The sequence below is a fragment of the Chiloscyllium plagiosum genome, unplaced genomic scaffold (genome assembly GCF_037043375.1).
Source record: "Chiloscyllium plagiosum isolate Xiang-an unplaced genomic scaffold, Cpla_swu_hap1 HiC_scaffold_29, whole genome shotgun sequence".
Taxonomy (NCBI): domain Eukaryota; kingdom Metazoa; phylum Chordata; class Chondrichthyes; order Orectolobiformes; family Hemiscylliidae; genus Chiloscyllium; species Chiloscyllium plagiosum.
The window spans coordinates 33712713-33940607 of record NW_028270167.1 but is presented as its reverse complement, the minus strand read 5'-3'; the positions used below and the strand labels follow the sequence as shown (position 1 = coordinate 33940607).

Sequence of the window (227895 nt, the reverse complement as noted above, 5' to 3'; positions counted from 1 at the left end):
GCCCCAGTTACCGTTATGAGATTAACTTTAAACTCCAGATTTATTCACTGAATTGTAAATTTCCAGATTTCTTTGGTGGAACTTGAACCCACGTCCCCAGGAAATGAAACTGTCAGATTACAATTCCAGTAGCATTACCACTTTGCCACTATTTCTCCAAAGTTGTAGAGCTGGAGGAGGTTATAGATATAGCGAGAGGGTGAGGCGTTTTAAAATAGGTTGGTAGGAAACCAATGTGGGAGAATGAGCATGGAAGAACAGAACATAGTTAGAGTTAGGAAACAGGCAGGATTTTGGTTAAGCTCAATTTTATGAGTGTGGGATATAAGAGGTGAACCAAGAGAGCATTGGAATAGCCAAGTGAGTAGGTAACAAAGGAATGGATGAGCATTTTAGTAGCAGATAAGCTGAGGCCAGGATGAAGGTGGGCGATGTTATAAAAGTTGAAGTAGATGTTCTTTGTGATTATAAAGAATGTGGGATTGGCAGTTTGCCTTGGGTCACCTGGAATGCCAAGATTGAATTTAGTTCCTCATTGACAGATTTTTTTCTATGAGACTGGTTAAATCAAAACATTGGTTTCTGTTTCTATTTGAAAGTATTGTCGCCAAAACTGCAAATTTGAAGCCCACGCCAAGACATTGTTACATCGTCTTTTAGATATTTTTAATGGGATCTCTTCTGTTAATTATACTTTATTAATGCCCTGAGCATCCCAAGGAAATGCACGTTCTAATTACATTGTTCCTCCAGGAGGTATGCTTATCTGGTCAATGTACAGGGCACACCAGAATCCCAAACATTTTCCTATTCCTGACAAATGTCATTCCAGGTGATAGAAGAAGACAGAAACAAAATAAATATACATGTGGAACCATGCTGTTTTGAAGATCTGAGTTTTGTACACCATTTTATTTTGAATAAACAGTTTTTATCTTGCTGCTTCATTGGTTTGTTTTATTTGAAGTTGTATAAGTAAACAATCCAAAGATTTCCCCTCAATTTTCAACTAATTTTCTCACTTATTGATCTTAAGAAGTCTAGAACTCAGTTTTATAGAGAAAACATCTGTTGTTTTTAATTCTTTCATGGGATGTGAACATTGCTGACCAGAACGGTATTTATTGCCAATCCTTAATCGTCCTTGGAAAAGTAATGGTGAGCCACCTTCTTGAACCTCTGCAGTCCATGCAATATAGATATACGCGATATATGTGATGTGCATTACTGTAAAGAAGGGAATTCAGTGAAGGAACAGCAATATAGTTGCAAGTCAGGGTGGTGGATGACCTTGAGAGCAATCTGCAGATGGTGGTCTTCCTGTGCATCTTGTCCTCTTTGGTGGTAGATGTCGTGAGTTTGGAAGGTGCTATCAAAAGAGTCTGGGTGAGTTACTGAAGTGCACCGTGTAGATGGTGCATTCTGCTGTCACTGTGCATTATGGTGGAGGAAGTGAATATTGATGGTGGTGGATGGGAAACCCATCATGAGGGCTGTGTTGTCCTGGTTGCCAATGAGCTTCTTGGATGTTGTTGGAGCTAAACTCATCCAGGCAGGTGGAGAATATTTCACTTTGTAGATACAGTACAGGGAATCAGGAGGGGAGGCGCTTGTCACTGAATTTTAAAAAAAAACTATTTTCAAGTCAAATCAACAAGTGGCTTGGAGGGACACTAGTAGGTGGTGGTATTCCCTTGTATTTTCTGCATTTGTTTTGCTAGCTGCTGGTGGTCATGGATTTGGAATTTCCAGCCTCTGACCTCCTCTTGTCGCCACACTATTTTTATGGCTAGTGCTGTTCATTTTAAGTTCAATAGCAACCCCCAGGATGTTGATCATGGGGGATTCAGTGATTGTAATGCGAGTGAATGTCAAAAGAAAATGGTCAGATTTTCATTTATTGAAAATGGTCATTTCTTAATACTCATGTTGCCTTAACTCAAATTCAGACATTATCCAGGTCCACCTGGGTATGGACACAGACTACCTCGGCATTTAAGGAGTTGTGAATAGTACTGAATATTTTTTAATCGAGAGTCAAATTCCCACCTCTGACCTTACAATTCTCCCTCAAGAACTGTGATGAAGTGGCAATCTTCAATATAAGCTGAAGTCTTAGAGTGGGATTTAAACTTACAATCTTCCAGGGTTAGAGGTAAGACTGCTATCTCTGAAATAAAGCTGACTTGATGTAATAAATGTATATTACAGAAACGTTCAACATTCTGGTCAGAGTGTTAACCGTGGACAGGTTTTAGTAATACAGTGACAGAACTATACACAATGATACAGTGAGTGACGAAATAAGCGAGGTTAAGGTCACCTGTCCTATTATCCCTATGTGGCTCAGTATCAAATTCTGTCTGATAATCATACCAAGGTACTGAACCGGAGATTAATATTTTTAGCATGTTTTCAAATACACTATTTTCCCTTTTAAGGAACAGCAGGGGAATGCCAAACAGACTCACAGATTGATTATCAAACATTTGAGATGCATCATAAATATTCCTTCTAAATTTTATTACAACATTGGTGCTTTATAAATCAAAAGTTATTGCTAATTTACGTGAGATATGCAGACTCCATGATGAAGTCATATGTAACAATAAACATATGCAATGGTATAAAATTCATATAAAGCATGACATTCAGTGCTCATGTGCGTTATACTTTCTCGGATAAAGCCTATGTGCAGTACATTAATACTTCACTGTTAATGTGCAATTATTCATGACTAGCAGTAAGAATTCAACCCTAAATAGAACAACATCATTCACCATATAGCATGGAAAGAAATATTCAAGAGAATTGAGCTGAATTAGTTTTATTGTCACATGTACTCACATGAGTACAGTGAGAAGTTTTCAAGTCACCACTTATGGTGCCATCTTAGCTATAAAGGGACCGAGAAACAGAATCTTAGGTACAAAGCAGAAAAATAAGGAAAACAAAGTTAAAAACTTAAACATTACAACCCTTCTTACTAAAAAGTAGAAAAACAAAGATACATAGTAAATAGTTCAACACCACAGTCCATAAGTGTCTGGCCATGCTAGGCTCATACTCCTCACAAGGACTCAACCTCCTCCTGTACCTTCTCCTCCTGTTGTCCCAAGCTGCCTGCTCCTGCACTCTTGCTGGAGTCCCGCTTTGGACCCCCAGCCTATTCCATGCCCCGGACCTCAAAGAAGCCGCAATGCCGCTGACTGCCAGAGCTCGGTGTGGGCACCCCAGCCATCTCGTGGCCAACCGCCAAAACTCCCTAGCTGCTGCCATCACTGCCATTGCCTCCACGACTGAGTTCTCTCCAGAAGGTAAGTAGAGAAAAGAAAAACTAAAAAAAAGGAAGAAGTGAGAAAAGAAGGAAGAAAAGAAGGCTCGGGAGCCTTCTTCTGCCAACAGCTCAGAGTTACTAACAGACAATTATGGAATTAACGACAGACAAGGGATACACACTCTTTTATGCTTTTACAATAGTGATAGCCATGGAGGCTGCAGGATAATTGCTTCATGAGTCCTCTTCCAGTGTTGACATGCCTTGCTTGGCTGCAAGATTACTCCAGGGGTAAAGTAAGTGAGAAGTGGGACAGATCTAACAGCAGGTCCTGCAACATTGACTAATGTACAGTAGAATAGAACCTTAACTACAGCCTAGATACAGGTATTGGAAGTCAATTATTGAACAGCCAATACACATAGCCATATCCATTATGCATAATATTATAACCATTATGTATACTGTTTATCTAGTTTAACGTACTGAAGTAAAAATTGCATCAAGCTCCAGTTCAAATCTCTATCAGTTATTGTTCTATAGATCTAGCAGTTAATTGAGGTCATGAATTTGATGATGCTATAGGTGTGCAGAACTTTAGTGGCTGTCCTAATCATGTCAAATGCCTTGAACGGAATCAATACTTGGCAGTCTTATTGCTACAGGTCGTCATGTCTTCCTGGAGCAGTTCTTCATGTCTTCCTGGAGTTACTCATTCTTGTTGAATATGTTGCTGGAGGTTAATCACATAACCTCCCACATTCAACTATTCCCAACAAGTACAACAGTCTTTAACCCTTAACCTCAAATGAATTGGGATAAAAAGGTTCTAATAATGAGTCTAATGCTCCCCTGACCTTTCTCCCAGTTTACTCTCAGCAATTTTGAAGAGATTAGTCATTGATTTCTGGGCCCTTCAGGATGACCCTGGATGGTTGACTATCCAGTAGGTTGCTATATGGAGCAGACTCCGTGGCCTGACGCTATGAGCCTCTTGCTTATCTTGCATTTGGTGAAATACCCCAGAATGTTTATAGCACCCAAATACACATGTCCCACATTCTTTATGGCTGCAAATACATAGATGATTTACACTGCACATAGATTCCAGAATGCAGCCATGAACCATGGTCTAATTGAACGGTAGTGAAGTTTCAAGGGGCTGAATGGTCTTCTCCTGTTCCTTTGTTCCTATTTTGTTGCTATTTACCAGGAATGACTGTGTGCAATTTGGCTCATATGTTTTCCACACGACTTGCTGATTTAAAATCAGTCGATAAACAAACTGCAAGATGCTGATAAGAAATGCTAATGAATGGGACCATCTGAAGAACAATCATTCAATCCCAGGTAAAATCTCCTCTCTCATAATGCCCATACTGCATAACAAGAACACATCGATAATCACAGGTGAGGTGCTGGAAGACTAGAGGTTGGCTAATGCGGTGCCACTATTTAAGAAAGGTGATAAAGACAAGCCAGGGAACTATATAAGAGTGAGCCTGATGTCAGTGGTGGGCAAGTTGTTGGAGGGAATCCTGAGGGACAGGATGTACATGTATTTGGAAAGGCAAGGACTGATTAGGGATTGTGCATGGGAAATTATGTCTCACAAACTTGATTGAATTTTTTGAAGAAGTAACAAAGAGGATTGATGAGGGCAGAGTGGTAGATGTGACCTTTATGGACTTCAGTAAGGCGTTCGACAAGATTTCACACAGGAGAGTGGTTAGCAAGGTTAGATACCATGGAATACAGGGAGAACAAGCTATTTGGATACAGAACTGGCTCGAACGTAGAAGACAGAGGGTGGTGGTGGAAGGTTTTTTTTCAGACTGGAGGCCTGTGATCAGTGGAGTGCCACAAGGATCAGTGCTGGGTCCACTACTTTTCATCATTTATATAAATGATTTGGATGTGATCATAAGAGGTATAGTTAGTAAGATTGCAGATGACACCAAAATTGGAGGTGTAGTCGACAGCGAAGAAGGTTACCTCAGGTTACAACAGGATCTTGATCAGATGGGCCAATGGGCTAAGAAGTGGCAGATGGAGTTTAATTCAGATAAATGTGAGGTGCTGCATTTTGGGAAAGCAAATTTTAGCAGGACTTATACATTTAATGGTAAGGTCCTAGGGAGTGTTGCTGAACAAAGAGACCTTGGAGTGCAGGTTCATAGCTTCTTGAAAGTGGAGTCACAGATAGATAGGATAGTGAAGAAGGCATTTGGTGTGCTTTCCTTTATTGGTCAGAGTATTGAGTACAGGAGTTGGGAGGTCATGTTGCGGCTGTACAAGACATTGGTTAGGCCACTGTTGGAATATTGTGTGCAATTCTGGTCTCCTTCCTATCAGAAAGATGTTGTGAAACTTGAAAGGGTTCAGAAAAGATTTACAAGGATGTTGCCAGGATTGGAGGATTTGAGCTACAGGGAGAGTCTGAATAGGCTGGGGCTTTTTACCCTGAGCATCGAAGGCTGAGGGGTGACCTTATAGAGGTTTATAAAACCCTGAGGGGCATAGATGGGATAAATAGAGAAAGTATTTTTCCCTGGGGTGGGGGAGTCCAGTACTAGAGGGCATAGGTTTAGGTGACAGATATAAAAGAGACCTAAGGCAACATTTTCACACAGAGGGTGGTACATGAATGGAATGAGCTGCCAGAGGATGTGGTGGAGGCTGGTACAACTGCAACATTTAAAAGGCATCTGGATGGGTATATGAATAGGAAGGGTTTGGAGGGATATGGGCCGGGTGCTTGCAGGTGGGACTAGATTGGGTTGGGATATCTGGTCGACATGGACATGTTGGACCAAAGGGTCTGTTTCTGTGCTGTAATCTCTATGACTTTATGACTCTAAGTTCTTTAGTTATCTTAAACACTACAACTAGACAACTCCTTACTCAATGGAATGGATACCTTGTCTTTGCAATCTGTTGTCATAAGTTAATTCTTTTTACCACAGTAACATTTTGGTGAACCTGCAATGGCACCCACAACAAGGTCAATATATTCTTCCTGAGGGCAGTGTCTGGAATTCTGAAAATGTCCTTATATAAAGTCATTTCCTGCACATGCTGTTGAATACCAGGCAGTGTGTATTACAGATGGAAAATTGATATCTTCCGTTTGTAGCCTCACTCATGGCCAATTTAATCTGTATAATGACCATAGCAATTTTCACCTCTACAGTATCTAAATCTTTAATGAATGAATCATTGGCAGATTTTCATACCGATGAATTAATGGAGGGTAATGAGAGCATTTGCCTAGAAATTAAACAGCTAAGAAAATTTACTGGATTCTTAATAAATCAAAGTAACTTTCCTGGAGGTAATGATGCACTACATACGCTGCAGGGTCCATCTATTGGGGAAGGCCTCGAACATCAGTATGGACACCATACACATGTGCCATCTCCAGAAACACATGAGTATGGATGTAAACAAAGACAAGAGAGATGGACTCAGACCAAACAATTTCTTCAAGCACACACTGCCTGGGCCATTAATGGACATATATCCACACTGTCTAGTTACAGCTTTTCGGAACAGAGCCCTCATTACATTGTCTCCTAAGTTCATTCTTTAGCAATCAAGCTGTAGAGATTATTGTCTTTATCTACCCATCATCTAATATTATACCAGTCTTTGAACCTCAAGATTGGCAGTATTGGTCACTGCTCTTTGAAGCATCTCAAGGTCCTCCTGCATTGCAATGGCAAATATTCTAAATATGTCCTCTGCAGAATCCAATTATTATTAAATATTAATGAAGTTTTTTGTTTGTCTTGACCACTCCAACCAAGAGCCAGTTCCATCTATTGATCATTTGTGTGAAGAGAAATTTTGGATATCAATTCCAAATTTGCTTTTTACTAATTTTATTCCTCACTAATTTTTTTACCAATTTTATTTGTTTTCCTCACAATCTAGTTGAAATAAATTTCCTAATTAGCCTTGCTTATTTCTTATTCATTTATATACATCAATAAGATCACCTCTTAGATGCCTCTTTCCTTGAAAACCCAGCTGTCTACAAATCAGGATTTGTCTTGTAACCCTCCTCTGCATCAGCGCTGGAAGGTGACTCCTGAGACTCAGTGACCACACCAAACATATGGTCCATGTGTGGTCTAATCGGTTTGATTGTAACTTCCTTTAACTTTTAACTATTTAATCCAACACCATATTTGCTCTAATGAAGAGTCACCCAGACTTGAAATGTTAGCTTGCTCTCTCTTCATGGATTGAAAAATTGTGGTGCTGGAAAAACACAGCAGGCCAGGCAGCATCCAAGGAGCAGGAGAATCGACGTTTCGGGCATAAGCCCTTCTTCAGGATTCCTGAAGAAGGGCTTATGCCCGCAACATCGATTCTCCTGCTCCTCGATGCTGCCTGGCCTACTGTGTCTTTCCAGCACCACATTTTTCAACTCTGGTCTCCAGCATCTGCAGTCCTCACTTTCTCCTAGTCTCTCTTCATGAATGCCGCCTGACCCACTGAGATCTCCAGCACTTTGTGTTTTTACCCTATTGCTTACCTGTTTGCTGCTTTTAACTGGTTCGACATGCTGAACAATTCTATCAATGCTTCTTGGTGTCTTAAAAAATCACTCTTAGCCCTTTCAATACTGTCCGCCCAGTACATGATCCCCATTTTAATTCACTTAACTACATTGAATTTTATCTGTCGCTTAGAAATTGTATCCACTCCACTTTGTATCCATCTTTTTCAAATTCGCCTAATTTGATACAATACGCCAAGCTAACTAATGTACATTTAGTTTCTGAATACAAGTCGTCAAGGTAACAACAATTGTATTCAATCCCTTACATCTCAAATGAATGAGGCAGAGTAGAGAGCACCTTATTCAGCTGTGGAGCTCCAGTTGTGAGAATTGTCAATACTGTACACCCTCAGTGCCTGATTCCTGTCTGAATAAACAGTGAATTCATCCGTGGACAATATACTGTTGTATGAATGCCACCTGTGGTGCCAAACCTCTACAAGGATTGCTGCCTTCAAAATAGAAAGGGAGGAAATTGGGTCAAAGACAAAATCTGCTACTAATAAAAACAGAATAGGTGGGAGCATTGGGCTTCTAATTATTCTGATGGCTTATTGAAAAAGCACTCAAGACACAAATAAGGGTTCTCATCTTCTAGTCTTAGAAACTGGCTGGGGAAGAATCACAATGAACAATGGACAATGCTATACCCACATTTTAGTACACATCAGTTTTACAACAATGGCTTTGCAATCAGCCTTACCACACAATGGGGGAATTGAAAATGGCTTGCTTCATAAAATGAATCCATTGTAGATTCTTCAATGAGAAGAACTATCAACTGATTTGAATTGAGACAGCATTATGATCAATGTGAGTGCATTACCTTCAGTAGCCATTTCAGTAAGTCCACTGCGAATTGTGAAACATTCTACAACACAGAATTAGATCCTGTGTAAAGTTAAAAACTGCACATCAGTCAGTGAGGAATAAATAACTCATAAATGGTGCACAATCACACTTGTGTCTGAGATTTTTTTTATTTTAAAGTTTATCAGAGTGTCATGAAGACTTTTAAAATTAATTTGTGGGATGCAGGAGTGGCTGGTTAGACCAACATTTCATTGTCCAGAGGGTGGTTAAGAGTTAACCATATTGCTGTGTGTCTGGAGTTACACATAGGCCAGATCAGTTAAGGACAGCAGATGTCCTTCCCTACAGGAGTTTAGTGAACCAGATGGGTTTTTTATAGGTTACATGTTCACCATTAGGCTTGCTTTTTATTGTAAATTTTTATTGAAATGGCAAGTTCATCATTTGCCATGTACCCATATATCCAGAGAATTAGTCTGTTTCTGGATTACTGATTCTGGATTGTTGGAATATTGCATGCAATACTGGTCTCCTTCCTATCAGAAAGATGTTGTGAAACTTGAAAGGGTTCAGAAAAGATTTACAAGGATGTTACCAGGATTGGAGGATTTGAGCTATAGGGAGAGGCTGTACAGGCTGGGGCTGTTTTTCCTGGAGCGTCGGAGGCTGAGGGGTGACCTTATAGAGGTTTACAAAATTATGAGGGACATGGATAGGATAAATAGACAAAGTCTTTTCCCTGGGGTCGGGGAGTCCAGAACTAGAGGGCGTAGGTTTAGGGTGAGAGGGGAAAGATATAGAAGAGACCTAAGGGGCAACTTTTTCACACAGAGGGTGGTATGTGTATGGAATGAGCTGCCAGAGGATGTGGTGGAGGCTGGTACAATTGCAACATTTAAGAGGCATTTGGATTGGTATATGAATAGGAAGGGTTTGGAGGGATATGGGCCAGGTGCTGGCAGGTGGGACTAGATTGGGTTGGGATATCTGGTCGGCATGGACGGGTTGGACCAAAGGGTCTGTTTCCATGCTATATATCTCTATGACTCTATGACTCTACTAGTCCAGTGACATTACCGCTAATGCCATTATCTCCTCATAATGGATTGTGGGCCTAATAGAGTAAGGTAATGGGTTTGGGTGGGATACTCTTCAGAGGGTCGGTGTGGACCTGTTGGGCCAAGTGACTTGTTTCCACACTTTGGGCATTCTATGATGATTTCTCACCACAGATGCTGCCAGGCCTGCTGAACCTTTCCAGCAATTTCTGTTTTTGTTTCTGATTTACAGCATCCTCAGTTCTTTCGTTTTTTATTGGGTTGTGTCAGTATTCCTTCTCACGTATAATAATATTTAAACTCAGAAACATTAATTCAAGAAACCCTGGCCTAATTTGTTCATTCTGTAAAGCAGCAGTCCTTTTGTTCTAGGAAAAGGGTATCTGCAAAGGAAGGGATCCTTTTTAAATGAACCTTGTTCCTTGAATACGTGAATAAAGAGGAGGAGCCCATTCATTCCACCTCTCCCTGGAGCTTAACAGTTTGGGGGTATCTCTTCTGGAACAATACTGTGTTGGGGAACTTCACTCCTGGGCTGTTTAGAATAATATGAAGATCAAAACTATATGCAGTACTCCAGGTGTAGTCTCACCAAAGCCCCGTACAACTGTCAGTAAGACTTCTTTATTCCTGAACTCCAGCCGCCTTGTAATAGAGGATAACATGCCATTTAGTTTCCTAACGGCTTGCTCACTTGCATGCTAATATTCTGAGTTCCTTGCACAAGTATACACAATTGTCTCTGAACATCAATAATTACAAGTTTCATAGCTGTTACAAAAAGGCTGTGTCAGAGGAATGCCACCTCTAGATGGCACAAACAGTGTGCAGGCCCAGAAACTCCACCTGTCTGTATTATTCCACCGTAAAGGGACAGACACAGCTGCCTTCCAGCAGTAGGATAAGTCTATTGAACCAATCCATAGAGATTCAATGAAGTGGTTGGGGTGGAGAGGTGATTGGGGGTCCTCAGTGAAGTATAATAAAACCCTTTTCCAACACCTTTCAATTCTAAAGGAGCGTCATAACAAACTCGAAGTATTATCCCTGTTTCTCTTCCCACAGATACTGCCACACCTGCTGGATTTCTCCAGCACTCTGTGTTTGTGGCGTATAGTTATCTTTCTTTCTCTTTCTGTTTTTCAATGAGACTGTTACAGTGGTAATTTTCCAATCCTCAGAACTTTGCCAAAACCTAAGGAATCTTGATTAGATTCTCTACAGTGTGGAAACAGGCCTTTCGGCCCAACCAGTCCACATCGACCCTCCAAAGAGTAACCCTTCCAGACCCATTTCCCTCTCACTAATGCACCTAACACTGTGGGCAATTTAACATGGCCAATTCACCTGACCTGCACATCTTCAGACTGTGGGAGGAAACCCATGCAGACACAGGGAGAATGTGCAAACTCCATACACCCGAGGCTGGAATTGAACCTGGGACCCTGGTGCTGTGAGGCTGCAGTGCTAACTACTGAGCCACCGTGCCACCCCTGCTACTAGGGTAACCACTATCTCTATAATCACTTCCTTTAACATCCTAGGATGTATTCCATCAGGTCGAAGGGAATTTAGACTCAATCATTCTGAGTTAGAGACATTTGTCACTAGGAACTAATGTCACTGGGCCCATTCGTGCATGTAATGTTGCCATTTTGATGGCCATCTTTGTGTTCATGCCAACTACATCATTTAAAAAAATATTCTGCTTTTCTATTCTTACAATCAAAGTGAATAAACTCACAGAGCCCACATTATACTGTATCCACTACCTTTTGCCCACTGACTTAACCTGTCCATGTCTCTGCAGCCTCTCAGTTACATTTGCACATTTTGTATCAACAAATCTAGATACAGGTCGTTCTGCTTGAACGTGTATTTAGTTAATGCGAATTTGCTATAATTCAACTGATGAATTGGGGACATTGTTTCTAAAGCTCAAACTTTTAAAGCATGTATTAACTATAATGCTATTCTGGCCCCATTAATTTAAATGGCGCTGCTGTTATGTGATTTTCCTATAATACAGGATCGCATGAGAACTACCGTGTTATAGCAGAACCAACAGTATAATGCTGTTTGTCTATTTGTTGAAGTCATTAATACAGATTGTAACAAGCTGAAACCCCAACATTGATCCTTACAGCACTCAGTAGTCATGGCCTGTCAAATTGAAAATGACCCAATTATACCTACTCACTTCTTCATGTCTGTTGACAAATCCTCTGTCCATGCTATCATTACCCCAACATTCATGCACACTTATCTCATGTATTCACCTTTTGCGTGGCAATTAATCCAATAACTTTTGGAATTTGAGGTCATCAACTGGCTCTCTTAGTTACCATCCCAGTGATTCCCTCAAAAAACTCTAATAAATTTGTCAAAAATAATTACATGATATGTGGAACATTTTTTCCTTAGTCCACCCAGCATTTCCAATGAGTTGCCAGATAAGGCAGAGCACAATAGAGAGTAAAGCTGCCATTGCATTGCCCCATCCAAAACTAGCAATTAGATATAAGACCAGACTGATACAAGCTCCCACTTCCTCCTTCCATCATGATTAACAATAATTTGCTTTCTATATGGCCTTTGTTATAGTAAAATATTCCAACATGCTCACAGAATCATATCTAAACCAACTGGACACTGAGCCACATAAAAAGATATTAGGACAGATGTACAAAAGCTTAGTCCAAAAGGGAGGTAATAAGGAGAAACTCACAGGAGGGAAGAGAGATAATGAGATATTGAGGACTAGAGTGAAAATTCCAGATGTTAGGCCCCAGACAAATGAAACCACAGTCATTGATGGTGGGTCTGAAGGCACAAGGATCAGAGTAGAGGGGAACAGAATTTCTAGAGAGTTGCAAACTGTTGGAGGTTCCGGAGGTAGGGAGAAGTGATGGACAATTGAACTTAGAGATCAATCCAATTAATTAAGTGCCTGTTACTAGTTCTCTCCTAATAGAAGAGGCTGTAAAGAACAGAATCCTTTATAGTCAGTCCATCAGCATATTTTTGAAATAAATCAAATAGCGCAGACTGCTATTACTGAAGTATGATTATATTAAAGCAAAATTCTGCAGTTTCAATGTCACATAAACTCTATGAACCTGACTGCACAAGCGAGTATACATATTATGTTTAGTGACATTTGTCTAAAACGTAGTATGTAGGGTGAAACGTAGCATCCCTCAAAATATCAGGGATGCAGAGTGCTGTTCAAGTTCATACTTATTTTTGCAAACCTATATCACTTTCAAAGTCATTAAAACTTACACTGAAGTGCTGAAATTCAGTCTTAAAAGAAATGGTTTGGAACGCTCTTCATGCTGTGATGAGAGGTTTAAGATTAAATTTTAAAATCCATCTCACTTTTCAATTTTTATGAGGTTGATTGTTAATACCTATAGGCTGTACAGCAGGGGCACATGCAGAAACAAATTCTCGATGGTCGTAACTATTTATTTTTAAGGAGATTGAGAACTAGCCAAATTTTATATGCAATACTTGTACCTCAAATCGAGCTACCCAAATATCTGAAAACTGGACATTTTTACAACCTTCCTGCATGAATGTTAGTTTAATAAATGTTTGTGTTAAAATTACCTGGACAGTTTGGCTAAGCATTACATTGGCACATTATGATTCCAGAGCAGTTACTGGCTACTATCGCTTTGCACTCCTCTCTATCCAATGCTCCAAGCGATTCTTCACATCACCCGATCTAGCTTGACCTAATCCGCTCAGGGCCAGAAATGCTTGACCTGAAATTCAGCACAGTTTTGATCCCAAGAGTGCCAGATTTGAGGTACTGTCCTTGTATTCTAGTTTCTATAATTCTCTAAATAAACTCCTATGCCATCCATTCCTACCTAGGTAACTGCTAAACTATAACTAACCCATTGGAAATAAAGTGAGGTCATATCAACCAATCTCTATCATAGGACAGAGGAAGACTCCTATTCTATATGAACAGGGTTTTACATTCAGTCTTACTTAGTTTGTGACTGTACTCCATTCTCACAAACAGCAGGGTTTCACATGAATCACTTTTATTTTGTCAATAATGAAATGTTTTTCTGTGCTGCAGTTTGAACAGTCAATGAGCTAAAGTTGTCACAACCCTGCTTTAGGTCTGCTCTCTCATTAGAGAGTGATGTCTGGCCATGGCTTTTAACCTGAGAATCACACATCCCATATGAGGGGACAGGATGATAAGATGATTCCCTTATGCTAATCTCAGCTGGCGCAGGAATTGAACCCACGCTATTGGTATCTCTTCGTATTACAAACCAGCTATCTAGCAAACTGACCCTCATCCATTCAGGTGGGACTAGATTGGGTTGGGATATCTGGCCGGCATGGATGGGTCTGTTTCCTTGCTGTACATCTCTATGACTCTATGACTCTAAATTTCATGCTGTTTTCCCTTATCCCTGTCCATTATTTTTATCCTACCGATCATTCTGGGCAGCAAGGGTACTCAATCGTTAGCACTGCTGCATCACATCGCCAGGGACCCGGGTTCGATTTCCGCCTCGGGTGGAGGAGTCTGTGCGGAGTTTGCACAATCTCCCCGTGTCTGCATGGGTCCCCTCTGTCTGCTCTGGTTTCCTCCCACAGTCTAAAGATGTGCAGGTGAGGTGAATTGGCCATGCTAAATTGCCCATAGTGTTAGGTGGATTAGTCAGGGGTAAATGTAGGGCTTCCTGAAGAAGGGCTTATGCCCGAAACGTCGATTCTTCTGCTCCTCGGATGCTGCCTGGCCTGCTGTGTTTTTCCAGCACCACATTTTTCAACTCTGGTACTCCAGTATCTGCAGTCCTCACTTTCTCCTAGTTGCTCTCTGGATTAACAGTCTAGCGATATCACAAGGCCATCTGGAAGGTTATAAAATTTAAATAATTTGAACAGGGTTAGATATCAGCAAGCTTTTCTTTTTGATCATAGATCTGTGGAGTTAGAGGCCAGAGAACATGGTGTGTTCTGATCAGCTCCATATCTTCAAAGGACTTGTTCCTCCTGGGCCTGATATCACTACATACAGGAATGAGTTGAGATGTGAAGCAATGTGATTCATGGTTAGTGTGGTATCCAAGTTCCAACTACATTAGAGAATTGGAGAGAAATGGTATAGATGCTTTCCTCTTAAATTGACCTTCACAGAATTATAAAAACCCGTGAACACATCCAGCCATTCAGCCATACTTTAGCCATTTCATTGCCTTTAATTGAAAGTATCTTTTTGGATCCTGAATAGACCCAGCTTTTTCCTTAGCTAGTTATTTGTGAGGAAAATGTTATAGGATTTATGTCAGTAACTAGCAGTCACAATTTCAAGACTGTCAGCAAGAGAGCTAAGAGTGAGACAAGGAGAAACTTTTTTACTCAGAGAGTTGCTAAGATTTGGAATGCGCTGCTTGGGAGATTGGTGGAGGCGGATTCATTAGGAGGTTTCAAAAGAGAGCTAGGTATATATTTGAAATGGCTTGGAATGAAGCAACAAGCAAGAGTCTCAATAGTCTCAACGCTAAATTCTGAAAGTTAGAGGCTACAGAGATAGGGCTGGAGAATATAACTAGCTCTTTTGGGAGCCAGTACAGGCACAGTGGGCCGAATGGCCTCCTTCTGTACTGTAAAATTCTATGATTCTACGATTCAACTAAACACGGCTCATTCAGAGTCAGTCATGGCTCTATTGTCAGCACTTTTGCTTCTGAATCACATGGAACATGCTTCAAGACGCACATCGGGATTTTTCCCAAGACCACAAGAAACTGCGGAGAGTTGTGAACACAAACCAGCCTTCCATCCATTGACTCTATCTATATTCCACCCAGCCTTGGGAAAGTAACCAATATAATCAAAGATCCCTCCCACCCTCTTCCATCAGGCAGAAGGTATAAGGTTTGAATACATATACGAATAGATTCAAGAACAGCTTCTTCCCTGCTGTTATTAGACTTCTGAATGAACCTTTCAAATTCTAAAATTAATGTTGATCTCGTTCTTTGTGCACCTTCTCTGCAGCTGTAACATTGTATTCCACGCTCTGTTCTATCACCCTTATGCACTTTTTATGGCCTGAGTTAAAAAAAATTACACAACACTGGGTTATAGTCCAACAGGTTTATTTGGAAACACTAGCTTTTGGAGCGCTGCTCCTTCATCAGGATCATAAGATACCAGCTCCGCCACACCATGGCCTATCATCGACACCACTAACTGCTGGCTCAAAGTGGGGAGGATCACGCAAGAAGATCACGCAATTCGATACAGACATCAAGTTTCTCTAGAAATGCAAGAAAGCAGAATTCTGTGTTTATGGTCCTGCTTCACAACCACCTGATGAAGGAGCAGCGCTCTGAAATCTAGTGCTTCCAAATAAACCTGTTGGACTATAACCTGGTGTTGTGTCATTTTTAACACCAGCTCCTCCACATCATTGTATGGTATGAACTGCCTGTAATACATGCAAAACAAAACTTTTCACGAGGTACATGTGACAATAATAAATCAAATCCCTTCAAAAAAGAGCAGTGTAGTAAGGAAAGAGTGCTGCTTTGTTGATTCTGACATTTTTCAGATGATATGTTCAACTGAGATTAAACTGTGTTAAAGCATTTCCTCAATTGGATGGACATATAATATATCCAAGCAGAACAGCTGGTTATTAACTCAGTGCTGTTTGTGGGAGTTCCTACATGAGTGACTACACTTTCAGAGAACTTCATTCACGTTAAAGCATTTAGGGATGTCATGATGATCATGAAAAGAAAGATGAGATTTACATAAATTTCTTTTATTCTCATGATCCCTCTTTGCTTCCCATATTAACCTTCTGTACATTCAGTAATCTTCCTAGCCACTAACTGAATTGTGCTTCTGACATTTGTTATAAGATTGGGAAACGCATTGCTCAAAACATCCTGAGTGTGAAGGAAGGCTTGATGCAGCAAGCATATTTTTAACCATCACTTCAATATATTCATAATCTCACTCACTATTTCTGCAAATATGGATATTGTTTCCCCTACAAGCAGGCAGGGAGCTGACTGTAATCTTGGCAGTAATGGGTGAGGACCTTGTTATTTACCCTATCGAAATTCTCATTTTATTGGGTCATAGAGTCACAGAGTCACAGAGTTGTACAGCACGGAAACAAACCCTTTGATTCAACTCCTCCATGCTGATCAGATATCCTAAATTAATCTAGTCCTATCTGCCAGCATTTGGCCCATATCCCTCTAAACCCTTCCTATTCATGTACCCATACAGATACCTTTTAAATATTGTCATTGAACCAGCCTCCACCACTTTCCCTGGCAACTCATTCCATACACGTACCACCTCTGAGTGAAAATATTGCCCCTCAGGTCCCTTTTAAACCTTTCCCCTCTCACCATAAAACTATCCCCTCCAGTTTAGGACTCATCCACTTTGGGGAAAAGGCCTTGTCTAATTACTCTCTCCATGCCCTTTATAAACCTCCATAAGGTTGCCCCTCAGCCTCTGACACTCCAGGGAAAATAGCCCCAACCTATTCAGCCTCTCCCTATAGCTCAAACCCTCCAACCCCAGCAATATCCTTTTCTGAACACTTCCTGTAGCATTGACACCTGCCAGAGCAGCCTATCAACTATTGCATACTTTGTATCTCTACGGAAGTTGAACTTTACACTCAAAGCTTTCATCCTGTTTATTCTTTTTTGGAATGTGGGTGTCACTGGCAAGGCAGCATTTACTGTCCATCCTGAAAGCACTTTGACCTGAATGGCTTGCAAGGGCTTTATATGTGAGGGGCAGGTTAGTCCATTTGAGTAGATGGCCAATATGTGGTTTGGAATAATGCCAATACTGTAGAGTTTAGTTACTGTTTGGGGTGAAGTAGAGTTGGGAACTGCATTCTCCTGCTTCTCCCAAGATAGGAAGACCACCACTTACAAAATCCATCAAGGAAATGGCTTGGGCTGAAGAAATGGGCAAGAGTGTGCTCAGAGCTGGCCTTGCAGATCACAAGTATCATACTGTGCCACTTTTAATATATTGTGAGTAGCGCCATAGTCTCAACCCTAAATCCAGGAAGCTAACCAGTCCAATATAATCCCTCCAATCTGACAAACATTGCCACTATTGCTACTGGCTTATGGCAGTTGCATCTTCAATTGTTTAACCATAATCTCTGGAATTACATCCCCAAACTATCGAATTCTGTACCTATCACTTTTCGTTTGAATCACTTTTTAATCCTTACCTCTTTGACTATGATTTTGATCACCTGTCTCACCTTATGTGCCTCAGAGTCAAATTGTGTTTGAAAACACTTCTTTAAAGCACCTTGAAATGTTTTCATAACATTAAAGTCGCCACATAAATGCACCTTGTAGTTAAAGAACTGCCTACTATGCAGTCACAATCGATGTAATGACACGTTAATGGTATCAGTACACTTCCTTTAAGGAACAGCTATGATCTGTTGGACTATCTGCTTAGATTTATTTAGCAGTGTTAGGCACTTATTCTTATGATGTGTTTCCCTACTTTTGAAATCAAACTTCACCACTACTTGCTAATGCAAGTGCTCAATGAATTACACAGAATTTTACAGTGTAATCTTCATTGTAATTGACATTCGATGATATTATTCTCACTTTATTCCAGAATCAACATCCTGGAGGTTACCATTGACCAAATACTGAACTGGACCAGCTATATAAATAATATGGCTCCAAGAGCAGGTCAGAGGCTTGGAATTCTGCTGCAAGCAACTCACCTCCCTACTTCACAAAGCCTGTCTACCATCTACAAGGCACAAGTCAGGAGTGTGATAGAATACTCTCCATTTGCCTGGATGAGTGTAGCTCCAACAACACTCAAGAAGCTTAACACCATCCAGGATAGAACAGCCTGATGGATTGGCACTACATCCACCACCTTCAACATTCATTCCCTGCACCATCGACATGCACTGCAGCAAATAATCGAGGCTCATTCAAAGTACCTTTTAAACCCGTGACCTCTACCACCTACAAGCTCAAAGGCAGTGGATCATGGGTAAACTGCTACCAGCAATTTCCCCTCCAAGCAACACACTGTCCTGACTTGGAATAATTTAACCTTACTACTGTGACACTGGGTCAGTATCATTAAACTCCACCTTCCTAACAGCGCTGTGGGTGTACCCACACCTCAAGGACTGCAGTGGTTCAAGAAGGCAGCTCACCACCAACTTCTCAAGAGCAATTCACGATGGGCAATAAATGCTTGCCCAGCCAATGATGCCCACATCCCACGGACAAAAATTAATCTGACTTTCACGACTTTAAAAATTTATTTTGTATGAATGTATGGATTTATTTAGAGGCTGTCATGGCCTCAGGAATTTCTAAAGTGATTTACAGTCACTGAAGTGCTTACATAATCCCTCCAAAGAAGGATTACATTAACAGTAAGGAAAATGCCATTTGATTCAGCTAATAACTTATTGAGCATGATAAAAGGAACTCAGCACAATGAATTCAACTTCTGAGCTTAAACAGTCAAAAAAAAAGAACACACACATAATAACAGCTTACCTGAGTAGACCATTGCATAAACTTAAAATCCATACACTTCCTCAAAGTGGCAACAGTTCCTCATTTGTGGCTTTTCTGGTGTCTTGCTCTTGCTTAATGAAACTTTTGGTTTTTTTGTTGATTTCTCATGAGCCCCGGTCCTTGGCCCATAAGATTAAAAGTGTCAGTCAAAGTCAAGATGCTAGATGCCCTTCTTAAATGGTCAGACACTGGGAACATGATGAGACCACTCAGTCCCCCAAATGTATTTTCCATTCAATTAGGTCATTGCTGATATCTATCTTAACCATCTACCCATATCCCTGTCATCCTTATCCAAGAACAATCTATCAATCTCAATTTGTAATTCAGAGAAAACAGACACTGTCTATATTCAAATCAACCTGTACTCATCAATCTCATCACCTTTAATGTTCAAGGGAGTACATGCCTGTTATTTGCATGGGACTGTTTGGAAAACTAATTACTTTCTTACATGCTTCTACGCAAAGAATTTATTAAAAGTAGAGCATAAAATTGGCATGGACTAGTTGGACCAAATGTTTCTGTTGCCTTTACCTAATCATAGACAGTGTGGAAACAGCCATTTGGCCCAATAGGTCCACACCGACCTTCTAAAGAGTAACCCACCCAGACCCACTCCCCATTACTCTACATTTCCCCTGACTAATGCACCTAACATACACATCCCTGAATACTATAATTTAGCATAGCCAATTCTCCTAATCTGCACATCTTTGGATTTGTGGGAGGAAACCCACACAGATTACATTAACAGTAAGGAAAATGCCATTTCATTCAGCTAATAACTTACTGAGCATCATGAAAGGAACTGGGCACAATGAATTCAACTCTGAGAAGGTACAAACTCCACACAGACAGTTGCCCAAGGCTGGAATCAAACATAGGTCCCTGGCGCTGTGAGGCAGCAGTGCTAACCACTGAGCCACTGTGCCACCCTAAATGCTTTTAAATTTTTTGTGGGATGTTGTGTCACTGGTAAGGCCAGCATTTGCTGCCTGTCCCTAATTGCCCTTGAACTGAGTGTATTGCTGGTCATTTTAAAGAGCAGATAAGAGTCAACCACTGGGTCTGCAATCACATCTGGGCCAGACCAAGCAAGCACAATAGATTTTTTTCCTCAACAGTTTATGAATAGTTGACACAAGTTGTCATGGACATCGCTAATGGGATGAGCTTTTAATTCCTCATTTATTCATTGAATTCAAATTCCACCTGTTGCTGTGATGAAATTTGCCCCAATTGGTACAGACACAAATGGATGAATGAATGGTATCAATCTACGAAATTTGGAATTTATCTGTGACAGATAAAATAAGCTAAGATCAGCTCAGTAAAAATGCATAAAGACGAAGCAAAGCTTTCAGGTTGTATCATCACATTTGTCCAAAAATGTCTCTCATAGAATCCCTACAGCATGGAAGCAGGTCATTCAGTCCATTGAGTCTGCACCGATCCTCTGAAGAGCATCCCAAACAAACCCATGCTTATTCCCTGTAATCAGACATTTCCCCTGACTAACCCACTTAACCTACACATCCCTGAGCGCTATGGGCAACTTAGCATGGCCTATCCACCGAACCTGCACATGTTTGGATTGTGGGAGATAACTGGAGCATCCGGAGGACACCCATGCAGACATGTGAGAATGTGCGAACTTCATGCAGACAGTTGCCCGAGGCTGGAATCGAACCTGGGTCCCTGTGAGATAGCAGTGCCAACCACTGAGCCACTGTGCCACCCATATTTTAATTCAACTGTTGATTTTTGAAAATTTGCATACTGTAAAGGAGCAAGAATGGGAGATGTTCCTGAGCTGATCAAGACTGTTTGCTATTTTCAATGGTAGAAAATAATAACAGCTAATGTTTCTTCTGAAGGGTTGCTAGGCAACACTAAGGGTGTAGGACTCCTGCACATTTCTGAATCACCGAGCAAATCATTTGTACGCACACTATCCACCTCCTGTAACCACTTCACAGCGAGTTGATTACATAGTTACGTCTTGCTACCGTCTATTTAATAGTCTCGTTATCCTGTTGTATTTTGAGTGTTCCATTTGTGCAGTGATTTAGACATTTATGTATTTTAGCTTGCATTGACTCATGTTTACTAGAGAGAATAAAGAACGTATGTTTGTGTCACACCATTCACGTCTTCAAACTGCCTCAAATCACTTTTATGCTTAACAAAACACTTGTGAAATGTGAACAAGTTGTCTTAATTTTCCACTACAAAGGGCAGAGTTTTACAGTAGTCTGAACGACATGGACTATTCTGAAATTTGCGGCAGAAATGTGAGAAATCTGATGAGGTCTATTTCATCTCTGCCGGTGAGACACTTCATCTCTGGAACCTTGTGGTCAATTAGATTTTCCAATTATTTGTCTCATTTATGACGTGAGACTTAGTCATGGAAACTTTTGACACATTTTCTGAAGTATAATGTTTACAGTACTTTATTAAATTTACAAGTGTTTTGAGGCACTTGAGAATGTGAATGGTGCAATACAATCATACGTTATTTTCCTTTATTCTTTTGTGTGGGTGTGTGCATGTATTTTGGCACAATCCCTGTGGAAACAGTCCCTAACAAGCTTTTTCTCATTTGTATAAATGACTTGGATGTGAATATTGAAGGTATGCTTAGTAAGTTTGCAGATGACACCAAAATTGCTGGTGTAGTGGACAGCGAAAAAGGTTATCTTGGAGTAGTACGGAACTTTGATGGGCCGAGAGGTGGCAGATGGAGTTAAATTTAGATAAATGTGAGGTGCTACATTTTGGAAAGGCAAAATGTAGCACCACACAGGTCATTAAGGACTTAATGGTAAGGCCCTGGGGAGTGTTGCTGAACAAAGAGACCTTAAAGTGAGATTCATAGTTCCTTGAAAGTGGAGCCACAGCCAGACAGGATAGTGAAGAAGGTGTTTGGTATGTTTGCCTTTATTGGTCAGTGCATTGAGTATAGGAGTTGGGAGGTCATGTTATGGATGTACAGGGCATTGGTTAGGCCATTTTTTGGAATACTGCATTGAATTCTGGTCTCCCTGCATTGGGAAAGATATGGTGAAACCTGAAAAGGTTCAGAAAAAGATTTACAAGGATGTTGCCAGGTTTGGAGGGCTTGAGCTGTAAGAAGAGGCTGAATAGGCTGGGACTGTTTTCCCTACAGCATCAGAGGCTAAGAGGTGACCTTATAGAGGTTTATAAAATCATAAGGGGCATGGATAGGATAAATAGGCAAGATCTTTTCCCCAGGGTAGGGGAGTCCAGAACTGGAGGGCATAGGTTTAAGGTGATAGGGGAAAAATATAAAAGGGACCCAAGGGGCAACTTTTCCATGCAGACATTGGTGCATGTATGGAATGAGCTGCCAGATCAAGTAGTGGACGCTGGTACAATGTCAACATTTAAAAGGCATCTGGATGGATATATGAAGTGTAAACGCTTAGAGAGATATGGGGCAAATGCTGGCAAATGGGACTAAATTAATTTAGGATTTCTGGTCGGTGTGGACAAGTTGGAGGAGAAAGTGAGGACTGCAGATGCTGGAGATCAGAGCTGAAAATGTGTTGCTGGAAAAGCACAGCAGGTCAGGCAGCATCCAAGGAACAGGAGAATCGATGTTTCGGGCATGAGCCCTTCTTCAGGAATGAGGAAAGTGTGTCCAGCAGGCTAAGATAAAAGGTAGGGAGGAGGGACTTGGGGGAGGGGTGTTGGAAATGCGATAGGTGGAAGGAGGTCAAGGTGAGGGTGATTGGCCGATGTGGGGGTGGGGCCGGAGAGGTCAAGAAGAAGATTGCAGGTTAGGAAGGCGGTGCTAGTTCGAGGGTTGGGAACCGCCTAGGAACCCTCCAACCACAAGGGATGAACTCAGATTTCTCCAGTTTCCTCATTTCCCCTCCCCCCACCTTGTCTCAGTCAAATCCCTCGAACTAGCACCGCCTTCCTAACCTGCAATCTTCTTCCTGACCTCTCCGCCCCCACCCCCACATCGGCCTATCACCCTCACCTTGACCTCCTTTGTGGACAAGTTGGACCAAGCTATGACTCTGACTCTGACTCTGACTCTAAGTAATTGTAAGCAGTCGTCATCTATCCTTTCTCAATGCTATGTCCATTCCATCTAATCATTTACAGAGTTTGGTATCAAGACCATAACGGAAATATTTGCCATGGCTAGTCAACATCTGCATCCAAAGGCATGGCACATCACCAAAGGCAGCTCCCTTTAGGAGCAAACCAGAAACCTTCACCTGCAATTTCACTGAATTGTTTTGTTCCATCAAAGACAGAGAAAGTTTAATAATTACCGAAACAAAATAACAGTTACTTATGTGACTGTGGTGTTTCAATTTACCAAGAGTGTACAGATCTTATCAGATAATTTGATATTGTTTATTCAACAAGGTAAGAATTGGTCACTATATACTGTACAAATTGATTTTGGAGGATAGGACTGATGTTTATGTAGCTCCTCTTTATTAAGCACAGTAAGGGTTCTTAATGACATGCTGTTACTATTTTTACTAATCATTAAGTTAGTAATTAAAGGATTGTATGTGACTGTATTGTGCTCCATTGCACATTCTATTTTACAGTTAATAATGTTTTATGTCTCTTTCTAAGTACAAATCTCCTGATTGCTAATCTCAATAGGTTAATTTACCAGCTGACTAATTAGCAACTACAGCAAACTACTTAAAGGAAAAGTACATTGATGTTTACAGCTGTTAGAGATTTAAAATCATTATGCTAATTTAATTTACTGAGTTGCAGCAATCATGCCACATTTTGTTTTAATATCTGCACTTGCCAGCCCTGGGGAAGATTTCAGCCCTTCCAGTTTATTCAACAGCTAAAGATAATTTGTTTTATAAATGTAACAAAGGAAAAAAAAACATTGGTGAAAATTTATAGTGACAATAGAAAGAGAAAGCAATTAGACCTTTCATTTTTGTACATATAGAAGACCTGAAATCAAAATTAATTGATCTGAAACTTTCCCAGTTACCATTCCAGAGATGTAAGCAACAAGATGGAACTAGAATTTGTCCCTTGGGGCTTGGGCACCATTCAATAGCTGAACTTTAACCATCAAACCCTTATTGTGTAAAATACTTTTCAACATCACCTCCAAATTACCTGCTCTAATTTTATACTTACGTTCCCCTATTTCTGGACTCTAATGGAGGAAAGGATTTCTCTCTACTTAACTTATCAGTCATTTAATCATATTAAATATCTTGATAAGATAATCTCTTAAACTTCTGTTTCCCAGGGAATCAAGGCCATTCCATGAGCCCTGTTCTCATAATTTAATCTTTTAACCAATGGTATCATTATAATCAATCTCCACAGTTAATAATCTTTCTGAAACTGTGTCGCCTGAACTGAAGATTGTACTCTAGTTGGGGTCAAACCAGAGTTTGTTACAGTTGTGGCATATCTTCCACCCCTTTATTGATACGCCCTTTCAAAATAAAAGCTTCTGTGATTTCCACGCATGGATGACTCAATCTCTCTGTTTCTAGTTATTCACCATTTAGAAAATATTCTGATTTATTATTCTTATGGATAGAATGGATGAGCTCACACTTATCCACATAGAAGACAACCTGTCAATTTTGCCCACTAACCTGATGTTCCAATATCCCTTCGCAACTTTCTGCTCTCCAGAAAAAGGACAAAGTTAGACAAAGTGAAAGAGCATGGTGAGAGGGTAGGAGGGGGTTGACCAAAGAGAATGATGGAGCTAAGAGTTTGCTGAGTACTCACTGAGATTTGCAGAGTTTGAAGCTGTATGTACAGCCCTGAAACATGTTTTTTTTAAAAAGTCAATGGAGGTGTTCCTGAATGTTTGTGCTCTGATGATTTGATTGGTGCTGGTATGTAAGATCATGGTTCTGAAAGGGTTAATGCCGAAGAATCGGTTCAGCTTCACTCACTCTGATGATATGATCAGGAAAAAGATTAAATTAGAGTGCAGTGTGATCTTGATCAGAAGGGCCAATGCGTGGCAGATGGAGTTTAATTTAGATAAATGCGAGGTGCTGCATTCTGGCAAGGCAAATCAGGACAGCACTTATACACTTAACGGTAAGGTCCTGGGTAATGTTAATGAATAAAGAGACCTTGGAGTGCAGGTTCATAGTTCCTTGAAAGTGCAATCTCAGTTAGATAGGATAATGAAGAAGGCATTTGATATACTTTCCTTTCTTGGTCAGTGCATTGTATATAGGAGTTGGGAGGTCATATTGCAACTATTCAGGACATTGCTGAGACCAGTTTTGGAATATTGTGTGCAATTCCGGTTTCCCTCCAATAGGAAGGTTGTTGTGAAACTTGAAAGGGTTCAGAAAAGACTTATAAGGATGTTGCCAGGGTTCGAGGGTGTGATTTACAGGGAGAGGCTGAACAGGCTGGGGTTGTTTTCCCTGCAGTGTTGGAGGCTGAGGGGTAACCTTATAGAGTTTTATAAAATCTTGAGGAGCATAGATCAGGTGAATAGACAAAGTCTTTTCCTTGGGGTCGGAAAGTCCAGAACTAGAGGACATAGGCTTAGGGTGAGAGGGGAAAGATATAAAAGTGACCTAAGGAGCAATCTTTTCACACAGAGGGTGGTACATGTATGGAATGAGCTGCCAGAGGAAATGGTGGAAGTTGGTACATGGACAACATTTAAAAGGTGTTTGGATGGGTACATGAATAGGAAGGTTTAGAGGGACATGTCCAATAGCCTCAATGACAATGTCTGTGTTACAATTGCAATTTGTAACTAATTGAACCATGCATTAACACACATCTTGTTCAAAGCATTTTGGTAGACCACCCATTGTTCATCCTCTGCCATGTTAGACCAGGAAATTCCGTGGACACATTCAGAAAATAAGGATGGTATCAGCTGGTTACTGAGCCAGTTGGCAGCGGTTGGTGTTGCGTGCTCATAGAACAGTGTTTCTTGAAAACAGGATGACTACTGTGGGTTACAGAGAGAATATTTATGCAAATAAGAGCAGATGCCCCTGTGGCTGTGCAGACCACATCCTGTGAATGAATTAAGATGCTGGAGAATGTGCAGTAACGTGTGTACTGCAGCGTGCAATGCACAAGGTATTACTGTGCTGCTGAAGAATAGCTTTATGTTCTGACCTCTTCAAGGTCATGTTAGAATTAGAGGCTGCAAGATTAAGAGAAAATACTGCAAACACTGGACTTTTCAGGCAGCACCTGTGGTGTGAGGAAGGGTGGGCTAACATTTCAGGTCAATGATTCTTTGTGTGAACACCAAATCAGACATAAATCCTAGTAAACCTCACAGATTGGTCATGATTGACAACTCAGCCTCTCTCATCAGCAAGTAATCATTAAAATATTACAAGTAAATTTTTCTAACTGTACATAAGATGACTGAATTAATGGAATCGATGTGAAGTTAAAGATACTTAGCTTTAGTTACAGTGATTTATAAAACACTTCTTTTTATTTTAAAAATATACTTTATTCATAACAAGTAACTCTATATCATAGTCACAAATACAGTTTGGTTCCGTGGCATCTCTTAATTGTGCAAGACTATATTTACATGCATTTGGTAGGGTCTGTTAACTGGAGGGGCACCATTTAACCTCAGTGGAAAGACATTGGGAGAAGGAATCACATTTTTGGATCATTGGAATCTCGTTTTGGGGGAGAAGTGATGTGTGCAAGAAGGATGGATTGCACCTAAATTGAAAGGGAGATTTGCTAGAACTGCTTGGGTGGATTTAAACTAGTAAGGGGGGGGGGGGGGATGTTGGGACCCAGGGGAACAGTGAGGAAAGGGATCATTCTGAGACTGGTGCAGTTGAGAACAGAAATAGTGCGAGAAGACTGGAGGCTAGCAAATGTGATTCCCTTGTTCAAGAAGGGTGTAGGGATAACCCTAGTAACTATAGGCCGGTGAGTCTCACTTCTGTTGTGGGCAAAGTCTTAGAGAGAATTGTAAGGGATAGGATTTATGAACATCTGGATAGGAATAATGTGATCAAGGATAGTCAGCATGGTTTTGTGAAGGGCAGATCGTGCCTCACAAACCTTATTGAATTCTTTGAGAAGGTGACTAAGGAGGTGGACGAGGGAAAAGCGGTAGATGTGGTGTATATGGATTTTAGTAAGGCGTTTGATAAGGTTCCCCATGGTAGGCTACTTCAAAGAATACGGAGGTATGGCATTGAGGGTGAGTTGGAGGTTTGGATTAGGAGTTGGCTGGCTGGAAGAAGACAGAGGGTAGTAGTTGATGGTAAAGGTTCATCTTGGAGTGCAGTTACTAGCGGTGTTCCACAACGATCTGTTTTGGGACCATTGCTGTTTGTCATTTTTATAAATGACCTGGAGGAGGGGCTAGAAGGTTGGATGATACGAAAGTCGGAGGAGTTGTTGACAGTGAGGAAGGATGTGGCAGGTTACAGCGGGATATAGATAAGCTGCAGAACTGGGCAGAAAGGTGGCAAATGGAGTTCAATGTAGCTCAGTGTGAGGTGATTCACTTTGGTAAGAGTAACAAAAAGACAGGGTACTGGGCTAATGGTCGGATACTTGGTAGTGTGGATGAGCAGAGGGATCTTGGTGTCCATGTACACAGATCTTTGAAAGTTGCCACCCAGGTAAATAGTGCGGTGAAGAAGGAATATGGCGTACTGGCTTTTATTGGTAGAGGAATTGAGTTCCGGAGTCCTGAGATCATGTTGCAGTTATATAAGACTCTGGTGCGGCCGCATCTGGAGTATTGTGTGCAGTTTTGGTCGCCATACTATAAGAAGGATGTGGAGGCACTGGAACGGGTGCAGAGGAGGTTTACCAGGATGTTGCCTGGTATGGTAGGAAGATCGTATGAGGAAAGGCTGAGGCACTTGGGGTTGTTTTCATTGGAGAAAAGAAGGTTTAGGGGTGACTTGATAGAGGTGTACAAGATGATTAGGGGTTTAGATAGGGTTGACCGTGAGAACCTTTTTCCACGTATGGAGTCAGCTATTACGAGGGGGCATAGCTTTAAATTAAGGAGTGGTAGGTATAGGACAGATGTTAGGGGTAGATTCTTTACTCAGTGAGTCGTGAGTTCTTGGAATGCCCTGCCAGTAGCAGTGGTGGACTCTCCCTCTTTATGGGCATTTAAGCGGGCATTGGATAGGCATATGGAGGATAGTGGGCTAGTGTAGGTTAGGTGGGCTTGGATCGGCGCAACATCGAGGGCCAAAGGGCCTGTACTGCGCTGTATTCTTCTATGTTGTATAAGTGAGTCAAACAGTCAGGGCAGGCAGGGACGAGGTAGGACTAATAAATTAAACTGCATTTATTTCAATGCAAGGGGCCTAACAGGAAAGGCAGATGAACTCAGGGCATGGTTAGGAACATGGGACTGGGATGTCATAGCAATTACAGAAACGTGGCTCAGTGATAGGCAGGACTGGCAACTTAATGTTCCAGGATACAAATGCTACAGGAAGGATAGAAAGGGAGGCAAAAGAGGAGAGGGAGTGGCATTTTTGATAAGGGATAGCATTACAGCTGTACTGAGGAAGGATATTCCCGGAAATACATCCAGGGAAGTTATTTGGGTGGAACTGAGAAATGAGAAAGGGACGTTCACCTTATTGGGATTGTATTATGGACTCCTTAATAGTCAGAGGGATATTAAGAAACAAACTTGTAAGGAGATCTCAGCTATCTGTAAGAATAACAGAGTGGTTATGGTAGGGGATTTTAACTTTCCAAACATAGACTGACACTGCCATAGTGTTAAGGGTTTAGATGGAGAGGAATTTGTTAAGTGTGTACAAGAACCATTTTCTGATTCAATATGTGGATGTACCTACTAGAGAAGATGCAAAACTTGACCTACGCTTGGGAAATAAGGCAGGGCAGATGACTGCGATGTCAGTGGGGGAGCACTTTGGGGCCAGTGACCACCATTCTATTAGATTTAAAAAGATGGAAAAGGATAGGCCAGATCTAAAAAGTTGGAGTTATAAATTGGAGAAAGGCCAATTTTGACAGGATTAGGCAAGAACTTTCAAAATCTGATTGGGGGCAGAAGTTCGCAGGTAAAGGGACGGGTGGAAAATGGGAAGCCTTCAGAAATGAGATAACAAGAATCCAGAGAAAGTATATTCCTGTCAGGGTGAAAGGAAATGCTGGTATATGTAGGGAATGCTGGATGACCAAAGAAATTGAGTGTTTGGTTAAGAAAAAGAAGGAAGCATATGTAAGGTACAGACAGGATAGATCAAGTGAATACTTAGAAGAGTATAAAGGCAGTAGGAGTATGCTTAAGAGGGGCAAAAAGGGGACATGAGATAGCTTTGGCAAATAGAATTAAGGAGAATCCAAAGGGTTTTTACAAATACATTAAGGACAAAAGGGTAACATTTAAATGGCATTTGGATGGATACATGAATAGGAAGGGTTTGGAGGGATATGGGCCGGGTGCTGGCAGGTGGTACTAGATTGGTTGGGATATCTGGTCGGCATGGACGGGTTGGACCGAAGGGTCTGTTTCCATGCTGTACATCTCTATGACTCTATGACCTCAGATAGTGGTCTTTCTCCATATCCCCTTGGTGACCTCTACCCAAAGCTTTAGTGCATCCCTCAGCACGTAGTTCTGAAGCTTGGAATGTGCCAGTTTGCAACACTTGGTCAGGATCAACTCCATGCTCTGGAAGACCAACACATTTCTGGCAGACCAAAGTGTGTTTCTCACTGAGTTGGTGGTTGTCCAGGTGCTGTCGATGCTTGTCTCGGTGTGCGTCCCAGGGAGTGGACTCTAGAGTTCTGCATCATGGAGCTGCTTGGGACAAAACCCCAACAAGAACTACTGTATCTCTCTCCAGGCTTCCTTCACAAAGGCACATTCCAGCAGGAGATGTGTGACCATCTTAAACCCCCCACAACCACTTCGAGGTCAGCGTGCGTAATCCCCTTCTCACCACCAGCCAAACAATGTCTTGGTGTTTGTTGGAAAGTTCCGGTTATGAGGCATTCTGCCAAATGACTTTGACAGTCTGCTCAGGACAGGATCCACCCTCTTCTTTTCCCACGGAGTCTTGAGGGTGCTATGTGCTGACCACTTCCTGATGGATTTGGGGTCAAAGGTGTTTCTCTTTGCAAATTTTTCCAGGCGATACAGAACGTTCTGCAGTGCGAGGCCAGACCCATCCCTTGTGACACAGGGGGCAGGTAGATCCTCAGAATGAGTGACTTGGTGTTTGCGTACCACAGATCTACGCACAGCTTGATGCAGCTGCACACAGAGGTGACATTTACGATGGGGGCAGAGTTGGGTACATTCACTTGATGTGATATTTTGAAGATCATTATTTCTTTAAATGTGTGACTGATGAGAGAGGCTGCTTTGATATTGATGCCCTGCTCATATCCTATCGATTATAATTTTTTGAGATTTGCGTCACAGGTAGACAGGGTGGTTAAGAAGATTGCCTTCATTGCTCAGACCTTTGAGCAAAGCATGTTGGAAAGACCTCCTCTGAAGTACTGTGTCCAGTTCTGAACACCCTGCTATAGAAAAAATATGGAGAAAGTGAGGACTGCAGATGCTGGAGATCAGAGCTGAAAAATGTGTTGCTGGAAAAGCGCAGTAGGTCAGGCAGCATCAAAGGAGCAGGAGAATTGACGTTTCAGGCATAAGCCCTTCTTCAGGAATGAGGAGGGTGTGCCAAGCAGGCTAAGATAAAAGGTAGGGAGGAGGGACTTGGGGGAGGGGCGTTGGGAATGCGATAGGTGGAAGGAGGTTAAGGTGAGGGTGATAGGCCGGAGTGGGGGTGGGGGCGGAGAAGTCAGGAAGAAGATTTCAGGTCAAGAAGGCGGTGCTGAGTCCGAGGGTTGGGACTGAGAAAAGGTGGGGGGAGGGGAAATGAGGAAGCTGGAGAAATCTGCATTCATCCCGTGTAGTTGGAGGGTTCCTAGGCGGAAGATGAGGCGCTCTTCCTCCAGGCGTCGTGTTGCCATGTTCTGGCGATGGAGGAATCCAAGGACCTGCATGTCCTTGGCGGAGTGGGAGGGGGAGTTAAAGTGTTCAGCCACGGGGCGGTTGGGTTGGTTGGTGCGGGTGACCCAGAGGTGTTCTCTGAAACGTTCCGCAAGTAGGCGGCCTGTCTCCCCAATGTAGAGGAGGCCACATTGGGTGCAGCGGATGCAGTGAATGGTGTGTGTGGAGGTGCAGGTGAATTTCTGACAGATATGGAAGGATCCCTTGGGGCCTTGGAGGGAAGTGAGGGGGGAGGTGTAGGCGCAAGTTTTGCATTTCTTGCGTTTGCAGGGGAAGGTGCCGGGAGTGGAAGTTGGGTTGGTGGGGGGTGTGGACCTGACGAGGGAATTGCGGAGGAAGTGGTCTTTCCGGAACGCTGATAGGGGAGGGGAGGGAAATATATCCTTGGTGGTGGGGTCTGTTTGGAGGTGGCGGAAATGACGAAGGATGATACGATGTATCTGGAGGTTGGTGGGGTGGTAGGTGAGGACCAGTGGGGTTCTGTCCTGGTGGCGATTGGAGGGGAGGGGTTCAAGGGCAGAGGAGCGGGAAGTGGAGGAGATGCGGTGGATAGCATCGTCAACCACGTCTGAGGGGAAATTGCGGTCTTTGAAGAAGGAGGCCATCTGGGTTGTTCGGTATTGGAATTGGTTCTTCTGGGAGCAGATGTGGCGGAGGCGAAGGAATTGGGAATATGGGATGGCGTTTTTACAGGGGGCAGGGTGGGAAGAGGTGTAATCTAGGTCGCTGTGGGAGTCAGTCAGTTTATAATAAACGTCCGTGTTGAGTCGGTCGTCCGAGATAGAAATGGAGAGGTCTAGGAAAGGGAGGGAGGAGTCTGAGACGGTCCAAGTAAATTTTAGGTCGGGGTGGAAGGTGTTAGTAAAGTGGTTGAACTGTTCAACCTCCTCGTGGGAGCACGAGGTAGTGCCGATACAGTCATCGATGTAGCGGAGGAAAAGGCGGGGGTGATGCCAGTGTAGCTGCGGAAGATGGACTGTTCCACATATCCGACGAAGAGGCAGGCATAGCTGGGGCCCATGAGGGTGCCCATGGCTACTCCTTTGGTTTGGAGGAAGTGGGAGGATTGGAAAGAGAAGTTGTTCAGAGTGAGGACCAGTTCAGTCAGTCGAAGGAGGGTGTCAGTGGAAGGGTACTGGTTGGTTCGGCGGGGGAGGAAGAAGCGGAGGGCTTTGAGGCCTTTGTGATGGGGGATGGAGGTGTACAGGGACTGGATATCCATGGTGAAGTTAAGGCGTTGGGGGCCAGGGAAGTGAAAATCATGGAGGAGGTGGAGGGCGTGGGTGGTGTCCCGAACGTAGGTGGGGAGTTCTTGGACTAAGAGGGACAGGACCGTGTCAAGGTATGCAGAAATGAGTTCGGTGGGGCAGGAGCAGGCTGAGACAATGGGTCGGCCAGGGCAATCAGGTTTGTGGATTTTGGGCAGGAGGTTGAAGCGGGAGGTGCGGGGTTGTGGGACTATGAGGTTGGAGGCGGTGGATGGGAGATTCCCTGAGGTGATGAGGTTATGGATGGTCTGGGAGATGATGGTTTGGTGGTGGGAGGTGGGGTCATGGTCAAGGGGGCAGTAGGAGGAGGTGTCCGTGAGCTGGCGTTTAGCCTCAGCGGTGTAAAGGTCGGTGCGCCAAACTACCACCGCGCCTCCTTTTTCTGTCGGTTTGATAGTGAGGTTGGGGTTGGAGCGGAGGGCTGCACGTTGCAAGGGTAAGAAGTTGGAGTGGGTGAGAGGGGTGGACAGGTTGAGGCGGTCAATGTCGCGGCGGCAGTTGGCTATGAAGAGATTGAGGGTGTGTAAGAGGGCTGCACGGGGTGTCCAGGTGGATGGGGTGTGTTGGAGGCGGGAGAAGGGGTCGTCAGAGGGTGGGCGGGAATCCTGGTTGGAGAAGTAGGCGCAGAGGCGAAGGTGGCGGAAGAAATGCTCGATGTCTCGCCGCGTGTTGAATTCGTTATGATCAAGTTGGAGTGGGTTCAGACAAGATTGCTGAGAATGTTGCCGGGAATGGAAGGTTTGAGTTATAGGTAGAGGCAGGATAAGCTGGGACGTTTTCTTCTGGAATGTAGGAAGTGAGGGGTGACCTTATCTATACCCCTCAAGATTTTAAAAATCTTTTATAAGGTGAATGACAGGTGTCCTTTCCCACAGGTAGGGGATTTCAAGACTAGGGGGCATATATTTAAGGTGAGAGAAGAAAGCTTTAAAATGGATGAGAGGGACAATTTTTTTTACACAGAGTTGTTATTGTGTGGGATGAACTTCCAGAGGAAGTGATGGATGCAGGTACAGTTACAACATTTAAAAGACATTTGGATAAGTACATGAATAAGAAACGTTTGGAGGAATACGGGCCAGGACCCAGCCAGGTGAGATTAGGTTAGTTTGGGATTATGTTCGGCATGGATTGGCTGAACCAAAGGATCTGTTTCCATTCTCTATGATCCTACTAGTAATATGATGTCAGTACTCAATATTTACTGATAGGATGTTGGTATTGCCAATGTCATGACCACAAATCATCTGCGTCACCTATGGACATATAGAAGTCTTAATCCCAACGTGTGTATTTTTTAACAAGAGGCCTGCAACAGCTATAAAAATGATCATGGAAGTAAATTCAATGGCTGTCTAGAAGACAGAGAGAGAGAGAGAGAGAGAGAGAGAGAGACACACACATATCAGATGTGACATTCCTGAGGGTAAGGTATCAAGCAAGCTTCAAAGGGATGGTCTTACACAGGAAGAAATGAACTGTAGTCTGCTGGGAGTTATCACAGACATGATGTGGAGGTGCCAGTGTTAGACTGGGGTAAACAAGGTTAAAAATGACACAACACCAGGCTATAGTCCAACAGGTTTATTTGAAAGAACAAGCTTTTGGAGCACAGCTCTTTCATCAGGTAGCTCGCGGGACAGGATCATAGGTCACATCTCAATACATCTCATCAGTTATATGACACTTTGATCATTTACTATAAATTCTGTGTCCTATGATCCTGTCCCACTAGCTACCTGACGAAGGAGCAGCGCTCTGAAAGCTTGTACTTCCAAATAAACCTGTTGGACGATAGCCTGGTGTTGTGTGATTTTTAATTTTATCAGAGACTGTGAACATGATGAGAGAAGATAGTAGTCTGGGCGAGAGACATGTTTTGTGTCTTCCCCATTAAAAATACACAATAATAGGGGTTAAAAGTCAATCTCGGTACAGGAGTCTCTCAGAGAAGGTGATGCGGATTTGTTCATTTTATCTGCATGAGAGCTAATTTTCCTTTCTCTATTTCTTTCTTATCTTTTCATTTGCTTTCTTTTCCTTTCGTTCTCAGCAGGGGTTAACAAAAACACAGGTATACAAAATGCCTTACAAAGTGTGGCTTGTGATTGACATGCTGGTGCTTTCACAACCTTTATCTGATTCTGTGGTTCCAGAGTTGCCAAAGTTTCATGAATGTCTCATTCCTGCAGAAAGAGGAAAGATCAACAAGAGATTTAAGATGCCTCCCAGGCTATCCCGGCGTCCCGAGCATTAGGAAAAGTGAATCCTTATGGAATTGTCATGTGGATGAAGCAAAGTGGTGTCTGAGACAGCAACTCTGTGAAATACAGATGCGTAGAGAGCAGAATCAGATAACTGTCGGCGAAGCAGACTTTGGATTATGGAATGGGAAACACAGGATCACAAATTTCTCCTGACAAGCCTCATCTGTGGAATTGCAGGTTTTGTATTACCACAGGGCCCATGTGCAGCCAATCTCCACAACTTCTCTGATGGAGTGTCACCGGACTCGAAACATTAACTCTGGTTTCTTCCCACAGATGCTGCCAAACCTGCTGAGTTTCTCCAGCAATTTATGGTTTCATTTCAGATCTCCAGCATCTTTGTTTTATTTCACTTCACACAGGGCCTCAATGAAAATTCTCTATGTACTTGTGGAGAAACATAAGCAATGCTGCACATTACTAAGGAGTGTCCCATCTACAAACAAAGTGACAGAATACACCCGGCAAAAGAGAAAAAAAAATTCCTTGCTTTGGAAATTTGCATTTACAAAATAAATGGACTGGCAGCGGGAGTGAAACAATACACCATTAGGTCTGTGTATAACTTGATAGACAGCTTGTGGTCAGCTTCCCCAAGTTCCATCATTTTTTTTATTTCAAAAATATACTTTATTCATAAAATAATTTGATGCTCTGTACAGTTGGTCATGCCATACATATGTAAACATTTACACAGCGATCAGAATTTATCATTTTTATATACAGGTCTGTACGTTTACCAATCATATATCCATATATTTAGCTGAGGCGTCAGCGGAGCCCAAATGACTGCGTGGGCCCCCTGTTCTGAGGCAGCAGATGTTACACGGTGGTCTTTCCCCACCACACCTTGGTGGCAGCTGCCCTAAGCTTCAGCGCGTCCCTCAACACGTAGTCCTGGACCTTGGAATGTGCCAGTCTGCAACACTCAGTCGGGGTCAACTCCTTCAGCTGGAAGATCAGCAGGTTTCAGACCACCCAGAGAGCGTCCTTCACCGAGTTGACGATCCTCCAGGCTCAGTTGACGTTCGTCTCAGTGTGCGATCCGGGGAACAGGCCGTAGAGCACGGAGTCCCACGTCACAGCGCTGCTCGGGACGAACCTTGACAAACACCACTGCATTCCTCTCCAGACTTCCTCTGCATAGGCACATTCCAGAAGGAGGTGTGTGACAGTCTCGTCCCCCCTGCAGCCGCTTCGAGGGCAGTGTGCGGTGCGGGAGAGAGTCCGGGCGTGCATAAAGGATCTCACAGGCAGAGCCCTTCTCACCACCAGCCAAGCCATGTCTTGGTGCTTGTTGGAAAGTTCTGGCGATGAAGCATTCTGCCAAATGGCTTTGACAGTCTGCTCAGGGAACCGCTCGATAGGATCTGCCCTCTCCTTTTCCCGAAGGGTCTCAAGGACACTACATGCTGACCACTTTCTGATGGACTTGTGGTCAAAGGTGTTTTTCTTCATAAACTTCTCCACGAAGGACAGGTGATATGGAATGGTCCAACTACTCAGAGTGTTCCGCTGCAGCGAGGCCAGGCCCATCTTTTGCTGGGGACAGGTAGAATCTCAGTACGTAGTGACACTTGGTGTTTGTGTACCAGGGATCCACACACAGCTCGATGCAGCCACACACAAAGGTGGCCATCAGGGTGAGGGTGGCATTGGGTGGGTTTTCTCCCCCATTGCCCAGATCTTTTTACAGTGAGTCCCTTCAGACTTGGTCCATCTTTGACCTCCATATAAACTGGAAGATGGCCCGGGTGACTGCAGTGGCACAGGTTCTGGGAATAGGCCAGACCTGTGCCATGTATAACAGCAAGACAGTGCCTCACACCTGATGACCAGGTTTTTTCCCATGATGGAGAGTGGCCGTAGCTTCCATCTGCCCAGTTTCTGCCTCACTTTGCTGATACGCTCCTTCCAAGACTTGGCGCACGCCCTAGCCCCCCCGTACCAAATACCCAGCACCTTCAGGTGGTCAGTCCTGACTGTGAAGGGGATCGAGGATTGGTCGGCCCAGTTCCCGAAGAGCATGGCCTCGCTCTTGCCTCGGTTTACCTTGGCTCCCGAGGCGCGATCGAACTGGTCACATATGCACATGAGTCTGCGCACGGACAGCGGATCCGAGCAGAAAACGGCGACGTCATCCATGTATAGGGAGGCCTTAACCTGCAGGCCCCCGCTGCAAAGAATAGTCACCCCTCTCAAGCTCGCATCCTTCCTGATGCACTCGGCAAATGGCTCTATGCAGCACACAAACAAGGCAGGAGAGAGAGGGCAGCCCTGCCTGACTCCATTTCTGACTGGGAAGCTATCTGATTCCCACCCATTGATTGAGACTGCACCGACAATGTTGATGTAGAGCAATCAAGTTCCATCATGGAGTGATTGCATTTGTAGCAAAGTTCAAAGAAAAGTACATTACTTTATTTCATGACCTCAGGACATTTTGAAGAACCTTACACATTACAGTCAGTTCTGCTATTACACAATAGTTCCATCCTCGTGCAATCCTGTGTTATAAGAAAATCAAGTAACAGCAGCACTATTTTAACTAATGGGGCCAGAATCATGTTATAACCAGTACATGCTTTAAAGGTTTGCACTTTAGAAACAGTGTCTCTAATTTGTCAATCATGTTACAGCAAATTTGCGTTAATGAAACACATGTTATAGCAAAATGACCTGTACAGAATGTCTGGGGTGGCACAGTGGCTAGCATTGCTGCCTCACAGCACCAGGGACCCGGGTTTGATTCCAGGCTCGGGCGACTATTTGTGTGGAGTTGCACATTCTATCCGTGTCTGCGTGAGTTTCCTCTGGATGCTTCCAGTTTCCTCCAACAGTCCAAAGATGTGTAGACTAAGTGAGAAATGCAGAGATAGGGTAGGGGATTGGGCTGAGTGAGATGGTCTTTGGATGGTAGGTGCAGACTTAATGGACCAAAGGAAACTATCCTATAAAAATCTCGCAAAAATTACAACATAGAAATGCATTGGCTAATCTGTGCACAACAATGATGTATGTTTTAACTCCAGCAGGGAATCTATGACATTCAGCAATACTATGTTACCTCTCATAATGTAAGAACCTTTGGGCCGATGGGCCGAGGAGTGGCAAAAGGAGTTTAATTGAGATAAAGGTAAGGTGCTGAATTTTGGAAAGCAAATCAGACCAGGACTTATACACTTAATGGTAAGGTCCTGGGGAGTGTTGCTGAACAAAGAGACCTTGGAGTGCAAGTTCATAGCTCCTTGAAAGTGGAGTCGCAGGTAGATAGGATAGTGAAGGAGGCGTTTGGTATGCTTTCCTTTATTGGTCAGTGCATTGAGTATAGTTGTTGGGAGTATATGTTGGGGCTGTACAGGACATTGGTTAGGCCACTTTTGTAATACTGTATTCAATTCTGGTCTCCCTGCTATTGGAAGAATGTTGTGAAATTTGAAAGGGTTCAGAAAAGATTCACAAGGGTGATGCCAGGGTTGGAGAGGCTGAATAGACTGGGGCTATTTTCCCTGCAGCATTGAAGGGTGAGGATTTATAAAATCATGAGGGTGATGGATAGGGTGAATAGGCAAGGTCGTTTCCTGAGGGTGGGGGAGTCCAAACCTAAAGGGCATAGGTTTAAAGTGATAGGGAAAAGATTCACAAGGGACCCAAGAGGCAACTTTTTCACGCAGAAGGTGGTGTGTGTATGGAATGAGCTGCCAGAGGAAGTGGTGGAGGCTGGTACAATGGCAACATTTAATAGGCATCTGGATGAGTATGTGAATAGGAAGGGTTTAGAGAGATAAGGGTCAAATGCTGGCAAACGGGACTAGATTAATTTAGAATATCTGGTCAGCATGGACAAATCGGACCGAAGGATGTGTTTCCATGCTGTACAGCTCTATGACTCTATGAACCAGATATGGGTACCTTGCTCTTGAAAGATTCACCAAAGTTTATTATAACTCACTAATATATACAAATATTCATAGACACATGTGGCTGCGTTAACATTCAGCTATTCAGCCACAAAGAGCAACGTGCCTCAATGATCATGTTATACTTTGAGTGACTTGAGTTATGATGGAGTCTAAGACTTTCTGCCCTTGAGTCATAGGCTCAGATACAATGATGGTATCATAAGCATGAATCTCATGATAAGTAATGCAATAATAACCAGATAATAGGTATTATTGATGCAGGGAATCTCCCCTGTACTTCTACGTTTACATCCAGCCTCAGATTGACATCTGATCTAAAGGACAGTGTACATTATAGAAAAACCATTGTTTCATATTATAACTCAGAGTAATGATGTAAGATGAGTGCTATTTTTCAATTTAAGAGTCAAGCTGCCAGTCAATAAGAACATTTTCAAATGTATTTGTTATTCCAGTTTCTGACTTGATCTAGAGTCAATTCTCACAGTATAGTACCTCATCCAATCTTCAAGCATCGAATTGGAAAGTGAACGCCACCTATTGTTGAACAGCAAAGGGCAGCATGGCCCTTGCCTCACTAGCACATCCATCACATTGCAGCAAGAATCATCGCATAATCAAAGATAGGAAATTTGGCTGATCCTCTATACCTACCCCCATTGCTAACCGGCAGACATTGGTTGCCTCTTGCTGTGATCAGTCCTTTTCATGCCGCTCAGAGGAGTCACAGTTGGGAGAAGTCTCGTGCATCTTCTGCCCTACATGGCAGAGGTTGTGGTTTTGTAATGCACTTTTAAAGGAGCCCTGGTGAATTGTTGCCCTACAGTATCCAGATGGCATATACTGTCACTTCACAGCAGTGCTTTACAGAGTGAATGCTGAAGATTGTCGATGGGGTGCCAATCAAATGGACGCTTTGTCCTGGGTGATGTCACATTTGTTGAGTAATTGTGGAACTACACACACCCAGGCAAGTGGAGAGTGTCCATCACAGTTCAGTCACATCTTTTAGATGTTAGACTGGCTTCGTGAAGATAAGAGGTTAGTTTCTTGCCATTGAATTCTTAACCTCTGACTTGCTCTTGTAGCCACAATATTTATACAGATGTTTAAAACACAAAAAGAGACCATTCTACATAACATGTCTGCACTGCACAAGCCTGGTCCAGTCCCGATTGTGGTCAATTGTAACCCTAAGGATGTTTATAGTGTAATATTCAGTGCAGGTAATGCCATTGAATGTTAAGGAAAGATCTTGTTGATCATTGTGATGTTTGAATGCTACTTGCATTGATTAGCCCAAGTCTGGATATTGCTATATATGGACCCCAGCTGCTTTAGTAGTGTTTGAGGAATCTATGAATGGTGCTGAACATTGCACAATCAACAGACCTTCCCAGTTCGGACCTTATAATGGAAGGATGGTCAATGATGGAGCAGGTGAAGATGGTTGGGCTAGGAAACCACCCTGATGAATTCCTGTGGAGATCTCCTGGGACAGATATTGATGCATAAGGCAATGGTTCTGAAGGAGTTACCATTCATCTTATATCGGCTCTACCCAATCTGTTAATGTCACATGCAATCTGTGGTTGGACTCAAATAGTTCCACTCTCACTTTTGGAGGGAGCAGATGTATCTGTGCCAGCTACCCAAGGCCCTAGTAATTATGTCTGATTGAATGTAGCTGCACTTTATACTATCAAAGCTTCCTGTTAACTAAGAACAGTGCCTATTCTATAGATACTTTAGATGGCGTATCCTCTACCACTAATCACTAAATAGGTCTAAAGTAAAGCAAAGTCACAGGAAGACTGGTGGCAGTGAATCACTTCAAATAACCCTACCTCATACCACTAATGAGTTGAAATGTCAAAGACCACAAGGTACCAGTAGTGGTCATCTGGGAAAATATCACAGAGGTGATTGATCTCCAACAAAAAGGACCATCTTCCTTTCTGCTAGGCATGACTCCAAACACATAGGAATTCACTCAGTTGAAAAGGAACTTTGATTAAACCATTTAATCGTTAAACATCAGTCAAGGTGCTAGTAGGAAGAGGAAAGGTCAAGGTAACTGGGAACTCTAGACATGATAGAGCCTGCGTCTTAAGCTTTCTGCAAGACAACCTGGTCTTTGATGAATTATATACAATTCTAGTTCTGAAGAAGAGTCACTGGATTCAAAATGTTCACTCTATTTTCTCTCTGCAGATTCTGCCAGACCTATTGAGTCTCTCCAGCAATTTCTGTTTTGCTTGTATCATATATGTCACTAGTTTAAAATCCAAACTCAAATAAATAGTGATAATTTTATATATTATATATATCATGAATCTTCCATCACATTGTGAGGTCACATGGTGAGACAGCCATGTTTCCTTCGTCTGTTTAAAATATCAGCTCAGAGCTATTTGTAGACAATTCCACCAAAAGTCGTTGAACTATTGGTTCTTCCAATTTGTGAACGAGACTCAAGAATAATCTGCGAAAAACCCAAGGGCGAAAATGCATAACTTGATCCAGTATGAATGTCACCTGAGAACCAGGTTTTCAAAATTCTTCACAGCCTGCCGAGAATCCTCTGCTTTACGATTCCAAGAGATCGATTGTGTTAGGGGATTCTGTAGTCCGAGGTACAGACAGACGTTTCTGTGGCCAGCAGAGAAAAAGCAGAATGGTATGTTGTTTCCCTGGTGCCAGGATCAAGGATGTCTCAGAGAGGGTGCAGAATGTTCTAATAGGGGAGAAGGGCCAGCAGGAGGTCATTGTCCACATTGGAACCAACGACACTGGAAGGGAAAAAGTTGAGCCTCTGAAGGGAGATTACAGAAAGTTAGGCAGAAATTTTAAAAAGGTCATCAAGGGTAGTACTATCTGGATTACTCCCAGTGCTACGAGCTGTTGAGGGCAGGAATAGGAGGATAGAGCAGATGAATGCATGGCTGAGGAGCTGGTGTAAGGGAGAAGGATTCACATTTTTGGATTATTGGAATCTCTTTTGGGGTAGGAGTGACCTGTACAAGAAGGATGGATTGCACCTAAATTGAAAGAGGACTAATATACTGGCAGGGAAATTTGCTAGAACTGCTTGGGAGGATTTAAACTAGTAAGGTGGGGGGGATGGGACCCAGGGAGATAGTGAGGAAAGAGATCGATCTGAGACAGGTAGATTAGATTACTTACAGTGTGGAAACAGGCCCTTCGGCCCAACAAGTCCACACCGACCCGTGGAAGCGCAACCCACCCATACCCCTACATTTATCTCTTACCTAACACTACGGACAATTTAGCATGGCCAATTCACCTGACCTGCACATCTTTGGACTGTGGGAGGAAACCGGAGCACCCGGAGCACTGCTGCCTCACAGCACCAGAGACCCGGGTTCAATTCCCGCCTCGGGTGACTGACTGTGTGGAATTTGCATGTTCTCCCCGTGTCTGCGTGGGTTTCCTCTGGGTGCTCCACACTGTAAGTAATCTAATCTAATCTAATTGTAGGTACAGTTGAGAACAGAAGTGAGTCAAACAGTCAGGGAAGGCAGGGACAAGGTAGGACTAATAAATTAAACTGCATTTATTTCATGCAAGGGGCCTAACAGGAAAGGCAGATGAACTCAGGGCATGGTTAGGAACATGGGACTGGGATGTCATAGCAATTACAGAAATGTGGCTCAAGGATGGGCAGGACTGGCAGCTTAATGTTCCAGGATACAAATGCTACAGGAAGGATAGAAAGGGAGGCAAGGGAGGAGGGGGAGTGGCATTTTTGATAAGGGATAGTATTACAGCTGTACTGAGGGAGGATATTCCCAGAAATACATCCAGGGAAGTTATTTGGGTGGAACTGAGAAATAAGAAAGGGATGATCACCTTATTGGGATTGTATTATAGACTCCTTAATAGTCAGAGGGAAATTAAGAAACAAACTTGTAAGGAGATCTCAGCTATCTGTAAGAATAACAGAGTGGTTATGGTAGGGGATTTTAACTTTCCAAACATCGACTGGGACTGCCATAGTGTTAAAGGGTTAGATGGAGAAGAATTTCTTAAGTGTGTACAAGACAATTTTCTGATTCAGTATGTGGATCTACCTTGGGAAATAAGGCAGGGCAGGTGACTGAGGTGTCAGTGGGGGAGCACTTTGGGGCCAGCGACCATAATTCTATTCGCTTTGAAATAGTGATGGAAAAGGATAGACCAGATCTAAAAGTTGAAGTTCTAAATTGGAGAAAGGCCAATTTTGACAGGATTAGGCAAGAACTTTCAAAATCTGATTGGGGGCAGTTGTTTGCAGGTAAAGGGAAGGCTGGAAAATGGGATGCCTTCAGAAATGAGATATCGAGAATCCAGAGAAAGTATATTCCTGTCAGGGTGAAAGGGAAGGCTGGTAGATGTAGGGAATGCTGGATGACTAAAGAAATTGAGGGTTTGGTTAAGAATAAGAAGGAAGCATATGTCATGTATAGGCAGGATAGGTCGAGTGAATCCTTAGAAGAGTATAAAGAAAGTAGGAGTATACTTAAGAGGGAAATCAGGAGGGCAAAATGGCGACATGAGATAGCTTTGGCAAATAGAATAAAGGAGAATCCAAAGGGTTTTTACAAATATATTAAAGACAAAAGGGTAACTAGGGAGAGAATAGGGCCTCTCAAAGATCAGCAAGGCGGCGTTTGTGTGGAGCCACAGAAAATGGAGGAGATACTAAATGAATATTTTGCATCAGTATTTACTGTGGAAAAGGATTTGGAAGATATAGACTGTAGGGAAATAGATGGTGACATCTTGCAAAATGTCCAGATTACAGAGGAGGAAGTGCTGGATGTCTTGAAACGGTTACAAGTGAATAAGTCCCCAGGACCTGATCAGGTGTACCCGAGAACTCTGTGGGAAGCTAGAGAAGTGATTGCTGAGCCTCTTGCTGAGAGAGTTGTATCATTGATAGTCACAGGTGAGGTGCCGGAAGACTGGAGGTTGGCAAACCTGGTGCCACTGTTTAAGAAGGGCGGTAAAGACAAGCCAGGGAACTATAGACTGGTGAGCCTGACCTCGGTGGTGGGCAAGTTGTTGGAGGTAATCCTGATGGACAGGATGTACAGGACTGATTCGGGATAGTCAACATGGCTTTGTGCGTGGGAAATCACATCTGACAAACTGCATTGAGTTTTTTGAAGAAGTAACAAAGAAGATTGATGAGGGCAGAGCAGTAGATGTGACCTATATGGACTTCAGTAAGGCGTTCGACAAGGTTCCCCATGGGAGACTGATTAGCAAGGTTAGATCTCATGGAATACAGGGAGAACTAGCCATTTGGATACAGAACTGGCTCAAAGGTAGAAGACAGAGGGTGGTGGTGGAGGGTTGTTTTTCAGACTGGAGGCCTGTAACCAGTGGAGTGCCACAAGGATCGGTGCTGGGCCCTCTACTTTGTGTCATTTACATAAATGATTTGGATGCAAGCATAAGAGGTACAGTTAGTAAGTTTGCAGATGACACCAAAATTGGAGGTGTAGTGGACAGCGAAGAGGGTTACCTCAGATTACAACAGGATCTGGACCAGATGGGCCAATGGGCTGAGAAGTGGCAGACGGAGTTTAATTCAGATAAATGCGAGGTGCTGCATTTTGGGAAAGCAAATCTTAGCAGGACTTATACACTTAATGGTAAGGTCCTAGGGAGTGTTGCTGAACTAAGAGACCTTAGAGTGCAGGTTCATAGCTCCTTGAAAGTGGAGTAGCAGGTAGATAGGATAGTGAAGAAGGCGTTTGGTATGCTTTCCTTTATTGATCAGAGTATTGAGTACAGGAGTTGGGAGGTCATGTTGCGGCTGTACAGGACATTGTTTAGGCCACTGTTGGAATATTGCGTGCAATTCTAGTCTCCTTCCTACCGGAAAGATGTTGTGAAACATGAAAGGGTTCAGAAAAGATTTACAAGGATGTTGCCAGGGTTGGAAGATTTGAGCTATAGGGAGAGGCTGAACAGGCTGGGGCTGTTTTCCCTGGAGCGTCGGAGGCTTGTGACCTTATAGAGGTTTACAAAATTATGAGGGGCATATGTAGGGTAAATAGTCAAAGTCTTTTCCCTGGGGTCAGGGAGTCCAGAACTAGAGGGCATAGGTTTAGGGTGAGAGGGGAAAGATATGAAATTGACATAAGGGGCAACGTTTTCACACAGAGGGTGGTGCATGTATGGAATGAGCTGCCAGGGGATATGGTGGAGGCTGGCACAATTGCAACATTTAAAAGGCATTTGGATGGGTATATGAATAGGAAGGGTTTGGATGGATATGGGCCGGGTGCTGGCAGGTGGGACTAGATTGGGTTGGGATATCTGGTCGGCATGGATGGGTTGGACCGAAGGGTCTGTTTCCATGCTGTACATCTTTATGACTCTACGACCTTGTCTTCAACTTTAAAGCAATAAAACCAACGGTAATTTGCAGGGCTGTCACATAGGTCCCCTGAGATTGTAAATCAAATATTGAGATCATTATAGTTTGTAAAGTTCACTGGTTTCATGTGTATCTAAGATTTGTATGTCTGAGATGGAGCGAGTGAGATCTTGTATTTAGGTAGTGGTAAGGGTGGGAGAATAAATAACCTCTTTATTTTTAAATTTTGTAGAGCTCACTGCTCCAAATTCACAGTCCAAGAGGAAGAAAGGACACATCTCATTCATACAAAATGTGCTGATTATAGGCAGTAAGAGAGTATCAGCACTATATTTAGAAATTGCCACTCTACTTTTATTTTATCATATCAGTTTTCTTGTCTGGATCTCTGACTCTTATCTACATGATAAGATCATAAGATATAGGAGTAAGAGTAGGTCATTCACCTCATCAAGTCCACTCTGCCATTCAATGAGTCCATGGTTGATATGATAATCCTCAATAGCCTGGGATGGTACTAGAGACAGGAAGCCTCACAACCTTTAAAAAGTATGTGATGAGCACTTGCAAGTGCTGTTACATTCAAGGCTGTGGGTCAAGTGCAGGAAAGAGGGATTAATGTAGATAGGATCGTACAGACTCTATGGGCTGAAGGGTTTCTCCTACACTGACATCACACTGTGGTCCCCAAAGTGGCAAGTGGACATATCTATTATCCCATGGGAGACCAGAGGTGCAGTGCTTCAGGCACTTTAGAAACCTCCTCCCGACTCCTGCCTGCATTGAGCACTAGGCAAAATTGAGGACTGCAGATGCTGGAAACTAGAGTTTAGATCAGAGTGATGCTCTGACCTAAAGCACAGCAGGTCAGGCAGCATCTGAGGAGCAGGAAAATCGATGTTTCGGGCAAAAGCCCTTCATTAGAAATGCACTGTTGTAGGCCATTCCATAGACCACTTCCTATCCCAACCTGTGGTGATCCAGCTAAAAATGCCTCTTTTATGTAAAACTACGCAAATAATTGACGAGAGTGCACTTCCATTTTGATGCTTTTTTCTTTCATTATCCTGCCATAGGCTCCTCCTGTTGATCCACCAGCTTTGAGAGCTCCTATCCTTCACTGGGTGATGAGGCTGCCTCTGGTAAAATTGATCAATTCAGGGAAAAATCACAAGTGAGTGACTGACACCCTCACAGTGTGGACTTCTGACCCCCTTTCAAACTTAGAGGTGGAAGCCTTGAACCAACAGGAAAATCCTGCGCTGTGTATCTGACTGGCAATCTCAGTCTCTCTTCCCTGCTGTCTGCTCTCTTTCTGTGCCAGTCTCCAGTCTCTCCTGCTTCTGTATCTCCTTGTGTTTACAGGAATCAAATTACCGTGATGACCTGACCCCTTCCAAATGTCATCCATGTTTATCTGTCAATTAAAAGTTGTGTCGATCAACGAAATAGGAAGCTCTTGAATCCGTAATCTAAACCAGAACAAAGATTCCCATGGGTGAATTACTTCGGGAAATGTGTGAGATTTCTGGGTTCATGCCGAGTCAAAGCTTTGCAGGATGAAAATCTCTTTTGCCTCTAAGACTCAGATGTGAAATGCGTTTAAGATGCATATGACTCAATGACAAAGGTCGTCAGGCCATGCAATATCTGGAGAGTGAAATAGGATGAGATGGTACATTGCTGCAGTAAGTTGCATTGGGACTATGTCAAGTAGAGCTTTACCTTGTCAGATTTGTTGTACCTGACCTTGGGCTACTCAGTCCTTACAATTTGAGAATAAAGTAATATTATTCATTGGAGAGACATGCTGTACTGAATGAAGCCATCCAGCCCATCACTGTCTGTGCTAGCACTTGGAAAGATCAATCCAAATAGTCAGGGTCTCCCAGCCTTCCCCACAGATTGGTAAACTTTACCTTTTCAAACTATGTAGCCACTCCTTTTCAATGCGACTATTCAATCTGCTTTCACCTTTAACGCAGCTCATTCCAGTCCATAACATCTCATTGTGTAAAAGCCAATATTTTAAAATATTGTTCACTTGTGGGATGAGAGCATAGCTGACTGGACCAGCATTTATCACCCACCTCTAATTATCCAGAGTCACCCATCTTGCTGTGGGTCTGGAGTCACATGTAGGCCAGGCCAGGTAAGGATGGCAGTTTCCTTCCCTCAAGAACATTAGTGAATCAGATGGGTTTTTCCAACAACCAACAATGGTCATCATTAAACTTTATTAAGTTTGAATTCATTAAAAAATATCTGATTTAAGAGTTTAATCCCATCTGCCATGGTGGGATTGGAACCCAGGTCCCGAGAACATTAGCTGAGTGTCTGTATTTATTGTCTAGCGATAACACCACTCGACCAATGATTCTCCGTATCTGCCCTGCTCCTTATCTTCTGCCAATGATTTTAAGTGTTTGCACTCTGGTCCTTGGGTTACTGACACTCCTGCCAATGGAACCAGTGTCCCAGTAATCTGTGAGAAGCCAGTGAAAGTTCTTTGAGAAGATAATTTCATGAGTGATGCTGGCTGGATTTTTGAGCCTCACCAAGGCAGAAGTGTGGAGTTCTAGGTCTCAAATAATCCATGCCACTTTCTTCACCCCAATTCCATTGCCAGTCCGTTTTCCTGAGACAGGTCCCAGGGAAGCCATGATTAGTAAGTTTGTGGATGACACCAAAATTAATGGTAAAGTCGACAATGAAGAAAGTTGTTCAAATTACAAAGGGATCTTAATAAATTGGGCCAATAGGCGGAGGTGAGCCATTTGGAATTTAATTTAGATATATGCAAGGTACCACAAACAAAGACAGCTCGTATACAATTAATGGTAGGGGTCTGGGGAGGGTTGTCAAACAGAGAGACTTAAGGGTTCAGGTATATATTTCTTTGAAATGTGCATCACAGGTAGACAGGGTGGTTAAGAAGGTGATTAGCACACTTGCTCAGACCATTGAGTATGGGAGTTGGGGTTGTACAGGATGGGGGTGAGGCCTCTTCTGGAGAACTGTGTGCAGTTCTGGTCACCTTGCTATAGGAAGAATATTATTAAATTGGAGAGGGTTCAAAAAGGATTTCCAAGGATGTTGCTGGGACTGAAGGGTTTGAGTTATAAGGAGAGGCTGGATAGGTTGGGACTTTTTTCACTGGAGGCTTATAAAATTGTGAGGGGTATTGATAAGGTGAATAGCAAAGGTCTTTTTCCTTAGGTGGAGGAGTTCAAAACTAAGGGCAGATTTCAAAGGTGAGAAGAGAAAGATTTAAAGGAGATCTGAGGGGCAACTTTCTCCCACAGAGAGTGGTTCATATGTGGAATGAACTGTCAGAGGAAGTGGTAGATGCGGGTACAGTTGCAACATTTGGACAGGTAGATGAATAGGAAAGGTTTGGAAGGATATCGGCAAATGCAGCAAAATGGAGCTAGTTCAGTTTGAGAAACTTGATTAGCATGGATAGGTTGGGCTGAATGGTCTGTTTCCGTGCTGTAATACACGACACCAGAACTACCTTCCCATCCCCCATGATGCAGCAGCTTGTCGAGCTTTGCTGACCTCACTAGGATTTTCAAATGGCTGCAGTGTTCCAGTATGATGGGGGGAGCAGTGAGGTGGGCACCCAGATGAATGCTGAGGTGGTGTGGGAAGGGGGCTGATGGTTGGGGATAGGCTGAGCAGGTCTGGGTCTACCTGGCTCCCTGCCTACCTAGTGAGGCCAGCCCCAGGCCTGCTCATTCCAAATATATATATATATATAAACACACACACACAGCCTCGGACTTATCTGCTTTTTATTTACAGTTTTAAATAAATTGGTGAGAGGCTGTCTTCGTGTTAAAGCACCCTGTCACCCTTACTCCATGCGGCCATGGAGTTCTCTGAAGTTGGCAAGTCGCTAATTGGCTCTCTATCTTCAAATGCCATTCTATTGCCCATCGCTGCACAGGGACCCTGTCTCAATGTCAGTTTAGGATTGCCTCTCTCATAATGATCCCCAGGTCATTGACCTTTACCCCCAGAGGCCAGTTTGGGATCCTGGAACAATCTAATTTTGGTTTCCCATTCCCATGGTGAAAATTCAGCCCGGTGCCTGACACACTCTCATCTGAGGTTCAGAGGAATGTAAAAGCACTGCATTGATCCTGTGCCGTGATTGAAAGTCCTCTCAAAACAAACTGAAAGCCTGGGTCTACAAGGCTGCTAGTTCCACACAGGTGAGCCTTTTACATCTGGGGATCCCCACATCTTTATTGGTCAGAGTATTGAGTACAGGAGTTGGGAGGTCATGTTGCGGCTGTACAGGACATTGGTTTGGCCACTGTTGGAATATTGCATGCAATTCTGTCTCCTGCCTATTGGAAAGATGTTGTCAAACTTGAAAGGGTTCAATAAGGAATTACAAGGATGTTGCCAGGGTTGGAGGATCTGAGCTACAGCGAGAGTCTGAACAGGCTGGGGCTATTTTCCCTGGAGTGTCAGAGACTGAGGGGTGACCTTATAGAGGTTTACAAAATTATAAGGGGCATGGATAGGATAAATAGGCAAAGTCTTTTCTCTGGGGTCGGGGAATCCAGAACTATAGGGCATAGGTTTAGGGTGAGAGGGGAAAGATATAAAAGAGACATAAGTGGCAAGTTTTTCATGCAGAGGGTGGTACGTGTATGGAATGAGCTGCCAGAGGATGTGGTGGAGGCTGGTACAATTGCAACATTTAAGAGGCATTTGGATGGGTATATGAATAAGAAGGGTTTAGGGGGATATGGGCCGGGTGCTGGCAGGTGGGACTAGATTGGGTTGGGATATCTGGTCGGCATGGACGGGTTGGGCCGAAGGGTCTGTTTCCATGCTGTACATCTTTATGACTCTATGATAGGAAGGTAAATACGTGCTGCCATTGGTTAATACAGTGGAGACAGACGGCGGTCAAAAGATGTAAATGTATATGGGTCTTGCTGGATGGGTCATCATTTATTCCCCATCCCCAATTGCTCCCATGTAAGAGCAGGTGAACTGCCTTCTTGAACTGCTGCAATCCATTGGGGCAGGAAGGATGGTGTCAGCTGCACCCACAATGCTGTTACAAAAGAGAAATCCCAAGGTTTTGACCCAGCAGTGGTTAAAGAATGGCAGTATAGTTCCAAATCAGGATGCCGTGTAGCCTAAGAGGGGAACTTGCTATTTCATCTACAGCCCTTGTCCTTTAAGACAGTAGAAGCCATTGATTTGCTGCCGGAGGTGTCTTGATGCGTTACTGCAAAGAATCTTGGCCTTTATCTCAAAAAGAGTAGAATACAAAGGTGGTGAGAGTTGTGCTTCATTTGGCCGGAACCCATCTGCAGTCCTACATTTAGCTATCCCATCTTGGGAAGAATGTCTCAACAGGTTAAATTGGGAGGGTGGGTTACATTACATTTGCTTGCCTTTGTTTGAATGTGGAAGACTGAGGGGATCTGGTTAAGGTATTTGAAATGTTGAAAGGATTTATTTGGGGATTCGGGGGAACTATTTTCTCTGGTGGAAAGGTACATTAAAGCTGGATCTTTCAGAATGGAAGCCAGAAGCACTTTATCACATAAAGTGTGACAGAAACCTGGGACTACGTCCCTCAAAGGACTGTGGGTGCCAGGGGACAATTACAGAGTTGGATTGATTTTTGTTCGGAAAGGATATTGAGGGTTACAGAGTAAAGTTGAACAAATCTAGCTGAGGGACAAATCAGTCCTGACCTAATTGAATGACCCGTTGTTTCTAATATTCCTGATGGAAATAATGAAGAACCATTTTTAAATGATTAGATTTAAATTACCCAAGTGTGTATAAATGCAGCTATTGGGATTTGTGTTGCAATTTAATCTCCATCTATACTCTCAGAAACATATCGTTTCTCCCATGGGAATATACAATAAGTAACCTCTTCCTGATGTCCATACTCGGTCCAATGCTTGCCTTGTGGTTTGGCAGCCTGGATTGGAAATGGATTGGTTTTACCTCTGCGTTCCTGACTCCTGTGATAAAATGATGATCAGAATGCCCTCCCAGTAACAGGAAGGCTATAAAACTGCAAACAACACTCCTAACCATTGCCTTGCGTAAGATTATCTTCACTTTGCATTGCATTTGCTGTATAGGCGTAAACGCTCTGAGGCTTTTTAAAATGGTATTATTTATTTGCATTTGCAATATGAAGGAAGACTTTATTGACTTGCTCCATCTCACTGCTCCTCCATGCAAACATATGAACTTGGAATAGGAGTAGGCTATATAGCTCTTCCAACCTGCTCTATCATTCAATAAGATCATGATTAATCTGTTAATACTGTCAAGTCCATGTTCATGCCTAACTCTGATGACCTTTCACCTCCTTGTTTAACAAGAATCTATGAACTTCTATTTTAAAAATATTCAAAGGCTGTTTTTTTTCTCAGAAAGAAAAACTCAAAGACTCACGACCCGCTGAGAGGAAAACATTTGCCTCATCTCTGTTTTAAATACAGGGTGTCTGATTCTTAAACCATGAACTCTAGATCTTGGTTCATCTAGAAGTGGAAACATCTTCTCCACATCCACCCTGTCAAGGTATTTCGGATCTTACATGTTTCAAATCACCACCCCTTATTCTTCTAAACCCCAAAGAATACAAACCCAGCCTATATAACCTTTCCTCATATTCCATATGCCTCACATTTTCCCATTGGAATTTAAGTTCAGAGCATCTTGATTTTGGACTCCAAGTCTGAATTTCCCAAACAAATCTTAATTTGAATTTCACTTTGGTGGTCCTGCTAATTCAAAATCCATGTGCCATCTCTGCTGGGTCAGCCATGTGCTTAGGATGCCTGTGTTCTGACAGCCAAAGGAAATCACCTTCACCCAGCTCAAGGAAAGCACTTGAACGAGAGAAGGATAAAGGAAGCATTTCAAAGACTCCCTGAAGGATTCCCTCAAGAAATGCAACATAGATGTCAATACATGGGACATCCATGTTCAGAAGAAACCAACTTGGAGGAAGCTCCTGGCATGAAGGGCACAATTCTTTGAGAATACCCATTGGCAAGAAGAAATAAGGAAAAGGAACCAGAGGAGGGAATGCCAGTGTTCACAATTCTACCTCCTGGAAACACCTGCCAAACGCGTGGTCAGAGGTAGGGCTCTAGGATTGGGCTCATCAGCTGTGTAAGGATCCACAAAACCCATGGCCAATGACATGGAGTTTCCTGGGTGGACTATCATACTCGTTAGCAAGTGACTGCCACTAATGAATCCGTGTCCAACCATTAGGCAATACATTCCTGTCCTCTGGAGCTCTTTCCACTAACTTGCATTTTCAATGGCTTCTCAAATCTCTACCATTGAACCAAGTGCCTTTGGTTTCTCATCCCATTCTCTCCCCTCCCCTTTCTGCATGTTCCAAGTCCAACTGCAGTTGCCTATAAGTGACAATCCTGATACAAATGGAAGGTGTCATTGTCCTCTCTGCTAGAGTGTCAGCAGAGGCCTGAGGATTTGACTAGTCTTCAGACAACAGCAACTCACTGAGGCTGTAAACCCTTAATCTATTCAATCTTTTGTTTAGCCAGTTACGTACGATAAGAAAGCGCTTTGCAGAAACGTTGCAGAACTGGTGAAACTGGATTCACTGGAGCATTTCGAAAGTTCAGGACAATTTACTTGTTAATGTGCCAGCAGTCAGGACAGGGTCATTCATCTCAATGACATGGAAACCATCTCCAAAAGTAAACACACATAAAAGTTGCTCAAATGATTTTAGTGCTGTTTACTTACAGCAGTGTGCGTGGTTATTCAGAAAGTTGAATGTTTGGCTGCCATAGGCAGAAGGACTTTTCACGTAATTCTAGAATGATGGAAATTTACAGCACAGAGAGAGTCTATTTGACCCATTGCTGCCTGTGCTGGTTGATAAAAAGCCATCTAGTTCTAATCCACTTTTCAGTTCGTAGTTGCTAACCTTGTAGGTTGCAGGACTTCAAGTTCATATGCAAGTCTTTTTTAAATGTAATGAAGGTTTGTGTATCTATCGCTCATTCTGGCAGAGAGTTCCAGGCCATTAGCTTTCATTGGAGGTCTTCAGGATATTTGTGTTTGATTTCTAAAGACTTCAGGGCAATACTGGTCAGTTGGCAATTGCTATACAGATAATTTTTTTTAAAGAACTAAAATATAGTTTATTCATTAAGATTTGTAAAATATAGTCTAGATTTTACTGTCACTATAATAGAGATGGTTGATTTCAGTGCAGTGTGTTAGGTGCCTCAGTACACCTGCCGTTTTAGATAGTAGATATTGTGGAGTAGGTGGTAAGTTATTTGCCACAGAACTCAAAGCCTCCGTAATCACACATTTATATGACTTATCCAATTCAGATTTTCTAGTCAATGGTAACCCTCAGGATGTTGATGTGGATGGAAATGTTGTTATGTCAAGGGGAGATAGTTAGATTCTATATTGTGGAGATGGTTATTACCTGGTACTTGAGTGCTGTTCATCTGTCCATCTTGTCAGGTCTTGCTGCATGTAAAAATGGACTGCATCATTGTCTGAGGTGTTTGAAATTGTCCTGAATATTGTGCATCATTGTACACCAGTCAGCACACCCACTTCTGACTTTATCTTGGAGAAAAGGTCATTGATGAAGCAACTGAAGTACTTTTTGAGGAGTTGGGACTGAGATGATTGACTGGCAGCAACCATAACCAACTTCCTTTGTGCTGACTATAACTGAAGACAACAGAGAGATTTCCCCCTGATTCCCATTGACTCCAGATTTTCTAGAGCTCCTTGATGTTACACTCAATAAAATACGGCTTTAATGGCACTCTCTCCTCACCTCTGGAGTTAAACTGTTTGGTCCATATTTAGACTGAGGCTGTAATGATAGCAGGAGCTGAGTGCCTCTGGCGGAACCCAAAGTGAACACCTATCAGCAGGTAATTCTGTGTAAGTACCATTTGAAAGCATTTTCAATTACACCTTCAATCACAATAGTTTCCAGTCTCTCTGTTTACCGATGTGGAAGGCCCTTAGAAAGGGTGTTTCCCCATCGGGCCTTTACAACAGCTGCCCTAGTGTATCTCTCATCCCCTTGTCCTAGACCTCAGAATGTGTTATGGACCAGACCAGATGCCCTCAAAATACTTTAAGAACGTAGCCTAGGCCCTAAATTTTCTTACTTTAAAGGGAGATGTGAAATGCATGTTCCAGACATGATGCGACTGGTCAAGTTGCTTGATATTAAGCAAAACACAACTTGTTTAAACTCTATCGTCAAAATACAAACAAAAGAAAGAGGAATTTAGAATAACTTGACTATAAGAAAACTTCATTGAATAATCGATACAGTGCCTATTACTGATGAACTAATCCAATATAATAATATCCCATAAATGCATCCTTTGACAAAACGGTAAATTCAGATAAAGATTCTCACGTGCAGTTCTCCAATCCAGGGGCAAACAACATCAGGAGAGATTTCAGAGAGAGTTGCAGTTAGGAATCAATCACTGAAGCTCCAATTCTTCTGGGACCTTCTGACTGCTAAAGCTAAACAAAAAATCTAGAAAAGTGAGCACAGGCCACTCCCATTCGAGCTGCTTCCATTGTTACAACCTTTAGGGAAAAAAACCTAAGTTATTTACTTTGCCTGTCTCCTATAGCCACTTTGTAATCTCTGGTTTTGTCACAACTTTTAAAAAAAAAACCAGGACAAAATAACCTTTTTAAACTGACAGCATCATCACAAATGTTATTGACAGTTCTCCACTCTGGAAACATTTGGGATGACCAAACAATGTACTGAGTGGCTTGTAGTTGATGGCTATGTTGATGTATATCCCTGGGAACAGCCAGCAGAGCAGATCTTTATGTGCTATGGAGCTGCTTGGGATGGACTTCAACAAAAAAACACTATTTATTGGTTCAGGCCTGATCAAAGGCACATTCCAGAACAAGCTTGCCAATAGTCTATTCTCCCTGAGAGCAACGTGCTGAGTCATGAAGATTCTGGTCCTAGTGAAGAATCTGATGCAGAGGACACTTCTCACTACCAGTCAAGTTTCACCATGATGCATGTTTAAAAGTTCTGGCAATGAGCCACCGTAATTATCTAGGACTCTATGTGCAGACCACTGTCTGAGGAACAACTGCATTTTCTGCAAAACCTTTTCATGAGGGATTGCATGATTCAACTATGTGATACAATCCATCCCAAACTGATCAAAGCTAACCTTTGTAAACCTGAGACAGATAGAACCTCAGCATGTATTGGCACTTTGTGCACTGAGGGTCTATGTGAAGTCTGATGCAGCCACAAACAGGTCATCAGGTTGAGGGTAACACTGTGTATGTGTTTGCCCCTTTATCTAGAGAATTGGTCATCCAGACACAATGGATTTTCAATCTCCAGATGGTTCAGGTCACCACTAATGGAGTGCTTGAACCAAACAAGTTTGCTACAAAACACATTGGGATGTGTTGAGAATGTGTAACGCTCCATATGAAAGCAGGTTGTGCTCTCTCATTCAGTCTAGTTAACACCACACACCTTCACCTGGAGACATAACCACATTGGTGGGGTAGTGGGCAGGGCTGGGAGTTGATAAATGCGAAGACAAATTCTGGTATTTTGTTCAATATAAAGGCAAGATTACAATCAATACCTTAAAAGAAAGGCTCTAACTCTGCCCATGACGTTTTCAGATATTTATTATTCTAAATGTGTTATACATCGTCTCCTAACTATATAAAGCCTAGAGTCCAGAAACAAATCAGTCAAATGTTGTTCTGTACTTGTGTTCATGCTCCAGAGGCTTTTTTTTTTACCTTTCGTCATATAACTCAATCAACTATACCTTTACTTCTCTCACTCTCGTTTGTTTATCTAGCTTCCCTTAAAGGCATCCATACCATTCACATTAACTATTGTGTATGGTGGAAAGTTCCATTATCTCACTGCTGTATGGTGAATAATGCTTCTTACAAATGGTTCATTGGATTTATCAATATCTATCTTACATTGATATAACTGTTTTATGATGTTCATTGCATTGTGCCAGAGAACTTGTTGCAATACCTTATCAGTTGCTTTCTATTATGACATTTACACTTTGGAATCTGTCACTGGGGAGTAGTATGATGGTTATATGACTGGGATGGTGTTTCTTTTGAAATTCTTTGATAGATTTCGAGATTCCAAGGTAGAATTCACACACCAGTTGTTAAAATGTATACATTAACCTAAATGACACCATTCCAAAATCATCTTTGCAGAGTTTATGGTTCCAATTAAGTTCAATGGACCTTTAAAACCACCAAAGCCTTTGTGCTGTTTACCAGGATAACCAGCCTGGGTCATTTTACCAGAGGCAGAATGGAAGGTGACCTTGTCCACAGCAGCTAGCTGGGTCTGTTAAAGTCTTTCCTATTAGAATCACAGAATCCATGCAGTGTGGGAGCAGACCATTCAGCCCATTGAGTCCACACTAAACCTCTGAAGAGCATCCCTTCCAGATCCACCCTCGACCTTAATCCTGTTACCCTACATTACCTATGGCTAATCCACTTGGCCTGCACATCCCCAGACACTATGGACAATTTAGCATGACCAATCCACCTAACCTGCACATCTTTGGACTGTGGGAGGAAACCAGCACACCCGGAGGAAACCCATGAAGATACAGGAAGACAGAGTCACCCGAGGCTGGATTCAAACCCAGCTCCCTGCTGATGTGATGCAGCAGCACTAATCACTGAGTCACTGTGTTGCTCCACTTTATTCTGGCTTATTGTCAGAGACTGGAATTTTTTTGGTCAGCTGAAGGGAGGTCTTAAGAAACAGAATAGCTGGAGATTTCCTCCCAGTGGCAGAATGCAGGCAATGCTCCGGGCAGCCTGAGGGGCAGTACTGGTCTCTTTCTGTTTCATTGTAGCTGCAGGCCAACTCATGGAGAGTTAATAGTGGCCTGGCAGTTCAAGGGAGGTTTAGAATTAAACTAGTTGGAGAGGTCTCTTGTGATATAGCAGGTTTAAGTCTCATCTGCTCTTGATATCTGCCTTAACATACCACAACAGGATCACTAAAAATAGTTGGAGGGGCGCCCAATCTCTTACTTAACTGGAAAGGCAGCCTGGCAAAAGTGAGGACGAAGCGAAAGTGAGGACTGCAGATGCTGGAGATCAGAGTCTAGATTAGAGTGGTGCTGGAAAAGCACAGCAGTTCAGGCAGCATCCGAGGAGCAGGAAAATCGACGTTTTGGGGAAAAGTCCTTCATCCTAAAGGAAAGGCAGCCTGCTGCTTCTTCAGTGCTGGAGGGCCTCCTGTTGGCTATTGAAAGTCAAGGTTGACTAATGTCCTTTAGAGAAGGAAATCTGCCTTCCTCACTTAGTCTGGCCTAGAAGTGACTCCAGACCCACAGCAATGTGGTTGACTCTTAAATGCCCCCTGGATAATTAAGGATGGGCAATAAATGGTACAGCCCTTGATGCCCCACTTCCCATGCATGAATAAAAAAAAAAAGAGCAATGGGGTAGATGGAAGAGTGCAGTTGAGGCCACAATCAGATCAGACACCATCACAACTTAAATGGTGAAATAGTCTTAAAGGACTAAATGGCTTCTACATCTTTCTGTCCACAAAAAAAGATCCTGAGCTTCCAGTTGCCTGCCATTTCAACATCCCACCCTGTTCCCTGGCCACCCCCTCTGTCTCAGGCTTGCTGCAGTGCTCTAGTGAAACTCAGCACAAGCTGGAAGAACGGCATCTCATTTTGCATTTGGGAATTCTACAGCCTTCAGGACTCAATATCGAGTTCTACAATTTTGGGGCTTGAGGCACCTCATCCTGCTGCCCCACCCACCATGTCCTTACCCCATCCCCTACACGCCAGGCCTTGTTACCGCATGGTCTACTATTACACACAACCCATTGTTAGAAGTGAATAGTCCCCATAAGTAGCTATTCATTCTCCTAGAGACAAAAAAAACCTGCAGATGCTGGAATCCAAACCAGATTACCTGAAACACTGACTTCTCCACCTCCTGATGCTGCCTGGCATGCTGTGTTCTTCCATCTTTCTGCTTGTTTACCAATTATTCTCCACGGCAGATCATTATCCATTCCTTTTTCTGTCTGACCATTCTTCTCTCTCTTTCAGCTCTATTCCAACCTATCATTTACTGCTTACCCCCACACTTCACCCTATCTTCTGCATTAGAAAATGACAGTTTCCTAGCTACCATCAGTTCTGAGGAATGGTCACTGAACCTGAAACGTTAACTCTGATTTCTCTCCATAGGTACTGCCAGACTTGCTGAGTTTTTACAGCAATTTCTGTATTTTGTTTCTGATTTCCAGGGCCCACAGGTCTTTTGGGTTTTATATACATCATTTTTTTTTGGTTTCAGAGACCACTGGCCATTCTTAATGTAATTCTGAATCTCTCTGTGGTCAACTCATTGGAAAATTTGTGGAAAATCACAACCAGCTGACTATACCTATCTAATGTGGAACTGTGATTCCATTTAACTCTGGCAGCTGTGTCTTAAACCCCATTGGGAGAATCCTGCTCTTCTGCCATATTCCAGTGGTAAAGCTGTCATGTTGCTGTCCGTTGGAGCATTGTTCAGTACAATGTTCATGATAGAAAACAGTAGTTTAAACAATGCAGAAAATGCCCCGTAAGTATTGCACAGGACCTATATCGTAACTGGTACCAAATCTCGTTTCCCCAGAACCTTGCGCAGGTTGACCTATAACCTCGTTTGGTTTCAGTTTTCTAGCATTTTGTAATATAGGTGGACCTACTGAACCTTGGTTCAGTATCTCTTCATTTTTGAATTCTCCCGTTCAAATCCCTGTGGCTATAATCTCTACCTGAAACTTTTTCTTAAAACCCTCTATGACCCCAGGTCCTACAATACTGATCTCTAGCAATTTTTTTTTGTCTTGACTTAAATTATAGACTGCAATAAAATTCGACTTCTCTCCACACAATGTTCCACTTTGGGGAGCCTCAGTACAATGTCAATACACTTAAATTTTCTTTATGTTTCTTCCAAAGTGCACTTTAATAAAGTTTGTCAAAAAAAAGTTTCAATTGATTATTACAATATTCGCAGTAAAAGTCAGCGCTATACCCAGTCGATAAGAATAGACCTACAATTGACAAAATATATTCTATGGCAGATTTACAACCTGAGGGCAAAAAGTAGGCCCATATTTCACTGATGTGCTTCTTTACATTTTCAATACTGTTGTCTTACAACGTGCATTCTTTGTTAATATTTTGACTTTTTATTTCAAAATATACTTCATAAAAATGTCATGTTAATATTTTGATTGTATTAGAGTTTGCAGTTTATATCTTCTGCCACTGGGGGCGGTACCCCCAACCAGTTTCAATTCTGGAATTTGCTTCCTTACCTTTAAGTCCGTCTTTAAAACCGATCTCTGACTAAAATTCGAGTTAGCTGCCTGTAATTGTGTGGCAAATGTTGTCTGATTGAGCAGGCTTCGAATCTCCCGAAGGGCGCTACATAAATGCAGGTCGCTCCTTTCGCTCTGCAAATTAGCAAATGCATTGGAAAATTTGCATTTTGGGCATGTCTCTGAGAATCTGGAGGACGGGGGAAAGGGGTGTTGGAGCTGACAGCTTTGGGGTTGGAACTCCAGTGAGCGTCAGTCGGACGGATGAGGAAGTAGTGGAGTAAGCTGGGTTGGCGTCTGCCTCGCCAGTGGATATGTGCGTGTGTGTGTGTGTATCCGGCTCCGGATCCTGCCCGGGGAATAAGCGGATGGGGTGATACCGGCAATTCCCCCTCTTCCCCAACCCTATGGGAACCAGCAGCACCGGGCATAACCCCCCGGCGGGGGAGCTCAGTCCGCCCCTGGAGGCGTGGACTTGTGGCTACTGCGGGAAGGACTCATTCTGCGCTCAGGGTAAGAGACACAGACCGACAGAGAGAGAGGTGCTGGGGGTACAATCCCGGTGAAAAGTCTGGTCAACAGGACCAGGACCGTGTGTGGGAGTTACAAGCCAAAAAATATGGACGAGCAATCGTTACACCTAATTGTATCTGTTCACTTGATACTTTGTATTTTGAAACAAACACAATGTATCCAACCACTGTATCCAACAACTGAAAGTGAAAATGCTCCAGTCACTGTTGGCTTGCTGGCATGGATATGCCCTTGTTGTTAAGATTCTGCCTATATCATGCTAATGACACCAGGTTGTCGGTACCTAGGGCTTGCGGACCTGTTGATTTCAGTTGCCACAAGACAGGATGCGTTCTTCACCTTTTCCTGGTGCTTTTCTTCAGACTGTCCTCTTTGTTTTGGCATCCGTTTCAGGGTAGGAACTGAAGTCTGCAGTGACTTTCGCCCATAGTTCGAGTTCTTTTTTTTCACTCTCTCTCTGCGAAATGCCGAGAATATTTTCCGTGTTTTCTTTTGTACTTATTTATTTTTATTTTTGCCCAGGTTTCCATGAGAACGTGCTTTTTTTTTGTCGCGAGAGTAAACGCGAATGACGGTTTATGGCGTTCCACTGACATTTGCTGGTTGTATTTCAACTATGGGTTGAAGTAATGAAACATTATTTCAAAGCAGTGGATTTGCATCGTTGGTATGTTTGGATTACTCCAATTGTGGTTCTATCTTGTCCCCCCCCCCAGCTTTGAGAGCTGTAGAGTTTCAGTGTGGAGTGAGGCTTGGTTGGCAGTCATATAAGTAGTGCCCTCGCTGAGCCCTGAACAGCAGTTTTGGTGTTCGTTTCTGTCTAATACTGTCGCCTGTCACGCTCTATTCTCCTAATGTCCTGATTTTTTTAAAAATCTGAAGTTGTGGGGCCATTATCATTTGTTGCAATGGCCAGATGCTGATAAATCTTAAAAAAAAATGTATCTTTTAAGGCAGAGCTGTGGAGATTTATGTTTTTTTCTCTGAGGGTTGCTAATCTGTGGAATTCTCTTCCTCAGACAGAGGAGAGGCTTGCTTATTACATTAATTCAAGGTTGAGTTAGATTCTCATTAGGTGAGAGAGCTATAGAGCTGTTCAGCATGAAACAGATCCTACAATCCAACTGGTCCATGTCGATCAGATATCCTGACCTAATCCAGTCCCATTTGCCAGCATTTGGCCCATATCCCTTTACCCTTTAAATGCATGTACCCATCCAAATGCCTTTTAAATGTTGTAATTGTACCGGCCTCCATCACTTCCTCTGGCAGTCTGTTCTATACACATAATCTCTCTGCATGAAAAAGTTGCCCTTAGGTCCCTTTTAAGTCTTTCCCCTCTCAACTTAAACCTATGTTCTCTAATTTTGGATTCCCCTACTTTGGGGAAAAGAATTTATCCTATCCTTGCCTCTCATGATTTTATAAACCTCTGTAACATCACCCCTTAGCTCAAAGTTTGGGAGAAGATTTGTAGCTCGGGTGCTCATTGTTGTGGTTCTGTTCGCCGAGCTGGAAATTTGAGATGGGACGAAACTTCTGCAACTCAAATTCCCAGCTCGGCGAACAGAACCACAGCAACGAGCATCCGAGCTACAATTCTTCTCCCAAACTCTGAACACCTATGGGTGAGAGACGCTAAGACAAGTCAGAGGAGGCTCCCAAGCACTGAGGATGTCACTTAGACAGAGGACGAAACGTCTGCAACACAAATTCCCAGCTCGGTGAACAGAACCATAATCACCCCTTAGCTCCAGCCTATTCAGCCTCTCCCTATAGCTCAAATCCTTCAACTCTGGCAACATTCTTGTAAATCTTTTCTGAACCCTTTCAAGTTTCACAACATCTTTCTGAGAGCAGGGACACCAGAATTGAATGCAGTATTTCAAAAGTGGCTTGTACAGCCACAACATGACCTCCCAACTCCTGTACTGAATGCACTGACCAATAAAGATAAGCATATCAAGTGCTTGCTTCACTATCCTATCTACCTGCGCCTTCACTTTCAAGGAACTATGAACCTGCACCCCAAAGTCTCTTTGTTTGACAACATTCCGCATCAGTCCCGCCCTGATTTGCCTTAGCAAACTGCAACACCTCACATTTACTTAAATTAAACTCCATCTACTACTCCTCTGCCCACTGGCCCATCTGTTGTATTCTGAAATATCATTTTTTGCTGTGCATTACACCTCTGATTTTGGTGTCATCTGTCAACTTGCTAAGCATACCTCCTATATTCACATTCATATCACTTATATAAATGACAAAAAGATGGGGGTTACGTGTCAGGCCAGAAATTGTGGAGTAAAGCCCATAAGTAGATTCCTCATGATCTCCGTTCTATGTATGTTCCTATGGTGACCCTTCATCGTGGTCTGGCATTACAGTGGATGCACCTGATTTCTAATACACGTCAGGGCACTGTTCAGATTCAACCACACTGGTTGAGGACTAGAATCACATAGAGGTCCAGACAGGGTAATCATGTCAGGTCATCTTCCTTTTAGAGAACTTCAGTGTTTTAAACAATTCAATATTTTCACTGTGATTTTTATTGAGACCAGTTTTATTCTCTTCTTTAGATATTTTTCTAAACAACAGTTTAAAAATCTGACTTTAATTGAGTCAGAATTAAACTTGCATCATCGGGATTCTTGGACCTGGTCAGTTAATGTTACCACTGCACTATAATATCCTTCCATTTGTGTTCTTGCATGTTGAGTGTGAATAGACAATTGAACTGTAGTGCAGTATTGAAGCCAAGCCAAATTCTGTCTCCATTCAATATTTAAATCCATGTCTCTGTATTGAGTATTGCTGAAGAGCTATCAGAAATTTTTAAGGTTGTTTCACATTCCGCCAGGCAGAACAACTTTAATTGCAGCTCAGCTACTAAAAATAGGCCCATGTACTTGGGGGTTTCTATGGTTCAGTTGCTTGCTAATTGGTACTCTGTAATAAGATGATGCATGACTAATGGGTTGGTTTCTATGTTGCCATTGTTACCAAACCACATCATTCATTAGGGCAAGTGACCCCAATGTGTCACTGCACTGAAAGACCTTCTGAAACCTTACCTTTTGCCAATATGATTTTCATCTCCAATGAAACTCAAAGCTGAGTAGAGTTCACAAGAAATCCCAAGCAAAAACCCACCCAAGGCCTACTGTAAAAGATTGAAAACGGCAAGAACTGTGGATGCTGTAAATCGAAAACCAGAAATTGCTGGCAAAGCTCAACAGGTCTGGCAGGATCTATGGAGCGAAATCAGAGTTAACATTTAGGGTCAAGTTCTGAGGAAGGAATTCTGATTTCTTTCCATAAATCCTGCCAGATCTGTTGAACTTTTCCAGCAATTTCTGCTTTGATTCAAGTGTGAAAGATTCCTGGCTTTGATGTCCACAAATCATTAAAGACATCTGCACAAACCTTACACAAGTGTAGACTTTTAAAAAAAAAAAAAAAATTCTAGTGTGTGCCTGTGGTCACCCAGAGCAGACTCTGCAGTATAAAATGAATCAAAGCCTGATTCACAAATAAGGAAGCAGTCCACTGTCACTGCTGCAATTATCCAGTTTAACCACTGAGCTGGGGGATTATACTAGTTGCTGTACATTTTATATCGGGCAGAAGCAAGGAAACAAGACCACTCTGCACTTGCAAACATAAAGTCCCTGCAGTGACAGACAAATACCCCATATTTTGGCTCTAAGTTACAAGTATGATTAAAGTGATGAAATCTGAAATTAGAAAGATATTGTGTCAAATACAAAATCCTTTAATAAAGGAAACAAAGTTCTGAATTACATTTTCTTTTGATAGTTAGAAAATAGAATGTTCATTGTTTAATTTTGAAATTGGTGGACAAAAGTTTTGTTGGGAAAAGTGTAGAGTTTTATGTCTTCAGTTGATTTGTATTTTAAAAATGTTTTTAATGGTTCTTTGTAATGTTTCATCATTGTTCAAAGACATATGGTTGTCTCTCCTCAACCTCATTGATTTATAACAGAGTACACAAGTTGTATTGAGTTCAAAGGGTTTATTGAAACTATTGGTTAAATCTGCCTGTGTTAGACTGATTGCTCATTCTTGCTTCATTTATGTTTCAAGTTCAAGATGTAGTGAAATTTAGGATCATGTTTATTTAGCCATATTTTCTTTTCATATTCCTGTACAACATACAATCCAGGCATTATTTGTCAGTGATAGTGATCTCATTGAGCAGCTGAATAGACCAGGAGGTATCACTGGACGTTGGGTCTCCCAGTTAATTATTAAAATTTTTTATTCATTCTTGGGATCTGGATGTCAGTGGTTAGGCCAGCATTTATTGCCCATTCCTAATTGCCTGGAGGTAGTAGTAAGAGGGAACTACATTGGTGTAGGCCAGACCCACATATAGACATCTGTTTCCTTCCCTAAAGGATGTTAGTGAACCAGGTGGTTTTATTTTCCTTAGCCCCGATTGCATTTGACATGGTGGTGATGAACTGCCTTCCTGAACTGCTGTAGACCATTTGCTGAAGGTACACAATGCCATTAGGGTCGGAGTTACAGGATTTTGGCCCAGTGACACTGAAGAAACAGGGATATACTTCCAAGTCAGGCTGTTGAATAGCTTGGAGGGGAACTTACAGTTGGTAGTGTTCCCAAGCATCTACTCCCTTATTTAGATGGTAGTGATCATGAGTTTGGAAGGGACCCCTTAAGAAACCTTATCTTCTGGATAAGAATCGGTGGTGGAGGGAGTGGATATTTGTGGATGTGGTACCAATCAAGCAGACTGCTTTGTCTTGGATAGTGTCAAGCTTCTTGGGTATTTGGGGCATTGCACTCATCCAGGCGAGTTTTTGTGAGACTCCTGATCATCTTATGGGCAGGATTTGGGGAAATCAATAGGTAAATAACTTGTTGCAGGATATCTAGTCACTGACATGCACTTGTAGCCACTGTCTTTATATGGCTAGACCAGTCAATTGTTGATCAATGATAACTCCCAGGATGTTGGTAGTGGAGGATTTGGTGATGGCGATGCCATCGAATGTCAAAGGGCAATGGTTAGATTCTGTCTTTTTGCAGACGGTCAATACTTAGCACTTGCTAGCCAGAACCTTGATCTTGCCCAGGTCTTGCTGCATTCAGGAAAGGACTGTTTAAGAAGACAGGCAGGAGGCTGGAAGAACACCGCAAGCCTGGCAGCATCAGGAGGTGCAGAAGTTGCTGTTTTGGCTGTAACCTTTCTTCAGGACCCGAAGCAGCATTGTTCAATCTTCAATAAGCATTCCCATTTCTGAACTTATGATGGAGGGGAGGTCACTGCAGATGCAGCTGAAGATGGTTGGGCCTAAGAAACGTCCCTGAGAAACTCCTGCAGAGATGTCCTGGAGCTGAGATGACTGACCTCCAACAACCACAGCCATCTTTTCTGCTAGGTACGATTCTCATTGATTCCAGTTTTGCTCAGGCTTCTTGATGCCATTCTCAGACAAATGCAGGTGAGAATCACTCTTACCTCACCTCTGGAATTCAGCTGTTTCATCCATGTTTTGAGCTAAGGCTCAATGAGATTAGGAGTTGAGTGATCCTGGTGGAACCCAAACTGAACATCAGCGAGCAACTTATTGCTGAACCAGTTGCTGCTTGATAGCACTGTTAATGATGCTTTCTATCACTTTATGGTTGAGTAGACACCAATGGGGCAGTAATTGGCAAGGTTGAGTTTGTTCTACTCTTTACCGAATCAAGCACACCACAGTAATTTTCCACATTGTTGAGTAGATGCCAATGTTGGAAGTGTTTTGCGAGGCGTGCAACAAATGATGGAGCACAAGTCTTCAGTACTATTAATGGAATGTTGTCAGGACCCATAGCTTTGGCAGCATCTGATGCCTCCAGGCATTTATTGATATCACATGGAGTGAATCGAATTAGTTGAAAACTGACATCTGTGATACTAGGTACCTCTAGAAGTGATAAGTACACAATGCAATGAACCGCAGATACTCAAAGCTCTCAATAAGTAAGAACTTTCTTGGCATCCTATCAAAAAATAGTCAACAACTCTCTACTGCAGAAGATAGGGGGAGGCAATGGCCTAGTGGCATTATCATTAGATTATTAATCCAGAAACCCCAGTAATGACCTGAGGATCCTGGTTCACATCCCACCATGGCCAATAGTGCAATTTGGATTCCATTTAAAAATCTGGAATTAAGAATCTAATGCCCATGAAACCAACGTTGATTGACAGAAAAACCCATCTTGTTCACAAATGTGCTTTAGAGAAGGAAACAGCCACCTTTACTTGGTCTGGCCTACTATTGAATTTTCAGCCCTGCAGCAATGTGGTGGGCAATAAATGCTGGCCTAGCCAGTGACCTCTACACTTCATGAATGAATTTAAGAAAAAAAGACTCCCTGGATGATGGTTGGTAAACTGGACAAACACTGGTTGTTTTATGTTCAGCAATTCCTCTGCCCTTTCTGCAAATCCTGGGGTATATCGTGGGTAACCTGGCCTGCTTAAATAGGTTTCCACTCTATTCCGTCACACTCTCTCTTTTTTCCATGATGATAACTGTGCAGATGGAACCAAATGCTTTTGGTTATTTATTATAGTCTGATTCCATTAAGTGCACATTTTATTTTGTTTGTTCTGTTCGTTTAATTCCCCCTTTGTCCTTCATGTTTGATAGGAAAGCTTCCAGCAGCAGCACAATGGAAAGAGAGGGAAAGGTATGCCTGATTTCTTATGAGTCAAACCTGTTCCTCATTATCTAAAAGCATTCTCACTAAATTTGTAATAAATACTCCTGGTCACTCTACCTTCTGACTAAGTTTGGTGGTGTTGATGTGCAGGCCTCCTTCATAATCGCGAATAAAAGTCGCATTGTGGTGTCAAAAGTATGCCTTTCTTGGGGGGTGGGTCTCGCCTGTGTCTGAAATGTCATCAGTTAAACTATATAAGTGCTAGACCATGGCACTTCACACTACCTCCAATGGAGATCTTCCTATTGCAGTCATGTCCTCTAAGCCCACATGTTATATTAGATGAGATTTGCTACAGTGTGGAAACAGGCTCTTCTGGCCCAACGAATCCATACCGACCCTCCAAAGAGTATCCCACCCAGCCCCATTTCCCTCTGACGAATGCACCTAACACTATGGGCAATTTAGCATGGCCAATTCACCTGACCTGCACATCTTTGGATTGTGGGAGGAAACCGGAGCACCCGGAGGAAATCCACACAGACACAGGGAGAATGTGCAAAATCCACACAGACAGTCGTCCGATGCTGGGATAGAACCCGGATCCCTAGTGCTGTGAGGCAGCAGTGCTAACCACTAAGCCACCGTGCTGCCCTAATGTCACCCTATATCACCCAATGGGTCAATTTTCATGTTAAGTGAATTTGTGTTGAATGAGTTAAAATGTCACACAATGCGCAGAAACCCATTTGTTCAAGACCCACTTGTAGATTTCAGTACAATGTTTTAGGCTGACACTTCAGTGCATTGTGCTGCACTACCTCAGTAATCAGATGTACTGACTTGTGAGTAAAACTGAGGCTTCGCTTGTCCTGTCGGGTACCTGAAAGGTCTTGGGAACAATTTCAAAGTATAGCAGGATAATTCCCCCAGCTTCCTGGCTACTCTGTCTCTGTCTCTGTCTCTGTCTCTGTCTCTGTCTCTGTCTCTCTCTCTCTCTCTCTCACATCAGCCCAGCTGATACTGTCACTATCACATTGCTATTGAAAGCTTGCTATGCGCAAACTAACCTGCTCCATTTCCCACATTTCAATATTAACTATAATGTCATTGGCTGTGCATGCTCTAGCTAATCCTGTGATTGTGAAAAGAGCGATATAAATGCAAGCCTTTCTTCCTTAAACCATGGGAGCATTTACCCCAACCTAGATTACAGTGGAGTGAGATAGTCATAGGAAACAATCCAACTAGTCTGTGCTGAACATATTCCCAAACTAAACTATTCCTGACTACCTACTCCTGGCCCATATCCTTCCAATCCCTTCCTATTCATGTACTTATTAAATGTCTTCTAAATGATGTAACTGTGCCCATATCCACCCCTTCCTCAGGAAGTTTATCCCACGTACAAATCACTGTGTGTTTTTTAAAAAAAAAATGCCCTCACTTTTTTTTTTACAATCCCTCTCCTCTCACTTTAAAAATACATCCAATGGTCTTGAAATCCCCATCTTAGGGAAAAGGTACCTACCATGAACCCTAGCTGTACCTGTCATGATTTACAAATCTCTATCAGGTCACCTTGCAAACTCCTAGGCTCCAGTGAAAATTGTCCTAACGTGTCCAGCCTTTGTTTATAACTGAAAGCTTCCATACTCTGCAATATCCTGGTAAATCTCTTCTGAACCAGCTTCAGCTTAATAATATCCTTCCCAAAACTGGGTGACCAGAACTGGGCATAATATTCCAGAAGCGATCTCACCACTACCCGGTACAACCTCAACATGACTTCCCAACCTCTATACTCAAAGGGCTGAGCATTGAAGGCAAGCCTGCTAAATGCCTTTTTTACCACCCTATCTACATGTGGCACAAACTTCAAGGAATTATGTACTTGAACTCCGAGGTGTCTCTGCTCAATAACACTATCCAAGTGTCGAACATTAATTGAAATTGAAGGAAGGAACTTTGCTGTAGAAGACCTCTCTGCGTTTCCCAGTGACAATTAGTGTGCATTCCAGTGACATATGGGCCAAACCCAGTTTGTGTGCGTGGGCTCTGCTACCAACAACACAAACTAATTTTGAGGTGTGATGCTGGTTGAAAGAGAAGCATTTAAATGATAAAATGTTTCAGTTATGCAGATACAGAGAAACTATTTCCTGTGCTGGGGGCATTCTGAATGACAAGGCACAATCTTAAGAATGGAGTTCAGTCATTCAGAAATAAAAGCAGAAAGCACACTTGGATGCAGTTGCTAATAAGAATCTCCAACTGTGGCTGTTGGATCAATGGAAAATTTCAAAATAGAGATTAATAGATGATTTCTTGGTAAGAATATCAAGGGATACGAAGAGAACAAAATTGAGTTACAGTTTATCTGTGACCTAAATGATTAATTGCTGGACCAGATCTCAGGAGCTGTTCTTGTCTCAGTGCCTCTGTGTCGAAATATGGGCCCGAATGCTACAAGGGCTTCTTGCTCTTTTTAAAATAGTGAACTTGAATCTTTAACAGGCAGTTCTGACCACAGGACATAGGGGAAAAAGTGATGACTGCACATGCTGGAGATCAGAGTTGATGGAGGGCTTATGTCAGAAACATTGACTCTCCTGTTCCTTGGATGCTGCCTGACCTGCTGTGCTTTCCCAGCACCACACTCTTGACTGCAGGGACAGGCCAAGTTATAGAGTCGTTGGGACCTCTTGTGCATAGTTGTTTTGGATTTATAGCAAGATCGCAATTGTACCTTTTGTTATAGGGTATCAAACATTCTCACCAATTCATTGTAATGTCACATACATTCCTTTGGTCATGATGACAACATGTTACAACACACTTTTGTTTGTGACCAACAATTCTGTATTTTGACAGTTGCTTCTGTAAAAGACATTTCTCTTGATCACACTCCTTTACTGTGTCCATTTTTACATTGAAGACCCCTTAGACTTTACAACCAATGGAAATATATTTCCTTATTACTTCCCAAAAGTCTTGCTAATTCAAAAAGCCTCTGAGTCTGCTGTGCCTTCATTTTCTCCTTGAAAATAATCCCAGTAATTTGCATCTTTTCTCATAATTGCCAATTACTGTTCTTGATAACTTATAATTCTGATTAAATCTATTTGTTCCCTGAAGTTTGATATCTTTCGAAAATGGGATACCTATCTGTAGTGTAACCATTGTCTATTGCAAGTTTTATCATTATCCTTTCGTAAAATACTCAGCACTTCTATTTATAAAACTCTGATATTTTTGATCATTCCATAGTCTAATCTATCTGCACTTTGTCACCTGGGGAAGCTGCGTGGTGGAATCCCATGGAAAATACCTCTTTTGACCATCAGTAGCTTTCCACTGATTATACCTATGTGTACGTTTGTGAGAAACAACTTGAATTTATAGAGCAGCTTCCATTATGTCTGCACAGCAGTTTACTGCCAATGAAGTATCTTTTGAAATGTAAACACTGTTTTAAAGCGGGGTGGAAGAAGGGGGAATGGGCCAGCCAAACTGCATGGAGCAAAGCTCACAAAAGCAGACATGAGGTTCATGTGCAAGTTGGCCATTTTAATGATGCTGGCTAGCCAGGATATTGGTACAACTCTCCTCTAAATTGCACCACAGGATGTTTTAATGAGGACAAATGTGACATCACTTTCTCATCTGAAGGGTGGTTCCATGCCCCTACAAGTACCAGCCAAGATTCTGTTGTCAAGGCTTATAATGTGACTTGAACACGCAACCTACCGAATCCCCTGGGGCAATACTCTAGTGGCATCAAAGACTGATAAAACGCAATGTGAGAGTGAATGCGAGAGTGAATTCAGGATGATCTGTAAACCAGAGACAATAGTGTCAATGGGAATAGAAGGCTGCTGGAGCAGTTACTCACTGGTTTGACCCAGTAGGAACCTGCCACTCATTTCCATGGGGAATCAGACTGGTCAGATTCTCTTAATGGCAGGAGACCATCTCCAACAACTTGAATTTATAGAGCAGCTTCCATTATGTCTGCACAGCGGTTTACTGCCAATGAAGTATCTTTTGAAATGTAAACACTGTTTTAAAGCGGGATGGAAGAAGGGGGAATGGGCCATCCAAACTGCATGGAGCAAAGCTCACAAAAGCAGACATGAGGTTCATGTGCAAGTGTGATTTTTAACTTTGTACACCCCAGTCCAACACCGGCATCTCCAAATCATGACTACTATCGACACCACTAACCGCCGGCTTAAAGTGGAGAGGATCTCCAAGAAGATCGCACATATCGACACAGACATCAAGTTTCTACAGGAATGCAGGCAAGCAGGAAAGATCCCGAAAGGATTACGGATCACGGATCACGAACCCACTTAGGTCGACCTACAACACAGACTACGCAGAGAGACTTTGCCATCGCACCTCTCGTAAACTTCTCAATCATCTCGTGCACCAACTCTACAGCAGGCGCCACAACCTGGAAATTCAGATGGAGTCCACACTCTCAGCCTGCACACAGGATACATCAGTACAATTACGTGACATTGCCAAACAGACAAGGCGACAAGACTACACCACGTACATGCACGCCAAGAACAAAAAACTGGAGAAGCTTGGCATTCTCACCAGTAATAGCAAAGCCCGCCCTGGAACCACAGTAGACAACATTATCACTGCGGGGAAGTCTATTGTCAACTTATCGGACCACACTCTTCAACCGGAAGAGATTGAAGTCCTGAGTAGGGGTCTCAACTTCTGCCCCACCACCAAAATTGACCCGTTGGTTCTGGCAGCAGACACAGGAGTTCATCAAATGAATGAGACTCCGGGAATTCTTTCAAGGTGCCGGCAGTGATCCCACTGATGAACTAGAACAGTCAGCACAGGGATCTGTAGAGGAGCGACCAAAGAAGGTGTCAACATGGACCCCACCGGAGGGCCGCTGCCCTGGGCTTCACATGTATGCTCAAGCTGTCAGGAAATATATAAATGTCAGATTCATCAGCCATACCCACAAGGTAGAGCAAAACATCACCCGTTCACAACGCAATGCCATCCAGGCCTCAAAACCAATGACAACATTTGTCATCAAACCAGCAGATAAAGGAGGAGCCATTGTCATTCAGAATAGAACAGATTACTGCAAGGAAGTGTACCGACAACTGAACAACCAGGAACACTACAGGCAACTACCAGCTGATCCGACCAAAGAACACACCCGAGAGTTAAACACACTGATCAGAACTTTGAATCCAGTCCTTCAGAGTTCCCTACGCGTCCTCATCCCATATACTTCTTGTGTAGGCGACTTCTACTGCCTTCCAAAGGTACACAAAGCCAACACACCGGGACGTCCCATCGTGTCGGGCAATGGGACCCTATGTGAGAATCTCTCTGGCTATGTGGAAGGCATCTTGAAACCTATTGTACAGGGGATCTCCAGCTTCTGTCGCGACACTACGGATTTCTTACAGAAACTCAGCACCCATGGACCAGTCGAACCTGGAACATTCCTCGTCACAATGGACGTTTCCGCACTCTACACCAGCATCCCCCATAAGGATGGAATCGTGGCAACAGCCTCAGTACTCAACGCCAACAACTGCCAGTCTCCAAACACCATCCTACAACTCATCCGCTTTATCCTCGATCACAACGTCTTCACCTTTGACAACCAATTCTTCATCCAGACACACAGAACAGCCATGGGGACTAAATTTGCACCCCAATATGCCAACATTTTAATGCACAAGTTCGAACAAGACTTCTTCTCTATGCAGGATCTCCAACCAACATTGTACACCAGGTACATTGATGACATTTTCTTCCTCTGGACCCATGGCGAGGAGTCACTGATAAAACTACACAGTGACATCAACCATCAAACTCACTATGGACTACTCTCGACTGTCTGTCTCATTCTTGGACACGTGCATCTCCATCAAGGACAGACACTTCAGCACCACACTCTACCGCAAACCCACAGACAACCTCACAATGCTACATTTCTCCAGCTTCCACCCAAAACATATTAAAACAGCCATTCCCTATGGACAAGCCCTACGCATACACCGGGTCTGTTCAGATGAGGAGGAACGTGACGGCACCTGGAAGTACTCAAGGATGCCCTCACAAGAATGGGGTACGATGCTCAACTCATCGACCGCCAGTTCCGACGTGCCACAGCAAGGAACCATAAATGACCTCCTCAGGAGACAGACACGGGCTGCAACTGACAGGGTACCCTTCGTTGTACAGTACTTCCCAGGAGCTGAAAAATTACGCCATGTTTTTCGTGACCTGCAACACATTATCAATGAGGATGAGCACCTCACCAAGACCTTCCCCACACCTCCACTACTTGCCTTTTAAACAACCGCCAAACCGCAAACGTTGTCTATCTTATATGTTGCAGGCAAGGATGCCCGGAGGCATGATAGTGGGGAAACCGAGCAAAGGTTACGACAACGGATGAATGGGCACTGCACAACAATCAACAGACAGGAGGGTTCTCTCCCAGTTGGGGAACACTTCAGTGGTCCAGGACATTCAGCCTCGGACCTTCAGGTGACCATCCTCTAAGGTGGACTTCGGGACAGGCAGCAGAGGAAAGTGGCCGAGCAGAGGCTGATAGCTAAGTTCAGTACCCATAGGGAGGGCCTCAACCGGGACCTTGGGTTCATGTCACATTACAGGTGACCACCATTGCATGATACACGCGCACACACACACAGATATTCCTATACACACACACACACACACACACACACACACACACACACACACACAGATACACACAGACACCCACACACACCCTTATCGACACACACACTGTCACACTCACACATGCATCCCCTCACAGACTTAAGACACTCTGCATTCCCCACACACACACACACACAAACACCCACATGCACACATATATTTTGTGGGGTGAATTTGTACTTGCAGAGTTACATTGCACTTTGCTCAAAAACTGCATACATTCATGTAGAACTCTGAGCTCAAAAACCGCATGAATTTATGTAAAACTCCGTTATCTCACTCTTTAGCTTAGAATCAATCTAAACATCATGGCATAGACAGAGAACACAGGGGGCTATCACCTTCAACATACTGTCTAGCTATCACCATTGTTAACAGCTAACCCGAGAATGCAACTTTAAAAAAAGGTTTTGTGATTTACACATGAAAGAAGTGAAACTAACAGATGAAAGGCTTAACAGACAATCAATTCTTCAATGTATAATTTCAGTTACATCACACTGCAAATTTTTGCTATAAATTCTGTGTTATGATCGAACCCTCCACTATCACCTGATGAAGGAGCGTTGCTCCGAAAGCTAGTGTGCTTCCAATTAAACCTGTTGGACTATAACCTGGTGTTGTGTGATTTTTAACTATCTCCAACAACATTAGTGAATCGGATGGGGTTCTACACCAATTAAAGCTTCATCATCACCATCACAGGGACGAGCTTTCAATTCCAGACTTATTTATTGACCTTCAATTCCAGGAGCTACCAGAGTGGGGTTTGCGTCTATATTCCGAGGATATTAGCGTGGGCCTCTGGGATTGGGAGCAGCTGCTGCTAAGGTGCACTGGGGACGATCACCATCTACTGAAATTAAATGGGGATTATCAGACCTTCTGACTGCCTCAAATATGCAAATATAATCTTGCTGGATAGAGTTAAACTCTGATGTTTGTTTGTTTCTCCATATGCTACTGTACAGAACTGAACTGCTTTAGTCACTATATATATGTTAATTTTATGAATGAAGTACATTTTTGAAATAACAAAATAAAAGCATGAGCCTTTTGATTGCTCGTCTAATGATAAGCGATAGTTAATAATGATCCGAGACTTTTTTTTTGTCAAAACATTTTGTTAGTTTAATTGAAAAGAGAAAAGCACACCACCAGTAGTTGAAGCTGTATGAAGAGCTTTGTTGTAACTTTCTTTTCTGAAAGGTTGCCATGATCCATACAGCAGGAAATTGTTATGGTTTTATTTCTATGTCACTACTCTGCTGCAGTTAGTCTGCTGTGTGTGTGCATGTATAGGCCTGTGGGCACATGTGGGTGTGTAGTATTAAAAGCTGTTTCAACTCCAATACAGTTTTTAGATGTTTGAGATGCCATGGTGTCAGTCATCTCTGTCGGCAGGAAGTACAGGGAGAGATAGACTGTCCCTTTAAGACATATAATTTTAATCTCTAACCACAAAATCGAATCCTTTTTGAAAGCACTTAAGCAGGCGTCTGCTGAAGCCTTTGTCATTGCTCCTCCTACTTCTTGCAAAAATCATGTTCTCCTGAAGTTTTGGTTCCCTCATTTTCAATTGCATTTTTTTCATGAACTGGAGGGCATGTCTTGATTTTGTTAGTTTCTGAAATATGGTTTTATATGATTTATTGGAGTTAGTAAGCTTTTATTTTTCAATATCTTCCCTACTTTTTGAAGAGTATTGAAAATGCTGACTGATGTCAAATAATCAGAATCAGAATCCCTACAGTGTGGAAACAGGCCCTTCGGCCCAACAAGTCTACACCGACCCTCTGAGGCGCAACCCACCCAGGCCCATTCCCCTACCCTATATTTACCCCTGACTGATGCACCTAATCTACATCTGAACACTATGGGCAATTCATCTAACCTGCATGTCTTTGGACTGTGGGAGTAAACTGGAGCACCTGGAGAAAACCCATGCAGGTACTGGGAGAATGTGCAAACTCCACACAGACAGTCGCCCGAGGCTGGAATCGAACCCAGGTCCCTGGCGCTGTGAGGCAGAAGTGCTAACCACTGAGCTACCAGATGATGTAATGCACAGAGGAGTAGGGGGCTTAGATAGTTGGGGGGGGGGGGGGGGAACTAGGGATAGATTGTGGAGTCCAGTGCCTCAGTGACTTGGCATTTATACTTTGTGCCCTCCAAAAAAAAAATTTCTTCTTGTAAGGTCTCTTAACCTCTGAAGTCTTTAGTTCTTTCTCGTGGCTTTAACTCCATACTTTTGGTCTCTAGTGTACTTGAACACTTTTCAGCATCTTAGGAGTGTTTAGAATTGTAGTCATCACTTTAACGTGGGAAATGCAATAGTCAATTTGCACACAGTGAGTTCCTGCAAACAACAATGAGAGAAAGACTGAATAATTTGCATTAAGGTTGTTGATTGAAGTATAAATATTGGCCAGCACACAGAGGATAACTCTCCTCTGCTTCTTCAAAATTATGTCAGATTACAGATTACATTACAGTGTAGAAACAGGCCCTTCGGCCCAACAAGTCCACACCGACCCGCCGAAGCGAAACCCACCCATACCCCTACATTTACCCCTTACCTAACACTACGGGCAATTTAGCATGGCCAATTCACCTGACCCTGCACATCTTTTGGATGTGGGAGGAAACCGGAGCACCCGGAGGAAACCCACGCAGACACGGGGAGAACGTGCAAACTCCACACAGTCAGTCGCCTGAGGCGGGAATTGAACCCGGGTCTACAAGCGCTGTGAGGCAGCAGTGCTAACCACTGTGCCACTGTGCCGCCTAAAGTTTCAATGTCATTGAAACTTTAACTAGAGAGGATAGATGGGGCTTCAGTATAATGTCATGTCAGGAGAGTTCCTTCCAATTTCCTCACTGGCTGCACAGACCTCCAAGATCCGTACACTGGAAGTCAGTGCTGCAATCTGCATGCTAATGCCAACTGCTGTGTGTGAAGGGAGCATTGACCTTCAGGATTTCCAACAATGTTGCACTCCCTCAGCACTACACTGGAAAACCAAATTGGATTATGGGCTCAAGTCTCTGGAACACTGAGTGAGTGATTGCACATACACTGGCTTATGGTAATGGTCTTTGTTGCTGATCAAGTGGGGAATATCTGGTGAAAATATAAAGTTCTGAAAGCAGTGCAGAGTGCCGCTTGATGCATTTTACTCTGTATCTGTACTTTGTTCTGCAGGTCTCATGGCTCACAAGTTGTCCGTCCACGATTACCAGCTGCTGCTGAACAAAGGCTGGGTCAGGTGAGTGACTGTTGGTGAATTGAAATCCACAACATTTAAAACCCCGAACCTGATGCAGAGCAAGTTTTCTTTGAAGTCAGTCATGGGGTGAGGGCATTGCTGACTGGATTTGCATTTATTGCCTGTTAAGAGGACAGTTAAGAGTCTGGCGTTGCATGTCGTCCAGTCTAGGTGAGGATGGCAGTTTCCTTCCCTAAAGGACACTCGTGAACCAGATGGGGTTTTTATTCAACAATTGATCATTGTTTCATGGTCATCATTAAACTCTTAGTTCCACATTTTTGTAATTGAATTCAAATTCCATCGTTTGCCATGATGGGATTTGAACTTGGGTCCTCAGAACATTACCTGGGTCACTGGATCAACAATCCAGTGATAATATCTCTTGGCCATTGCCTTCCCTATTAAATTAAAGTTACTTAAAGTTGATGTTTCCTAAAACAATGTCTATCTTTATTCTTTCTGATAATCCCACATACTGTCTGGATGGTTCAGTGAGAAGCACAATGTCCTGTACAGCACTGAACAATTAAGAGCTGCAGAAGTCTCCTAGTTAATACTCTGTCTATACTCAGCTTGGCGAGCTTGGTTGAGATGATGCAGGTAATATCAGTGATCTTGGCAGGATTCCTGCTCTCAAATGAGTAACCTAGCAACCCCTGTGATCCCTTATGATCCAGTACACTGCTAATCTGTATTTACCTTTCTGTCTGTTGACTGTGAATGTTTGGACCAAGCTAATTTGGTTTCTCACCTAATGTAAAAGATTCAAGGGTCAACACACTGTGTCCGAGCGTGACTAGCATTTGTTGGAGGTGAAATACTCTCTGAGCACCTACAGTCATGATCAACATGACTCATTGAGTAGAACAGATTGTAATTGCATTTGTGTTGCAGTTTAGGGAATTATTTAAGTGTCTTTAAGGATTTTAAAGAATCTGATTAATCAAGCAGAAAGAAACTGTTTTGAATGGAATCCATTAAAAGTAGGGAATTTTAAGGTTATTAAAATGAGAGCTTAGATACTTGGTGATGTTATGAAACATTTCTTCTCACAGTGGTGTAATCTGGAACTTTTTCCCACTTTTAAAACAAATCTCTTATGTTAACTGGAAGTATCGAACTGGGACTTGTACTGTATTAGGGAAGGTTGTTAAGGGACCTGGAACCAAGGCAAGGTAAATGGATATATGAATAGGATCATATTAAGTGGTAGGACAGGCTCGAGGAGTTGAAAAGATTTTCCATTCCCTCTCACACCCAGTGTCGTGCAAGAACTTCAGACCCTGGAACAATCTTATTGTGATGTTACAGAGCTGCACATCACATAAATAGCAGAGTGTGGGCAGACTTAGAGTAGACAGGAACACACAAAGTTATTCAGGACTAGAAAGGTGGAGAGCATTCCTGGAAATGAACACCAAAAGATAGATTAGTTCTTTGCTTATGTAATTATAAGCTCAGTCTGGTGTATCTATGATTTACCAGCTACAGTAGTATTCAGTGTTAATGCATAGTAAAAAGTAACTTTGAAGTAACTTCGCACAAACTTTGAAGTAACTTTTGAAGTCTAAACCTCAAGACTTCCTCCTCATCCAGTCTATCTTTGCACCAAGCTGTGCTGTTTCAAACCACTCAACAAAATGCCCCTATTCCTATATTCTTGGTTCCTCATGGGATGAACTGTTACTGGACAAAGAGCTAATCTCTGAAATGAGGAAGAAGTCTCCCTCTCAAATATCTCTAGGCTTTCTTAGGGTTATTGACTGATGACAGACTGGGACAAATGGTTAAAATATTTTTAGAAATAAAATTATTATGGGCAAACAAATTTCTGTCAATTAACTGGTGTCCTTTGTGGGTTAGAATTATGTGCTGTTCCTGATCTCCAACTTCCTGTCCTAAGTCTCTCAGAATCTTTGATATAGAAAAACAAGACCATATATTTAGTAGAGGATGAATCCTGCAACTCTGGCACCTCACGGTAAAATATGCAGCACCAGACTTTGGGTACACGGTAGTGTTCACTGTTGAGGCTAATTGTTGTCAGACTGTCTTCCTAGTATTTGAGCATTTGAAAGTCAGTTGGAGTAGGGATTTGCACTTTGGGTCTGATTGAATGCTCCCTCTCATGAAACTGTGGCCAGGGATGGAGTCTTGCGAAAGAATCTATGTGGCCTGCTTTAATTCTAGGAAGCTCTGAACATCCACAGCAAACAGTACGGATTGTGGATTCTGTCTGATTTTTCTCAGTGTGCTGCTAAGCTTCATCCAGTTCCATATCATTCTCTCCTCTTTCCACATCCACTTTCGCCCTTTCTCGAACTCTCTGTTGCCAGATATTTCTGTTTCCCTCTCTCTCTGTCTCGCTTGTTCTCTCTGTCTCTCTCCCTCCCTCGCTGTCTCTCTTCTCCCCCACCTCTCTGTCTCTCTCTCTCTCTCTCTCTCTCTTCCCCCCTGCCTCTCCATCCCCCCTCTCTGTCTCTGTCTATGTGTCTTCCCCTTCTCTCTGTTACTCTCTCGCTCTCTTTGTCTCTACATCTCTATTGTTCTCTTTGTCTCTGTGTCTCACTGCTCTGTCTCCCTCTCTGCTGTGTCTCCCTCTTTTGCAAGAAGTGTATAGTGCTTCTTAGATAAATTTTTTAACTTGTTTTACCTTCTACAACCTGACCAGATTTGTTCTACTCTCTGTAAGAGAGTTTTTGATAATAGGTCAGCAACGCTTTTGAAGTCAGAAGCAGACTGTAAATTTTGGAAAGATCAGGCAAAGACCATTTTCCACAGAAACTTGAACATGTTACAATCCAGGTTAACTCATTACAATTGCTGCAGTGTGTTATCTGGATAGGCTGGGAATTTTTTTTCCCTGGAGTGTAGGTTGTCGAGGGGTGATCTTAGAGGTTTATAAATTCATGAGAGTTTTCGATAAGGTAAATAGCAAAGGTCTTTTTCCAAGGATCGGACAGTTCAAATCTAGGGGGCATTGGATTAAGGTGAGATGGGAAGGATTTTAAAAAGGACCTGAGGGGCAACCTTTTCACGCAGAGGGTGGTGTGTGTATGGAATGAACTGTCAGAGGATGTGGTGAAAGCAGGTACAATTACAACAAAAAAAAATCACTGCATTTTACTCAGAGCACTGTTAGTCAGCCAGTACCACAAGAAATCAGGACTGAGAAGTTTCAATCCAATTACAAATCTTGAAATCTACAGCTAATATCGATGCAACATTTAGCAATTCAGAAACTGACCTGTAAATCTTTTTGTTTACACCTTTATCTTTTTGGACTCCCCTTTCATTTTTAGTCTGTGAGTGGTATATTGTATTACTGTACTATACTTGGCAGCACACTGAGAAAAGATAGACAAAATCCACAATCCAGACTGTTTGCTGAGGATGTTCAGAGCTTCCTAGAATTAAAGCAGGACACAGAGATCATTTTGCAAATTGGACCAAATGGCCTGTTTCCACACTGTAGTGATTCTACAATCTATGAACATTTAAAAGGCAATTGAATATGTCCATGAATATTGGTGGCTCAGCGGTTAGCACTGCTTCCTCAGAGCGCCAGGGACCCGGGTTTGATTCCAGTCTGGGGTGGTGAGCACTGCTACCTCCTAGTGCCAGGGACTTGGGTTTGATTCCACCCTCTAGTGACTGTCTATGTGGAGTTTGCACATTCTCCCAGTATCTGCATGGGTTTTCTCCGGGTGCTCCGGTTTCCTCCCACAGTCCAAAGATGTGCAGGTTAGGATGAATTGGTCATGCTAAATTGCCCATAGTGTTCAGGGATGTGTAGGTTAGGTGCATTGGTCAGGGGTAAAATATCGGGTAGGGCGAATGGGTCTGGGTGGGTTACTCTTCAGGGGGTCAGTGTGGACTTGTTGGGCCGAAGGGCCTGTTTCCACACTGTCAGGATTCTATGATCTATGAACATTTAAAAGGCATTTGAATACGTACGTGAGTAGGGAAGGTTTAGAAGGATGTAGGCCAAATGCAGGCAAGTGGGTTTAGTTTATTTCAGGAAACATGGTTGACATGGACTGGTTGGACTGAAGGATCTGTTTCCATGCTGTTTGTCTCTATAGTCAAAAAATGTGGCGCTGGAAAAGCACAGCAGATCAGGCAGCATTTTTGATGAGGGCTTATGTCTGAAACGTTGATTCTCCTGCTCCTAGGATGCTGCCTGACTTGCTGTGCTTTTCCAGCACCACATTCTCCGACTCTGACTCTCCAGTATCTGCAGTCCACACTTTTTCAATGACTCTGTAAGTTGTTAAGACCAGTTCCCGGTGAGATTTCCCAAGTTGTTGTGATGCTAGGCTGGCTACATCAAACTGTTAAGCTCCGGGTGAGGACAGCTGTAATAGATCCCCTTGGTTATTCACACAACACCTCCACTTGGTTTTGAGAATTTTAAAAGGATCCCTTTCCTTTGTGGATATCTTTTTTTTTCTCCCAGATCCATATGAACTCATATCTTAAAAGAAGCCAATCTTATTGAACTTTCATAAATTAATAAATGTGCATATATTCATTATTTAACATGAGAAGCCTTCAGGAATGAGATAACAAGAATCCAGAGAAAGTATATTCCTGTCAGGGTGAAAGGGAAAGCTGGTAGGTATAGGGATTGCTGGATGACTAAAGAAATTGAGGTTCTGGATCAGTGGTGCTGGAAGAGCACAGCAATTCAGGCAGCATCCGAAGACAGGCAAAATCGACGTTTCGGGCAAAAGCCCTTCATCAGGAATAAAGGCAGAGAGCCTGAAGCGTGGAGAGATAAGCTAGAGGAGGGTGGGGGTGGGGAGAGAGTGGCATAGAGTACAATAGGTCAGTACAAATCGCCCAGTGGCTCAACATTTCAACTCCCCCTCCCACTCTGCCGAGGATATGGAGGTGCTGGGCCTCCTCCACCGCCGCTCCCTCACCACCAGACGCCTGGAGGAAGAACGCCTCATCTTCCGCCTGGGAACACTTCAACCCCAGGGCATCAATGTGGATTTCAACAGTTTCCTCATTTCCCCTTCCCCCACCTCATCCTAGCTTCTAACCTCCAGCAACTCGATCCCCTGACCTGACCGGACTTGTCCGACCTGCCCAGCTCCTTTTCCACCTATCCACTCCACCCTCTCCTCCCTGACCTATCACCTTCATCTCCTTCCCCACTGACCTATTGTACTCTATGCCACTCTCTCCCCACCCCCACCCTCCTCTAGCTTATCTCTCCACGCTTCAGGCTCTCTGCCTTTATTCCTGATGAAGGGCTTTTGCCCGAAACGTCGATTTTGCCTGTCTTCGGATGCTGCCTGAATTGCTGTGCTCTTCCAGCACCACTGATCCAGAATCTGGTTTCCAGCATCTGCAGTCATTGTTTTTACCTTAAAGAAATTGAGGGTTTGGTTAAGATAAAGAAGGAAGCATATGTCAGGTACAGACAGGATAGATTCCATATCCTTTTAGTATCTTCCCCATTTTCTGTGGCTCCACACAAAGGCCGGCTTGCTGATCTTTGAGGGGCCCTATTCTCTCCCTAGTTACCCTTTTGCCCTTAATGTATTTGTAAAAACCCTTTGGATTCTCCTTAATTCTATTTGCCAAAGCTATCTCATGTCCCCCTTTTGCCCTCCTGATTTCCTTAAGTATACTCCTACTTCCTTTATACTCTTCTAAGGATTCACTCGATCTATCCTGTCTGTACCTGACATATGCTTCCTTCTTTTTCTTAACCAAACTTTCAATTTCTTTAGTCATCCAACATTCCCTATACCTACCAGCCTTTCCTTTCACCCTGACAGGAATATACTTTCTCTGGATTCTTGTTATCTCATTTCTGAAGGCTTCCCATTTTTCAGACGTCCCTTTACGTGTGAACAACTGCCCCCAATCAGCTTTTGAAAGTTCTTGCCTAATACCGTCAAAATTGACCTTTCTCCAATTTAGAACTTCAACTTTTAGATCCGGCCTATCCTTTTCCATCACTATTTTAAATCTAACGGAATTATGGTCGCTGGCCCCAAAGTGCTCCCCCACTGACACCTCAGTCACCTGCCCTACCTTATTTCCCAAGAGTCGGTCAAGTTTTGCACCTTCTCTCATAGGTACATTCACATACCGAATCAGACATTTTGTTGTACACACGTAAGAAATTCCTCTCCATCTCAACCCTTAACACTATGGCAGTCCCAGTCGATGTTTGGAAAGTTAAAATCCCCTATCATAACCACCCTATTATTCTTACAGATAGCTGAGATCTCCTTACAAGTTTGTTTCTCAATTTCCCTCTGACCTTTAGGGGGTTGCTTGTGCATCTTTTATTTATAGGGGAAAAAGTGTAATGAAAGTTCAGTAGACTCATAGATCCAAGGTAATGATAGCATTCAAACTAATGGAAAATGAAACTGGTCTATTTTATGTCAAGAGATTTGAAAATTGAAAAGTTGTTTTTGCAACCAATGTGAGGGAGCATTAGTAATTCTGTGAGGATGTGAAATGTTCACAGTCTTCTTCATGGAATGTTTCACATCAAGGTGAACTCCAAACCATTCCATAAGTATCAAAAGGGATCTTCATATATTCAGCTACTCAGGCTCAGTCTATGGGATATGACTGTGGAATATTACAGGCAAGGTACAAATAACATTGGGTACACTCTCTCAAGGGCAGCAGTGGATTGAATAGCAAGAGAAGGTCTTATTCTTCTAGAAGAATCTAGAAGGTCTTATTCTTTTGGCGATAACTAACACTGAGAAAAATCTCGGGGATTTTTGTGCAGCTCTGTAATCTGACCAGGAGTGGACAATGGTCAGAAAGTGCTGTCGGCAAAGGTGGTTGAAATGTATTTCAGGCCAGAAGAAATGCTGGACAATAGTCAAAGGCTTTATCGAAGTACGACTACAATGGTTGTACCAAAGTCAATGCAAAACGAAATCCTATGAGGTGATATTTCCAATATTATAAAGTACAGAACAAGACCTCAACGATCAGTGTGGTGACCAGATATTTCAAATGACATTACAGGATTATATTTTGTCTGATGGGCGAAATGCCTACAGAACCAATGGATTCATCAAAATTTTCCAAAAGGTCAGAAACAGAATCTTAGAGCAAAGATGTGTTTAGTCCTATTAACGATGGATTGAGGTAGCAAAACTTTGTTCAGTCACTGCAGTGACCAAAGCGCGGCAAGGACTTTAGTGCCCAGTTTCCTGGAAGAGTCGAATATCAGACAATGTACCTCAATTTGTGAATGAACATTTCAGGAAATACATTTTGGATGCTGATACCAACCAAATGACAAGTTCTCTGCTCTATCTTCAGTGGAGTGGAGAGATGGAAAATGCAGTCAATCTGTGAAATTAATTTTATAAGAATCCAGACTGGGAATTAGCTCTTCTCCATTTATTGAGTAATGGGTCCCCATTGGCAGAACTGTTAAGGGAGACAGGTTTAAAACACATGTACCCGTCTTAGATTGCGATCTAAGGACCATGGTTAATTTCCATCTACTCAGCCAACCACAACCTTCTCCCATTAACTAGTGATTGACAGTAAGTATCACCAATGTCTACATTCTTAGACTAAACATTTGTTCCAGATTGGGATAAGAAAATTCAGACAACTCATAGATGGGAAGAATTTAGTTAATCTGCCCGTTCTCACTGTAGATTTCTTTCTTAACAAAAAAGGGATTTGCTTTGTTTCATTGGCAGTATGGCAGGTTTGTGGTGCAAAGTGATGCAAACAGCATGTCTCCCCTTGCCTAAGGTGGGGTCCCCCTCAGGTTAAACCACCGCTAGTTGTTTCTCACGTGAGAGAGCAGCCCTACGGTCCTGTAAGACTATGGTGACTTTGCCATTTTTAATAACTATAAAATATTATATAATATTAGCTTTATAAATATTAGTACAATATTTAAGATTATGATATTAAATTATTTTCTACTTTGTCTAGGAGTGGAAAGTATCTGTACAAAGCCGCTATGCCTATTACATGTTGTCCTACCTACCCCATGAGGTAAGCACAGATTTAACCATCTGTATCTGTGTTCTCACTCTCCAGCCTTCTACACTACTTTAAGAGATCTTTTTCAGTTGGTCTGAATTTTCAACTCCTCAAATATGAAGCACATCAAGTGAGACAGTGAGAAAGTGAGACAGTTATTTTAACAAGTGGGTCAACCAACTCTCTCCCAGATTGACGGCATGGTGGCTCAGTGGTTAGCACTGCTGCCTCACAGTGCTAGGGATCTGGGTTCAATTCCAGACTTGGGTGACTGTTTGCCTGTGTGGAGTTTGCACATTCTCCCTGAGTCTGCGCAGGTTTCTGCCGGTTGCTCCGGTTTCCTTCCACAATCCAAAGATTTTAAAGTTAGATGGATTAGTCACGCTGAAAAGAAACTTGCCTTATCATGTCCAGGGATGTGCAGGTTAGGTGGGTTAGCTATGGGAAATGCAGGGTGATGGGGTGTGGCTCTGGGATGGGATGCTCAATGGGCTGAATGGCTGCTTTCTACACTGTAAGGATTCTAAGTCAAGGAAGTTAAAGATCACGCAACACCAGGTTATAGTCCAACAGGTTTATTTGGAAATACTAGCTTTCAGAGTGCTGCTCCTTCAGGTAGCATCATTAGACAGAATTTATAGCCAAAGATTACAGTGTCATGCATGCAACTGATATGATATGTTGAACAAACCTAGATTGCTGTTAAGTCTTTCATCTTTTGGAATGGGCTGCAGGTTTCGGTTCATTAATATGTAAATCCCAGAACTTCTTTCCAATCACATTCTCGAGATAACTAAAGGTTTTATAATAAAAAGTGACGTCTCAGCTCAGACAATGCATTAAAGGTGTGAGGTTAGAATCTGTCGGTATCCCAAAGTAGGAATTTATAAAATGTTACTTGGATTGACTGCCTGCAAATTGTGTGCTTTTCAAACAAAATAAAATGAATCTGCAATATCTCTCTCTCTGTCTCTCTCTTTCTCTCTCTCACATACTTGCACACACACAAAAGTCTCTTGGGTGAATTTATATTTGCAGAATTGTAATTGCAGATGCATTCTATTTTGTTCAAAAACATATAATCTGTAGGCAGTCAATCCATGTAACATTTTATAAATTCCTACTTTGGAATTGAGCCAGTCTGATTCAAGATTGGGATACAGACAGACTCTAACCTCGCACCTTTCATGCATTGCCTGAGTTGAAATGTCACCTTTTAAAAATAAAACCTTAAGTTATCTCACGTATTCGATTTGAAAGAAAGTTGTGAGATTTACATATTAATGAACCGAAACATGCAACCCAGTCCAACACCGGTACCTCCACATTAACTCAAGGGTAGTAGAATTAGTGTTCAAAATGTCCTCTTTCCACATTGCTACAGTAAACACTCATGAGTCAATTACCATGTTTATAGCCAATTCCCAATAATGTGTTTCTACTTTTTAATGTGGTTTGTAAATTAGAGAAGTTCCCAAAAAATGTTTTTCGTTTTGTGCAGTTCCTGTGAGTGCCCAGTCTGTTTGAAAACATTGTTACCTTATCCACCCCCCAGCCTCCAATGTCCTCCCCTACTCCCCCTCTCTGCTTCCTGCTGTCTCCCTCTTCAACCACTTCCTGATTCCTGCTTGGCAGAGGGATGGGGAGACAGAGTGAGAAGGGCTACAACTCAGATGGAGGGGAGTAGAGCTGTTTTCAGAAAGAGGCTGTGATGTTGGGAAGGAGGGAAGAGCAAGAGGATCATGGGAAATTGCTGAGTGGCAAACCAGAAGTAAGCAGAAACTGCTCGTTGATAAGAGGCCAATGGCTCCAAGTTATGCGCGAGGATTTTAGTGCAAAATCTACCCACCAGAAACACAATTCACTCTCTATTTGCTTAAAGGTAAGTGATTGTTTAGCATGTCTTTTTAGGAACACAGTAGGAATACTAACTAAAGGATAGGTTTATAGCACAGTAACTACAGAGTAAGGACTCCTGGTACATTGTTCCATTAGCACTTTCACAATAGGCATAGCAATGACTCGATATAGAACAATCCTCTCTCACCATCAAACATTGCAGGGCACGGATAATGGGTAAAGTCCCAGCTGAGTATATATTGAAAATTGTTTTGAGGCAACGATGCGGTCTATTGGATATGTTGAACTAATTCTGTTCTCATTTTAATTCATGCAAATTTTAGAGATTTCCTTTCCCTCCATATCAGCTGATGACTTTTTCCAAGTAATAAACTTTCAAAATGAAATGAATCTCTTCATTTAAATCCCAGAAAGGTAAATTGGTGACACCATCCCTGGCCTTTGGTATCCACAGAGTTGAGATCCCCACTTTTCAGAAGCAGAAAGACTGTCTATTGGTGCAGCGTATATAATGGTTTGCTCATGGGTCCAACTGCATTGTAGACTGAGCAGATACAGCAGCAAGGGAACAGTATTTTATGTGATGGAACCATTTGGTCTTTCTATTATATAGGTAGGTGTGAGTAGAGCTATGGTTTGAAAATTGTGGAGCTGATTCTGCCATGTTGGTGCTTGACCCATTCAATTGCTCCAGGACATTGACCCAAGTCTTCCAATCAGCATCAGAACTGACACTGATCACTGTGCACTTACCCTATCCATTTAAATGTATCAGAGTTCAATGGAACAACATAACAGCCCTCTCAGCATTGCAATCCTCGCAAGAGGATTGAAGCAGAAGCTGTACCTCATTTTTATGACACTAGCTGCCATCATTAAGCTTTAACTGTCCTGAAGTGCCTGCTGAGATTGCCTGTTTGAGCTGGAGACTGATCATCTCCTGATTGAGGTGTTAAGATCTACTGCTGAGCCACGATTAACACACTAGCTTCATCAACAACCCAGACAGTGTCGGAATAAAATATGTTTCCTCTTCCCACCCTCAGGAACAAACTGGGAGTCATCAAGTCATACAGCGCAAAAACAGACCCTTCGGCCCAACCAGTCTGTGCCAACCAGTTTTCTAAACTGAACCAGTCCTGTCTGCCTGCATTTGCCCATATTGCTCTAAACTACTCCTTTCCATGTACCTGTCCAAATGTCTTTTAAATGTGGTAACTGTGCCTGCTCTGTGATTGAATTGAGTGAATGGGTATGGATGGCATGGTAGGTATGACAGTGGGGGTTCCAGGGAGTTGTGGGCTTGGTGAGAATCACAACTGCAGATGGGAAACTGGGGCTCGGGGAGACTGGAGGCAAGGATTCAGCAGACACCGAGGCAAAGTTCAAGGAGGTGGATGAGAACCAAGCTACAAATTTGAGAATGCAGGCTTAAAAGGACAGTGCTCTGTTCCAGTAATATAACTACCCTTGGGACTGCAGACTCATCACTCAAATATTTTTTGATCCAATTTTCAGTCTGATTTGTTATATTTTGACAGTGTGCCTGAATCCATTACTGAGATAAATGGATCAGATAGAGACTCTGTGCACAGTGAACAACAGATCTCCATGAACATATTACTACTTAGTGGCTCAGCCTGACTGATTTTATTTTCCCCTGATTTAATTGTCTTAACTGTTTGTTAATCTTCATAGAATCCCTACAATGTGGAAGCAGGCTATTTGGCCCATTGTTCTACACTGACCCACCAAACAGCTTCCCACCCAGACCCATCCCCCTACCTTATCCCTGTAACCCTGCATTTCCCATGGCTAACCCACCTGATTTGCACATCCCTGGATACCAAGGGCAATTTAGTTTGGCCAATCCACCTAACCTGCACATCTTTGGACTGAGAGAGGAAACCGGAGCACCTGGAGGGGACCTACACAGGCACAGGGAAAATGAACAAACTCCACACAATTGCCTGAGGGTGGAATTGAACCCAGGCCCCTGGCATTATGAGGCAGCAGTGCTCATCACTGAGCCAACATGCTGCCCATGCTACTATTAGGCAAATCCTCTGCTCCCCAGGACCCTTTACATTAGTGAAAAAGATTGAAGAGACTGTTTTGTTTAAACACTGGACTTGCTTCACATTCCTGGAAGTTGGGAAGGTCAGTGGAGTAAGGGCTTGTTACCAGACTGGTTGAAAGTGCTAAACTTGTCAAAACTTTCAGTCAGGCATTTGATAAGGTTCCCCACAGTAGGCTCATTCAGAAAGTTAGGAGGTATGGAATACAGGGAAATTTGGTTGTCTGGATACAGAATTGGCTGGCCCATAGAAGACAGCAAGTGGTTGTGATGGATAATATTCTGCCTGGAGGTCAGTGACCAGTGATGCAAGGACCTGTTCTTGGGCCTCTGCTCTTTGTAGTTTTAATAAATGACTTGGATGAAGAAGTGGAAGGATGGGTTAGTAAGTTTGCTGATGACACAAAGGTCGGTGGTGTTTTAGATTGTGTGGAGGGCTGTTGCAGGGTACAGAGCTGCAACATTGAAGGGATGCAGAGCTGGGCTGAGAAGTGGCAAATGGAGTTCAACCTAGATAAATGCGAAGTGATTCATTTTGGAAGATAGAATTTGAAAGCTGAATGCAGGGTTAAAGGTTCTTGGCAGTGTGGAGGAACAGTGGGATCTTGGGGTCCATGTACATAAATCCCTCAAAGTTGCTAACCAAGTTGATAATGTGAAGAAGGCATATGGTATTTTGGCTTTCATTAACAGGGGGGATCGAGTTTAACAGCAGTGAGATTTTGCTGCAGGTCTACAAAACCCAGGTGAGACCACATTTGGGATACTGTAACCATTTCTGGTCGCCTTATTATAGGAAAGATGTGGAGGCTTTGGTGAGGGTGCAGAGGAGATTCACCAGGATGCTGCCTGGACTGGAGGGCATGTCTTATGAAGAGAGGTTGAGTGAGCTAGGGCTTTTCATACTGGAGAGAAAAAGAGAGGTGACGTGATAGAGGTGTACAAGGTAATGAGAGACGTAGAGTAGGTAGCCAGAGACTTTTCCCCAGAGCAGAAATGGCTATCACAAGGGGTCATAATTTTGAGGTGATTGGAGGAAGGTTTGGGGGGGATGTCAGAGGTAGGTTCTGTATGCGGGTGTGTGGACTGCACTGCCAGCGGTTGTAGTAGAGTCAGATACACTTGAGATATATAAGCGACTGCTGGACAAGCGCATGGATGGCAGTAAATTGAGGGGTGTGTAGGTTAGGTTGATCTTAGATTAAGATAAATATTCAACACAACATCGTGGGCCGAAGGGCCTGTGTGGAATGCACTGCCAGCGGTTGTAGTAGAGTCAGATACGCTTGAGTACTGTTCTATGTTTACCATAATGTAGGTGACCCAAACAATTGAAGCACACCAACAATGGTAAACCCCAATTCAGCATAAGGAGCCTGGAGCTAATTTACCTACAACAGAAAAGGCTGCAAGGTCCCTGACAAAGGCCTTTAATATAATGAGAGGATTCAATAAAACATACAAGGAGTTTCCACTTGTGGGAGAATCCCAAACTATAGAACCTATAAATATAAGAGCTATCTCTAACAAAGCAGAAACCTTATTTCATTCCGAGGTGACCTTTGTAGAGGTTTATAAAACCATGGATGTACAGATAAGGTGAATGGCAGGTGTCTTTTCCCAAGGATGAGGGATTTCAAGTCTAGGGGGACATATTTTTAAGGTGAGAGGAGAAAGATTTAAAAAAGACATGAGAGGTAACTTTTTTTTTTATACAGAGTGGTTTAGGTATGAATGGACTTCCAAAGAAGTGGTAACTGTAGCAGGTTCAGTTACATCATTTGATAGACATTTAGAGAAGTACATGAATAAGAAATGTTCGAAGGATGATGAGACAAGAGCAGGCAGGTGGGACTAGTTTAGTTTGAGTCTATGTTTAGTCAGCATGGACTGGTTGGACTGAAAGGTCTGTTTCTGTGCTTTATGACTCTAAGTAAGGTAAATGTAGGACTAATTCTTAAGCAGAATGGTTAAGGCAAATGGTAGTTGTATAAGTACATAGAGTCATAGAGATGTACAGCATGGAAACAGAGCCTTCGGTCCAACCCATCCATGCCGACCAGATATTCCAACCCAATCTAGTCCCACCTGCCAGCACCCGGCCCATATCCCTCCAAACCCTTCCTATTCATATACCCATCCAAATGTCTCTTCAATGTTGCAGTTGTACCAGCCTCCACCACATCGTCTGGTAGCTCATTCGATACACGTACCATCCTCTGTGTGGAAAAAGTTGCCCCTTAGGTCTCTTTTATATCTTTCCCCTCTCACCCTAAACCTATGCCCTCGAGTTCTGGACTCCCCGACCCCAGGGAAAAGACTTTATCTATTTATCCTATCCATGCCCCTCATAATTTTGTAAACCTCTATAAGGTCACCCCTCAGCCATGTAGCAGAAAGGACTAGAGGTAAGTCTGAGAGGCAATGAAATAAGGTCAGAGGGGATTGGTCTGGAATGCACAGACCAGTTGGGCTGATGTTAGAATTTGTAACAGAAACTATCTAATAGAAACATAGAAGCTAGGAGGAGGCCATTCAGCCCTTCAGGTCTGCTCCACCAATCATCACGATCATGGCTGATTGTCCAGCTCAATAGCCTAATCCTGCTTTCTCCCCATAATCTTTGATCCCATTTGCCCCAAGTGTATATCTAGCCACCTGTTGAATACATTCAATGTTTTGGCATCAACTACTTCCTGTAGTAATGAATCCTACAGGCTCACCACTCTTTGGGTGTAGAAATGTCTCATCTCTGTCCTAAATGGTCCACCTCAAACCCTCAGGCTGTGACCCCTAGTTCTGGACAGACCCACCACCAGGAACATCCTCCCTGCATCCACCCTGTCTAGTCCTGTTAGAATTCTATAAATCTCTTAGATTCCCCCCCCCATTCGTTTGAACTCCAGTGAAAACAATCCCAACCTAGTCAACCTCTCCTCATACGTAAGTCCCGCCAACCCCGGAATCAGCCTGGTGAACCTTTGCTGCACTCCCTCGAGAGAGAGAGAGAGCAAGAGCATCCTTCCTCAGAAAAGGAGACCAAAACACTTCCCTGTCCCTCCAAATGTACAGAGTCAAGTTTCCATTGCCCCACGCTGAGAGTCATTTTGCTACTGTTTCAGGTGCCACGTCTTGGACTTTCGGATATCCAGATCACAACGTCGAGTTCTAAAGAAAATGAAGAAACTTTTAACAAGTACGGGTGGTTTAGTGAAGGAAACAGCTGGTAAGTATGCCACAGAGGTTTGTACGTTCCTGTGTAACTGGAAACCAATGCCCAATCAATAGAAAGAACGGTTTGACTATGGGAAGTGTTGTGTGCAATGCAAAGACTTCCTGATTGCATTTTTGATTCATTTAGCCATTCTGATCATTTCAATAACTGGGGTTATTGTGTTATCTCTCTCCTGAAGCAGCATCTTCATTGCTTCCATTCAACTGAATTGAATGGCTGTAACAGTGGCTCAGTCCCCTGCTGGAGAGCCGGTGGTAATCCCATTTCCAGGTTCTCCGATGACATTGAATCCCAATCACTCCATTGAGCTGCCCAGCCCTCCGTCTCCAAAAGCCATCTTGTTCTCAGCAGCACCACTCAGTGGCTACTGCTGGGAATGCACAAAACTCCGGGTCAGGAGCAGATGGGTCCCACGGCAGATATAAGCAGGGTGGGCTTTATCTGGGGCCAGTAGGGCATCCCTAAGCAAATAGGGAAGTGGGTGGGGGAAATGATGAGTAGGCAGGATTCTCTCGCAAGTATGTTTCATTCTGCCTCTGTTTGGGTGTTGACGAAGCAATCGCGTTAACTCTTGGCTCAGTGGTTGGTCTCTTGACATTTTGATCAGGTGTTTGTCAGTCTTGAGCACCACTTAACTCGAACAGGCACTTCACTGCACTGCACTGAGGGTCACTTTGCCAAGCCTGCTGTCTTCCAGACAAGATGCAAAACCAAAACCACGTCGGCTTGTTTCAAGGGAAGCTCAGTATCCCTTGGCACTGTTCAGAGAAAAGCAGGAAATCCTCCTGGTGCCATGAATCTTGACTAACAACATGAATTGTTTCTCATTTACTGTCAGTGGAACCTTTGCTTATTTACAATGTAGCTGCTACAGCTATTTATAATCATGAGTTTGTTCTTCCATGCTCAGTAGGTGTAGAAAGCAAAGGAAGACTTGCGTTTAGACAATGACTTCAGGATATTCCTGAATGTCAAATTTTGTTACAAATGTACAATTTTTAAAAATCGGGCAATTTGTGCAGAGCAACTCCCACAAGCATGATAACCACAAGATCATGTTTTTTTCAAAATCATCATAGAATCCATACAGTGTGGAAAGAGTCCATTTGGCCCATTAAGTCCCCACCAACCCTCCAAAAAGCATCCCACCCCCTACCCTATCCCTTTAACCCTGCATTCCCCTCAGCCAATCCACGTAGCCTGCATATCCCTGGGCACTGTGGGGCAATTTACCATGACCAATCCACCTAACCTGCACGTATTTGGATTGTGGGAGGAAACCGGAGCACCCTGAGGAAACCCACACAGACACAGGAAGGCTGTGCAAACTCCTCACAGACAGTCACTTGAGGATGGAATCGAGCCTGGGTCCCCAGCGCTGAGGTAATGTTGGTCAAGAGATAAAAGGTTGAATGACAGTGTAGAAAAAATGTGGTGTGGGTTTTTTAAAATGTCAACCTGAGAAAGCAAAAGGGGTCCCAGTTTGATATTCATGCCAGAATGTGTTCTCACTAACAGTGCAGCACTCTCTCAGTGCAGCATGGAGTGTTGGCCTCGAATCTGTGCTCATGGCTCATGACTTGGAACCTACAGCCTTCCGAATCGTAAGTGAGAGAGGAAAGCTGACATCTGATTGGTTTAGCAAGTAGTGATTCAAGGGATGCCATTTGATGAATCCCAATACATGGAGTAGGACGTCGCACTGATTCTCCCCTACAAGAGGCAACTTTGATTTTTGTAACATGAATGAAACTGAATTGGCAGCTATTTTGACATCTCTCCCCAGATTTGTCTGTTAAAGCAATCTGCTGATTTTTACATTGCCATGTTGCCACGATTCACTGGGGTGGTGCATTGGAAAGGAAGGGCTTATGCCCGAAACGTCGATTCTCCTGTTCCCTGGATGCTGCCTGACCTGCTGCGCTTTTCCAGCAACACATTTCTAGCTCTGGTGCATTGGAAAGCAAGCCCTGCTATTCTCTGAGTCCTCACAAACATTTATGTGGTTAAAGGAAAAAAGTAAAATCCCTATGACGATGCTGCTCCTTTAACAAGGTTGTGTTGTCCTTGGCTTTTTTTTCAGAGGTTGTAAAAGCAGTGATTCCACAATGTCTAGGTTTGAAGAGTTTTGGGCCAATTTGAAGAAAGCTAACAAATAGACAGTATTTGTACAATGAAAGGGGAATGGCCAGTTGTCCCAGCTTAGCTTTTCTCTGGTTTGGTTCGGTTTTTAGTAGTCTGGCTAATCACTGAAAGCAGGCCGTCTAGAGGCTGCTGGTCTAAGAAGCAGCTTATGATAGGTCTCTGACTTAATTGAAGTCACAACTTGCAGCATCTGCTGTAGAGAAGGTCTACCACTTTACTTCATGTTTAAAGTGGCTTACTGCAGAAAACACAGGGAGAGAGCAAGAGTTTTTTTTTGCTGCAGGACATAGTTTTTCTTTTGGACTCTGGATCCTACTGGACTCAAACCTCTATTTCTCTCTCCACAGATGCTGCACACCTGCTGAGTTTCTCCATCATTCTTTTGTGTTTATTTAATTCCTCCCCTTCTTGACCCAGCAGGGCCCAGAGTGAAACTTCTGTGTGGCTCAATCTCGCCACTGTACTTTGCAGTACTTTCCTCTGCTAAAGAGACCCACGTAAACAAGCACCAATTGAGAGCAGATTTTTAAATGTTTAAGAATTAATATTTTTTTAAAGAAAACTCCTTAAATTTAAATTGACTGAAGAAACATTACGTTGTTTACTATTTTGGAAGACTCCAGTGCTGTAAAAAGAGAATAGCGAAAATATCAACCAAGCCGCTTAATGTCGAAGGGAATAAAATCATTTAGATGTTTAAAACTGGCACCTGGATTGCTATCACACTAAGTCAAAATGATCTCTAAGTTTTCACTGCAAATATAACCAATCGTAATTTCTAGCCGTAAATTTTGTTCCAGGAAATCAAATAACAAAGGAGCATGTGAAAGAATTTTTTTTTTAATCATTGCTACATAGATAGAGACTTCTCATGTATTTGCTATGGTTGTGACTTTCTGTGTGTTTATTCATTCTTTCCTATTCTCACTGTAATCTGAGGTGCCTTTTCTTTGTGAAGGGGTTAGCTCCGAGGAGGACACCAGGTGCCATAATGGGAAACAAGTCCCTGAAGCTGCACCCGGCAAGTCGAGCACTGGGCAGACCACGTTGGCATTGCCCGATGGCGCTGAGGAGCAATGGTCAGAGGGAAACAGAGTGTCAGACCAGCGGAGCGTGAGCAGCAGCCAGACCTGGCCTGGTGAGCTTCAGTCAATCATAAGCAGGCAAATGGGACTAGATTAGTTTCGGAAACTTGGTCAGCTTGGACAGGTTATACCGAAGGGTCTGTTTCTGAGCTACGTGACTCTCTGTGCAAAATGAACTGCAACAGGGGAATGGGGTGTCTACCTCCGTCTTAACAGACATCAATGAGCTGGGTGGCAAGGAAATCTTGCAGGTGAAATCTGACTGGAAGCCTGTGACCAGTTGTGTGCCGCAATGATCGATGCTGGGTCCACTGCTCTTTGTCATTTATGTAAATAATTTGGATGTGAATATAAGAGGAAGGGTTAGTAAGTTTGCAGATGACACTAAAATCAGTGGTGTAGTGGACAGTGAAGATGGTTTTCTCAAAGTATAATGGGACTTTGATCAGATGGGCTGATGGGCCATGGAGTGGGAGATGGAGTTTAATTTTGGTGTTTGTGAGGTGTTGCCGTTTGGAAAGGCAAACCTTGCCAGGATGGGAAGGTCTGGGGAGTGTTGCCAAACAAAGAGACCTTGGGCTGCAGGTTTCACTCCTTGAAAGTGGAGTGGCTGGGTAGTGAAGAAGGCATTTGGTACTTGCCTATATTGATCAGTGCATCGAGCATAGGAGTTGGGATGCTACGTTGTGACTGTACAGGACATTGGTTAGGCCACTTTTTGGAATGCTGCATTTAATTCTGGTCTCCCTGCTATAGGAAGGATGTTGTGAAACTTGAAAGGGTTCAGAAAAGATTTACAAGGATGTTGCCAGAGTTAAGGGGTTGAGCTATAGGAGAGGCTGAGTAGGCTGGGGCTACTTTTTCTGGAGCATCGGGGCTGAGAGTTGACCTTGTGGAGGTTTATAAAGTCATGAGGGGCATGGATAGGTTAAATAGTCAAGGTCTTCTCCCAGGGGTGGGGGAGACCAAAACTAGAGGGCATGGGTTTAAGGTGAGAGGGGAGAGATTTAAAAGTAACCTAAAGGGCAACCTTTTCACCACATGAGGGTGGTGCACGTCTAGAATGAGCGGTCAGAGGAAGTGATGGAGGCTGGTACAATTATCCAAATTTAAAAGACATCTGGATGGGTGTATGAATAGGAAGCATTTAGAGGGGTATGGGTCAAATGCTAGCAAATGGGACTAGGTTAATTTAGGATATCTGGTCGGCATGGACAAGTTGGAGTGAAGGGTCTGTTTCTGTGCTGTACATCTCTGACCCTTAAGTCAGAAGGTTGCAGAGGTTGATAGATTTGGTGAGTGGGAACTTGGAGCTTGATTTGGAGCAAGCACAAGGTATCCCACTTTGAAGAAAGGAAAGGCAGATGAGAATCTATTCTAGTGCTGGGAAGTTAGGAGCTGTAGATTAACAGAAATCCAAGGGTACAAGCACAGATATCAGTCAAAGCTCGTAGCCAAGTAAAAGGAAACCATTTGGTGGGTTACAAATGGTTGGAAGCTATGTTACAGCTGTACAGGACTGTGGTTAGACCCCATCTAGAGTTCTGTGTTAATTTTGGTACCACAGCTCAGGAAGGATATATGATCTTTGAACAGGTACAGTACAAATACATCAGAATGATGCAGAACAGATTGCAGAGACTAGACTTGTATCCCCTTAGTTTAAAAAAAAATTAAGTGATTTGATTGACTTAAATCTCCACTTGTTGGAATCATGCCTAGCCCAAAGGAAGAGAGTTGTAGTCTTGGGGTCAGTCATCTCAGCTCCAGGACATCTCTACCCCGAGGAACTCCTGCAGTGGCTTAGGCCCAATCATCTTCAACTGCTTCATCAATGACCTTCCCTCCATCATAAGGTCAGAATTGGGGATATTCGCTGATGATTGCATAATATTAGCACCATTCATTATTCCTCAGATACTGGATACATGTCCAAATGCAGAAAAACCTGACAATATCTAGGTTTGGGCTGACAAGTGGCAAGTAACATTCGTGCCAGACACTGACCATCTCCAATGAGAGAATCTAACCGTTGCCCCTTGACAGTCGGCTATTATCACTCAATCCCCAATATCAACATTCTGGGGGCTTACAATTGACCAGCAACTGAACTGGACTAGCCATATAAATCTTGTGGCTACAGGTGCAGGTCAGAGGCTATGAATCGAGTGTGATGGAATGCTCACCATTTGCCTGGATGGGGGCAGCTCTAAAAACACTCAAAAAAAACTTGACACAATCCAGGCCAATTGGCATCTCATCCACAAGCATGCATTCCATCCACCACTGATACTCAGTAGCACCAGGGTATACTATCTACAAGATGAACTGCAGAAAATCATCTAGTCTGCTTAGACAGCACAGTCCAAATTCATGACCTCTGTCATTTAGAAGGACAAGGGCCATCAGCTGCCTGTTAACTTCCAAGTCACTCACCATCCAGACTTAGAAAGTATATCCCTGTTTCCTCACTCATGGGATGAAAATCCTGGAGCTCCCTCCCTAAAGGCATTGAGGGCGTACCACTGCCACCTTGAGGTTAGTTAGGGATGGGCAACCAATACTGTTTCAGCCAACAAAGCCCACATCCCAAAAATGCTTTTTAAAAAATAAAATGGTCAAATTCAAAACCATTTCCTGATTTACGATGATTCCGGATTCCATCTGTAAAATGCTCACTGTTTGAAATAACTCCACAGAGGCCAGTATCCTGTCACCAAGTCATTCGTTATTTACACTTGGAGGGTCCTTGACACTGGTCCGGCTCCCTCAGAGCCAGCTCTCAGAGTGAACAGAACCTCTGTTACTCCTGTTTATATCTGTCAGCCAGGGCTCCCTGATTGGGGCTGTTAATCTGGTCCAATCAGGGAATCTCATTCTATAAGATCCACCTGGCTGACCTCATTGCAATCATGACAGTGTTAACTTGACCATTTTAAACAATATGTATAGAAACTTTTTTCACCTGTAGCTAACGTTCCCTGGTACTTTAATTTTACCCTCTTTATTAATTTTTGTCATTCTTTGTTTTTTACATGTTGACCAATACTCTCAAATGCATCCATTTGCAAGTTGCACGCTTTTTCTTTTAATCTTTTATTTATAGAATCCCTACAGTGTGGAAGCAGACCATTCAGCCCATTGAGTCCACAACGACCTTTCAGAGAGCATCCCACCCAGGCCCACCACCACCCCTACCCCCTGCCCCCGCACCCCCCCCACCCCCCCATCCTATCCCTGTAACCTTGCATTTCCCATGGCTAACCCACCTAGCCTGCACATCTCTGGACTGTGTGAAGAAACCCAGAGCAACCAGAGGAAACCCACGCAGACATGGGGAGAATGTGCAAACTCCACACAGATAGTCACCCAAGGGTGGAACCGAACCTGGGACTCTGGAGCTGTGAGGCAGCAGTACATATTACTGAGCCACATTATTATATTTAACTTTTTTAGATAACCACGGATGGTGGATCTTCCTGCTAGAATTGCTCTTTTTTGTTGGAATGTATCTATTTTGTGTAATCTGAAAAACACCTTAAATGTCACTACAGTTTCTATTGATCTGTTTCTTAATCTAATTTGCAAGTTAAGTCTTTTCACACCCTCCTTATTGCCCTTGTTTAAGTTGAAAATGCTAATCTTGGACCCACCCTTCTGTTTACTGAAACTGGAGTTAAAACAGAAGGTATTACCGAGCAGCACTTCAAGATCATTAATCCTACCTTATTGGGCACAGTATCAGGTCTAATATAACCTGTTGCCTGGTTACTTCTAGAATGTGCTGTACTAAGGAGCTACCCTGACAATATTATTGGAGCTGCTTATCTGGGTTTCGTTTTGCACCTTCACCTATGATTGTTTTTCATACCTTCCTAACTAGATCCAATTATTTCTCCTTCTATCTTAACGTGTTGTTACTCTTGGGGATCTGTACGTCACTCCCTGAAGTCACTTTCTTGTTTTCATAATTTCTGTACTTGACTAAAACTGCTGCTACAATGTGGTTTACTGATGTTGGGCTCTCCATCTCTATTGTATTAAGGCCATCATTAATTTGCAGAATGTTCATTCCCTCCACTGAACTCCTGTCCTCTTAAATGCCATGCACTCTTCATTGTGTAGGTCTTAATCCATGTCTCAGTAATTATACTTATTTACTGTTCCTTTGCACTATATACATTCATTTTGTTTTGTTTTGTGTTGAGTGCTGTGTAAGTTCAAATACAGAGCCTTAAACCTTGTCCTTTATTATTTTTGAAACCTCTAACTTTATCTATAATGTTACTTTTGTACTCAGTTCCCCTTCCTAACATAGTCCCATATTAATACCTTGTCTTACCTTGTCTCTATTCTTTGATATACCACCCAAAGTTTCCCAAATGTTATCCCACCTCCTGTTCGTGTAAGTTGTATGCCTCACTCTGTCTTAGCAACCTATGATCTATGTCTTTGCTTACTATGATCTGTCTATATTGCTCGCAAACAAAGCTTTTCAATGTACTTGGATACATGTGACTATGATAAATCTGATCAAATCCAATCAAAACCTTGTCCCCTCATTTTAGTTTAAAACTCTTTTTTTTTTCTATTTTCTCAGTTTTGAGGCTTTCTAGAACATTGTTCCCAATGCAGCTCAGGTGTCCACTATCCCAACCATATGGTCCTCATTGTGCCTAGTGCTGATGCTAGTGCGTGAAAAGCCAACTCCACTTCCGCTGCACCAGTCATTGATTCATGCTTTCATTTCTCTAATCATATTTACCCTATTTCAATTTGTACACAGCTTGGATAATCTGTTTAGTTTGGTGTGTAGCTGAGATGATGAAGTGTTTCTCACCTCTGACGCACTGTTCTTCAGGAGTTGCTGCATACAAGCAAGGAGGAGCTCACTTGGAAAATTTACAGAGAATTCACTGAAATGTCTTATTGTAGCCTTTCAAATCAATGAACCCAACAGCATTCTTTTTCTCTTTCTTCCCCAGTTGAAGATGAGGACTCTCAAATGCATACCTGCCACAAAGCCAAAGAGAGCCGGGCAGAGCTCCTACAGAGCCCGGAGAGGGGGCATCAGGCAGAGCTGGACTCCACAGAGTCGGAACTGGTGGGACTGACGGAGCGCAAGGCCCCAGGTCAGGAACCAGCTCCTTTGCCAGCTCCGCAGCCATCCTTGTCACAAACCTCCATGAGCACTGTGCACCCATCTCCCATCCCACCTCCACTCCATTCCAAGCCTGCGCCTAGCCATACTAGATCATTAGAGGAGCTCATAGTGGACAACACGCCTGTCACATCATTGCACCAGCTGGAGGTAAGAATCTGTATTCCAGCTCCCATCCATCAGCGAGACAACCTGTTTGTTCATTGTAGTCAGAGGGATCACAGAGCAGTTTTTAACACCTAACTCAAAACAAAAGAGCAGGAGTAGGTCATTCAGCCTTTCAAACCTGTCCTGTGATTCTTTAAGATCATGGCTGATCTGCCTCAGGCCTCAACTCCATGTGATTCAATATATTACAGAGGTTTAGACTGAGACAGACACACAGTTACGATATGGTTAGACCTGGCTTTTGTGTAAAATCGGTGATGGTCATTCTACAACTCATTTTGAATTTCTCTCCAATTTTTTTATTCATTATTGGGGTAATGGCTAGGTCAGCATTTACATAATTGCCAGGTATCAGTTAAGAGTCATCCACATTGCTGAGAGTTGGAGTCACATGTAGGCCAGACTAGGTAAGGATGCCAGATTCCCTTCCTTGGACAGCATTAATAAACCAGATGGGCTTATAGTCTTCGGTCACCATTGGGCTAGCTTATTCTGAATTTAAATTCTGCCATCCGTAATAGTAGGATTTGAACTTATGCCTCTAGCGTATTAACCTGGGGTTCTGGACTACTGATCCACTGACGTTACCATTATTCCACCACCTTCCCTTTTTAAAAGAAACTAGAGAGATGTGAAACTTTCTGCAGACTCCCTGAAACCAGTTTTGTTTAATGCATTCATGGGACATGACAACTCTGTTATTGGTCAGCATCCCTTTGAGTCACTTACAGTGGCAGCTCAATAGGAGTCAGCCACATTATTGTGGATCTCGAGTTGAACATAGGTCAGATTTCAGTCTCTAAGAGATATCAGTGAATTGGATGGGTTTTACAGTCATCGGTATTTGTTTCATGATCACCATTAATGGGACTAATGTTTTAAATTTCAAATTTAATAGAATTTAAGGTCCAGCTATCATGGTGGGATTTGAAGTCATATCACCCGACCATTCGCCTGCGCCTCTGGATCCCTAGTCGAGTGAAGTAATCATGTGCCTCCATCTCCCTTGATTTCATCCTAAAATCCACCTTATTGTGACCTTGGAGAACGTGAGGACTGCAGATGCTGGAGATCAGAGTTAAGAAGTGTGGTGCTGGAAAAACACAGGCAGCATCTGAGGAGCAGGAGAGTCGGGCATATGCCCTTCAGTGAGCATCATTCCTGATGAAGGGCTTATGCCTGAAACATCCGCTCTCCTGCTCCTTGGATGCTGCCTGACCGGCTGTGCTTCTCCAGTGGCACACTTTTTGACTCTCGATATGACCTTGTCGGATATTGGCTCCAGTGCTTTGGCCGTTTATAGGGTGAAGTACAAAGGCAAAATAGGATTGCAGCTAGTTTGTAAAAAGTAAACACTGAGGGAAGAACAATATTAAAGAGCACAGGTACGGGAGGATTGTAAATAGCAGAGAAATAGGAAGAGTGAAGTTAGTTCTGCCATACACTTTATGATGGGTCAAGATGAATCTTTATGTTCTTTGAAGCTTCTCCAAGCTACTCCTTTTGTGGTCCTGGTTTGTAGATAGTTTACCTGACGCATGCTGTAAGCGGAGACTGAATGATCTGCCCAATAACAGATGAGAATGTATTGAACCAAGATTTAATCAAGTGAATCCTCTTCAAATGTGAGACTGGTCAATATTATTTGACCAGAGGGGTCAAGTCCAGACCAGACTTTTACTTCACACGTTCGCGCTCTGATAGACTTTGCTGGGTGACCACTGAGACTGAGATCCCAGGAAAAGATATTCTTTCCTCACTTTAACCAGGATCACTGGGACCAGTTGTTTGTTCCAGCTGAGATCAAATGTCTACGACTGAACTTGGGATCCACTGTCCAATAAGGATTCAAGCTGCACTCTTGATGCACTTATTTGACAATCCTTTGGGCCCACCTATCACCTTCAATATCCTGTTAATTTGCAAATACTTTGAGGTGCGAATGATGGAATCCAGCTATAAAAGTCCTCAGGGGACAATCAGGCAGTGATGCTTTTAGGTATGTCCTTACAGTGTGCAGTGAACATTCATTACATTTCCATAACATTGATCATTATCAATAAAACAGGACAACCTAGTAATCTCTGCCCCAATCATAAGCAAACTGCTATCAAATTATGCTTTCTCACTGATTCACAGTTTGTGTTCACTGGGACCACTCACCTCCTGATTCCAGTACAGCCTTAGTCCAAACATGGACATAAGCTGAATTGCTTGAGTCAAATTGAATTTAGGGTGATCTGGGTGATGATTGGGATAGAATGAAGGTAGATGCGGTTGTTGGAATTCCCTGATAACCATCTCCAGCTTTGTCTATTATCTTTGGCAGCTTCATCAATGATTTCTCTTCATCATAATGCCAGCAGTTCATAGATGTGTGCTTTATTCGATTCCTTTGTAATGGTTGTAATAATGGAGTTGGCTATTCCTGCAGACAGAAATACCTGGTCAGCATCCAGCCTTGGAGTGATAAGTGTCAGACAATATGCTACACCAAATGCAGGTGATCCTCCCAAAAAGGAAAGCCTAATTATGTTCACTTGACATTAAATGACATTACTAGCAATGAGTCCCTGAACAACATCATCCTGGGTTTTGCCATTTGACCAGAGGTTCAAATAGTCCAGGCATGTAGCTACCTGAGCTGGTCAGAAGCTTGGAATTCTGTGGTAAGCACTGTTTTGGATTAGACCAGACCCCTTCAAAATATTTTAAGAAGATAGCTTAGACCCTAACTTTTTCTGGATGGGTAAAACTTCTGGCTGTAACAGGCTGCTGCTTTTAGTTTTGAGGTATTTTAGGTGTTGGAGGTGATTTCCTCGAATTCCAGGTGCAGCAATCACTGTTCTCTATGCTGTTGCAATTGTTTTGGAACTTTGGAGAAAAAAAGTCAAAACAATGGCATTTTTAAAAGAGAGAAAAGCAGACAAAGGCAGCAAGCACATGGTCTGTAAGGGAGAGAGAGAAAGAAACCCACACTGCTAACTGACACAGCTGTGAATCTGCGCAGTTGCTGCCTTTGCTGTTTGAATTCATGTATTGCTGGACATCGGAGTGCGTCCAGGAAAACTTAACAAATAGCAAAATTCACAACTGATCTTGAAGGAACAGCTTGGGAGAGGTCACAGCACAGAAACAGATAAGTAAATAGTTTTAAGTATAACCATGCTGTAAATCTACAATAGTGAGTAGAGTGGGTTCTTTCTTGAATATATGTTTTTATTGTGATTTGTTTCTTGATCAAATTTTGAAAATATAAGCCTTAAGTATTAAGTTAGCCTGGAGCAATGTTTTGGAGAGCAATAAGACGGTGCTATTTTCTGGGTCTGTAGATTGGAAGGAGTACAATGGCCTTGAGGAGAGTGACATGTTCTTCTTGTTGGATGTGGGAATTTTGGGAGAGTTTAAAAGATTACTGAGGATTATATCTGCAAAAAATGTCATTGGTTGCAAATCCTGTCAGATTGGATTGGTTGGAGTAACAGTGAGAGGCAATGAGGAATTTACAAGAGCTAGGGGCTGTGATGGATGGCAGTTATAGGAAGGGAGAAAAGCTGCAGATAGAGTCAGGTAGATGAGTTAACTCCAAGAGAGGTAGGCTGGTAGTTCAGGCGTCTTCTGTGGCTAACCCCATTTCAAACAAGTATGCTGTTTTGGAAAATGTAGGGGGTGATGGACTTTCAGAGGAATGTAGCATATACAGCCAAGTTGCTGGTATCAAGACTGGCTCTAATGTAATGAGGTGTACATTGGGTTCAAAGCCATTGATTGTATTAGGGGACTCTCGTCAGGGGCACAGACAGCAGCGAAAAATCAGAATGGTGTGTTGTCTCCCTGGTGCCAGAGTCAAGGATGTCTCAGAGAGAGTGCAAAATGTTCTCAAGGGGGAGAGGGACCAGCAGGAGGTCATTGTACACATTGGTATTAAAATCATAGGAAGGGAAAAGGATGAAATTCTTAAGGGAGAATATAGAAAGTTAGGTGGGAATTTTAAAAGGAGGTCCTCAAGGGTAGTAATATTTGGATTACTCCCGGTGCTACGAGTTAGTGAGGGTAGGAATAGGAGGATAGAGCAGATGAAAGTGGGGCTGAGGAGCTGGTGCATGGGAGAAAGGTTCACATTTTTGGATCATTGGAATCTCTTCTTAGATAGAAGTGACCTAGATTTGCTAGAGCTGCTCAGGACGATTTAAACTAGTGGGGGGAGGAGTGGGTTGGGGAGGTGGGACCCAGAGAGATAGTGAGGAAAGAGATCGATCTGAGACTGGTACAGCTGGAAAAAGGAGCGAGTCAAACAGTCAGGACAAGCAGGGACAAAGCAGAGAACAAGGTAGGACTGATACATTAAACTGCATTTATTTCAATACAAGAGGCCTAACAGGGAAGGCAGGTGAACTCAGGGCATGGTTAGGAACATGGGACTGGGATATTATAGCAATTACAGAAACACAGCTCAGGGATGGACAGGACTGGCAGCTTAATGTTCCAGGATACAAATGCTACAGGAAGGATAAAAAGGGAGGCAGGGAGGGAGTGGAGTTTTTGATAAGGGATAGCATTACAGCTGTACTGAGGGAGGACATTCCTGGAAATACATCCAGGGAAGTTATTTGGGTGGAACTGAGAAATGAGAAAGGGATGATAACCTTATTGGGATTATATTATAGACCTGAAAATGTGTTGCTGGAAAAGCGCAGCAGGTCAGGCAGCATCCAAGGAGCAGGAGAATCAACGTTTCGGGCATGAGTCCTTCTTCAGGAAACGTCGATTCTCCTGCTCCTTGGATGCTGCCTGACCCGCTGCGCTTTTCCAGCAACGCATTTTCAGCTCTGATCTCCAGCACCTGCAGTCCTCACTTTCTCCTTGTATTATAGACCCCCTAATAGTCAGACAGAAATTGAGAAACAAATTTGTAAGGAGATCTCAGTTATTTGTAAGAATAGGGTGGTTATGGTCGGGGATTTTAATTTTCCAAACATAGACTGGGACTGCCATAGTGTTAAGGGTTTAGATGGAGAGGAATTTGTTAAGTGTGTACAAGACAATTTTCTGATTTAATGTGTGGAATCCCTACCAGGGAAGGTGCAAAATTTGACCTATTCTTGGGGAAATAAGGCAGGGCAGGTGACCGAGGTGTCAGTGGGGAAGCACTTTGGGGCCAGCAACCATAATTCTATTAGTTTTAAAATAGTGATGGAAAAGGATAGACCAGATCTAAAAGTTGAAGTTCTAAATTGGAGAATGGCCAATTTTGACAGTATTAGGCAAGAACTTTCAAAAGCTGATTGAGGGCAGATGTTTGAAGGTAAAGGGATAGCTGGAAAATGGGAAGCCTTCAGAAATGAGATAATGAGAGTCCCAAGACAGTATATTCCTGCTGGGGTGAAAGGAAAAGCTAGTAGGTGTAGGGAATGCTGCATGTCTAGAGAAATTGCGAGTTTGGTTAAGAAAAAGAAGGAAGCATATGTCAGGTATAGACAGGATAGATCGAGTGAATCCTTAGAAGAGTATAAAGGCAGTGGGAGTATACTTAAGAGAGAAATCAGGAGGGCAAAAAGGGGACATGAGGTAGCTTTGGTGAATAGGATTAAGGAGAATCCAAAGGGTTTTTACAAATACATTAAGGACAAGAGGGTAATTAGGGAGACAATAGGCTCCCTGAAAGATCAGCAGGTGGTCTTTGTGTGGAGCCACAGGAGTTGGGGGAGATACTAAATGAATATTTTGTCTAATGTGGAGAAGGACATGGAAGATATAGAATGTAAGGAAATAGATGGTGCCATCTTGAAAATTGTCCATATTACAGAGGAGGAAGTGCTGGATGTCTTGAAACACATAAATGGATAAATCCCCAGGACCTGATAAGGTGTACCCTAGAACTCTGTGGGAAGCTAGCCAAGTGATTGCTGAGCCCCTTGCTGAAATATTTGTATCATCGATAGTCACAGGTGAGGTGCACAGCCTGGAGGTTGGCTAACGTGGTACCATTATTTAAGAAGAGTAGTAAGGACAAGCCAGGAAACTATAGACTAGTGAACCTGAATTCGATAGTGGGCAAATTGTTGGAGGGAATCCCGAGGGACAGGATTTACATGTATTTGGAAAGGCAAGGACTGATTCGGGATAGTCAGCATGGCTTTGTGCGACATGGGATCTGGATCAGATGGGCCAATGGGCTGAGAAGTGGCAGATGGTTTTTAATTTAGATAAATGCAAGGTTCTGCATTTGGGAAATCAAATCTTAGCAGGACTGTACACTTAATGGTAAAGTCCGAGGGAGTGTTGCTAAACAAAGAGACTTGGAGTGCAGGTTCATAATTCTTTGGAAGTGGAGTCGCAGGTGGATAGGATAGTGAAGAAGGCGTTTGGTATGCTTTCCTTTATTGGTCAGAGTATTGAGTACAGTAGTTCGGAAGTCATGTTGCGGCTGTACAGGATGCTGGTTAGGCCAATTTTGCAATATTGCACGCAATTCTGGTCTCCTTCTTATCGGTAGGATGTTGTGAAACTTGAAAGGGTTCAGAAAAGATTTACAAGGATGTTGCCAGGGTTGGAGGATTTGAGCTATAGGGAGAGGCTGAACAGGCTGGGGCTGTTTTCCCTGGAGTGTCAGAGGCTGAGGGGTGACCTTATAGAGGTTTACAAAATTATGAGGGGCATGGATAGGATAAATAGACAAAGTTTATTCCTGGGATCGGGGAGTCCAGAACTAGAGAGCATAGGTTTAGGGTGAGAGGGGAAAGATAGAAAAGAGACCTAAGGGGCAATGTTTTCACGCAGAGGGTGGTGCGTGCATGGAATGAGCTGCCAGTGGAAATGGTGGAGGCTGGTGCAATTGCAATATTTAAAAGGTATTTGAATGGGTATATGAATAGGAAGGGTTTGGAGGGATATGGGCCAAGTGCTCACAAATGGGACCAGATTGGGTTGGGATATCTGGTCGGCATGGAGGAGTTGGACCGAAGGGTCAGTTTCCATGCTGTACATCTCTATGACTCTGTGACTTATTTACATACTACAGTTAAAATACAAACAAAAGCAGGAGGAATTTAGAATAACTTAACAATTGGAAAATTTTTCTGAATAATAAATACAGTTCCAATTACTAATCAGGTGTTACAGTATAATAACATCCCATACACAGTCCCATAACATCCCTTGGCAGAAAGGTAAATTCAGACAGGTTCTTACAAACAGTTCTCCCAACCAAGAGGAAGCAACATCAAGAACAATTTATGAGAAAGTAGCAGCTAGGAATCATTTACTGAAGTTGTGACTTTGCTGGGACCCAAACAGCTTCTGACTGCTACAGCTTAAAGTAAAACTAGTTTGCCTGATCTGTGAGAACTGGCCATTCCTCTTCCATTGTTACACCTGTTTTAAAAAAAAACCTAAAGGCCTCCTGAAGCCATCTGCAGTCGCCACTTCGTTACCTCTGCCTTTACAACCTCTCTTCAAAAAAACTCCAGGTCACAATAACTTTTATTTCAAGTGACAGCATCATCACTGCAGCTCCCCTCTTAACATGCTGAGGAAACTCCATTATCTACAAGGTGCAAGTGGGAGTGTGTTGGAATGCCCTCCATTTGCCTGCGTAAGTACAATTTCAACAACATGCCAAGGTCAACAACATGTGGGAAAAAGCAGAGGTGATTGGCACCACATTAAACATTCACTTCCTTCATTACTGGCGCACAATGGCATGTACCATCTACAAGATGTACTGCAGCAACTTGACAAACCTTTTTCAGCAGCCTCTCTCAAAACTGTGACCTTCAGGTAGAAGAACAACGGCAGCAGATGTTTGCAAAAACCATCACTGCACATCATACCATTGTGGCTTGGTCAGACCTCAACAATCATTAATCACTGATGGGTCAACATTTCAGTGCTCTGGGTGCACCATCTCCACGTGGGCTGCAGCAACTCCAAGCTCTCCATCAGCCTCTTGAGGACAGCTTAGAATGGGCAATAATTCCTAGCTTTCCGAGTGTTGTCTCTGTTTCTAGGAATTAATAAAAAAACCTGTTAAAAGTCAAACAGATGAATCCAATGGTGACATGGGACATTGCCCATGGTTTTTCACATGTTCAGCTGGAGACACCAGTCATTATCTCCCATGGAGTGGATGCTGAGCAGTTGCCACATCAAAAGTGGTGTACCCCAGTTGAGAGCCAGGCCCAGTGCAGTGTTGGCAATGACATTGAGCAGGATTCCCACAAGTTCAATGAGAATAAATAGCTGAGGTTTATTCAGAAATCGAGGTACCTCACCACAGGTGGGGGAAAAAATTCCCAGAAAAGTTGGAAGACTCTAGATTTGGAAGATTTCAATTTTTGTTTTTTTAAAAAAAATATGTTCTCATCCCATTTTTTTTTTAATCACAATTTTCTCATGAAGTCTGGTAAGGTTTTCGACAGTGGGGGCATCACACAGCTCTAGGCTTAACCTGATGTGTAGTTTCCAGCAAAGCCACCCAATGGTTATCAACTGCAGTAACCCAAGAGACTTCTCTGTTTCACTTTGTGCTGAGGTTATTGAGTCCTGCAGTAGGGCCCCAGACCAGGGGGAGGGTACTATCCCAAGGTGCTTACTGCCAATAGTCACCCAGTGGGTTCTTCTGGACATGTGGATGTTGAGCAAACAGTCTAGAACAAGGTTCTGGATTAGTGGTGCTGGAAGAGCACAGCAGTTCAGGCTGCATCCAAAGAGCAGTAAAATCGGGCAAAATCCCTTCATCAGGCATACAGGGATCAGGTTTATTTAGTTCAGAACTGGACCTGGGATCTCCTGGCTAACAGGACAACAAACATCAGACTTGCCTAGCCTTCATGGCCTGGGAGAGGTTAAGATGCTATTTAATTTCAGAAAGAGAATCCTTTTCTTCTGTTGTTTCTTGGAATCTCTCCTTTTATGTCCTGACAGGTTAGCCCCCAAAAAATGGAAATTGTTCATGCTTGGTGGATACGTCTCTGGTTACATTGGAAGAAATTTACAGGAGAATTTCACCTTGTTTGACAATTTTAATGTGTGCATGTTAACATTGTTTACATGAACAAAAATAATCAAACAACATGTGCTATATTTCAGGCTTGGTCTTGTTAGTGAGGTCCTCCTGGTTGCAGTTTTGCTGTTTGAAGAATGTTTAAAACGAGATTAATGATTCATCAGGATTGATCCAATAAAGTGATTCTATCCAGTGGCAAAGTCAAAGGAGACAAAATATTAAAAGTAGAGTCACATAATCTTTCCACATAAATGAAAGTGAAAATATGAAATTCTATTCCCAAAGGGTATGTGGGTGTTTGGATCGAAATTTTTAACACTGGAAAATGTTTGTTATTTTTCTTGTTGTCATTCATGTGTTGAGTGTCGCTGGCTGGACCAGTATTTATTTCCCCAACTTTAATTACCCTCAAAGCTGATGATGAGTTACCTTGACCCTCTGCAGTCCATCTGGTATAGGAAGGTAGGGGAGGGAGTTCTAGGATTTTGATCTCGTGACACTGAAGAAAAGATGAGTAGAGTTTCAAATTGATATGGTGTGAGATTTGGAAAGATATGTGGATCTGCACCACGTAGGCTGCAGTTAAGAACTGGTTCATCACCACATCCTTGAGGATAATGAGGAATACTGGATGGAGTTGAGGAACAGAACAGCCATGAGCTAATAGGAGTTGGAGCACTCTCTAGAAGGAATGAATGGCCCACTTGTGCAACAATGCTCAAGTGTACATAGTTAATTTCCCAAATAGGACAGCATTTGAACATTAGGCGCGGGTAGTTTGCTGGTCTCTGTTGTATTCAATGAGAGTCTTTCTTTTTCCTGTTGCACTGTCAGGTGAAGCTACTGAGACTTTCTCCTCCAAGCCCTGAGCTACATGCTACGTTTGGTGAATCATACAAAGTCTACAGGCGGTACCAGATGCATGTGCACAAAGACACTGAAGTGATGGCCTCGGAGGCAGAGGTAGCCATCTGGACTGACCTGTTAAAGCTGTGTAGTGGCTTCCTAATGGTTGGGGATTGTATTTCTGTGAGAGATACCTGGGATCGCATTGTGCACTGGCATCAGGGAGCCTCTGCTACAGGTAGCAGAAAGTAGATGGCTGCTTCTTATAAACAAAAGATTCCCGGAGTACGTTACAAATAAAAGCAGCCTCAATTCCAATATCTTAAAACAAAACTTGAAACATGATGCAGATTATCTCCTGGGAGTCAGTATTCACATAGAATATGAACCTTTTTGTCATTTTTGTGTCAAGACCCTATTAGAATCCCTAAATTAGAAATTAGAATCCTTAGTGTGGAAACAGGTCCTTCGGCCCAACAAGTCCACACTGACCCTCTGAAGAGTCACCCACCCAGACCTAATCCCCTACTCTCTGTTATCCTATATTTACCCCTAACTAATGCACCTAGCCTACACATCTCTGAACACTATATGGGTAATTTAGCACGGCCAATTCACCTAACCTGCACATCTTTGGATTCATTTGGGTCATCCAATTGAGATTGACTTCCGAATGTCATCGCTAATTAACCTTACCATTAACAGAGAAGTGAAGTCATGTGTTAGTCCACAAAATTCAAGATCTAAGTTGTTTGCTATTGTACCACCAATTTTGTCAGAGTTTTATTTGTTGTGTTGCTTATTTCTTTTCAACAAAATTGCCAAATGCTTCTGTAGGGTTTTATATATGATTTCATCTTCAATTCTTCCAGGATTCTTTTAAGTTAAACACAAAATCCAAATAAACTGGAATAATCCAATTATGCAGCCTGTATAATTAGTGTCCACAACTCATGTTTGTTATTTAAAACAGTGTATAATGTCGATCAAAGGTGTCGATCCTTGTAATGATAAACAAGAGCAGACTGTAAATGCTTCCTTATGTATTGTTGAATTGACATAGCAACCAGTGAGTTTTGAGAAGATTTGTAGCTCAGGTTGAGGTTCTGGATGTAGCAACCTCATTATTTTGGGTTGGAAGGTCTGCACATTAACCTTAACCCAGTGTCCATTGACACTGGACATCCTATAATGTTTTGTCATCCAACCACTGCCAGCTCTTACTTTACTGAGCAGAAATTCACAGAAATCTAGACCTGGTGCTAATTTGCTTGCAAGTTATGCCAGGATTAGATCGCAAGGGAAGCTTTGCATGATGGGAAATTCTGAATTGGGTGCAAAGTTCTTTATCCTGGGATTGAGGCTTGTTGACACCCATGGCTGGTTTTGTTTTTATTTTTGGAAGGTAGTGCAAAGGATCTCACAGCATTGTAGAAGCCCCCAGTATTGTAGAAGCAGGATGATGTAGCAACTGTGCACAGCTTTGTTTGATTCACTGTGTCGTGTTGTATTGTCTCTTACAGTACAGAAGGTTTTTCTGCAGCACTCCACTCGTGGTGAGTAGATTCCATCATCTGTGGCTTGCTTTCTTCCTTATCTGATAGCAACTTTGTGAATCCTCAGCAAATCGCTGGTGTTATCTGGCTGCTTGTTAATAGCTTCACCCTGGTTGTTTTGTGCTCAAGTACAAACCAATCATGAATTATGGGACAAAAATGGAAATCCCCTCTCCGTGTTTCGTAAGTTATCAATCCGAAACTAATGAAACAGAAAGAAAAACTTCATATATGTACGTTTACATTTACAACTTCAAGACTTGTCAAAGTCTGCCTTGACATTCCAAAGAGCAACCCACCCAATCCCCATAAACCAATGTGGGTTTTTTTTTAAACTGTGCTAAGGTTTAAGGGGAAAATTCTCTCTGAAATTAGTTTATCTGTTGCAATAAAGTTAGTACTTCAATCAGATAGAAGATTAACAGTTAATGCTCCGCACACAGATCAATATTAAAAACCTTAAAGCGGTTTATAGCCATGCAGCCCTTCTAAACTATCCCAGGGATTATATTTCATGCAAGACTGCCCACAGACCACAGCCTCTCTTATTTATCAATTATTTTGATGGCCAAATGGCAGTCAAATATTTAGGCTTGTTTTAACCGTGTTTTTCCATGATTTCTAATAGTCCTCTGCTGTGTTTAACCTATTTTCAATGTCTGTTTTGAAGCAATAGGGGTTAGTGTTTGTAGTGGTGCAGTGGACTGAGGTTCAAGCACAATGTGTTTGGTATCCTGTTATGGGAACCTCCCTGAATTGGTTTTCTTTATTTTGCTGACAGGGGGAGGACCCAGCAGATGGACCAGACACCGGCTATGGCTCCTTCATTGAACAGTTCCTGCTAGATGGGAAAATAATAGCTCTTGGCCTGTTGGATATACTACCAGAAGGAATAAACTCCCAGTACCTGTGCTATGATCCAGATTACTCTTCCCTCTCATTGGGAGTCTACTCTGCACTCAGGTAGAAATATAGAAATAAAAATGAAGATACGGGGATGACGGGAGTACATTTTGCAGGTTAATATTTCCCACTACACTGTGTGCTCCTATAGGAAATTCAGGATTTGTGATCCCAGTTCACAACCATTCATTTTCAAACTTCAGTCAGACCACCTTGATTCCCAATCTGCGTTTCTGTTCCCACAAGCTCCATGCCACTTGAGCTAGTCTGGTTTTTCACCACTTCTGCTTTGCTAATCTAATGTGGTTTATGTTTTTTCAGTTGTGACTCTGTTTCTGGTTTGAGAAAGAAAGATGTGAGATCAAAACCATAATGGCAGATTTTCTTTCTCCCCAACAGGATATCAGAAGCCTTTACCATAATCTATGATTGTTACTGAGACTAATTTTCAATGCCAGATTTTGTTAATAGAACTTGAATTGTACCAGTTGCCATGAATTTGATGCTATGATTACAAGACATTGGCTGGGGCCACTCTATACTAATCCAGTGACATTTATTGCTACTTCTATCTCTCCATTGGTGACCGGTCAAACACATTGTTGTGTATCTGAAGTCATATGTAGACTATCAAAGGATGGCAGAGTTCCTTCCCTCTTTGAAGAAATTCAAGGGAGCACTCCCCATGTCCTCGGTTTGACAATGACATTTTAAAAGAAAACTGATCATTATGTCATTGGAGTTTCTCAGAGCTTGAGTCACACTTGGAAAATGCTTGACTGACTGTAAAGCAATTTTTAATCCTGTGGTCCTGCAAAACACTATATAAATTCAAGTTCAGTTTTACACTGTCTGCAAGAAAGCCAGGAATTTAGTAGGACCTCTCATTTACAAAGCTCCATTTTTGTAGCAGCATAACAACTACATCAGAAATGGTCCTGGCACCGATAACAGTGAAATGTCTGGTGCTCCAACCATTCCCGACCCTGTGACATGCTGAGACTGTACGGCCTCTTGGATTTTATCATCCTTGTTAACTGTTGTAAAGTCACTTCCCCAATCCACAGTAAACCAATAAGTGACAAACAGCAGTAGGATGATAACATCACTGAACTGGGCAGATGGTGGCAGTTTGGTAATGTCATTGGATTAGCAAGCCAAAGCTCCAGAGACAATGGTTCAAATCCCACCATGGGAACTGGTGGAATTTAAATGAATTAATATATTCAATTAATACAATTGGAACATAATGCTATTCTTCATAATATTGACTGTGAAGTATTTGTTTTTAAAAAAGGAAAAGTCCTTTAGGAAGGGCAATTTACCCTCCTCACATGGTCTGGCCTTCTTCAAATTCCACAGCAATGTGCTTGATTCCTAAACAGTCTGACAAAGCCACTTAGACCCTGAGGGATGAGCAGCAAATGTTGATGGACTATCTTCAGTTTCTCTTCCATGATCCCTACGAGCTGTATTCCACTGCTGGGGTCAGCCTGAGAAGTTGGTGGGGTTCCGGGGTGTGTCTTTGCAATTGCTGAGTCAGCATTCCTTCTTCATATTCAGCTCAGTGCACTCTCCTGCTGACTCAGCAAATCCTGACTGATTCTTCTGCCACTCCCTGCCATCCCATGAAATGTTAGGTTTATGGAAATAATTATTTTATTGTTTGGTTTGATTCTGCACTGAGTTCAAGTCCAAGAGAAAACCAATCAAGGCAGGGTTGCAAACTATTTTCAGGCTTGGACTTTGATGCAAAACTACTTATACATTAATGCCAAATACTGCTATATGTGATTATAGATATACCAGGCTATCATCTTACATTAGATAGGAACTGATTTCTGTGTGCATGTCCATATGCTCATGTGAACCTTTCAGGGAGAAGGTTTTTAACTCCGTCCATACTGTGCTATTTATGCTCGGTGATGTGCGACTCTGTGACATCATCGCAAAATTGCTCCAGGATCCGAAGCCTTTATACAATTATGCCTCCCCTCTCTTGTTAATGTCATTGCAATACTGGTCTGATTATGAAACAGAGGAATTAATTTAGATTTGCAAACATTTAATGCTATTTTTAAGAATTGGAAAAAAATATTTCCTGCTTTCCATTTGTAATTACACTTAGAACACACTAAACTTTGAAAAGTTTATGAGGATAGGTTTGGCCAAGATCCATTGCAGGTTAGGAGAATGAGAGTTCATCTTATTGAAACATACATAAACTCATGAGGTGATTTGGAAGGGTAGCTGCTGAAAAGATGGAAAGGGTGATTAGATTTTGGGAACCGTAGTGACTAGAGCCAGGTAGATCCTAATGATCCCCTGATCCTTGATCGGCCCAGGTTAACCACTCCAATCAGGAAACCCCTGACTGACCAGTATTAAGAGGGAGACTCGCACCAACCAACCCCACTGCCCCGTGGCTGAAAACTTCAACTCCCTCTCTCACTCCACCAAGGGCAAGCAGGTCCTGGGCCACCTCCTTCGCCAAACCTTAACCACCCAACGCCTGGAGGAAGAACAACTCATCTTCTGCCTTGGGCTCCTGCAACTACACAGGAATAATGTGGATTTCACCATTTCCCCTGCTCCTCGGATGCTGTCTGAGCTACTGTGCTTTTCCAGAACCCCACTCTCAACTCTGATCTCCAACATCTGCAGTCCTCACTTTCTCCCAATATTAACGGGGGACTTAGAATCTCCTCAGTTCAGGGAACTGACTCTGAGCTGGCTGGTCACAGCCAGTGTACTGTCCACAAGTAAATAAAGGGTGACTTGGTGACAGGACACTGGCCTGTGTGCAGTTATTTCAGGAACACATTTAAAGAATAAGGGTTTTTACATTAAACCCTGAGGTACGCCTTTATTTCCTCTAAGGCTTGTTAGTTTGTGGAATTCTCCTCCTCAGACAACAGTGAAGACTGGGTCATTAAATCTAGTCAAGGCTGGGTTAGTAACATTTTCTAGAGAGGAGTCGAGCGTTATGGGCTGGTAGACAGAAAAGTGGTTTTGAGATCACAGCCATAATTGTTCTGATTGGTGGAGCAGGCTTGAAGGGGTGAATGCTGATTCCTTTTCCTACGTTTTTAAACCATGGTACAATTTTACAGGGATGAATCTGTGCACCATTAGTGGGCCACAGTAACCAGTAACATTTTTGACATGATTTGACAGAATAGCGCAGTAACATTTGAATCCTCACCGGTGTTTGTAGCTGACCAGGAAGATGCAGAGGAAGGGGAACAGTATTTTACTGTTGACCAATGAGATATCGGCTTTAAGGAGTGGACAGTGGTTCCTGAAGCATGCTAATTAACACTGCACTTCCTACCTTCTAGGGAAATAGCACTAACTCAAAGGCTGAATGAGCAAGTTCCAAGAATGAAGTATTATTACCTGGGTCCTTACGTACACTCCTGTATTAAAGTGAAATATAAGGTAAGCACCTGTGCAAGTCTGTCTGTCTGTTTCTGGCACTGTTCAGGTTTGGAATTTGTGTTGCAAATTAACAGTTTATCATTTGTCTTATGTACATCTTGTCAATGACTGAGAGGAGAACCCCCTCTGGTCTAACCACAGTAGTCCACACAGTTGTAGCTCCTTGTGTCTTACAAACTAGAAATAACCCATCATGCCCCACAAAACAAGTGACCGTCTGGAGGAGATTAAAAAGCCAGGTTAATTTCGGGGAGGTGGGGGTGCGGAATTTCACCAAATACCATTTACCGTTCCCTTCCATCTTGGTCTGATAATTCCCTGCAATAGCTACTCTGCACTTTCAGTGGATTTTCCATCTGAACTAGAAGCTGGCCCAGCTCTGATTTGAAATGAGCAACATTCCTCCATCTGAGACAGCAGCCTGTTTCCGAAGGTCACTCTTTTCTGGGGAAGGGACCGTCTTCTGAGGATCATCCTAGATCTGGCCTTGCTCACTTAAAGCTACGTGGCCCCTACATCTCCTCCTTAAAAATATTCAGGAGAAACAAATGGTCAACATGAACACCATCCATTCCCTTTGCCATCTATTAGAGCTCATTGTCCAGTAACATTTTTGACGTGATTTGACAGAATAGTGCAATGATGTTAAGATGGTCAGCCAGGTGGACCTCATAGAATCTTAGAATCCCTACAGTGTGCGACAGGCCCTTCAGCCCAACAAGTCCACACCATGCCTCCAAAGAGTATCCCACCCAAACCTATTCCCCTACCCTACTACTCTACATTTGTCCCTGGCTAATGCACCTAACCTACACATCCCTGAACACTATGGGCAATTTATCATGGCCAATTCACCTAAACTGCATACCTTTGGACTGTGGGAGGAAACCCACGCAGTCACACGGAGAATGCGCAAACTCCATACAGTCATCAGAGGCTGGAATTAAACCTGGGTCCCAGGCGCTGTGAGGCAGCAGCGCTAACCACTGAGCCCCCATGCCATCGTGCTATGAGTTTCCAGATTGGGACTATGAGTTCCCAAACACCGGTGAGGATTCAAATGTTACTGCGCTATTCTGTCAAATCATGTCAAATTGGGACTTCTAATCTGATCAAATCAGGGAGCCCTTGCTGACAGATTAAGAAGAGGAGTGTCAGAGGTTCTGTTCACTCTGAGAGCCGGCTCTGAGAGAGCTGCAGTAGTGCCAAGGACTCTCCACGTGTAAATGAAGGATGACTTGGTGACAGGATACCAGCCTCTGTGGAGTTATTTCAAATAGAAATACACAAAAATACCTTCCTTGGAGCACAGGGTCTACACTTCTGATATTCCGAAGAACTATGGGCAGGAGCAGGTCATTCAGGCCCTTGAGCCTGCAGTGTCATTCAATGTGATCCTGGCCTCAACTCACTTTCCTGCCCACTCTCCATAACCCTTCAACCCATTAAAAATCTGTCAATACCCTCCTGTTTCTCCTGGAATCGACCACACTCTGGGGGAGTGCATTGCACTGATTCACTTTGAGAGAACAGAAAGAATTGTGGATGCTGTCAATCAGAAGTCCAGCAGCATCTAAAGAAAAACCAGAGGTAACATTAGAGGACTGGTGACCCTTTCTCAGAACCAGTTCTGACGAAGGTCATTGGACCTGAAATGTCAACTCTGATTTCTCTCCATGGATGGAGAGAACTACCTGTAGTGTTAGGTAAAGGGGTAAATGTAGGGGAATGGGTCTGGGTGGGTTGCGCTTCGGCGGGTCGGTGTGGACTTGTTGAGCCGAAGGGCCTGTTTCCACACTGTAAGTAATCTAATCTAATCTTAACAATAAATCCTCTTTTATTCAATTAAATGAATTTTGAAGTTGTTCATCCTCCGCAGTCGATCTCTGCTGCTTTTGTGTCTTTTCTTTTCCTTTTATTACCTGGCATATCCATCGCTGAACCACAGTAAAGAGCATCTTGTTACCTTACAGTTGTCCTGCATCCCAACTCTTGTTCTGTGTTTAAACACAAACTTTTTTGCCAGGGTGAGAAATGAATACAGCAGGATTTCTAGTTAATTTGTACATCAAGACAAAATTAATTGAAGTATTTGCTTTTGGTCCTTTGTATTGACCATCATACCTAACCCCAATGTTTTTCATCCCAGCTTCTGTACCAGCCAACAGAGCTGTTGTGCCCAGTGACTGGGCATTGGGTACCTGTGGAACAATGTTTGCCCAAGCTGGAGATCAGTAAATATTCCAGGCTTTACGATAGTGAGGAACCAGGTTGGTACCTACAGCGAAATTAAATATCACTTTAAAATGCTGTGTAAACCTCATTCTTCCTGAATTTAAGACTAGATTCTAGTTGTCCGCACTTTACTTTTGTCATGCTTTGATTTGACACTGGAATGGAGGGATTGAGTTATTGAAATAAACTGAGTAGTCTGGGACTTTTTTTTTCACGTGAGCATCGGAGGTTGAGGGGTGACCTTATAGAGGTTTATAAAATCATGAGGGGCACAGATGAGGTGAATATCCATAGTAATTTCTCCATGGTAGGGGAGGCTAAAACTAGGGGCATATTTTTAAGGAGAAAGATTTAAAAAGAACATGAGAGGCAGCGTTTTTATACACACAGTGGATCATGTGTGGAGTGAACTGCCAGAGAAAGCGGTGGTTGCAGGTACAGTTACAATGTTTAAAAGATATTTGGATGAATTCATGAATAGGAAAGGTTTGGAGGGATATGGGCCAAGTGCGGGCAGATGGGACTAGCTTAGTCTGTCCCCAGGCCATGTATATATTATTTTCAGGAATTTAACATACAAGTTGTTTCAAATGGTATAGTTAATTATATTCGTGTTTAGTGTATCCAGTGGGTGGTTAAGCACTTGTTAGGTACTTGCTAACATTTACTGAGATGTTACCCAAGATATGGTAGCACAGAAAGTGTCACTGGCTGGGCCACGTATTTATTGCCTGTCCCTAATTGCCCTTGAGAAAGTGGGGACGAGTTGTCTTCTTTTCTTTTAATTTAACCTGTTTTTCTAAACACCCTGTTGAGAGATGTTATTCTGGAGCAGATGGACTTGAATCCCATCGTCCTGGTCCAGAGCTAGGGAGACTACCACTGTGCCACAGAGGGCCTTGTCTTCTTGAACTGCACCAGGCACTGGGGTAAACAGACACTGTGTTCAGGTGTATAATGTGGGAAAATGTAATTGTTCACTTTGCAGGGAGAGTCTTTGATCGACAAAGGTATGAATAGAAAGTGAGCAAAGATATAGATCAGCTGCAATTTAGTGCAAACCTTTGTTTTATCTGTCACCTTATGAATTGGCACTCTCAATAAACTGGCAAAGATTGTATACCTGAAATTATATATCTAAAGTTTACTGTAATCGCTGAATAGTCAGTTGAGGGTAAGAAATGAGGAGGCTGTTTGCTGCTAATTTTATTTAAGGCAAAGTTGCATTATTATTTAAGTAGTTTATGCTGTAAATAAAGTATAACAGTGATGTGTATGCCCCCTGTTTCTATCACTTAGTGTATGTTTTTACATTGATTATCAGGAGCTCTTGATCAACCAGAATATCAGATCAATCAGCACACTCCTGGTCCCATAAGTACCAGATAATTTTTAAAAATTGCTGTACTTGAATAGTGGAGCAGGTTTGAGGGGCTGAATGGTGGTCTATTATTAGGATACATGGTGGAAGATAAGGAGAGCCCCTTTGGAAATTATAGCAGGAAAGTATTTTCTGCAATGTGGAAAAATCAGTGTCACAATCTGACAAGCTATGTAGAGAAATCAAATTCATCTTTCATTTGTTTTTGTTTCAGCTGCTGATCCTGGCTTGTCAACTGAAGGCCTTTGGTTTCTGCGGAATTTCCGTGAGGCTCTGGGCCCCTCTGCCTCCCCCTCTGTTCAGACTGAGGAAGCCATGTTGGTGGTTTCGCAGGAAGACCTCGTCTCGACCCACTCCTCCTCGGCTGCTGTCTGTTGGGGGCGCTGTTCCTGCCTCGTCCAATTGTTAAGCTGCTGCTGCTGTTGTACCAATTACTGCAAAGACAAGGCAGAGAGCTGACCACTCGCACTGAGGGACTGCAATGTGGCCGTTCCATTTGGAAATTGGGTGCTTTTCATCCAAGGCTCTTGGGGTCAGAGGTCGAGAAAGAGAGAGAGATAGATGTGGGAGAAAGCTGGGAAATATCTCATTGTGGGTCTGGGAATGAAAGGGGAGAGAAAGAGAGAGAGAGAAGGGGACCAGGAAGGGAGGAGGATACCTTCCAATGGACACTTTAACTAATTGTGTGCACTCACAAGGTGAACACAGAAAGCACAACATTGCACAAGTCTAATGTTTACTCTGCTCCTCACAGTCCCTTCATCTCTTTGTTTTTTCTCCCCTCTTCAGTGCAATCTCTCTGCAAAGCTTATGGGATGTCTTAATCAAGAGTTATAATCATTTCAGAGTTCACAGGTGATGAGCTTGTGCCATTAATGAAGCCACTGTGGGCACTGTGTTTTCTTTCTGTGATAATGTGCAAAAGGATGCAATCAAATGTGGGTAAAATTAGACTTTCAAGATGGTCACACAGGAGACTTCATAGATGATGAAATCCCACCGCTCTCAGGTTATTCCGAAGAACTATCTTGATGTAAAATCACTTGGTCGTTTTGTGCATGTCAGTCATTCCAATGGTAAGTGTAGTTTTCTGACCAAATCTTCCAGTGAACCAGGGTGACAACAGCCACCACTTTGACATCTTGTGACACTTGCGAAAAGTCTTTGTTTGCAAATCTAGCTAAGTAATATCAGACAATACTGTGTTGCTGAAGGAAATAAGCTGGCATTCTCACACTGAATGTGACGGCACCTGGATGGTATTTTGCGGGAAGCAATAGATTTTGGGTGGGGGGGACAATTCTGATTCAGCTTAAGGAATTCTATCCTAATGGGAGTGAGTGGGGAATGATTTGGTTTTGGGAATCAATGCAATGCCACAAAATGGCACTTTGGGTGTCTCTACCATGGGATTGAAAGGGGATTGGTTCTGAACTCTTGGAATTCAGGACACTGACCTTAATCTAAAGCTGGGTCCCTGGAAAACTGTTGAAACAATCACTTTTTTTTTGGTACAAATTCCTGGAAAAATATTAGTTAGAAGCTTCTAAGGGGAGGTAATCATACTCTGATTACCTGATTGCCCTTCTCCTTACTCACTCTGCTCTAGTGCTTTGCGGTTCTGGCCCAAACATGTGATTTGCACAGAAATATGGAGCATTCCTGATCTGGGTGCAGTGCAGGGTCAGTGCTAGTGGTCAGATGATACCACCTTTTCCCAGCAGTAATGGCTGTATTCTGACATTTTAAGATCCCTTGAGTGGGTGAGTGAGGGAATTGGGTGTCAAATGGGCGAATGAGGAGTTTAGAGTTCTAGTTTAGTATGCCAGGTGTTGGATGGGGAACAGGGTGGCAGATGAGTCTGCCAGAGATGGGTGAGGGAGTCAGTCTACCATGTGGATGGGTGAGGGGGTATGTGCTCAAGTGCCACATGGATGACAGCAGGTGAATTTAGGATACCAGTTGGGTGCATAAGGGGGTTGGGTGCCAGAAACATGGGTGAGGGCAGGTGGAGTGCAGAACGAATGGCTGTGGGAACCAGGGGGCAGAGGCTGGGCCAAGGTTTGGAGTGGGATTGGGAGAGATATTGTCAGGCATCATTGTAGGGGCAGATTGATTTTTGAGGGAAGAAGGCTTTGGGTCACTGTCAGTATAGATGCATAGGGGCCACTTTTATAGTTAGGAGTTGGGCAACATGTTAACCCTTCTAACTTTTGTTGGATAGCTACTGAAGTAAGTCAAATTCTCCAAATTCTGACTCTAATCAAAGTTGCAGCTATTTTTGGAGGTTTGAGGCACTAATTATCCAACAGAAAGTTAAGCTTCTTACATAATTTTCACATAGCCAATGCATCAAGACTTCTGAGAGATTCCAGACAGAAATCTTTCAGAGTATGCCTGGTGTCTGATTATCAGGAGACCAAAGGACTTAGATTAACATGTATTATTAAATATGTGGCAATTATTGAAGTAAGTAGTCAGTGATTATAATACACACTCTCCCACTGCCTTTGCTGTAATATGAAAGATGTCACTATCAATACATACTCAGGTGCTCACCTGCACTACAGGAAGACTAAAGATGTGCCTGATGGAAATCTGTTCATAAACAGAACTATATTGTATCACAATTGCACACTTTACACCTGGTGGCAGGAAACTAGTAATGACAGCTGAATGTTTTTTTTTTGAGAAGTTCCAAATTGTCCCTGTCAGATAGACCAGACCAACTGGAGATAGCAAATTTCCTTCCAATATGATACAAGTGAACTAGATTTTATTTTCTAAAGCCAATCTAATGGTGTCATGGTCACTGTTATTAAGGTTTATCCCAGATAATCAAATAGTTTGAATTCAAATTCCACAGTGGCTCCAGTAGGATTTGAACTCCTATTTTTGAGAGTATAGTCAGCCTCTGGATTACCAGTTCAGTACATACCATCATTAAACAAACGTTGCCGTCAATAAGAATCCTTAAACCTAAAAGGGAAAACAGAAAGAGAAATGTCCTGTGGGAAATAGGTGCAGTTTTGTCTCTTTTCATGTAAAATAAATGAACAACAAAATTTAGCGATTTTTCAGCAACTCTACCTGAGCTATTTGTACTATTTCTTGTCAGCCCCTTCGCACTTATTGTAACACTCAATATTGAACCTGCCTCGAAGGGATTGTACTCATTTAGATTAGTGGGTGAAACATCAGTGAAAATGCAGGATATTGGGTCGCACCTATGCAGTAGTTGCAATCTTGACTTTTGACTTTTGACTATTTTTGGCTTCTCAAAATTCTCCATCTGGAAAGTTTACAACGGTGAGGCAATCCTTTTATTGTTTATTCTGTAACCAATGAACATCATCACTGACTCTGGCTGAGGGAGTGTATCTTTAAGCAGTGCCAAACTCCCCCATTAGCCAGTCAACAGGATTGCTTTCTGTAATATGGTGGGTTACCATGGTTACTGAACAAAAAGAGAAACAATGAGTCTTAAAATTCCTTTTCGGCTGTGCGTGGAGTTAGTCACAATTTCCCCACGGAGGTGCTATAGTGGGGGTTCCTTTTAATTCTTTTATAGCTAATGCTCCTTTGTACTCCCAGTACCAACGGTTCAAATCTATTGGAAAAAGGTGCTGCACTTGATCTGGAACGCACAGGAATTATTTTGTTCAGGGTTCCAACTCCTGATTGCTAACAAATGGCCCTGGAATAAGAGGCACACCCAAGTAGGAGATAGGTTTGATTCATTTGTGGATATCAGCTTACAATTACTATTGGTGTCCAGTTGTGCACAGCTTTTAATAGTTGCGTGCTTCCTTCAAAAATGAGATGAGAGAATGTTTACAAAGTATCTGCACTTATGTAGCACCATTTTAATGTGGTAATAAATTCCAAGGAAGTTGACAGGAATGTAGCCATTGTCATTGAGCCAAACAAAGCAGGTATGAAGATTCGTGATCAAAACCTTGTAGATTTTGAGGTTTGTCTTAAATGAGACCAGCAGGGAGGTGAAGAGGGTCAAGCATTAATAATCTTTTAAAATAAAACTTAATTCCAAAATATCTGGGCTGCAAACCCAAGTTTTAGAATTCAGTTGCTCTGATGCACAAAATGGGATTCAGCTCATTTGCAGCCAAGCTGTGTAACTCAAATTCCACTGATCCACATCTCTCTGCTCACCTCTGTGGTTTTGACTAAAATATCAGCTTCTCAAAGCTACAACTTCATTGTGAGAAAAAAATAACTCCAAATAATAATGCAAGTACGTTGTGAACCACTCCACTCTACAAGGCCCAGGGATATTGCTGGTGTATGGGTTAAATGATTTAAGCATTAACTTGATAGGAAACACCCTCTTAAAGGGATAAGCACAAACCTACCACATTTGCTCATTTCAAATGAAGCTCGGGTTGTAGACTTGATAAAGTGCCTTTAGTAATCTTTCTGTCATATTTTATTGTCTAATGATTCAGAATTTTGCAATACATTCTTTTCTAAATGTTACTATTTTAGCCTTGTGGTAAAATGAATGAATAAAATGGAAAGTGCCTATATTTTACGATGGCTGTTGGGGGGTCTTTTATTGTTTGTCAATTATGAAGGGGAGTTCTAGCCTTTCAAGAATTAGAGCAATCCATTCAGTGTTTTTATGGTTGGCGTGGAGAAAAGTGAAATTGTTTCATTTAATTGGCAACTTATACAATGGGAAACAACCCTAAGTACTTCACTGTCATTGAACTATCTTTTGAACAATCCAGACATAACAAGCTCCAAACACCAGCATTGTGACAATAAACAAGTAATCTGTTTTTATGATGTTGGTGGCAGAATAAATATTAACCAGGTGTTATACAAAAGCAAATACTGCTTGATATCTGAAATAAAAATGTAAAAGGCTTTTGGAAGAGAAAATGTGGTTACCATTCAGGTTGATGACCTGAATGTCTTCATTCCAGAGAATAATAAAAATGCAGAACTCACCACCACAGGAAGTGTTGAGGCAAGTAACTTGCATACTTTAGAAAGGCACGAGGTGATTACAGAAAGTTGTGGAGTGTGCCAGTGTTGGACTGGGAAGTCAGAAATCACACAACACCAGGTTATAGTCCAACAAGTTTATTTGAAATAACAAGCTTTCGGAGCTTAGCCCCTTGGTCAGGTGAGGTGGGAGGGAAGCACACAGAACACAGAATTTAAGGGCAGAGAGATCAAAAGATCATTCAAATGGTGTGAGTAAAGTGTCGAATAGTAAGTCTTTGCAGGTGACCAAGAGCGTTAGACTGTGTGAGTAAAGTGTCAATAGCTGACTAACACCCGCAGGGATGACCTATAATCTGATGAAATGAGGCAGACAGATAATTACAGAAAAATTAGAAATAAGGTGGTGCTGGAGACGATCCAAATGACTGGAATAACCTGGGGGGGAAAACACACAGAAACTTTGCCTATAAATTCTGTATTCGGTGCGCTTCCCTCTCACTTCACCAGATGAAGAGGCTATGCACTAGAAACTTATGATTTCAAATAAACCTGTTGGTCTATAACCTGGTATCGTGTGATTTCTAACTTCGTTGGAGAAAGAGAAATAAAAAGATTTACTAAAAGGCTGAGATAAAGTATATGTAATGGATGGAGTCTTGTGTGGATTATAAACATCAGGACAAATTAGATGAACTAGTGAAACTTTTACACTGTCCCTTCTCTGCAATGTTATGTAAATTACACATTACCTTAGTCTCTCCAATTTAACTATTGATTGAAGTCTGGAAATGCACTTTCCCCAATGCATCCGCATCCTTCCGTATTATGGAGCTCATAATTCTATGTGTGCCCTTAGGTTCTATGCAACTTTTAAAATAACTTCACAACATCTGAATTCCATACCCTTAGAAATAAATCCCATTGATTTATGGCTTGTTAATGTTTATTGCCTGTTGATGTGTGTGCAGGGATTATCTTGATTTCATCGATTGCAGCTGGATCAACTTGAAATTGACCTGAAAAGAATGGAAAAGTGCATCATGGCTTGTGTTTTGAGATCACTACTGCTGAGGTATAATGTTCCAGATACAAACCCTATCCCGGAGGCTTACAGGATAATCTAATCTAACAAAGCAGCACAGCACTGAGGGAAATGCATGTGACTGAGTTGAAAAGTGTGGCGCTGGCAAACCACAGCCGATCAGGCAGCATCCGAGGAGCAGGAGAGTCGCGTTTCAGCACAAGCCCTTCATCACGCTTGAAACATCAATTCTCCTGCTCCTTGGATGCTGCCTGACTGGCTGTGCTTTTCCAGCACCAAACGTTTTGATTCTGATCTCCAGCATCCTCACTTTGTCCCAGATTCATGTATCCAATCATTTTATTCTTCCAATAAACAATCCTGTCTGTATCTAGTGGATTACAAAAGAACCATCAAAGTAAGGCAAGAGAGTTTTCCAGTGGGTTATATGAAACAGCTTTTAGTGAGCCCTCATTTTACATCTGCCCGTATTGATTTCAAAGATTTAATATAGGCTGTGAACTTACTGTCAACGTTTCTTCCACTTAAGCAAGAAGCTGAGCCCACATATTCAGCACTGAACCTCTTGAGATTTTACCGAAAGCTCTCAAAACATTTTCACTATTTAAAAATGGTGGAATGTGATTCACCATCGTCATGTATGATTTGTCCATTGTTAATTGTATTTTGAATGTTAGTAGTATTCACATTAGAAAAAGACAATGTTGTCAAAGAGTATACTGAGATACAGGCTATTAGACTAGACAGGATTGAGGTTCACAAGGAGAAGGTGTTAGCAATTCTGGAAAGTGTGATAATAGATAAGTCCCCTGGGCTGGATGGGATTTCTAGGAGAAACTGAGGACTGCAGATGCTGAGGATCAGAGCTTAAAAATGTGTTGCTGGAAAAGCGCAGCAGGTCAGGCAGCTTCAAAGGAGAAGGATAATCGACGTTTCAGGCATAAGCCCTTCTTCAGGAATGAGGAGGGTGTGCCAAGCAGGCTAAGATAAAAGGTAGGGAGGAGGGACTTGGGGGAGGGGCGTTGGGAATGCGATAGATGGAAGGAGGTTAAGGTGAGGGTGATAGGCCGGAGAGGGAGTGGAGGCGGAGAGGTCGGGAAGAAGATTGCAGGTCAAGAAGGTGGTACTGGGTCCGAGGGTTGGGACTGAGAAAAGGTGGGGGGAGGGGAAATGAGGAAGCTGGAGAAATCTGTATTCATCCCTTGTGGTTGGAGGGTTCCTAGGTGGAAGATGAGTCGCTCTTCCTCTAGGTGTTGTGTTGCCATGGTGTGGCGATGGAGGAGGCCAAGGACCTGCATCCTTGGTGGAGTGGGAGGGGGAATTAAAGTGTTCAGGGACACCCGCACCAACTAACCCAACCGCCCCGTGGCTGAACACTTTAATTCCCCCTCCCACTCCGCCAAGGATGCAGGTCCTTGGCCGCCTCCATTGCCAGACCATGGCAACACGACGCCTGGAGGAAGAGCGCCTCACCTTCCGCCTAGGAACCCTCCAACCACAAGGGAAGAATGCAGATTTCTCCAGCTTCCCCATTTCCCCTCCCCCCACCTTATCTCAGTCCCAACCCTCAGACTCAGCACTGCCTTCTTGACCTGCAATCTTCTTCCCGACCTCTCCGTCCCCACACCTTCTCCGGCCTATCACCGTCACCTTAACCTCCTTCCACCTATCGCATTCCCAACGCCCCTCCTCCAAGTCCCTTCTCCCTACCTTTTATCTTAGCCTGCTTAGCACACCCTCCTCATTCCTGGATGGGATTTCTCCTAGGATTCTCTGGGAATCCAGGGAGGAGATTGCAGACCATTTGGCTTTGATCTTTATGTTATCATTGTCTACAGGAATTGTGCCAGAAGACTGGACGATAGCAAATGTCCCCTTGTTCAAGAAGGGGAGGAGGGACAACCCTGGTAAATATGGGCCAGTGAGCCTTATTACGGCTGTGGGTAAAGTGTTGGAAAAGATTATAAGAGATAAGATTTATAATCATTTAGAGAGCAATAAGTTGATTAGGTATAGTCAACACGGTTTTGTGAAGTGTGGGTCGTGCCTCACAAACCTTATTGAGTTCTTTGAGAAGGTGACAAAACAGGTGGATGAGGGTAAAGCAGTTGATGTGATGTACATGGATTTCAGTAAGGCATTTGATAAGGTTCCTCACAGTAGGCTGTTACACAAAATATGGAGGCATAAGATTTAGGGTGATTAAACAGTTTGGATTAGAAATTGGCTAGCTGAAAGTAGGAATGTTCATCCTGGAGTTCAGTTACTAATGGAGTACCGCAAGGATCAGTTTTGGGGCCACTGCTGTTTATCATTTTCATAAATGACCTGGATGAGGGCATAGAAAGATGGATTGGTAAATTTGCGGATGACACTAAAGTCAGTGGAGTTGTGGATAGTGCCGAAGGATATTGTAGGTTATAGAGGGACGTAGATAAGCTGCAGAGCTGGGCTGAGAGATGACAAATGGAGTTTAATGTGGAGAAGTGCGAGGTGATTCACTTTGGAAGAAGCAACAGGAATGAAGAGTACTGGGCTAATGGTAAGATTCTTGGTAGTGTAGATGGGCAGAGAGATCTTGATGTCCATGTACATAGATCCTTGAAAGTTGCCACCCAGGTTGATAGGGCTGTTAAGGAGTCATACAGTGTGTTATCTTTTATTTGTAGAGGGATTGAATTTCCGAGCCATGAGGTCACGTTGCAGCTGTACAAAACTCTGGTTTGGCCGCACTTGGAGTACTGCGTGCAGTCCTGGTCACCGGGTTATAGGGTGTGGAAGCTTTGAAAAGGGTTCAGAGGAGATTTAGCAGGATGTTGCCTCATATGGAGAGAAGGTCTTATGAGGAAAGGCTGAGGGATTTGAGGCTGTTTTCATTAGAGAGAAGAAGGTTGAGAGGTGACTTAATTGTGACATAGAAGATAATCAGAGAGTTAGATAGTGAGAGCCTTTTTCCTCACATGGTGATGGCTAGCATGAGGGAACATAGCTTTAAATTGCAGGGTGATAGATATACAACAAATGTCAGAAGTAGTTTCTTTAATCAGAGAGTAGTAGGGGCATGGAATGCCCTGCTGCAATAGTAGTAGACTTGCCAAGTTTAAGGGCATTTAAATGGTCATTGGAATAGACATATGAATGAAAATGGAATAATGTAGGTTAGTTGAGCTTCAGATTGGTTCCACAGATTGGTGCAACATCGAGGGCCGAAGAGCCAATACTGCACGTAATGTTCTGTGTTCTAAAGTCAAACCAGGATGTACCCTCTCATATACACTGGTCCTTAAATATATTACCGCTGTGAATAGTGAAAACGATTTTAAAAAAATTATACTTGAGACGGAGATACAGGAATCTGCAATAAATCTTTATTGATATTTTGTCACAGTTTCTTGTCACTTCTCCTGTTTTGTGGTGTCTAAATTACTAACACACAGGTCGGTGCCTCAAAAATGTGAGGCTGAGTTGTCCCAATATTAACCTGAACAAAATATATTGTGTTCAGGCCCTAGAGCAGGAGCAGGCTGAGCAGACATTAGTGATCAGTCCACCCAATTGGGGTCTGTAGCAATGCAAAGGCTGCTTGATAACTAACGCAAGCAAAAAAAAAACATTGATTCTATTGGATCCACTTTCACAGGCTGACAACAAGCAATGGAAATGTGAGGAGAATATCTTGCCCAGTGCATGATGATATTCATGTTGATGCATGTAAATCGCTGTCACTGCTCACCTCTATGATGTGGACAGTAAATGAAAGACTCCAGATTTCAACAAAATCGTTTTACTGACATATTTCTCTTGGGCTGAGCCAAGCACTATAGGAGGAGGAGTAGACCATTCAGCATCTAGATCCTGTTTTGCCATTCCATTAGAACACAGCTAGCCTGTACCTTCACCCACTTTTGTTCCTTGTCTCTTAATAGTGATACCCGGGAAGCATCCATCAAATTCAGTGTTGACATTTTCTGTCAATTTAGCTGTTTCTTTATTCATAAGTAAGAAGTGGGTGTCACTGGGTGGCCCAGCGCTTTACCACCACAGGCAAGTAGGGAACAGGTGCTGTGAGGTGCTTTCTTGAACTGCTGCAGTCTGTTTGGAGTTTGGACGGGAGTTCTAGGAATCTGGTGCAAAGAGAGTGAATTGCACAACCCTTTAAAAATTAACGTGATCAGAAGATCAGGCAGCATTATCATCTCCTCTTCATAATGTAAAACCGCTTCTGAGGCAATGATTTGCTCCTCAGTGCTGCAGTGCCTAGGTGTGGCACAGAGCATATCCCAGTCAGAGCTCAGTGCTGAGAGGGGCCCTTCCTCCCAAAGCCCGCAGTGAAATTGCTGAACAAATGCCAGCTGCTTCCCCCAGTGTTGGGTGGGCAGACCAGAATCTGAGGTGTGTGTGAAGGCTGGGAAGAATTCACCCGCCCTAAGTATTGTCCAGCGTTCGCTGCATGACATACACAGGGGAAACTCAGATGCAGATATTAGGAGAAAAGAAAGAGAGAGTTTACAAAAGCAAAGTTGTGGCAGCAAGGAGTGAGTCATTGAAGGAACTCCCCAGTGAGGCACAAAGTTGGACACTGTCCTGCAGGAGTCAGAGAGATTGGACTTCATCTTAACACCACTGTACCCAAGGTAACATTAAGCTGTAAGTAAATACAATGCATTTATTGACTTAAAAGATTTATGTTAAAATTAAAACCGCAGCTGACAATTGAAAAGCGATTAGATGCCATGATGTGAATTTGGCTCCTAGTGTAATGCATGAATAAGTTCAAACAGTACCAACTGAGGACTGCAGCATTTTCTTCTCTTACTTCAAACAAACCTAACCTGTCAGAAAATTCTCCACAATATTTGTGGCACTCAGAAAGATTAGAGCTGTGAGAAACACCAGGTGCGATGTGATAAGTCAAGGATCTAAGCCTGAGCTCTCAGCATCCTGTCGTGACTGGCTTAAAGACAATGGAACTGTCTGTGTAGAATAACACAGGCTGGGACAGGCAGTCACGTCAGAGACAATGTGAGTTGGAAGTATTGGATGTTCAACAGAGACAAAGGAATGGACAGAGCAAGCTTTAGGGGAGAGAGGGATGGGCAGAGTGAGATACAGGAGAGACAGAGAGATGGACAGAGTGAGGTTCAGGAGAGACAGAGAGATGGACAGTGTGATGGTTAAGGAGAGACAGAAAGATACATGGAGTGAGGTTTAGGAGAGATAGATGGATAGAGCGAGGGTTTGGAGAGATAGAGAGTCTGGAAAGATGATAGTTAGAAGTGGTAAAGGTACTCCTTGGCTAATGCAGACTCCTGGTACTCACTATTGGCTGCAGAGAGTTTCTGGGGAAGACAAGGTCTGGATGTTTGAATAATTAATGGTACCAGCCACTAATGGGACTGAGAACTATCCAGGTAAAATGGTTCCAAATGATTTTAGGTTCCTGATTGTCTCTCTTCCTCTCCTGTATGTGTGGAAAAGGGCCAAGCACCAGCAACTCTGCAGTTCCTCACCAAAATGGACATTCTTCATGCGGGAGATGACTGTTTGACCAGAGGAAGCATCAAGCCTAGTCCGATTCTCATGTTCATTTGATGGGTTTTCACTTTGTTGGTGAGGGAATTACAGGACAGTGACCACAGGTTACCATCAGCAGTGACCAATTCCCAGAAATCTACTTAGTGTCTGTGTTTAACGTACACTTCTATTGTTTTATATTTACAAAATAATGAATTACACTTCCTGTTTACACTAGAAATTAAAATTCCATATTAATGGTGTCCTGTCAAGTGCGCCTTCTCTTGGTTGGATTGAATTAACTGAGTTAGTGATGGGTTTGAGTCTAACTAGTTCTTGCTGATCTACTCCATTCCCAATTAACAAAACTTCAATCATCAAAGACTGTTTTGAATCCCCACCTGCTTTCTACTGTGTTGTATTTTTGTACCTGATTAAGTTGTGATTTCCCTTTGCTTAAGGGTGTCCTACCATGTTGAAATCTCTGTGATAGCCCTGATTGGACCAATCCCTGGTTGAACAATCCTGACCTCAGAGAGAGCACTGGCTCCAGTGGATTACATCATCGCAGTTACTAATTAACAGGCAGCACTGTGACCTCTGCTCGGTTGACTGAAGTTTTGTATCTCAACCTTGACAGTGTGTGAGTGTGACTATCCAGGAAACATGTATTATCAAATATCCTCAGCCCTAGGGCACAGTTTAAACAACTGCACATCTCCAGTACCTGGCTAAAGTGGCAATTTTCAGGCATGAGCAGAATACTGAGACATCAAAACTGAGTTCAGTTCAGGTTGACACACACCATTTTGTTTTTAACAGGGTAATGGTTAGCTGCAAAAACCCAATGCTCCTTTACTTTTATCAACCCAAGGAAACCCAGCCAAATTGTTGTATCCACTCAAAGTCAATGCAGTTGAGAGCTGCTAACTCAGTACCAAGAATGGGCACCTTTCTTATCCACATGACTGGGCCTACTGGGCCATTGGGAGCATCCAGGAAAGTATTTTATGCTCATGATCACATTGCTAAAATCAATCTGTGGCACTTCCATATGATATCCAAAATTAAGGAATTAAAAAGTCCTCTCCGAAAATGTCAATGACCGAAATGGGATGCGTTTAGGGATATTTTATATACACGTTGTTAGGGGTCTGACCCTGACTTGCATTCTAGGAGCTAAGGTAGCTGTGGTAAACTCTGGTTAAGGGAAAGAGGGTTATAGTACTCTATGGTAGATATATTCAGAAAAAGCAGGAATGGAGGTCAGAACCCTGGATATATTCCAGGATTTGATACTGATACTTCTGCACCTACAGTATCTTTTACGTCCATGGACAATTACAGGGTCATTGAAGTGTTAATTTTCTTCCAGACTAGCTTCATCTTGCTCCATGATCATGTGGACCCCTGCTGGTCGGACAACGCGGTTAGCACTCCTTTGATGTGCAGGTGAGCTGGATGATCTACTTGGAGACTTATGTGATCTGGTAGAGCCAGGGGATCGGACAGGAGACCTGTTGTACCGTCTGGGTGATCGACCAGCTGCTCTTGGTGATCTAGTAGGAGGTCCAGAGGAAACTATGAATCCAGCTTGTTCAGCTGCACTCTTGGAAACACTTAGGGAATCTTCCTCAGTTTCTGGAGAATCCTGGAATACATATGGAATTGAGTGAGATTATTTCTGGCAATTCTATGATTCAGAGGCAGGGACTCCCTTTCCCAATTTCACTGCCATGTCTCTACCTTTTCTCTGATGACGTACAATCCTGCAGGGCTCTTGCGTTCCCGTTCATGCTCCACCGTTTTTGGTAGCAGTTCTACTTAAAGAGAAACAGAATAACTATGAAGTCACTAGTGACTGTTATTAACTTGTTTTGTATCCTTTTTATTATGCTCACTGTGTTCTGTACACCCTATTCTTTTCCAAAAAGCAAATGATGTGCTATGTGATAGCAAAGGCTTTCTGGAAGTCCACATACACCATATCCACTGCAATTTCCCCCACCTGCCATACCAGTAGTTTCCTCAGAGTAGAAAATGTGTTGCTGGAAAAGTGCAGCAGGTCAGGCAGCATCTTCAAGAAGGGCTCATGCCCGAAACGTCGATTCTCCTGCTCCTTGGATGCTGCCTGACCTGCTGCACTTTTCCAGCAACACATTTTCAGCTCTGATCTCCAGCATCTGCAGTCCTCACTTTCTGCTTCCTCAGAGTAGTCAATTCAATGCAATCTTTCTTTTTAAAATCATTTTGGCTGCCTCTAATTATTTTGCCTTCCTCTCAACATTACTACTTCCATCATTGATGACAGCACCCAAGAATGTATGAGGCACAGTACTAAATTAACTGGCCTTTAGTTACTTAGGTTACTCAGCTTTGTTTCATGTTATGAAAGGGGTTTTTAAATTGGTCACTCATGTCTCCTAGTACACATTCAATCTTAAAAAAATTCCTGCAATATACAAGCCTGATTTTAATATCTAAAGCAATGGGAATTAAGGAACTATTGCCTGTTATCCATTCACAGATTTACACCTAAGAACTGAGTTCAGTTTAAAATGCTTGCAATACTAAGTTCCTGCCACTGGATGTCAGCTCAACATCTTTTGAAAACCATAAACTATTCTCATTGAAGTGAGCAGTAACAACATAAGGGAATGTAACAATTTCCACCACTTACTGACATTGAACCTGTTGATTTTCCTGCTTCTCGGATGCTGCCTGACCTGTTGGGCATTTCCAGCACCACTCTAATCTTGACTCTAATCTCTAACATCTGCAGTCCTCACTTTCGCCTAGTAGGTTTGAACCTGTGCTCTGTTCCCAGGGGAAGGCTCCAATTTGTTATATTAATTAACTATACAGCTCAGAAAGAGGCCATTTGGTCTACCTTTGCTGTGCTATTCTTATTCCTCTACCTTTTCCTGTTCTTCCAAATAAACCTTTTGGACAATAACCTGGTGTGTTAATTTTAACTTTGTCCACCCCAGTCCAACACTGGCACCTCCACATCATTCCCTGTTTGACATCCCTATATATGCTATCTACATAATTCCACTTTCAGGCCCTTGTACCATACCACAGATTCACAGAATTATTACAATTCAGAATAAGACTATTTAGTCCATGATGCCAGTGAAGACTGGTTCACCGAATGTTCATCATGGTTTAATGACATCCTTTTCCCCTTGACTCGGCACGTTGTTTCTATTTAAGTGATCATCCAATACTGTCTTGACTGGGTCAATTGAATCTGCCTCTGCCACTGTTTCAGGCACGGTATTCTGTGCCCAAAACCCTCGCTACATGAAAACATTCCTCTTCACATTGTTTTGTAAATCACTTTAAATCTGTGCCCTCTCACTCTTAATCTATTTACAAGCAGGAACAGTTTCTCCCTATTAACTCTGTCCAGGCCTTTCTTGCTTTTGAAAGCTTCAATCAAATCTCCTCTCAGAATTACAAGGAAAATAGTCCCAAATTCTCCTGTCTATCATTGTAACTGGTGTTTTTCATCCCTGGAACCATTCTTGTAAGTCTCTTCTTCACTTTCTCCAATGCATTTGTGTCTTTGAGGTCTAACTAGTGGTTTATAGCTTTAGTATAATCTCCCTGACTTGCCTTCTATGTCACTAATGATACATTCTTGCATGCTGTCAGGCTTATTAACTATACCGTCTACCTGTCCTGCCAGCTTACAAACATATACCCCCAGGTCTTGCTTCTCCTGCACATCCTTAGGAGTAGTACCTTTTGTTTGATAGTATTTCTTAATGTTCTTTCCAATGAGATGCATATATCACACTTCTCTGCACTGAACCTCATCTGCCAGCTCTCGCCCACTCCACCGACTTCTCAATTTCCTGCTCAACTCCTACACTATACTCTTAACAGATTAAAATATTTCCAGGTTTTGTATCATTTGCAAACTTTGATATTTCCCGTGCACTCTAAGATCATTGATGTAAATCAGGAAAAGCAGGACTTCCAATACTGACGCCAGGGGAACACCACTTCAAACCTTCCTCCGGCTTCAAAAAATATCCATGAAGAATTACTTTCTGCTCCTTATTCATGTTGCTAGTATCTCCTTTCTTCCATGACCTATAACTTTTCACAACTTTCCTATTGAGCACACTGTTTCAAATGCATTTTGGAATCCATGTACAACATCAACAGCATTACCCTCATCAGCCTGTTATCTCTTCAAAGAATTCCAGTAAGTCAGTTAATCAAGATTTTCCCTCAAGGAATCCATGCTGGTTCTCCCTAATTAACCCATGTTTGTCCACTTGACTATTAAATCTATTTAAAATGATTGTTTCTAGATGTTTCCCCATACCAAAGTCAGACCTGCAGGTCTGTAATTGCTGGACTTCTACTTATGAGTTTTTTTTTAATCAAGGGTGTAATAGCTGCACATTTCCAGTTCTCTGGCAACATTCCCATGCCCAGGGAAAGTGGAAAAATTATTGTCAGTGCTTCTGCAATTCCTACTTTCATTTTTCTATCAGTATTTTTGGATCCATCTTATCTGGTCTGAGTATTTTGTCAACTCTAAATACCAACAACTTATCCAATACCTAAACAGAAAACAAAAAAAAAAACAGTGGATGCTGGAAATCTGAAACAAAAACAGGAATTGCGAGAGAAACTGAACAGGTCTGGCAGCATTTTTGGAGAGAAGGCAGAATTAACATTTCTGGTCCAGTGAGTCTTCTTCAGAGTTGTCTGTAGCCAGAAAATGGTTGGGGGTGGTGGTGGTGGAGAGAAGGAGGTGGAGTCCAGAGAGAGAGAACAGCAGTTGGGCAGATAAAGGAATAGTTTGCTCATTCCTCAGTGACTGTTCAGATTCACCTCACGTGGATTCCAACTTACGTTTCATCCTTCAAATTTCCTAGCATCCCATGAGATACAAAGCTCCTCATACAGCTGTTTGTGCCACACTCTGAGATCCACACTCAGTGCCATGCACTGCCAGAAGTGCACTCTCAACCTTTCTCTCCATTACCACTGCCTAGCGTTGGCTCAGAGCTGCCATGCCCTCAGTTCCACCTCATTTTCCGGCTTATTTGATACTCTAACAAGAAAATTGTTCTCTTCCTTTCAGTCTTTAAGAAACACCATCTGTCACAAGTCAGAGGTACCCATGTCCACCTGGAACCTCCCTTCCCTCCTGTCTCCATTCTCTCTCCTAATCTTACCTCCTATTGAGTATTTACTATCCTTTCTGACCTTCTGCTCTATGATGCTAAACTGTACTTAGCAAAGCTTGTAGTTTTACCTGTCTGCACCCTCACACAATCAAGTTCAGGCACGACATGATGTTGAACTTTTCTTCCATTGTCTTCACCTCTGTGCCCACTTTCTTTGGACAAGAGTCCTCTTCCTATCCCACACATCCTTTCATCCATGTCTAACAGTGTCCCTCCACCTGGACCACTTTATCTTCCTCTGAACCGATGCACTCTGTGCCCTCAAATCCAGCCCTGATTTTGTCATCAAGCCTGCTGACAAGGGTGGTGCTCATGTCGTCTGGCAGACTGACCTCTGTGTTGCAGAAGCTGAGCCCCAGCTCTCATTCACCTCCTGCTATCTCCCCCTGGACCATGACTCCACCATGGAACATCAGGCTATTGTGTCCACAATGGTCACTTATCTCATTTCATCTGATGACCTCTCCTGTACTGCCTCCAAACTCATGGAATCCAGCCGTAAAAAGCTCGCTTCTACCTCCTTTCCAAAATCCATTAACGTGACTGCCTGGTTGGACACATTGTTTCTGACTGTTCCTTTCCCATAGAAGTCACCTCTCTCTACTCAGGCTCCATTTTTTCCCCTCCATGTCCAGTCTCTTCCCACTTACATCCACGATTCTTCTAACACTTTACGTCAGTTTCAGAATTTCCAGTTTGTGGGCTCTATCTGCTGCCTCCTCACCATGGATGGTATACTCCCTTTACACATCGATCCCCCATCAGGCTGATCTCAGGGCTCTCTGTTTCTTCCTGGAAAAAAAGTCTGAACCATCCCTACCCATCACCACCCTCTTCTGCCTGCATTCTCATTTTGAACAACTTCTCCTTTAATTCCTCTCACTTTCCTCAGGTCAAAGAGTTGGCCATGGGTACCTGCATGGGACCCAGTTATGTCTGTCTTTGTGGGGCATGTGGAACTTTCCTTGCTCCAATCTGACTCGGGTCCCTCCCACAACTCTTACTCCTGTATATCAATGACATCATTGACACCGCTTTCCGCTCTCATCCAAAATTGGAAAAATTAATCAATTTTGTTTCTAATTTCCACTCTGCCCTCACTTTCACCTGGTCCACCTTCGACTCTTCCCTTCCCCTCCTCGACATCTCACTTTCCATTTCTGGGGATAGGCTGGCCACAAATAATGCTACAAACCCACAGATACCTGGATTATACATCCTCACATCTTGCTTCTGTCAAGATTCTATCCCTTTCTCCTGGTTTCTCTGTCTCTGTTACATCTGATCCAATAATGCCATCTTCCACAAGGGGTGCTCCGAAATGTCCGACTTTTTCCGGAACTGAGGACTACCCCCCTGTGGCAGACAGATCCCTTAGCTGTGTCCAAGCCATTTCTCACACTTTGGCCCTCACCCCTTCTCTTCTCTCCCACAACATTGATAAGGACTCCTTGTCTGCACTTTCCACCTCCCACCCCCCCCGTATCCAAAGGATCATAAGTTGCCATTTCCATCATCTCCAGAGGGACACCATCACCACACACACAGTTTCCTCCCCTCTCGTCAGTATTCCACAGGGATTGTTCCCTCTGGACAACTTTGTCCACTCCTCCTCCCCTCCCAACACCTCCCCACACCCCCACGGCATCTTCTTCTTGTTATGGACCAAACCAACCCCCTGCAAAGGAGATAGCCCAGATCCTACTTTTTTTATTTACATTCTCTCTTCCTGTATAACGTTTGTATTCAGCTAAGTTCTCAATTGTCCTTGGTTTGAATCTTTCAACTTAACTCATCACGCTCTTTCTGAGATTGATGGTGTCTTTTCAGAAGCCACGTGGCACAATGATAGTGCCCTGCCTTTGGTCCAGAAGCTCTGAGTTCAAATCCCACCTAAGGACTTGATGGCCATAGGAAATGTAGCATTATGTGGCTAAGTAGGTTGACTATGACTCTATAAATCCTTCTGATACATTCTATGGCTGGCTGTAGGAGTGGGAGAGTTTCCTGGTCAGCCAAGTTGCGTTGTAATTACAGGGTACCAGCATCCACATTTTAAAAACCCCACACGCAGTTTCTTGTGATGAGCAAGCTTTATCCTCATTTACAAAGATTATCACATACTCACTTTGTCAGTATTAAATGCTCTAATCCATTCTTAAGTTTCAATACTCATTAAGGAGAGGATGTTGGTCAATGAATATGTCTAAGTTTTCACCAGTTGGTAGCATCAAGTACATCAATTCAACTATTGTCTAGTTTAGGTACGGACTAAACCTCTCTCTTATCTAATTCTGTTGCCCAAATGATCAGCGCATTTGGCTGTTAATTGAAAGTTTAGTCATTTCAGATCATCCAGCAAAGAAACCCTTGTTGTTTCATGCTCTGTGGCACAATGGTACTGTACCCACCTTTGAACCAGAAGGCCTGGACCCAAGTCCCAAGTCCCACCTCCTCTAGGGATGTGTCAAAACACATCTGAACAGACCGATTACAAATCTATTATCTAAAGCTCTCTCTTCCCTGACCTGAGGGGAGTACCTATTTGTGTAAAGTTGAGACTTTTATATCCCACAATTGTCAACTGAGTTGATGTGCCAAATGAAGTTGTCGATTTGTGGTCAAGGTATTTGCATATTAATCAAGGATAATGGTTCAACCTGGCCAATCCCCAGTTCGTCAGGCTTCAGTTAAATTATTGGCTCTTTGTAAGGTTCTCAGTCGCCCACATGTACACCTAGCGCTTTACCAGAAAGAAGTCTACTACCTATTTGGCATGCTTCGTGAATGGAAATCTCTCTTCAGGGGAATGGAGTCATCTTTGGCTGGCAATACTCCAGACAACACTGCTCCCTGCTTTTTATCCTTCCCTCTCACCTGGATCTGAAACTGGGGACCAGAGTGATGAGCTCCACCCTCCAGCCCTGTAACATACACACCATTCAACGACACTCACGTGACACATTACCTTCACGTTTACCCTGATCCTCATTCCGTTCTGCAGAACGTGAAGAGGTTCCTTTCTCTCCTTTGCTTTTATTTCTGAAAACAAACCAGGCAAAACGGTAAAGTAGAATACCCTTCAAATTGATATATTTGGAGATACACAGTGGACATGAGTGGAAGTATCCACCCTTTCACAAACCAGGAAGTCAGAAAGAGATAAAACGAACGGTACAGGAAGTAGATAAGATTGTTTATGCTTATGACAATGTTAATCAGGAACTAACCTGAAAACAATCAGATTGCGTTCAATACAGTATGGGATAATAATTTGTGCCATCTTTTGAGCTTGGGAACTACAATTCCTAATTTGTCGATGTCTGGTGAAGCAGAGAAGAAAGTTGGAGCTGCCTCCTCATTTAACTGCTGGGCTATAAGCCCAGCTGGAAACCGAACAGCATGAAAAGCATTATACAAGGCTTGTGCAGCTGTCTCCAGCACTCAGCAGCAGTCTGTGCCTCTGAAGGGCAAGCTACACAGGGTAACTAAAGGCTACAACTGTCTGATATTGCAACAGTTAAACAGTGGCTATGAAGAACATCTGGACAGTGAGTGGCCTCCAAAGGTCATTGATGCAGTGCTGGAGACTTTTATAATGGAAAAACAATTATCCTACAGGAGGGTGGTGGGATGCAGGGAAAACCCTCCAAAGGGAGTGTAAGCATGGAAACATACAAAACTGGAGCAGGAATAGGCAATTCAGCCTATTGTGTCTGCTCCACCATTCATGATGATCATGGCTGTTCATCCAACTCTTAGAGTCTGTTCCTGCTATTCTTCCATATCCATTGATCCCTTTAGGCTCACTTGCTATATCCAACTCATTCTTGATATCATATAATGTTATGATCTGGATTGCTTTCTGTAGTAAATTCCACAGACTCATCAATCTGTCTGGGTGAGTAAATTTCTCCTCATCTCAGCCCTAAATGGTTTACCCTACATCCTTAAACTATGACCTCTGGTACTGGACTCCCACATTATTGGGAACATCCTTCCTGCATCAAACCGGTCTAGCACTGTCAGAATTTTAGAGGCTTCTATAAGATCCCACAGGACTGGCAGCTTAATATTCCAGGATGCAAATGCTTTGGAAGGATAGAAAGAGGGGCAAGGAGAGGAGAGGTAGTGGCACTTTTGATAAGGGATAACATTACAACTGTACTTAGGGAGGATATTCCTAGCAATACGTGCAGGAAAGTTACTTGGGTGGAACTGAGAATTACGAAAGAGATGATCATCTTTTTGCGATTATACTATAGACATTCGAATAGTCAGCAGAAAATTAAGAAACAAATTTGTAAGGCAATCTCAGTTATCTGCAAGAATAATAGGGTAGTAATGTAGGGGACTTTAACTTCCCAAACATAGACTGGGACTGCCATAGAGTTAAGGGTTTAGATGGAGAGGAATTTGTTAATTGTGTGTACAAGAAAATTTTCTGATTCAGTATACAGATATACCTATTAGAGGTGTAAAACTAGACCTATTCTTGGGAAATAAGGCAGGGCAAGTGACTGAGGTTTCAGTGGGGGAGCACTTTGGGGAAAGTGAACATTATCCTAATAGTTTTAAAATAATGATGAAAAAGGATAAACTGGATATAAAACTTAAATTTCTAAATTGGAAGAAGGAAAATTTTGATGGCATTAGGCAAGAACTTTCAAAAGTTGTTTGGGTTGGATGTTCGCAAGTTAAGGGATGGCTGGGAAATGGGAAGCCTTCAAAACCGAGATAACGTGAGTCCAGAGACAGTATGTTCCTGTTATGATGAAAGGTAAGGCTGGTAGGTGGAGGGAATGCTAGATGATTAGAGAAATTTAGGTTTTGGTCAAGAAAAGGAAGGAAGCATTTGTCAGGTCGAGACAGCAGAGATCAAGTGAATCCTTAGAAGAGTGTAAAGACAGTACTAGAGGGAGATCAGGAGGACAATAAGGGAACATGAGATAGGGCTATTTTGGCAAATAGGGCAGAGAAGAATCCAAAGGGCAGTTATAAACATGTTCAGAATAAAAGGGTAACTAGGGAGAAATAGGGCCCCTCAAAGTTCATCAAGGTAGCCTATGTGTGGAATCGCAGGAGATGGGGGAGATACTAAATGAGTACTTTACTGTGGAGAAGGACATGGAAGGTATAGAATGTGGGGAAATAGATGGTAACATCTTGAGAAATGTCCATATTACAGTGGAGGAGGTGCTGGATGTCTTAAAATGCATTAAGGTGGATAAACCTCCAGGACTTGTCAGAGGAAGTGGTGGAGGCTGGTACAATTGCAACATTTAAAAGGCATCTGGGTGGGTATATGAATAGGAAGGGTTGAGAGGGATTTGGGCCAAGTGGCAAATGGGACTAGATTCGGTTAGGATACCTGGTCGGCATGGATGAGTTGGACCGAAGGGTCTGTTTCCATGCTGTATATTTTTGTGACTTTATGACCTGATCAGGTGTTCTCTAGAACTCAGAGGGAAGCTAGGGAAGTGATTGCTGGGCTCCTTCTTGAGATAGTTGTATAATCAATAATCACAGGTGAGGTGCTGGAAGACTGGAGATTGGCTAACATGGTGCCACTATGTGTTAAGGAAGGTGTTAAGGAAAGGCCAGGGAACTAAAAATCAGTGAACCTGATATCAGTGGTGGGCAAATTGGAGGGAATCCTGAGGGACAGGATTTACATGTATTGAGAAAGGCAAGGACTGATCAGGGGTTGTCAACATGGCTTTGTGCATGGGAAATCATGTCTCACTAATTTGACTGAATTTTTTGAAAAAGTAATGCAGAGGATTGATGGGGGTAGTTTTATGGACGTGATCTATATGGACTTCAGTAAGGCGTTTGACAAGGTCTCTCATGATAGACTGGTTAGTAAGGTTAGGTCACATGGCATTCAGGGCAAACTAGCCATTTGAATACAGAACTGGCTTGAAGGTAGAAGATAGAGGGTGGTGGTGGAGGGTTGCTTTTCAGACTGGAGGCCTGCAACCAGTGGAGTGCCACAAGGATCGATCCTGGATCCACTACTTTTCGTCATTTACATAAATGATTTGGATGTAGGCATTAGAGGTATAATTAGCAAGTTTGCAGATGACACCAAAATTGGAGGTGTCGTGGACAGCTTAGAAGGTTACCTCAGAGTACAATGGGATTGTGACCAGATGGGGCAATGGGCTGAGGAGCGGCAGATGCAGTTTAATTTAGATAAATGTGAGGTACTGCATTTTGGAAAGTCAAATCTTAACAGGACTTATACACTTATACACCTAGGTAAGGTCTGAGGGAGTGTTGTTGAACAATGGAACAGAAAACTCAAAAAAGGATCATGCCATAAGGTCAAGTGAAATAGGGATTGATAAGAAGGGTGAGGGGAGTAACAAATTAAAAATATTATATATGAATGCACAAAGCATTAGAAATAAGGTGGATGAGCTTGAGGCTCATTTGGAAATTGGCAGTTACGATGTTGTGGGGATAACTGAGACGTGGCTTCAGGTGGACAGGGCCTGGGAAATGAATATTCAAGGCTATGCATGCTATCGTAAGGACAGACTGACTGGCAGAGGGGTGGGGTGGCCCTGTTGGTAAGGAATAATATTCAGTCCCTTGCACGGGGGGGACCTAGAATTAGGGGATGTAGAGTCAGTATGGATAGAGCTGAGAAATCCTAAGGGTAGGAAGACCCTAATGGGAGTTATCTACAGGCCCCCAAACAGTAGCCTGAATGTAGTGTGTAAGTTGAATAAGGAGCTCAAATTGGCCTGTCGCAAAGATATTACTACAGTTGTTATGGGGGATTTCAACATGCAGGTAGATTGGGAGAATCAGGATGGTACTGGACCCCAAGAAAGGAACTTTGTGGAGTGCCTCTGAGGTGGATTCTTAGAACAGCTTGTGCTGGAGCCTACCAAGGAGAAAGCAATTCTGGATCTGGTGTTGTGCAACGAACCGGATTTGATCAGGGACCTTGAAGTAAAGGAGCCATTAGGAGGTAGTGACCACAATACAATAAGCTTTAATCTGCAGTTTGAAAGGGAGAGGGTAGAATCGGAAGTGACAATACTTCAGTTGAATAAGGGGAACTATGGAGCTATGAGGGAGGAGCTGGCCAAAGTTCAATGGTGCAATTCCTTAGCAGGGATGGCAGTGGAGCAACAATGGCAGGTATTTTTGGGTATAATGCACAAGATGCAGGATCAGTTCATTCCAAAAAGGAAGAAAGATCCTAAGGGGAGGCAGGGGTGGCCGTGGATGACGAGGGAAGTTAAGAAACATATAAAGACAAAAGGGACAAAGTATAATATAACAAAGATGAGTGGGAAATCGGAGGACTGGCAAGCTTTTAAAGAACAACAGAGGATAACTAAAAAGGAAATATGCAGAGAGAAAATAAGGTACGAAGATAAACTGGCCAAAAATATAAAGACTAAAATTGGGCCCTTGAAGACAGAAATGGGTGAATTTATTACGGGGAACAAAGAAATGGCAGAAGAGTTGAATTGGTACTTTAGATCTGTCTTCACTGGGGAAGACACGAGCAATCTCCCAGATGTAACAGTGGCTGAAGGACCTGAACTGAAGGGAATTTATATTCGGCAGGAAATGGTGTTGGAGAGACTGTTAGGTCTGAAGGCTGATAAGTCCCCGGGACTGATGGTTTGCATCCCAGGGTACTGAAGGAGGTGGCTCTAGAAGTCGTGGATGCGTTGGTGATCATTTTCCAATGTTCTATAGATTCAGGATTAGTTCCTGCGGATTGGAGGGTGGCTAATGTTGTCCCACTTTTTAAGAAAGGAGGGAGAGAGAAAACAGAATTATAGACCAGTTAGTCTGACCTCAGTGGTGGGAAAAATGCTGGAGTCAATTATAAAGGACGAAATTACGACACATCTGGATAGCAGTAACAGGATAGGTCAGAGTCAGCATGGATTTATGAAGGGGAAATCATGCTTGACGAATCTTCTGGAATTTTTTGAGGATGTAACTCTGAAGATGGACAAGGGAGATCCAGTGGATGTAGTATACCTGGACTTTCAGAAAGCCTTTGATAAAGTCCTACATAGGAGGTTAATGAGCAAAATTAGGGCACATGGTATTAGGGGCAAAATACTGACATGGATTGAAAATTGGTTGGCTGACAGGAAACGGAGAGTTGTGATAAACTGCTCCCTTTCGGAATGGCAGGCGGTGACCAGTGGTGTGCCGCTGGGATCAGTGCTGGGACCGCAGCCTTTTACAATGTACATTAATGATATAGATGAAGGTATTAAAAGTAATATTAGCAAATTTGCTGATGACACAAAGTTGGGTGGCAGGGTGAAATGTGAGGAGAATATTAGGAGAATACTGGGTGACCTGGACAGGCTAGGTGAGTGGACGGATGCATGGCAGATGCAGTTTAATGTGGATAAATGTATGATTATCCACTTTGGTGGCAAGAACAGGAAGGCAGATTACTACCTAAATGGAGTCAAGTTAGGTAAAGGGGCAGTACAACGAGATCTAGGAGTTCTTGAACACAGGTCAATGAAAGCAAGCATGCAAGTACAGCAGGCAGTGAAGAAAGCTAATAGCATGCTGGCCTTCATAGCAAGAGGGATTGAGTATAGAAGCAAAGAGGTCCTTCTGCAGCTGTACAGGGCCCTGGTGAGACTGCACCTGGAATATTGTGTGCAGTTTTGGTCTCCAAATTTGAGGAAAGACATTCTGGCTATTGAGGGAGTGTAGGTTCACGAGGTCAATTCCCAGAATGGCGGGACGATCTTACGCTGAAAGATTGGAGCGACTGGACTTGTAAACGCTTGAGTTTAGAAGACTGAAAGGGGATCTGATTGAGACGTATAAGATTATTAAAGGATTGGACACTCTGTAGGCAGGAAGCATGTTTCCGCTGATGGGTGAGTCCTGAACCAGAGGACACAGTTTATAAATAAGGGGTAGGCCACTTAGAACAGAGTTGAGGAGAAACTTCTTCACCCAGAGAGTGGTGGGTGTATGGAATGCTCTGCCCCAGAAGGCTGTGGAGGCCAAGTCTCTGGATACTTGCAAGAAAGAGTTGGATAGAGCTCTTAGGGATAGTGGAATCAAGGTTTATCAGGATAAGGCAGGGACAGGATACTGATTGAGGATGATCAGCCATGATCATAATGAATGGTGGTACTGGCTCAAAGGGCAGAATGGCCTACTCCTGCACCTATTGTCTACTGTCTATAAAGAGACCTTGGAGCGCAGGTTCATAGTTCCTTGAAAGTGGAGTCTCAGGTAGGTAGGATAGTGAAGAAGGCATTAAGTATGCTTTTCTTTATTGGTCAGAGCACTGAGTATAGGATTTGGAAGGTTATGTTGCAGTTGTATAGGTCATTGATTAGGCCACTTTTGGAATATTGTGTGCAATTATGGTCTCCCTCCTCGAGGAAGGATGCTATGAAATTTGAAAGGGTTCAGAAAAGATTTACAAGTGTTGCCAGTATCGGAGGATTTGAGCTATAGAGAGAGGCTGAATAAGCTGAGGCTGTTTTTCCTAGAGCGTCAGAGGCTGAGAAGTGGCTTTATAGAGGCTTATAAGGGGTATGGATGGGGTAAATAGGCAAGTTCTTTTCTGTGGCATAGGGGAGTCCAGAACTAGAGGTCCTAGGTTTAGGGTGAGAGAGGAAAGATTTAAAAGGGGTCTAAGGGGCAACCTTTTCATACAGAGGGTGTTGTGGGTATGGAATGAGCTGCCAGAGGAGGTGGTGAAGGCTGATACAATTACAACATTTAAAGGTATCTGGATGGGTGTATGAATAGGAAGGGTTTAGAGCGACATGGGCCAAGTGCTGGCAAATGGGACTAGATTAATTTAGGATATCTAGCCGGCATGGATGAGTTGGACTGAAGAGTCTGTTTCCATGCTGTACATCTCTATGTCTCTATGACATATGTCAGTCCTGCCATCCCAGGAATCAGTCTGCTAAACCTTTGCTGCACTGTTTCTATCACAACAACATCCTTCTTCAGATAAGGAGACCAAAACTGCAGAAAATATTCCAGGAACGGTCTCACCAAGACCGTATATAATTGCAGAAAGACATCCCTGCTGTTACACTCGAATTCTCTCACTATGAAGGCCACCATACTATTTGCCTCCTTTACTACCTGCTGCTCCTGCATGCTTACCTTCAGCGGCTGGTGCACAAGGGCATGCAGGTCTTGTTACACATTCCACTGTCTCAATTTATAGCTATTTTGACAATAATCCGCCTTCCTCATTTTGCTTACAAATTGGATAACCTCATATTTACCCATATTATAATGCATTTGCCCACTTGATTGGCTTTGTCCAAACCTGACTGAAGCACCTCTCCATCCTCCTCATGGCTCACCCTCCCAGCAGGTGGCTAGGGAAGTCAATGTTGGGAGTCTGGCAGCAGGGTGAGAAGATGTTTAATGACTTCTCATACGTGGTCAATATCAGTGAATGCACCTTCAGTTCACATCACAGGCTGATGTAACACCAGCCTCCCTGGCTGCACATAAACACATCGCTTGTCAGCAACTTTCATTACCACTCAGAACTCACATCTGACATTCACATCTTACCCATTTATACTCTCACTTCCTCTGACTCTGTGTCTCTATTTCCTTTTATTATCTAATTTTCACATGCATTCTGCTGATTCGATCATGTTTACTATATATTCATTTCTCTGCTGCTAGCACTTTCATTCCACTGACAAAAGTGCTGCACTACCACAGGCACTGTCTATCACATGAAGTATTAACATGAAATATTGCCTGTTCAGGTGGATATGACACCATTTTATAATGAGCCACAATAATACTCCCAGTGTCCTGGGCAATATTTATTTCTTGTCGCACATCAATAAACATATAAATAGATTCTTTGATCATTTATCTCACTCCTATCTTTGAGACCTTGCTGTATGAAATTTAGGTACCGTGTTTCCCTACAATATACAATGACTACACTTCAAAAGTACTTCATGGTTTGCAAAGGTCTTCAGCACATCCTGAGGTTCTGATAAGGGTTATGTAAATACAAATTCACATTTTCTTCCACTGTAGGTGTTGGAAAGTCAAGTTTGAGTTGATGTAATCATTATTTCTCATCTTTTGAGTCTTAATGGCCACCAAAGTTCTCAATTAAAAGGAATTATTCAAATCAGTATGCGAACATATTTAAGTCTGATTGTGTGTGTCGCTATATCTGTCAAAATTACACAGAGACAAGGCATAGCTATTCTTTGAGATATTCCACTTTGCAGCATGTAATTTCAAATGCAAATTATTAAAAACAAATCCAATCTCAGGATATGGTTATCATTAACAAGAGTGGCATTTATTAATAATACCCCGAGAAGATAACAGGCTTCCTATTAGAAACACTGTCTTTTGTAGCAGTTTAATACAACCAATTGCTCTGCACTTACCCCACTTCAGGGGTAACCATATTTTAATGGGGCTGGACTTACACTCAGAATAAACTGAATAAAGAGACTAAATGTCCTTCTCTAAAGGATACCAGTGCACCACTTGGGTTTATCTAACAATTGGACAGGCTTTTAACTTCCAGATCTTTAAACTTTACATAAAATTTTACAACTACTATTATGAGAGTTCAACTCACCCACGCTAGCATACTAATCTTGTAATAAAACCATAATATGACCAAACTCTTTTATGTGGAGTCATTTACAGTAAGTCATTCTGTATGCGCAATAATAAACAGGCATGATATAAAAACCAAGAAGCTCAATTCAATCTTACTTTTTGGAAGGTTTCCAGCAGGCACACACAGTTACCAAGGTAACCAGAAGGAAAATCCCGCCTGTAGAAAGGATGATATATAAGGAACTCCGCCCTAGAAAAAAATACAACAAGGTCACTGTCCAATCCTTCAGTCTCTGAATTTTAAGTGGAAGTATTCTAGTTATGTTTAGAAGAATAATAAGCCCACCCCCCCCCCCCCACGTTGTGGTGTAGTAGTAGCATCTCTACCTTGGACAGAGAGATCCATAGCTTAAGTCCCACCTTCTCCAGATGTCTACAATAACATCTCTGAACAGGTTGATTATAAAAATGGGTTAAAAAAGATCAACACATGAAATGGTTTTCTGCCCATAAAGTCTCTTTTATTCACATTGTCATAGAATCTTTGAATTTTACAGCATAACGAGAGCTCATTTGGATCACTATGTTTGCACTGCCTTCATCAAAGGTGGCCTCAAATATTGTAGGATTGATCCATTTCCCATCAAAAAGCTTTTAGGTGCCTGATCACAAGACTGCTTTTGATAAGGCCCTGGTTGGTAAAATAAAGTTCTCCTAATATGTTAGGGACATACAATAGGAACGTAGGTAAAGGAGTAGGCCAATCAGCCCCTCTAGGAGCAATTCAATGTGATCAAGGCTGATCTGCGCCCTAACTCCATATACCGACCATACAGTCCATATTGCTTAATACCAATGCTTAACAAAAGATGATCTATCTCATTTTAAAATTAACAACTGATTTAGCATCCACTGCCACTTGTAGAAGAGAATCCCAAACATCTACCACCCTTGGTTTGTAGAAATACTTCCCCCTCTCCTGAATGGTCTTGCCCCAATGTTTAGACTTTGCCTCCTAGTTCTAGAATCACCAACCAGTGGAAATAGTTTATCTTTATCTACCCTATCTTTTCCTGTTGATATCTTGAAGACTTTGATCAGATCACCTCTTAACTTTATAAATTCTAAAGAAAACAAGCTTGATTTGTATAATCTCTCCTCATAGCTTAACCCCTGAAGTCCAGGTATCATTCTTCTAAACCAAATAGCCAAATAAACTAAATATATTGGCAAGGGCAATATATCCATCCTAAAGTGTGGTACTCAGATCTGCTCACAGTACTCCAAGTGGGGTCTAACCAGGGTTTGCATAACTGTAGCATAACTTTTGCATCTTTATACTTCAGTCCTCTAGATATAAAGGCCAGCATTCCATTAGCTTTACTGATTATTTCCTGCACCTGCTCATGGTATTTTAAAGATCCATGCACCTGAGTCCCATGTCTTTTTGGACATCCACTATATTTGACTTCATTCCATCTAGAAGTACCTTGATCTATCTTTGTAGGTTAAAAATAGATAATCTCACACTTGCTTATGTTGAACTCCATCTGTCACAGTTTTGTCCATTCACTTAGTCTACCAACATCTCTGTAATTTTCTACTATCATCTACAGTGCTGCCCAGCTTTGAATCATCAGCAAATCTGGATGTATGACTTTCTATTCATTATCTGAACCATTAATAAATAATGTGAATAATTCAGGTCCTAGTATAGATCCTTGTGGGACAGTGCTGGTTCCCTCTCTGTTATCCAATTTCCCAGTCATTTGCCCTCAATTCCATTGGCTTCTACCTTAGTTAACAGCTCCTTGTGTGAGACTTTATCAAATTTCATCTGGAAATCAATATAAGCACAATCCACAGACTTTCCCCTGTTCATTATCTCAGTCACTTCTTCAAAAAATTAAAAGAGGTTTGTCAGGTATGACCTATTTGTTATGAATCTATGCAAACTCTCCCTAATTAACTGAAAATTTTCAAGACATTCAGTTACCTATTCTTGATTATAGACTTAAGAGTTTCTCCACCATAGATGTTAGGCTAATTGGTCTGTAATTCCCTGGTTTTGCCCTTTCACCCTTCTTAAAAATGAAGAGGAATGCACAATTTTCCAATCCAGAGGGACAATTTAGGGAACTATGAAAGATTATATCTAACATAACTGCAATGTGCTCCCCTATTTCCTTTAACACCTTCGGATGGAAACCATCAGGTCCTGAGAACTTCTCACTCTTTATTTCCATTAATTTCCTGATCAATTATGTTTACTTGAGATAATTTTATTCAGTTCCATCCCCCAATTCACTACTAATATCCTCAGGACTTGCAGTAAGCTATTCTTCCTTACTGCTGTACAAACGGAGGCAAAGTAATTATTAAGTATGGCTGCCATTTCCCCATACACATTGACAATATCTTCCAGTCTATAGTGGGCCAACATTTGTCCTGATCATCCACTTACCCTTATGTAACTATAAAATTCCATCTTAATAATTTTGATGTCCCTGGCAAGTTTCCTTTAATAATCTCTTTTAGTAGCTCTTATAAGCTGCTTTGTGATCCTTTGCTGGTCTTTGTATCTTTCCCATTCAGCAGGATCTATGCTGTTCTTTGCATTTGTGCAGTTTTATGCTGTCCCCTCTCTCTTTATTTCTGTGAAGACCAGCTTTTCCCTCTCAGGGATATAAACTAGCTTTGTGTTGTGCTAAATGTTTCTTTAAACATCCTCCACTGTTCTTCAGTTGTTTTACCCACTAACAGATTTTCCCAGTTTTTTATGTGGACAGTCTCTGTCTGATCTCTTAAAGTCAGCCTTACTTAACTCAAAATATTCTTGTAGCTGATTCATGCTTTTTGCTTTCAAATGCTACACTGAACTCGATCATGTTGTGATCACCATTTGATAAATATTCACACAATTATATTACTAATTAATTCCAACTCATTACTAAATCCGTTACTGCTTTCTCCTTGTTGCATCAGGACATATTGCTCTGGAATACTATCCTGGACACACTCCAGAAATTCACTACCTTTCTGACAGGTGCTGGCTGCCTCTCCCAAACTGTGGTAAAGTTAAAATCCCTCATTATATTACTCTGGCTTTGCTAGAAACTTGCCTAATTTCTCCATTTATAGCACTTCAGAACTGCTACCAGGGGGTCTATACACAATAGTTATAACAGTTTTAGATCCAGTACTGTTCCTCAGTTCAACCCAAACAGTCTCCAGTTGATGTTTTCCCCTCATTATATCCTCCCTCAACATTGAAGTAATTTTATTTCTAATCAACAAGGCTATTCCACCTCCCATGTCATTTTCTCTGTCTGTCCTGTAAATCAAGGCTGTATTTAGTTCCCCGGTCCTGAGAATTCTACAGCCACATCTCAATAATGGCTACTGGATTATAATCTCCAATTTGAACTTGTGCCTGCAGCTCATTTAATTTATTCCTTACACTCAGTGTACTTGTATTTAGAACTCTTACTTGGCCTATACATTGATGCTTTATTCACCTATTTATTATTTACTTTTACCAGTTTAATCAATACATTTCTTATCGTATTGCCATTATCTGCCGTAGATCCTTATGGTCTTAAATTCTGCTAATTTGCTAATAGTCTTAAAGTTTTATGCCCTTTACTTATTGATGTACTGGGAGAAAGTGAGGAGTGCAGATGCTGGAGATCAGAGTCGAGAGTGTGGTGCTGGAAAAGCACAGCAGGTCAGGCAGCATCCGAGGAGCAGGAGAATCGATGTTTCAGGCATAAGCCCTTCACCAGGGGCTTATTGATGTATCGACCAAGTAATATTCTTTATATATTTATCAGAATATCTCAAAGGTTTAAACACTTCCACCCATTCTACTCTTAACCTACTCTGTTCTAATTGAAAGGGTTTATGAAACTAGTTGAGGCACCAAACGTCTTCCAACAGAAAGTCTCTGTTAAGGCCTTGAGGGAGGACTCGCCTCCTGGTTCCAAAAAAGCAAACAATGTAAGAGATCAGGACCAAGGGTGGGGGATTTCTAAGCTGGACATTCTTGCTCTTAAGTGCTCAATCAGAACCCAGTGCTTGACGGCACAGGCTGTCACCTGACGTATCCATTCAATATTAATGGAGGTAGGGTCAGATTATGGATCTTGGAAGATATAAGATTAAAAATAACTTTTGAAGGAGATTGAAGTTTCTCACTTCATTAAGGGACAAGGGACATCCAAATTATGGGAGTTGATGGCTCTCACCCCCAAACCTGTTAATTACCACCTCATGTTTGTGCATGGAGTTGGAGAGGCTATCTCTTACCCCTTAAATCCAGCAATGTTTGTGGCAGAGGGTCATGGTGGATCCTTCTTCATTAACCTTTTAGGCCACAGTCTTTTGAGAAATGTCTTACAATGTTCCCTGCAACCTCACAGGAAAATCAAATAAAACTGTGCATTTAGCTAACCTTTCTATTCATCAGCTCAGGAATCTGTTATAACTTACATGCAAAATCTCAGAAGTGGTATTTACACCTAAACTCTCTGGGGGATTTGTAACTTTTGATAATAGTACAAATTGATGATATTGGATTGGTTGTTATTATACACACATATATATTACCTCATTTTACATTCAAAAGTTGTCCCTTCTTTAAGATCCATTGCAACCAGTTGCCTCCTTTTTTAAACTGTATCCCACTGTTACCTCTGTAAACATTCTACTCTGCCTCAGGCGGATGAATGTTATGTTTTGTTTTAGGCTAAATGTCAGTTTTGTCAAGTTCTATGGCGGGTTTCTCTCCACGAGGCCTCGCGTGTTTTCACACTGCATCGTCCCAAACTCTCCTTTATGATGATCCTCTTCTTGACTCTAGCCCCATTCTACTTGGAACAACTTACAAAGGCTATTGTGCTCCAGGACAAGTACTGTCAATCTGGAGCTGCCCTGCACAGTTTCTGACATTTACCCCAGATATGGCTATGCAGAGAAAATTGGGTTCCTGCTTTGTGGGCAGTGACCTGGAATTTCTGTGGATGGGAAGGTGTAAAGGTGGAACTTCCTCTTGCCCCAGCGGAGGCAATGACACCAGACCATGGTCCAAGGTTGCCATCTGGGTCAGTGCAGTTTCATCCGGCTGAAGGAATGAACAGCACTGTAGGAAGAAGGTCAATGTGCCATCATCTTCTCTCTCCAATACCTCATACTCACTCAATAAGGCTCATTCCCTACCACTCTCACTATTGCTTGCAACACCTTCTGTCACTCGCTGTCATCCATCCCAATCCCTGACATAGCTAATCCTGCATACTCTCTGTGCTGCCTGCTCAATTACTTGGGCACCTCACCACCTTCCCCACCTACACCAGCACTAACAGCTGGCCTCCCTGTTTCCCATAAAACTTGCCCCTCTTGCATTCCAGGAAGAAACAGACAACAATAGGGTAGAAGGAATCAAAATGGCAGTTGGGCTGCCTGACATTCAATTGCTCACCTCTTAAAGAGGAGAGGATTCTGACTCTGACACACCCCAAAGAGCTGACTGACCATCTCTGAGCCTTGGACTATATCAGAAACAGCCCTTGACCTACTGTGCAGAGACTCCTCCGAGTGAAGATGATCTCCCTTGATTTGATTGAGAACTCCTAACAACATGACAAGCTTCCTGGCATTGTGTCTTCAATAAATGTCAACGCAATACAAAGTACTGTGAGCCTGGCATCTCCAAACGAAGGACAAGGTGCAAAAAGGTAATGCAAGGAAGAGATGCTGTAAACATCCAGTCAGATTCAAAATGAGTGAGAGTGAAGAGAGTGAGCAGACAGCGCAAAGATTCCATCTGGTCCAAACCCTTAGCTGGGTGTGCGTCCCTGACCATGCAATGTTCTTACTGCAGCATTTTAGTGAGAGTTGCCATTGACCCTAAAGTGCAGCACTGAAGTGCAGAAGAGTATTGTAAGTGGATCAAGAATGTAGCCTGAGGGTTCTTAGAATTTACACATCTCAGATGCCAGTGTTGTTGAATGTGATGTGCGTGAGGCTGGAAAATAGTGCCAGGAGATGTTGGTGCTTGGTGTTTAAATCTGGAGCATGTGATGAGCTGAAACTGTCAGACTTCCACATCCACCTTGGTGTCTACTTTGCTTGCAGCCAAGAACAGGATAAAAAGCTGCATATTAAAGAGGAGGGACATACAATTAATAAGATTGTTAATAAGTGATGATCCCCCTGAATATGACATTCATGCCACTAGGCAAGAATAGGAATATAGGAACATTAGAATTAGGAGCAGGCGCAGGCAATTCACGCCTCTGAATCCACTCAGCCACTTAACATGATCATGGCTGATCTTATCCTGGTCTCAACTCCACTCTCCAGCCTGCTCCCCAAAGCCCTTTATTCTGCTTTTCTTCAGGAACATACCTAGTTCTTACTTGAATCTGTTGATTGATTCTGCCTCCACTGCAGTCTGAGGCAGAGAGTTCCACAGATTCACAACCCTCTGGGAGAAATAGTTTCTCCCCATCTCAGGTTTGAACTGATCTCCTCTCACTCTATATCTATGACCTCTTGTTTGAGACTGTCTCACAAGGGGAAACACCTTTTCAACATCCACCTTATCAATCCCCTTTAGCATTTTATATACCTCAGTCAGATTCCCCCCCCCTTATTCTTCTGAACTCCAGTGAGTACAAGCCCAAGCTATTCAACCGTTCCTCGTACACAGCCCTTTCATCCCTGGAATCAGTCTGGTGAACCTCCTCTGAACTGCCTGCAGTGACAGCACATCCTTCCTCAAGTAAGGGGACCAGGACTGGACACAATACTCCAGGTGTAGTCTCACCAATGGCCCATATACCTGTAACAACACTTCTTTATTTTTATCATCCATCCTTTTGTAATAAATGCTAGGATTCCATTTGCCTTTTTTATTCTATGATGCACCTACATACCCACTTTCTGAGATTCATGCACAAAGATGCCCAGATCCCTCTGCACTGACAGACTTTGAATCTGCTTCCCTGTCAAATAATCATTTGCCCTATTATTTTCCCAGCCAAAATAGACAACCTCACACCTATCCACATTAAACTTCATCTGCCAGATTCTGGCCCATGCTCATATCCATCTTTAAACTCTTTATCTCCTCATGACAGCCTGCTTTCCCACCTGTTTCAGTATCATCTGCAAATTATGCTATGTTACACTCTGTCCCTGCTTGCAGATCATTTATATATAATCTTGCCTTGACACTCAGAATTTATTTCAAAGATGCACAGGTTGTTTCTGACTTTGAGAAAGGCCTCACTGGATTTCTGGTGCGATTCTACCTCATTTCACATCAGAGCCCATGTCATTCAGGCGATGATACTGCCTTAGTTTTTGTACTTTAAATGTCATTGTCCTCCCTCCACTGTAATAATAATCCTACTTTGCCACATTATTTCCTACCATTCCCCCTTGGTTGTCCCTTATATGTACTTACTGTATACAGTCAGCTTCACTGGTATGCTTCGAGAGTTGCTGATAGGGTTCTCCACCATACAGCTGTAAAGGTCATCATCAGTTATGTGGACCCGTGTGATGGTCAGGGTTTTCTGATCACTTGACAAAGAGAATCTTTCATCATCGTCTAGGGGCTTCCCTCCTTTTAGCCATGTATATATTGGTTTGGTTCCATTTTCATGTGAGCAGTTCAGTGTGACGTATTCACTCAGTTCCAGGACAGTAGAGGATGACAACACCACCACAGGTTTTGTCACGGGGACTGGATAACACAAATAATAAACTCACAAGAGGTGCCAGGGTCATAAAACACACAACAAAGATGTGCTTGTTGAAGAACTTCTAAGCTCGTAAACCCTAGTCAGATATATTTTGATGCAAAGAGAAAGATGGAGGAATTAGGGCAAGTGAGTAAAAATTTGATCAAAGTCTTGCGAGAGTTTTAAAGAATGAATTTCAGAAATTCAGATTTAGACAGCTAAAGGGACAATAACCAATGGTAAGATGAACATAGCTTAAGCTTTTGAAGGACTTGGGGTTGGAGGGGGTTACAGACACAGGGAGGAAGCAACCACAGTGGATTTTCAATGAGGATTTTAAAAAATATATTTAAGGCACTGGTGGATTAGGAGTCAATTCAAATCAGATTGCACAGGGGTGACAGTTGAACAGCAATACAGGCAACAGAGTTGAATGAGCTATAATTAATAAAGGGCGGAATATGGGAAACCAGCCAGAGAAACAGATTCTTTGGATCAACTACTTCAGCAACAACCTGTGTCATTTGGGAAAAAGATACAGAGTTACCATGCTCTGGCAAAGAAGGAGTGGTGGGATGGTGGGATAATTACTGGCAGTGATTTTATTGTGGTCAACTAGAAAGTTGCAAACATGTTGTGAAAAACAGCAAACTTTCCATCTTCCTCAGCCATGATTCTTAGGGAATTAGCAAGTGGGTTTGTGGAAAAGGTATCTTGTAAAACATTTTGACAGATCGATTTTCTTTGCTTCTTTTGGTGCTATTGTTGGTGCTGATGAAGTTAGGGTAATCACTGCACATTGCTGATGCTGCCTGGCAGCCTTTCATTTCAGGCATAGTGGAACTTAGAAATCCAATCCATTTCATCTGCTAGTGTCTATACATCTTCAAAGAACAAAGAAATTTAGAGCCCAGGAACAGGCCCTTCGGTGGCCAAGCCTGAGCTGATCAAAATGTAATGTCTAAAACTGTCGGTCAATTCCTAAGCATGTGTATCCTTCTATTCCCCACCTACTCATGCATTTATCCAGATGCATCTTAAATGAATCTACTGTGCCTGCCTCTACCAGCTCTGCTGGCAACATGTTTCAAACCCTCTGACGACCCCTTCTCCCGCCTCCAACACACCCCATCCACCTGGACACCCAGTGCTGGCCTCTTACCCACCCTCGATCTCTTCATAGCCCACTGCCGCCACGACATTAACCGCCTCAACTTCTCCACCCCTCTCACCCACTCCAACCTCTCACCCTCGGAACGTGCAGCCCTCCACTCCCTCCGTTCCAACCCCAATCTCACTATCAAACCAGCAGACAAGGGAGGCGCGGTAGTAGTTTGGCGCACCGACCTTTACACCACTGAGGCTAAATGCCAACTCGCGGACACCTCCTCCTACTGCCCCCTTGACCATAACCCCACCTCCCACCATCAAACCATCATCTCCCAGACCATCCATAACCTCATCACCTCAGGGGATCTCCCATCCACCGCCTCCAACCTCATAGTCCCACAACCCCGCACCGCCCGTTTCTACCTCCTGCCCAAAATCCACAAACCTGACTGCCCCGGCCGACCCATTGTCTCAGCCTGCTCCTGCACCACCGAACTCATCTCTGCATACCTCGACACGGTCCTGTCCCCCTTAGTCCAAGAACTCCCCACCTACGTTTGGGAAACCACCCACGCCCTTCACCTCCTCCATGATTTTCGCTTCCCCGGTCCCCAACGCCTTATCTTCACCATGGACATCCAGTCCCTGTATACCTCCATCCCCCATCACGAAGGACTCAAAGCCCTCCGCTTCTTCCTTTCCCGCCGTACCAACCAGTACCCTTCCACTGACACCCTCCTTCGACTGACTGAACTGGTTCTCACCCTGAACAACTTCTCTTTCCAATCCTCCCACTTCCTCCAAACCAAAGGAGTAGCCATGGGCACCCGCATGGGCCCCAGCTATGCCTGCCTCTTCGTAGGATATGTGGAACAGTCCATCTTCCGCAGCTACACTGGCACCACCCCCCACCTTTTCATCCGCTACATCGATGACTGTATCGGCGCTGCCTCGTGCTCCCACGAGGAGGTTGAACAGTTCATCCACTTTACCAACACCTTCCACCCCGACCTCAACTTCACCTGGACCGTCTCAGACTCCTCCCTCCCCTTCCTAGACCTTTCCATTTCTATCTCGGAAATCAACAGAATCAACACGGACATTTACCTTAAACCGACCGACTCCCACAGCTACCTAGACTACACCTCCTCCCACCCTGCCCCCTGTAAAAACCCCATCCCATATTCCCAATTCCTTCGTCTCCGCCGCATCTGCTCCCAGGAGGACCAGTTCCAAATCCATACAATCCAGATGGCGTCCTTCTTCAAGGACCGCAATTTCCCCCCAGACGTGGTCGACGATGCCCTCCACCACATCTCTTCCACTTCCCGCTCCTCCGCCCTTGAGCCCCGCCCCTCCAACCGCCACCAGGACAGAACCCCACTGGTCCTCACCTACCACCCCACCAACCTCCATGTACAGCGTATCATCCGCCGTCATTTCCGCCACCTCCAAACGGACTCCACCACCAGGGATATATTTCCCTCCCCTCCCCTATCAGCGTTCCAAAAAGACCACTCCCTCCGTGACTCCCTCGTCAGGTCCACACCCCCCATCAACCTAACCTCCACTCCCGGCACCTTCCCCTGCAACCGCAAGAAATGCAAAACTTGCGCCCACACCGCCCCACTTACTTCCCTCCAAGGCCCCAAGGGATACTTCCATATCCGCCACAAATTCACCTGCACCTCCACACACATCATCTATTGCATCCGCTGCACCCGATGTGGCCTCCTCTATATTGGGGAGACAGGCCGCCTACTTGCAGAACGTTTCAGAGAACACCTCTGGGACACCCGGACCAACCAACCCAACCACCCCGTGGCTCAACACTTCAACTCCCCCTCCCACTCCACCAAGGACATGCAGGTCCTTGGACTCCTCCATCGCCAGACCATAGCAACGCGACGATTGGAGGAAGAGCACCTCATCTTCCGCCTAGGAACCCTCCAACTACAAGAGATGAACTCAGATTTCTCCAGTTTCCTCATTTCCCCTCCCCCCATCTTGTCTCAGTCAAATCCCTCGAACTCAGCACCGCCTTCCTAACCTGCAATCTTCTTCCTGACCTCTCCGCCCACACCCCACTCCAGCCTATCACCCTCACCTTGACCTCCTTCCACCTATCGCATTTCCAACGCCCCTCCCCCAAGTCCCACCTCCCTACCTTTTATCTTAGCCTGCTGGACACACTTTCCTCATTCCTGAAGAAGGGCTTATGCCCAAAACGTTGATTCTCCTGCTCCTTGGATGCTGTCTGACCTGCGGCGCTTTTCCAGCAACACATTTTCAGGTCTGATCTCCAGCATCTGCAGTCCTCACTTTCTCCTCGAACATGTCTCAAACGCCCACTACCCTCTGTGTGAAGTACTTGCCACGTGTATCCCCCTTAAACTTTCTACCTCTTACCTTGAAAGCTTGATCTCTCATTATTGAATCCTTCACCCTGGGAAAAAGCTTGTCCCTATCCACCCTGTCTTTAAGAAGGAATCACAGCCTGGTAGTCAAGAGAAGAAGCCAGAACCAATTCGCGTTCACTTATGAATTCAACAATAATAATAACAATGAGATATCCCAAATCATCATGACAAGTGTAGCACCACCCGAGACTGAAAAGAATTATAGTGAGCACTCAGAGCTGAGTTAACTAGTCTCAGCTAGGGTGATGTTAGTCAGCATTAAAATTATCGTGTCCCTGGGTAGAAATGGGGAAATCAGACCATATTTTGGCATCTATGTCAATGCAAATCAATTCTTCTTTCTTCCTTTCTATTTACAGAAGTTATATTTTGTAATATTTGGAGTGAAATGACCTGGATGAAGGGATTGAGTGCACTGTAGTCAAATTTTCTGATGATAGGGAGGGAGGGAGTTGTGACGAAGATACAAAGAGTCCGAAGAAGGATATGAGAAGGTTATGTTGTGGCAAATGGAGTATAATATGGAAAATATGAGGTTGTCCACTTTGATAGAAAGAATAGAAAAGCAGATTATAATTTAAGCAGTGGGAGATCAGTGTTCTGCAGTACAGAGGCATCTACATGTACTTGTACATGGAATCACAACAAACCAGCAAGCAGGTACAGCTTGTCATTAAGAAACTAAATGGAATGTGTCCTTTATAATAAAGGGAAACAGACCCTTTGACCCAACAAGTCTATGCCGACCCTCTGAAGAGTAACCCACCCAGACCTATTCCCCTACAACTTTACATTTACTCCTGACTAATGCACACATCTTTGAACACTATGGGCAATTTAGCATGGCCAATTCACCTAACCTGCATACCTTTAAATTATGGGTAGAAACTGGAGCACCAGGAGGAAACCCATGCAGACACAGGGAAAACACGCAAACTCGACAGACAGTCGCCCGAGGCTGGAATTGAACCCGGGTCCCTGGTGCTGTGAGGCAGCAGTGCGAACCACTGAGCCACCCTTAAATACAAAAGTATGGAAGTCTTATTATAACTGTAGATGGCGTTGGTGAGACCACAACTTGAGTACTAAGTGTAGTTTCCTTACTTTATCTGATGCGAGCATCGTGATAGTGATATAATCTGGACTGATATAATTTGGAGACCCAGGACTTTTAGGTATATTCTTTTCACCTTCTTTTTGAACTGGGCACTACCTATTCTTCAGCTTGTGTGTGTTTGAAGTTGCATTTTTATTATTTTTCTCATGGTTACAATGAAAATTGTTCTTTCTTTCCTTCAAAGAAACTTGTAATTGACTCCTGAGTTCCAGTGAACTAGTTAACTACGTCTTAACCGGAGAGAGGTATAGTCTCATGGTAAAATGAACACCAGTTTTTTCTATTGTAGCCCCTGAGCATTAAAATTCTGAGAGGAGTTTTTTTTTGTATTGGAGGGAGTTCAAAGAAGATTCACCAAGGGGTGAAGGAGTTCTCTTATATGGAAAGGTTGAGCAGCTTGAGCCAATATTCTGAAGTTTAGAAATATAAATAGCAATCTTGTGGAAATATATAAGATTATGTAGGAAGTGAAAGATGTTTCCCCTTTTGGAGAAACTTGGAACTAGGAGCATAGATTCACAACACCTAAGCGGGAACCAAGAGGGTCAATAGCATTTGGAATTCTCTCTCCCACAGGATTGGTAAACAACGCAGTATAAGTCAAACAGCCTGCTACTTACTATCAACAGTTAAATTGAGCGTCTTCACTGCAGTGGAGGCATCATCTGTGATTGCGATCTCGACTTCATACATTCCTTCGTCGGTTGGCTGCAAGTTGTGGATCAACAGGGATCCGTTGCGGAAGATCACAATCCGATCCTTGTACTCTGGCCGTAGTTTGCCCAGGATGCGTGTACCAAAGGATTGGACCAAAGGGATGGGCTTGTCCCTCTTCAGCTGCCACTGGATGACTGGAGTCTCTGAGCTGCTAGCTGTGTATTGTATAGAAAGTAAGACTGATCCTCCCACGATCCCGTGCGTAGTGAGCTCTTCTGCTGTTATATTCACTCCCTCTACTGATGCTGGAACAGCAAGAATATGTAACACATGAGAAAGGAGTATATTCAGTAAAAAAATCAGGAGTTGGATTGGATAATTGTTACCTTGCCCATTAATTGTTGCTGCCCCAGTTTTGAGACAGATACAAACTTGAAGAGGAAGAAAGAATATGCATTTATATCACATCTTTCACAACCTCAAACCCCTTCAGGTCCCAGGAGATACTTTTTGAGGTGTGGTTACTAATCCAATATCAGAAACATGATAATTTTTTGTGCACTGCAAGCTCCTTCAAACATCAGTGTGGTTAATCACCACAGCATGTGCTTCAGTGTTGTTTGTTAAGGAATGATTATAAGGAGGGCACACCTGCTCTTCAAACAGGAGCACAGATCTTTGCCACTACCCTGCACCCTCCTCTCCAACCTATCACCATCACCCTTCACCTTCACCTACCTATCGCATTCCCAGCTAACCTCCCCCCAGCCCCACCCCCACCCCCTCCCATTTATCTCTCAGCCCCCTTGGGCCTCCCTCACATTGCTGATGAAGAGCTTATGCTCAAAACATCGACTCTCCTGCTCCTCGGATGCCGCCTGACCGGCTGAGCTTTTTGACTCTGATCTCCAACATCTGCAGTCCTCACCTTCTTCTGTTACCCTGCAGTGGCCTGGTAGGGTCAGTGTTTACTATCCTGGCACTTTCAGCAATGAAGGAACAAGATGTTGAAGAACATTGGGAAGGAAGCAGTATAAAAATCATTGAATCCTTCCAGTGCAGAGGCAGGCCATTCAGCCCAAGAACACTAGCTCTCACATGAGCATCCCTCTCAGACTCATCCCATCCCATGGCTAACCGACCTAGCCTTGTACACTATGGACAATTTAGCGTGGCCTATCCACCTAACCTGCACAACTTTGGACTGTGGGAGGAAACCCATACATACACACACAGGGAGAATGTGCAAACTCCACACAGTCACCCAATGGTGAAATTGAACCCAGGACCTTGGTGCTGTGAGGCAGTAGTACTAACCACTGAGCTACTGAGCCATTTGCAAGCTTGATTTTGTTTGAAGGAGAAGACAGCTCTCAAGGGAAATGGCAGCCACCAACATTCCCTCTACATTTCTTCCACTGTTCTGTATGTAACCCCTTTACAGCAAGGCTTGAACCTTCTAACATTCCTGTGCAACTGCATGTGTGCAGAAACCACCAGGCTGTCAACTCCATGCTAAAGGAACCACAGCTTGCCTCCTGTGCTGCACATTGCCAATTAGGTTGGGGCCATGCACCTACACAGCTTAGAGACAATGGTGGACAGAATCTGAAGAGAAAGAATTAGTGATATATCAGCAAATACAGAGACTAAGGGAATCTGGCTGGTCAGCAGTCTCATGAAAATAGGATCAAGGGAGCAGGAGCTGATTTTGTAGAGGGCTGTTTTATTTTAAAAGCCTCAATCTATAAAACCCAGGATCTCATTTATTCTATGCAACTATTGTCAGAGCATAGGAATGCAATTAACCTATGAATGGGGTTGAGCATGTTTCCTCATGTCCTATATAAGTAGGCATGTAACTATCTGTGAGAGACTGTAGGCATCAATCTCCTGAAGAAGGGCTTATGCCCGAAACGTCGATTCTCCTGTTCCCTGGATGCTGCCTGACCTGCTGCGCTTTTCCAGCAACACATTTTCAGCTCTGATCTCCAGCATCTGCAGACCTCACTTTCTCCTCAATCTCTATTAGGATGAGGCAATAGGTTATAAAGTTTGTGGGATGCCTCTTCACATCAAGCAAAGGGCAAGCAAAGAGAAAGGTCTCAAGTTTACTTCAGCTAGAACAGGGATTGAACCTGTGCTGCTGGTGGCATTCTGAAACATATAATAACATCTAAGCTTACCAGCTCATTCAGCTACATAAATATACAAATGGACCTGTCATAGAATTGCCCATTTCACTGACCCACTTGTGTCTCCTTGCAACCTTCCAGACAGTTTACAGTCCACCCAATTTGTTATAATCACCACGCTTGAACAGGATTCTTTTGTGCCTGTATCTAAAGCTGTGGACAGGGAAGCATATTAGAGCTCAGGTTGGTTGGCCAAGACGACTGGGTTTGGGAATGGGGTCCTCAGTGTTTATATCCAGGATGGGGTTGCTGTACTTGGGCTGGGGGCAGGGCTGGGCATCTGGGCCAGGAATATTACCAAGGCCTACGATTACAGTCCCTGGCCCAGTCTGGGTTTATCCTATTCACATAAATAGAAAACAAAGGAGACAACAGAGGGTCAGATCCATGGGTACACAATCTTGAAATTCTGTGAAAAAGTGAAGCATCCTTCGAAAACATGGGGTGCTATGGTTGAGACATTATTTAATGCATTAGTCAAGATGATGATTTCCACAAAAATATGACTTCTGTAGCTATCATAATTATATGGCTAGTCAAGTTCAGTTCCTGGAAAATTGCCATCCTTAAAAAGATTCCAAGATTGCAGTGGAGTAGGACTCTTCAGTTGAAGCTCATCCACTCTGTCCGTTACTTTTCTTTTTTCTCTCTTTCTTTTCTCTTCGTCCTTTCTTTCTCCTCTTATGTCATCTTGGTTTCCCAGCCTTGGAACTACTGGCCTCCAGTCCCACAGCCTTGATGCTTCACAGTCTCCGACCTTGTGGCCTTTGACCTCGGAACTGCGGGCCTCTGACCTTGCAGCCTCCAACCTCATGACCTTGGAACTCCTGACCTGTGACCTCATGACCTCCGACCTCCTGGCCTCCATGTAGACCAAAGCGGCATCCTCTAAGCTTGGCATAGCAGCTTGGCATGAAGGCCTCTGAGCCCAGCATGGAGTCCTCTCAGCCCAGCGAGGCAATCTCCTTTCCTGACATGGCCTCAGCGCGGACTTGCGGTCTCAAGGTAATTCCAGAGCGATCTCCTGGCCTGTGAACCCTGAGGTGAAGTTCGACGCAGTATCAAGTCAAGCCCCAGTGCAGACAGGAGGCTAGGTGGATTGGGTTGGAAAACTATTATACTGAACTTTTTTTTCCTCCATTTTATAAATTATTCTTAAAATCTGCAATTCTGCACTTTTTACTTCTCTATTTTTCTAAGCACTGTAACTGAAGAAGCTGTACCTAAGGACCTTGTAGCTAAGATGGCACCATAAGCAGCGACTTATACATTTTTCACTGTACTCATTTGAGTACATGTGACAATTAAGCTAATTCTAATTCAGAATATTGATATTGGGGCATTCAGTGAAGGTCATGCCATTGAATGTCAAGGGGTGATGGTTAAATTGTCTCTTATTGCAAATGGTCACTACCTGACATTTGTGTGGCATGGGTATTATTTGCCACTGTCAGCCTAAGCCTGGATATTATACAGGTCTATGTTGCATTTGGACTGCTTCTGTATCTGAGGAGTTGCAAATGTTGCTGAACATTATGCAATAATTGGCAAACATCTCCACTTCTGACCTTATGATGGAGGGAACATCATTGATAAAACAACTGAAGACGCTTGGTCCTAGACACTATCCTGAGGAGCTCCTGCAGAGATGTCCTGCAGCTGCAATGACTAACTTCCAAAAATCACACTATATGTATTTCTTCAATAAGGCAGCATGGTGGCTCAGTGGTTAGCACTGCTGCCTCACAATGCCAAAGACCCAGGTTCGATTCCTACCTCGGGTGACTATCCGTGTGGAGTTTGTACATTCTTTCTGTGTCTGTGTGGATTTCCTCACGCAGGTCAGATGAATTGGCCATGTTAAATTGCCCATCGTGTTAGGTGAATCAGTCAGGGGTAAATGTAAGGAAATGGGTCTGGGTGGGTTAATCTTTGGAGGGTTGGTGTGGACTTGTTTACAGGTTAATGCTCAGCTTGATTGACCAAATTATAAATGTAGCATCCTTTAGCATAAATCCCAGGGCAGGCCATAAACGCTGAGCTTCTGGCTCATGGATAGGCATGGCACCACAAGGCATCCCTCAATAAATGATTCGTAGAATTACTGATATGGAACAAAATGCTGCCCTTTCATGGTGTAAAACATCAGAAGGTCAGTCCGCAAGCGATTAACGTGGCCTTTTTCAAACATCCAACTTACTGAAAACGAAACAATGCAATAAACTCAACACTAGTGCATTCTTTCAATTCTTGTGTTTCCCATTGTGGGAATTGATATAAAGTACACTTTGTTATTGAGACACTTGCTTCCGACAGAGTCAAGCTGGAAACACAACACACTGTTAGGGGCACGTTGCTGTTTGTAGCTGGGATCATCAGCCATGCAGATTTATCAGTTTTGTACTTCAATTTACAATGGAGCTTGTTTGTGCATCTGGTCTGAGAACAAATGATCATATATGTTCATTAATTAATTCCTAAATAATTGAATATTGACATTAGCAGCAAGCAACTGAAAAGCTTGCATGTTGGATGGATGTGATTGAGCACCCTGACATCAGAACCCCATTGGGACTGTGAACCGAAAACTTGCTGACAGCCAGAAAGACAGGGATATATTCCCAGAGCTGACCTCCTTACTGGCCGTCTCTGGGCTTGTTGGCTTTGAGAAGGTGCCAGTACATCTAAAGCTTTGTCAGCTGTACTGGGTAAGGTGGCTGCCGTTTAAACAACTCAAAAACACAAAGCTGCTTCAAAGCTGGGGTACCATTGGAGAGCTTAGTTTCATTCAAGTTAAAAATATTGAATGGTCAAGTGTGGAAGGAACCACGGAACGGAGAGGCGGGTCCTGGAAGGGGGAGGTTTCGGCTTCAATTTGGCCTTTCCTACATGCAATTCCTTCAATCGTGTTATGGACCAGGCCAGACTCCCTCAACACATTTTAAGAAGGAGGCCCAGACCCTAATTTTCTAGTTGTTTTGAGCAGGTGTTAAGTGGATATTCCAGGAGTGATGCAGCTGGTCAAAACCCCTCGGTTTTAAACAAAATAGAATTTATTTATAAAGTAACTTTGGAGAAAAGCATAGTCAAAACAAAAGCAGTTTTAAAAGGGAGAGAAACAGACAAAGAAAGTACATGGTCAGTCAGTGCAGGGGAGAGAGAGAAAGAAACTGACACAGCAGTGAACCTGCACAGTTATTGCCTTTGCTGTTTGAATTCATGTATCACTAGACATCGGAGTGCATCTGGGAAAATTAACAAACAGTGCAGAGGGTAGTACGTGTATGGAATGAGCTGCCAGAGGAAGTGGTGGAGGCTGGTACAATTACAACATTTAAAAGGCATTTGGATGGGTATATGAATAGGAAGGATTTGGAAGGATATGGGCCGGGTGCTGGCAGGTGGGCCTAGGTTGGGTTAGGATATCTGGTCGGCTTGGACGGGTTGGACCGAAGGGTCTGTTTCTGTGTTGTACATCTCTATGACTCTACCAAATGAAACACAAACAAAAGAGAACAGAATACAGAATACCTTAACCTATCCAAAAACCCAACAGACCATCCCAACTTAATGATGCTGTTCCAAATGCCTGCAACAGTCCTCATAAACACCCCCTTGGCAAAAAGGTAAAATCAGACACTGGTTCTTACAGGAGACAGAGATGGCAGAGAGATTTAACATGGAACCTCCTTCCACTGTAGCTGCTTCTTTGGATTTCCTAGCTTAAACTGACCAGTAGCCCCTGAACAGCTAGACCGCTAAATGCAAACTAAATCAGAGAAAAGCTTAATTGGCAGAATTGGCCACTCCCCTTTCATTGTACCAGTTTTTTTTAACTTGAATGCCTTTTTCTGAGGCAGTATCTGTTAGCTACAAACAAATTGGCCCTAAAACCCATCCAAACCAGACACCCTAGAATCTGTGCATTTACGACCCCTCTGAAAAAAATACCAAGGACAACCTAACCTTGTAAAGGAGCAGCATCACAATGGTGCTTGCAGCATCCAGCTCCTGGGTTGCTATAGGCCTCTCACTTTCAGAAGAACTTGGACAGACCAGCATAATGGGCACAGAAGTGGCATATGGAATACAATGTGGGAAAGTATGAGGTTATGCACTTTGGTAGAATGAATAGAGGCATTGACAAAAAGCCAAAAGAACTGCTGATGCTGTAAATTAGAAACAAAAACAGAAGTTGTTGGAAAACCTCAACAGGTCTTGCTGCATCTGTGAAGAGAAATCAGAGTTAACGTTTTGGGTCCGGTGACCCTTCCTCAAAGACACAGACTATTTTCTATATGGGGAAAGGCTTTGGAAATCTGAAGCACAAATAGACTTGGGAGTCCTAGTTCAGGATCCCCTTAAAGTTAACATACAGGTTCAGTTGGCAGTTAGGAAGGAAAATTCATTCATTTCAAGAGGGCTAGAATACAAGAGCAGAGATGTACTGCTGAGGCTGTATAAGGCTCTGGCCAGAGAGTATTTGCAATATTGGGAGCAGTTCTGGGCTCCTTATCTAAGGAAGGATGTACTGGTGTTGGAGGGGCTTTGGAGAGGTTTACAAGAATGATCCCAGGGATGAAGGGCTTGGAATATGATGAGTGGTTGAGAATTCTGGGTCTACTCAATGGGGTTGAGAAGGATGAGGGGTTGGACCTCTTTGAAACTTACAGAATACTGAGATGCTTGGATAGATTGATCATGGAAAAGACGTTTCCATGAGCAGATAAGACTCTGACCAAAGGCACAGCCTCAGAATAACGGTTTAGAACTGAGACGAGGACGAATTTCTTCAGCAAGAGGTAGTGAATATGTGGAACTCATTGCTGCAGCAGGCCAAGTCATTGAGTGTCTTTAAGACAGTGATAGGTTCTTGATTAATAAAGGGATCAAGGGTAAGGCGGGGGGGGGGGCTGGAGAATGGGGTTGAGAAACATATCAGATATGATGAAATAGTGGAGCAGACTCTTGGTCCAATGACTTAATTCTGCTCCCACGTCTTATTGTCTTCTAAGAGGCTGGTAGCCATGGAATCCCGAAGAGGGCGCGGTCATTCCACCACTGGCAAAATCCCAATGACTCTTTTAAGTCCTTCCTTGTAGGAGCCTTGCTCCTTGAGATTTGCCACATCCCTCTACTCAGCAGGCAACTGATCCCATTCAGTTCTATCACTGGGTAACCTTCCTCTGTGGTGGGAAGACATCAGGCAGCCATGCTAATGTGGTCTTCCAGCTGTGGTTCCGGCCCCAGTCCATAAGCCCAGGACTGGAAAATTCTTCCAACTATGCAGGGTAATTCACGGAGGATAAAAGTAGATGGATGCAATTGGAAGAGGTCAATATGCCTATTTAACATTAAATATCGATGCCTGAAAAAAATGAAAAACTTTTCCATTACAGTTGGCTAGTTGTTCAAGTGAGAAAAAAAAGGAAGCTCTTAAGAGCACCCCTGAAATACCATATTAAAGTGAACATCTGCAGTTTACAGAATGGCTAATTGCATAAATCCGAGATTACAACCACAAAACCAACTTATTTGCATTTATCCAACCGTTTTGCATTCCTGTCATTCCTTTTAGATAGCAAAATGTTCCAAGGAGCTTGCTTAATCAGTGAAAGTATTGGCACCAGATGAAAGAGGCAAGATTGGTACAAAGCTTGGACAAAGAAGTAGGTTTTGAAGTGTATGTTAAAGGAGGAAGAGATGAAGAGGCAGTGAAGTTTAGACAGGAAATTCCAGAGTTTAAGACCTAAACAGCTGAAGGTGCAGCTTGCAATGGAGAGTCCCGAAGGTTGTGTTGCCTGCCTGGTGGTTGAGTTTGGGATATCTCATCTGGGCTGCAGAGGAACTTTAATTGGGAGGGTAAAGATCCAGTGGTTGTGATCGACAAATGCACTAATGACATAGATAAAACTAAGGGAAAGGTTCTGCTAAGGGAGTATGAACAACTAGGAGCTAAATTAAAAAGCAGAACCAAAAATGTAATAATCTCTGGATTACTCCCTGAGCCACGAGCTAATTGACACAGGGTTTATAAGATTAAGCAGGTAAATGCATGGCTCAAAGATTGGTGTGGGAGAAATGTGTTTGAATTCATGGGTCTTTGGCATCAGTACTGGGGAAGAAGGGACCTGCTCCGATGGGATGGTCTTCATCTCAAACTGTGCTGGGACCAGAGTCCTAGCGAATCGCATAACTAGGGCTGTGGGCAGGGCGTTGGGGGGTGGTGGAGGTGGGGAGATGCGGGTTCCGTTACAGGGGAAACCTGAATTAAAGAAGGAGGAAACACTGCAGAACTCAGGAGAGGTTATTAAATTCTCCAGCGCAGTCACAAATAGGACAGAAAGTATGGAAAGGGTTAGCACTCAAATTTCAAGCAAACTGGACAAACAAATGACAATGAGAAGAGGGACAGTTAATACAGTATTGAAGGTGTTATATCTGAATCCATGCAGTATAAGAAATAAGGTACATGGTCTTGTGGCGGAGATTGAAATTGGCAGGTATGACGTGGTGGGCATCACAGAGACATGGCTGCAAGGGGACCAGGATTGGGAGATGTATATTCAAGGATAAATATCCTAACGAAAAGATAGGCAGGTTGACAGAGGGAGTGGGACTGCCTTACTAGTAAGAAATGAAATTAAATCAATAGTAAGAAACAAAGTATGGTCAGATGGTATAGAATCTGTGTGGGTAGAACTGAGGAATTGCAAAGGTAAAAAAAATCCATAGTTGCAGTTATGTAATGGCCTCCCTCTGAAGAGATAGTGGAGGCGTTAGTAATGATCTTTCAGGAATCGCTAGAATCAGGAAGGGTACCAGAGGACTGAAAAGTTGCTAACGTGACACCCTGTTTAAAAAGGGAGTGAGGAAAATTACAGACTGATTAGCCTAAGCTCGGTCATGGGTAAGATCCTGGAATCTATAGTGAAGGATGACATTTCTGAATACTTGGAAGTGTGTGGTAAAATAGAGCACAGTCAGCATGGTTTCATCAAGGAGAGGTCATGCCTGACAGATCTGCTAGAATTCTTTGAGGAAGCAATGAGCAGGTTAGACCAAGGAGAGCCAATGCATGTTACCTACCTGGAATTCAAGAAGGCCGTTGACAAGATGCCGCACAGGAGGCTACTGAGTAAGATAAGGGCCCATTGTGTTAGAGGTAAGATGCTAGCATGGATAGAAGCTTGGCAGTCTGGCAGGAAGCAGAGAGTGGGTTTAAAGGAGTCCTTCTCAGAGTGACAGCCGGTGACAACTGGTGTTCCGGAAGTCTCATTGTTGGGACCACAACTTTTCACTTCATACATTAACGATCTAGATGAAGGATCCGAGGGCATTCTGGATAGGTTTGCAGACAATACTAAGATAGTAACAGGAACAAGTAGCAGTGAGGAGGTGGGGAGGCTGCAAAAGGATTTGGACAGGTGAGGAGAGTGGGCAAACAAGTGGCAGATGGAATACAACGTGAGGTCATGCACTTCAGTAGGAGGATTACAGGCATGGACTATTTTCTAAATGGGAAGAAAATCCAGAAGTCTGAAGTGCAAAGAGACTTGGGAGTTGTAGTCCAGGATTCCCTCAAGGTAAACTTGCAGGTTGAGTCAGTAGTTAGGAAGGTAAAAACAAGGACTGCAGATGCTGGAAACCAGGACTGCTGTGCTTTTCCAGCACCACTCTAATCTAGTAGTTAGGAAGGCAAATACAATGATGGCATTTTTGTTGACAGAACTTGAGTATAAAAGCAGGGATGTACTTCTGGGGCACTGTAAGGCTCTGGTCAGACCACATTTGGAGTATTGTGTGCAGTTTTGGGCCCCATATCTTAGGAAGGATGTACTGGCCCTGGAGCGTGTTCAGAGGAGTTTCACGAGAATGGTCCCAGGAATGAATAGCTGATATGAGGAACGTTTGAGGACTCTGAGTCTATATGGAATGGAGTTTAGAAGGTTGTGGGGGAATCTAATTGAAACTACAGAATATTGAATTGCCTGGACAGTCTAGATGTTGGGAAGATGTTTCCATTGATAGGAGAGACCAGAACCCGGGGCAGAGCCTTAGAATAAAGGAAAGACCTTTTAGAACAAAGTGGAGGTGGGGCTGGCAAGGAGGTAGCTGGGAAGGTGATAGGTTGATGCAGGTAGGGGGTGATTGTGAAAGGTTGGAGGGAAGGGTGGAGCAGATAGGTGGGAAGGAAGATGGAAGGTAGGACAGTCAAGAGTTTGGTGCCAAATTGGGGAGTTGGATCTGGGATGAGGTGGGGGGAGGGGAGATTTGGAAACTAGTGAAGTCGATGTTGATGCCGTTGAAGGGTTCTAAGTTGGAAGATGAGGCGTTCTTCCTCAAGTTGTTGGGTGGTTTGGATTTGGCAGTAGAGGTGCAAGTCCTGGACCTTTTTGTTGGGACTGGAAAAGGTGTAGAGAACAAATTGCATGGATGATGCCACAAGTAGGAAAATAGAACATAGAAACTAGGAACAGGAGTAGGCTATTCAGCCCTTTGAGCCCGCTCCACCATTCAATATGATCATGTCTGATGCTTTATCTCAATTCCATATTCCATTTTGTCCCCATATCCAATGGTGCCTTTAAAATCTACAGATTAACAACCTCTTCCTTGAATATACTCAGTGACTTGACCTCACAGGATTCTTTGATAGAGAATTCCACAGGCTCACTAACCTTTGACTGATCTTCCTCATCTCAGTCAAAAATGGCCTACCCCCTATCCTGAGACTGTGACCCTGCTTCCAGACTCACCAGCTGGGGTAAACATCCTCCTTGCATCTAGTCTGTCCAGCTCTGTTAGAATTTTACAGGTGAGAGGTCAGGAAAGATCACACAGGTTAGAACTTTTTTTTTCCTGTAGGAAAGGGAACTGCCGAGGATTTTAAAGTTATGAAGTTTAGAGAGGATGTATTCACTTGTGGGGAAGAACAAAACGAGAATCATAAATATAAGAGTCGCCGATAATAATGAAATTGAGGGAGAAATCCCTTTACACAATTAATGTTTATAGTATGAGACTCACAACAACATGGAAGTTTTGGGGGTCACTAGCACAGCTGCCTACATTAAGTGCAAGATAGAGAAGCACGTCAGGGAGAAAGGAGTAGGATGATACGCAGGGAGGGCTAGCTTGTAAGAGGTACAATGAGGCTCCTATAGAACTGAACACCAGTGTACATTAGTTAAGCCAATGCTGTAAATTCTACCTCATTCCGATTATAATCATCGCTCAGTCACCACCATTTGGAGCGACAGGACAGCATTGTGTTAACATGCCTTGGTTTGCAAACACACGTATACACAGGGTCACAGTGGAGCAATAAGTAAATTAGCCTCTCTCACAGGAAGTTCCTCTAAACGTGCAATCAAGTTGAACAGACTGAAAAGAACTGGTTGGCAGCTGTGCTTCTTGGCATCAGTGGCTAATTGCATCCAATAATAACTGGCAAACCAAGAGCGATCACTCTGTAAATTCACCCAGCTTTACACTGGCTCGGCATGGGAACTCATTCTGGATGGTGCAATGGCCACATACAATAAAAACAGAAAATCAGTGCACAGATTTGTAAGTTTCAATTTCTAGACTGAAATGGGCAAAGACAGACTAAATTCAAATAAAGGCTTGATATTGGAATATAATCAAACAATTGAAAATTTCAAAATTCTACTCTTTCTTTGGATGTGCTGCTCAGTAAATCAGTGTTTATTGCCCATCACTTTTTGCTGTGGGGAAGGTGCTGATTTAAACACAGTAACAGTGTAGGAGCAGTGATTTCGTTTCAGGTCTGGATGGTGGTGGTATTCCCGTGCATCTGCAGCCCTTGTCCTTCTAAGTGGTAGGTGTCTCAAGTTTGGAAAATACTGTCAAAAGGACCTTGGTCAGTTACAACATCATGATGACAGGGTCCAACCTGGTGTGGAAGAAAGCATTCAACTCAGGTGTGTTGTGCTCCTGCCTACATTTCATGTGAACCTCTTTGTACCCTTCTGCATCAAACTCTGGCCCTTTCCAAGAGGCAGGCCACAGGCTGAAATGTGACCTGCCAGGAGGAACTCTCCAGCCCCTGAAGGAATCTACCAGCGGCAAACATGGAAGAGAAAAGGTTTCTGTTTGGAAAAGCAGTAAGCTGTGCCAACATCCTCAACTTAATTCAGTTTGAGGGGAGGTTGCTGTGAGCAGAGGCAAGTCTGCTGGTGATAGGGAGACTGCAAAAAGATAGGACACCGGGGCAGTTTTTAGGGCTAAAGGGGTCAAAAGGTATGGAGAGAAAGCGAGAATATGATACTGAGTTTGAAGATTAGACATGATTATGTTGAATGGTAGAGTAGGCTCAAACAGCTGAATGGCCAACTCCTACATCTATTTTTGATGTTTCTATGTCCTTGAGTAGGTGAGGACACAAGACTCCTGTTGGCAAGTAAGTCGCAGAATATACTCAATATTGGTGAGCAGGTTGGGGGAAGCGGCAGCAAGCAGGTCTAGGGACGATTAGATTGTCTCTTTCGTGCACTGGCCTTGTACCCTTGAAGGACCGTGCATAGTGTATAAAGTTAAAAATCACACAACACCAAGTTATAGTCCAACAGATTTATTTGGAAGCACTAGCTTTCAGAGTGCTGCTCCTTCATCAAGTGGTTGTGGAGTATAAGATCGTAGGGTCATATGATCTTATTCTCCACAACTACCTGATGAAGGAGCGTCGCTCCGAAAGCTAGTGTGCTTCCAAATAAACCTGTTCGACTATAACCTGGTGTTGTGTGATTTTTAACTTTGTACACCCCAGCCCAACATCGGCACCTCCAAATCACGATTGCACAGAGTGTGTGTGTGTGTTAGAATGTGCGTGCGTGTGAGATGGAGGGAATAATGGAATAGACAGGGCTAAGTGAACCAACAGCCAATGTATCAGATCTAAATTCTGCAGTCTGCCACAATGAATTGAAAGTGATGGACAAGTAAACAACCAATAGGAGATGGATGTTCAACATTGGGGAGGTCAGCACCTTGGAAGACAGGTCAAAAGGATTTGCATTCTTCTCAGACTTTCTGAATGCAAGCCCACTTGAGGACAAGAGCAGCACAAATGTCAGTCTTCAAAACTTCAATTCACTCCACATAATATTAAGGAACCATTCAAGCTATTAATACTTGCAAAAACTATGGGTCCTGATAACTTTCCAACAATGGCACTGAGGACTTGAGCTCCAGAACTTGTGATGTCCTGAGTCAAGCTGTTCCAGTACAATTACAACATCGGCATCTCCCTGACAGTGTAGAAAATTGCCCAGGTATGTCCTGTACTCAAAAAGCAGGACAAATCCAACCCATACTGTCAAATCCATCACAAAAGTATGGAAGAGATTGTCAACAATGCGATAAAGAAACATTTGCAAAAGAATAACCTGCTCGCTGAATCTCAATTTTTGTTCTCCCAGGGCCACTCAGCTCCTGACCTCCTTATAGCCTTCGTTCAAACATGGATAAAAGAGCTGACTTCCAGAGGTGAGGTGAGAGTGACTACCTTTGATGTCAAGGCTACATTCAACTCTGTGTGGAATAAGGAGCCCTAGCAAAACTGGAATCAATGTATGTCATGGGAACAAATCTCCATTGGCTGGAGTTATACCAAACACAACAGAAGAGATTGTGGTTGTTGGAAGTCAGTCATTTCAGCTCTAGGTCATCTCTGGAGGAGTTCCTCAGGGTAGTGTCCTGGACATAAAACCAACTTCAGCTGCTTTATCAATGATTTTCCCTCCATCATAAGTTTGGAATGGCGATGTATGTCAATGATTGCGCAATGTTCAACACCATTCATGATTTCACAGATACAGAACAGTCCATATTCAAATGCAATAAAACCTGGACAATATCCAGGTTTGGGCTGACAAGTGGGAAGTAACATTCACACCACACAAATGCCAGCGAATGACCATCTCCAATAAGAGACAATCTAATCAGCGTTCCTTGACATTTAATGGTGTTATCACCATTGAATCCTCTACTATCAACATCCTGAGGATTACCATTAACCAGAAACTCAATTTGACTCACAATATGAATACAGTGGCTGTAAGAGCAGGAATTCTGTGGCAAGTAACACACCTCCTGACTCCCCAAAGCCTATCCATTACCTACAAGGCACAAGTCAGGAGTGTGATGGAATGCTCCCCACTTGCCTGGATGAGTGCGGCTCCAACAACACTCAAGAAGCTTGACACCATCCAATGCAAAGCAGACCACTTGATTGGCACTACATCTACCAGGTTCAACATTCACTTCCTTCAACATGATGACAGCAGTGTATATCATCTGTAAAATGCATTCCAGTGACTCACCAAGGGCAACTAAAGACGTGGAAGGGAAGCTGAAAGCTTGATCAAAGTCTTGATATAATTTTTAAAGGTAGGTAGTCAAGAGGATTAATTGGAGTGAAGTTTTAAAGAGTGTAGGCTGAAGTGGTTGCTGTAACAGGTGGGGCAAGGGATGAGGCTGAAGATGGACAGAAATCCAACAATTAGAATTCAAGAAGGGCAACAATATTAGAAAGCACACGTGCATGTTTCAATATGGTCTCACTTTCTAGCAATAGAAGACTGCTCAGTCCTAAATGGGAAGGATGGATCTATTCAGCAAAGGATGCTGGCAAATACTTCCAAGTCTTTTCTACAGGCGGTTGTTCTTATTAAGCTTAAGAAATGAGCTGGGACTAAATAAACATATCAATATTGGGAAATGTATTGCATGAGTAGCAGGCAATAATAAGAATGAGTTAAAGGGAACAAGATGAAGTGTGTGGTCACCCTGTGAAAGCAAACGTTTGTGAGTTTGAAGAGACTGCCAAGTAACTCCAAACAAAGCATCAGATTCCTTTGTCTGGGCTCATTTCCTATCCTTGGCTCTGGTTAAACAGTAGCCCTGTGAAAGGCAATGTTTTTGACGTGTAGAAAGTGCTGAAGGCAGCTCAGTGAACACACTAGTGCCCAGGACAATAAGTCCAGGGGTTGGAATGTTCCACACACTAACTGCAGGCATTTGACAATGCTGTTCTCTGGGGGTTGCATAACGCAGGGAGTAACTCTATGTTGATATTGCACAGTTAGAGGCTGTAGGTTTCCCATTCATTACACATCCCCTTCTCTTGAAGACACAATCCCTTCTTGTAGTAAATAAAGCAGATGTTACATGGCTGTGAAAACACCATTCACCCAGTCTGCTCCACGCCATAACCTCAGCGCCAAAGCAGATTAAACAGTGAGAAACAGTGATCACTTTTTTTTGAAACAGTGATAATGTTACAAACTGTGAAATCACCAGAGTGCAAATCAGGAAAATCACATGATACATGACACACAATTCTTTTGCTCTTAAAGTTAAAAATCACACAACACCAGGTTATAGTCCAACAGGTTTAATTGGAAGCACACTAGCTTTCGGAGCGACGCTCCTTCATCAGGTGATTTGAGCATCGCTCCAAAAGCTAGTGTGCTTCCAATTAAACCTGTTGGACTATAACCTGGTGTTGTGTGATTTTTAACTTTGTACACCCCAGACCAACACCAGCATCCCCGAATCATTTGCTCTTAAACTTCTTCAATGACACAAAAAATCTCCTAAAATGCAATATCCCTTTTTCAAAGTACTTGGACACATTTTAATTTCTGCCTAATTCCTCCAGTCAACATAATTGTGTTCCTAAACCTCCGGTTCCTTGATTCCACACCATGGCCAAAGATGCCTACATAATAACATGGACCCACGGGAATCATCTTGCCCTTGCCTGGAAATAGACATAAGGTTGGCTGAACCTGGTGCCATATCCTTTTCAGATGCTGGTCTGGATCTGACAGTGGCTGGTGAGCTGTGGGTACCAGATGGAAACCACACTGTGACCTGCTTCAGTGGGGAACAGGGGGACAGTGATGGAACAGAATAGCTTTGTGGAAGCAGGAGGAATGCCCCACAAAAATAAAAGACAAAGTTTGGGGTCTTGTTCTGAGAGTAGCCACATTACCTTTAAATACTGCAGGGTAGACCGGCCGATGGAAACCAGCCAGAATATTTATGCCTCAGATTCCACTCTTAGAGATTAAAACATTGTAAACGAACGCTTGTTTAGCAAAGGATATTCAAGGTGCATATTAAGCATCCTCCTGTCCAACAAAGGTATCCCTGCATCCCTACACATACTGGCCAAACAATAAGATTAGGCAGACATGGAGCTGGAAAGGGATACCGTTTAAATTCAATGAGTACCATTTAAATTCTCTATCACACACCACAGCCACTTGTTCACTCATCTCTGATGTTCTTTTAATAAGGAATGGAAGGTTAGCATTTGCCCCATATAATTTACCTGGCATTATCAAATGCAAATGCTTATTATCAGGATCATCTGGTTTAAAGACCATTGAAAAAATATGAGATAGAAGCAGAAATAGGCCATTTGGTTCATCGATTCTGCCCCATCATTCAATGAGATCATAGCTAGTCTGATAATCCTCAACTCTACTTCCCTGCCTTTTCCCCACAACCTTTGATTCCCTTAATAACTAAATGTCCATCTATCTCAGCAACAGTACTCTGTGGTAAAGAATTGCACAAAGTCACAGAGAAGAAATTTCTCCTCATTTCTGTCCCAAATGTGCGACCCCTAACTCTGAGATTATCCTCTCTGGTCTGAGACTCGCCCACAAGGCGAATCAACCTTTGTGCATCTACCCTAATTATACTGAGTGACCTCACTGCCACAGCTCCCTACAGAATTCTGAAAAACAAACGTTTGGACAGATCTATCACATTTCAGGCAGTAACTCTAGTATTATATAAAATTGTGGTATCAACTAAAGAGGGAATAAAAAGCCATTCTCCATTGATTTCTTCCAACTTGGAGGTTTACAAGCAGCTGTTGACTCACAGAGAAGCTTTGCAAATATTTAAGTCTAATTGAACTCAGGATGAGTCTTTAAAAACAAGTGGACCTTGAACCATTTAAGTAGTAAGAACATTTTAAAAAATGGTAGCTTTCAGTCCTATATAGAATCCTTTTAGAATTAGCTCTCATAATAAATATTTGACCTCTCAAGAAATATATAAACAAATGCATGACACTTAAACAGCAAGACAAGGTTGAGACAAGTGCCACAAAGATTGCACGCTGTGTACTGAAGTAACTTTATAGACATTGGGGATACGGAGGGGTCTTCTGATGCTGGGTGTGTCCCTTTCTACAAACCAGTGATTGGAAAGGGTTAGCAAATAATTTCTAGCACAAGGACACGCCAAACTCTAAACCTTCGAGCAGCCAAGATGCACAATGGAGCAGAAGTGCTTATCTTGATATCTTCAGCACCCATCTTGTATTCATACTTAGAAGGGTTCAAACAAGTATTTGACAGAGAGTTAACTACCAGCCCCCAGAAATACAGAGAAATAAACCCAATGTCTCTGAGGCTGTTTTAGTGGAGACAACAGATGTTGTTTGTTTTGTCTAACCTATGGAGTGTTCCAATAGCTTTATTTTTTTTTTGTTGATGAATTTGAGCATCTGCATTTTATTAAACTTGTTTACACTGACTTCCATTGCCCTAATTTTCTGTTTCCTTTCACATTTCTGAAGAGTTTAATCGGATTTCTGGAGTGGGTTTTTCAAGGTGGGTTTCAAAATCTGGCAGATTCTCGCATTGTTCTTGATCAACATACACAGTTCACCAGTTTTAAACTGATGAGATCCAAAAGCAAATTTATCATAAAATGCAATGACAAGTCAGCACAGCATATCAGGTGACCACATTTGTTTTGCTAAATTATGCTGTGCCCTTATTTGGAGTTGGGTCTCGATTTTTTTACCTCTGAAATGCACGTTGTCTGCACCTTATCATTCAGCACGGGAATCGGTTTAGCTCAGTTGGCTGGATTACTGGTTTGCAGCACAGTGTGATGCCAACAGTGTGGGTTCAACTCCCATCACCAGTTTGAGGTTACCATGAAGGACTCTCCTTCTCAACCTCTTCCCTCGCCTGAGGTCTGGTGACCCTCAGGTTAAATCACCACCAGTCGCTTCTCTCTAATAAGAGCGCAGCCCCTATGGTCTGATAAGACTATGGCCACGCACATTTTCAGCACGTGGCACCAAGTGGGTCCCGTCTCCCAGAACTTGCATGGGAGTTTAAGATACATCCACAAAGAGGAAATTGCCCATGGTGAACAATGAACAGAAATGTGTCCTTTGGCAAAGAGAATGAAGTACAGAGTTGGTTTCATGTTAGAACTCAAAACATTTGTTAAGTAGTCAAATAACTGTGCTGCAGTGAGGGAGATTATGTAATGGAAAATGGTGTGAGAATGGACAGAGAAAGAATCTGCCCTGATAAAGAACTGCAAATCCAACACACCACGAGAACTGAGACTAACCAGTGGCTCATTCCTGAGAAGCATGAATCAGATCAATTTCTTGAAAGCTATCATAATAGTTACACCGCCTCCAGAAATGCAATGCGTATACATGCACTTAAAAGAAACCCTGAGTTCAGCAAAGATTTAAGAACAATAGCTCTTTGGTGTAGCCACTTCATGGAACAAAAATAATGTTGTGGCAGAAGACCAAGGTTGCTCAGAGACCATTAAAAGACCTTGTTGATAAAATTATCAATTCATCACCAGACAGCAGTAAAACACAAAGACTTTGGCCAAGATCTTCCAGCCACAGGATTATTGGAGATCAGATGGACAACTCAAGATGCAAGTCAGCACCCAGAGAAGTTCCAACATACTGACTTCCGTGTGAATTGCCTGGGAAATCTTAATTTCTAATGGGCAATTTTTTTCCTCCCCAAATCTCTTAATGAAAGTCTCTGAGTTAGAAACTCAGAAACTGAAGACAGTTTCCATGGGATCTTATCTTAATAGTTACCCAAGAAGTGTTAGACAGAAAAATCCTGCTCAAATTCCTGCGTAACTTTACAACTGACATCCCTTCACCCTCCCCTCCCCCAACCCCCCAGCGACAGCCATGCCACTCCCTGAAATATTTTGAATGTCCTGATTAAATCTTGGCGACTTCCTCCTGACTCCCAACTGACCATCTCTTTTGACTATGCTACCTCTGACCACTCAAATAATCCCTTCCTAACCTTGTTAACCCACCATCAACCAGTCTACACTCCCAACCTCACTTGAGTATCCCTCCTCACCCGTCTACCATACCATCCACTTGCCATTTTATAACCTGCCACCTTACTCACCCTTAAACCTGCCTACCTACCAGCCTACCCACTTACCTCACCCAACCAACCTATTCTACCCATTCATTCACTCATTAACTCAGCCATTTACTAACATTCTCATATTTGGCCATGAACTGACATTCACACTGGACATGTACATTTACCAAATGGCAGACAGTGCTACAAAAAAGGAGCTGTATCTCATCTTCTCATTAACTCTATAACACTGTGATGGAACTCTCCAATGAATACTGAGCTCTGCATTTCTGGAGAAACTGAAATCAGAAGACCTGGCAAGCCGGGCTGAGCAGCAGCAAGGTGTGAAAAAGCTCAAGCAGATCAACAATCTGCCAAATGTTGCTGCTTCACAGAAGATCCAGTCCAATATGTCACAATGACAACATGGATGAACTTCGATATTCCCAATACATGATCACTGGAGTGAGAAGGTTCAAAACAGCTCAAAGTAAAATCATTGGACGTGGGTAGATAATATTCACATTGATGCTAGCTTGCATGGCAAAATTACGGTGTGTAGTAATTTTCAAATTAAAACAATACCAAAAATCAAGTTGCCTGCTGGAGCTTTTGAGCATTTTCATGATAATGATCAGATGAATAAGGAAGGAGTGAGCTTGCGGATTCATAATGTGTGGAAATAACACAGGGAATGTGTAAGGGATATGTTCAAATCCAGTAGAGAACTGAAATGAAAGGTATGTCTTCCAAGTTACAATTATACCTGGGGTTAATGTCTAGATATCAACCTTGGGATGTGCGCCTCAACAAGCCATTCAAGGATCACGACTGCGACGAATGGAATGGACAGGTGACTGATAGAAATAAAAATGGTCAAAAAGAGTGGAAAAAATGTCCCATTTGGTATTTTGTGTTTTTTATCATTAAATCATGGAATGTTATTGGTGCACAAAGTATCATTGGATCATTCGAAAAGTACAAAACATCCAATTCAATGAATGGAAATGATGCTTATCTGTTGCGGAGGGATAATTATAAAACCAGTAGCACCAAATCAAGTAGCTCAAAATGAAAACAAAGATAAACGTTTGGTGTTGGGTTTTTTTATTCACTCATAAAATATGGGCAACCCTTCTGAACCAGCATCTATTGCTCACTGTTAGTTGTCCTTGAGAAGGTGGTGCTGAGTTGCCTTCTTGAACCATTGCAGTCCATTTGATGTTCGTACACCCACAATGCCATTGGGAAGGAAATTCCAGGATTTTGACACAGCTAAAGACAATTGATTTGACAGTGTTTAAAACTTTTGATTGTAATTAAAAATAAGATAATAGAATTATTTCAATAATATATGTTACATTCATTTAATTTGAATTAGCCGTGTCATGTCTCTTCACACTTCAAAATGGCAACTATTTGCACCAACGCTGGCAGTTTATATATTATACTTAGCCTATACGGTGACCCCTACTTCCAGAAGAATCTTTTAAGACTTCAAATGTTGACATTGTGATTTATGGTATTTTGCTTCAGAACACTACCATGCCTCACTATCGTGCTAATATTTGAGGTGCTAAGCAACTGAGAGATAATAAAATATGTATGTTGACAGAAGGGAGGTGATTGCATATGAATAGTATGTAAAAGACTTTTTATCATAATCACACCAGCCATGACTGCTGTGAACTCCTTCTAGAAGAGAAACTAAACTTGTTTATAAACTCAGGTGTTTTCTGAAAAGAATTAAAATTAACTCCCTCAATTCCTAGATTTAGATTAGATTAGATTCCCTACAGTGCGGAAACAGGCCCTTCGGTCCAACCAGTCCACACCAACCCTCCAAAGAGTAACCCACCCAGACCCATTTCCCTCTGACTAATGCACCTAACACTATGGGCAATTTAGCATGGCCAATTCACCTGACCTGCACATCTTTGGACTGTGGGAGGAAACCGACGGAGACACAGGGATTATGTGCAAACTCCACAGAGACAGTCACCCAAGGTTGAAATCAAACCTGGGACCCTGGAGCTGTGAGGTAGCAGTGCTAACCACTGAGCCACCGCGACACCCAATTCTTCTAAACAAAAAATAAAACTAATGACCTTATGTATTTATCCTACCCATCATAAACCCAACAATATAAACATCTTTCTATTGATGTCAGAGGGATCTATAGTCACCTGTTTTTCTGGTTGATAAATATTGGATTAAGTCACTGCTCTGAAGGACGCTCTGACCCTTTTGTTAAAGACAACTCTTCACATAAATAACCAATATCATTTGTTTATTTTAAATTCCGAATTCTAAAAGTGATATTAATATATAAAAATTGTACATCTTTTAATCCCAATGGTGTCTCACAGCCTGTCTCGCACAGATCAAAAATGTAAGATGGCTGTAACTTTTCTGAATCATTGTCCCACAAAGAAAATGTCCTTCTAGGCCCTTGTTTTGTCTGAGAAACTATTCTCGGACTTTAGAAGGATGCATGTTATGTCCAGGGGTTAACTGAATTCTAAATGTCTCCCTTTGTGGCTGATGTTGCAATAGCTCACTAGACTGTCTGTTTTGTGGCTGACTGTAAATTAACAAGGAAAATCATGTGATATTTGGGAGCCACTCGACAGGATTCTGGGTCTATTTTAACAAACAGATCAGCCTTCTTTACAAAATATATAACAATATTATTGCACAATTGTGACAACAGAACACAGTTGTAGACTTAGGCATCAATCCAAACAGCTGTATGACAGCATTTTATATTTCTATTAATTCAGCTCTTCTTCATGAAAGGTTGACTTAATATATTTTTTTTTTCACTGCTAATCTGCTACAGAAATCCACCAACCCTGAGAAATGCAGTTTCCTTTTCTGATCTTTTCACCAATTTCCTCCTCTTTTCCTTTTCTCCTGAATTTAACTAGATACAGTGAAGGTAAGAAAGGACATAGTCTTAGGTTCCAGTTCCATATGATCTGAAGTAAAAACAGAAATGCTGGAAAAACGCAGCACCCACAACATTTTGCATTTATTATCTCCATGGTCTGATGACACTGTGACATCTACAACATACCTCCTTACGCATCGGCATAGTAACTATTCTTCAATTAACCCTTTACTCCACACTCTCACAGCTTCTGTTTGATTTGATGCAGACTTACAGAAACAGCAACAGCACCCTAACAAGCTACAAGCAACAAAAACAGGAAGATTTGCAATTATGTAAAACTTTTCACAACCATGCAATAACCCAATGCACAACCAATGACGTATTTTTTGAAATACATTAATTGTTGAATTGTAGAAACTTAACAGCCAATTTACTGCAGTATTGTGGTAATAACCAGATAGTCTGTTTTTAGTGAGGTTAATGAGAGATCTATAGTGGTGTGATGATGCTGGTCCTTTAACAAGGTTAAGTTGTCCTTGGTTTTTTATCGAGAGGGATCATAAAGGCAGAGGTGCTGATATGTCTGAACTGGTAACTTTAATAATGGCTAAGAGATACTGCCTAAGTCAACAAAGAGAGGAGGCCTTTAAGGTTTTTTTTTAAAACAGTTGTACAATGAAAGGGGAGTGGCCAGTTCTCCCAGCTCAGATTTTTTTTCTAGTTTGGCTTAGTTTTCAGCTGGGAGCCTAGAGAAACAGCTGCTGGGAAAAAGAGGTTCCATGCTGATTCTCTCTCTGACATCTCTCCTGTAAGAACCTGTGTTTGAATTTATCTTTTTGCAAGGGGTGTGTTGATGGGATGTTGCAGGAAATTGGACCAGCCCTTTTTTAAGTTAGATCATGTTGGTCGGTTTTCAAATCGTTGTTATTCTAAATTCGGTTTTCTTTTGTTTGCGTTGCATTTGGTAGTCTGTAAATAAATTCTGCTTGATGTGAAACTAAGTGGTTTGACCAGCTGCATCACTTCTGGAATATCCACCTCACACCTGCTCAAAACAACTAGAAAGGTTAGGGTCTAGGCTACCTTCTTGAAATGTTTTGAGGGGGTCTGGCCTGGTCCATAACAGTGACCACAGGAATAGAGATAACGTCCACATTTTTCTTCAAGTCGATGCTTTGTTGCCTTTTACATCCACTTGAGGGGGCAGCAGGGCTTTGGCTTGATTTTCACATGAAATTTGGTACCTTCAGCAATGCAGCACTCCCTCAACACTGCATTGGATAGTCAGCCTTGATGTTTGTGCTCAGGTGCTGGAATGAGTCTGGAACCTGCAATCTTCTGATTCAAAGGAGAAACCGTTCTCAATTGAATTATAGCTAACACGCTAGCTTTTTCCCTCCCTGCATGAATACACAAGTTCTCCAACCAGTGAGCTATGTGCATGATTCCACAAACTTTTCAATAACATAAATAAGCCACCTTTCACATTGGATACCTGTAACCTTAAATAGCAAGGCTCCTCACGCATTTGAATTTGTTCAGCTAAGAATAATGCTGTTCTGTATACTCATACAGACCAAGTTTGAAAAATGCCCATCAACTCAGCTGAAACAGTTGATTGATATCACCATCTGGACTCTCCTCATTCTACTAGTACACACATGGCATACCCACACTGGCACCTTACCCAGCATAAGGTGCCATGTGAGATGCACTAGAAATGGCCACGAGGTCAGCCCATGTACTTTTATGCTTTGAGAGTTGTGCAATGCCATGTTTGAGGCCTGTTACTTCTGCAGTAGCATTTCCATCAACAGAAGACAATAAGTTCCATCTGATCTGATACAAGGCGAGTTCTGCTCAGGTTTTCCAAAGGTCAGTTCATCACAGAGACACTGAAATCATCCCTCACTGTCCACCTCAGCCTGTCTCCCCTTACCAAACCCGGTCTGCTCTTTCGCTGATATGCCACAAACAGAAGGCATGCCCAGGACCCTGCCAACTAGAAGTTAAGATCTGATCTAAGAGAGATGGAATCCTTTCAGAGCTGCGATCTGGCCCATCTCTTGTAGTAAAATATGATTGCAGCTATCTCAGCAACCTACCTCTCTGTTCACAGTCTGAAGGAGCTGTCTGTGAAAAACTCTTTATTTAGGACCTTTCATAACTTCAAAATGGCCCAAAGCACTCTACGGGGAATTTTGAAGTACAGTTGCTGTTGTATTGAGGGAAAAGTACAGCAGCCAACTTGCAAAGTCCAAACAACAATAAGATAATAACCAAATAGTCTGTTTTTAGTGATGCTGTTTGAGGGGTAAATATTGGCCAGGACACAGGGTAAACTCCTGCATTCTTCTTTGAAATCTGCACAATAGCTTTGGGAGGTCCAATGTTAAAAATGTATGACGTCATATTTTAATTTTGAAATTCCAGCTTCCCTACTGTCTTCATGACATTTTTTGGCAGTAGCACAATGCTGAGCGAGAGCTCGCAACTCAATGCGTTAGTGTTCCACTGTGCAGCCTTTATGTTCATCACTCCAGTCATCTGTCTCATTCTGATTTTAATTAGTTTGGCTGGAACTGTTCAGATCTTGCTCCTGACAGATTGAAGAAGAAGCCAAACCTTTGGCTCACATCGGAAAAAATAGATTTTTAAGTTTTTTCCTGTTTAATTATTATTAATTAGCACTAAAATCTCTGAACCTAGTGTTCCCTCTTTTTAGTTCTTTTAGATCTGATAATAAATGTAGTTACAGTGAAATGTGAAGAGTAATATACAGAGCACTGGAAGTCTGCGGAACATGCTATCATTGGACTTGCTTTTTTCCCTCTTCCTCCATTTCCATATTTTAATACTTCTTCCACAATCTGGTAAACTCCTGCACACTCTGTACCACAGCCAGTTGAAAGGTAGTCAGTTCCACATGTCTATAAGTGCCATGTCAGTTGACTAATCTCTTACCCAGTTGACGTGTTAACTGTGTATACATCCCAATGACAACCCAGCTAAGGTCAATTTCCTGATATATTACTTCTATGTGTATTGCTTCAGAACATTTGTAAGCACAGTGTTCAGACAGCTAAGCTTATTTTCATAAATTATACTTTAATCCTTATCCCTAATATTCCTGAATGGTTCGCTCCCAAATCACTATGTTGGGTTGAAGGTTTTGTGCTTGAGATAGAACATGGGACCATTTAGAAAGAGGCACAGAATAACTTAAAAGGAAATTACTGGATATGAAATAGTAATAGAAATCGCTCGACAAACAGGTCTGACAGCATCTGTGGGGAGGGAAACAAAAATAACATTTTGATTTCACAGAATCATAGAATCCCTACACTGTGGATACAGGCTATTTGGCCAATAAATCCACACCGACCCTCTGAAGAGTATCCCACCCAGACCCATTCCTATACCCTATTACTTTACATTTCCCTAAACTAATGCACCTAATCTACACATCCCTGAACACTGCGGGCAATTTAGCATGACCAATTCACCTAACCTGCACATCTATGGACTGTGGGAGGAGACTGGAGCACCCGGAGGAAAAACCGACACAAACACAGGGAGAATGTGCAAACACCACACAGACTGTCACCCGAGGCTGGAATTGAACCCAGGTCTCTGGTTCTGAAGAAGAGTTGTATTGGACTTGAAACTCTATTGCTTTCTGTACAGATGCTGCCAGATCTGTTGAATTGCTTCAGGACTTTCAGTTTTCATGTTAACTTGGAATATATTTCCTTTTGCGTAAGACAGTTAGGATCTGATAGAGCTAACTGACATTGTAAGACAGATTTGAGCCTCAGGATTTAAAGGCCTGTTTCTGGGACAGCTAAGCAGTCTTCAATGTGCTGGACCAGTTTTCTATAATTTCCAGTGTGTGTTTTAGGGATCGTTTTTAGTGTTGACAGTGTGTGGCTGAAGTTGTAATGTGTTCTTGTAAGTTGAGCCAAAGTCAGAAGTCACATGATACCAGGTTATGATCCTTCAAGCAGTGCTCCAAAAGCTTGTGACTCAAAATAAACCTGTTGGACTATAATCTGATATCGTGTGATCTCTGACTTTGTCCACCCCAGTCCAACACTGGCACCTCCATATCATGATTTCTGACAAGACATACATTTTATATCTTAGATGCAATGTAACTAATTATTGGGTAATATGAAATAAAACTGTACTGTTTAATCAAAGTCAGAGCCTAACTTCTGCCTAAGACATAGTGTGGGCATCGTTCCCCATATGGTATCAGTATTTCAACTAATAATGCAAGAAGGATCAGCGGCAGTGAATCCAAATAGTTCTGGCAGAAATAAGTGCTTACAATATTTTTCATACTTAGTTTTAATCCAATTGTAACAGCGAAAGCTGTCAGGTCAGTTAACAGCATGTACATTATAATGAAAAAACATTGTAGAAGCAACACTAAGTTGGGTGAATTAACCTTGCGTTAGCAGATCAAAAACTCTTGGGACACAACCTTGCAAAACAGGATATATTTACCTTGAAGTAGATCGTTACAGATTAATGTTGTTTGAGGGATAAATATTGAGTATGAACCTATCACAGCTTAAAAAGTGTAATGAAATCTTTTAATACCTCCTGAGAAGGCTGAGGCTGGTTTAATGTCTCATGCAACAGACATCACTGTACTCAGTACTACACTACAGTATAAACGTTGAGTTTGCATTTAAATCTCTGGAGTGGAGTGTGAACCCTCAAACCTTATGAATCATAGAGTGCTGCTAACACAATATACATTAAAACAGGGATCAGCTCCTTCTACATTACCTCACTAAGTGCTACTAGATTGGGTACAGAATGTGATCAGGTCAATGTACAACCTAGTTGCAGCACTAAACTAACTTTTTTGGTTATGTACTGTGAAGGAGATTTACCATTTTCTATTCTTTCTTTTCCTTACACTATCTCTCATGATAATAGTCACATGCCCTCTGTTTCAACATTAAACTTGATACAAAGGAAAGCAGGTTGAATCCTGAGTTAAACTGTTTCAGTACAGCCACAACACTGGCATCTGCTCAATGAAGTGAAAATTTAGCCAGACATGGATTTCTGAGAAAAAGCTGGACAAATCCTCTCCAGCAATTACTATCCTATCAGTTTACTCCCAATCATCAATGCTCACTACTGCCTTCCTCCAAACATGGACAGATGAGCTGATTCCAGAGGTGACAGTGACTGACCATATCGGGACACACCTTTGACCACTGTGACATTAAGACTTCTGGGGTAAAATCAAAGTCAGCAGGAATCAGGGAAATCTCTGCACTGGCTTTAATAATTCCCAGCAGGAGAAGAGATTGCTGAGGCATATGATCTCAAGATATCGCTATAAGAATGCCTTAGGGCATGGTCTTAGGCTGAACTATCTTTAGCTGTTACACAATTACCATTCTACTATTCTACAATAAAAGGTTGGGATGCTCACATAGGTTTGGATAGTGCTCGGTTCCATTTATAATTCCTTACATATTGAAACAGTCTTTACCTGCTTATAACTACTTTCAGGCTTGGGCTGCTAAGTGACAAGTTACATTTATTTCAAATAAGAGCCAGAATGATTATATCCAACAAGAGAATGTCTAACTACTTTCCTTTGATATTCAATGGCATTTTTATCATTAAAACCTTACTATCAATATCCTGGGGCCACCATTGATCAGAAGACCAATTGGACAAGCCACATAAATATTGTGGCTCCAAGAGCAAGTCAGAGGTTTGATACTCTGCCATGATTGCTTCAACTTCTCGAGGTCTTTTCACCATCTACAATGCGCAGGTCAGGAGTGTGACGGAATTCCAGTTATGTGAATGAGTGCAGCTCCAACAACACACAAGGAGCTCAACATCATACAACAAAAAGCAGCTTGCTTGATGAGCATTCCAACCACTATCATAACCATTCACCCCCTCCACTGTAAGTAGACAGGAGTATCATTGTGTACCATGTTATAATACATTGACCTACCCATCTCTCTGAAAGGAGTGATTTTCAGGCGAAGGCTTGAGAACTCCAATTCCCAGGAGACCTGGTACATGCTCAGAGTGGCAGCATGAGAGGCTGCACATGCTATGATCCATTTACTATACAATGGGCCCAGCCATCAGAGTCATCAGGAGTACACCTGTGGAGATGTAAAGAAAAGACAGACCACAAGACCAGGGACTGGTACAAAAATCAGACCACAGGATGAACGCAAAAGGTAAGTTATATGACAGGTTAGTGTGCGAGATGGTTGACAGCAAGGAGAAGATCTGTGGGCTGCAGCAGAAGACCCCTAGCAATTAGGGCTTGGAGAAGACCTGGGAAGCAGTAGTTGTAGCTATGTGCTGGGATTAGGCCTCAAGAAAAGTCCTAATTGTCTGGAGCCCTGAGGTGTTTATAAGAAGCTCTTGAGTCTTTAATAGCTAGGTTCAATCGAGTGTAGTGTTAAGGAAGCCAACAAGCAAGATTTATTTCATGTAGCTAAGAAAACCTGAAACCTGGAGAAACCAGGGGCAATGTTTACTTAGTGGAGCCAGTTGTCTGTCAAAAAGGCTAGAATGCTGCCCCTGAGTAGATGTCTGAGCACCATCTGAAGAATGCAGAGAAATGCAGCCTCAGGAAAGGGCAGTGAACTGCCAGATCATGTACCATCACTGAGGCGCAATAACTTTAGAGGGAGCTCTGAAGCCAAGTTTTTGAAAGTAAAGAATTGTAAAGTTTTTGTGGTTCTGGTGATCCATATTTCGATGTTTGCTGAGAAACGTGTGGGAACTGTCTTGACTACATTTGCTATTTGATCTGCTCTGTACATGTTCAACCACAGTTTGTCTACTACCCATATTTACCTCATATTAATTTTGAATGTCAGATTATAAGTTGTATGTTTTTGCATAGCCAAGGTCATTATTGTTTGTTCAAAACCATGGATCTTTAGTTAGTACTTGGGATCTCAACTTTGTCTGCTTTAAGTAAAGAAATTATTGGATCTTGGACAGACCATAACATAAACTTGATGATCATAACAATCATCTCTAAGATGCACTGTTGCAACGCATCAAAGCTCCTTTAACAGTAGCTCCCACAATCAAAACCTTTACCACCTAGAAGAACAAGAAGAGCAGATACATAGGAATGTAGGTTCCCTTCCGAGAGACACATCATCCTCTCTTGGAACAATATGACCATTCCTTCAACATCAGTGAATCAAATTCCTGAATCTCCAGACCTAACATCACTTTGGGAATACATTCACCATGTGGATTGCAGAAGATCCAGTAGGCTACCATCCCCACCTTCATCTTTTCAATGACAAAAGAGATGGACAACAAATTTTGACCTCACCAGCAATAAGTGAAAACATTTTTTTTAAAAAGCATGGAGGAAGTAGAGTCAGGCTGAAAGACAGTGATAAAAAACAAAGAACAGAATCTGACTTGGTAAACTTACCCAAGATTTCAAATCATGAAAGATAGATAATGTAATTCCAACAATTTAAACAAGGAGTTAGCTCATCAATGACATTAATAGTGGAAAGATATTTGAAGGCATTTTATTGAGTGCTGCTAATAAGCATCTTGGACCACTTTCACCTATAAAAGCTAATACTTCATACTTAACTTTCCATGACTGTAAGACAGGAACAAATACATTCAATTTTTCATTATTTCCATTACAATAGCAAAAGAAGAGATCTCATGCAACCATACTAAGCATTTCATTACTATAGTGGCAACTACAATTTCCACCCTCCATGGGTCATACCCATCATAACAGGACTTGGATAATCGCTTGCAAATTTTATGGGAAAGTAACCAAATTAATCCTGTAGAAGTTATTTAGTCGAATTTTAAAAAGAACTTTGACATGAGCTTAGTATAAATGTTGAATTGATAAGGGGTTGTCTGTTAGTGACAAACCCTAAGGCTGATGTACTTTCTATTTCAGTTAGGAGGACAGGTATACTAACACTGGCATCCTTGAAGCATCCAATAGTAGCAGCATCAAGGCTAGGATCACCCAAACATAACTCTGCTAAATGGTCATAGATTAGGATACCTGAGTACTGATTGTCAAAGCAAATCATCTTCACCCAGATCGAGAAAAACACTCAAACGAGAGGGAGACAAAGATAGTCTTGCAAAATTGAAGGGCTCGCTCAAGGAATGCAACATCGATCCTAATACAAGGGAGACCCTTGTTCAGAAGAAACCGACTTGGAGGAAGCTCCTGTATGAAGGATCAAAATTCTTTGAGAACAGGAGGAGGTATGGGGAAAGGAACCGGAGAAATAAATATCAGCAATTTCACCTCCTAGAACACTTGCCAAATTGTCAGATTTGTGACTCTAGGATCGGGATCAGCATCCACAGAACACATGACCAGGAACACAGAATTTCCTAAGTCGACAATCATACTTGTTAGACCAGCAACAAAGCACAAAGATTGGAAAATATTGTCCCTGAGAGAAAACAAAATGCGGTTCACAGTACTTGTGAATGGCATACGATAGTTGGAGCATTATTAAGTTTCCCAATTCCAATAGAATGGGTTTGGATCATTTTCAAACTAGTTGTAAAGTTGGGTTGAGATGCAGTGGATAGAATTTATTATTGAAAAAATGCAGCATGACAAAGGTAGGAGAAGGTAATAGTAAATGATTACATTACATGAAAAGGTATCCAGAAGCAAAGAGGAGAAAAATTTCAGGTTGGTTGTTGATGATACTGTGTGAAAGTTATCAACCTGATGAATAAAATACACATCTGAAACATGTTGAATAACAAATCAGAACATTTTGCATTGACTCCACAAATTAACAGTGAGTATGGGATGTAACTTTGGATACTAATTCCCAAAAATATATTAATGTGTCAAAAACTTTCAGAGAAAGTTGACCAAGTTTTAAGGGACTCATTTAGAAAGAAACTCTCACATGACTAAAGTAAAATTCTTTGGAGAACAGACTGCAGGAGAAGTTGATTTACATGTTTAAAATAGCAAAACAACAATCAAAGGACACACAGTGAAAATTCACAAAGTCCAAATTAGAGGTTTACAGAAATGATAAAGTGTCAATAAGCAGAGAAATGGATTTAATGGGCATTAAACATTAGAGCAATATTAGTGAGGCTGCCTATTGTTCCAGACAGACTACAAAGGGAACCTAAACTCCAATTTTTACTTGAGTTGACAGTGCAACATAGAAGCAGCAGATTGTCTCTGACTCACTGACATGAAGCTCAGGACATATTGGTTCTCTGCCTTCATTACCATAATTCAAGTACAAGTGTCTTCAACCCAGTAGAAGTTTGACTGGGAGAAAGGTTGCTGCCAGGGACTGGCAAAGACAATCCCCAGGCAGGACATTGGGCATTTGGTGGAGATAATGGGGGCAGATGTGAGAGCTGGTCCGAAGATAACTACAACTTTGAAAGAACAGATCCATGATTTACTTTAGGACCAGATGGAATTGCCTCAGAAATAAGGGGGGGGAGGGGGCAAGTTCCATTTAACACTCAGGTGAGGAGGAATTTCTGAGGTTTGTGAATTTTTGTAACTCCTTGCCACAGAAAGCAGTGGGGACAGAGTTCTTGTAATGGAACATACAACATTACAAAGCAGTGCAGGCCCTTTGGCCCTCGATGTTGCGCTGTCCATATTTAAGGCTGAGATCAATACATTCTTAATCAGTTGAGGAATCAAGGGTGACGAGGAAAAGGCAGGAAAGTGTATGTGAGAAATGTGTCGGATCAGCCATGAACCTAATGAATGGCGGAGCATGCTCAAGAGGCTGAATGGCTGACTCATATTCCTATTTCTAATGGTCTTTTAGATGGTAATTCAATTAGGTAAGAAAAACACAAGATGGCCTGGCATTCCATCTTAAAATCAAAAGATTATGAAGGCTGATCCTGACCAATATCAATGGAGTTTGGAAACATAACAACAGTGACGGAGCAATTATAATCGTGGGCAGAATCTTCTGCTTCCAATGATGGTGAGCTTGGAGGTGGAAGAGCACTTAATGCATTGTAGCACATCCTGTTGCCTTGCTGTCTCTGCCAGGATTAAATTCTAGGTAGGAAGGCACATGGTCAACTTTCCTTCCCCCAGGGTAACACTGACTCTATATGGGCTCATTAAAGACAGGGTAAGGATCTTAGGCCACCATGAATGGGGTTAACCAAGCTGCAGGCAGGACCTGTCATCATGTGGTAATCCCAATAGCTGCTATTCAGGAGCAGCTTGTCAACTCAGTTAACCACTGCCTGACTGAAAACCTGGATCTCAAATAGAGCAAGATGGAGAGCTGTTGTTGTACTCTTCTGTCCTTGCTTCCAAACTTGTTAGACCCTTTCCTCCTGTGATTTAGGATCCCTGATACTCCCTCCAACCATATTGTTTGACCTTGTCCTGGGTGGACCCTGTACGAATGTGACTTCAGTGGGTACTTTTCAGCAGCAGCTACTATTTTACTGTTTCACTGAGAAACTCAAAATTAAAACACATAGCACAGCTGAAATTTGGAGTACTTAAGTTCATGCTAAACTTTCCAGAAAAATTGTGTCTAATCCAAAGTGATGCAAATACATTTTGAAAAGTTTGATAAGTCTTACTCCATTGTTAAATAACCTCTCTGGTAAGTGTTGAGTCGCATTCATTCAGAAGCGAGTTATTTTTTGTTAGTTTCAAAAGGTTGAAAACTTAAAAATTAAATAAAATGGCTTTGTTAACTTTTTCCCTGTATGTCTCTTTCAACTTATTCACTTAATCCCAAAACTCTTTGCCTCTCCATTTCAGTTTTTGTTTTGTCTGATTTGTTAGTGAATTAACAAATCAAACCTACAGCTCCCAGTTTAGACTTGACACATCTCATCAAAAGTACATCAATTTGCTTGGTGAAGATTCATGGCTGTGGGCTCTGCTCAAACAGACTTTCTATGGATTGCACTGAGAATAGTTTTTTTAATCACCATTAAGTTCCAGTATAAATACCTATTGGAGTTCTGTGGGCAATTAAAAGTGTGATGAATGGCTGACACCATTTGTTCTCTGCTGACAATAAAATCCAGCCCTTATAAATCAGAAACATGCACAAGCAGTTTGCCAAGAAACCTCATTCACAGATAAGAATTATACCTGGACTTGGATTAGTTTATACAGTGCAGCGATATAAAAGTTATTAAAATTGTAACAATAAGCCTGTTATGAGGTTGAACTCTACAATGGGTAATTGGGAAATGTTTCAAATTCATGGCTTAGGCAATAAAAGATCACGTCAACCAGCTAAGCTTGAGATTATATGAGCTTGGGCTTTAGACACAAGTGCAGCAGTGCTATGCATTACAATAAATGCCCCTTGATATCAACTTGCTAGTGGATATTAGGAACAAGTTGTTTTCTTCTGTAGTATCATTAACTTCAATGCCAGTGACGTCATGAATAGAAATGGTTCCAGTTGTTGCAGCAGGATAAATTTGTGTAAGTTGCCAACTCCCAAACTGGGAGAGTTCTTCTTAACCGATACCAGAGCATTCAAAAGAATATTGAATTCAATGGATGCAGCCAAAAATGGGTTTGTTACAAAGGAACGATTCTGAAATTGGAAGTGCCAAATCTAACCCAGGATAGCATCCCAATAATGATGGCATAGCCAGAGTGACTCTGAAAGAATTTGATGAACCCAGTGTCGAATGACAAAGGCAGTGAATATGATCATGTTTAGAACATTTTGACCGTGGTTCAAACTATCCTTGCAGAATTATTAAATAATCTGATACTTTGGGCATGATTTTTGTTGGCCAAGTCCAAGTTGCATTGAATTTTTTTGAGATACTTCTACTGTCTAGTGAAAACATAATAAGGTTTCCTGCTATATCTTATCAAACTCGCTTCATTAACTACTTACCTCATCCTTATGGGGCCCATCACGTCCAATTCTGACCTCACCTTACCATGTACAGTTCCCAGAATGACTCACCACTCCCTAAAATATAGGAGCAGAATTACAGCATTCAGCCCATTGAGTCTGCTCTGCCATTTTATCATATCCTTGTACGCTTGATCCCCTTATTAATCAAGAACCCATCAATCTCTGTCTTAAAGACATTCAATGACTTGGCCTCAACAGCCTTCCGTGGTCAATGAGTTCCACAGATTAACCAGTCTCCGGCTGAAGAAATTCTTCCTCATCTCAGTTTGAAAGGGTTGTCCCTTCACCTAAAGGCTGTGCCTTTGGGTTCTAGTCTCTCCTATTAAAGAAACATCTTCTCCATGTCCACTACCTTTGCACTGAAGTGGCTCTCCTAGAAGCTACTTCTGAGAATTGTGGGGGTGATGATACTGAGACAAGTGACCCACATGCCAAACTGCAGAGATAAGACCCTCCTCACTGAGCTCACCCCATCTGGGCTCCTGACTGTAGCCCTGGTGTAGGAGCTTGCCCTTGACTTACTGTGCTGAGACCCCCTGACTGACAGGTACCTCCATGGTTCCCCATGGTAGGCTATTGCAGAAAATACAGAAGCATAGGATTGTGGGTGAGTTAGCGGTTTGGATCAGAAATTGGCTAGCTGGAAAAGACTAGAGGATGGTGGTGATGGGAAATGTTCATCCTGGAGTTCAGTTACTAGTGGTGTACCGCAATGATCTGTTTTGGGGCCACTGCTATTTGTCATTATTTTAAATGATCCTGATGAGGGTGTAGAAGGATGGGTTAGGAAATTTGCGGATGATACTGAAGTTGTGGACAGTGCAGAAGGATGTTGCAGGTTACAGAGAGACATAGTTAAGCTGCAGAGCTGGGCAGAAAGGTGACAAATGGAGTTTAATGCGAAAAAGTGTGAGGTGATTCACTTTGGAAGGAATAACAGGAATATAGAGTACTGGGCTAATGGTAAGATTCTTGATAGTGCAGATGAGCAGAGAGAGCTTGGTGTCCATGTGCATAGATCTCTGAAAGTTGCCACCCCGGTTGATATGGCTGTTAAGATGGCGTACGATGTGTTAGCTTTTATTGGCAGAGGGATTGAGTTCTGGAGCTATGACGTCACGTTGCAGCTGTACAAAACTCTGGTGCAGCTGCACTTGGAACATTGCGTACAGTTCTGGTCGCCACATTATAGGAAGGATGTGGAAGCTTTGGAAAGGGTTCAGAGGAGATTTACCAGGCTGTTGCCTGGTATGGAGGCAAGGTCTTATGAGTAAAGGCTGAGGGAGTTGAGGCTATTTTCACTAGAGAGAAGAAGGTTAAGAGGTTACTTAATAGAGGCATACAAGATGATCAGAGGATTAAATAGGGTGGACAGTGAAAGCCTTTTTCCGAGGATGGTGATGGCTAGCACGAGAGGACATAGCTTTAAATTGATGGGTGATAGATATAGAACAGATGTCAGAGGTAAGTTCTTTACTCAGAGAGTAGTAAGGGTGTGGAATGCCCTATCTGCAACAGTAGTATACTCACCAACCCGCCACCCAGGGTGGCATGGTGTCTCAGTGGTTATCACTGCTGCCTCCCAGCGCCAGGGACCGAGGTTCGATGCCAGCCTCGAGCGACTGTGTGTGGAGTCTGCACATTCTCCCCCGTGTCTGTGTGGGTTTCTTCCGGGTGTTCCAGTTTCCTTCCACAGTCCAAAGATGTGCAGATTAGGTGAATTGATCATGCTAAATTGCCCATAGTGTTAGGTGCATTAGTCAGAGTGAAATGGGTCTGGGTGGATTATTCTTCAGAGGGTCGGTGTGGACTGGTTGGGCTGAAGGGTCTGTTTCCACACTGTGGGGAATCTAATCTAATCTGTAGGGAATCTAAACTAATCTAAACTTTAAGGGCATTTAAAAGGTCATTGGATAAATATATGGATGATAATGTAATGGTCTACGTTAGATGGGCTTCAGATTGGTTTCACAGGTTGACGCAACATCAAGGATCGAAGGGCCTGTACTGCACTGTATTGTTCTATGTTCTATGGACTTTGGTGAGGTCTACTCCCTGATGACAATGAGACATGGCTATTCGCTTTTTGCTCAGTTACAGGCGCACAGTGCAGATGTGAGACTATCATAGCACACTGCTCTACAGCAAGATGTAAACACCCTTGGCTCAGAACTGATGATTCATAAGGCAAGTCCCTAGTTGTGGAACTGTGCTAATTGACACGGCAAGGCAAGGATGGTGCAACCAAGCAGAGAAGCACAAAGTGAGCAAGCGCTATGTTTAAGCGAGACAACATCCAGTTCAATCCTTCAGCTGGATACCTGTTCAAGCGTGGAAGGTCTCCCTGCTGCTGCATTTCAATACTAGCTGCCTGTGTACCCTGCAGTGCGGAGTGCCCTTACTAGTGTATTGGAGAGATGCCAGATGGTCATGATGAGCGGGCCAACCAATGCCAATGTCTGTGGATGAAAGGTGCATGCTGTTTCCCATGGATTGTGCACTGAGTTATACTCTCTTCATACGCAACATAGAGGTCCTTTGGAGCAAGCAATGAGCTGAATCTGCCAGGCTCTGATTTTCACGTCAAGATTTCCTCAACGTCTGGCTTGTTTTGTGTGCTTGGTCAGGTAGGAATATTAATGAGGTAAGTCGGTATCTTAACAAAGAGTTTAACAAGTAAAAATTCCCTTAACTGGCAACTCGCCACTGCCCTGTGGGAAAGTCAGTCTGCTGCTTGTCTGAAGTATAAAAATTGGATTGAGATACTCCTGACATCGAGTAGACCTTATCGGAATTCTTGTCCAATTCTGTCACAAATCTCGCCATTGCCCATGTTGCTCGGACCCTGTCAGATTCCATCCATTGATTTGATTTGAGCTACTTCTCATAATGATTAGTTTCAAAAAGTGTGGTGCTGGAAAAGCACAGCAGGTCAGGCAGCATCCAAGGAACAGGACAGTCGATGTTTTGGGCATAACGTTATACTCAGTGCATAATCACCACTGTATTTAGAAGGGCTTTTCAAATCTTCAAAGGGTTGGTTTACATTCCAGAACCCTAGGCCAATGTTCTAGGGACATTGGTTCTATCTCATAGTGGCAGATGGTGAAATATGAATTCAATGAAAAGAAAAATCCGGAATAAAAACAAAAGCTAGTCTAATTGACAATCATGTAACTAATGTTGATTCTTGCAAAAACCTATCTAGATCACTAATGTCTTTTAGGGAAAGAAATCTGCCATCCATACAAAGTCTGGTTTACATGTGACTCCAAGGCCCACAGCTATGCAGTTGATTCCAAACTGTTCTCTGAGCAATGAATGATGGGCAATAAATGATGGCCGAGCCAGCAATGCTTCCATTCTGTGGATGAATGAGAAAATAAAACTAAATTCTTCATTTTTGCATGGGGGAGAGGGCGCACAGAAGGTATCTGAATTCCAAATCAGTTGTAATCTTGGGAGAAATGGAATTGACTTAAATTTCTTTGTTTGTTTCATATCTTCAAAGCATATCAGTTTATGACGAATCTGTTGAACTATCCCATGGATGCTCCTGCTGTGGGAAATGGAACTTGAACCCTGAGGTTGCTGATTCAAAGGCAAGGGCACTGTCTGTTGAGCCAAAAGATATCCTCCCCTTCAGTATAGTGTAGACCTCTTTCTGCTCATGATGACTTTATTCAACTTCATGCCAATCACTTTGGCCAGTAAGTCTTGGTAATGCCAGTTACAAAATTCACTCTGCATGAATCTTAGTTCTTTTTGGCCTCTGCACTGCCCACTCACTCAGGCAGGGCACCTCCCAACCTCCACCAAATGTAACAGCTGTGCCACTACTTTCATCTCCCTTAATTCTGCCTCCCTCTCATTCGAGGAAGAAAACAGCAAGGGGCCAGAAGGACTGAAGATGGATGGTGAGCTGCCTAACATTCGGCCCCACAACCTGACTCTGACCCCGCCCGAGTGGCTGACTGATCATGTCCAAGCCCCAGGTCTGGTTTTGGAGACTGCTCTTGACTTACGGTGCCAGGGCCCCCTGAACCATGGCTACTCGCTTGGCTTGAGTAAAGGCCGCTGACAGACATGACCAACTCTCAGCCTTTCAGTCTGCAATTAAAGACAAGGCATGACAGAAACAATATGAAGTTGTGGCTCTGTTCGCCGAGCTGGAAATTTTTGTTGCAAACGTTTCGTCCCCTGTCTAGGTGACAGCCTCAGTGCTTGGGAGCCTCCTGTGAAGTGCTTCTGTGGTGTTTCCTCCAGTTTTGCAAATGTAGTGTACAAAATCCCATGCAAGGACTGCACAAAACACTATATAGGACAAACAGGAAGACAGCTAACGTTCCGCATCCATGAACATCAACTAGCCACGAAACGACACGACCAGCTATCCTTAGTAGCCTCACACGCAGACGACAAGCAACATGAATTCGACTGAAAACATGAAAACAAAAATTTCCAGCTCGGCGAACAGAACCACAACAACGAGCACCCGAGCTACAAATCTTCTCCCAAACTTTGAAGAAATAATATGAGCCAGCTTTTTCTAGCTGAGGAGGCAAAGCGTGAAAAGGCAATGCAATGCAAGGCAGGCATGCTGCAAATATCCAGGTGCTGAATGAGTGCTATGATAGCAATTGAAGAGCCTGGAGATATAGCCCATTAGCTGGGTGATTCTGAGTGGACCTGCAGCATTGAAATGAAGTCAATTCTGAAGCAGAACTATATCAGATTTAAACCTTTAACCCTGTTTACTTCTCTCCATAGATGCTGCCAGACTGACTGAGTCCTTGCATGGGATTTTGTACACTACATTGGTTTTGCTCATGCTGGGTATCGGGTCCTTCGTCCTGGTGAGTTGTTGTCTGAGAGTGGCTGTTGGTTTGTGTGCTGTTATGAGTCCTAGTGGTCGCAGTAGGACTGCACAAAACATTACATAGGACAAACAGGAAGACAGCTTACGATCCGCATCCATGAACACCAACTAGCTACGAAACGACTTGACTGGCTATCCTTAGTAGCCACACACTCAGATGACAAGCAATATGAGTTTGACTGGGACAACACTACTATTATAGGACAAGCCAAACAGAGAACAGCCAGGGAATTCCTAGAGGCATGGCACTCATCCACAGATTCAATCAATAAGCACATCGACCTGGACCCAACATACCGGCCACTGCAGCGGACAGCTGGAACTGACAACCGGAAGCGGCAGATACAAATCACTATAAATGCTGGAGGAAACATCACAGAAGCGCTTCACAGGAGGCTCCCAAGCACTGAGGATGTCACCTAGACAGGGGACGAAATGTCTGCAACACAAATTCCCAGCTTGTTTCAGATTTCCAATGTCTGTCGTGTTTTGCTTTTATTTTCTTTGCAGCTGTTGCCTTGTTAATATTACTTTTCAGATGGCCCACTGTCTCTTGAGCTTGGCTTTTAGAGAATATCAGGGTCTGAGAACCAGTTTCAGTCTCATGATCATACATTACTCAATAATGGAAGGTAAATGGTGGTCGTTTGCACTTAACTGGTCTCGTTAGATTTGCTTTGTGATGTTGCAAACCTAGAGATATAAAGTCTAAGGGTCCATTGACTCTATGCTTTGTGGTAAGCTTCCAACAATGGCAGCCGTGAGCTCCACAATGGATTACTGTTTAGGCATGTCTATTCAAGGGGCAGACTGTCACTCAATATGACTGACCTTGGAACTTTCCAGTTCCAGATGCTTGATTGTCTGAGTTGAAGTTGCAATTGTCACCTGACCCGTGCACCCCTCCCCCCGCCCTGGCAGCCATCTTAACAGTTCATCAATGTATATTTTTTAAATAAATAAGAGCTGTTCCAGAAGCTTCCATACAAACACAGCAAACTTTAAAGTCACGAACATGACGTATCTTTTACTGTCAGACAAACATGTGAAAATAGCAAGCAGAAAAGATTAGCTGCTTCATCGAGTTGCAATCCTCTTTATTTTTATAGATTGTTTTGCTGATCAAGATTTGAAATATTAGCAAAGTAAAATTTCATTCAAGTGCTATGTCAGGTATAGCACAGTCAGTGGCAAAATAGAGATTCCCCAGCTCTAGTCTAACCTTTTAAAAGTACCTCAACTGTACAACAGTGACATTTTTACTTCCCATAGCAACCGTCGCTATTCTTTCTCAAATGTTACAAGTTTAGTGCTGATTAATGAGATCAACTCTTATTCATCTGATGTGGAATTGAGATTGGTTCAACTAATCTCCAGGAACTGCGAGAGAAAGGAATTATTCCCAATTTAATAATGTAGGCAGAACAGAACAGAAAGTTACCCTTTCACTGACAACGTAAGCTTACCCAACTCTGGCCCTTCACAATATTATCATTCTAACTGCTCCAAAATATTAACCCTTCAGAACTTTGACAGCCAGTGGACCCATTCTTCACCACATACTTTAAGTACTGAAGAGGTGAACAAGACGGCAACATTAGGTCTTCAGTGAAACACCAGGCTAAACCAATATTTAACACAAGACACAGAAGTGCAGGAGTTGGGAGGTCAAGTTGCAGCTGTACAAGGCATTGGTTAGGCCACTTGTGGAATACTGCATTCAATTCTTGTCTCCCTGCTATAGGAAAGATGTCGTGAAACTTGAAAGGGTTCAGAAAAGATGTTGCCAAGGTTGGAGGGTTTGAGTAATCGGGAGAGGTTCCAAAGACCAGGGCTATTTTCCCTGAAGCCACGGAGGTTGAGGGCTGACCTTATAGAGGTTTATAAAATCATGACAGGCATAGATAGTGTGAGTCATCAAAGTCTTTTCCCCAGGAGAGTCCAAACCTAAATAGCATAGGTTTAAGGTAAGAAGATAAAGATTTGTAAGGGATCTAAGGGGTAACTTTATCACACAGTTGGTGGTACCTTTATGGAACAAGCTGTTAGAGGAGGTCTTAGGATCATAGAGATGCTCAGCACGGAAACAGACCCTTCAGTCTAACTTGTCCATGCTGACCAGATATCCTAAATTAATCTAGTCCATTTGCCAGAACTTGGCTCATATCTCACGAAGTCCTTCCTATTCATATACTCATCCAGATGCCTTTTAAGTGTTGTAATTATATCAGCATTCACCACTTCCTCTGGCAGTTCATTCGATATACACACCACCCTTTGCATGAAAAAGTTGTTCCTTAGGTGCCTTTTAAATCTTTCTCCTCTGACTTTAAAAGTATGCCCTCTCGTTCTGGACTCCCCCAACCCAGGGAAAAAACCTTGTCTATTTATCCCATCCATGCCCCTCATGATTTCGCAAACCCCTATAAGGTCATCACTCAGTTTCTGATGCTCCAGAGAAAACATCTTCCTCGAAGCTTTGCATATGCTGATGGAAGTCACTTGCAAATTATCCAGTTTTGAAAAAGTAATGATGCCAGATACGGCAATACACAAACTTTTTTTTCTACTCTATTGCTTTTGGGCAGAACAGTGAAATGAAAATTGATTTCATAACAGTGTAAACAGAAACACTTGCACTTTCTTTATCCCTGTTTCCCTCAGCCTCTGGAAAGACATTCACTGATAGAGCAAATTTAAGAGACCTCCATTCACTCAGAGCTCAAAAATGATATAATTCCGTTTCACTGGAGTGTAGGAGTTGAGGGGTGACCTTATACAGATCTACAAAATCATGAGGGAAATAGATAAGGTGAATAGCAAAGAGAGGTGGTGAAGGCTGGTACAATTACAACATTTAAGAGGCATCTAGATGGGTACATGAAAAGGAATAGCTTAGAGGGATATGGGCCAAATGCTAGCAAATGGAGCTGCATTAATTTAGGATATCTGGTCAGCATGGAAGAGTTGGATCGAAGAGTTTGTTTCCATGCTGTACAATTCTATGCCTCTATGATTCTACGACATCATCTTGGGAAAGGAATGAAGTCAGCCTTAGAGTCAACCACTCAAAGGCTTGCTAAACATACAACTGCCATTTAAAATGTTGGTGTTCATTAAAGAATCTGCATATCACTTTGATGTCAAGTACACCAACTAATACACTCTCAGAACAAGGATTTGATTTATGGGAGTAAACATTGTTTACAGACTGATTTCAAGCATTGCTTTAAGGCTACTCACTTTGTTGTTACTGGTTTTTCCCTCTGCAATAACAGTAAAAAATACTTGGAAATGTACATGTTGGTCATACTGGAGGACTGTTCTAAGGTATACAAGACCAGTCTGACCAGTATGTGTCATTCGCAGATTTTACTTATGTTGTGAGAGCAGTGAGAGGGTCTTCAAAGCACTCTCGGAGATGTTCTAGGAACTTAAGTCAAGAGGTCATTAACACTTGAATACTAATTGTTCCAGAAATTGTCTGAGAACTTCACACAGAAAGAATAAGTGCTTCACCACTATCTTATTGGACACCTCATAGGAGTTTCCAGGTGAGGGCAAGGGCTTACCATTTTGTTACAGAATTCCTTAGGAGTGGGAGGAGGACATGAGGCAGAACCATTCAATTGCTTCAAGAGAGAGGACAGAAGGGCAACGAGGTTGGAGTCTGGGTATAGGGGTTTCTTCTCCTTTTAATTTCCTCTACCAGGATGTCTAGAGCAACATCTTGAGGACCTATGCACCCTCTCCCTCAGTCCCTGAGCCCATCCTGCAATGAGCCACTCTGTGTCAACCAAAGCATTTCACAAGTTCATTAGAAGTCAGTGCAAGGAGCCCACATATCTTGCTCCAAATTGCATTTGTTAAAACGCATAAGTACTCAAATTTGATAGCTATTTAGCAGCCCTAGGACATTCAAATTATAATCGTCAGCAATTAGGACCACAGTTTTATGGTCAATCCTGCCTTTCAAATTGGCTATCCTTATTAGCACTGGACCTGAATTCACCTTTTGACCAAACTTATTTAAGAACGTAAGAACTTAAGAAACAGGAACAAGAGTTAGCCATTCAGCTCTTCAAGCCATTCTATAAGATCTTGACTGCTCCAACCCTGGCCTCAATACCTTTTTTTTTGGTGAGCTCAATATAATCAATAATTCCCTGATATTTCAAATACCTACCCTCTTTAAATACTTTCAGTGATTTAGCCTCCATAAGTATCTTGGGTAAAGAATTCCAGAAATTAACCATCCGCTGTGAGAAGAAATTCCTTTGCACATCAGTTTTAAACAAATGTACCCTTATTGTGCAGCTATATCTCCTAGTTCAAGATTCTCCCACAAGTGGGACATCTGAACATCTCCTGAATATCTATCCGTCAAGTCCCCTTTAGAACCTTGTGGAACCTTTAATTGGATCACCCCTTATTCTTCTAAACTCTAACTGAATAAAGACTCAAACTGGTTAACCAATCTTTCTAAGTCAATCCTTCATCTCAGGAATCTGCCCTGTGAATCTTATTAGAACTGCCACTGCTGCCAGGATACCCTTAAATATGGGGACCAAAGTTATACACAGTACTCCTGGTGCAGCCTCACCAATGCCCTGTACAGTTGTAACAAGACTTCCCTATTTTTAAACTTCAATACCCGAGCAATAATTTCAGTAGCCTTCCTAATTTCTTAATGCAGCTACATGCTAATGTTTTGTATTTCATGCACTAGAACACCCAGATCCCTCTGAACTGCACGGTTTTGGAGTCTTTCTCCATTTAAGTAGTCTACATTCTGATTCTTCTGACCAAACTGCATGACCTCATACTTTCCTACATTAAACTCCATCTGACAGGTTTTTGCCCACTGACTCTATCTATCTATAACCCCTCGCAGATTCCTGATGTCCTCAACACAACAAACCCTCCCACCTATTTTTATACCACCAGCAAATGTGGATACAATTTACTATGCCCCTTCCTCTTTTAAAAGGCAACTGGATGGGTATATGAATATGGAGGGATATGGGCCGGGTGTTGGCAAGTGGGACTGGATTGGGTTGGGATATCTGGTCGTCGTGAACGAGTTGGACCGAGGGGTCTGTTTCCGTGCTGTACATCTCTATGACTTTATGACTCTATACCATCCAAGTTATTAATAGAGATGATAAGTAATTCAGGCCCTAGGTCTGATCCTTGAGGCACTCCACTTTTTAATCCTTTTCAATTTGAGAAAGACCCATTAATCTGAGTCTCTGTTTCCATACTAACACAATACCCCCAATATTGTGAGTTACTATTTTGTGCAATTCTATCAACCCCCAATGAATCTTATTGCTCCTTTCTCAATTATTTCTTCTTTTGCAAAAATGTATCCAAAACAGTATATACTAATCCACCTACAGACTAATTAAAATCTTGAAAATGTTTAGCATTATCTCCATCATTTTACTATTTTAATCACCTACGTGATTTAACTTGCCTTTTATTCTTTATCTACTCTTTCTGTTCCCATTCATTTTCTGCCAATCTCTACATCCACTCCATTCAAACCTTACTATTTAATATTATATCTCCTTCATCTAGTTTTGTAATAATCAGTTTGCATTTTTCTATACATGCCATTTGATCACATAAGGATGTTGCCAGGATTGGATTGTTTGCGCTATAGGGAGAAGCTGAATAGACTTGGGCTGTTTTCCTTGAGGTGTCAGAGGCTGAGGGGTGATCTTATAGAGGCTTATAAAATCATGAGGGACATGGATAGGATAAATAGACAAAGTATTTTCCCTGGGATGGGGGAGTCCAGACTAGAGGGCATAGGTTTAGGATGAGAGGGAAAAGATATAAAAGGGACCTAAGGGGCAATTTTTCATGCAGAGGGTGGCACGTGTATGGAAGGAGCTGCCAGAGAAAGTGGTGGAGGCTAGTACAATTGCAACATTTAAAAGGCATCTGGATGGGTATATGAATAGGTAGAGTTGGAGGAATATGGGCCAGGTGCTGGCAAGTGGGAATAGATTAGGTTGCGATATCTGGTTGGCATGGACCGACGGGTCTGTTTCCGTGCTGTACATCTCTATGACTCTATGACACTATACCATCCAAGTCCTTCTTCGCTCTCTTGCAATCCTTTGTTTCGATTTGGCGAACCCTGCAAATTTGGTATAATAACCAAATTTTGAGAACATTCCTCAATTCTTCAGTTCAGCCCCAATAAGAACTCCAATTGAATATCACCCACTACATCCTTGCAGTCAAAGAAACTTATTTTACATCTACAATTTGCAGTCATTGCTCCAAGCACCTTTCTATCCAATTTCTCTAATTCCATATGTCATTATGCAGCATCTTGCTACATTTTTTTAAGAAATCCATATAAGGCACATCCAATGTGTCTTTTTTATCTTTCTTCCATGTCATTTATTAATATAATTCAACAAGATCCTTAAAAATCCATGACTACTGACCCTGTTATGTCATAATTTAATTAAGAATATTAGTACACATCATATATTTCAATAATTTATCAGCAACTGCAATAAGTCTGATTGTCTTATAATATTTTTGTGTCATTTTTTGAAGAGGCACCTCAGCTTTAGACAGTGGAATCCTGATACTTCATTGGACTAGTAGTTCAGAAACCCAGGCTAAGGTTCCAGAGACATTAATATTCAAACCCATCATGGCAGCTTGTGGAGTTTAAATTCAATTTTAAAAAATCTGGTATTGAAAATTGTTCTTCATGACTATGACCATGAAAGCAATAATTGCTGATATTAAAAAAAACTCACTATATGTCCTTTCACAAAGCCAGTCTGACACACAGTGACTCTACACACAGATTGATGTGGTTGACACTTAGTCCTCCGCTGAAATGGCCGAGCAGGACAACTAAGGAGAGGCAACAAATGGATGGGCTGCATGGTGGCTCATTTTCTCCCACAGTCCAAAGATGTGCAGATTAGGTGGACTGGCCATGCTAAATTGCCCCTAACGTCCAGGGATGTGCAGGCTCGGTGGGTTAGCTATGGAAAATGCAGAATTACAGGAACAGCACAGCGGTGTGGGATGCTCTTCGGAGTGTGGACTTGACGAGCTGAATGGCCTGCTTCCATGCTGAAGGGATTCTAAGAAATGCCGGCCATACCAGCAAAACCCACATTTCACGAAACAGTAAAGAAAAGAATAATTGAGACACAATAGAGAAAATGCCTGTGGTGAGATTTTTGGATGCAGGACATTTTTTCTCCGGCAACACTTATTGAAAATAAATGAACTACTTGCAACCAAATAATGAACTGGAACAAGCGAGTTACCTCAAGGTAAATAAAAATTCAAGAGGCATTGGCCGTGATATAATTAGGGTAAGCAGGAATACAAAGATGAAAGAAGTCAAGAACATGAATACTTGAATGGAAAAACACAGTTATAGCAGAATAAAAACAGGTCTTGCTTGCATTATGATTTGGAAAGACTTTAAAGGTAAATGTGAAATTGAGTTGCAGATCAGCATATTCCAATTCATTTATGAAAAGGCCTCCTGAATTTGGGTTTATGGATGAATAGAGAGAGAGAGAGAGAGAGAGATGGGCATAGATTTGTTCAAGTGTTGCCCTTAAAGAGGTGAAACACAAACCAGGGCCAGACAGTGTTGCAGGCCAGTCACTGTGTGGCTTTCTTCTAGATATGAGAAAGCCTACATGGGCCATGCAGAGAGTGGCTCTCAATGTTGCCTGTCCTGCAGAGTCAAAGTAGTTTGCATTTTGCTGCAAAACGCTTGTTGGTGCAGGATAGAACAGGAGTTATGCTATACATTTTATTTCTAATTTCAGAGTTGAATATTACAAACATACACCTTCTAAACTGAAAAGAAAGCATCCTTTCTATTCTTTATAAGGCTCAAATTACAATTAACAGTCTGCGATAATGCTGCGCAACAACATACTTTCTACTGGTGCAAATTTACTTGTTACAAAAATATGAAAATACTTAGCCGTAATTCTTTTATTTCCTTCGTAATGTGTCTTGTGGTCTTTAAAAAATAACTATCAGGACTCTCTGATGTAGCATCCTTTCAAAATAAAAGTGAAATATTGCAGATGCTGGAGATCTGAAATAAAAACAAAGTGCTGGAGAAACTCAGCACATCACCTGTGGAGAAACAAACAAAGTTAACGTTTCAAATCTAATGACTCTACTTCAGAACCAAAGTTTGGTTTCGAAGAAGAGTCATTCGACTCAATCATTAGCTTTCCACCGATGCAGCCAGACCTGCTGAGTTTCTCTGCACTTTCTGCTTTAATTAGCATTCATTTCTGTTGGGGAATAATCTCCTCTACATTCACCTCTCAAGATTCTTTGATATCAATATTTACCTACATAAAACCATATGTCCATCTGACATCTAGTTGCTAACTTCCTAATATATACCTGTTTCCTTAACGTTTTAATGGCACCATCCTTGCCTTGACTGTTCACTTTCTACAATCATGCTATGGAGAGTCATTTTATTTCTCTAGACAAGTTTTCGTAATTTTCTTTCTGATTGCTTCATTTCTACTTTACCTATTGCTGATGTAACATTCCATTCACTACTTATTTCATTTAATTGCAAAAGTACCCTTTATATCTAAATAGACACAGTCTTTTCCCTGGGGTGGGGGAGTCCAGAACTAGAGGGCATAGGTTTAGGGTGAGAGGAGAAAGATATAAAAGAGACCTAAGGGGCAAACTTTTCACACAGGTACGTATATGGAATGAGCTGCCAGAGGAAGTGGTGGAGGCTGGTACAATTGCAACGTTTAAAAGGCATTTGGATGGATATATGAATAGGAAGGGTTTGGAGGGATATGGGTTGGGTGCTGGCAGGTGGGACGAGATTGGGTTGGGGTACCTGGTCGGCATGGACGGGTTGGACCGAAGGGTCTGTTTCCATGCTGTACATCTCTATGACTCTACTCTTGATATGGAGTTTGCATGTCCCTTTCTAATCCTAGATCTTGACCCTAATTTGCATTTGATCACTGTTCCCCAGATATTCTCCAAATTCAGGTCACCTACTTATACTGACTCAATACTAAGATCAAGGTCAAGTAATATTTCCTTCCTCACTGAATAACAATACTTCCTGAGAAAGCAATTTCGAATTAACAAAATAATCTCCTCTTTTTGTCAACAAAAGTAGTAGCACTTATTCAACATACTTTTGAATTAAAATCTCCCGTAATTCCTTCTCTTGCTAATACACACCTTCCTGATCGAGGACAAACTTTTTTGACCAATCTCCTTTTCAATTTCAGTCTAAACAATTTCTGGCAACATCTGTGGACAGAACGCAGAAGGAACATTTGTGTTCCCTTCTTCGGAATTGATTGTAGCTGGGAAATGTTGGTTCATATATTAAAGAAAGGGAAGGGGAAGGAGTAAATGATAGGTGGAGATGGAGACCAGAGAGAGATATACAATTGGGCAGACAAACGAATGGGTGAAGATCAGCCTGAGAGAATGAAGAGCTGCTAATGGGAACAATTAGTGGCTGACAATGGGCTTTGTTTGAAGTAGCAGCTCATGTGATGACAAGCACAGCAGGTCAGGCAACATCTGAGGAGCAGGAGAATCGCCGTTTTGGGCAAAAATCCTTCATCAGGCATGAGGCTGTGAGCCAAGGGGGTGGTGAGATAAATGGGAGGGGGGAGGGCCCAGGGGGAAGGTAGCTGAGAGTGTGATCCGCTCCACCCTCCTCTCCAACCAGGGTCTAGGAAGTGATTTACTCATCTCAGAAGTCACAGCTTTTGATTTGCTTTTCTAGCCACAGTATTTGTTTAACTAGTCCATTTAAGTTTGCAGGATACTGACACTGAGGAACTCAACAATGATGATGCTGATAAACATCAAAGGGAGATGGTCATTGTCTGTGTGTCGTGAGTATTACTTGCTACTTCCTGATAAAGGGCATATGCCTGAAACTGCTCCTCGGGTGCTGCCTGACCGGCTGTGTTTTTCCAGAACCACATCTTTTGACTCTGATCTCCAGTCCTCACTTTCTCCTCCTTGTTACTTATCAGCTCCTGCTTGAATGTAGTCCAGATATGGTCCAACACTGGAGAGGTTACCTTTATTTCATTGGCTTTAATTTTACCTGGATTAAGTACTAAATTGCTGGAAATGTCACTCAATTCCAAATCAAGTAGATAAGTAACTATCTATTCACCTATAAAGTTTCACACTATCACTATGTTGCAGCACATTACTCTTTCTCTTCCTTGTAAAATCATCTTCTGCATGGTACTATCCCCTCCCACTCTAATTATGGAGTGCCACCTTATTCCGGCAACCCATTCAATGCTCAAATATTATCAACATTATATTGTTTTCCATGGATGGGCTCTTTGACATTAAGTAAATACACTCAGTGACACTTCCGGTAAGAGTGTTTAACTGAGAAGGCCTCTTACACCCAAGTAAAATTTCCAAAAATGTGTTCCAACTGTCCTGCTATTGTAAACTTGCGAAACTATACCTTACCCCCTACACAAAACCAAATACAACATTCTTAATCTAACTAATATTGTATGTGGGTCTGAAAGGGTTAATAGTGAGGTCAGAGGTAAGCACCACCCACTGTGCTGATCTCATATGAACTTGTGGATGAAAACAGCTTAAGTTCTCAAAAGAATGAGACTTAAAACAGGATCCTCCTCAGTCTCTGTAAAACTGCTCTCATACCAATATAACCTGTAATTATATGCTCACAGAAAATAAGCTATATGTTGTTAACTACAACTGACTCTTCTAGTTAGACCAGGTTGTCCTCTACCATTGTAAATGAAGCAAATCCTGTCATTTCCTACACCTATGGAGAGTGGTTGCAGTGACCTTTACCATGAGCAGTAGCTCATACAGTGTAGTGAGTTGGCATGCCCATAAAACAATTATGTGCATGACAATTTTAAGGTTCAGCATCCTTAAAGAGGAAGCTTAACCGTCAATTGAAATAATTTAAATAGAGTCATAGAAATACACAGCACAGAAACAGACCCTTTGGTCCAACCAAATATCCTAAATAAATCAAGTTCCATTTGCCAGCATTTGACCCATATCCTTCTCAACCATTCCTTTGCATATATTAATATCTTTTAAATATAATAACTGTACCAGCCTCCACCACTTCCTCTAGCAGTTCATTCCATACATGCACCACCCTCTGTGTGAAGAAGTTGTCCCTTAGTTCTCTTTTAAATCTTTCCTCTCTCATGTTAAACCTATGCCCTCTAATTTTGGACTCCCCTACCCTGGGGAAAAGACCTTGATATTTACCTTTTCCATGCTCAAAATGATTTTTTAAACCTCTATAAGGTCACTCCTCAGCTTCTGACATTCCAGAGAAAATAGCCCCAGTCTATTCAACCTCTCCCTATTGCTCAAACCCTCCTAACCAGCAACATCCTTGTAAACCTATTCTGAACCCTTTCAAGTTTCCCAACTTCCTTCCTATACCAGGGAGACCAGATTTGCAAACAATATTCCACAAGATGGCCTAACCAATCTCCTTTTCCAGCCAGAACATGACCTCCCAGTTCCTGTACTCAATGCATTGACCAAAAAGGCAAGTGTTACAAATGCCTTCTTTACACTGTCTACCTGTGACTCCACTTTCATGGAACTATGAATCTGCACTGCCAAGATTTCTTTGTTTGGCAACACTCCCCAGCCTTTACCATTAAGTGTATAAATCCTGCCCTGATTTGCTAATGTAACCTGCCTTCCACTTGTATATGGTAACACCATTCCATTCCCCTAATTAGAGCAGAAAATGCTAGACAAATTCAAATTGTCATTGTAATGGCCAATAGCATATTTCCTGGCACACCATTATCTGCCAAAAATCATTTGTACATCACAGTTCTGCCCATGTACTGACAGATGTTTATTGACAAAATGACCAAGAGAATAATTTTTCACCATGCATTTAGTTCTCCACTGACTTACCAACTATCTCACCATTTTTAATTTCAAACAACAGTCAGACAAGGAAGTACTTTTGAATTCACACTCTGTGAACTCTGGTGGGAAGAAAATTGTGCCTGTGAGAAACAAGCTGCTCTGCACCTATTTCATACTGCTGACAGTGATTAATTTCAACCTTATTCCATTACCATCTTTCAGCTTCACCAGTACCACCTGTACAATGCCATCTGTACCACCTTCACTGTCCCTGATGCACAACAGGAAATGTTTCAAAATTAGTGATTTTTCTGGAAGTCATATTCTGGAAGTTACAACAATGAAATTTACAAGGGAATTCATGAACTATTGAAAAGGTTATGAACAGTCACAGAAATTCAGTTCAATTTCAGTTATAACATACTTGTTGCCACAGGTTAATTTCACTGATGCAAAACATTACTAGAGGGGATTTGGACAATAACTTTTACCTGATATGATACTGAGCTAAGGGCCATAAGAGGATCCCATATCTGACGAACAATCAATACTTCATTAGTTGATCTCACCTGTTTGGATATTACAAGTGACCTCAGAACCCCTGAGTAAAGGAAGGAATAAAACAGATAGAGTTTCTGATCCTAACTATTCACTAATCCTGACTGAAAAGTACCTCTTATTGTCTACTTGGATGTTAGTGAGAATGACTTGGACTGTCGTTGTCATCACCCCTTGATTGAACAGCAAATGGGTTCTCACTATCAGGCTTAATGTGAACAAAAACCATGGAACGTCCATTCGTCTCACAGCCAAAACAGGTTGAATGTCAGCATGTAAATCCTTCCAGGATGCCTGGTGACAAGTCAAAAGAGCTAGAGAGTCTCCTAGTCAGTCATCCTGCAGAGGACACTGGCAATACATTGCAGAGCATGGAGTAATCCAATGCAACTTCACGACCTGAGTCTTGAAAAGGAGAATGGGAGAAAAATCAGGCAGACAGATATGAATACTAGTCACTTTAGCATGGTACAAAAGGCTGGCTCCAAGGAATGTGTCCGCAACTTTATCAAAAGCAAAAAGGAGAAAATCTCAAAGAAAGTAAAAGGTATGCAGTAAGTGTGATGAGAAAAATTATTACTCCAATTGGCGTTTAACTAGACATTGAGCATCTAATTCTACAAAGTCATGAGTCTGAGCACCACATGATGCCTGGTTTGGGAGTGCAATCAATATAAGTCCTAGTTTAGATTGCCCTAAAGCTTCCTCCAGTCCAAAAGTGACTATAGGCTTTATACATAGCAAAAATCGTCGAACACACAGAAAAAGTATGATAAAATAATGTATTTAATAAATGTAGACATGTTATCTTCAATGGACATTGATGTTAAAAGGGTTAAAGAGTAAACAAGTGCATAGCAAATGCCCACACAAAAATGCATGACTCTTTGCCTCTGCAAACTAATTATGCTCTTTGAATATGACAGCCTGTATCAGCTTGAATTGAGGCAAGCACAAAAGTTTACACCATCACTGTACAACGATGGCTTTCTATAAGTCTCCCTCAGGAATCCATGCACAAAATATGTCATGGAGTGTGACATGCTATAGAGTGGGTGATTGACATGATTTCCATCTGAGAGAGACGGGGCATAAACAATGCTTGTTTCACAGGATGACCTGGTGGCTTCTGTGCTTAACAAACAAAAACTTGAACTGTTATTCTTTCTCAGAAAAAAATTCTTTTTCCATAACTATTTAGATCAATTTTCTGAGGTTGTATCTGTTCTGACATAATGACAAGTCTGAGCAACTTTAACAAGAGACCAGCAAATGCACCGATAAAACTCTACGGTAGGTGCAGAGACAGACCAAAGCTCAGGAATATGTTAATTCGCCATATTTTAAATAAATAGAATAAAACAGACATCCTACCTGGCAGTGCCAGCAAAAAGCAGAAAATGTTGAAGAATTGCAGTGTAGTGAAACCTCTTGAGAATACTTCCCTTCCTGCCTTCATTTTGGGACTAACACTGGCTCCTGGCTGATGATGATTCGCATGATTTGTTTAATCAGGGCACGTCCTCAGTACCACTAGGAGTTTTCGACAGACCTCAGCTTTGCCAAGCCCCTGAATAGAAGAGCAGTGTTCTCTAATTTATTACCAAGCCATCAGTACTAAGAACTCATGCCAACTCCAAAATGAAAGGACGGAGGAACATAAAGCTGGAGATCTTGTCCTTACAGTTTACAAAAAAAAAAGAAACCTCTTGAGAAAACTTGGGAACTGATTTTTAAACTCAAAATCATTTCTGGGCACTGCTGGTGTCAGTTCCTATGAATTATCTGACATGGATATTAACTCTTCATACTCTCAACTTCCAATTCTTGAGTTTCCGCAAGGTAACAGCTTTCCTTTTTAAAACTAAATACCACACAGAACATTAGTTTTCCACCCTTGCAATTTTAATCTGCCACATTGCAACTTGTCTTGATGCTGGAGGATAAAGCCAGTCCCTCCCACTGACCGCTCTGTGACCACTGCCAACATGTCTGCGACATTCCCACATCAGAATCGGATGATTTTTCTTGTAGGTCACACTCCTCCCCACGAAAATTTCTTGTGAGTCTTTTTGCCTTTCGCCCCGTCTGTCAAAGACAAACTAAAAAGGGGGAAGAGGAAATGTGAAATTGTTCTGGCCTATCACTTAAAATAAAAACTGTAATCATTCTGCCAGCTTGCGATCAATGCTGCTCATTTGCCTATAAGGGCCACTTTAGCAACTGATTGTCAACTTATATGTGACAATTTGACTGATACATCATAATTCCATGATGGTCTCATACATCCTGCCAATTTCACTTCTGGTCATATACCATATCTGCAAATCATAAACACCTGTTAATTAACTACTCACCTGAGACCAGGACATGCTTTCTCTTTACCATTACATGTTTTTAGGTTCCCCATTTTCCCCCCAGAATCCTACCTCCTCTTTTATAAGTGATCTAAGCGCTAGCCTATCCCTCTTCCTCACATAAGCTTGTTCTGCAAATGTTGACGGAGGTGGGTTCCATAGCTAGGTTGATGGATTTTTGAGAACAGCTTTGCTCGGATCTTGTGCTCAATAGAGAAGAGGAGACAGTCACCTCTGACAGCATGGAGGATTGCTCAACTTGTCTGTCACTCCAGTGCTATATTGTACCTATATAATCCCATTTCCTACAGCTTGGCTGATGAAAGGTTGCTGACTTTTAATCAATAAGATGGCAGAAAGTCTGAAGACAACCCTGGGCAGCTCATAACCTAGGAAGTCCAGCTTTGCACACTGTACTATCACCATCATGAGGAGGCAATGGCCTCTTGGAATTATTGCTGGACTGTTAATCCAACGAGCCAGTTAATGTTTTGGGGACCCGGGTTTGAATCCTGCCGCAGTAGATGGTGGAGTTTGAATTCAATAAAAATCCAGAATTGAGAGTCTAATGATGATCTTGAAATGATTGTTGGAAAAACCCATTTGGTTCACTACTGTCCTTTCGGAAGGAAGTTACTGTTGTTATCTGATCTAGCCTACATGTGATTCCAGACTCACAGCAATGTAGTTGCATCCCTCTGGGCAATTAGGGATGGGAAATAAATGTTGGCCTGGCCAATAATGCCCTTGTCCCATGCATGAATAAAAAAAAAGGATGAAATCAGTCTGGGTCACTTGGCTGCCAGAACAGGGCACTGATGGAATGGCAGACATGGGAGAAGGAATTTTATATTCTTCCTAAAGATATTTGGCTCCTACTCCATAGGATCACTGTCACCTTGTTTGGTAGCACCTTAGCAATCTTAGTTGTCTCTTTATCATTCTCTTCTTGGTGTTCCTCCATTGGCTCACCAGGTTGCATCTTTTGGGGATTCGAAAGGAAAAAAATGGCACAAGCATTTGGTTATTAAGTTTAGGGCCAGAATTAAGAGATGTATGTCACAGCATGTGTGGCGTGTAGGATGGAAGGGGCTGTGGAATGAGAAGTATGAGCATTGGGAAGAATAAGAACAAGCATTGAGGCCAAAATACCATCGATTTCAACTGATTCAACATACCCCAGTCTCAGAAATGACCGTACAAAATGGACCACCACCATCTTCCCCAATGGAATTTACAGCATGTTCTTGGTTGGCTTCTGCTGTTTCTGGATGTGCCAATCTTGCAACAGAGTGAGGAAAGGGTGTCACTGAGCATTGTACAATACGGATAATCATGGCGGACTTGTTGGCAGTAAATGCAGGCTATGAGATGTAGGTGTGAAACTTTTATCTGTTCTCTGTGTCTTAGAGTTTTGTCATATATGAACGTTAGATGTGAGTCTTTTTTTAAAATTCACTCATGGGACATGGGCATTGCTGGTTGGACCAGCATTTATTGTCTATCCCTAGTGTGAGACTGTCTTATTTACAGAAGTTGGTAGTAAATGGGTGTGGGGTGAATTGACCAGTGGCTCAGGATAGATGGGAGGTACAATCACTGATATTGATCACTTGAGTATGAGGTTGTTGACCAACTTCTTGTTGCATCCAGCCGCTCAATCTAGATTCCTAGCATTGATCTCCATGACCATTTGCTCCTAATCCCTTTAAGCCATGTGTCTGGAGAGCCTCCTCCCACATGCCCTTGCAATCTCCTGCATCAAGACCTCCAGTGTGGCGTCTTGGAGCCTCTTTTATTCAATGTCGTGTCCTTCCTTCTTGATTATGCCACAGTCATTTCCTGCATGAATCCCAACAGCAATGCATATCACTGTTAAAAGATGCAGTCAGTGATGAATCCCATCTCTATCATTAAGAATTAGAATCCCTACAGTGTAGAAACAGGCCATTTGGCCCTCTGAAGAGTAACCCACCCAGACTCATTCCCCTACCCTATTACTCTACATTTACCCCGATTAATGCACCTAACCTACACATCCCTGAGCACTATGGGCAATTTAGCATGGGCAATTCACCAAACCTGCACGTCTTTGGACTGTGAAGGAAACTGGAGCACCCGGAGGAAACCCATGCAGACATGGGGAGAATGTGCAAATCCCACACAGTCACCAGAGGGTGGAATTGAACCTGGGTCCCTGGCAGGAGTGCTCATCACTGAGCTATCATGCTGTCTGAGCATCTCTTCTATGATCATTGTTAATTATCTTTGTTAAATTAGGCAGGGGACTAATTCAGAGTAACATCAACAGCATACATTCAAATCCTGTTCTGACTGAAGAATTTTGGACGTGGTCTTAATGCTATCCCAGATAGTGAAAGGCAATGTCAAACCACCTCTGATATCCAGGCTTGGGCCAATAAGTGGTAAGTAACATGTGTGCTACACAAGTGCTTGGCAAAAAACATTTCCAACAAGAAAGATTCTAACCATAGCCCCTTGACATTCCAATACCATCACCACATTCCCCACAATTAATATCCCAGATGGTTACCATTGACATTCCTCTGTCACTAAGGTGTAAAAGACCTATGCCATGATAATTGAGTAGGAGAAAGTGAGGACCGCAGATTGTGGAGATCAGAGTCGAGAGTGTGGTATTGGATAAGCTTCATCAGGGCTTATGCCCGAAACATTGATTCTCCTGCTCCTCGGATGCTGCCTGACCTGCTGTGATTTTCCAGCACCACAATCCCGACCATGCTAATTTACTCATGCAACACAACCATGCAACTTATACTCCCACTCCTCCCAGATGGGATCTGTGCATAAGTATCAATGGTCTTTGCAAATCTGTGCCTGAAGCACATCTAAGGTGATGGTTGCTCCTCCATTTTATTCTACTTTAGAAGGTAATACAAAACTGGTTGATGCAAATCGAGATGACATGAGATTGTTTTAAAAAATCCACAAAATTATGGTGTATGTTCTGGTGCATGTACTGACTCCCTCAGTAGCTGCAATTAAATTGGAGGAAATCTGCTGACTGCTTCGCTGCCTTGCACAGATGACTTTGCTTGTTGTCTCTCTCTAGCTCTGGACCTACAGACCACGGCCTCCGGGTGTGTTGAGCACAGGTACATGGCCAATCTCCTTGGCCTGAGCAAATGGAAGCATTTGGGACCCTGGCAGAAGGATGTTGGTACGATACATCACCATCTGTCAGTCACCCCACCTTCATTTTGGTGTACAATGGACTTCCTCACTAATTTAGAGGACGGTGCTCCCAGAGATATGTCAAAGTCCCTCAGCCTCCTCTCATCTTGCCAGTGATTGAAAGTATTCACAGCTGGAAAGCTGGTTTAAAGTCCCGAGATACTGAATGTTTTGCTGTGCCTGGCTTTCCACTTCCCTGTCCATGGAAGCAGCCATGCTGGAACAATAACATCAGAGCTGAACTCAGTAGCTCATCATCTGTTATAGGCCCTGCACAGGCCTAAACTCCAGCTGTCCTCAGAGACCTCAGTTGTTTCTTCTTCCTCTAACTGTGAGCCTCTGTCAGTGCTGTGTTCACCAGAAAGTGACACTAAGCACTCTCTTGAGGTGACTGTCTCAGTGCTGGCTATTTAGGCAACTCTGTCAGACTCCACTTCTTCCACACGTGGGGAGACATCTGACTGAACTTCTCCTCCCAGGTTGTGCAGGGTGCAGCAACCAATCACTACTCTAGTGACCCTGTCCAACAACTACTGAAATGTTCCTCTTGCAAGGTCCAGGCAATGAAGGTGACTCCAGAAGATCAATTGTCAGTTTAATGATGGTGCTAGTGGAAGCATGCAGCATTGTAATACTCTTTGCTGTCACTTCAAGGGTTTTGCACTGTGGTCATTAGCCATGAGTAATCCCTGGAAGTGTTGGGTGGGGATGAATACAAGAAACCTGTGGGTTATATAGAATGTAGGGCCTTGAAGGAGTCACCTCCTTTGACTCTTGATCCTATGACTATCTCCCTGGATATTCCTGCTCTTCTCCTTTATCTTAGTCCAGTTGAGCCCTCCATTCCCAGTTTCAACCATTTACCCACCTCCATCATTCAGTACAATTACTCTTTCTCCTTCCCTTGCACACCAACTAACTCCATTGTATTCCCTGCCCTCAATAGCCAGCTCTCACCATCCATTGTCCTCATTCCCACAACGACTGTTTTTCTCCCTTCTATCTTCAGTATAGAAGGCGCACATGCGCTTATGGTCACAAATGGGTTAGATAGGGAGGGAGTAAAATCCTTTCTTGTTCAGGAATCTGGCTGGATGATGCCATGGAGTTCTGAGCACCATGTGTGAGCAGTCGATGACCCCTTTGACTTGAGGGAATTCACCTGTGAGATGCCATAAAAGTTGAGGCTTGAAAGGAACTGGTTGTGAGGAAATTCAATGCTGCTGACATCCTCAGGTCCACAGACATAGTACAGCCTCCTAAACTCACTGACTGTCTGCAGAAAGTGGCAAATGATTTAAACTGTCTCTGGGAAAGGTGATATCTGTGCCACACAAACTGCCAGACCTTCATGGACATCTTTCGCCAAGATCAATGGCAAGTTTTGCCACTAACCACTAAAGCTGGATCCACAACGTTTTTGCAACTGTGTAGCAGAACTCAAATGTCACCCATCTTTATTTCCTGTCTTTGCCACAAAAACTAATTACAAATGCACAGCAACTGACAATTGTTCTTGTTGAGGCTTAACCCATTGAATATAACAAGCCTCCAACAAAATAAGGGACAGAATCTAATCCTAGAAGAGGTTTGTTGTAACAAGGATTCACTGTGTTGTTTTGTATGTTATGTAAAGTTGAATGGTGCAGAGCACAAAAGCAGTGGAACTGAAGCTTATTGAGGTCAAGAGCTCAGGGCACCAAAACACTACCTGACAAACTGAAAGACTGAATTGTTGCCTGAAGATCTTTTACTGAAATGAAAGGCTTTAATATTAAAATACTCTTTTAGCCAAGGCATATGCTTCCACCAATATTTTAGAAATTAATTGGATTACTGCAATAAACTAATTTGGTGTATTGTTTTGTTAATTCAATCTTTTTAAAGTTCTGACAACCTCACAAATTACATCAAAATTAACAGTTGGGAGACAGTTTCGTGTGTTTGGAAGGGAGCTAAGATTGGTGTTTGTGGATGAAGCAGGACACAAAGAAATAAAGAACACACTGAGTTGCCATAGTGATGCAGTAAATTCTTGCTGATAATTTCTGTGAGTGGTGGATGCAATTTAAAGAAGGGAAAAGTGAGCTGGGAAGAATGTTCTATGACAAAAAAAAGACTTCACAATTCATGGTAAATAATCTAGCTCTATAAACCTGGAGATATTACTGAATTACAACTAAGTAGGGCTATGCAACTTCCAATCTTTAGAACCCAATTAATGTTAACAGACCATTGGGAGCACTTTGCTGGCACACAATCATTATTTTCGAAACTTATACTTTTTTTTTGCTCAGCATTATGCTCAAACATCTGCCACTGCTCATCCACTGACTTTCCTTTTAATCTATTTTCCTAAGCCAATTTCGACAATTCTTTCTTCAAACTTCCCAGATATCTCCTCTGATAGTGATGCAAATACCTCACTGGCTCTACTTACCAACTTTGTTTGAATCAACAATAACATATGGTCACCGTCCATTTCAATTGTTTAGGTACTTTCTCAAATGAAATGAAAAAAGCTTCTACATTCTTCTTGTCAAACTCAAGCAATGCTTGGACATATTTAAGTAGATCCCCACTAGACCTTTGGGATTTCTCTCCATCTCTGTCCTTAACATTGCTCGTTTACCTTCGCCAGTTTAAGTCGACTTAGAATTTTCAGTTTCAACCTCCAAAGTTCAAACTCTCACTCCTTCTCCCTTTCTACTGTTAGAGCCATCCTTCCTTTTCTTTTTTCCTCTGCTTTTAATGGTAATTCAAACTGTTTCATTTCGTTTTCTCTTTTTGATCTTTCTTTTTTTTTATTCTGCCAGAGCTAGTCTTTCTTTTTCTCTTGCCAATGGCTCCAACTCAAGCGGCTTCGTTTGCAAATGAATTTTAGCAATCTCCGATGATTCTGATTGCATTCCTGGTGGCTGTGAATGCAGAGCCATTGCTGCAATTATTTCCCCTCTCCTCACAGATACAGGCAATTCCAACTCCAACTTATTTGCCAAGTGTGAAAGCTTTGCCTTGCTCACTTGCTGTAAAAAAAAAATGAAAAGTGACTTCTTCCCATCCCCAGGAAAGTCTTAGTGACTGAAACAGCCATTAATATGCAAGGCACATCCTGTTTAAAACAACCCAATGCAGCATCCAAAATAAAAAAAAATCAACACTCACCACTTTGAGTCCAATAATCGTAAACCCAACCCGGTATCAGAGATTTTGATCTTGACAAGAGCCACCTGTTTGTTATGGAACAGATAAATCCCCTGAAAATATAGTGAGAAGATAGTCTAGACCCTAACTTTCTCTTATTTTACAGGTAAGTGGAAGGTATTGCATTTCAATTGCAATTTGACTGGTCAAACTATTGACTTTTAAGCAAAACACTTTATTGTTATACTACAGTTAAAATACAGACAAAATAAAAAAAGGATGCATGAGCTTGATTTGGACTTCAGTTAACAGCTTGCATTCATGTCGCTCATCTGACAACGTGGAAGACACGTATGCAGCTTGTTATTTTTGCAATCTTTTACCTTTTGTGATTGTACATATTAATTCATCTAGTGATCCTAATTTAATATAACCTGCCATGCATGAAAAAGCAGTCATCATTGAGACAGCGCACTGTCTTCACCTGGTGGTGACAATAGGGAGCTCTTAGAATATGGCATTCAAGCATCATGGAGTTCACATGATAGCTACTAGGCTGACAGGAATCCTGAGGAATCTCCTTCAGACACCTCCACCATCTTTAAGCCTTCAATGTTCCAAAATACATGTTAGGTTTCCTTGAAATTCTTGACCATCCCTTCGGACTGCTTCAAATCTGAGAGAGGCGGTGCTTTGTGCAGCTGCTCTTGGCAGATGGTGCTGGGAGAACTGTAAATATGTAAACTGCCCATTGTACATCTCTGAACTTTGAATACCAGTGTGGTCCCTTGAAATTCTTACGTATTGAATGAAACGATCCCTCCAAAAATTTGTATTTACTTAAATTCCACCAGTTATAGAGTCATAGAGATGTACAGCACAGAAACAGACCCTTCGGTCCAACTCGTCCATGCCGACCAGATATCCCAAACCAATCTAGTCCCACCTGCCACCCATCTGGCCCATATCTCTCCAAACTCTTCCTATTCATATACCCATCAGGATGCCTTTTAAATGTTGCAATTGTACCAGCCTCCACCACTTCCTCTGGCAGCCCATTCCATACATGTACCACACTCTGCATGAAAATGTTGCCCCTTAGGTCTCTTTTATATCTGTCACCTCTCACCCGAACCCTATGCCCTCTAGTTCTGGACTCCCCCACCCCAGGGAAAAGACTTTGTCTATTTATCCTATACATGCCCCTCATGATTTTATAAACCTCAACAAGGTCACCCTTCAGCCTCCGACACTCCAGAGAAAACAGCCCTAGCCTATTCAACCTCTCTCTATAACTCAAATCCTCCAACCCTGGTAACATCCTTGTAAATCTTTTCTGATCCCTTTCAAGTTTCACAACATCCTTCCGATAGGAAAGAGACCGGAATTGCACATAATATTCCAAAAGTGGCCTAACTAAGTCCTGTATAGCCACAACATAACTTTCCAACTACTGTATTCAATACTCTGACCAATAAAGGAAAGCATACCAAACACCTTCTTCACTATCCTATCTACCTGCGACTCCACTTTCAAGGAGCCATGAACCTGCACTCCAAGGTCTCTTTGTTCAGCAACACTCCCTAGGACCTTACTGTTAAGTGTATAAGTCCTGCTAAGATTTGCTTTCCCAAAACACAGCACTTCACCTTTATCTAAATTAAATGCCATCTGCCACTTCTCAGCCCATTGGCCCATCTGATCAAGATCCCATTGTTATCTGAGGTAACGTTCTTTGCTGTCCACTACACCTCCAATTTTGGTGTCATCAGCAAACTTACTAACTATACCTCTTGTGCTCACATCCAACTCATTTATATAAATGATGAAAAGTAGTGGACCTTGTCATGGTGGGATTTGAACCCATGACAACAGAGCATTAGCCTGGACTGTTGTACTGCAAATTTGGGAACTTTATCACTCTGCCACTATCTCCTCTTATTATTGGGGAACATATAGCTGCTTACCTTTGTATTAGGTGCACCTAGGATGTGATCTAATATTTGTAATGGTATCTATAAGGGTTGACGACAGTTTATCTATAAACAGGGTTGATCTGGTGAATGATTTGGCTGGAAAGAAAGTAGTAGGTTCTCCAATAGTTATGGAAAAGCCAAATAAGGTCAATCAGACAGAGCAGTTACAAGAAAAGATTCCAAAGATTTTCTTCTTGTGCAGCGACCTGAATAACGGCAAGACAAATCCATGATCAGAGACTAAATTAGTACAACAAACAGATATTTGCTAGCTTTCTTTGGAGTTTTGGATAATCCAAAGAGAAGAGGGAGTGGCATTTTTGATTAGAGCAAACATTACAGTTGTAATTAGAGATGATATTCCTGGGGGCTTGTCCAGTGAGGCTATACAGATGGAACTCAGAAATACGAAGGGGATGATCACTTTGATGGCATTGTACTGTCAGCTCCACCCAACAGACAGCGGAAAATTGAGCAAATAAGTAGAAAGACCTCAGATGTGTAAGAATAATAGGGTTGCAATGGTAGGGGATTTTAACTTTCCAAAAATAGACTGGGACTGCTGTAGTGTTAAGTGCTTGAATGGGGAGGAATTTGTTAAATAAGTTCAAGAAAATTTTCTTTATCAATACGTATACGTACCGACTAGTGAAGGAGCAAAACTTGACCTTCTCTTGGAAAATAAGGCAAGGCAAGTGACTGAAGCATTAGCTGGGGAGCACTTTAGTTATAATGAACATAATTCTAATAGTTTTTAAATAGTTATGGAAAAGAATAGGCCTTTTCATAAAAGTTAAAGTTCTAAATTAGCGTAAGGCTAATTTTGACGGTTATGAGACAGGATCTTTCAATAGCTGACTTGGGTAGACTGTTGTTAAAGGAACAACTGCCAGGTGGAAGGCTTTCAAATGTGAGATAACTAAAGTTCAGAGACAGTATGTTCCTGTTAGAGTGAAGGGTAAGACTGCTACGAGTAGAGATATTGAAGCTCTGGTCAAGAATAAGAAGCAGCCATATGTCAAGTATAGACAATTTTGGTCAATTGAATCTCTTGTAGAGTATAAGGGGAGTGTAGGCATTCTCAAGAGGGAAATCAGGAGGGCTAAAAGGGAATATGAAATAGCCTTGGCAGATAAGGTGAACGATAATCCAAAGAGATTCTACAAGTACATTAAGGGCAAAAGGGCAACTCGGGAGAGAATAGGGCCCCTTAAAACCAACAAGGTAATCTATGCGTAGAACCACAGGAGATGGCAGAGGTAGTAAATTAATATTTTGCATCAGTATTTACTGGGAAGAAAGCCATAGAAAATAGGGAACATGGGGAAATAAATATTGATACCTAAAAAAGCATAAAGCTAGCTAAATCTCTGGGAACTGATCAAATGTATCTCAAAACATTGTGCGAAGCCAGGGAAGAAATTGAGGGGCCCCTAGCAGAGATATTTGTATCATCTACAGCCATGGATGAGGTGCTGGAAGACTGGAGGGTGGCTAATCATAGAATCCCTGCAGCAGACCATTCAGCTCATTGAGTTCACACTGATTCTCTGAAGAGCATCCACCCAGACCTAATCCCCTCCCTATACATTTCCCATGGCTAATGCACCTAGCCTACACATCCCTAGACTCTATGGGCAAGTTAATATGGCCAATTCACCTAGCTTGCACATCTTTGGATTGTGGGAGGGAACCAGAGCATCCAGAAGAAATACAAACAGAGGGAGAATGTGCAAACTCCACACAGACAGTCACCTGAGGTTTGAATCAAACCCAGGTCCCTGGTGCTGTGAGGCAGCAGTGCTAACCACTGAGCCATTACGCCACTAATGTTGTGTCTTTTGGTGGGTAAGTTGTTGGAGAGGATACTGAGAGACAGTACTTATATATATATATTTATAGAGACAAGGACTAATTAGGAATAGACAGCATGCTGGGCTTTGAAAATAGGGCCAGGTAAATGTAAGCCAGAAGGAATCCTAATCCTGTCCTTACCCACTGCTGTATTAATTCAACATTAAGGACTACTGTATTACATAATAATTAAGAAATAATTTGTTTCACACATCCTATATATATATATATATACATTAATGGCACTTGCAGCATTTTTACTTTGCTTAGTTTTCGGCGCGCTCAGTCCAAACCCCACTGAACGAATAAGGAATATTCTTTATCTCAAAGGTTTGGTTTCAAAGGTATTTTCCTTAATGCTTTGTGAAGGCATTACAAGAAAAAATGCTCAATGTTTCCACTGCGTGGAAGGTCACCCCGTGGAACAAGTTGGCATTCTGTTCATGAACGCACAGGGTGATGTTTTTCATCTGACCTCTAGTTTGGTTTCTGTAATGTAAAAAGAACAGAATGTGTAGTGTTCTTCAAAACCAAAGACCCAGTATCCCATCTGTGTGCCCCAGTTTGCAGTGCACTCCATTAATACGCTTCCTTTACAATGTCATCTCATATTTAAAAATATTTTCCAACAGCAGGTTATAGTGTGGAGGGCAATGTTATTCCAAGGGGGAGCTGGAGTAAAAAGAACAGCGGCAGTTTTACAGAAAAATAGGAAGTTAAAGAAAATGAACTGAATATTGGAAATTTAAAATTAACCTCCAAATGTAGCAAAATGAAAACCTTCTGCATCTATACAGAGAGAAAGCAAAGCTTGTCTTTTAAACTCAACTTCAAAGCAACATCCTTTGTTCAGATCTGAGACAGCTCTCATTTTGTGATGTTACTACAATTTCATGTTGATAGTCCCATGATAGTACTTGCATCTTGAGGTGATTATCGATGTGTAGAATAAATTTTAAACATTAATTTACCTTGAATAAGTTATTTTGATCACAATCAGGTGTTTTTGTAAGATATTTTTAACAACCATCGCAAAATTTTTGGTAACTGCCATAAGGCAGTGCTGGATTGGATAATTCTTTACTTCATTCATGGATGTTGAAATGCTAACTTGACGAACATTTATTACCCATCCTTAATTGTCCTTAACAAGGTGAGCTTGAAACACTGCAGTCCCTGATATATCCAAAGTGTGATTACAAAGAAAATCCTAGCATCTTGATAGTGAAGGAATGTTCTAAGTCAGATAGTGTGGTTTTTGGAGGGGAACTCGTAGATTGTGGTGTTGCCATGCATTTGCAGCCCTTGCCATGCTTCATGGTAGAGATCATGGATTTGGAAGATGCTGCCTAATGAGCCTTGAGGAGTCACTGCAGTGCATCTTGTAGATGGTATACACTGCTGCCACTGTAGGTATCAGAAGGAATGCCAATCACATGGGTGCTTTATTCTGGATGGCATTGAGCTTCTTCAGTGTTTTTAAGACTTGCTTCCATCCAGACAAATGAAGTCTATGCCTTACAGCCCTGCATTCTGCCTTATAGATGGTAGACATGCTTTATGGAATCAAGAAATAGCTATTTACTGCAGAATTTCCAGCCATGCTCCTGTAGCGATGCTATTTATAAGACTAGTCAACTCAGTTTCTGGTCAATGGCAATCCTCAGATATTCATTGTGTGGGAATTCAGCAAATGTAATGCCAGTGTAATTGCTTTGACCTTCTATTTGGAAGTGATCATGAGTTTGGAAGGTGCTATTTCAGGATCTTTGGTAAATTTCTGCAGTGCATCCTGTAGATAGTACACACTGTTGCTACTGAGTCAGTGGTGGAGGGAGTGGATGTGGTGCCAATCAAGCCATTTTCTTTGTCCTGGATGGTGTCAATCTTTTTGAGTGCTTTTTGGAGATGCTCTCATCCATGCAAGTGGAGAGGATTCTATCACATTCCTGACTTGTGCCTTGTAGACAGCAGACATGCTTTGGGGAGTCAGGAGTTGAATTAATCACTGTAGTATTCCTAGCTGGTTATCTGCTCATGTCACCACTGCATTTCTATAGCGAGTCCAGTTGAGTTTCTGATCAATGATAACATCCAGGATGTTGAAACAACTGGTTCCACCTCCAGATACTTGGCTTTGGAATCCTTGGTGATTTAGAAAGGGGAAGGCCATGTAATCAATTGTTTGCAGCACTGATCAGCCATTCAGGGGACAACTGTTATCTCTGCACCTTTGTCTTTCCTTGTCAGAGACTGCACAGCAAGTACTTCATTCAGAA

The 227895-nt window shown here is 42.5% G+C and overlaps 2 protein-coding genes across 6 annotated transcripts; one reads left to right on the top strand and one right to left on the bottom strand.

Moving 5' to 3' along the window:
• The first annotated feature begins 59297 nt into the window (after nucleotides 1-59297).
• On the top strand, nucleotides 59298-125586 carry LOC122540728 (arginyl-tRNA--protein transferase 1-like). Of its 4 annotated transcripts, XM_043676864.2 has the most exons (12): nucleotides 59298-60180; nucleotides 76865-76928; nucleotides 84882-84944; nucleotides 91992-92095; nucleotides 95208-95387; nucleotides 100320-100645; nucleotides 110505-110633; nucleotides 112040-112072; nucleotides 112854-113035; nucleotides 116317-116416; nucleotides 118566-118686; nucleotides 120247-125586. In XM_043676864.2, the coding sequence occupies exons 1-12, from the start codon at nucleotides 60075-60077 to the stop codon at nucleotides 120489-120491; spliced, it is 1653 nt and encodes a 550-aa protein (XP_043532799.1). In that variant the 5' UTR covers nucleotides 59298-60074; the 3' UTR covers nucleotides 120492-125586. The 4 variants fall into 4 exon arrangements, with proteins under 4 accessions (XP_043532799.1, XP_087832601.1, XP_087832602.1 ...); XM_087976475.1 differs by lacking the exon at nucleotides 84882-84944; XM_087976476.1 differs by lacking the exon at nucleotides 76865-76928 and having other exon boundaries at nucleotides 60047-60180.
• A 5783-nt stretch (nucleotides 125587-131369) lies between these two features.
• On the bottom strand, nucleotides 131370-214876 carry hepacamb (hepatic and glial cell adhesion molecule b). 2 transcript variants are annotated; one of them, XM_043676867.2, is made up of 7 exons: nucleotides 214444-214876; nucleotides 161401-161742; nucleotides 155854-156135; nucleotides 148539-148632; nucleotides 139735-139820; nucleotides 133309-133382; nucleotides 131370-133213 (listed from the first exon to the last, which is right to left on the bottom strand). In XM_043676867.2, exons 1-7 carry the CDS (start codon nucleotides 214526-214528, stop codon nucleotides 132923-132925), a joined length of 1254 nt encoding a protein of 417 aa, XP_043532802.2. In that variant the 5' UTR covers nucleotides 214529-214876; the 3' UTR covers nucleotides 131370-132922. The 2 variants fall into 2 exon arrangements, with proteins under 2 accessions (XP_043532802.2, XP_043532803.2); XM_043676868.2 differs by having other exon boundaries at nucleotides 139747-139820; nucleotides 214444-214872.
• Nucleotides 214877-227895: the final 13019 nt, after the last annotated feature.

Excerpts from the sequence above, each read along its gene's own strand:
- LOC122540728 (XM_043676864.2), top strand. The coding sequence starts at position 60,075 with ATGGGAACCAGCAGCACCGGGCATAACCCCCCGGCGGGGGAGCTCAGT. Across the intron at positions 112,073-112,853 it reads TCTGCAGCACTCCACTCGTG|GGGGAGGACCCAGCAGATGG; the intron begins GTGAGTAGATTC and ends TTTTGCTGACAG. Across the intron at positions 116,417-118,565 it reads GTATTAAAGTGAAATATAAG|CTTCTGTACCAGCCAACAGA; the intron begins GTAAGCACCTGT and ends TTTTCATCCCAG.
- hepacamb (XM_043676867.2), bottom strand. The coding sequence starts at position 214,528 with ATGAAGGCAGGAAGGGAAGTATTCTCAAGAGGTTTCACTACACTGCAA. Across the intron at positions 148,633-155,853 it reads AGTGAAGCTGACTGTATACA|GGCGGAGTTCCTTATATATC; the intron begins GTAAGTACATAT and ends ATTTTTTTCTAG. Across the intron at positions 133,214-133,308 it reads TGTACGTCATCAGAGAAAAG|GATTCTCCAGAAACTGAGGA; the intron begins GTAGAGACATGG and ends TATGTATTCCAG.